The sequence below is a fragment of the Podarcis cretensis genome, assembly GCF_951804945.1.
Source record: "Podarcis cretensis genome assembly, chromosome: 3".
In the NCBI taxonomy this organism is placed as follows: domain Eukaryota; kingdom Metazoa; phylum Chordata; class Lepidosauria; order Squamata; family Lacertidae; genus Podarcis; species Podarcis cretensis.
The window spans coordinates 114,066,771-114,355,128 of NC_137172.1; the positions used below are offsets into that span (position 1 = coordinate 114,066,771).

Sequence of the window (288,358 nt, forward strand, 5' to 3'; positions counted from 1 at the left end):
CTCCCAATGTGCAATCCAGTGGGGGAGTTACTCCTTGATGTAGTTTAGGGACTCTCTCATTTTTGGTTGATCCCAAAACCTAAGTTCATCCAGCAGGCAGGCCAGAAGGGGCAGGGTCTACCCAATGCCTATGCAAAACTGCTTACATTGGTAGTCAATAAAGTTGCCGCCTGATTTCACCCAAATATTTGTTGTCATGCCTTTTATTCTTCGGAGGACCAAAGGATGGGGGAAGGGATGCAGAGCACAGCCTTTATTTGGTATTTCCCCCTGGTGGTGAGGCTGGTGTCTGGAAATTGGGAGGGGGGTATTCTGTGACCATCATGAGTCACTCAGCACTTTCAGGTTTAGACTGGAAATGAAGTGTCCTTTTTTGACGTTTTTGGAAGAAGAAGAAGAAGAAGAAGAAGAAGAAGAAGAAGAAGAAGAAGCTCAACAAAGCAGTTCATGACTTTATAAGAAGCTTGTCCTTGTTGTATTGTTAGATGAGCATTTTTGGAAATGTGTGTTGCACATTGTTTTGAATTTGCCTTTTAATTTATTTTATCAGTTTGTATTGCATTCTTCTTAAGTTGCTTTGAGACATCTGTTTTTTGTGCAAACCAACTAACATCATGATGATGAATGATAATTCCCATGTTGTTGATTTCACACTTAGTGAAATGTTGGGCTAGGGTAATCGTTGCAGACAAACAAATTGAATGGGAGGCTGAAGAAAATGTGAGGCATCCAAGATGTTAAGTCGGAATGTATTAGTCTTGTTATGCTTGTAATATGTTGGCCGCCATCAAAATCTAAGAGGATTTGCAAGCAGAGAAATAAATGTCAGCCTGCCCTATTGGCAAGCAGGTATTTTTTTTCCAGTTTGGTGGATTTTTTTTTTATAATGTCACTTGGCAAATTGTGTTCACTTGCAGGGACTACATCAATCATAAGAACTAAGAATGTCACCTTTGCAAGGAGGGAAGCGGCCCAGCTGCCTCCTTGAAATCTGTATGTCATCCTCAGAGACTAAATGAAATAATTGAAGTAATTGAAACTTATTTTATCCTACCCACCGTCATTATTTCATGTAACATATATTATTTAAGGGAGTTGGTGCATATTTAAATTTGTGGATTGGACAATTTGTGATATTCAGGGGTGCAAAATTTAAGTGCACGTTACTTAATCTAGATGTGGGTGACAAGGCTTCCTTGCTAGGGCTTTGTTGAGTCTATAATTTGAGGGGGGGAGCAATAAAAGCAGAGTTTTCTTGCTAATGAAGCATGAAGGCAGTGAAGGAAATGGGAAAATAAACAATTGTGCATTAATTGGGGCCACAGGCTGTTAGTGTCTCATCAGGCTCTTTGCCAGCTTAGTAAAACAAATCTCTTTCCTAAAGGAGACCTAAAGTAATACAGTTTTTCAACCCCTGCTGTCTTACTAAAAGTCCCTAGAACATGCAGGGGATTTTTGAGATGTGGTCCACCAACTCTCCTCTCCATCCGCAGCTCCCCTTCTCCCGAAATCCTTCACCGTTCCATGGGTTGTTCGGTTCCCAACGCACAGGAGGCTGCAGCGGAAAAGGGAGAGGTAGGAAAGTCTTGCTCTGTTCATGTCAGCTGTCTTCTGTTCATGGAATGAAAGTGGAGATCCAAGCCACTGAGCCGAGCCTGTGTTTCACAACATGTTGACAGCAATGCAACTTGACAAATAGAATGACATCATCGGGGAGGAAAGGACTATGATACTGAAAGTAGTTTCTGGGAATTTGCTGGTGTTTGGGGTGATGTTTGGCTCACCAGGAGGCAGGTGTGTGTGTCCTGTCTGGTTTTGAGTTTGTTTTTATTAAAAGGAAACTACAAATCTCATGTAATAATAGGCAAAGGCACATGCTTGTTATTCATTAGCATGAAGTCACCCTGTCTTGCGATGTAAATGGGGGACCAGGCTGGAGGACATTTTGTGTAATTTTCCTTCCAAGTAGACTGCCATCATCTCCCTTCTGCTCCCTAGTACTGAAGTGAGAGGCACCTCAATGCTAGGGGGATTCACCTAACCGTAGGTAAATGTGTAAATGTGGAGAACTGAATGCAAGAATGGAAAAATGAGAAACTGAGATTGACAGAGTAGCTTCATCATCGTTATTTTGTTTGTATGCTGCCTTTCCTTGGTTAAAAGCATGCTCAAGGTGGCTTACAATGCGGAATGATTTACATAATTACATATATAACAAAAGTAACCCTAAACAAAAAGGGACACGGGTGGCGCTGTGGGTTAAACCACAGAGCCTAGGACTTGCCGATCAGATGGTCGGTGGTTCGAATCCCCGTGATGGGGTGAACTCCCGTTGCTGGGTCCCTGCTCCTGCCAACCTAGCAGTTCAAAAGCACCCCAAAAAGTGCAAGTAGATAAATATAAAATGAATGCATTTAAAATGAATACAATTTGAATGTGATTTGTGTGTGTATGTGTTTTAATCTGCAATAAAGTGGGCAAAGATAAACTCTAACATGTGAAACTGACATGGAATCAAAATAGATTGGTTCATCCATCCCTACCAAGAGTCAGTGGTTGCATAGGTGAGAAGGAAAAGTTCTGCAATCATGCTTTGAGGTGAGGTGAGGTGCTCCCTTTAACTTCAGTCAAGTGGGGTGGTCATGCACCCCCAGTTTGGGAGATGAAGCAAAAGTTCCTCTTGGCTGGTTTGGAACCCTAAAGCAGAATGCCTATTTAAGTGGTAGCATTTATTCTCCCTATATTTGTTCTGAAGCCCTTTCCACCATAGTTTCCATCAGTGAAGTTCTTTCCATTCCCTTGCAAGGTTGGTGGCATTAGGCCAGAGTGATACACAGTCCCTGCAATCCCTGTTGTCTTTTTTATGGATACCCCATCTAGGTGTCATATACTTTGTGACTGGCTTCAGACTAATCACATTTATCCAATGCTTTGTTGTGGCTGTGTGGGCAGGAGCTGGGATGGTGAAATATACTCAGAGTCAAGTGTTGATTTCATGCTCTTTATTTCAGCTCATGGCAAACAGGGAGTGAGTCTTCCCCAAAACCTCTGGCTATGTATACACATTATTTACACAATGGGTCTTGCGTGATTGGCTGATTCAACTCCCCTCCTGGAGCCTGATTGGGCTGCTGCTGCAGGCCAATCAGGTTTCTGATTCACTTCCTATTGGAGCCAGATTGGGTGGCTCCTGCAGACCATTCACGATGCTGCCTTCTAGGATCCTACTTGCCTATTGTTCTAGGATCCAAGTTCAGTACATAACACAGTGGTTCTCAACCTGTGGGTCCCCAGATGTTGTTGGACTACAACTCCCATCATCTCTGACCACTGGTCATACTGGCTACAAATGATGGGAGTTGTAGTCCAACAACATCTGGGGAACCACAGGTTGAGAAACACTGACATAACAGATGGGCATTGTGTCTGGGCTCCCGTTGAGTTCAACGGAAGCATTTTGCTCTGCCCCATGTCTTTTGCGAGCATGTTATGCCACTGAAAGAAAGAAGAGTGGTCCAAGGAAGCCAAATCTGCTTCTCCCCAGATACACGCTCAGTGCTGTGATGGGCATATGCTGGTCTAACCTTACACTGGCATATCCCTGAAGATCTGTCAACGCAGAATCCCTGAGGACATAGACCAAATCCTAAAGTTCTCCAGCTGATCTAGCTTGGAAAATATGAGCGTTCAACGAGTCACTCAGCAACTTGTTTTGAGTTGTAACTTGAATGTTTCCAGTTAAAAAAAGTGCTCCAAAAGTGGATCAAAATCCCATGAAAATGCAGGAGCAACCAAAGTTAATGCCATGCGGACAAGATGTCAACAAGGCACACCCATCGTTCTGGGCTCAGTAGCTCAGATGTAATGAAAGCCAAAGCTAAACAGAAGACAGTCAAAAACCCTGTTCCCAAGTGGGTGTGACCATATATTATACATGTCTCGTTTGAAACAGGCCTCTTGCAACGGGTCATGTTACAAACCAAGTCTGCCAACTCATCAGACCGATGGTAACAAATGAGTCAAAACATGAATTTTCCCTCCAATTCCACACATTCATGCATCTGGCGAAGTGGGCTGTGGCGCATTACGTCTCTGAGTCTTTTTAAGGTGTGTCACAGGATTTTGTATTTTTTCTTTTTACTGCAACAGGCTGCCACAACTTCCCCCACTTCAGTACTCCACACACTGGAAATCTTTACAGTGAGTCAAGAGGCAAAAACTCATTTTTATAACAACACTTCGATGGGCAATTTAAAATGGGCAACTGCAGCTGGAAATGACCCACCCAAACCGCTCCCTTTGCTTGCAGTTGAGCTGCTTGCATTTTAAATGGTCTCTTAAACTGATCATTAGACCATAGCTAGAAAGTGAATCTAATAAATAGATGCCTATTTTAAAGTTCAGTAGCAGTTATCTTACTTTTACTTTGTGTGTACTATTTTGGTAAACCATTTTGCTTGATCTGATTTTTACAATCATGGCAGACCAGCTGAACTGAGGGCTAGGGAAGCTGTGGTTCTCCAGATGTTGTGGGACTCCAGCTCCTATCATCCCCAGCCAGTATGACTCAATGGTCAGAGATGATGGGAGTTGCTTCTCTCACAACTGGTTGGAATAATAGCTGAGATTTGCAGCATTTTCAGTTATAATGCAACTCCATAGGGATGATTTTTAGGACTTTCAAGATCCAGGCTAGCCTGCCCTAGTGATGTGACTAGATCCATTCACTAATTAGGATGTCAAAAATGGAGAGGGGCTTTAAATGTTAATGTTTGCTGAGCCTATGTCTTTTTTTTTTTAAAAAAAAATTAAATTAATTTTTTACAAAATTATAAAACATACCACACAAAATTATCACAAATACAATCTTACTGGACTTCCATCAGCACCTCTGATAATCCTCCGTCTTATATCACTTCTTATGCTTTTCCTAACTTAATACTGTCTTTATATCTCATATCCTGTCTTTTCTCCTTTTCCGTTTTAACAATATTTCCATTAATACTCCTCACAGAACTTCTTGCAAACCTCCAAACGTCGTCTGGTCATCACAAATACTCTTCAAATAGTCCGTAAATTTACACCAGTCTTCGGTGAACTTCTGGTCCCGCCGGTTTCGGATCCTTCCTGTTAGTTTGTCAAGTTCTGCATAGTCCATTAATTTCATCCTCCATTCTTCCACCATTGGTAATTCTTCTTGCTTCCATTTTTGGGCCAATAGTATTCTTGCTGCTGTTACTGCATATGAAAAAAGCTTACTTTCCTTTCTATTTATATCATTTCCAACCATACCCAAGAGAAATGCTTCTGGTTTCTTTATAAATGTATATTTCAACATTTTTTAAATCTCATTATATATCATCTCCCAGAAGCATTTCACCTTTTTGCATTCCCACCACATGTGATAAAATGTTCCTTCTTTTTCCTTGCTGATCCTATATCATTAGGTATGTGTTCATTGCCCTCTTCTCTCTCCTGACTCAACCTTACCCAGCAGCAGAGAGGACTTGCAGTATGTCTTTTGTTGGATGCTATCGTAGCACACATGAGAGAGTACATTAGAGCATCATGAATGTGACCCAATCTGAACTAGGTGAAGTTTCTCTCTCTCTCTGATCTGATTAGGTTGCCTAGAAGTACTCCAGGATCCAGTGCTTTAAAAAATATATATATATATATATTAAGTTTCAAATAAACACATATAAACACAAATACAAACAACAATAAAAACATACAAAAACCAACAAACAAAACAAAAACAAAACAAGTATAAATTCAAACCTTATTTTCAAAACCTAATTTCACCGACCTCCTCACACCTCCCCCTTCTGTAATCTAATCTCATTTATCTTGTCAGCAAATCCATTCCCATATTTCCCATAGTTTTTAATAATTCTATTCTTTTTTCTTAATCAACGCCCCTGCAAACCACTAATTTTTAAACCCATATCTTTTTAAACTTCATTAATTTTATAATATTTATCAAGATAGTCTTTAAACTTCTTCCAATCTTCTTCCACTGTCTCTTTGTCCTGGTCTCGGATTCTGCCAGTCATCTCTGCCAGTCCCATGTAGTCTGTCATCTTCATCTGCCATTCTTCCAGAGTGGGTAGATCTGATATCTTCCAATACTTTGCAATAAGAATCCTTGCTGCTGTAGTGGCATACATAAAAAAGATTCTGTCCTTCTTTAACACCACATGGCTTACCATACCCAGGAGAAAGGCCTCTGGTTTCTTCAAGAAGGTATATTTAAGTACCTTTTTCATTTCGTTATATATCATTTCCCAGAAAGCCTTAATCCTTGGGCATGTCCACCAGAGGTGAAAGAATGTACCTTCATTTTCTTTACATTTCCAACATTTATTATCTGATAAGTGGTAAATTTTTGCAAGCTTGACTGGGGTCATGTACCACCTATAAATCATTTTCATAATATTCTCTCTCAAGGCATTACATGCCGTGAATTTCATACCGGTGGTCCACAACCTTTCCCAGTCAGCGAACATAATGTTATGACCAATATCTTGTGCCCACTTAATCATAGCTGATTTAACTGTTTCATCCTGTGTATTCCATTTCAACAGCAAGTTATACATTTTTGACAAATTCTTAGTTTTGGACTCTAACAACTCTATTTCCAGTTTTGATTTTTCCACCTGGAAGCCAATTTTCCTGTCCAACTTATAGACCTCCAATATTTGATAATAATGAAGCCAGTCTCGCACTTTGTCTTTTAGATTCTCAAAACTCTGCAATTTCCACTTATCACCCTCCTGTTCTAGAATTTCACAATATTTTGGCCATTTAGCCTCCGTATTAAGTTTTTTCAAGGCTTTTGCCTCCATTGGTGACAGCCACCTTGGAGTTTTATTCTCCAGCAGATCTTTGTATTTAATCCAGACATTATACAATGCTTTCCTGACAATATGGTGTTTAAAACCTTTATGAGCCTTAACCTTGTCATACCACAAATATGCATGCCACCCAAATCCAGTGCTGTTTTTTGAAGAGCAGACTAGAATAGTGGCCAGGAATGCCATTCCCCATATTTGACTCATTAGGACCCTTCCCCTTTGTTAGGCATGCTTTTGTAACTTTCAGGCTTGATTACTACAATGCTATCTTGTATGGAGCTGCCCTTGAAGATGACTTTTCTGATTCAGGTGGTGCAGAAAAATTCTGTATGCTTTCTGACAGGTGTTGGAATGCACAGTCATATCCAGCCTGTTCCGTGGCAGCTGTGTTGGCTGCCAGTTTCCTTCTGGGCTCAAGGTATTGGTTTTAACAAAGCTTTGGACACACTGGGACCCTCACACCTCAATAACTATCTCTCTACTCACCTGTTAAGGTTCAGTCCAGTCAATGTTACTGGTGTGTCATCTTTAGGGCCAGTGCAAAGTAGTGAGTAGGCATCAGCTGAGTTGACCAGACTAGTCTATTAGTGGCTATTGGTAATGGTGATGAAATGTCTTCTAAACAGATTTGGGGTCAGGTTTAGCCAAATGCTAGTTGTCTTGACTAGGGATGCGGGTGGCACTGTGGGTTAAACCACAGAGCCTAGGACTTGCCGATCAGAAGGTCGGCGGTTCGAATCCCCGTGACGGGGTGAGCTCCCATTGCTCAGTCCCTGCTCCTGCCAACCTAGCAGTTCGAAAGTACGTCAAAGTGCAAGTAGATAAATAGGTACTGCTCCAGCAGGAACGTAAATGGCATTTCCGTGCGCTGCTCTGGTTCGCCAGAAGTGGCTTAGTCATGCTGGCCACATGACCCGGAAGCTGTACGCCGGCTCCCTTGGCCAATAAAGCGAGATGAGCACCGCAACCCCAGAGTCGGCCACGACTGGACCTAATGGTCAGGGGTCCCTTTACCTTTACCTTAGCCAAATGCTAGTTGTTTTGAAGCTGCTCTTATTGGCTTCCTCACAGCATATGCCCACCGTTGTGGGACCAGATAAGTGTTTCGTCTGAACCAGCAAGGAATTTGGATTCTAAATGGGGAGTTTATTTCTCTGCACATTTTCACAATTTCCTGTAAATCCCTTCCCCCCTTTGTGATTTTGTTTCAGGAAAGCCTTTAAAAGAGAGTGCATATGTTTACAGGGAGAGACCATCCAGTCCTACAGGACAGGAAATGTTGCCCTAGGACTCACCACAAGTTGGAAAACTAGGCAAAGTTGGGAACAAGGCAAGCATGGAATGGAACTTACTTGTGTGTTGATGTAGCTTGGTATCTAAGTGCTTTGAGTAAAGGGTGGAACCTCATTGAGGAATGGCCTAAGTAGTAAAAATGTTCCCTCACCTTGTCAAATTACAGTGATACCTCGGATTAAGTATTTAATTCATTCTGGAGGTCTGTTCTTAATCTGAAACTGTTCTTAACCTGAAGCACCAGTTTAGCTAATGGGGCCTCCCACTGCTGCTGCACCGCCAGAGCACGATTTCTGTTCTCATCCTGAAGCAAAGTTCTTAACCCGAGGTACTATTTCTGGGTTAGCAGAGTCTGTAACCTGAAGCATAGGTAACCTGAAGCGTATGTAACCCGAGGTACCACTGTAGTCTGCCCCTAAATGTACTGGCTAATTGTAAGTATGTAATTCTTCCCTCTTTCGTAGTATTCAGCACCATGGCCAGAGTATATATAATTGAAGATCTGTGAAATAGTAGACCATCATCTTGAATACTAGTTGTGATGGTAGAATCACAGCATCATGGAATCAGAGAATTGTAGAGTTGGAAGGGACCCCAAGAGTCGTCTAGTCCAACCCCCCGCAATGCAGGAATCTTTCACCCAGTGTAGGGTTTGAACCCATGACCCATGTTCTGCTGACTGAGCTGTCTGGCTTAATTCCTGTCTGTTGATGATAACCTGGTCTATGCCACTTTGTATGAGTTTGCTCAGAAGATCGTTCTGTCCTGTTTCTAACTCATCTGTGAATTTAAAAAAATCACATTTAGATCACATTGAACGTATTTCCTATCCAGTCAAATTTCTGTATGAATTTTCTCTCAAAAAATGAAATTCTCAATGTATTTTATTTTAAAACACACATCTTGTCACGGCTAAAATGGCCGCTGTTTCTTTAATGCTTAAAAAAGCTGGGTCAGCATGAGTCAGCAGCCTGCACTGGGTTGTATATATAGAGTGAGAAATGTTGGTTTGTTGGGGTTGTTTGGTTGATTAGTGAAAGCTGGTAGTGTTGATGTGCGTACAGTTGGTCAGTCGCTTTTGCAGAAAGTCTTTTAAGAATAAAACTCTGCAAGGATACTTTTCTCATGGACTCTTTTATGCCGACAAGGGTCCAAGGACCAGGCTGAGGCAACAAAGGGAGGCCAGAACCCTTTCCTTTTTTTTTTTTTTTTACAAACACTGACACATTTAAAAACGTTTTTAAGAGCAAAGAACTTCATTGCAATGTTCAGAGAAGTGCAAAATATAACAATAGCCTTTGTTCTGATTCAAAAAATATTCTGGGATATGTGGAACAGGCAAGTCCCCACTGGAATTCAGAGAAATAGAATTCCTCATGCATCCCCTACCTTCAGAGTGTTTTCAAGTCTAAATTTTATGCCTCCCCTTTATGACATTTTAGGTAAACTCAATGACAGAAGTGCTACACAAGCAAATAGGACATAATTGTCACTAAAGATAGCATACAATAGAAAACATAAATGTGTTATTGCAGAATAGTTGTCCCCAACAGAATCAGAAGGAGGCGTTTTGTTGCATTTATCCAACTTAAAACAGAAAAAAATAGTGTAGCTCCCTCAGTAGTGATTCTACCTGATTGTCTGAGGAAGTGGGGAGAGATTTACAGAGCTGCCTCTCTTCATTCTTCTCAATTCCTACTTGTACCCAGCCCAAAAACTGAGGTCCAGCTCCGAGGGCCTTCTGGTGGTTCCCTCACTGTGAGAAGCAAGGTTACAGGGAACCAGGCAGAGGGCCTTCTCAGTAGTGGCTCCCATCCTGTAGAACGCCCTCTTATCAGATGTCAAGGAGATAAAGAACTACTGTACATTACTTTTAGAAAACATCAGAAGGCAGCCCTGTATAGGGAGGTTTTTAATGGTTGATGTTTTACTGTGTTTTTAATATTTTGTTGGGAGCCTCCCAGGGTGGCTGGGGTAATCCAGTCAGATGGGTGGCATATTAATTATATATATATTTGCAAAAGCATGGTGGATATTAATCATGGACTGGTCACTATTTAGGGACAATACATGTTGGACAGGCATTTATTCAGCATGAGAAATATCACACTTGTGTTTCCTTAGATACTGGATATGTCCAAGTACACAAATCTTTCTTGATCTGACCAAGGTACAACTATTATAAGAGTGGCCAACCAGATTCCTCTGTAAGCTCACAGAGCATTTAAGGCATGGATAGGCAAACTAAGGCCCGGAGGCCGGATCCAGCCCAATTGCCTTCTAAATCCTGCCTGCGGACGGTCCGGGAATCAGCTTGTTTTTACATGAGTAGAATGTATCATTTTATTTAAAATGCATCTCTGGGTTATTTGTGGTGCCTATCTGGTGTTTTTACACGAGTAGAATGTGTGCTTTTATTTAAAATGCATCTCTGGGTTATTTGTGGGGCATAGGAATTCGTTCATTTATTTATTTTTTCAAAATATAGTCCGGCCCCCCACAAGGTCTGAGGGAGAGTGGACCAGCCCCCTGCTGAAATAGTTTGCTGACCCCTGATTTAAGGTGATAGCCTTTCCTCCAGGGTTTGTTCTAAGCCAGGCATAGGCAAACTCATCCCTCCAGCTGTTTTGGGACTACAACTCCCATGATCCCTAGGTAGCAAGACCAGTGTTCAGGGATGATGGGAATTGTAGTCCCAAAACATCTGGAGGGCCGAGTTTGCCTATGCGTGTTCTAAGCACCTGTAACCAAATAAGCTATCCTGCCTAACAGATAAAAAGATATGGTAGACAAACCATTCAACCATTTGTCACATATGTTATTTCTTTGACTTTTCTCTATGCATTTGGCCATAACCAAATTTTGCATGATGGTTTCTGACATCAAAGAGCAGGTTTCTATCTACGTTTGAGTATGGTTAGGCACCATTTTGAATCAAGGTGGTGGGCGGAATCTTTATAGGCAACATTGGTTTCAACCATTGATTTGAAAACTGAATATCAATACGACAACAACACAGAAGCCAGTGCAGATGACCAGCAGAAAGTATTAGCCTATCATCAGTATTCATGTTCATCAGTATGCAGATGACACCCAGCTCTACCTCTCCTTTAAATCAGAACCAGTGAAGGCGGTGAAGGTCCTGTGTGAATGCCTGGAGGCGATTGGAGGATGGATGGCGGCTAACAGATTGAGGTTGAATCCTGACAAGACAGAAGTACTGTTTTGGGGGGACAGGGGGTAGGTGGATGTGGGGGATTCCCTGGTCTTAAATAGGGTAACTGTGCCCCTGAAGGACCAGGTGCACAGCTTGGGAGTCATTTTGGACTCACAGCTGTCCATGGAGGCACAGGTTAATTCTGAGTCCAGGGTGGCTGTCTACCAACTCCACCTGGTATGCAGGCTAAGACCCTACTTGCCCGCGGACTGTCTCGCCAGAGTGGTGCATGCTCTAGTTATCTCCCGCTTGGACTATTGCAATGCGCTATATGTGGGGCTACCTTTGAAGGTGACCCGGAAACTGCAATTAATCCAGAATGCAGCAGCTAAACTGGTGACTGGGACTGGCCGCCAGGACCACATAACACCGGTCTTGAGAGATCTGCATTGGCTCCCAGTACGTTTCCGAGCACAATTCAAAGTGTTGGTGCTGACCTTTAAAGTCCTAAACTGCCTTGGTCCTCTATACCTGAAGGAGCATCTCCACCCCCATCGTTCAGCCCGGACACTGAGATCCAGCGCCGAGGGCCTTCTGGTGGTTCCCTCATTGCGAGAAGTGAGGTTACCGGGAACCAGATAGAGGGCCTTCTCGGCAGTGGCGCCTGCCCTGTGGAACACCCTCCCTTCAGATGTGAAGGAAATAAGCAGCTATCCTATCTTTAAAAGACATCTGAAGGCAGCCCTGTTCAGGGAAGTTTTTAATATTTAATGCTGTACTGTTTTTAACATTTGATTGGGAGCCACCCAGAGTGCCTGGGGAAACTCAGCCAGATGGGTGGGGTATAAATAATAAATTCTTATTCTTATTCTTATTCTTATCCCAAAAGCCTGGGGAAATAAATTTGTCTTACACTGTCTGCAAAAACTCAAGAATGAGTTCTACTGAATTATCTCCAGGGGAAAACACAAATGGGGCAACATTACAGAGAAGGCGATATCCCAGGTCACTGCACTGTGGGCATTGGTGAGTCTAATAATGCTGAGAATGCAACTCTGTAACTGTTTACTTAATGATGCCCCCTGAATATGCCCTAAGAAAATGTCTTCAGGGAAGAATGTGATCTCATCTACATCCTATTTTAACAAGCAGCAGCGATAGGCCATGCCAGATTTTTCTTGTCTTCTGTCAAGTAGACATGCAATTAATGAGTCTTAGGGCAGTAACCCAGCCAGGCTTTTTAACCCACAAGCAAAGAGGTCAGGCACTTAACATCATTTTAAAATTCTTGTTATGTGATAGGTGGGGTTTAAATAGCCAGAAGCTAATAGTTCTGGTTAGCTCACTGGGTACCTCTAGTTGATGTGGGAATTAAAATAAAGGGGAAATACTATGAGGCTTTGCTTAATCATACTTTCATGTTTCTGACAGGTCCCTTTCTCTACAAATACCATCCTGTTGTTGTTGTTTAGTTGTTTAGTCGTGTCTGACTCTTTGTGACCCCATGGACCAGAGCATGCCAGGCACTTCTGTCTTCCACTGTCTCCTGCAGTTTGGTCAGAAATACTATCCTAAGCCCTTTTAAAATGTGGTTCTCTTGGTGGGGGCTGTTATTGGGTTGTTGTTTTTTTGTTGTGATTATATATATTGTGGTCACATACAGTGGTACCTCGGGTTAAGTGCTTAATTTGTTCTGGAGGTCCATTCTTAACCTGAAACTGTTCTTAACCTGAAGCACCACTTTAGCTAATGGGGCCTCCCGCTGCTGCCGGTGCACGATTTCTGTTCTCATCCTGGAGCAAAGTTCCTATTTCTGGGTTAGCGGAGTCTGTAACCTGAAGCGTCTATAACCCAAGGTACCACTGTATTTTGATTTTGTTCTGTGAACCACTCTGAGACCTCTGGGTATAGGGTGGTATATAAATTCAATCAATCAATCAATAAGCAAGCAAGCAAATAAATCATATAGCCCAAATGACACAAGATTGTTCCGCCTATGACGGTTAAGACAATGTTTGCTAACATTCGTGGGCAACTAAATAATAATCATCCCAAATTCTCAAAAAAATAAAATAATTCAAGCAGTCCTGCAGAATAATACGCTTGGGGAAATGACAACAGCATTCTCTTAAATGTTTGTGGAAAAGATATGTTGATAAGTGTCAGTGAAAGCTGAAACATAACCAGTGAATCCTGGAAGAGCTACCATGTAGTTAGTATGAAATGTGCAAGAAATAGCTATGAAGATCTTGGCTTAGTCTGGAAAAGCCTAAGGTTAATTGGTTTTCCACAGGCTGCAATCTTTCTATCTGTTACTTCTTCTTTACTTCGTTCCATAGATCAGCTGGCCAAATGTTGAAAACAATAGCTAGGGCAGTATTTACTATAGCAATGAACAAAGTATTGATGGGTGTTATGTACTGAGTTGAATAGGATCCAAATTGCAGCAGTCTGATTGGTCCTAGAACAATAGGATCCAGAATGCAGCAGTCTGATTGGTCCACAATCCAACTCCAGGTGCAAGTGAATCCACAACCTGATTGGCCTACAGGAGAATCCCAGAACTAGCCAATCACGTGGGGCCCATTGTGTGAATAATGTATATAAAGCAGACATTTCGGAGGAACTTCCATTCCTCACTACTATGAGCTGAATAAAGAGCATGAAATCCACACTCGACTCCGAGTATATTTCAGCATCTTATGGTGCAGAACCCACCAGACAGGGTTCTAGATGAGTATTTGGAAGACGAACTGGGGAACGGTGGAAAGTCAGCAAAAACCACCCCTTCCTGCGTGCCACTCCCCCCCTTGTAAATCACGCCTCACCACCACATTTGAGCCAAGTAGCAGTGCCTGGGGTTTGGAAACCCAACTAGGTCACCTAATGTATAGCTTTTGGCCTGACTTGCGTTCCGAATTTTATTATTATATTAAGGGCTTGCTTTGTGATAGCCCAAGTTATGCTTTCTGCCCTGAAGAATGGAAACTTCTCTGAAATGAATGCAACTTCCAGCTTATAGGGGAGGAAGTTTGGCTTCTTTGAGGGCAACGAAAGCCTGTGTTATCCTGTGTTGTATCACTTTTTGCCCCTTTGACATTTAATATAGCGGGCCCCATGAAAAAGCAAACAGACACTATATTGTGGTATTGACTTTAGTGTGGTACTTCCTAAATTTAGACTGCACGCCACTCAGAAGTATTTGTACTGTACCACAGCAAATGTTTACTCTTCACTGATGCAGCCCTTCTGTACTTGTGCAGTGCAAATTGCCATTTATGAGGCTTTAAAAAAAATTGCGGATGGCTACAAATATCTTAAAATGAATTGAATTGAGCAGCATGCCTATATAGGGTTTTGGGTACTGTAATCATTGAGGCATTATCTAAAAATCATTTCTCTTTCCAATGAATACCGTATTTTTCCGTGTATAAGACTAGGTTTCCCCCCCAAAAAAAAATTATGTAAAAAATTATGTAAAAAACAGAGGGTCCTGGTTGCGCACAGGACCCAAGAGCTCACCTGACAGGGTTAAAATGGGGGCGGAGGAGCAAGAAGTCCTGGCCATTCCTCTGGGATCACACCAGTCGATTTTAGCCAATAGCCAGTGGGTGGCGTGATCCATGGGGCTTTAAAAACAGCAGCATGACACAAGCAGGGGCACTTGCTTCACACTGTTGAACACCTGCCCACCCTCCCTAGATTAGGTAGAGTCGCTCGGCCTTGCTTTGGTTTGGGTCACCTGTTTTGGAACAGGGGCTGGGTAGGAATTTTTCCATTTGGCAGATTGGCTTTAGCCATTTGGTTTTCGCCTACCCCTTAGCAAATCGTCACAACTTGTAAGGTGGCGGTTAGGCATTGGCTCAGTTGGACTGTGGGGAGGGGAGGTGCGGCCATCACCTGCCCCTCCAGGAACTGGGTATTCCGTTAAATGAATCTGGGGGGTCCTGGATCTCGTCCGATGTCCGCTTGAGGGGCTAGGACCATGCCAGGACCACAGGAACCCCGGGATGAGCTTGGGTTGGTCCTCATCGACCTTGCTCCCTCATTTGGTTTACCCCATTGGCCGATCACCCTGAGAGGTGGAGTCAGTTATAGTGGGGAGTCAGTGCCTAAGCCAATACCGCTCATGTGATTGTATTTCAATAAAGTTGTGGCCAAAATTTGCCCCCAAACTTAAACTAATATAAGTGTCTGTGTGTATTGATTTTGAGGGTGGGTCTTGGGTCCTCAAGATGCAAGTGTTTACTTCCGGGTTCCCCATGCACAGAAGCGATCTGTGCACTTCACGGATCTGCAGAAGCGCTCGATTGCACCGTGCACATGCGTGGAAAAGGCACTCTAGTTGTGGACTTTTCAGGGTGCGAACGGCACCCTGAAACGGATTAAGACTGCAACTAGAGGTACCACTGCATATACAAATGCTAAGAGAAGCTGAAGGCATTACACAATTAATAGTCCAGTCCTATACATCCAGGATGAGGTCCTCCTATGGCCCTCCATATATTTTTGGACCCCAGCTCCCTTTAATCTCAACCAGCATGGACAATGATCAGGGATGATGGGAGCTGGGAGTCGAACAACGTATCTTGATCCTCTGTGTAGGGTTGCTATATTTCAAAAAGTAAAATCCCAGAAGTTGAGCTTTTTTAATGAAACCCCTAAAATTGTTGAGCTTTTTTTGAGAAAAATCACCAAAATCAATCAATCAATCAATCAAACAAACAAACAAACAAACAAACAAACAAACAACTTGCCTAAGACTCGACTAAGATCCAGGACAAAGCACTGCCTTTCAGAACCACCTTTGAAATTCCGGCAATGTCCAGGAAAATCCAGACGTATGGCAGCCCTATCTCACTGGGACTTATTCTACAATAAAATTGAACACTAAGGTCTCTTCCTTGTCCCTTGTTGTTTATCATAATTTTGCCAAATTATTAACACTCTGCTTTCCAATAATGTGTTTGAGAAACTGTGGGTCACAGGGCAAGGATCCCAGGACATTCTGGAAGAGTTGGTTTCAGGCTATAAATCCCTACATACAGGGCTGGATTTAGGTTTGATGTGGCCCTGAGCTACTGAAGGTAATGGGGCCCTTTATGTGTCCAGCTGTCCTTTGTCAGGAACAAACTGCCGCTGTTTTGTGTGTTGAATATATGCTATATGGTGATTTATGGACCTAATAGGTATCTAAAGCCATTTGCACCTGTTGCCATGCAACCAGTCCATGCAGAATATAGGCACCCTATATATAGAAATGAGCAAACCAGTGATATTTTAGGGAGCAGGCTAGCAGGCTTACATTACTTACATCATAGGAGCCTCCACAACACAAAAGACTGTTGCTGTATGTAGGTTTTATTTTATTTGTTTTTATCTTATATAGGTTTTATTTTATTTGTTTTTTATCTTATATTTTGGAAATGCACATCCAGTTTTTTCCCCTTTAATTTTTTGGGGAGCCCCCAAGAGAGTGGGGCCCTAAGCTATAGCTTGTTTAGCTTATACGTAAAGCTGGCACTGCATACATAGCTTGGGCACTGCAGATTATGGAAGCACCTCCTTCCCTCTGCCCTATTGGTCTCCACAGTCAACTGACTCCCTGGTGACAACTTTCATATAGTGACCGGATGAAGAACTGAACACCGGAGCCAGGCCAGGCTGCCTTAAATGCCCCAGGAGTGGATCTGAGGGAAGCCTGCATGATCTGTCAGGCATGCCACAAAAGCTAGGTCTGCCTCCAATCCTATCTGCCATTGGCTAACCTGCAGGCAGGCTTAGATCCAGTTCCCAGCCAGCGAGGTGAGCATTAAAGCTCCTGGGTGGTTGGGTAGCACCAAAGTCCACAGGCTGTACTGGATCATGGAGGGGGATGTGGCTCCAACCCACAATGCTACAGAATCATGTAAGGGTAAGCGGACTTTCCTGAGAGTTGGCTAGAAGTTGGTTGTTAGATTGGGAAAGGCTGTGGAAGAAAGCGGTTAAGTTTACTGCATGTACTATATTAAAAGAAAACATTATGAAAATGATGTATAGATGGTACTTAACCCCAGTGAAATTAGCAAACATCTAGCATCCAAATGATAATCAGTGTTGGAAATGCAAAGAAAAAGAAGGTACTTTTATTCATATGTGGTGGACATGTCCCAAGGTGAAAGACTTCTGGGAAAAGATTTATAATGAGTTGAAAAAAATGTTGAAATATACATTTATTAAGAAACCAGAAGCCTTTCTACTTGGAATACTAGGATTGGAATTCCCCCCAAAAGATGTTAGACTGTTTTTGTCTGCCACTACAGTGGCAAGACTTTTATTAGCCAAAAACTGGAAATCGCAAGAAATACCAACAATAGAAGAATGGCAGATGAAGATGTTGGACTTTTTGGAGCTGGCCGACCTGACTGGAAGAATCCGCGACCAGAAAGAAGAGGAGATACAAGAGTATTGCAAGAAATTTAAAGAATATTTAGCTAAATATTGTGATATAAGATAAATAGAAAATTCTTGGAAGTAATAAATAGGCTTAGGGGTAGAATAAGAATATGTGGTAGCAAATATTAAGGATTAAAATATTAATAAAGGAGAAGAGGTTAGTTAATGAAAGGAATCAATATAATTAGAAATATGAATTTGGAGAACTGTTATATAGGTGATATAATGAAATTCAGTTAGAGGGGATTTGAGGACGTCAGTTATCAATGTAATGAGAATTAGGTATTTGAAGAAATAATCTTTCTTTGTATTTAGTTTATTGTTGTAATGTGTTTTTTTCTTTGTTGTATGGTTTTTTACGTTATTTTTGTGATAAATGTTGAAAATCAATTTTTAAAAATTGGGGAAAAAATAGAAGTTGGTTGTTGCTCTTAGTTCAGTGGGGGTGGGGTGGGAGAGATCGTCTGAAAATGCAGTGCTTCTGTGCGTCGTTTTCTGCTTCAGAGTGTTCAAAGGCTTGAGCGCTCTTGTGGCTTGCAAGGAAGGGGGCCTTGTGTGCGAAACATGGTTGGTAACCCATTCCAACCCCCATTCAGAGAGGAGAACAGCTTCCCAGGAAGGGAAGCAGTATGCTATAGATGTGGTCATATGCCTGAAGGTGCTATATAAATAACAAGCAGACATGTTTGTATAATCTTCACTACCTTTCAAAAAAGAGAGTCCTGTATACTTACCAAAAATCTTTCATTTATTTTCATTTCAAAGATTGTGAGAGTTAAGATCTTGAAATATAAGTCACCACCTGCAACCAATTCATGATCTCTTCCAGTGAAATTGGGGTGTGGGGGGCATTATTTGGATGAGAGAGAGAGAGAGAGAGAGAGAGAGAGAGAGAGAGAGAGAGAGAAGTAGACTGGTGGAATAGCACATCTGTTTTTGTAAAAATAAAAAAAGCCCACCAAAAAGCCCAAACACAACCCAAAATACAAAACCATGGAACCTGGAATCTTTCTTTCTTCAGTGTGGTATTTTACTACCACATGGCTTTAATCCTACATCTGGGCCTGTTGTTTTATGAAATATTTGCCACAGATGATGTCAATTATACTTTTTGTCCCGGTCATCAATTTATGGACTTTTGGAATAAGACAAAATGAAACAACCAGGAAAAGAACAACTTATGTGGTCTACTCCCTGACAAAATTATAGTGCTGTGATACACATCTAAAATCAATAACTCTGCTAATGATTAACAGAAAACGTTGCTTAGGTTATGAGCGGCAAAGTAGCCCACACTCAGCAGATGCTTGGCTCAGGGATGCATTTTTTGTCGGCTGCATGTTTACCAGCAGATGTTCAGGCCTCTGTTTTATACTACTTGAATGAGCTAGTGGTTGGCTTGAAGCTGTGTGACAGCTATAAGCTATCTGCCAGCAATGCAGGTGAAATGTTCTTGCTTTTGCTGAACTGAAAAGGGTAAGGACTTGTCAATGAAATCTAGGCTATCGTGCCTAAGAGCTGCATGTCTAGTACTGCAAAAAAGCACAAACACACCTCAGTTGATTGCTGTGAATATCTGAAACGAAATCATTAGCATTTGTTGCATGTAGAGACCCCACAGCCACCCCCTCGTTGGAAATAACTCACACAAGGACACGGATATTAGGTTTATGTAATTGGGCAAATTTGGGCCACAACTTTATTGAAATTACAGAATGTGAGCAGTATTGGCTTAGGCATTGATTGGACCTGACTATATCTGACTCCTGCCCATTGTGCAGGAAGTCCAGTAAGGGTAAGCTACTGGTAGGGGGAGCCCTGTCGATACGAACCAACTCAAGCTCCCCCTGCTGTTTCCGTCGTGTCAAGGCCCTAGCCCCCAGCCAGGCTTCAGACTAGATCTACACCCCCGGATTCCTTTAATGGAATACCCTTAAGCATGGAGGGGCAGGTGATGGCCACACCTCCCCTCCCCCCCCCACAAGGTCAAACAATGCCTAACCGCAACCCTAACAAAGTTGTGACGATTGCTACGAGGTACGTGAAAACCAAGTGGCCAGTGCCAATTTGCCAAGTGGAAAAATTCCTACCAGGCCCCTCAGACAACCAAGGCGGCCAACTGAAGTCCATAGCAAGGCAATTACCTAACCTGCAAAATAGGGAGGGAGGGCGGGTGATTGAGGAAGCGAGCCAAAAAGGAAGTCCTCTGGCTCGCTCCTCCGTTTAAACAGCTCCGGCCACGCCCCCCAGCCAGCGGATTGGCTGGCCGGGCTCTGACATGGCTGGGATCCCCCAGGCAACAGGGGACAAGGTCCCCTGCCCCCGGTGGGGGGTGGGTGGCCACGTGGCCCACCGCAACTCCTCCCCACTGGGAAGTGGAGCAGATTCGGAAGTTTAGGTCCAAATTTAAGTGCATCAAATATTTCCCACTGCAGCCTGCTGCTTCTAATTATTTCATGGTAGGTGTTAGGCATTGCACATACAAAATTTGTAGATTAATTATAAACAGTATAAGCACAACCATTGTACATGTACGTACACATACTTTTCAGAGCCTCTTGCTCTGACAAGCACACTCAAGGGAGACTTGTCACAAGTTGTGCTGTCATGAAAAAGCAGACAGAATTAGATGCAATGGTTTAGCATGAGCTTGATTTTCACAAAAATATTATGAGAGTGCCAAATGTACATTGCAGGGGTATGAATGTTCACCTTTGCTCTGAACATTCGCAAAGAAGTCAAGCCATTATATATTTTGCTCTGGTTCCAATTCAGCTCTGTTAAAAGTTCGCTTTTGGGATAGGACTATAAAGGTGCACTTCTGCCAACCTAGCAGTTTGAAAGCACACCAGTGCCAGTAGATAAATAGGTACCACTGCAGTGGGAAGGTAAACAGCATTTCCATGTGCTCTAGTTTCCGTCATGGTATTCCGTTGCACCAGAGGCGGTTTAGTCGTGCTGGCCAGAAAGCAGTCTGTGGACAAACGCAGGCTCCCTCGGCCTGAAAGCGAGATGAGCGCCACAACCCCATAGTCGCCTTTGACTGGACTTAACCGTCCAGGGGTCCTTTATCATTACCTTTCTAGGTGCAATAGCTGGTTCAGCATGATACATCTCATGATAAGCCACTTGATCTCTGGTTCACTATGATGCTAATTTGTAAATAATATATGATAAGTTAACCATTCTTATTTTACTTTTAGCTCAGGGCTTTTCCAGACAAATTGCTTTGCACTGGGACTGAGTAAGGTAAAGGTAAAGGGACCCCTGACCTTTAGGACCAGTCGTGACCGACTGTGGGGTTGTGGTGCTCATCTCGCTTTATTGGCTGAGGAGCTGGTGTACAGTTTCTGGGTCATGTGCCCAGCATGTTCAGTTCAGTTTGATTTATTACGGCCATTGGCCCATATCGAAAACAATACATCAAAATTTATCCATAAACAATACAATTTAAACAGTTAAAATCCAAGTTAAAACACCCATATAAAACCAATTTTACTTCAATTAAGTAAACACTATACACAATAAGCTCCCTCTATGTAAACCGAAATTCAAATCCCTCGGATTTTGGGAGATATGCGTCTTAGTTCTGGCACTTATTGATGGTTCTTAAGTTTAGCTAAGCTGTCAGAGTCATACAGTGATCCATTTCTCCTCTTTTGAAATAAGACATTAATCAGGTATCTAGCGACTGCAAGGGATCTACTTGTGTCTTCGTCGTTTAATAAGTATATTATTTGGGCTTCCTGAGGTCTGTCAGCAATTCTCGATAAATATGGGGCCAGAAACTTGGACCGTAAAGCCGAATGTAATGGACAACAGAAGATTATATGATATAACGATTCTATAGATCCACTTTTACAGTCACAGAGGAGTGAGATCTGTCCGTTGGAGAGTCTGTTACCCAACACATTTGATGGGAAAACATTGAATCTAGCCTTTATAAAGGCGTACCTGTGCATCACCACAGATAAGGTAGTTAAATAAGATGGAAGTTTCATTGGAGGTGTTAAGCCAAGGTTTATTGGCGAACAGGTGCCACCACCTGTCGCAATATTAAATTGTAAATCCATCTCTAATTTGTGAGTTATAATTCTCTTGGCAGAGATTAAATCCAATTTTAGTAGTTCAGATGGAGATAATCCTAAAGACACAAGTTTCCCATGTATTATTTTTGCCCAAGGGCTAGGGAAGTCATCTCTCCAGAGACACTGTATCAAGTGGAGATTTGGAAGTTTATGCCATAATGCCAACCAGTAACAGAGGATGCATTTCCATAATGTGGTTTCTAGAGATGTAACATTTAGTTCGAGTCGTATAGCAGTATTGCTTACACACCTGGGTAATTTTAGCAACCTTCTTAGAAGCTGGTTTTGGATTACCTCCAATTGGGTTAGATTAACAAAAGACCCCCATATTGGAATTGCATATGCTATTGTTGCAATCACCTTTGCCTTGAAAACTTTTAACACTGATGGAATATGGAAAGCCCCATCTGAAAAGAAAAAACGCAGTAGCGCAAAGGAAAGGGCTTTAGCTCTATTTAATACATATGCAAGATGGACCTTCCAGCCCATGTTGTGTTGGAGAAGGACTCCCAAGTATTGAAATTTAAAGACTTGGTCAATGGCTTTTCCGTCTATTCTCCAATTATAGGTTTTTTGACTCTTAGTGAAAATTAGGACTTTGGACTTGGCATGATTAATTGTAAGAAAATTTGATTTGCAGTAAACATCGAAAAATTTTAATGCCCTCCTAAGGCCAACTCTTGAAAAAGATACGATCACTGTGTCGTCTGCGTAGAGTAGAAGGGGGCAACGATATTGGGCAAGACGGGGGGCGTGGATCGTTTCTTGAGAATCTATCAGAGGTGCCCTCATATCACTTATAAATAGATTAAAAAGGGTCGGCGCAAGGATACATCCTTGACGAACACCTCTATTGATGGTTACTGAATTTGAGAGGTCGCCGGCCGGAGTGATTCTCACCCTGGCGGCCGATCCGTCATGCAATTTAGTTATTAGCCACAAAAGTCTTTTGTCTATTCCCCATCGTGCTAATTTCCCCCAAAGTAATCCTCTGGGGATGCTGTCAAAAGCGGCCTTTAAATCAATAAAGGCCGCACAAAGTTGGCCTCTATTTGGGGCGGAATATTTCCGGGCAAGGTGGTATAAAACTAAGACATGATCAACCGCTGACTGATTCGGTCTAAAACCAGCCTGTTCAGGCCCAATCAGGTTGTTCTCTTCGGCCCACTTAGTAAGCTTAGTTAACAAGAACCGTGCATATATTTTCCCAATTATTGACAATAAACTAATATTCCTGTAATTTCCCGGGTCATCTGTCGAGCCCTTTTTATGAATTGGAATAATAATCGCATCCTTCCATATTCTTGGAACCTTCCCACTGTTGTTTACGGCATCAAAAGTAACGGCCAGGATTTTCGCCCACCAGTCTGCATGAAGTTTTATAGCTTCCGCCGGGACTAGGTCAGGACCGGGGGCTTTTCCAACTTTGAGATTAGAAATGAGTCCGTGGATTTCTTCCGGGTCGGTGGGTGGCCAAAGAGGGAGCTGCTCATAGAATCCATCGATTGTATTAATATTAAGGTCTGGTAAGGCAAAATAGTTCCTTAAAAAGTATTCCCAAACTGGGGCAGGAATAACTGATAGGGGGTATCTTTTAGATTTTCTGTTAACCAGCATCCAGAATTTTCGGGAATTACGGGTATTTGAGGCAGCTATAAGTGCGTGCCAGTGGTTCAGTTGCCATTCCTGTTTGGCCTTTTTTTGCACATATTTGTAAGCTGATTTTGCCTGATAGTACTCCTTGGGAAGCATAGTCGCCCCTGAGGATTTGTAATCATTATAAATAGCACAAAGATGTTGTTTGGCTTGTTTGCAATTATGGTTAAACCACAGTGCACCTGTCTTGAAGTGGGCCCGATTTGCCTGGTGGGTTGGGACAGTAAAGAATGACGTGAGGTCATTCAACAGATTGGCAAATAGATTAATAGTTTGATCGTGTTCATATGAAGTTATGTCAAGGGCTGAATAGGTTTGTATGATCTCCTGTTGAAAAAATTCAGAATATTTTTGAGCCTGCGTTACAGACCACTTTATACCCTTCACTCGTAATGCCGTATTAATACCCTCTACCGGGTTTTCTGTGTTAGTATCTAATTGAGTTGGATGACTGTACTCGTCCCCGTGCCAGTCTAGGTCAAACGTAGCAGCAAGTGGAAGGTGGTCACTAAACTGAATATTGTCAATCTTAAAAGAGAGAGCTTTCGGCATCAGATCACTCGAGGCTAAAAGGTAATCTAGTACACTGTTTGATTTTATGCCTAGGTGGGTATACTCCCCCGGTATATCGGGAGGGCAGCAACCATTCAGGGGTACTAGGTTTAAGCGAATAGCCATTTGGTAAAGAAGTACTCCAGCCTCATTTACTTTAGAGTCTTTTGAGGTTCTCCTCAAGGCATGTCTCAAATCATAATTATCGAGGCATGGAGCAGACCACCATTTAGCTTTAGTTAAATCGACCCAATTTGCTGCTATGCGTGCGTTAAAGTCACCCCCAATTAAGAATTGGCTATTGGAATATTTGACTCGGCATGATACTAAATGATCTTCTAATATTTCCCATCTATCATGCAGTTCAAGGGATGAACCCCCTGGCGGGAGGTAGACATTGGAGATTAGCAGTGATACTTTCCCCCCCGACATCAACCCGGATAAAGCATAGGGGGGAGCAGTCAAAACTAATGAAAATTTGAAATGCAGCTTCAGTGAGATACCAATTACTAGACCACCTTTCGGCCGTCCTCCTTTCTGGGAGGGGCAAGCTGGAAGAGATAGTAGGTCAAATCCATTTATAACAATTTCACCCTCCTCCCAAGTTTCTTGCAATAGAATGATATGAAACGAATTGATATACGACTGGAATTCTGGGTCACATTTTTTTCTGCGCCAACCAGCGATGTTCCAACAGAGGATCGATATTGGTGGTTTTTTGGGTTGTCCGGCTAACCGTCATTTAAATTCTTGTGGGGAGCTCTTATGCAGCAAGGACGCTCCCATAAAGAAGTCCGTTATTTTCCTTTGCTGAAGGTTGACGTCCTGGTGTGGTGAGTCTTTTGCTCTGGTGCGAGCCGGTTGTGGCACGATCAAATCGCAAGGGCCAGAATTTTTGGGGGGCAGAAAAGAGTTAGCATCCTGGCGAGTAGAGATAATATTTGGCGTTTTTAGCTGTCGGGCCCAACTAGGCTCTGAAGAGGCTCCTGCGAAGTCTGCTGGAGCCGTCTTCTTTGGGGATCTAACCGATACACTTGTGATCATTTGATTTATATGTCCTGCTAGGTCTTCAGTCCACTCTGTGTTGACTCTCGACACTATAGTGTCTTCCTCACGTAATTTTTGGGTTTTTGGTGGAGAAGCCTGACTTGGAGTGGCCACTACCGTCTCAGGTCGTGGATGGTCTTCGATGTATGTTGATTCCAAGTCCGGCATGGAGGGATGCAGGGGCGATGATTTATCCAGGGGGGTGTTATCCTGAGATTCATTCTTTGATCGGTTAATCTCAGAGGGAACAGATAAGCCTATTAAAAGCAGGGATGAGTTACCAGCATGAAGGGGAGGAGAAGAGTCTGCCTCCAGCGGTGAGACCTTCCCATCCAATGCAGATGGCACCTTATATGCTGGATATTGGGGGATTGTTGTTTCCACTTCCATGGGGCATGGCACCGCTAAGTTAGAGTGGGTATTATTCATAGGAACTCCGTTACAGGCGATACTTAGGAGCTGAAGTTTAAGTGAGTCCAGCCTATTTATAATTTCTTGTTGTTCCATCGCTGGTAACTCTCCAAAGGAGGCGATAAGCTCTCTTTCCTCCTGGGGTGTCATAGAGTTACTGGCACAATCATAGTGTTTAGTTGTAGGAGTGGGGGTACTATGGGACTGGCCCAGATATGAGGTGTACAGCTCAGCCCTCTTTTGTGGTTCAGGACGGGAAGGTTGTACCGTCTCCTTGATTAATCCCTCCGATAGGAGGGGTCTAATTATGGAGTCCATGAAAACTCTCGTTGGAAAAATGCCAAGACTATTCAAAAACACTTTTTGCTGAATAATAAGAGAGGGGATTTTTGCAGAGTGGAAAGCCAGCATTATTCTCTGATATCTGTTCTGGCGGACTAAGGGAAGCACAGCAGAAAGATCTATTTGTGATGACTCGAGTTTTAGAAGCCATCTGAGGTGCTCTTTAGTCCCATGTAGCGTCGCCCAACTTGGGTCCCTTTCCTGGAAGGTTAGGGAAATCTTCCTTGGATGTAGAATCAGGGATTGGCGATTCAGTGCGGGGTTGAGATTGTATTTGCAGTTCTTCATACGATCAGTGTTTGGAGGAGCTTTCTGCCGGCACAATGGAACATCTACTGCCCCGTCTTGGGCTGTCTGAACCGGCTGGTCATCCAGTTTTTGCTGAAGGCTATGCAGCTGAGAGGATAGGCCGTCAATTCTCTTAAATATACAGTTTAGAGTTCTAATTACTAGATGGAGTTGCTCACATCCTGAGCAGTCCGCAGATTCGGCTACCAACACCTCCTTTGGATAGGGACCATCCCCATTTGTGTTACCATTTGCGTTTCCAATTTGTAGTGTCTCAGGGGCCTCATCTTTTGATGTTATTTCAAGGGCAATTAAGGGATTGAAACGATTTTGAGTTGCTATTGAGTAGGTACATTCCTCGGGGCCTCTCCCACCTTTAAGTGAGCCCTTCCTTGATTGCTTAGGCCTCGGAGAGGATAATGCCTCGTCAGAGTCTCTTGGGCGTTTTCCATGGCCCATAAATCAATTTTGCAGGGGAACCGTCGTGGGCACTGTGCTGGGGAACTCCTTAAATCCTTTAGTCTTCCTCACAAGAATACTGCCTTTCACTTATCTCACCCAGTTAGGGGGGCGGCGGCAGCCGTGGCGGTAATAAAAGAGATAATAAAAGGCAGCCAGCACAGCCAGCAGATCATTTAAAACTCACGGATAAAAGCCAGCACAGCCAGCAGATCATTAAAACTCTCGGATAAAAACAGGAGAGGGTAAAAACTGCTTAAAACCACTTAAAACTTTGATAAGGGTAAGCGAAATTACTTGGTAACTACCTTCGTCGCCATGTTGGGTGGAGCTGCCCATGTGCCCAGCATGGCCAAGACGCTTCTGGCAAACCAGAGCAACGCACGGATACGCCGTTTACCTTGCCACCGGAGCGGGACCTATTTATCTACTTGCACTTTGATGTGCTTTCGAATTGCTAGGTTGGCAGGAGCAGGGACCGAACAATGGGAGCTCACCCCGTCGCGGGGATTCGAACCGCCGACCTTCTGATCAGCAAGTCCTAGGCTCTGTGGTTTAACCCACAGCTCCACCCATGACCACCAAATAATTGTACAAGATTCAGATGCATCTCCAATAAGTGCATCTGTTAGTGCAGAGATGCATATTTCAACAGCCCTCAAGTTTGTAAGGTGGAATCTTGGGTACCTATCGGATGCTGCTATATATGCTGCATTGTGCCCTTTAAGCACCAAAGCACTTTCTATTTTGTAATTCTGTTTATTGTCTTATGCAGATTGGAACAGAAATGGCATGGAGAATTGGTATTGTTCTGTTATCTTTATATGCCTTCTTTCAGCCAAATCAAGATTGTGTCTGTGTGGCTGGAAAACGAAGGGATAGCCAAGGGGGAACTGGCACAATGTCCAAAGGAGGAGCGTGAGATGGTGCCAGACAATGAAACTGAAGTAATATGGATGCAAGCGTTTCCTACAAGGTCCACATTCTGAGGTGCTTCTGTACTTCAGCTGTTGGAGGGGAAAGGGGAAATCCCACCATACAGTGGTACCTTGGGTTACAAACACCTCGGGTTACAAACTCCGCTAACTTGGAAGTAGTACCTCGGGTTAAGAACTTTGCTTCAGAATGAGAACAGAAATCATACGGCGGCGGCGGCACGGCAGCAGCAGGAGGCCCCATTAGCTAAAATGGTACCTCATGTTAAGAATGGTTTCACGTTAAGAACGGACCTCCGGAACGAATTAAATTCGTAACCCGAGGTACCACTGTACTCGTGTAGCCTTATTGGAGTTCACTGATTGGGTCTGCGTTGCTCTGGGACAGGAGAAAGGAAGTCAAATGACACAGGGTTGGTTCAAAGAAAGAGTTTATTCTGCTCTCCGGATAGCAGAAGGCACTTGCGTGATCAAGTCCACAGCAAGTCCAAAGAAATGACAGGTTTCATGCAGTTTATATATCCTCCAGGCACCCTCTCACTCATCCCCTAGGAGCCCAACCACGTCGGCCTACGTACGCAGGTTGACATCACATATGTTCCTGCTCTGGTACTCTCAACCATAAAAGGATCTTCCTTCCTGTACTTCTGACCATAAAAGGATCTTCCTCTTCCTACTCTTATCTGGGATGAGGTCACCATCTCCGGGAACACACTTTTGGCATTTTATGTGGGTCTGCGTGTCTTTGTGGTCAGCACATAAGATAAGGCACACACGCATCATCCCTGCTGTACTGGAACTTGGCAAGGTCACTCATTGCCGCCACGGGCTGATAAGGGAGAGAGCTTTGTTCTTGTTATGAATTTGCTCAACGGCTCGAGTTTATGCATTTTAACTAAGGAAAAATAGGGATTTTGGTGCAGTTTAAAACTGCCTGCACAGTCAGTTTTTGGGTTTTGGGAGACCCATTCCTTCACTCGGTATGGCTTGCAGAGCTATGATTGGAAAATGCCCACCTGTCCACTAGCTGGGCAGGAATATACTAATTAAATGTGTCTTTTGTAATTCTGTTTAAAATGACCAAACTTATTTATAGTAAACACCATCTTTTCTTAGCACCGTGACTCAGACCTAGTGAATGTTAATATGTACCAAATGAGAATAAACCCCATGGATGAAGGTCCAAATGAATAAAGGTCACTGAAGAAAGAGATCATTTATTTAGTATTTACAGTGTTTGAGTCACTGGGCTAAGAAAAGATTATGTATGCTACAAATAAGTTTGGCATTTAACAAAATTAAGCTACAAATGACCCTCTAAACATATTGTTGTCCCGTTGGCTCATGTCTTATAGGATATTAATTGATCATATATATGAGCCTGTCCACATCAGAGTATTATTTCTCTGTTAATCCATTTGCCTTGCATTTAAATTAGGCCAAATTAGTCCACACCTACATATATGTGAATTTGTATATAAGGAGAAACATCATTCTTCCCCATTCATACCAGTAGATGTTCCCTTTTGTGTTTGTCCCTGCCTTCTCATTTGTTGATTCTATTATGCCAATTTTCTTGGGAGAAAAGTGACAGCATCTTAAAAAGCAGAGACATCACCTTGCCAAGAAAGGTCCATATAGTTAAAGCTGTGGTTTTCCCAGTAGTGATGTATGGAAGTGAGAGTTGGACCATAAAGAAGGCTGATCGCCGAAGAATTGATGCTTTTGAATTATGGTGCTGGAGGAGACTCTCGAGAGTCCAATGGACGAAGACTCCCTGGAAGGCACTTCTGTCTTCCACTGCCTTCCGCAGTTTAGTCAAACTCATGCTGGTAGCTTCAAGAACACTATCCAACCATCTCGTCCTCCGTTGTCCCCTTCTCCTTGTGCCCTCCATCTTTCCCAATATCAGGGTCTTTTCCAGGGAGTCTTCTCTTCTCATGAGGTGGCCAAAGTATTGGAGCCTCAGCTTCAGGTTCTGTCCTTCCAGTGAGCACTTAGTGCTGATTTCCTTAAGAATGGATAGGTTTGATCTTCTTGCAGTCCATGGGACTCTGACTCTCCTCTAATTTTACACATATCCATGCAATTTTAAAGAAGTGTTAATTATAGCTTGTACAACACTGAATTAGAGCTCCCCCCTGTACTCCAGAATAACTTCTTTTCCCCCCAGAATTTTTTATTAATTTTCAAATTTATAACAAACATAAAAGAAAAACAATACAATATAAAAAAGACAAACAAACATATATCCTAACTGCTAAAATCCCAATTTAATTATCATTGTTAAATGACTTCTTCGAATCCCCCCTGAGTTTCCATAAAACTCATTGTAGCAGTTTTCCAATTCCACTTTCCAATAAAATTAACTTATTCAGTTAACATCTTTCTTTCTTAATGTTTTCAATCCATAATGTTATGCAATTCAACATATTTTACTCTGAGGCCAATTTGGTACTTACAAGTAATTCTACTTATATTATCTTAGAATATCTAGCTAAATAATCCTTAAATTTCTTCCAATCTTCTTGATGTTCCTCCTCTTTCTGTTCGCGGATTCTTCCAGTCAGGTCGGCTAGCTCCAAAAAGTCCATCATCTTCATCTGCCATTCCTCCACTGTTGGTATTTCTTGTGATTTCCAATTTTTGGCTAACAAAATTCTTGCTGCAGTTGTGGCATACAAAAACAATCTAACATCTTTCTTGGGCAATTCCAATCCTATTATTCCAAGTAGAAAGGATTCTGGTTTCTTAATAAATGTATATTTCAACATTTTTTCCAACTCATTATAAATCTTTTCCCAGAAGTCTTTCACCTTGGGACACATCCACCACATATGATAAAAGGTATCTTCCTTTTCTTTACATTTCCGGCATAAATTTTCACTCGTGTGATCTTTGCTAGTTTTACTGGGGTTAAGTACCATCTATACATCATTTTCATGATATTTTCTTTTAATACAGTACAAGCAGTAAACTTAACCCCTTTCTTCCACAACCTTTCCCAATCTTCCAACATTATATTGTGTCCAACATCTCTTGCTATCATCACAGATTTAACTTGTTCATCCTTTGTGTGCCACTCCAACGATAAATTATACATTTCAGAGAGAATAACTTCTTATGCCACCATCAGAAGCATAGTTGATCAGCATTATTCTGCTTTCCCCTGTGGTCCAAGTCTGCAATTCTGTCGCACACTTTATGCACTTAGGCCATTAAATTCAGCAAAACAAAATACATGAGAGGAGCACAGTTATAATCTGTGCTCCTCTCATGTATTTTGTTTTGCTGAATTTAATGGCCTAAGTGCATAAAGTGTGCGACAGAATTGCAGTTAAGTATTGAGAAGTCCAGTTACTGAAGTTTATTCTTTTTGCAATGCAAATACAATCTTTTCACTAAAAAGAATAAAGCTGGTCTTCCTACCTGCATCTCCACCCCACCCTCAGTGCTCTTCAGATGCTTCACAAAGATTATCCTGTGAACCACTCTGAGACCTGCTGGTATAAGGTGGTATAAAAAAAGAATATATTATTATTATTACAGTCATACCTCGGGTTACAAATGCTTTGGGTTGTGCGATTTCGGGTTGCGCACCGCGCTGAACCCAGAAGTACCGGATCTGGTTACTTCTGGGTTTCGGTGCTTCCACATGCACAGAAACACAGAATTGTGATCCGTGTGTGCGCACACACGGCACTATGGGTTACGAACACTGCAGGTTGCGAACGTGCTTCCCACACGGATCACGTTCGCAACCCGAGAGTCCACTGTATTATTATTACTTATCCATTCTGCAGAAAATCAGTAGTGAAGAGGGGAAATCAGGCAAAAAGAGATAATGGCAGTGTACTGCAAACACCACTGCTCAGAGATCACCAGGCGTTCCACCACCATGTGGGAAATGGCAACACTTGCCTCGTATTGTGACTTGTCTGGTAAGCAGTTATCTGCTGCACAAAGAAGCATCGCAGCAAGTGCAAAAAATCTGCATAAGTCAGGTGCTATCTTGGGAATGTGATCTCCACTTGTAAAACCTGATTCGGACAGAACAATAAAGTTAAAAAGAAATGTCGCATCATTAGGTTCCTTAAATGTCACAGCGATTTTCATAAGTGCATCTTGGCAGAGGCAAGCTCACATCATTAGCTCCTTCCCTGGTTGCTTTCGGCTTCCTCCCCCCCCCCTTCCCTCCTTTTGGTTTGTTCCGCATGGCCTGACTTGACAGGACAACAAATAGACCTTCCATCCGCTCACATTTATTAGTGGATTTTACCATCTGAGATCAAGTGGGTGGGGCGGGAGAAGGCTCATCACAAGGTCTTCAAAGTCCACATCTGTGGATTTTACTGCCTCCCTTTTAAAACAAAGGCAACTAACGAAACACTTAGGAAGTTTACGGAGAAGGTCTCATTATAATAATTTGACATTTCAGATGGAGGTCATTTGCCGTTGGCATAAACAGTTTTCAAACATGTGTGGAGCACTCCTAAGGCTACACGGCCAACTTCCATGGGAGATCTCTTGATTTTGGCGATTTTGGCACAGGGAAGGGAAACTTACATGTGAGAATGAGTGTCTGCAGCCAATATGAAATTGTACCATCTTTTGACACAGCCTCTCTCCTAACCTTCAGGCAGGCAGCATCAGCATGAGGTCACAGAGACTGAATGAGGTCATAGTGCCAGACTCTCTCTCTCTCCCGCCCCCTTCAGTCAAGCCAGGATCAGCCTGAGGTCACAATTGCCAGTCTTACTCCTGTAGGCCAGAAACAGCAAGGCTTCACCTTTCAGTATGTGCCACACAGGCTTTGAGAAAGACTAGTTGAGTGCCAAGTCCCTGTGTGATGGAAGAGTTTGTTTTGCTGGGCAGGTTGGGTCCCCAATTGTTTTCTTTTTCTTTTTCCCTGCCAGCAAACGGTTAATGAACGGCCTCTGATTGGCTGGGGTTCCAGGAGAGGGAGTTGAAAAGGACAGGATTTGGAGAGACAGTTTGGAGTAGGTTGGGACTGAGGTTGGGAGATAGGTAGGGAGATAGGGAGTGAGAGGAGAGAGAGTTGGTTCTGAGTAAAAACATCCACTCTGAGGAATATAACACAAGCTAGAGAAAAGAGTCTCTGAGCTTAGTGTGGAAGACAGTGTGTGGTGTCCTGTAAGAGTAATTGGGCCAGGAATTAACTGGGAGGCTGTGGTTGAGCCAGGAGAAGTAGAAGCTGTAAAGAGACAGTCTACTTAGGACTCATTCCAGTCAGGAGGGGAGAGATTCTTCTATGACAAGAGAAGACTCCCAAACCAGCGATCCCTTGGGTCTGTTACCTGGAGTATCTCAGGAGTAGGGTTGTCTGAGAGGGGTGTGTAACTGACAGGAAGTACCAGGTGGCGCTGTGGGTTAAAGCCTCAGCGCCTAGGGCTTGCCGATCGAAAGGTCGGCGGTTCGAATCCCTGTGGCGGGGTGCGCTCCCGCTGCTCGGTCCCAGCGCCTGCCCACCTAGCAGTTCGAAAGCACCTCCGGGTGCAAGTAGATAAATAGGGACCGCTTACCAGCGGGAAGGTAAACGGCGTTCCGTGTGCGGCTCTGGCTCGCCAGAGCAGCGATGTCACGCTGGCCACGTGACCCGGAAGTGTCTCCGGACAGCGCTGGCCCCTGGCCTCTTAAGTGAGATGGGCGCACAACCCCAGAGTCTGTCAAGACTGGCCCGTACGGGCAGGGGTACCTTTACCTTTACCTTTTACCACCTTGTTTAAGAACCAAAGTATTAAGCGGCAGCAGCTGTGCAACATATGCAAAAGCAGTGGAGTGAAATAACATTACAATCTGAATTATCCTATGTTTTACCCACTCCTGTCATAAAATTCCTTTGTTAAATAAAATCTTTATTGCTTATTTGATCAAATCCTGCCTGAGACTCCAAATTATTACGTTTTCCCTCACACAAGTCCCCCACAAGATAATCTGAGGTAGTTTGTGGGAATTTGAGGAAGTGGCGTTCTGTGAGGTGGGTGCACGATATCTAAGTGAGGGTGGGCCCAACGGCGCCAGGGGGAAAAGTGTCCTTGCTCCATTGCACCCTGTGACCAAAAATAACTGAGGAGAAGTGATGGGCTTGCCTCAGTTTATTCTCCAGGGGCAGGACCCAAGCAAGGCCCATTGGCTGGTGGGGCCTGACCCCCATCGGGGAATCCCGAGACCCAGGCATGCCTGCTGTATGCCAATTTTCAGGTCAACTGGCAGGGCTCCTGAGCCGGCTGCTGGATCGCTGACTAGGCCCGTGACCAGGCTGCAATGCTGGCTGACCATTTAAGGTTAATGGACATAGCAACAGGTGGGGCAGGGTGCAGAGGCCAACCTTATCTGACACCCCAGATCTAGGGAGGCTTTGCTTGTAGTATGTGCTGGCTTAAAGGAGAGAGAGGGAGCAATTACTCCAAGCCTCATACATGGTGGGAACCACTTCAGCAATGTTGTTGTTGTTGTTGTTGTTGTTGTTGTTGTTGTTGTTGTTGTTGTTGTTATACTTCCCTTCATCCAAGGATCACAGAGCAGTTTACAATATAAAAACACCAAAATACGTAACATAGTAACAAACAAAAACAGTAACCCCCTTACCCATGGGCATAGCCAAGTGGCGACAGGGGGGAAGTTGCCCCCCCCCCAAATACTCAAAAATTACTGAAAAGCATTTAAAATACTCAATTCACTGGGGTTCTGTTCCCCCACAGCAGAAGCCTGCCCCCCTAACAGAAGCCTGCCCTCCATAATGTCTTCTTTGGGGAAAGTTTTTACCCGTCTTCTCCTCCAAAAAGTTCAACAACTTTTTTTGGGAGGGGGCCTAACAAAATTCCTGTACCCTCACCACACATACAGAGATGCTCTAGTTATCTCCCGCTGTATTTTTTTTAACACTTGATTGGGAGCTGCCCAGAGTGGCTGGGGAAACTCAGCCAGATGGGCTGGGTATTAATAATAATAATAATAATAATAATAATAATAATAATAATAAAAAAAGTCCATAGATTCTTTAATTAGCCAAAGGCCTGGAAGAAAAGGAATGTTTTTGCCTGGCGCTTAGAGACATGTAATGAAGGCACCAGGCAAGCTCTCTGGGGAGAGCGTCTCACAAGCAGGGAGCCATCGCAGAAACTGATAAACGGGAATTGCTGCCGACCATGTTTTCTATGCAATACAGTGGTACCTTGGGTTACATACGCTTCAGGTTACATACGCTTCAGGTTACAGACTCTGCTAACCCAGAAATAGTGCTACAGGTTAAGAACTTTGCTTCAGGATGAGAACAGAAATCGTGCTCCGGCGGCGCGGCAGCTGCGGGAGGCCCCATTATCTAAAGTGGTGCTTCAGGTTAAGAACAGTTTCAGGTTAAGTACGGACCTCCGGAACGAATTAAATACTTAACACGAGGTACCACTGTATCATTTTGGTGCTTTGAAAAATGGGGCTGTAAAAGGAAGCAAAGAGATTTCAAGCAGCAGCAGAAGGAGGAGGTAATACCCAAAATTTACATACCCACCAACTGGCAGTGCCTCCTTGTCTCATAAAGTATCCCAACAGGCTTCAGAGAAGACTGAACAGTGTCATACATTGTGAGCATATCCAATATAGTAAAAAAAAAAAAAAGTCTTTTGATTTCAGAGACATAGAACATTAAATTTACTGGTTCTGATGTCAAATATAGATGGAAAGGATTATAGCCATGCTTATTTTTTCCACCCAGCTGAGGAAGGGAAATGAAATTGGCACATGATGCAATAAGAATGAAGCTCCCCTCGCCTCTGGAACATTTGGCTCCCAGAGTCTTTTTAAAAGCCTGGGGTCAGGAGTAGTGATGTTAAATTCTCGAGAATAATCTTCTGGAGAATATTCTCACCTCACATCACTAGTCCCACCTCATGATGTGGGGTGAGAATATTCTCAAGAATATTCTCCAAACGATTTTTTTTGTTGTTTAGTCGTTTAGTCGTGTCCGACTCTTTGTGACCCCATGGACCAGAGCATGCCAGGTACTCCTGTCTTCCACTGCCTCCCGCAGTTTGGTCAAACTCATGCTGGTAGCTTCGAGAACACTATCCAACCATCTCGTCCTCTGTCGTCCCCTTCTCCTTGTGCCCTCCATCTTTCCCAGCATCAGGGTCTTTTCCAGGGAGTCTTCTCTTCTCATGAGGTGGCCAAAGTATTGGAGCCTCAGCTTCACGATATGTCCTTCCAGTGAGCACTCAGGGCTGATTTCCTTCAGAATGGAGATGTTTGATCTTCTTGCAGTCCATGGGACTCTCAAGAGTCTCCTCCAGCACCATAATTCAAAAGCATCAATTCTTTGGCGATCAGCCTTCTTTATAGTCCAGCTCTCACTTCCGTACATCACTACTGGGAAAACCATAGCTTTAACTATACGGACCTTTGTTGGCAAGGTGATGTCTCTGCTTTTTAAGATGCTGTCTTAAAAAATATTATTCTCGAGAATTTAACATCACTAGTCAGGAGTAGAAATGTTGACACCCCCCCAACAGAGGCTACATCTTTCCACCTAAATGAAACTGCTGCATCCCAGCCTCATGGCAGGCAGTTGTAAGAGAACCCTAAATCTATATCTGTAATTTGTTTTAGATAATACATTAACTAAAAAACATTAGGCACCAGATTTGAACACCATGTAAAATGATACCATAAACTTAATGGTATGTTCTTTTCTCTGCGGAAATTGTATTATATAAGACTTTTTAAAGATAAAAATAAAAATCTATGGCCTTTCAAACTGGGGCAGGGGGTGTATTATTTTTGTTTGTTACTATGCTATATATGTTTGTGTTTTATGTTGTAAACTGCGTGAAATCCTCAGATGAAGGGTGGTACAGAAATTTTAATAATAATATTAGTAGTAGTAGTAATCGGCTTACTGCTTTGTTGTTGTCTTAAACTGAATCCACAGCCCTAGACAGGAATTTTCTTTTGGATTTTTAAGAGCAACCGCCATATTCTGCAACTTTATCTAATCCAGATATGTTGATCAACAAACAGGAGACGACTCACTGAAATGTGTATCCTACCTCAGTTGTATTTCTCTTTTTCTAGGTACGACGTGTCAGCCCTTTCTACGTCGAATGCCAGTACTCCGTGAGATACTGTTTCATCTGTCTTCACTGCACTTGCAGCGGTGAGTAGCTAACAATGACTTTCTTCAGTTCTAAAAAGTGATGTTTTTCAGTCATCTGATGACAGAGCTCAATGTAGTTGACAGCCCTCTGTGTAGTTCAACGCTTGGTTGCGTCCTAGATCAATATACATCCAGGGAACTAGTCTTGCAGCCATGTTAGCAAGATGCTCACCAGATAGTGATGATCTGTACTGAAGGGTATGGCCTTGATGTTGTGGAGGCCTTGCATGCTGGAGACTGTGCCTTTGCTTCTTCAAGTCCTCTACTGTCACCCACTTTTGCTTTGTAGGCAGCTGGTCCTATCTCTGCATTAATTATTAAGCCCTTTGTTTCCTGGCGGTCTTTACCCCTTTCCTTAAAATGGTGTATGTTGAAATTGAGGAGTGCTAAAATGCTGAGGGAGAGGAAGACGTAGAATTGCAGCGGTAAATTGTGTTTAATTTAGGGTGAAATTGAAAAGGAGAATGAATTTATATTTAATTGGCTAAGAAGGGTTGCTGAATAATTGTTTAAAATAAAGGATGCAAAAAGGGGAAGGTATGGAGAAGTCCGGGAAAAGAGGTTTATGGAAATAAGGTAAAGAAAATATGATTTTTTGTGTTTGTTTTTATGTTGTTTTTGTGTTTGTTAAAAATTTGGAAATTAATAAAAAAAATTATTAAAAAAAAAGAAATTCTAAAAAAAATAAAAATGGTGTATGTTGGTTGCTGGATGTGTGAATAGGTCTGAGACAAGGAAAAGAGATTGCTGAAGTAATGAAGTAACGCTGATGTCACAAAGGATCTCCAAAGCAGAGGGAAACAATTTTATTTCCCTGGCCATTTGGGGGGTGTTGTTGGTTGGGGAAAACACAATAGAGGGGCCTCTGTACCCAGCATCTACCTTCGCCATCAGCTTCCCAAAGGTATTTGTCCTGGCAAAGCCATTCAGGGAGAAGAAGGAAGGCCAATGCAAAGTCCTTTGTGGAGGTATGGAATGATATTACGGAAGATGCTGTTCTTTTCATGGGGTACAACTTTAGTTCTAATTTTAAGTGACAGTCATTGTATAGCAAAAGAGCCAACCAAGTCCAAGTTTAGGTTTTGTGGTGGCTCTTTGAACACCAAGAGAAACATTTTCTGGCGAGTTCCCCTGGCAGAGGGGCAGTTACAGCCTCAGCTAAAACAACTATTCTTTGTTGGAAATGTTAACACATTTGTCTGAATATAAATCCACCTTGTGAAAGTGAAGAAGCCCCCCCCCCCTTCTTTTGGACACACTATTGTAGCTTTTGTAGCTTTCAGAGCGAATCATCGCTCTGCCTCCAAGGATCTCCCAGTGTGAATGTTGCTTTTCTTGCAGAGCGCTGCTTCTCGTTTGGTGGAAAGGACTCCAGAAGAGATTGCGCCCATATGCGCCTTTCTCCCCATTCTCATTAACTTTATAAAAACTCTCAAATTTAGACCATCTGTCCAGTGAATGTCTCTGAACTGCCCCAAGACGGGAGAAGCTGCCTTTGTCTTTTTGATATAAGTGGCCAGAAAACCAGAGCAAAGTAAATGTTTTCTTGTCAGACATGCTTCCCGGCCATGATGGATGAACTGTTATTTTTGATGTGACAAAGCATTCTGATGCTTAAGGGAGAATATGCCTCTTAGATATGCAGGCTTAAAAGCAAGCCAGTAATAGTGCCAAGCGTTGCTGTGTGCAGGCAAGATGGAGAGGGGATATCATATGGTGCCCTGGGATTCGTGGAAAACCTGTTTATGCTATGATAATTCTCCTGCTTTTATTACAAAGGCACCGTAGGTATAGAGAATTCAGGCCTGGCTTGAGATGTTCATATTCACATCATTAGTCAAAAGGTTATTGGAGACATTTCTTGTGTGAAGTCACCAGAGGCATACCTAGGCACCCTTGGACAGGAGCTGTATCACCCCCCACCTCCCCCAAAAGATCACTTTAGTGCACCAGACTTGAGACTGGAGCTCATGTGGTACTGGGAAGGAAGAGCATAGCAGGCACATATGTTGGATTAATCACAACTAAAGCAGAATGTGGCATTTGGATTTGGGCACTAGGAAAGAATATTGGGGAGGATCTGAGGGAGGAGCTGCCCAGAGTGGCTGGGGCAACCCAGTCAGATGGACGAGGCACAAATAATAAAACTATTATTATTGATATTGTTGTTTTCGGTTTGCATTTCTTAGTATAGTGGTGCCTCGCAAGACGAAATTAATCCGTTCTGTGAGGCTCTTCGTATAGCGGTTTTTTCGTCTTGCGAAGCAAGCCCATTGACAGCTTAGTGGATTAGCGCTATTAGCGGTTTAGCGGCTTTTAGCGGATCAGCTGATAAGCAGCTTATCAGCGGATCAGCTGATAAGCGGCTTAGGGCTTAGGAAAGGGGGGGGAGGGAAAAAACCCCACAGGAACTCGCAAGACATTTTCGTCTTGCGAAGCAAGCCCATAGGGAAATTCGTTTTGCGAAGCGCCTCCAAAACGGAAAACCCTTTCGTCTAGCGGGTTTTCCATCTTGTGAGGTGTTCGTCTTGCGGGGCACCACTGTACAGAAACTACTGATCTGATGTGTAGAGATCTTTCCTATTCTAATTAATTCAAGAAGGTTCTGGAAGCTTCTCTGTGTGAAAGAAACAAGCAGAAGGTTCATGATGTTTGGGTTATTCCTTCAGAGAAGCTGAGTACAGCCGGCTTAAACTGGTTCTCTTATCTCTTCTGTCAAGGTCAGGCTCATGCTGACTGTAAAAGTAAGGCCAGAAGGAGCTTGGGATTCACTTTCTCTTTCTATCTCTTTTCCTTCTGGTGTGGTGTTCTGCACACGGTATGCTATAGTGTTAGGGCTTAGACTTATTATAAGTTATTGTAAGTTTAAGTTAAGTCTGCTGCAACTGGATTTCTTATGGACAGTGCCAATCCTGAATGTATTGGATTTGTGACCGTGATGCTCATTTGCCTTCATAGCAGTAAAGCTCTGCTGGATGAAATACAATTGCCTCTGGTCTATTGTTTGGGAATCCTGCAACTAACTATACATTGGAATCTGCTCTCAATCAATATTGAGTAGAATTTCAATGACAGTTGTTATTCCCAAAGAGCTGTGACAAGAAAGGGCCAAACCAGCATTGCTTTGGGGTTGAGGAAATAAGGAAAATAAGAAATAATGTCCCTTGACTTTAGAAGTAATATAATAGCGGAGTGTTTGCCTTCACAATGAGAAATGCAGTTGTTAGGACTTGGCTTGTCTGGACTGGACTGGACTGAGGCCTGTCTTGTGTGGAGCAAGGCAGAGAATGAGAGAAAAAAAGAGAGATACACACAGGACAAAACAAACATTTCTGCAGTCCTTTTTGTACTGCTTACCAACGGCTTTCATCATGTGATACAATCTTGCATGGACACATGAAGAGGATCTGCGGAAGAAATAACTCAACTATCTATTTTTATATATAAAATCATAGACCTAGTACAATCCATGCTATGCACCGTCAGTGTGCTTCCTGCTTCACAGAGTATGTGCTGAGTAAACTGCTACACGAGATCAAGACATAACATAAGTATAACCTAGAAAATAGTATATAACACACACACAAATGTACTCACATGAAAAGGCATAACAGATTGCTTCTGGAAGAGAATTTTTTTTATTTATTGAAATGCTCTGGGCAATTTATATGTATTAATGCATTTTATTTTTATTTTTTTTAAAGACATGGGACTCAGCTACATTGGCAAGGAAAAAGCACTTTATAAGCGTTGTATATACATTATAACACTGTGGCACCAGATGGTGCTATGGAGTCCCATTTTTGCCAACCCGATTTCTCATACAAAGTTTACAACGCGTTTAACTGAAACTCTTCTTTGATGTGTCTAGATGCAGCCATGGCGCCAATCTTGGTCTTTGCCTCTCCTTTTGTTTTCTTGCTCTATTCTATTATTACCAGCATTATAATCAATTTGATTTATTGCTTGCTTTTCACCATAAGGTCCCAACGGAGGGCCATAGCAATTTAAAATGCAATATTTGAAACAATTTACAACAAATGACATATTATTGAAAGCTACTCTCTTTTCTTTTCTTTTTTTGTTTCTGTGGAATGCCTGCCAGCTACCATTAATTCCAAGTTTAATTCTGGTGGAATTTCCATTTAGGACTCCCCCCCCCATTTATTTTTGTATGTTGCATCCTCCACATTCAGTTTACTGTTTACAAAGACTCTCAGCCTTTGGCTGAAAGGCCCCTAGATTTGTAAAACTTGCAAATATCAGATAGGCTTAGGATTTAAATACAGTGGTGCCTCGCAAGACGAAAAGAATCCGTTCTGCGAGTCTCTTCGTCTAGCAGTTTTTTTGTTTTGCAAAGCAAGCCCATTGATGGCTTAGCGGATTAGCGCTATTAGCGGTTTAGCGGCTTTTAGCGGCTTAGCGGCTTAGCGGCTTAGCGGATAAGCGGATAAGCGGCTTAGCGGCTTAGGAAAAGGGGGGGGAGGGGGAAAAAACCGCAGGAATTCGCAAGACATTTTCGTCTTGCGAAGCAAGCCCATAGGAAATTCGTTTTGTGAAGCACCTCCAAAACGGAAAACTCTTTCGTCTAGCGAGTTTTCCATCTTGCGAGGCATTCATCTTGCAGGGCACCACTGTATGTGATGTTAGAGAATATGTTTAAAGTCAAAATGAAAACAAAGAAAGAAGTTAAGTGATTAAGTTCATTTCATGAGAAAATTGGTTTTGGAAAACTGTTACAATGATATACACTGAAATTCAGCCAGGGAGATTTGAGGAAGTCACTTAACAATGTTACTAAGCTTAGATCAAGTACAGTTAAGATGTATGTTTGTTTGTGTGTTTAAATTTTTTTGGAAAACCAATGAAAAATTTTGAAGAAGAAAAAATAGATTTGTAACATCAAATCAGTCGCTGCCACGTTTATTATTTTTCAAAAAAGTTGCTAGGCTGCTGGACATCTTGCCACTTAACATGTATGCAAAAGTGCTTTCTTAAGCTGCATCAAAGACAGCTTTCTCCTTCAGAGTGGAAATGGGTCTGGGCATCACTTTGCTATACATACATGAATGGCCTCTGAGTTTTCTCTTTGCCAGAGTTTAAGTGTTATAGGTTGCTATGTTATCAGCTGCTGGCTGTGATAAAGCATAAGAAGTGTGCTATGGAAGCTGTTAGATTTTTGCACCAGAGTAGGGCCCCCTGCTGGCACAATGTTGCATACTGATGTAGAATACAAAAGAATAGCCTCAAACATTAAAGTTCCCTTTCTGTTATTGGGTGTTTCTTAGAAATGCTCTGTTTCAGCACATGTTGAAACTTGTATGTTAATCTTCGAGCCCTCTTGTTTTTTAAAGAAATATTTTTGGAGTATGATAAATGAACTAGCCTAATAGTGAGCAGGGACGCAGGTGGCGCTGTGGGTTAAAGCCTCAGCGCCTAGGACTTGCCGATCGAAAGGTCGGCGGTTCGAATCCCTGCGGCAGGGTGCGCTCCCGCTGCTCGGTCCCAGTGCCTGCCAACCTAGCAGTTCGAAAGCACCTCCAGGTGCAAGTAGATAAATAGGGACCGCTTACCAGCGGGAAGGTAAACGGCGTTTCCGTGTGCGGCTCTGGCTCGCCAGAGCAGCGATGTCACGCTGGCCACGTGACCCGGAAGTGTCTCCGGACAGCGCTGGCCCCTGGCCTCTTAAGTGAGATGGGCGCACAACCCCAGAGTCTGTCAAGACTGGCCCGTACGGGCAGGGGTACCTTTACCTTTACCTTTAATAGTGAGCAGGACAAAATAGCTCAGTCAGGAGAGCACGAGGCTCTTAATCTCACGGTTGTGGGTTTGAGACCCACGCTGGGCAAAAAAAAAATCCTGCATTGCAGGGGGTTGGCCTAGATGACCTTTCTGGTCCCTTCCAACTCTACAATTCTATGTAAGGCTCTTCTTTGAGCAGATCCAGACCATACATTTAAATGATACTCAGCACACATTGAAAGCACAGTTTCTTAAGGATGCTGGAAGCTGCAGCCCTGTGAGGGGAAAACTGAAGTTCTCATGATTCTTTAAAGGTAAAGGGACCTCTGACCATTAGGTCCAGTCGTGGCCGACTCTGGGATTGTGGCGCTCATCTCGCTTTATTGGCCAAGGGAGCCAGCGTACAGCTTCCGGGTCATGTGGCCAGCATGACTAAGCCGCTTCTGGCGAACCAGAGCAGCGCACAGAAACACCGTTTACCTTCCCGCCGGAGCAGTACCTATTTATCTACTTGCACTTTGATGTGCTTTCAAACTGCTAGGTTGGCAGGAGCAGGGACCGAGCAACGGGAGCTCACCCCGTCGTGGGGATTTGAACCACCGACCTTCTGATTGGCAAGTCCTAGGCTCTGTGGTTTAACCCACAGGGCCACCTGTGCCCCTTTTATGATTCTTTAGGGGAACTCATATATTGCAAATATTTACTGAATGCATTTTAAATGGATGGTGTGAATATTCTCTGAGACGTTTGTTCATAAATATAACTTTCTACTGTCACGGGAGATTGACATTTCAGATGTCCATCTACATATGATTTCTTCGCATAACTTAAACCAGTTGAATTTACTGCCTAACTGATCGACTAAACTATAAAGCACATCCACCAGTCATCAGTTATTGATAAAGAAGGGTGGATTGGAATGTGTTTCAGAAAGAAACTCATAAGGGGCAGTGCAAAGGGAGAAATAAACGAAAAGAAACATTTTAGAAGCAAAGAACAATACACAGAGATGCTTTTTTGGCAATGAGACTTGAAGGAATGTTAAATTCAATGAATGTGATATTTGAAATTAATATTAATTCATAAAATCATAGAAATGTAGAGTTGGAAGAGACCATGACAGTTATCTAGTCCAGTGTTTGGGTCACCAGCTGTTTTGGGTTCTCATCATCCCTGATCACTGGTTCTGCTAGTTAGGGATGATGGGATTTGTAGTCCAAAAGCAGCTGGGGACCCAAGTTTGCTAAACAGTGATCTGGTCCAACCCCCTGAATGCAGGAATATTTTGCCCCACATGCGGCTCGAACCCACAACCTTGAGATTGTGAGTCTCATGCTCTACTGACTGAGCTAATGGTTGGTAATAGATTGAAGAAAAGAATGTTGTTTTCTCATCTTCTGTGAAGAAGAGCTTGCATTCCTTTATTTTCCCCCCAAAATGGAAGGAAACTGATGCCATTTTAGTCTTTATGACAAATGGCCAAGGCTGAATTTGGATGGGTCACTTAACGATGCCTATAAACATTGCCATGTTAATCCAAGTGAAGCTTTTCCAAATGAAATTTCTGGCTGAAAACGCTAGGTTCAGATCCTGATGGACAGTCACGAACTCCAAATGTTTTCCTAACACACTTTCAAGCAACTCTACCTAAGGTCAATGTTTGCTTTGGGGAACTGGGTGTCGTGCTTGGATTATGAGATGCCTTTGGAATGCAGGAGACCAGCAGAGGCTTCTCATTGGCTGTCGGTGATGTCATATGGGCAACTTAGCGGGTAAAGCCCAGTAGCTACCTTAAACAGTTCTTACATTACCTCTTTTATTTTGCCAGTTTAATTCCATTTGAGACCACATCCCCCCTTTTTTTCTTTTTTCTTTTTTTTTTTTTTTTTGAAGCAGTACTTCATACTGAAACCGTTTTTTTACTAGAAAGTTCAGCAATATTGCTGTGCTAAAGGTAAGGTGAATAACTCACTGTTTCCAAAAAGCTTCGCCAGACCATGTTTCCCTTACGTTCTACTAGCTTCTTGTGTTGGAGCAAGTTAAAGGAGGCCTTAGATAAGTTGCTACTGAAGACCCCCCCCCCCCAGCCATTACTTTCTTTCGACTTCAGCATAAGGCAAATATCTTTTCATGTCCGTTTTACATAGTGTCTGCAAATTTTGATGATGAGACAAGTCTCAATATCTACATCAGATATACCAGATATTTTAGCCTATGAAATACAGTGGTGCCTCGCAAGACGAAAATAATCCGTTCCGCGAGTCTCTTCGTCTTGCGGTTTTTTCGTCTTGCGAAGCAAGCCCATTAGCGGCTTAGCGGATTAGCGCTATTAGCGGCTATGGGGCTTAGCGGATCAGCTGTTAAGCGGCTTAGCGGCTTAGCGGATCAGCTGATAAACGGCTTAGCGGCTTAGAAAAAGGGGGGGGAGGAAAAAAACCCCGCAGGAACTCGCAATACATTTTCGTCTTGCGAAGCAAGCCCATAGGAAATTCATTTTGCGAAGCACCTCCAAAACGGAAAACCCTTTCGTCTAGCGGGTTTTCTGTCTTGCGAGGCATTCGTCTTGCGGGGCACCACTGTACAGCATGTCAAACAGAACCTCCAAGTGTCCCTATTTTCCAGGGACAGTCCCTGTTGTATGGAAGCCGTCCTGGTTTCTGATTTGATCCCGGAAAGTTCCACTTTTCCTTAGGACGTCTCTATTTTCATTGGAGAATGTTGGAGAATATTGAGTTATGCGACCTCCGAGCCAAGGAGATAAGTAACTAGAGAACCTTTAGAAGACATCTGAAGGCAGCCCTGTAGAGGGAAGGTTTTTTGGTGTGTGTTTTTTTAAGTTTAATGTTTTATTATGTTTTTATATATGTTGGAAGCCACCCAGAGTGGCTGGGGCAATCCACTCAGATGTGCGCGGTATAAATGTTGGAGGGTAATTGTCAGGGAACTGCCATCAGAACAGGGGCGGGAATCAGAGGGGGAGTTGTGTTACAGGGAGCCTCCGAAAATCATGCAAAGCAGTTCCTCCTCTGGTGATGAGGAAACCCCCATCTCCAGTGGGGAAGAGGTGAAAGGACCAGAGGATGCTGCTGGGAGCCACAGCACCGCTCCTGGCCAAGTCGGCTGTGCTGGTCCCGGGGGGGTGGTTACCGTGAGGCATGGTCAAAGTCCGGTCCTGGGTCGAGGGTCTGGAGACTGTCTACCAAGGGGGAAGCGGGGTCCAAAGCAAGAAGCCGGGCGTGGTCGGGAACTCCGGAAAAACAGGTCTGGGTGCTGGCAGAAACAGGTTTCCAACGTCGTTGCTCCTGCAACCTGGGACTGGGCTGACTGGCCTTTATCTCCTCTGAGGCCGGGGCGGTCCCGGCCCACAGGTGACCCGCCTCTCCTGGCCTTAAGGCGAGCACTCCTCCTGAGAGAACCCATTTCCCTCCGCCTCTCTGCCCTGAGCCTCTGCAGCTCAGGAGAGGCTGGAGGGTTACTGGACCCAGGGGGAGGCTCACCTTCCCCTGACAGGGCTGGGAGAGGCACACCTGCAGGCAATGGACCCTCAATCACCTCCGGAGCCAGAGTGGATACATCTGGTGTCTGCTCCTGAGGACCCGGCACAGGTGCAGGCCCTTCAGATTCAAGCCCCTGCCCCAGCTCAGCCGGCCCTGGAGGCGGGGATTCCCGTGCAGGCTGGGACTCCTCAGATTCAGCCTCTGAATCAGATTCCCAAGCCATACTACATCGGCCAGGAAGGAAGCACGCCCCTTCCATCGCCCACCCTGCGCCGAAGTCTAAAGTGCAAAGATGGAAGGAAAAGGCTGGGCATAACGAGACTTTTATGTTGGGGGAGGTCCAGGAAACAAGCACTCCCGGATTCTGCTAGCGATTGAGGCAGACATGAACTTTGGGTTCTGCACTGTAAATAGTTTTGCACCTAAATAAAACCTGTAAAAGACAGGTTGGAGTCCTGCCTGGTTACTCGTGAGCAACCACCTAAGCTATCTGACAGTAATGGTGTGGGTTTTTTTTTAAGTTTCTAACCTTCATGTTTGCAGAGATTGCTTTGCAAAATATAGCATCAAAATGTGTGAAATGTTCTAGAATAAAGTGAGAGAAAGAGTCCCACGTCCAACAACAGCTTATATATTGCTAGGTTTGGCTGCCATATTGGAGAGGAGAGTGACAAATGCAACTACAGCGCAAGTCAGGTCTCCATGTGGAGAACATTCTGCCACTGGGATGCCACCACCAAGTAGTCCGTTTTCACTGTAGCCACCTGCTGAACCTGAGATAGCAGAGGCATACAAAGAAGGACATCTTAATTTATGGGCAGGCACATGTGGAGGCAAACGGTCCCTCGTCCCATATCCTGGTCCCAAGGCATGAAGGGCTTTAATGGTCATTTTGAACTAGTCCTGAAAAGAACCAGGAGTGCCCATCAGCACCAGCCAGCCTGGACAATGATCCGGGATGGTTGGAGTTGTAGCCCAGCAGTACCCGGAGGGCTATCAGTTTCCCACCCCTGTTGTGTGCCCTGTTGTGGGCATGATGGGATAATCTGCCTCAGGTTGGGATGGGAAGGAGAGAGGGCAGGGCAGAGGGTTCTGGAAGGATCAGAGCTTTGCCTTCCATGCAGGGCACTGCTGCAGCTGAATCAGTTAATTCAAGCAATGGCAAGCTTCTATCTTTATAAAATTAAACTGATTAACTAACTGGGTGCTAGAGCATATTTCACAAAGTCAAATATGCTCTCAATGCCTAACCTCGGTTTACAATTTGTAGCTACATTTTGCACTATTTGCAGTTTCTGAACCTTCCCTCTCTCTCTCTCTCTCTCTCTCTCTCACACACACACACACACACACACACACACACACACAGTGTCCTCACCTAGCTTAGAAACCTCAACACTTTAGCCTTTCATCCCAGGGATCAATGACAGAGAATCATGATGATTCCCTTACCTTCACTCTCCTAAAATGCAAGCTGTCAGGTCCGGCTCTATCATTAGGCAGAAGCTGGGCCAGGGGTGGAATGGGAGCTGTGATGGTGAGGGAGGATATACCTTGAGTCTGCTATGCAACCTATTCTGCACCCTCTAAGCTAGCCTCCAGCTGTTGGGTATGTTGGACAATGCTGTCCCATCACCAGTGTTGCAATAAGATTTAGCTGCCAGTCTAGCCAATGCTCTATACATGGATTGGGAGTGTGGGCCAACTTTCCCTTTGGCCTCAGGCAGCAAAATGTCTTTGGCTGGCCCTGCAGGGTGTCCTCACAGATGCCCTCCAGTGTGCCTCTCATCCCTAATCATGAGAACTAGAAACTTGCGCTGCACCGAAAGCTACATTTGATCTCATTTTCTCTTGTTGCTGTTGACTTGTTTGGCCAGCCTTGATGTTGTTCTGTGCCTGCGCAAACCCCAGAGATTTGTGAGAATCGTTGCCGTGTCTGCTAACACTTTGCACAGAAAAGCCAGGGCAGCAGCTTTTGATCGTGCTTTGTTTCTTCTTGGTTGAGAAACCACCCTTTGAAAAGGAGGGCTGATGAGGAAACCCGGGCTCTTGCAGCACAAAGAATGTTCTGTATCTTTCACAGTAGTTCTCTTTCAGGGTGGCTTCCACCACTCCAAAGGCACATTTCATGGAACAATTCACATCATCAATGGAACTGCTCAGCAAATGGGTGCTAAGCTCATACAACAGGCCCTGTAAGGGGACAAACATTTGTTTTCACTACATGTCAAGGCCTTTTAGTCCTAAACCAAGACTGAGCGAACTTTTTTAGGCACACCAGGAAGAACTTGAGAGAGCTTCAACTAATGGTGCTCTCAAGACCATCATGCATATTGTAGGAACATCTATGAATGTTTTGCTTTATTTGATAAGGCATTCAATTTTTCTAATATTTGGCACCAAGTGTGCAATTTGAACAAGAGGGGTGAGCAACTTGAGATTTGATGCTGGTGAATATTTTCTTTTTTAAAAAATATATTTTTTATTAAAAATTTAAACAAAACGTATTATCTTAAAACATATCATCCTTAATTCCCCCCCATTTCCCCTCCCCCTCCTTCCCATAAAACAACCCACCTTCCCCATGCCCCCCTGACTTCCCTCAGTTCCAATCTCTGGTTTCTCTATGAATGCTATTCTCTGCATGTTACAGATTTGTATGGATCCTTAATTTGTCTAGCTGTTTGTTATCGATAAAAAGTTTGTGATTGTTTATTCAAAACCCGCCAAGGAGTCCAATTCACTTTGTTGCGTCTTTAAGTGCTTTGTAAAAGGTTCCCGTTCACCTTTAAAGTCATAGTTATCCTTGTCCCATAGTTTATGTGTCAATTTTGCCAATTCTGCATAGTCCATCAGTTTCTCTTGCCATACTTCTTTCGTCGGAGTTTCCTCAGTCGGAGTTTCCTCAGTGATGCTGGTGAATATTTTCAATAGTAATCTGTCTTTTCCTTGCTGCGTATTTCAGCAAAAGTTGCAATGAATATATCTCCTTTAAGAGGAGGCAGATAATTCTGTTTTAAACAGTTTAAACTTGCAGCGGAGGAACCCTGTTTTAAAAATGAGTGATGACTTGAAAACTACAAATCTATGGTGTAACACTATAACTGCACTTAGAATACTGTTTGCAGTTCTGGTCACCTTGTCTCAAAACTGCTATTGTAGTGTTGGAAAGGGTTCTGAAAAGAGCGACCAAAGTGGTCAAGGAATGGTTGCAGTTCACCTCTTTAATTTGTTTTAATAATTTGCCACAAAGAGATCCTTGCTGGATCAGCTCAAAGGCCCATTGAGTCCACCTTCCTGTTCTCACATAGATGCCTCTGAGAGGCCTGTAAGCGGGACATAAGTCAAACAACAGCACGCTCTTCGCTGTTCTCTGCTGATGTTTTAAGCATTTCCATTTAAAATCCAAAAGGTACTTTATCAAGCTGTTTTCTGAGGAACAAGTACTGTATACAGTCACACCTCGGTTTAAATTAGCTTCAAGTTAAGTATTTTCAGGTTGCGCTCCACGGCAACCCGGAAGTAACGGAGCACGTTACTTCCGGGTTTCGCTGCTTGCGCATGCGCAGACACTAAAAATGACATCACGTGCATGCGCGGAAGTGACGAAATGCGACCCGTGCATGCGCAGATGCACAAACGCATGTTACATTTACTTCAGGATGTGAAGAGGGCGCCGGAACGGATCCCGTTCATATCCAAAGGTACCACAGTACTGAAGCAACCGTATCCTGGTTCACGCAACTACTGATTGATGTTGTGGCTGTGTTTGGTAGTAATGATGAGCCAGGTTTTCTAGTTTATTTTGAATGATCTTGGATTATTTTGCAATTTGTTGGTTGCACACAGCTCTGTCATTCCCACTTCTCTCCTTGCCTGGAAGGAGTAGGAGAAACAATCAAGGAAATTGAAGTTAAGCCTAGTTTGTTGTGATATCTGAACTCAGGACACTGGCTTCTTGCTTCCAAACATGCTAGGATTCATAAATCGACAACAAACAGTGGATTGAGGCTGTCTTGTTAGGGAGACACAAGCCAGGATCCCACCGGTGAATCCATATGACTTCATGATTTGTATTCTCCCTCTTGTTGTGGGGCAGCCTGTGCTAGCACACAGCTTGTTCATCGAAAACTATGATAAACCAGCATCCGTTGCTTGTTGTGATGTGAGTATGGCCACTGTGTGATACTGGGAATTTTGCTTTGAAATCCTAAGCATGCAAGGAAAGGCCATATCTCAATGTGTCATGTAGAAGACACAACGATCCATTCCTTTCATATTCACCCTAGGGCAGAGTTTCCCAAACCTGGGTCTCCAGCTGTTTTGGGACTATAGTTCCCATCATCCCTGATGATCCCATCCCATCATCATCACTGGTCCTGCTAGCTAGAGATGATGGGAGCTGTAGTCCAAAAAGAGCTGGAGACCCAAGTTTGGGAAATACTGCTCTAGGATGGTGATAGCTCAGTGGTAGGGCAGGTGCCCCTCATGCAGAATGCCCCAGGTTCGAACCCCAGGAAGGACTTCCTGTTAAAAGGATCTGTGACAGCAGATTGCTGCCTGAGGCCCCAGAAAGCTGCCTTTGGTCAGGGCAGACAACACTGGGTAGATGGAGTAATAGGCCTCATCCAGACTTGCTCTTGCTCCACCACTTTTCCCTGGACAAACATAATTTTTTCCACTCAATTGGAGCAAACAACCAAGATTTCTCCCGATCGTTATTTGCTCCAATTTATTGGAGTGGGGAGTGGCCTCCAAGACCGTATAACACCAGTCCTGAAATACCTACTGTCAGGGACTCAGCGGGAGCGCAGGGAGGAGAGGAGATGGAGAGCGAGGGGGAGCAATCCGAGGGCAGCGTAGGAGAATATGACAGCAGCCCGATAGATTCCATGAGCCTCTCCAGCGAATCGGAAGATTCACAGAAGGGGGCGCCGATGGGCAGGGCAAGGGGCGACCCAAGGGGGACACCCCAGAAGCAAGGGGCCAGCGGGGACTCCCAGAGCAGCAGTTGGAAATCAGGACCAGCTTCCCCACCAGAGCGTAGTGGGGGGGAGGAGTCCCAGGTGTCAGAGCCCACATATGCACCACCAGCGAGAGAAGATGAGTCAGGGTTGACCACGCCTCCATCGGAGAGTGAGTTAACGGTCAAGAGGAAAGTTGCAGGCTGGGCGCGCGCGCCAAGTTCAAATGTACAGGCGAGCAGCACAGAAGGTAGCCCGGATAGGGAACCAGGTCCTAAAGCCCGCCGGAAGGAGGGGCAAGAATCATCAGGGTCAGCGTCAGAGGAGTCCAGGAAGGATGAAACCCTAGCGGGCAGGAGGGCCCAGAGGAGAAAGGAATTTAGGAAGAGGTGGAGCAAGGCTAGAGTCTTAAACTGGTGTGGAAGGGGAGGAGACTCAGACGGGACTTCGCCGGTCTAAGGTCGAGACGTAGAGCTGCACGCTGCGGCTTTAAAATGGAAACTGAACCTCAATAAAGACTTTTGTACATAATTACAGCCTAGCGTTGGTCCTCTGTGAGCTGGGACCTGGAGGCAGCTCTGACACCTACATTTGCTTCCAGTACATTTTCGAGCACAATTCAATGTGTTGGTGCTGACCTTCAAAGCCCCAAACGGCCTCAGCCCAGTGTACCTGAAGGAGCGTCTTCACCCCCATCGTTCAGGCCGCAGACTGAGGTCCAGCTCCGAGGGCCTTCTGGCGGTTCCCTCACTGGGAGAAGTGAGGTTACAGGGAACCAGGCCTTCTCGGTGGTGACGCCCGCCCTGTGGAACGCCCTCCCATCAGATGTCAAGGAAATAAACAACTATCTGACTTTTAGAAGACATCTGAAGGCAGCCCTGTTTAGGGAAGTTTTTAATTTCTGATGTTTTTTCGTGTTTTTAATATTTTGTTGGGAGCTGCCCAGAGTGGCTGGGGAAACCCAGACAGATGGGCGGGGTATAAATTATAAAATATTATTATTATTATTATAAAGAATGTGTTTCCCAGGGGAAAGCTTCCTAAGCATGGGAAAAGCACACATACAGATGAGTTTAAGACTGCTTCATATGTTCAGTGTTTCAAGTCCTTCACCACAGAAGTCCTTAAAGAGAGGTAGCATAAAAATAAGTCTGCAAAATTTGAGCTCTGGTTTTGGGGAACTTCCTGGGCAATTTTTCTATTTTGGGGAGGAAAGCAATGCAGTGCACAGTTTGTGTGTGTGTACTGCAGGCATGTGTGATGTTAATGTCTGCTTTACATTTAACATAATGTAATGAGATTAGCTTTCAGTTGCCTCTGAAATGTGCAGGGCTACAGTCTGCTTGCATATTATTTCTTTCTTTCTTTCCGTAAGCTGACCAAATATATATGGGGCTAATGAGCACCCCAGGACTCATTAGTGGACACCTTCCTGATTTATAATGATGCTTTTTTAGAACGTTATTGAAGAATAACATTTACTTTATGACAGACCACCCTAACACTCTGACTTCTGTTGGCTTCCTTTGGTATGGCAGGTGGTTAGAGACAGTAAAATCATGGTGCTATGAAAATCAAAGCAGACTGCCAAATTTGTTACAGAGGAATCCAGGAATGGAAATAATTTTTATTCCATAGGATATAATTTATGTACCTTGGGTTTATGAAGCCTTCTATAGAACTGAGTAATCTGCTTTGAAAGGGGAAAAAAAAGTTTTAGTTTTACAAAGATCTGTGACTTTTACTAACAATTAAGATGGCTTTCCCCACAACCATCCTTCTTAGTAGGTAGGACAGTGTGAAAATGAGCATATTTACTTTTGTTTAGGCCAGAGGTGGATTGTGCTGAGACAGGGCAGGTATTTAGTAACTTCTTACCTACTGGATCTGGCATAAGAAGACATGAAATACTCTAATGGTCTTTTGGCAAGTTCTTTCTGCAGACATGACGCTTGTGGAAAAGTAATTAAAATAAGGAAGAAAATGTTGTTTTAATGTGAAAACGTTGTCCAGTGTCATCATCCTCTCCCAGCCCCTCCAAATCTCAAAAGTATTTCATCATGCAAAGATAGAAGAGTTTGGATTTGATATCCCGCTTTATCACTACCCGAAGGAGTCTGAAAGCGGCTAACATTCTCCTTTCCCTTCCTCCCCCACAACAAACACTCTGTGAGGTGAGTGGGGCTGAGAGGCTTCAGAGAAGTGTGACTAGCCCAAGATCACCCAGCAGCTGCATGTGGAGGAGCGGGGACGCGAACCCGGCTCCCCAGATTACGAGACTACCGCTCTTAACCACTACACCACACTGGCTCTTCTATAGAAGAGACTCACCTTCACACACACACACACACACACACACACACACACTGCTGCATTTGGTGATGTGAACATCTTTGTCTTCATATAACTCGAGACACCTTTTTTTAGATGATTTATAAATCAAAACAGAGGACAGGAGACAGTACCAACCTGGAGTGTAGGTAAACTGTTCACTCAGATTTAATGCCAACAGAGATGGCTGTCTATTGTTATTCATCCCTTTGACTATGTGGTTATAGCTTTCTTAGACTTATTATGTAGGGTGTAAATTAAAGCTGTTCCGTATTAGGGAAGATTATCTGAAGTGGGGTAACCTTTTTGCCTCTCCAATGAATCTGGCCGTGGTAAAACAAACTCCCCCCTCCCCATACAATCTGCCTTTGTCTAGTTTGGAACATGGTTTGGTCTTTGTCTTCAAGGGCTAGGAGAATCTCTGCTTATCCCCTTGCAGAACAGGACCCATTCCCTTGGAATCGAAGAAGAATGGTTTGCTTTTGTATGTAAGTTACTGAAATGCAGTTTTATTATTTCACAGATTCATAGAATTGTAGGGATTGAAGGGACCATGAGAGTCATTCTAGGGCAGGTTACAATGCATGAAATCAGTGAGCTACAAAACCACCATCAATTAAAACAAGTAGCCATTAAAATCTTATGCAGAAACCAACAACTATTGGACATTCCAAAGGGGCTGGGTAAAAAAATTGCACATTTTTAGGAACTATGTCAAGTGTAAGGAATAGTTAGACCAGGGGTAGCCAACATGATATCATCAATATGTTGTGTAGTCCAACATATTGGTGTAACTATTGCTTACACGTGACATAGATTCTAAAAATGCATAACTTTTTACCCAGTTGCCAAGCTTATGAACCTGATCCTTAACAGGAATGCAACCCAATCCAGAGCAGGATTACACCCTTCAACGAATGGGACCATCCACTTCCTTAATGCTTTTGTTTCTTTTCTGACTATGCTCGTAAATATTTCTAGTAGACTCCTGAATGGAGGGTTTCTTCCTTTACTTTTTGAGCCCACAAATTTCCACAAAAGCAAACCACATTAAACATTTCTGCACTAGATATATTAGGCAATCTGAAAAGTGTGTGCTGAGAATTTTCAGTTGCTTTGCTGTTGAGTGCCTATCAAGCACTTAGCCCCACCCCCATAGATAGATAGATAGATAAAAGGTAAAGGTACCCCTGCCCGTACGGGCCAGTCTTGACAGACTCTGGGGTTGTGCGCCCATCTCACTTAAGAGGCCAGGGGCCAGCGCTGTCCGGAGACACTTCCGGGTCACGTGGCCAGCGTGACATAGCTGCTCTGGCCAGAGCCAGAGCCGCACACGGAAACGCCGTTTACCTTCCCGCTGGTAAGCGGTCCCTATTTATCTACTTGCACCCGGAGGTGCTTTCGAACTGCTAGGTTGGCAAGCGCTGGGACCGAGCAGCGGGAGCGCACCCCGCCGCAGGGATTCAAACCGCCGACCTTTCGATCGGCAAGCCCTAGGCGCTGAGGCTTTAACCCACAGCGCCACCTGCGTCCCTAGATAGATAGATAGATAGATAGATAGATAGATAGATAGATATAGATAGTTTTGATCCCTCAGATTTGCACAAAATCATAAAACTGCATAAACAAATCAACAATTGGCTGGCAGTGTGTTTTTGCACACTTCTTCAGCAGGGTTTTTTTTTTTTTTTTAAAAAAAGGTATCTGCACATCAATCTACACACGTGTCCTGTCAGTACTTAGCTTGTTGGCATCCATCTGCCTTGAAAGACAATGGAGTGCATCTCTGGGGGTGTAGTCAAGCCACTGTGTTAGCAGCACCAAAGTGACCTCCCTGGGGCACAAGCCTGGGCAGTGAATATGGAGGTCCTGGGCTGCGCAGATGACAAGACTCCCCTCTCAGCCTCACTGATGTGGTCCAGAGGGAAGCAGAGCAAGACGTTTGGTACCAGCTTGGTTGCAGGAGTTGCTGGAAGGAGGCGTACAAGATGCCATCGAACTGTCTTAGGGACTCCAGATTTCTGTAGGGTTTGCTCCTTAGCCTTTTTCTTCTCTCTAAGACGTCCTGCAAGGCAGCGGAGGTTTTCCTTCTCCTTGGTGGGCTACCTTCCTGGGTTGGGCAAGCCCCATCTGCCCCTCACCTCTCTCAACTGGCAGAATAGATTCCACACACAAACACAAAAGGGAATATCTAATGATAGGAACAGGAAAGACCAAAGTTGTTCCTCATATACAAAATAATAATAATAATAATAATAATAATAATAATAATAATAATAATAATTTATTTATACCCCACCCATCCAGCTGGGTTTCCCCAGCCACTCTGGGCTGCTCCCAACAGATTAAAAGCAGAAGAAAACATCAAATATTAAAAACTTCCCTAAACAGGGCTGCCTTCAGATGTCTTCTAAAAGTCAGATAGTTGTTTATTTCCTTGACATCTGATGGAAGGGCTTTCCACAGGGCGGGTGCCACCACCGAGAAGGCCCTCTGCCTGGTTCCCTCTAACCTCACTTCTCGCAGTGAGGGAACCACCAGAAGGCCCTTGGAGCTGGACCTTGATGTCTGGGCTGAATGATGGGGGTGGAGACGCTCCTTCAGGTATACTGTGCTGAGGCCATTTAGGGCTTTCACAGTGAGCACCAACACTTTGAATTGTGCTCGGAAACGTACTGGAAGCCAATGTAGATCTTTCAGGACCGGTGTTATATGGTCCCAGTGGCTGTTCCCAGTCACCAGACTAGCTGCCACATTCTGGATCAGTTGTAGTTTCCGGGTCACCTTCAAAGATAGCCCCGCGTAGAGCGCATTACGGTAGTCCTAGCGGGAGATAGGGTAACTATTCAAATACATGTGGGTGTGGACTACTCTGGTCTGATTGGATTAACAGCTAAATAGTGCTCAAATGTGGACAAGCTGTGTCTCTAGTTCTGTGGAACTCATTCTCTATTATGTTTATAGTAGACGTGCAGAAAATTGAAGTATTGGCTGTAGAAACTACACCCATGCCCCCCTCCCCCCCTTTTGCTTCTGCACCTGTAGTACCGAGGTATAGTAAATCCAGAAACTGCTGCTGGTAACTTGAAGAGTAGTTCACTAGGGAAAGGCAAATCAGTTAGCTGATTGAAACAATAGAAATCCCTTAGAAAAGCTGTAACTTCCAGGCCAATGCTACTGTTAAGTTTCCTAAATCATTGCTATTGGGAAAAGCATTAGTCCGCAGAATGGCTTTCGCATGCTCCTTATTCTGGCTAGATGCTAGGCTGATGGGAGACAAATTAAGAAATTTGGCTACGTTTCCTAAAACTGTTCTGCACATGATTCTGCATCTGCAGTTTCCATTCAAGGTAATGGGACATCTGGATGTAGAATGGACCTGAAATTTCTCAGAAGACTTTTTTTCCCCTGAGAAAATATCTGAAATTTTCTTTTCATTCCTTTATGGAAAATGTCTATTTCTGAAGACAACACTCCCCCTCTCAATATTATTCACTGTGTTTTTGCTGGTGGTCAAGATTCCCACCTCAGGGCTGCCAAGAGATGAGCAGAAAGGTTCTGGGTCTATGGGACCAGCTTTCATTTTTTAAAAATGTTCCTGTGTGTTGGGAGGGGGAATATAAACTTACCTGTTACTGCTCCATCTGCAATGAGGCATCCTAACCTGGCCACTTCACTCAGGAACATTCTACCATATGTGGTGGATATGTAGGAAAATACAGGTATTCTGGGAGAGTATCCATGCAGAACTGCAAAAAATGCTAAAGATCTCTTTCAATAAAAAACCAGAGGCCTACCTCCTGGGAATAACAGATTTGGATATTCCACAAAAGAGGAAGGGTATCTTTTTATATGCGACGGTGGCAGCAAGAGTTTTGATCGCAGCAAAATGGAAGAGTAATGAAATCCCCTCTATACAAGATTGGATCCAAAAGCTGACAGAATATGCTGAATGAGATGGTTTATCAGAAAAAATAAAGAATAAATCAAAACAGGAAATTGTTTCAAAATGGGAGGTTTTCAAAGAATATCTGAAAAATAAATGTAGTAGTTTAAATTCTGTTGCAGCATTCGAGGAACTTCAGTAATAGTTGCAAGGTAGATATAAGAAATTAGATTTATTAAGAATAAGTTTAATTATGATAAAAGTGTGTATTGGCAATAAGTAATATGAATTTGAAATATGGAATAGATGGGAGGTTGGGTCTTTAGTGTTAAGACCAATAGATGTATTATTATTTGCTAAGAAAATTATGTGTTTATGTTTATTCTTGTGTGTAATTTGGTATTTGTGTTCTTTTTCTTTTTTCTTGTTGTATCAATAAACTTTATTAAAAAATAAAAAATAAAAAAAATAACCTGGCCACTTCAAGAGCTGTTATTGAGCTCACCGTGGTCCTTTTGCACACCCAGTAGAAGATCAGTGATTGTGGGGGATCCCCTTAGTATATCCCCCCATTAAGTACAGTGGTACCTCGGGTTAAATACTTAATTTGTTCCGGAGGCCCGTTCTTAACCTGAAACTGTTCTTAACCTGAAGCACCCCTTTAGCTAGTGGGGCCTCCTGCTGCTGCAGCGCTGCCGGAGCACGATTTCTGTTCTCATCCTGAAGCAAAGTTCTTAACCCGAAGTACTATTTCTGGGTTAGCGGAGTCTGTAACCTGAAGCATATGTAACCTGAGGCGTATGTAACCCGAGGTACCACTGTACATGGATATGGGTTGCATCACTGCCTAAGGCTTACTCCCCGAGTAAAGCTTCTCGGTTCAAGTGGGGCTTTTCTTTCTTCTACAGTGGTACCTCAAGTTACAAACGCCTCAGGTTACAAATGCTTCAGGTGACAAACTCCGCTAGCCTGGAAGAGTTACCTTGAGTTGAGAACTTTGCCCCAGGATGAGAACGGAAATCGTGTGCCGGCAGCGCAGCGGCAGCAAGAAGCCCCATTAGCGAAAGCATGCCTCTAGTTAAGAACAGTTTCAGGTTAAGAACAGACCTCTGGAACGGATTACGTTCGTAACTAGAGGTACCATTGTACTTTCATATGTGATACTGCACTTGGGTTTTGCTTGGGGACTTCCCATGGCATCTGCTTTGCGACAGTGAGAACAGATGCTGGACTGGATGGGCCCTTAGTGTGATCCTGCAGGGCCTATTTTATATTATAGTTCCATGGATCTTACAGATTTCCTTGAAGGATCTGATTAGTCACTGTACTAGATGAACTCAACTAGGTGGACCCGCCAGAGTAAGCCTCTTTCTCTGCAGTCTTTTTTTGGATATAAATATTTTATTTGGTTTCAAGATTCAAAATTACGTTTTAACGCTCAATAATTATAATCCTGTTCTACAATACTAATGACTTCCTGCTCAGCCATCATCAGTGTTTATAACTGTAATTACATATAATTGCATTTTAAAGTTCTGTCACATCGACTTCCATCCTCTTTAACAAGTTTCTTAATATAATCTATTATTTCCCCCCCCTTAAACTTCAAACCCCGCTGTGGACTTCATATATAAAGAGTTACTTTTAAAATAAACTAGAAAAGGTTTCCAGTCCTCACGGAAAGAATCTTACACTTGTCTCATCAGTGCCATCAGTTTAGCTATCTCTGCATATTCTCTGCACTCTTTTTTAAAAAAAATATTTTTGTTATTTTTTTACACAAAATTTGAAATGACTAAATTCACTTTCAATATAATAATTTCTTACATTTCGACTTCCTATCCTTACGTCTGTGATGTTTCTGTTGTATCCCTTTATCTCCTGCCTTCCCTATTATTCAAATCCTGCTTGCAATTTCATTTGACTATAGTTTTCCCCCTCAAATAGTCCAAAAAGAATTTCCACTCTGACAGAATTCTCTTTCTCTCTTTATTTTGTTTAAGCATTTTTACAACTTATATATGCATCATACAATATTCCTCATTATCTCTTATCCTCAGACTTCCCAGTCCATCTCTCCATGGCATTCCAGGTAGTCTTTTGTTGGCTGCATAATCTATTATACCACCCATTTTCATCTCAAATCTTCCTTTATTTAATGTTGCCTGCTGCTCATATGTTCATTCCTACTTGTAGGTTGATTATTATACCCTCTAAGATACTCTTCAAAACACTTTGAGTATCTTTGACAATATTCTCATCTTTCTGATCTCTTATTTTTGCTGCCATCTCTGCATAGTCCATCCATATTCTATTCACATCCTGTTCATAACTATTAGGTCATGATGTTCCCTCAAGTGCTTCTGGTAAGGAATGGCCTTGATATAAATATCTTTTAACCGTTTTTCTGATATAGGCAGCTTGCATGGGTTATCTTGTGCTGAAGTACCAGTGCTCATTTAATAGGGATGCGGGTGGTACTGTGGTCTAAACCACCGAGCCTCTTGGGCTTGCCAATCAGAAGGTCGGCAGTTCAAATCCCTGTGACAGGGTGAATTCCCATTTCTCTGTCCCAGCTCCTGCCAACCTAGCAGTTCGAAAGCACACCGGTGCTACTAGATAAATAGGTATCGCTGTGGAGGGAAGGTAAACGGCATTTCTGTGCACTCTGGTATCCGTCATGGTGTCCCGTTGTGCCAGAAGTGGTTTAGTCATGCTGGCCACATGACCTGGAAAGCTACCTGTGGACAAACGCTGGCTCCTTCGGCCTGAAAGTGCGATGAGTGCCGCAACCCCATAGTCGCCTTCAACTGGACTTAACCGCCCAGGGATAATTTACCTTACCTTTTTTTCTTTCTTTTTTGGTGTATTTACTTATTGCACAAAATAACTGCAGTCACCTATTCATTTTGCTATTCTTCATTAACTTGGAATGGGATGGTGCCTCAGGATGTTTGTTTGATCTCAAGATTTCGAGGTTAAGCAACTAGCAGAACCACAAAAACTTGGTTCATTTCACCAAGGGCTCATAATCACCGCAGCATAGAGCTTTCACCTGAGGACTGACAATTAATAGCAATACTCTTAATCCTCTGTTGCTTACTGACACCAGTCTCAGAGGTGGGTTGTGTTAAAGCAACATTGTGCCCTATATTCCCATGGACTTGTACTGTGGAGGCTTGCCTTCTGCTTCTCTGTATTAACGTTCCAGTTTTGCCTGCTGCTAGTCAACAGACAAAACCAAAAGCTGGGGAATAGATTACAATACCCCAAAGAGCGGAAAATTAAAAAGAAAAACCTCTTGCTGTTGGGCTCAAGTGCGAACACCACTGCACCTGGAGATGAAGGATAAAAGGCTGTATTCATACAATTTTGCTCTTGTTCGAAAAGCCAAGTAGCAGAGGCTGCCACGTCACGAGTGATTCAGGAGGTCTTCCTTACTTTGGATTAATCATATAAAAGTGGTGGGGGTGGGGAGTAAATGATATCCTGTTGGAAAGAATATTATGTCTGAGTGGTGCATGCATTGATTTTATTATGGCATAGTAGCTAGAAGTTCTTAGACATCTGTGAGATGAATCATAGTCCACAGAACAGGAGCAATTAGCTACATTTTAGGCCAGGAAAGGTCTTGGAAGGTGTCTAATTGAGTGACTTGCAACAGTGCCAGGAAACAATGTGAATTTGACAAGAATCCCACAATTCACATCTACATTGGCCCAGGAGGGACGTAATTTGTTAGCATGTACGTATTACCCTAGATAACCAATCCAATTCATTTCAGCAACCACCAAAGCCAGACATGTTTGGCTAAAGACGTTTAAAAGTAAAGGATGTCGTTAAAGACAAATCACTTTACAAGCTATTATTAAAACTGTGATCATTTAAACATTAAAAGGAGTTTTTCTGGCATTCAAGGCCACACATTCTGTACAGACTAAGTTAAAAAGAAGCTTTGTAGAACTCTTTTTAAAAAAACAAAAACAGGGGTCCGTAGTTAATAAATCCGAAGGACCTTGTTAACCAAAGTGACATTCTATGCATGACAAATACAGCAGTTTTGTAAAGGAAAATAGGGTGGGGGTGGGGAGTTGGATTATATTTAGTTTGTGTGAAACATTCTGGCTTTTTTTATATGGATATTTCTGCTTTTTCCAGCAGCTGCGTTGCATGTTTCGGCTTATTCCTTATGGCTATTCAGCTTTTGCTATTGCCTATGGTTCCCTGTTCAAAACAGTGACATTATTATTATTATTATTATTATTATTATTATTATGCCTTGAGATGGGCTATTGCTCACTGCACAAAAGTGGTGCATGTTCCTATGCTGGACTGTTGCTTATCACTTTCCCGGTGAAAGCACTGGCCTTGCTAACGGTTACATATCTGGTCTGAGCTGTTCCAATCAATGCCCATGTCTTATCAAATAGTCGTTCTAGGTGGTGTTGTGCAGGTTGTCCTCTCGACAGTGGTGCCAACTTGAATAAAATATTGTGGGTATTGTGGGTGAACATATCAGATGACACAGTGATTCTTCAAACAGCTCTTGTTTGTTCACAGGCCAGAACTGAACTGAACTGAAGGGTTCAGCCAACCTGCTTATATAGAGCTCCACTACAACGCAACTGTAACACTTTCTGTAACTATCCAATCACTGAACGTCACTTTCAATCCCTTATTTGCATATGTGGACCTGAGTGAAAACTATCTACAGTATTCCCCCTGCTGGCCCAGGGTGAGAACTTCAGTACATAACTGTGGGGGCCCAGGTAAGCCCCACCCCAAATAATCGATCACAAGGCACAGTGCAAGCACACCATTTGAATGGGAATGCCCATCAACCTGGGCCCCTCAAATATTTTATTGTGGGGGCCGAAGCCCCCACGGTCCCTAGGAGTTGGCTCCTATCCCTCTCGATCAGGGCTGGACCAAGATATTTTGGCACCAGAGGCAAACTGCTAAGTGACCTATTCCCTGTTTTGTAATTGTGAACATGTGGAATTACTGAGAGGAGACTGAACAATGTACACTGAACAAACTGAAGTTTTTTGTAACTGATTTTCTGGATGCTGGCAAGTTGTACCTGGGAAAGGGGGCTTTGGCTGCAAAGACGCCTGTGTTTCCAGCAATGGTGTATAAGTTTCTTACGTTGTGGCTCTAGCTGAGTAAACCCTCCACTCATCGATGTGGCTGCACTGTCATCATCAACCTTTAGTGTCCATGCCAAGTCAGTGGCAGTCATGACTGCAGGGAGGACGGGAATGAAGAATTAATTGTCCAACAATTACTGCATCTTTATTTCATCTTCCCACAGTTATTAGTGAGCCTAAGCTCCCCACATCCTTTTCCGCACCTCTGCACAGAAGTCCTCCTGCCTCCAGGGACTGATGCCTTAGGTCTGTGAGCCCACTTCTGTACGACTTTATTGCTCCTGTGAAATCTCATTGCTCTCATAGTTAATATATTTGTTCCATTTCACAGTGGGATACTGTCTGTTTCCAGATGTCTGCTTAAGTAAGCAATGGGGGCGTATCTGAGACTGACATCTGAGTTTTTCAGACACAGAAGTATGAGGGGGAGTCGAGTCAGAAGGTACCGCTTTTCAGAAGCTCTTTGATCTGTAGTGCATCTGTTCATCAATAAAATGTTTCTTTTGAAAAGAATACTATAATCACAGGCATTATGTTGTGTGGAGCAGAATATTGGTAGGAAAGGACCGGGGTGGGGGGTGAGGGGTGGAAGGAAAGGGGATAATATTGTCCACAAACTGGCATATGTAGCTTAGGAAAATTGCATTGCTGGAGTAAGCCAGTTAAATGTGAACATTAAGAAGTTCTGTGTTTATCATAAATTCCCTCCAGATGTGAAGTTTGCTAGCGCTTGCTTCAAATGTATGGCAAATGCTTTGTGGCTTAAGTAGGTGTTGTGCAAATAGAACAGAAAGCAATTGCTACAGATCTGTGATGACAAGTTGACGGAATGGAGGAAGTTTAGCTTTGAAGAGATTGATGGGGCAGATTTTACAGCCCAGCAGATTTCAAACCTGTATCTGTGCAATCCACAAGATGGCAACACATTCTTCCGTAACGCCGCTGATGATAAGACCAGAGGGAATGGCTTCAGACTCAAGAGAGATAATTTCAGCTAAGCAAAAATAAGAAACTGGGAGGGCGGACTGGAAAATCATCCCAGTTTGAATGAGGTCAACGCCGTGGGAGATCTTTCAAATGGGTTCAAAATAGAACTTGCAGCATTTTGTTGCAGGTCACGCTGTAACCACTGCTCTTAAGAGGAATGTCCCTGTTCTGGACTCCTGCCAGCCTGCAGCAGAAGCTTTGTAGCACTTTAATGGAGCTCATGGGCAGCGTTTGCATGTTCAGGAGCAGCTGACAGGAGGGGCAGTGGCACATAACCGGTCCCCTGGCACTAGCATCACTGCAGCTTATCAGGAGAGGTGAGGTCAGCACGGTGTGGACACCCCATATCCACCCATGTTTCAGCACACAAACACACCTGGAAAGCTGCAGCAATCCCGGTGCTAGGAGGCCAGGTCAGTTCTGCCTCCCCTCCCTGCCAGCTGATCCAGGTGTGTGTGTGGGGGGGTGAGTTTTCAGAAAAGGGAAAAGGGAAAAGGGAAAAAAATGACATTGGTTTTTCTTAAGCCTACCCCTCCTGTGCCATTTAAAGCTGGATATGGCTATTAGTATGGGACACGGGTGGCGCTGTGGGTTAAACCACAGAGCCTAGGACTTGCTGATCAGAAGGTTGGCAGTTCGAATCCCCGCAACGGGGTGAGCTCCCATTGCTCGGTCCCTGCTCCTGCCCACCTAGCAGTTTGAAAGCACGAAGTGCAAGTAGATAAATAGGTACTGCTCCAGCGGGAAGGTAAACGGCATTTCTGTGCACTGCTCTGGTTCGCCAGAAGCGGCTTAGTCATGCTGGCCACATGACCTGGAAGCTGTACGCTGGCTCCCTCGGCCAATAAAGCGAGATGAGCACCGCAACCCCAGAGTTGGCCACGACTGGACCTAATGGTCAGGGGTCCCTTTACCTTTACCTTTATGGCTATTAGTGCTGAACCCGAGCTCTTTATTGCTGTTTAGACAGAGGTTCTACAGAATGGGGGAAGTATCCTTTATCTTTCCCCTCTCCTGAAACCTCCAACATACAGTGCAGCAATGAGAGTTTTTGAATCTTGTGTTGTGCATCCTCCAAACCCCAGTCCTCCCCTCCTAAGATACTACACTGTTAAGGGCTTCATAATGGTGGGAATCCCTTGCAAGTGACCGCAGTTCCTGGAGACACAGTCAGGTCTTGCATCCATAGCAGTGACCAGAGGAGGATTGACTGCTGGGCAGAGTGCAGAGAGAAGAAATGCCTTGGTGCATCTGCAGCAGCACAACTGGATGCCTTCATCTGCCCCAGCTGCAACAAAATATAAAGGTAAAGGTAAAGATACCCCTGACCATTAGGTCCAGTCGTGGCTGACTCTGGGGTTGCGGCGCTCATCTCGCTTTATTGGCCAAGGGAGCTGGCGTACAGCTTCTGGGTCATGTGGCCAGCATGACTAAGCCGCTTCTGGCGAACCAGAGCAGTGCACAGAAACACCCTTTAGCTTCCTGCCGGAACGGTACCTATTTATCTACTTGCACGTTGACGTGCTTTCAAACTGCTAGGTGGGCAGGAGCAGGGACTGAGCAATGGGAGCTCACCCCATCGTGGGGATTCGAACTGCCGACCTTCTGATCGGCAAGTCCTAGGCTCTGTGGTTTAACCTACAGTGCCACCTGCGTCCCTAATCAAGACAACTAGCATTTGGCTAAACCTGACCCCAAATCTGTTTAGCAGACATTTCATCACCATTACCAATAGCCACTAATAGACGTCTGGTCAACTCAGCTGATGCCTATCCACTACTTTGCACTGGCCCTAAAGATGACACACCAGTAACATTGACTGGACTGAACCTTAACAGGTGAGTAGAGAGATAGTTCATGAGGTGTGAGAGTCCCAGTGTGTCCAAAGCTTTGTTAAAACCAATACCTTGAGCCCAGAAGGAAATTGGCAAGTCCTAGGCTCTGTGATTTAACCCACAGTGCCACCCGCATCCCGTGCAACAAAATATGTTTCTCCTTTATTGGTCTCTACAGCCACAGCAGACACTGCAACTCTCTGACGGTTAAACTTCACTCCCAAAGGCACACTTCTGCATTGTTTCCCAAGACAGACAGATGCCTGCGATGGGCTTCAGCGGCCACATGCCTCTCCTCCTTGCTTCACTTTCCTTCTCTAACCCTCTGGGGGCATCTTCAACATTTTGTGCTCTAACTACTCTCAGCATTGTGCAGCAATTACCTGGAAGCTCCTAGGTCCTTGTTGAGCTATGCATTAACATTTCTCATTCTTTTAACTTGCAAGTTTTGGAATACCCATGGAGTCCCTGAATGTGTAGAAACAGCATCATTTTGGGGTTGTTCCATTGTTGCTTCCAAACTGTTCAGTACATGATTACCCAAGTTTCGAATGAGAATCAAATTTGCATGAAGAGGGGATGGAGATAAAAACAGATTTGTTGTGACTGTGAGAGAGGAGTTGGGAATTGGCTCACATATTCAGATTCTGAATCACAAATCCAGCATGCAGGGGACTTCTGCCTAATATTCATTCCCTCCCGGCCATTTTTCCCTTCTACACTGCCAAGAGGAATGAGAGGAAAGGCGTTGGTAGCACATGCCAAAATTATTCCTGCAATTCTAACACTAGTTGGTTTAGGTTAGAAGTGCAATACCCCTGCCATCAACAATACAGGAGAAGATGACAAAGGATCAGCAGTTCAGGAATGCAGTGATGTTCCTTCGGCAATTTTTGACTTTGGGATGTGAATGTACCTGCGAGCATTTCTAGACTTCCACTATATCAAGGTCAGATTCAGGCACATATCAGTAAATACGGGTTGTGCAGTTATAATGGATTGGGAGATCTTGAGTGACAAACCCCCTTCTTCAAATGACCAGCCTTTTCGCGGGGTTCGAATCCCCGCGACGGGGTGAGCTCCCGTTGCTCGGTCCCTGCTCCTGACAACCTAGCAGTTCGAAAGCACGTCAAAGTGCAAGTAGATAAATAGGTACCACTCCTGCGGGAAGGTAAATGGTGTTTCCGTGCACTGCTCTGGTTCGCCAGAAGTGGCTTAGTCATGCTGGCCACATGACCCGGAAGCTGTACCCTGGCTCCCTTGGCCAATAAAGCAAGATGAGCGCCGCAACCCCAGAGTTGGTCACGACTGGATCTAATGGTCAGGGTTCCCTTTAGCTATATAAGGTCAGAAGTACAAATATATCAATAAGCTTTGATAAAATGTGCAATGTTGGTAACAGCGTGTGGGTACATATGGATAGAACCAACCTTGCAACATGAGCAGTAGGCAACAATGAAATCCAATTTGCCTTTGTTTAACCCTACTGTTTTGTGTCAACACTATGCATGGGAACGTTAAACAAACATACAAACACATAGCATTTCCCCAATCTGCCCTTCAGCTGCAGCAATTCCTTCCATCATATTTATGCAAAGCAAGTAAGCAGAGAGGGCCAAGGTTGAATTTCAGCTTGATTTGTAATGATTAATGTTGCAGCAGAAAACAACTGGCATAGAGGGTGAATTAAAGGGGGGAGTTGTTCTGTTTACATCTTGACACTGATACCTCCTGGTAACTTGTTGAAGGGGAGAAAGGATTCCCTTTCTGCTTCGAAAGTAACAGACCAGAGTTTTTCTAGGCCATACTCCAGCACTGTGACCGGGAAAAGCAAACAAATAGAATCTCCTCATGGTGTTTAGCATGGCCCTGGGATTTCGGTGCCAGCTCAGTGTGTACAGAGTTATTTGCACACTCCAGGGGAATCCGCTTGATGCCAATGCAATAGAAAGATGAGGGCCTCCCTTCCGCCCCCCCCATTCAACAATTCTCAGGGATTGTCCCTTCCCCCACCACGATCGTTTCCTGCTATAGAATCAATTGCAGAGTTCGCTGTGAGGGACTCAGAAGGCTGTTTCTCGTTTTTTTTTAAATGAGCTGTGAAGATTTTTCGGTGGGAGCAGCGGGCGTGGTGCTGCAGAACTGTTCTACTGACAGGGATTGCTTTCGCTTATCTAGATGGGACAGGGATGAGGTCAGGGCTCCGTAGCTGCACCTGAACAGTCCTGGCTTCACTAGCCGATTGCTCTGTTGTCACACCATTCAGGTAATGGTAGTAGTGCAGAACCTCCAAGTGTCCTATTTTCCAGGGAAGGCCCTGAATTTGCATAAGCCATCTCAGTTTCAGATTTGATCCCAAAATGTCGCGATTTTCATTAGGATGTCCCAATTTTCATTGGATAAATGTTGGAGGTTATGGAATAAAGGTAAAGGTCCAGTCGTGGACGACTCTGGGGTTGCAGCACTCATCTTGCTTTACAGGCCAAGGGAGCCAGCGTTTGTCCGCAGACAGCTTTTCTGGCTCATGTGGCCAGCATGACTAAGCCGCTTCTGGCGAAACCAGAGCAGCGCATGGAAACAGCGTTTACCTTCCCGCCAAAGCGGTACCTATTTATCTACTTGCACTTTGACATGGTTTTGAACTGCTAGGTGGGTAGGAGCTAGGAATGAACAACGGGAGCTCACCAAGTCATGGAGATTCAAACCGCCGACCTTCTGATTGGCAAGCCCTAGGCTCAGTGGTTTAGACCACAGCGCCACCCGCGTCCCACTGGGTATGGAATAGGGCGTTCCTATTTTCATCAGAGAAATGTTGGAGGAGTATCGCTGTTGGCAGCTCCACAGCACCACCACACCGGCAAATCCTTCTTTTCAGGCAAGCTTTTTACAACTAAGATGTTGTTTAACCCCACCTCTCTCTCTTTAATCCACAGTTGTACTGACGTTACATTATTGGTGCTGTAATTTTAATGGCACTCTCATTTGTTTTTAAATGGTAACCCTCTTTGATGTCATTTGTTGAAAAGCAGTCTGTGCATTTGCCCAACAAACAAATGGCCTGATGAAACGGCGGTGTTTCCACCTGCTTCCTAAACACCAGAAGGGAGCCGGCTGCGAAGGTCTGCAGCATTCCATAAGAGGAGTGCCACAACTAATAAGGCCCTGCTGCTTGTGGGTGGTAGACTTGTAGAGGCAGCATCTGGAGTAAGGCTCCTTCAGGTGACCTATGTGTCCAGTGAGCTGTGCACAAGAGGAGAAATTTGCTGGCACTTGGCCTGTCTTTTGAGTTGTTTGGATTTTTTCGGATGAGAGAAAATTAAGACCGAACAACTGGATTGGTCCTGGATTTCTAGGATTAAGGGATAGATTTATGAAGTGGTAAACAGAAGAAGTCAAAATAAATTTAAAAAATTTAAAAAATTGTCCAGTAGCACCTTAGAGACCAACTAAGTTTGTTCTAGCTGAAGAAGTGTGCATGCACCCTTAAGCTTATAGCCAGAACAAACTTAGTTGGTCTCTAAGGTAAATGTAAAGGTAAAGGACCCCTGACAGTTAAGTCCATTCACGAATGACTCAGGGGTTGCGGTGCTTATCTCATTTTACTGGCCGAGGGAGCCAAAGTTTGTCCGCAGACAGTTTTCCCCAGTCTACTGGACAATTTTTTAATTTATTTTGACTGCGTCAGACCAACACAGCAACCTACCTGAATCTAAACAGAAGAAGGTAGTCCTTTTTTCTTCTCCCAGTATGGCAGACAGTTGTTAGATGAGGGAGCAACTTCCTGTGGGAAATGTAATTACTTTTGCCATTCCCTTTTCATGTTCAAGATCTGCCCCTATAATCAAGTGCTGTATTCATTCTCCAAAGCTCTGCTGTTTATACTCACAGCATCATATACATAAGTCTTCACAACACTGGAGGCAGCCTGGTCAACCATTCCTAGAAAGTCTCACTAGGTGGGGTAGTACCTCTGGAAAACCACAAACAGAAGCTGAGACTGTGTGCTAGCTTTGTTCAGGGAGCTTTTGGCGGGGAAGACAGGTTGGCCCTCTTCCTTCTCCTGCCACATTACTGCACAGTACTGTTACCCAGTTTCCTTTCCCCTTCTCTCATTTTAAAGGCTCAGCTTTGGACGTGGTGAGTGTTAGGAGGACAGCACCCTTTTCGACCATAAGAAAAAAGTTACCCATGCAAGTGTTGACTGTAACAGGTACTTTAATTATGAATGGCATGAATGAGCCGTCACCCTTGTCCTGGCAAATTGGTTCTGTCACATGGAATCCAGCATTTGGGGAGGAAATCAGCTTTCACTGCGGGCTGCCAAGCCCAAATGAGCTTCATAAAGCACCTGCAGATCTGAGCATCAAGCAATTATTTCACTATCTTGCCTAAAAACAAAACGGGCCCTGGCCTTCTCTAACCTTTGGCCTTTTACAGCTAACATAAACTAATTATATTTGCAGTATGGAGGGAAAATCTTTCTGCAGTTCCCCCTGGGAGTTGTCACACATGCTTTGTGCAGCGTTGTCAGATTAGCATTGTGTCCGCTCAAGATACAGTGGGCCTTCATCAGCTCACAGCTCTAGAAAGCTGGGTTGTTTAAGTGCTTAAAGAGATACAAGCAGTGGGCAGGAACTTGCCTCAAACAGAACCTCTCTCACCCCGGCTGGTTCTGTGACAATGGTCTTCGCTGCTTACACTGCCCATTTAGTGGCGGAACAAAAAAACCCTTGTTCAGCATCACTTAGCAGCAATTACAGCCCGTCAAAACAGTTTTTGTTTTATGACAACGTGTTAATGGGCCCACGGTTGGGTGTGAGGAATAACCCAAGCCGCATGCATTAAAGCAAGGTTAGAGGTTAATTGAGACTTTCTAACACAGCGCATGAGATTTTTGCAACCTTTTGCGGAGAGGAAAATTGCAGACAAAAAGGAGATAATGTGATACAATTAGTTGGGAAGCATGAAGGTCAGAATTCCCAGATGCAAAGGAAAACTGGCCGAGTGAATCAGGCCAGACAGGCCACCTGGACCATAACAAGTGCCAAAAATAGCTGCACTCATTTTATCCTTATTTTATTTTTGCCTCGTGAATGAGGAAGTAGGTGGCAGGCTTGTCCTTCGCAGTGTTTACATATATAGAAAGAAATACTAGGCCAACTTCGTGAGTGATGGTAAGGCATTGTAATTTGTGTTTTGGATCGTTAAAGTGCTGCACGGTTTCTCAAATACATCTCTGAAGTCTTCTAACTTTAACCAAGCTTTGCTATGTCAGACATGCTTGAGGTTTTTATCAGCTTGCTCAGCCTTCTTGAAATATTTCTCCTGCCTTAGAGCATTATTAAACTTGGTGTACAGTGGTACCTTGGTTCTCAAACTTAATCCGTTCTGGAAGTCCATTCCAAAACCAAAGCGTTCCAAAACCAAGGCATTCTTTCCCATAGAAAGTAATGCAAACTGGATTAATCCGTTCCAGACTTTTAAAAACAACCCCTAAAACAATTTAACATGATTTTTACTATCTAAGGAGACCATTGATCCATAAAATGAAAGCAATGATCAATGTACTGTACTTTAAAATAAATAAGATAGTATTGTAGATGATAAAAATTACAATTATTATTATTATCTAACCTGCACTGATGATAGTCATTGTTTGGACGGGGTTTTTTATCCATTTCTGCAGTCACACAATCAATCAGTAGCTGAACTGGGTTCCACACAGTCACAAAAACAAATTAACTGAAAAAGCCTCAAAAATAAAACCACAAAATAAATAGCAAAAATTATATATGCTATCAAATGCCAACAGTGCCCTTCAGCTCTCTATAGTGGACAAACAGGACAAACTTTACGCCAAAGGATAAATGGGCATAATTCTGACATCAGGAATCATAAAACAGAGAAAACCAATGCAAGAACACTTCAATCTCCCAGGACATTCTATACGAGATCTTAAAGTGGCTGTCTTATTGCAAAAGAATTTTAGAAATACACTTGAAAGAGAAGTTGCTGAATTAAAACTCATTACCATGGAAAGAACTGGTCTATTGGATTCATGTCCCATTATACATACTAAAGCTAATTTTGGTCATCTATCCCTTTAAAAATCCCTTGCCCTTCCCTATGGAACCAACTGCCATAACAGTCATCAACAGTTATAAGGTTGAAGCGATCTGTGCTTCAGAGTATCTGATGAAGTATGTATTACACATGAAAGCTCATACATTGAAAGCTTATATCTAGTTAAAAGGTGCCACTGGAATTATTAAACAAAGATTTTTTCATCTTTCATCTTGTTGTTTATTATGACTATGACAGATCAACATGGCTATCCACCTGAATCCAGTGCATAGTTCATTCTAAAAGCATGGTAGAAGCATCTAAGCAGGGCATGAGCCAATGTTTGGATGGGAGATTGCCCATAAACCACATACAGTCTTGGGTTCCATGATGGAAGTAAAAATGGATATAGTTGTAATCAAAGAGCATGGCCGTTATTTTGCTGACTGACTATTCAGGGAAAAGGGCTCAGGACGAAACACAATTACTGTATTTTTTGCTCTATAAGACTCACTTTTTCCCTCCTAAAAAGTAAGGGGAAATGTGTGTGTGTCTTATGGAGCGAATGCAGGCTGTGCAGCTATCACAGAAGCCAGAACAGCAAGAGGGATTGCTGCTTTCACTGCCAGGCGGATCGATCCCTCTTGCTGTTCTGGCTTCTGAGATTCAGAATATTTTTTTTCTTGTTTTCCTCCTCCAAAAACTAGGTGCGTCTTGTGGTCTGGTGCGTCTTATAGAGCGAAAAATACGGTATTATAATTTTCTGAGTTCTTTTCTCAATTTGGTCCTTTTGGGAGCGGTTCAGTATGTTACATAAAACATTTTACATCCTTGATATGAATTTACTTGATGATTAAAGCTAAGCGACCAGGACTGTTTTTATTGTCAGGAAAGATTATGAGTGTTACTAATGTAGTAACTCAGGTTTGAAAACATGTTTATTTCTCCTCTGTGACTGGTAAATACAGAAAGCCCTGCTTTATATGCCTTTTAAATGAGAAAGTGAACAAGAGGAAAGATGCTTAGCAAAGGTGTCATTGGAGAGAGAGGAATATTTATTATCTGGTTAAGAGCTGGCATTGCTTATACCTGTGGATACCTTTTTGTTTATGATGTAGCTTTGATACTTCAGTCATAGAACCCTAACTCATACACAGTCCTATTCACCTGAGTAAAATTTCATTACATTTCATTTCACTTTTAAATTGTATACCACCTTTCTATACAGTGGTACCTCAGGTTAAGTACTTAATTCATTCTGGAGGTCCGTACTTAACCTGAAACTGTTCTTAACCTGAAGCACCACTTTAACTAATGGGGCCTCCTGCTGCTGCCGTGCCACTGGAGCACAATTTCTGTTCTCATCCTTAAGCAAAGTTCTTAACCTGAAGCACTATTTTTGGGTTAGCAGAGTCTGTAACCTGAAGCGTATGTAACCTGAAGCGTATGTAACCCGAGGTACCACTGTATTACTACACACAAGGCAGTTTACAAGCTAAAGAAACAACAAAATAGACAGCAAAGATCACATACCTAATAACAATCTAATCCAATACAAAAAGTCATAATAAAAACATAACTTTAAAACAAACAACTTATATAAAATAAAGCAATATTCAATAATCCATTCAAATATAATAGTAAACAGTAAAATTAAATACCGGCAAATATTAATTAAACACTTATTATTGCGATAAAGAATTAGTAAAGTATAATCAATAAAAATGCACAAAATACCATGAAACATACATAAGGAAGTGCCTGTGATAAATTGTATGTTCATCTTAATCAGGGTGCTTTGATTGCTGGCCTTTAGAGCCCATGGGAGGTAATATTTTAGTGCCATTTTTGCTTTGCTTTTTGTTCTAATTTTCCGCTGTTTCCTATCGGAATAACATGAGCCCCTGTCAAGTTGCTTCCTTCTTAGGGCTAACTCCTCATTGGCCCCTAATTATTGGAGCACTGATACAGAACAGAAAATGCTTTCACAGGCAACCAACAAAAGATAGCAGTCCCCCACCTCTTCCAACGCATTGGATGATAGCTGGAGGGAAGATGACTCTTGCCTTTGAGAGAATGGCAGAGTAAGAAAGGAAGTTGAGAAGCCTCAACTTCTTCTTTTATGGGGTGCAAAGGCTTTGGGCACCTTTATCCTGAAAGTTGTTGGCAAAGCATGGGCACAGAGGCTGGCCCCTCTCTCTCCTTCAAGTGAGCATCATTATCATGCGGTCACAGACGCCAGTGTCTCTCCCTCAGGCAGGCAGTATCATCATGGCCTCTCTCTCCTTCAGGTGGGTTGGTACATTGGCCAGTTTCTCTCTCCCTGGGAAGGACATCCAAATGGGGACACATGGATTAGTCAGTATCCTGGCACCAGCATGTGGTCACAATGGCCAGTCTCCTTCAAGCAGGTGACATCAGCATGTGGTCACAGTGGCCAGTCCCTGTCCTTCAGGTGAGCAGCATCAGCATGAAGTCACAATGGCTGGTGCCTTTTTCAAGCAAGCAGCATCAACATGAGGTCACATTGGCCAGTTTCTGTCTTGGAGGTCAGTATTGTCATCATGTGGCTACACTGGTCAACCTTCATCGGAGCAGGTAATAGGGGACACATCAAAGCAGGTAATAGGAGACACACATGAGCCTTTGCAGGCAGAAGCAGGACTGTATGGCTTCAGTCTCTTTTCCACCGAAGTGAGCATATATAGGAGAAGGTGGACACAACTTCTCTCTGAGTGAGCAACATCTGTGTGATCACAGTGGTTCTCGTTGTCTCTTTCACTGAAACACGGAGCATTTGCAAAAATGCAAATGGCAGCCAGATACCCCACCTTATTATAACAAGGTTGGTCTGATACCCAAGGAGTTTGAAATTAATAATAATAATAATAATAATAATTTATTTATATGCCACTCTAGGTGGCTTCCACCAAATTAAAACATTAAGCACAGTAAAACGTCAAATATTAAAAACCTCCCTATACAGTGGTACCTCTGGTTACGAACTTAATTGGTTCCGGAGGTCTGTTCTTAACCTGAGGTACCACTTTAGCAAATGGGGCCTCCCACGCCGCCACCGCATGATTTCTGTTCTCATCCTGAGGTAAAGTTCTTAACCCGAGGTACTACTTCCAGGTTAGCGGAGTCTGTAACCCAACGTGTTTGGAACCCGAGATACCACTGTACAGGGCTGCCTTCAGATGTCTTCTAAAATTCAGATCCTTGTTTATCTCCTTGACATCTGATGGGAGGGCATTCCACAGGGCGGGTGGCCACTACCAAGAAGGCCCTCTGCCTGGCTCCCTATAACCTCACTTCTCGCAATGAGGGAACCGCCAGAAGCCCCTTAGAGTTGGACCTCAGTGTCCGGACTGAAATGATGGGGGTGGAGATGCTCCTTCAGATATACAGGGCTGAAGCCATTTAGCGCTTTAAAGGTCAGGAAGTGGGTACAATAATATTGGCTGCTTCCTGGATAGGACAGACCAAAACTAGAAGACATAATCCCTGATCAATCAGTGGAAGGGATTTCCAATATTTTCCCCCAAAAATGAGTGTAATGCTATGGAATTACAAAAAAGGGAAATGAAATTATGCTTGTATGCCAGCATTCCATGAAGTGTTCTGCTTATCACAAGTGCTGTTTCCCTGTCTGAATTAGTGATGTAAATTGATATAAAACAGAGTCAATAGGAGATGTTATGGAAGTTGATTAGGGGATTGGAAGCTTAGTGGAAAGTAGCCCTTTGATACCCTGGTAGGGACGACTTGGCAAAAATGCACAGCTTGAATAGCTGTACTTCTAAGAACTGCAGTTCTGGAAAGAAAACTCTGCGTGGCTGAGATGTTGAATCGAAGCAAACAGATGGAATACATTACGAAGTCACATGTTCTTAGGATTTCTCATTCTTCTTACCAAAAGTCTTAGAATAGACTTCAGACAAATTAGTGCTGAATGCAGAGGAAGTCTTCAGTAGTACTGGAGAATTGCTGACTCAGTCCATTCCCAAAGACAACCCTTTAGGGACTTATTATTCCACCTTTTTGGCATTTCCACCATGCATGGTGAGTCCTTCACAACCAATTACATTATTCTCAAATGTCACCTTAAGTTTAATGACTCTAGTTAAATGTGGAGTTACTTATAAACCATAGTTCAGCAGATGGCAAACCCTGCTAGCATAAGCCAATATATGTATTCCACTAAAGAGCTGTGTATGAGCTCAGCTAAAGCATGTGTGTGCTTTCCAGTTATGGAAACGGCGAACAGTTTCAAGTTACTCAGCTGGTTCCTATCAGCTTCGCTGCTTATAGGCTAAAGAAGGTTTTTGATATGTTCCATTGAGAATTTGCCTATTTCATCAGCTGAAATAGTTAATCAGTTCTGGGAATGTTTTCAGATTGGGACTGATGGGCACCAAGCAGCTAGTACAGATTTGGGGCAGCTAGGCTCCAGTGGGCAAGTTGTGTGCTACTTAGCTGAGTGAAGCCTTTGCAAAGGCTTGCCAGAATCGGTGCAGTTGTGTTCCCTTCCAGCCTCTTGGAAGTGTCTTTTTTTCAATACATGCACACAAATATGATTATTGTGCATTCGTATTTAGGCATGCTCTTGTCCAGCTTTGAGTCAGTGCAACCCTCTATATTATTTCTCCCACCTTGTTCCAGAATGTCCAGATTTTTTGTAGTTGACTAGGTTGTGTATTATGATGTGTAAAAAAGGGCATCGTCCCATATAACGGCTTCCGACTTATGACTGGTTTGTATGATCACTGATCTCAATTCTTTACTCAGCATGAAACTGATGTTCACCCTTGGATGCAGGTGACAGCACACTTAGAACTAGTAAGCTCCACTGAATGCTATTAAATGTCTTTCCAAGTCAACATGCATAGGACTGTCATGTTAGGTCCTCTTCACTTAATTCTTCTCCACCATCCTTCCCAAGCAGTTAAATTAGACCAGAGTTTATTTTAATGTATATGCATGAATATGTCTCAAATCTACACACACACACATATTCAGCTATTCAGCCTTTCAGTGCTCACTGGAAGGACAGATCCTGAAGCTGAGGCTCCAATACCTTGGCCACCTCATGAGAAGAAAAGACTCCCTGGAAAAGACCCTGATGTTGGGAAAGATGGAGGGCACAAGGAGAAGGGGACGACAGAGGACGTGATGGTTGGACAGTGTTCTCGACGCTACCAGCATAAGTTTGACCAAACTGCGGGAGGCAGTGGAAGACAGGAGTGCCTGGCATGCTCTGGTCCATGGGATCACGAAGAGTCGGACACAACTAAACGACTAAACAACAACAATACACACACATACACAATGCAAAGCATGTGCCTCCTACTGCTATTTTTTAAGGCTAAAAAGTAGATTGGTCTTCTATTGCTCTCTGTTTGGAGATGCTAATAGGATGCAAAGTGTACTGTATTATCATATGCTAATTATGTTAATTGTTGGAGGGAGGGAATGTATGGAGTTTTCTCTTTCTCTAATATAGGGGTGTGTAGATGGTAGAATGGGAGTTACTGGTAGATCTCTGGATGATTCTCTGTTGATTGGCAAGGGTTTCTGACTCCTAGTTGTTTTAAGGATGGTAGCAATGAAAGAACTTACGCATACCCACGCCCCAAAATTATGCTGCTGAAATGAAGAAAAAATGGAGAAACCAGGACTGGATTTGTATGTGGAAGGACCATGAGCCCAGCTCAGTTCTGGTAATCCTAGGTTCAGAATTTATTTTGTTCTAAAATGTATGACTTTTACGCCAGGCTTCAATTGGTGGTCCTTGAGGTTACAGTAAAACCAAGGCAACAACTCCTAAATCCTGAAGGTCTGATGTTGCCCCCACTCCCCATTTGAGTCTAGGGGTGGGGAGCCTTTTTTCAGTCCTTCTGGGGTAATATTTTGAGGTACACTTGGTTGGCAATGGGTGGGTCCAGAGCCCAGGGCTGCACCCCACACATATTCTCACCCTCACAATCCCCATTCATTCATCCACACCAATACATACTGTCAGGGAACTGACATCAGAGCGAGAGGCGGAGGCAGGGCTCCAGAGCGATGCCGGAGAGGGGACCAGCAGGGGGGAAGGAATTCAGCGTAACACCAGTAGAGAAGAGAGGGAGATGGAGGAAGTGGAGACAGGGCTCCGAGACCCTTCACCAGAAACTAGTGGAGAGAGCGCTGGCACGCCCCAGCCTTCCCCTTACTTGCGCAGACGAGTTCCGCGCAGGGAACATAGGCGGAGACTTGGTGTCAAACAGCTTTTATGCTGGAAGAGGTTCAAGAAACGCCCACTGACGGATTCTGCAAGTGACTAGCAGGTCACGGAGGGCGAGCTGTGAGCCTAAGCATGGTTGGGCAAGCAATCAAACTAAACCGAAGGCAATTTACGCACAAGTAACCCCCTTACATCCATTAGACATACATAAATGCATCACATGTATTCAGCCAAGAATGAGACACATGATTGGTGTGGGGTGTGGATGTGTGATAGCCAGACCAAAAAGGAACATCACTTATTGGAGAAGGTGTCATTCCTTTACTTGTCTCAATGGGGTCTGAAATATACCCGGAGTTGCGTAGTGATTTCATGCTCTTTATTACAGCTCATAAAACAGTGAATTGAATCCCCCCCAAAAAACCTCAGGCTTTATATACATTATCTATACAATGGGTCCCGTCTGATTGGCTGATTTTGCTTCCCTCCTGGATCCTGATTGGGCTTCTCCTGCAGGCCAATCAGTTGTTGCATTCTAGGATCCTACTGGCCTAATAGGCAGAGTAACTTCCTCCTGGGGCCTGATTGGGCTGCTCCTACAGGCCAATCAGGTTGTTCTAGGATCCTACCTGCCTATTGTTCTAGGATCCAAGCTCAGTACATAACAGTGAGTGGCACAGGAATCAACGGTAGGACTGAGTGGTTTTGGTGAACTCTTTCTTATTTCATCCACTATAAGATCTGCTATGAGGAAGCCTCCCATGCTAGCTATGGAGGGAGGTAAGCAAGCTGAAGGAAAGAGGTGGTGGTGGAGATTACCTTGTCACTCGGTCAACTTGCTCCACTCCCATGCTAGCTGGGAGGATATGCCTCCTCTGCCCCATCTCTTCTTCCAATTCACTCAGCAATCTCTGCAGCTACTACGGAAAGAGTCCACCAAGACTCACTTCACTGCAGATCAGTTGGCTGGATCTGACCAACACAGGCCAGTGATCCCCCCTCCGTGCTTTAGTAATTCTGACCCTGCACATCTCGTTGCATTTACCCTAATTTTCAGCTATGGTTTTCTTCAGGAAACCTCTGGAAGAAATGAGCACTTTTTAGGGGGTTAAGAAAATGAGGAGAGAAAGGATAGTGAATACCTAAGAAATGGTAGTAAGCCAGATCATCATCAGCAATTGACCATTCAAAGACGTGGGAGATTTGATAGATGATCAATATGGCGGGTCTTCCTGACGTGCGTGTAGAGTGGAACAAGGAGAGGTTGTACAACTATTTGGTTCTCTGCATTGTGGCGGAGCAGGAAATGGATGCCTGGCTCTGTGTGCGTTTATATTCAAGAGCAGATAAAGAAAACAATCAAGAAAGCATGGGGCCTCCGAAGAAATACATTTCAGTCTGGAGAGCTGGACTCCATGACCTTCAAAGTACCTCGCAGGCTAATGGGAGATCTTTATCAGTTGCATGACAGCATAATAGGACACAATGTTTTTCGCCTAGCAGAATGGCTATCGAGACAGTGATGTAAGAAGCCACTTAACTCCTTTTTAACGTATAATAAATGTAACCTTTTGGTTTTTAAGCCTTTGTGGCTTGAGGGGGAGCTTTGTTTACTCCTAAAATCCGAAGCTATCGATGGAGAAGAAGAGAAGCGCAAAATTCAGCAAGGAATGAAACAAAGGCCTGCCTAACCCCTGAGAAAAAGTTCCCATGCAAAACTCATGCTTGGGTAGACAAGCATTTGCCTGGTTGTGTGTACTTGTGCATGTGCCTCATGTTTGGGGAACCACCCACAGTTTTTCAAGGCTTTTATGCCAGGTTCAACCCCTCCCTGCACAGCATATTGAGATGGATGTGTGGACCACTCTTATAATATACCAGCTGGCAGAGCTAAATTGTATGTATTCAACAAACAGGCTATTTTGGAATTAAAATGCAAAAGTATTTTTAGAACTTTTACTTGGTTTTCTTGCTAAAATCAGCAATAGTGGCACATACTAATTTTCCTGGTTAGGGCAGAAGTTTAAAACATTGGGTTTTTGTGCTCATGCACTATTTTCGGCTACAGGTAGCCAGTGTTTGCGTTTTAGCTGTGTTGCTATAAAAAAGAAAGAGAAAGAAAGAAGAGCAACTGTATTTTTATTTTTTTAATTGTATGAATTAATTCATTTTTTTTAAAAAGGAGAAATCTCTCCCAGAGTTTTCAGCTCCATGCCATGTTAGTTTTTTTCAGTGACTAGAAGAGGAAATGATTACCAGGATATTTGCTGCTACCCAAATAGTCCATTTATTAACATGAATGTGGGTAGCTTTGGAAATACTGTTTAAATATGGGTCATCCCCCTTAACTGCCCTACAATGGTGAGTGAAGGGTCAGTTTAGGGAAGACCTACAGCAATTGGCTGGAGCATGGGTAGGCAAACTAAGGCCCGGGGGCCAGATCCGGCCTAATCGCCTTCTAAATTCGGCCTGCGGACGGTCTGGGAATCAGAGTGTTTTTACATGAATAGAATGTGTTCTTTTATTTAAAATGCATCTCTGGGTTATTTGTGGGGCCTGCCTGGTGTTTTTACATGAGTAGAATGCATGCTTTTATTTAAAATGCATCTCTGGGTTATTTGTGGGGCAAAGGAATTATTATTATTTTTTAATTTTTATTGGAAATTTTATTTACAACATAACACAACCCCCCCAACACAGAAATCCACCCCCAAACAGACACAAACATAACAAACAACAAGCATAATTTACAACAATACAAACAACCAAATAAAAGACTTCCTTTATCCTGTTTCTGGCATCCTTATTTACTTCTTATAAGCTGTTTCCTGTATGAATAATTATTAAGATTTTTCTAATTATAACTTAAATATCCACAAAGTCTCCTGCAGACATTAATCGAAACAAGTCCAGGTATGAATTTTAGGGCACTGTTTTGTGAAGTATTCTCTGCATTTCCCCCATGCTTTTTGAAATTCTTGTCTAGCATGATCTCTAATTGCCTCTGTTAATCTAGCCAGTTCAATATACTCTAACAGTTTGTCTTGCCATTCCATTTTTGTTGGCACAATTTCTTTTCCCCAGTTTTTAGCAATTAGAGGAATATTTTCTGATCTTCTCTTGCTATACCTGCGTCCGTTATTAATGAATTAATTCATTATTATTTTTTCCAAAATATAGTTCGGCCCCTCCACAAGGTCTGAGGGACAGTGGACCGGCCCCCTGCTGAAAAAGTTTGCTGACCCCTGGGCTGGAGTAATCTGAAACATAATGGAAAGTGAGAACTTTCTAGAAGCTCGTTTGCTCCCGTGCAGCACAGTTTGCATATGTAGGAGCCTCCCATGGAAGGCTGTGTGTGTTTCCTTGAAGCAGTAGGATATCCTTCAGGAAATCTGTGGCAAAAACCAAAAGCAGGATGTCTTTTCGGTTTGGCTCTTCCTCTTGCACTCTGGCTGCCAGGAGAAAAATTGGTGCACAGCCGTCCTCCAAACCACAGCAGGTGACTGGAAATGTTTTTTTCCTCCCTGCGTGTCCCAAGAACTAGAGAACCGATTTGGATTTTATTTGTTGGATTACTGATTGATTGGAGGTTCTCAGTGTGCCAATTTCTCTGTTACTTAGGACTACTTGGGGAGTATATTTCCATGCAGTGTAACTCTTTCCTTTTGAAACCATGCAGTCCGAAAACCAGAGACTCTTTCTGAGTCCCAAGTCTGGCTTCTGCTTTTGTATTTTGAAATACTCACTGTACACATGGAATTGAGTTTAGCAGTATTTGTGTTACTAGTGCTTGCAATGTATTGCAGGTAATAATGTCCAGCAAATGTCCAGCAGGAGCTGGGCTTTCAGATTCTTCCTCAAAACTCCTCTTTTCTGCGAAGGCTTTGGCACAGCCTCAGTGATGTCTATGCTCTACTTTAATAAGCCAAAACACATATAACAGAAGCTATTGCATATTCTGTTCACCCCAGTTTCAAGCTCCCTCTCCTTTTCGTTTCCCTGAATTTTAGCTTGTATTCTCATCAGGGCAGGGACCTGTCCGTTTGCACTCTCTGAAAATGCCACACACACTGAGGGTGACATATAAATAGACAAAGTCATTCTCCTGCACTTAGATTGATTTATGATACACTGTATGCAGGCGTTATTTTATATTGTTACGTGTATCTATTACTCATGGTGAACTTTTTTTTTCTGCTGGGAAGGGAAAATATGTTCTATTTTCTTGCTGCCATTTTGTATTTATTAATTGTTTGTGTGTGCCTGTGTTTTATTTATTATAATTTTTCACTTTGTGGGCCATCTTCAGTTATACTTCACAAGGAGAAAGCAGGATACAAATTGCTAGAATAAAAGTACAGTGGTACCTCTGGTTACGTACTTAATTCGTCCCGGAGGACCGTTCTTAACCTGAAACTGTTCTTAACCTGAGGTACCACTTTAGCTAATGGGGCCTCCCGCTGCTGCCGCACGATTTCTGTTCTCATCCTGAAGCAAAGTTCTTAACCCGAGGTACTATTTCTCAGTTAGTGGAGTCTGTAACCTGAAGCGTATGTAACCCGAGGTACCACTGTAAAAGTCAATAGCAATTCACCTGAAATCCTGAGTTTGATTGAAAGGAGTTCTAAATTAAAGACCTAATATTGCCTTTGGAAGTAGGGAAATTAAGGGGTGGCAGCATTTCAGATGTCACAAAGGCAGTGAAGATGGCTTTGGAATGGTTTTCATCTCTGCAGTTTTTAGGAAAACAGAGCACTTGGGGAATAAAGCTCTCCCCAAATATATGTTGCAGGTTCTCCAAATCCAGTTGTCACCTTAATCTCCAGTAATGCACTCATTGATGGACCCTTTTCTGTGAATTCATCTAGTTCATTTTAAAAGATTATTAACTTATTATTTTGTGGAACTTACAGCTCAACCCGGACACTGAGGTCCAACTCCAAGGGCCTTCTGGCAGTTCCCTCCCTGCAAGAAGTGAGGTTATAGAGAACCAGGCAGAGGGCCTTCTCAGTAGTGGCGCCCATCCTTTGGAACACCCTCCCATCAGATTTCAAGGAAATAAACAACTATCTGACTTTTAGAAGACATCTGAAGGCAGCCCTGTTTAGGGAAGTTTTTAATGACTGATGTTTTAATGTATTTTTAATCTTTAGTTGGAAACTGCCCAGAGTTGCTGGGGAAACCCAGCCAGATGGGCAGGGTATTATTATTATTATTATTATTATTATTATTATTATTATTAATGATAATAATAATAATAAGTTATGCAGCATGTGAATTACATCCTTTTCTGTCCTGAATCTATTGCCGGTTGGTGGATGGGATGGCCAAGAGTTCTATTATTGTGTGTGTGAATTTTAATTTCTTTCCATCTGTTGTCGTTTTAAAACTTTTGCATGTTTTCAATTATTGCTGTCTTATTTTTAAGTGACAATTTTATTGTTTTATCTTTCTTTCTCTTTTTGGAAACCCCTTTGAGGGTTTCCCCACCTACAATCAAGCAGTGTATAATTTTAACGCGAAAAAATAACAGTAATCATATCCATTCCCCCCTTTAATGCTTATAATTTAACAAATCTCAGTATCAGCATTTCATAAGGGGAATCACATGCACATTAGCTTTCTTTTTCAGAAATCACAAGTGAAAATCAGATATGTGTCCCAAATGTGAATGCTTCCCCAGTCTCCACATTAGTAATTTCAATGTGATGACCATAACAACAACAACAACAACAACAACAACAACAACAATAACTACAACTACTACTACTACTACTACTACTACTACTACTACTTATAATTTATACCCTGCCCGTCTGGCTGAGTTTCCCCAGCCACTCTGGGCAGCTCCCAACAGAATATTAAAAACACGATAAAATATCAAACATTAAAAACTTCCCTAAATAGGGCTGCCTTCAGATGTCTTCTAAAAGTCAGATAGTTGTTTATCTCCTTGACATCTTTGAAGGGCGGGCGCCACTACTGAGAAGGCCCTCTGCCTGGTTCCCTGTAGCTTCACTTCTCGCAGTGAGGGAACCTCCAGAAGGCCCTCGGAGCTGGACCTCAGTGTCCGGGCTCTATAAGACTCACTTTTTCCCTCCTAAAAAGTAAGGGGAAATGTGTGTGCGTCTTATGGAGCAAATGCAGGCTGCGCAGCTATCCTAGAAGCCAGAACAGCAAGAGGGATTGCTGCTTTCACTGCGCAGTGATCCCTCTTGCTGTTCTGGCTTCTGAGATTCAGAATTTTTTTTTTCTTGTTTTCCTCCTCCAAAAACTAGGTGCGTCTTGTGGTCTGGTGCGTCTTATAGAGCGAAAAATACGGTAAATGGCCGAGGCCATTTAGGATGTCAAAGGTCAGCACCAACACTTTGAATTGTTCTCGGAAACGTATGCATCCTGTGCATAGCTACATTTTAAAAGTGGCATAGGAGCTGGATCACGGTGTTCCAACATGCATCTCTGTAGTCATTTATATGAAAAGTGAAACATCCCAACATCAAGGACTGCCTCTCCCTTTATAAACAGACCCTGGGCTCATCATCTGAGGCCTTTTTTCATGTGCCCCCTCCACAAGAGGTGCAGAAGGTAGAAGAACATAGATCTAAAGAAGAGTGGAAAATATTTAGCGACTGTATGGAAAATGACTGTACACAGCTCAAAACACTGGCAGCATTAAGATAAAATCAACAGGGTAATCATTGTTTGAGGGATGTAAAAATGGAGAACTGGAAAAAATGGTTTTAGTGAATGATAAATAAAATGAACCAAGGAAGGAGAGAGAGGGAAGTCACTGGACAGTTAATGGTATCCAAAATGTCTGTTTTGTTTGTAAAATAGAAAATTTAAAATGTATTTTAAGAAAAAAGATGTCCAGAGGGTAGCAACACAAGAAAGGGCCTTTTCTGCCTTGACTCCCCACTTGTGGAATTCTCTCCCCAGGGAGGCTCACCTAGTGCCTTCATTACATAACTTCAGGTGCCAGGTGAAAATATTCCTCTTCTCCCAGGCCCCTTTTCCTTATTTGCAATGGATAAATGTTGAAGGGTATGGAGTTATGCAACCCCCAAGCCAAGGAGATAACTATACAACCTTTAGAAGACTTATGGAAGCAGTCCTGTATAGGGAAGTTTGTTATATAAAAACATAATAAAACATTAAACATTATATGTTGGAAGTCGCCCAAAGTGGCTAGGGCCACAAAGTCAGATGGGCAGAGTATTATTACTATCCCTATCCCTATTACTATTATTGATGTCCATATTTTCATTGCAGAAACATTGCAGGCTATGTAGATTTAATAAATAATGGTGATGATAATATTAACGGCAATTTCCGTTGAATTGCCACGTGCCTAATTTAACTTTTAAACATTTATATATCCCAGCACTTGACTCACTTTGAACCTTCGGGGCAGCTTACCGTATAAAAGCATACAACAAGGCTAAAAACAACAGCAAAAAGAAGTGTGCATGCACACGAAAGCTCATACCAAGAACTAACTTAGTTGGTCTTTAAGGTGCTACTGGAAGGAATTTTTTATTATTATTATTTTGTTTTAGCAAAAAAGAAGAAGAAGCAAAAATACAAATAAGGCAAGGAGAGTAACATGAACGAGTTGCAATCAAAGCTTTTAAAGAGTGTGGGAGGAAGCCTGCCAAAGATTAAATCAGAGTTGTTGCCAGCATGTTTTATTTATAGAGATTCAAAGAAATAGTGTCCACGGGTTCACATAATGTTTCATGTATGGGTACGGGAGCTAAAATTACATCTTCCAAAGTATGGCTCATGTCTGTTTATAATAATGAGGGCTGTTTGGAGGCAGCTCTGTGGGCACCAGAAGCCAAGGTGGTGTTTACTTTATTCCTTGAGCTCAGTGTTCTAGCATCTCTGTCCTGCAGTGCAAACATTGTCGGAGCATTTGAATATTCAATTTCTCCCGGGAGAGAGATTTTATAGCAAGGGTTTGATTATTTACTTTGCCACAAGATGTTTCTATTTCATTCTGGCTGCCCTTTCCACTTGCTTTTTAAGCAGATATATTGCCCCCAATTGAAATGGCCCTTTTGATGCCAGATGGGCTAAGATATAAGACACTGGCCATGTTCAGACAATCAAATTTGGGTCCGATTTGCTGGAATATGAATGTACTTCATGCACCTGCCTGTATCACTTTTCTTCTTCCCCTTGAATGAACAGGGAAATGTCAGGCAGCTGCAGTTAACCATAGTTTCCCATTATATATGAACTGGGAAACTAGGGTTATTTGATTCCAAATGAGCCAAAATATGAATATATCTTAAACTATGACATCATATTATAGCTTGTTTGGTAGCTATTGGCCATGGTTTCTCAGTTCAGATGTTAGAGGAAGCTATGCCTAACTGCTACTTCCTACCATAGCTGTCAACTTTTCCCTTTTCTTGTGAGGAATCCTATTCGGAATAAGAGAATTTCCCTTTAAAAAAGGGAAACGTTGACAGCTATACTTCCTACTTGCTTCCACATTTGTGTTGACGGTTCATGAATCTTGTTCACATTTTGGCAAACTAATCTGAGATTTGATTGTCTAAGCAAGACCACTGAACCTGTGAGTCATGCCTTCAAAGCCCACCTTGGCCATTGGCTTGCTATGGAAAAGCTTGCAAAGGTTTTCTCCGTATCTGTTTCTTACCTGTAAAATGGAAGCTAAATGGCATTGGCCTAGCATTTAATTTATGAGAACATATTGTTGTGATTGTCTCTGGATGAACAAAATCCCTGTGTCTAGGTGGAGAGAGTAAATATTCAGCGTACCAAGACCTTATTGGCTTAAGCCAAATTACTTTTGCACCCAAATCCTTGCCGAGCTCTGAAAAGTATCTAGTGACAGAACTAAGTCCACCATCTGGAAGAAGGCAGCCTAACGTAGCAAATATTGAGATGGGCATGCATAGTTCCCAATACTGCATCACTGAAAGATACGCCCCCCTCCCAATATATGTGTGTGTTTTAATTTTAGGTGTAGTGATTATCTACCACTGATGTAGTCCCTTGTGGACAACACGGTCTTGGCGGTAGCAGCATATTTGGCAACATTCCTGCTTTAAACAGAAGGGAAATCTAGGTTAACGTTGAGATTTGTACAAGTAACAAAGGGTAAATTGACTAGGGGGTTTCTGTCTTGACCTGGATATTGAAAATATTTGTTCTCTTTGGTATTTTGGGAAGGAGCAGGGTGGCCTCTTAAACTCATTTTATGAGTTTTTGAGTTGTGGCTCTCACATTTTATCGTATAAACATCCACCTAGACTCATAGGATTTTATTATTATTATTGTTGGGTCACAGTGCTCATTCCATTCAACTTTAGGTGTCCATTATAAAGTGAATTAAAACTCCTTTTCTGGATTGGACAGTTTGATTGCCTTTAGTCCTCTTTAAAACGTAAGCATACTCTCAGTGACAACCCTCACTTTGCCCCCCCCCACAGCAATAACAAACATTACTTATTTACAGAGGTTGTATTGTAATCTTTTAGAGGAGGTTATCTTTTTGAAAGTTCATAGCAAAGAACCTTAATAAATCAATAGGACTGTAGATAATAAACCAAGTTTTATAAATTGGTCACAGTGTTTAAAAGACTTACCCAAAAAAATGGCTCCAAAGTAAATTATGTGTTTTTGGTATGGGTATTCTGTTTCGCATCTTCCATCTGTTTTTTTATTTTATTTTCTCCCTATCAATTTTATTTAAATTTATTTAAATACCCTGCCTCTTAATCATGGGGCTATCAAGCAGCTTGAATTTATTCTTCATAATTTTTTTTTTAAAAAAATGCATACTGGGTTTTCAGAAGCCAGGATTGACATCTACCCCAATGGCAAACTAGAAGCGTGGTTCACTCTGTTAAGAATGCACGGCATGATGTCATTAGTTATGGCTTAGTTCTGTGGCAGACTAGTGAAATTTCTGATGAAGTGCTTGCACTAAATCAAGAAAGCTCATTGAATTGAGGCTCATACTATCCCACATGTCTCCAATGAAAATAGGGATACCCTAAGGAAAAGTGGGGCATTCTGGGATCATCAGAAACCAGGATGGCTTCTGTAAATCTAGGACTGTCATTCCAAAATAGGGACGCTTGGGGAGTCTACAAGATCTGTCAGGATCTATATAGCAGGGGAAACCCTTTCTAAGACAATTAAGGCCCTTCAGAAATTTGGTTCCAGCCCTGGAACTGTCCCTGGAAAATAGGAACACTTGGAGGGTTTGCAAACATGACTCATCTGCCAGCTGTACCTAAAGAAACTCTTAGCAGCCTTACAGCAGTCACAAAATTAAAAGATGCCTGCTTCTTGGGAGAAAAGCAATGACAAACCTAGACAGCATCTTAAAAAGCAGAGACATCACCTTGCCAACTAAGGTCCGTATAGTAAAAGCTATGGTTTTCCCAGTAGTGATGTATGGAAGTGAAAGCTGGACCATAAAAATGGCTGATCGCCAAAGAATTGATGCTTTCAAATTATGGTCCTGAAAGATACTCTTGAGAGTCCCATGGACTGCAAGAAGATCAAACCGATCCATTCTGAAGGAAATCAGCCCTGAGTGCTCACTGGAAGGACAGATCCTGAAGCTGAGGCTCCAATACTTTGGCCACCTCATGAGAAGAGAAGACTCCCTGGAAAAGACCCTGATGTTGAGAAAGATGGAGGGCACAAGGAGAAGGGGACGACAGAGGACGAGATGGTTGGACAGTGTTCTCGAAGCTACGAACATGAGTCTGACCAAACTGCGGGAAGCAGTAGAAGACAGAAGTGCCTGGTATGCCCTGGTCCATGGGGTCACGAAGAGTCGGACACAATTAAACGACTAAACAACAACAACAACAACTAGCCTTACCACTATCAGATAAATGCTGAACATAAGAAGTTGCCCTAATAAGAAGTCAGACCCACTGGTTCATCTAACTCAGTACTGTCTCCACTGGCTGGCAGTGGCTGTCTAGAGTTTCAGACAAGGGCTGTCTCTCAGCTCTACCTGGAGATGCTCTACCACTGAGCTATGTCTCTTCCCTTCTCCCTCTGCCTTGGAAATCCAGCTGGAGAGGAATTTCCTGCATTGCAGTTGCTCAATCTTCACTCAACTACTAATTCTACTCTTAAGAGACCTGGCCCGCTGAGGTATATGATTCCAGTTGCTGAAATAGGGAATACCAAAGGAATCCATTGCTTTCTGCTGCTGCTGCATACCACACACCTTCTGCTTTCTTTGTTTCTTTCACCCACTACAACTATTTTTCAACCTTTTTTTCTGTGGAATTTTTTTTTTTTTTGGGGGGGGGGGGTTAGGAACTCATACCCAAGCCAACGAAAAGATTGATTCCGCAGCTACATTTGTTTCCTTCTCATACTGGCTAAGGAAAACTGGTTACACATAGATCTAAATCAGGCCTGTATAACTTTGAAATCTGCCCAGCCAAATACAGCCAGTAGCCAGCACATGTTGTGGCCTTTTAGGTGCTTGACAGTACCTGTATTTTTGCAGTCCCAGGGAGGTGGAAGTTTTACTGAGCTGCTAGTGGGCTGCTGCAGATTTTTGATGATCTCTGTTTGGTTGGTAAGTTGCTAGTTGTGCAGGTAAACAAGTTAAAAGGTAAAGGACCCCTGGATGGTTAAGTCCAGTCAAAGGCGACTATGGAGTTGTGGTGCGCATCTCACTTTTCAGGCCAAGGGAACCGGCGTTTGTCCACAGACAGCTTTCCGGGTCATGTAGCCAGCATAACTAAACCGCTTCTGGCACAACGGAATACCGTAACGGAAACCAGAGTGCACAGAAATGTCGTTTACCTTCCCACTGCAGTGGTACCTATTTATCTACTTGCACTGGTGTGCTTTCAAACTGCTAGGTTGGCAGGATCTGGGACAGAGCAATGGGAGCTCACCCCATCGAGCAGATTCAAATTGTCGACCTTCCGATCAGCAAGCCCAAGAGGCTCAGTGGTTTAGACCACAGCACTGCCTCTTAACTATAAAATATTAACATAGTAACATGGACAAGACCAGATTTTGGTGCAGTATATGGAATATTAACACGACCCATTGGACCTTGCCATTTTCAGGTTTGGTGCTGTCTCTGATCCAGTTGTACCTGGCTTTCTTGTGTTAGCCAGCTTCCCCTTTCTTGGGAACCAATTCAATCTTTCTCCACAACTGTGGTGTTATTATTCCTCTGATGCTCATCAAACTGTAAAGACTGGCTCAAACTTTTCCTGGCATTTTCTTGTGTTTTGCCCTCCAAACTGTGTTTCTATCTGCGTGCAACAGAAATGTTGCTGGTTTTTAAAAAAGAAATATTAATAATAATTATTATTGTGACCACTTGTTAGCTGCAAATACCTAATTAGGGGAAGCTAAAAATGGTTGCATCTGAATAAGAAACAATAATAAAATGTTCTGAGTATTGCACTGAAAATCAGCATGAGTTGGGAGATTAGCTGTGTTGCCAAGATTTAACAGCTGGAACAAAATAGAATGAAATTATTATTTCAGCTTACTCTTTCCATGGTTTGAAAATATGCCTCCCCTTGGTGTTAGTGGCTAGGCTGCAGCCTGTTGTTAGTGCCTGGATTCAAGTGAGGGGAAGGAAAGCATCTTGGCATCTAAAAGGCAACATGCTTACTGCCTTTGATCCAGTTGAATGTTGCCAAACTGCATGGAGAGTGTTCTGATGCCTAACCATTGGAAATTAGGTTAATTATAACACAGAATCCCTGGGGGATGAAAACATGAGTTACGGTCTTATATAGTCTGCACACCTGGATGGAGCAAGCGAGAAAAATTTAGCCTCAAATAAAAAGAAACAATAGCAAAACAAGCATCCCCATTGCATTCCTAACCAAACAGGAGTCTGAACCATTAGTTAAAGTGGCAGCACCGCTAGGCTCTATGGGAACATCTATATGCTTAATATTGCATTGATGTTTAATGCTCCTATACTAAACTTGCTGATGTATCAGCCAGCACATAAAGGCTTAAGAGAAGTGTAGTGTCCTGGTCAAGGAAACTACAGTGATACCTCGGGTTAAGAACTTAATTCATTCCGGAGGTCCATTCTTAACCTGAAACTGTTCTTAACCTGAGGTACCACTTTAGCTAATGGGGCCTCCCGCTGCCGCTGTGCTGCTGCTGCACGATTTCTGTTCTCATCCTGAAGCAAAGTTCTAAACCCGAGGTACTATTTCTGGGTTAGCAGAGTCTGTAACCTGAAGCGTTTGTAACCCAAGGTACCACTGTAATAGTATTCTGCCTTGGTCAGACCACAACTGGAATACTGTGTCCAGCTCTGGGCATCACAATTCAAACAGGATATTGACAAGCTGCAATGTGTGCTGAGGAAGCCTACCAAGATGATCAAGGGTCTGGAAACCAGGCCTTATGAGGAACAGTTGAGGGAATTGGGTATGTTTAACCTGGTAAAGAGGAGACTGAGAGATGATATGATAGCCATCTTCAAATAGCTAAATGGTTGTCACACTGAAGATGGAACAAGCTTGTTTTCTCCAATGGATTCAAGTTACAAGAAAGGTGATTTCGACCAATCAGGAAGAAATTTCTGATAGTAAGAGAACGGACTCCTATGGGAGGTGATGGACTCTCATTCCTTGGAAGTTTTTAGGCAGAGGTTGGATGGCCATCTGTCATGGATGCTTTAGCTGAGATTCCTGCATTGTAGTCTGCTAGTTGGGCAGACCCTCAGGGTATCTTCTGGGATTCTATGAAACACCTGTCAGCTATCCTGACTCCAAAATATTAGCTTTTGAGCATACCATTATGTTTATTTCTTACTTTTTTGTATATTCCACATTTGTACGTTCCCTATAAGACATGGGCAGAAGTCAATGCATAGCGCTAACATCTGACCTAGATTTTTTTTAGCATGATGCTGTGTTCTGAGAATATTAATGTTTACAGATTAGGCTTTAGCATTATTCTCAGATATGACTGATTAAAGTTCACATTATATACATGGTTATATTTATGGCTTTTTCATAGGTTAAGTACCAATAAATTAAATGTGGTCATAAACTTCATAAGTAAGTAGCTGTCAAATTTCTGGAAGCATAATACAGAAGGTGGTTAAGAAGCCAAAGTATGATGTGTTTTAAATCAGAAATCACACGGAAGTTTGTGTGTGTGTGTGTGTGCTGCTTTTTAAAGAAACGTATGAGCAATAAATCTTTATTGTTCAGTTCAATTGACTCTTTTTGCAGTTCTTTAATGTAGCACCTGCATTTCCTGTCTGTGAATAATGATTCATTTTTGGAATGCCCCAAAAGAGTGGTTCAAAAGTGTGTCTGCAGGCTCAATACAGAAGAACAAAACCAGGTTCCCAAGCTGTAAACTTACTGCACTTTTAAAGATATTCCATTCACAGTCTGTTTGGTTTGTAATTCAAGTCATTCCAGGCCAAAGTTAATGGTTAGACCACAGCCACCTGAAATTTTGCTTCAGGGCTGAAGCCTAGCCAGATTGCAAATGGAGGAAAGCACTTGAGGTTTGCAAAATGCAGTTAATATGAAATTGTGGACTATGTTTTCTGTGGAGGCATGAAGAAAAGCCTATGATAGCCAAACATAAAATATGCCCATATTACTTAAATAGAAAGTTCATATGGTTTCTTGATAATGTATTAGTTTTGCAATGGGGAAAGAATAATGGATAATATAGAATGTGTTGGGGCAATTTTGCTAGGGTGGATAGGTTCTGATATAGATTCAAGACTGGGCTTCTGTACTGTTTTAAATAAAGGTAACGGTAAAGGGACCCCTGACCATTAGGTCCAGTCGTGACCGACTCTGGGGTTGCGGCGCTCATCTCGCTTTATTGGCCGAGGGAGCCGGCGTACAGCTTCCGGGTCATGTGGCCACGAAGGGGCGAGCTCCCGTTGCTTGTTCCCAGCTCCTGCCAACCTAGCAGTTCAAAAGCACATCAAAGTGCAAGTAGATAAATAGGTACCGCTCTGGCGGGAAGGTAAACAGTGTTTCCGTGCGCTGCTCTGGTTCACCAGAAGCAGCTTAGTCATGCTGGCCACATGACCCGGAAGCTGTACGCCGGCTCCCTCGGCCAGTAAAGCGAGATGAGCGCCGCAACCCCAGAGTCGGCCACAACTGGACCTAATGGTCAGGGGTCCCTTTACCTTTACCTAAGAAAAAGCAAGACATTCTGGGATCAATTCAGAAACCGGGACGCCTTGGTTAAATCCAGGACTGTCCTTGGAAAACAGGGACACGTGGAGGGTCTGAAAGTGGTTTACTACTACGTTTAAGTATATCTAATTATACTTTATGCTCTCACCCTTAATCAATTTAACAACAAAAAAGACCTGCACTTCTGCCTTCTATTCTTAGAAAGGAGGAAAGCTTCTGGTCTTATTGACAATGAGGAAAAGACATGGGGTGCCTTTTTATTGAACACTCTGTGTCTCCAGGTGAGGCGAGGGGGAGATAAAATACCAATGCTTTATTAATACCTTATTGCTGCTGTGGTCGTTATCAGTGCAAATCACAGTGTTGAAAACATACACCCACACCCACCCACCCACCCACACACACACACCCTCCCAAATCACCAGTAATGAGCACTTGTCACTTATGGATGAATCTTGTCACTTTCACTTTTTACAGTAAAATACTACAAAAGATTAAATTATGCTTTGAAATTGTGGTGTGGTAGAACACTGATTTGCACACATGTGGAGATGAGTGTTGCTGAATTTGATAGAGGTTTGCTTTGAAGTACATGTTCCCTTAACTTCTAAAAGACACCTTGGTATCTTGAACAATCTGTTTAAAATGCTGGTCAAAAATCTCTTTTAAATAGTGACTTGTCCCTTGTAACACTTCTTCTAACATAACATTTAGTTCCCATCCTGCTCTTCTCTTGTTTCCTTCGGTTTTGCTTGCACTGACAAAACCTCCTGAACTGAGATTTGAGGCTAAGGTTGAAAGGTGCCGGGTTAACCCTTTTATTGCTGTAATTGCCCCTCCATTCAGAAGTTTAATGCTATCTGTGGTAAGATGTGGTAAGTTGCTGGCTCTTTCAAGAACAAGTCTTCTGTGAAGTAAGACCATAAACGTAATAATAATAATAATAATAATAATAATAATAATAATAATAATAGGCTTTTCTGGGAACTCAGTGTGTGTTTGGTAAGTGTTTCACCAGGAAAGGAGCTGGAAGTAGAATGAGAGCAAAGTTTGGGGGCAGGAACAGGGACACATCTAAAAATGTTTACTTGTAAGTCACTTTGGCTTGCCCTCATCAAGATAAAGTGACCAAAAAGATTTGACTGACAAGTGTAAGTAATGACGCAAAAGTAGTTGAGCGACATATTTCTGTTATTGACAACTGTCTGATAAGTTTAGCATGGAGAATAGTTGGAGCTTTGAAATGTAAACTATGTTCACATGAGCCTAATTCAGCTCTATATCAGCAATGAGGGAAACTACCATCTGGGCACAGCCTACTTGAATGAATCTCCTGGAACCAGAGGCAGCCCAAGGCGTTTTTGCACCTGGGGCGAAACGTCCACTGCTGCCCCTGCGATGGAATAGGGGTTGTGAGGCTCTGCAAGGGCTTCACCCCAAGGAAAACCCCTTGCAAACCTTGCCACCCCACCAGTGGCAAAGCTGGGTGCTAGAATGCAATGGGAGGCATTACGCAGAGCTTTGCCCCACGTGGAGTGGCAGAAAGCCTCCCTGTCACCAAAACTAGGTGAGATGGAGGTGTTCTGGACAGCTTTGCCACTGGCCTCTCTCCACCCCTAGGGATGGGGGGTGTCAGGATGCTGTCAGCGGCTCCTGGCTAGTTGCCCAGGAAAGTATAAAGACAAGGAAAAACTTCCTACCACCCTTTTTTATTTCAAAATTTACAAAGAGAGGTTATAGAACCCAGCCTCTTGGATAATGGTGTTGTCGGTGAATCTCCACACCCCGTCTCTCCCACTTCCTCATTCATTTCTCTTACGGGTGCTGCTAGGTGCCCTCTGTCTTTGAGCTCTTTGCTCTCCTACCTTTAAGGCTCGCCGGGTTCTGGGAGATGGAGGGTCTGGAATACTTTCTAATGATGTGTCAGCCGGTTGTTGTTCTGGTTCTCCCATGATTTCCCAACTTCCCCCCTCATCTGCCTCTGAGCTGCTACCTCCCTCAAACCCCTGTTGTAAATCTATACTGCCTTCCTCCTCCTTCTCTCTGGAAGGGTCAGGCTGGGGAGGTGGTCTCCACCATTCCTCCGCTGCCCAGTCCCTGACACTGGGAGACCAGTGGCAAAGCAGAGCTACTCTGGTGGCAGCAAAAGTGGCAGGACAGGTGGGGTGCTGCATCCTGCATTTCTGCCACCGAAGGCAGCTGCTTCGCCCTGCCTTATCTGTGGGCCAACTGGCTACTCCCCATTTTGAAAAGCGTTCTTATTTCCTTCTGAGAAGGGATCTGCTCAGTTGATGCACAGCTGCTCTCATCTGTGCTGCCTGACAGATTTTCCTTTTTTTCTGTGTTGGAAGAAGCCTTTCCGGCATGGGATATGAGGTTGCTACATGAGTTATTTGTCCAGTGGACTTTGACTGCTACTTGCCTAATGGACTAAATCTGGGGTAGCTGACCTGCAGCCTTCCGGGTGTCTCCCGCTTTCCTTGACCAGTGGCCATACTGGCTGGGGCTCACATAAGTTGTAGTCCAACAATATCTGGAGGGATTGTACTAGCTGCCCCTGGACTAAGCAAATACACAAAGTCTAAATTATCTTGACATGATGGTTCTGCACAAGTTAATTAACTGAACCTATGACTTTGAGGAAATGGTTAAGTAGCTAAAGCATGTGTGTGCTACAACTGAAGTCTCTTCATGGAAATTTGCATTTGCTGGCAAAGTGTGGCAACTTCAGTCAATCATCAGTGGGAAGTGGGTGTCATTAAGATAATGTCTAATCCATATGTTGGAGAGGGAAGTGGCTGTATGACTAGACAGTGCATATTTCCAAAACATAGATGCAAAAGTTAGACATCTCCCTGCCTTTCCCCCCTATTTATAGAAGCTTTAAAAAACTTTTCCAGCTATCCCTCTACCTGCTGTTCTTCTTAATGACTTCCCTGGATCCTTGCCCTGAGACAGGCCACAGCTGCTTAGCTATGTAGCTTCTGCAGTTTAAGAAATCTTTAAGTATGTGAGCAAGGAAAGAGCGGGATATTAAGCAGGGCTAGTCTGATGTGTGACAGGCGATTGCTATATGCATATTGAAGGATTGGTTTGCGTGCAGCTAGTTGATGTAGTGACACTCTTTATAGGCAGAGTTGATGTGGCTAGATTTCATGTCATCCATATTGGCTCAGGGGGGCTGAGGGTTCAAGCATTTCCATGGCAATTCCCTGCTCTGTTTTAAAAACATATCTCATATGAAATGCATTTGCTCCCTGATAAGGCAATGTGCCTGTTGTCTTTGTCCGTAGAGTTTTCTTGGCTGGGATACTGGAGTGGCTTGCCGGTTCCTGCTCCAGGTGGATCACGTTTGGTCGAAACTCTCCACTATGACCTGTCCACCTTGGGTGGCCCTGCATGGCATAGCTCATAGCTTCTCTGAGTTATTCAAGCCCCTTCACCACAGCAAGGCAGTGATCCATGAAGGTGAAAGAGGAGAGTGCAAAATATGGTCTGAAGCTCAACATCAAAAAAACTAATACCATGCCCACTGGTCCTATCACCTCCTGGCAGATAGAAGGGGAAGAAATGAAGGCAGTGAGAGATTTTACTTTCTTGGGCTCCAGGATCACTATAGATGGTGACAGCAGTCACGAAATTAAAAGACGCCTGCTTCTTGGGAGAAAAGCAATGACAAACCTAGACAGCATCTTAAAAAGCAGAGACAACAAAGGTCCGTACAGTTAAAGCTATGGTTTTCCCAGTAGTGATGTATGGAAGTGGGAGCTGGACCATAAAAAAGGCTGATCGCCGAAGATTTGATGCTTTTGAATTATGGTGCTCTTGAGAGTCCCATGGACTGCAAGAAGATCAAACCTCTCCATTCTGAAGGAAATCAGTCCTGAGTGCTCACTGGAAGGACAGATCGTGAAGCTGAGGCTCCAATACTTTGGCCACCTCATGAGAAGAGAAGACTCCCTGGAGAAGACCCTGATGTTGGGAAAGATGGAGGGCACAAGGAGAAGGGGACGACAGAGGACGAGATGGTTGGACAGTGTTCTCGAAGCTACCAGCATGAGTTTGACTAAACTGCGGGAGGTAGTGGAAGACAGGAGTGCCTGGCGTGCTCTGGTCCATGGGGTCACGAAGAGTCGGACACGACTAAATGACTAAACAACAACAACAAGGCAATGTGTGTTTGTAATATTCAGAGTGATGTGTGCTGACATAGTTTATTGCATTCTGTGAAAGGGTACTGTTGGTTGCTTAGAAATAGAGTAGGAATAGGTGACCTCCCAATTTGTTTTTTTAAGCCTCTCACAAGAAAATAAGCCTTACCTTGAGAAAGGGGAAGGAGGTGGCAGAGGGCAGAGGGCAGGAGAAGCTCCACAAGGCTTCTTCTCAGTGGCAAATGTTACTCTCCACCACTGGAAAATGTTACTTCCCCCTTGATAATGGGACTTACCTATAAGCCCATTGAATTTCTCCTTTGTTTCAAATGAAGCACAGAGTGTTCTGCTGTATTTCCTGCAAAGCGATCAGATCCTGCAATAAATAATGTGCAAAGCATGATATCTGCTATGGTGGAGTGGTTCTGCAGGATTTGTGCTGCTTGCTAGTGAAGACCTGCAAATCTGCTTACTACCAAAGATAATTTTGGAGATGGAGAATATATTTTTTTCTGGGTCTTTCTAAAGTTATCCAGCTCTATTTTTATCTCCAGTTTGACTTCTGTCAGTGTATGCTACCACCTGATTTCTGGAGGGTTTATTTAAGAATTTATGAAATGTCTTCTTCTGGTAAAGGATTTCCTCTCCCCTCTCTTTCTTGAAGGGCAGCAGAAATGTGTAGACTAAGAACTTTAGCATCCCCTTATAATTTATCCTGAGCTGGGATGATCCTTGGTCACTGAATAAAGTGCAAGTCAGCTTGTTGTCTGCAATAGTCTCTCTACTTGAAATAAACACAAGAAAAGAAAAGAGTTTATTTGCATACCCAAAAGGAACTCAATCCCGAATAACAAAGTTGAGTGTGTGCAGACTCTGCTAACCCAGAAATAGTACCTCAGGTTAAGAACTTTGCTTCAGGATCAGAACAGAAATTGTGCACCGGTGGCGTGGAGGCAGCAGGAGGCCCCATTAGCTAAAGTGGTGCTTCAGGTTAAGAACTGTTTCAGGTTAAGAACGGACCTCCGGAATGAATTAAGTACTTAACCTGAGGTACCACTGTAATTGGTTTAATTGACACTGAAATGGGAATGGCTTTGTGTATTGAAGAAGGCTTTAACATGGAGCTTTTCCTTGGGGCTATATTGAACCCAAGAAGAACACTCTGAGCTCTTGCTGAGTTGATAAGTAACCAATTCTTGTTTTCTGCTAGCTATCATTTGAGTGTTGTAACCTTAGATCAGGTGGCAAAGGTATTGAGCTGCAAATTTGCCATCTTGAAAGGGTGGTGGCTGATAGTTTTTCTCTGAACTCCAATGAACACAAAAGGCTGTCAAATGGTTCTCCGAGAGTTACATAGCCTGAGGCCAGTGAAGGCTGGGATGCAGACTGTGGGGGAGAGACACAATTTGGATTTTCGGAATTAGCTTTTACTTCTAAGATGCTGAGCCTTTGCTGCACAGCACAAGACATAGTATGGATATTTGGGGCATATTGTCAGGGAACTGCCATCGGAGCCTAGGGTGGTGGCAAGGCTCCCAGATGACGCTGGAGAGGGAACCAGCAGGGGGAGAGGGAGAGCTTCCGCTGAAGAAGGAGAGGAGGAGGGGGCGTCGGAGGGAAGGCTCAGGGACACTTCCAGCGAGACCAGTGCAGAGAGCTCAGGACCTCCCCTTGGGACACCCACTCTGCGCAGAAAGCTTTCGTGCAGGGAATCTAGGCGGAGACTCAGTGTCAAGGAGCTTTTATGTTGGAAGAAATTCAGGAAACGCCCACTGACGGATTCTGCCAGTGATTGAGACACCCACGAAGTCAGGGCTGTCCGGACAGGGAAAGTTTTAAGCCAACTACTCAGCTTGGAGCGGTTCAGCGCTTACGCACAAGCAACCCCATATCCCATTACACATATCATTTGATGTATTTTGCTCTGTTTTTTAAGAGTTCTGCAAGTAAAAGTTTGAAAAATATTTTTATGGGTCTGGACAATGTTTATTTTAAAAAGGAGTCAGTTCTTATGAATCCAATCACTACATCTTAATGTTTTAATGTTGTATTTTAATCTTGTTTTTTAAGTTGTATTTTAATCAACTTGTTTTTATTATTGGTTGTTAGCTGCCCTGAGCCCGGTCTTAAGTTGTTGTTGTTGTTGTTGTTGTTGTGCAATATTGATATCAGCAGCAGTTTTTTTTTACCACCTGAAGAAGTACAGCCTAGGCATAGTTTAATCCACCTCAGTGAGAACGAGTTAGGCCTTATATGTGCCTAACTCAAGAGATATTCATTTGTAGTATCTGTATCAAACTTTATTTTGGTCACAGACCAGTATATGGATGCATTTGATTCCATTTCCACATATAGTATTTATTTTCATTTACAATTAGAAACTTTTCCAAGACTTGGGAGGGTATCCATAGATGATTACAATTAAGGAGGCATCAAATAATATGCAGGATTGCATAGGACAATAATTATAAATTGTATAGGACAATATTACCCCCCCCCAATCCCATTAATTTAATATTCCCATCTGGTATCCAACAGTAGTTGCCATGGAAACTTTTCCACATGGAGGTTTAAAAAGCAACTCCCTGTCTGATCACTGGGGTGAATTAAAGAGATGTAAATGCCTTATAAAATGCTAAGCAACATTATGGTCTTTGCAGAAGAATTGGATGTATCTTTTTTTATATATATAATATTTATTAAATTTCAATTTAACAATAAAAATACATAGGTAATAACACAATCTTTTCCAAAATCCACATTTCATATTCATCTTTGGACTTCCTCACAACCCTTGTTCCTGCTTTCTAAACTCATAAATTTTACCAGCAAATTATTAACTTGATTTAATTCATATAATACAATTTTTCAATATTAATATCTCAAATTTTAAAATTTAACATACTCTTATTGAAACTTAATTATAAAATATTACTTATCCAAAATTTTTCTTTTCATCTTCCAATTAAATTTAAATTTGGATGTATCAGTCCACAAAGAGTTCCAGCTGTGGAGGCTATGCGGCAGGGGAAAAAACACCTCTTGGCCTCAGCATTGATTGTCTGCTTCTGAAGTCCTAGATCAAGCAAGCTGAAGATCTTGACCAGATGTGTTCTTCTGGCCAAACACTCTCCCACACAACAAGGTCTCCTATCAGCTTGACAAATCCAATAGAAACTAAATTTGTTCCCGATGGCCAGAAGGAAATAGTACATAGCAAAGGGAGAACATTAGAGTCTTTCAAGTCTTCTCAAGTAGCTGCTTTGCCCCTGAAAGTGAGCTGGCCTGTTCTCTCACCACAGGAAGTTTAGCAAAATCAAATTCTTGAAAAGGTCTCTTGCCATCATGCCACAAGGCGGGACCCCAAAACACTGTCCCCATGCAACTCTCTGGCACAGAGCAAAACGTGACGGCAACCGAAGCGCAAACACATTAGGAGAATTTAAGCACCAAGAAGGAAATGTGCTGCCCCCACTTGCTCCCACCATCTAGTACTGGAAACTTATCTCTATTCTGAGGAAGGAAACACATACAGGGTGATGCAGGCACACAAACATGGAGAAAGAGATTTCCAAAACAAAACCCTCTAGGGGGTGTCAGCCTCATATAACTTCACAAAATATGTTTAGACAATAAACTCTCTGTGTTTACCCCATCACAAAGAAACAGCTCAATTTAGCTCAATTCAGTGTAGAATTGAACAAATACCCTCTTTCAGTCATCCCTGTGTGTTACGAACAGTATGAAAAACTCTGCATACACATTCTGGATAGGATTCACCTAACCAGCCAGGTCAATGGAAACACTGTGATAGGATGTCTGCTTGTGCGGTGGAGCCTCTGCCCCTCTACTTCCCCCTTGTGCAAATAAACTGGGAGGAGGATCAGGAGAACCCTCAGATTCCTAATCCCAAGCCTGCTATTTAAAGTAAAGGTAAAGTGACTCTGGGGTTGCGGCACTCATCTCGCTTTATTGGCCAAGGGAGCCGGCATACAGCTTCCGGGTCATGTGGCCAGCATGACTAAACCACATCTGGCGAACCAGAGCAGCACACAGAAACACTGTTTACCTTCCCGCCGGAGCGGTACCTATTTATCTACTTGCACTTTGACATGCTTTTGAACTGCTGGTTGGCAGGAGCTGGGACAGAGCAACAGGAGCTCATGCTAAATCTAAAATATTTATCCCAGGTCATACCTGTCCTGGATCAGAATTGACTTTATGCCTCTGTTGTTGTTTAAAACTTTTAGTGGAACCTTGGTGGCTGAATGCAGTCCATTCCGGAAGACCATTTGACTTCCAAAACATTTGACAACCGAGGCGCAATTGCCAGTCGGCAAAATTCCATTGAAAAAATGGAGAAACACGCTTCGGAAGCCATTCAACGTCTGAGCTGAGTTCGAAAACAGAAGCATTCACTTCCAGGTTGTCAGTGTTCGAAAGCCAAAACATGACTTCCGAAGCGTTTGACAGTCGAGGTTCCGCTGTATACGTATTTGTAGATGCTTTTCAGAATGGTTTTTGCAGGCAATTGTTTTAACTGCTTTATAAATGCTTTTATGTTGTAAATCACTTTCAAGACGTCATATGGGAAGCAATTAGTAAATAATAATAATAATAATAATAATAATAATAATAATAATAATACAGTGGTGCCCCGCAAGACGAATGCCTCGCAAGACGAAAAACTCACTAGATGAAAGGGTTTTCCATTTTTCGAGGCACTTCGCAAGACGAATTTCCCTATGGGCTTGCTTCGTCTTGCGAGTCTTGCGAGTTTTTTCCCTCCCCCCCCCTTTTTCTAAGCCGCTAAGCCGCTAATAGCCGCTAAGCCGCTAATAGGGGTGCTTCGCAAGACGAAAAAACCGCAAGACGAAGAGACTTGCGGAACAAATTAATTTCATCTTGCGAGGCACCACTGTAGTAATAATAATAATAATAATAATAATAATAATAATAATAATAGCTCAAGATTGAGACTGGAGCTAAATTTCCCCCCTCTGCATTATAATGTTCTTTTTCCTTCCCCAGGTAGCCCAGATGAATTAGGCATTAAAATCTCCAAGTTTTTTATATGAAGGGTATCACAAGGCTGCTTCTCTTCGGTTTTCGAGCTACCAAGAGGCATACCATCCCTTACTAATACGCCCCAGCAGCATAGACTATGCTCTGCCACTTCAAAGCCAGCTGTAGTCAATAAAGAAGGGAAATGGCTGACAGGGATAACCCACATTGAAATGCATTTGGGAAGTCCTCAATCTTTAATTCTGTATATATGCATCTGACTTCAAAGCAGAGCTGTAATCTGTCAGATACGCCTTCACCTCTGCAAAGAGGAGAGAGAAAATCCTACTGTCAGTCAACGTGATAATTAGATACCACAGTTGTGCATTCAGCATAGTGCTTGCAATCCTTGATCATATGCTGCAATTAGATGCGCAGGCCACATCACCCCATGTCTTTAATTATGAACCCTATCGGGGAAAATGAGAAGAAAAGACACTTCCCGCCCCCCCGAGGATAGAGGATGGGAGTTCTGACTGCTTTTGGCGGGGGGGAGGGTTAAAACATTGAGTGCAAATAACAATAAGTCTTAGAACATATCAGGAAGGTGAGAAATGTCATACATAAAGTCGCAATAGCTCAAGTAATAAAAGTGAAAGAGCTATAGCAAGTCTGACTGTTGAACTGCAAATGAGGTCTTTTGCTTTTGTAGTGTATCAATTTAGTAGAAGGGGGGAGGGAGAGAATGCATCCATGTAGAAAATATTGGGAGCCATGCATCAGTGTTGTCCCCTGTGGCTGATATAAGTGTTGTGAAATTTCAGACATTTGGCATGGAAATCGGACACCAAGGGTGTTGCTGCCTTCACTGGGCTTGTTCTTCTTCTTTAGGCATTCTGGAAATCCTTGTTTCATCAAGGACTCCTCTTAATCAAGTAATCTTACCAAGAGCAAACAGAGGAACAGGATAGATGAACAGATGAAGCCACAGAGGTAAGGGAAACAAACAGTACGACAAACACAACTCTTGGATCTGAATTGCAGACCCTCCAAGTGTCCCCATATTCCAGGGACAGCTCCAGATTTAAAGAAGCCATCCTGGTTTATTATTTGATCCCTGAATGTCTTGCTTTTCCTTAGGATGTGCCTATTTTCATCAGAGCAATGATGGAGGGTATGGTTAAGGTAAAGGGAGCCCGGACTATTAGGTCCAGTCATGGACGACTCTGGGGTTGTGGCGCTCATTTCGCTTTATTGGCCGAGGGAGCCGGCGTAATGGCAAACCAGAGCAGCGCACGGAAATGACGTTTACCTTCTAGCCGGAGCGGTACCTATTTATCTACTTGCACTTTGACGTGCTTTTGAACTGCTAGGTTGGCAGGAGCAGGGACCGAGCGATGGGAGCTCACACTGTTGCGGGGATTCAAACCACCGACCTTGAGAGCCAGTGTGGTGTTTTGGTTAAGAGCGGTAGATTCGTAATCTGGGGAACCGGGTTTGCGTCTCCACTCCTCCACATGCAGCTGCTGGGTGACCTTGGGCCAGTCACACTTCTCTGAAGTCTCTCAGCCCCACTCACCTCACAGAGTGTTTGTTGTGGGGGAGGAAGGGAAAGGAGAATGTTAGCCGCTTTGAGACTCCTTAAGGGGAGTGAAAGGTGGGATATCAAATCCAAACTCTTCTTCTACTCTTCTTCTTCTTCTGATCAGCAAGCCCTAGGCTCTGTGGTAGGATGCCCCTATTTTCACTGGTGAAATTTTGGAGGGTATGAAGCTATGTGACTCCTAAACCAAGTAGATACATAATTTTACAACCTTTAGAAGACATCTGAAGACAGCCCTGTATATAGAAGTTTTTTAATGTTTATGTTTTTATATATGTTGGAAACCATCCAGAGTGGTTGGGGCAACCCAGTCAGATGGGTGGGGTATAAATAATAATAAATTATTATTATTATGGAGTGTTATTGTTTAGTCGTTTAGACATGTCCGACTCTTCGTGACCCCCATGGACCAGAGCACGCCAGGCACTCCTGTCTTCTACTGCCTCCCGCAGTTTGGTCAAACTCATGCTGGTAGCTTCAAGAACACTGTCCAACCATCTCATCCTCTGTCGTCCCCTTCTCCTTGTGCCCTCCATCTTTCCCAACATCAGGGTCTTTTCCAGGGAGTCTTCTCTTCTCATGAGGTGGCCAAAGTACTGGAGCCTCAGCTTCACGATCTGTCCTTCCGGTGAGCACTCAGGGCTGATTTCCTTAAGAATGGAGAGGTTTGATCTTCTTGCAGTCCATGGGACTCTCAAGAGTCTCCTCCAGCACCATAATTCAAAAGCATTGATTCTTCGGCGATCAGTCTTCTTTATGGTATTATGGAGTAGGAAGTCCCTATTTTCATCAGAGACATGTTGGTGGGTGTGGAATTCAGATGAGTGATATTAATGAACATGTGCACAGAATTCAGTTTGCTGGGAAATGCAATTCATGATTTTTTTTGAAAAAACTATTGATGGGATTAGGAGTTTTCCATTGGTGGAGGAGTTTTCCATTCTACCACTGGAAACACATTATCATCTCTCTGGATTCCATGGTGAAGAGCCTTTAGAAACAGGCTGTTAGTGGAAAACTGTTTCCTTCATGCTGGTACCATGGCTTGCTACTGTTGTTGCGTCACCCATCAGTACTTGACTTTTCATAGAAGTTGTAGAGTTGGAAGGGACCCTAAGAGTCATCTAGTCCAACCCCCTGCAATTCAAGAATCTCAGCTAAAGCATCCGTGACAGATAACCATCCAAACTCTGCTTAGAAGTCTCCAAGGAAGAAGAGTCTACCAGGTTCCAAGGGAGTCAATTCCGCTGTTGAACTTGCCATCAGAGAGTAGGAATCTCCTTTCTTGCAACTTTCTCAGTAAGCTAGCCTAGAATCATAGAATCATAGAGTTGGAAGAGACCACAAGGGCCATCGAGTCCAACCCCCTGCCAAGCAGGAAACACCATCAGAGCACTCCTGACATATGGTTGTCAAGCCTCTGCTTAAAGACCTCCAAAGAAGGAGACTCCACCACACTCCTTGGCAGCAAATTCCACTGTCGAACAGCTCTTACTGTCAGGAAGTTCTTCCTAATGTTTAGGTGGAATCTTCTTTCTTGTAGTTTGGAGCCATTGCTCCGTGTCCGCTTCTCTGGAGCAGCAGAAAACAAACTTTCTCCCTCCTCTATGTGACAACCTTTTATATATTTGAACATGGCTATCATATCAAACAACCCAGCTAACGATTGAGGCACACGATATGCCCCTTTAAGTAACAAGGATAATAAACAAACTTCTTGAAATACAGATTTTTAAGAGCTGAGATCAGGGATTCTGTTAGTCATATTTTAGTTCAAGTATAAGGAGGAAAACAGCCTCACTTTTACTACTGCTAACGTATTTACTCACTGTGTTCTCCAACCACCACAAGGTGCGTTTACTTTTCCTTGGTATAGCATCATTGTTGCATAAGCAATATTTTCAAGACAGGTTCAGTTGAAACTGTGACTAACAGTTCCACTTCAAGTCGTTAAGTGTGTGGGGTGGGGTAGAGAAATAATATGTCTCCCTGGATTTGGGAATAACTGACTGTTAATTGGTGAAAGGAGGAAAAGTAAAATTACATTATATTAAGACAATTTACAGGACAAAAATTTTAAAAGAGGGAAAGGATTTGCTGAAACAGACAATCGACCTTGAACACAAAAAAGGGAGGTGTGAGGAGGTCAAGGAAATAAGCTAATGAAAGAACAGAAAGGAGATTTGATGCTTTTTTTCTCTCTCTAATTATGTTCTTGTTTAATGGGTTTTATTTTTCTGTTTTTTTTCCTTTTTTATTTTATATATTGTGGTGTGTTGCTTGGTTTTTGTTTAACGTGGCATGTCCATTTTTTCTTTTTGTAATTCTTGAAATTTTAATAAATATCATTTTTTTTTAAAAAAAGAGAAATAATATGTCTCCCCTTCACTTGGACCACAGAGGAGTACCTCACATCAGATTGTGACAAGACTGATGATCTGTGGCAATGGATGGTGCAAGTGAATAACCAGTTTTATAGCCTTGTAAATGTGTATCATATTTTACAGACTAACAGGACAATATAGGTCCCTGAAATATGTCCGGGGAAATCTGGATTTTCCATAAAAATAGGCCTTTTTTTGCAATTTTGCCAAAAAAAGCTCAACAACAGATAATCACTGTTTGAAATATGGCAAGCCTACTTGAGGAAAAGTGATTGGGGGCCACGTCCTAGTGGCAGGAGTCAGGGGCAAGTAAAAAATAGGTGGAGCAGCCTCTCTCTCCCCCCCCCCTTATATATTCATTCATTATATACACATTTACACACTCACATGCCCAACCCTTCCCACTTTTAGAATAGATGGAATAGACCATCTATTCATTTTCAATCATTTTCTCTCTCCTTCTTTGGGTTTGGGGCGGTTTTCCCTGAAGGAAGTGGAGGACCAGATGTGGTATAGATGCCATAGAGGTAGAAAGGAAACGGGAAGCGAAGGTAAAAAAAAGTGAAGGATTTGTGTAAAGTGACACAAATGCGGGTGGTTGGGGGTCTGAGGACGGGGGGCAGCGGTTGTCATTTGCTAGTAATCTGGGCCTTCATTTTGACATCTTGCCTGCCGTTTCTGTTAAGAAGTCGAATTCCTTTCACCTTTTCTGCTAGCCAAGAAAACAGATTTAAACTGTTTTACACTAATTGGTATTGCTTTGATGAGGGCAAATGGAAGCCATGCCTCCTTTTCATTAACGACCTGTTAAAAACAATTAAATCAGGGTTATGTCTGACAGGTAGGCTTAAAAATACCTTCCCCCCTTTAAAAAAAAAAAGATGATAGATTAAGAACTATCATCTTTTCCCTTCCCCTCTTTCTTTTTCCTTTCTCCTGTGATGAGGCTGCATTTTAATGTTTTAATATTTTAATGTTGTATTTTAATCTTGTTTTTAAGTTGTATTCATTCAACTTGTTTTTATTATTGCTTGTTAGCCACCCTGACCTTGGCTGGGGAGGGCGGGGAATAAATAAAAATTATTATTATTACTATTATTATTATTATTATTATTATTATTATTACTGGCAGAAGCTCTTCCCAAACCCCAGTTCAAGATGAATTATCACAGGCAAGACTAGTTTCCTTCTCCCGGTGACTCCTTTGTTTGGAGGATAGATAGAAGGGCTCTCGGGAGGTTTGATTCAAACAATTATGTACACAGGTGGTTTTCATAGCTTCTTTTAAGGTAAGAACCAGAAGCTTAGTTCTCACTCAGATGGTCAGTACTGTTTTTGAGAGATGAAGTCTCTCAATCTCAGTAGAGCTGGTGTCCAAACCAACATACGAACTAAAACGCAGCTATCCCTTTCTGTTCACACATCTCTCAATTTTGCAAAGCAGCTCTCCAATGGAAAAAAATAAAAGGGTGCAAAAATGTTTATAGTGCAGGAAAGTATTTGTAAAAATGCATATATACGAGAGGACATAACATACAAAGGTACAGAGCCATGGTGAAGCTGGTAGACCATGCTGGTAGACCATTGGGAATGCTGGAATGGTGGCAGTGGTTCCTCCAGTACAACCATACAGGCCCAACCTCACCAGTGCCAGGTAAGAAGCACTGGTGCTGCTACTGAATAGAAAACTGATGGACTATGCTAGAAGGACCATTGTCTGAAGATAGGATCTCCCTGTGTTTGAATTTTGCAACATAAAACATGGATCTCCCCGTGTTTGAATTTTGTTGTTGTTGTTTAGTCGTGTCCGACTCTTTTAAAATATATATATATATATTTATTAGCTTTTCAACACGGAAAAAGTTACAAAAATAATGAAAAGAAAATACAAACAGATGCAAATCCAGAAAAGAAAAGAAAAAATAAAAACAGTTAAAAATAAATCCCTCTTTCTATTATCTTACCGCTCTTTTACTTATTTTCATGACTTCCTCACACCTCCCTTTTTTGTATTCCAGTTACAAATTGGTTCAGCAAATTCATATCCTCTTTGTTTACTCTTAAGTCTTTATCTTCACATCTTATAACTTCAAATTTTCATCTAATATCAATCCATTTTTACATATCCCTATTTTATCTTATTGCTAAGACCACTTCATTTCATTCCAACATCATTAACATTCAATAATTTTACAGTGTTTCTGTAAATTGTCTTTAAATTTCTTCCAATCTTCTTCCACCAACTCTTCTCCCTGGTCTCGGATTCTTCATGACCCCATGGACCAGAGCATGCCAGGCACTCCTGTCTTCCACTGCCTCCCGCAGTTTGGTCTAACTCATGCTGGTAGCGTCAAGAACACTGTCCAACCATCTCATCCTCTGTCATCCCCTTTTCCTTGTGCCCTCCATCTTTCCCAACATCAGGGTCTTTTCCAGGGAGTCTTCTCTTCTGATGAGGTGGCCAAAGTATTGGAGCCTCAGCTTCAGGATCTGTCCTTCCAGTGAGCACTCAGGGCTGATTTCCTTCAGAGTGGATAGGTTTGGTCTTCTTGCAGTCCATGGGCCTCTCAAGAGTCTCCTCCAGCACCATAATTCAAAAGCATCAATTCTTCAGCGATCAGCCTTCTTTATTGTCCAGTGTTTGAATTATGCAAGATAAAACATGGAAACCCAAAACAGTAAAAAGCTGTATGTTTCAGGGCTCTCTCTGTTGCTCTTTGGGGTTTGTTTCAGCTGGGCAAACACCACGTTAACTCTGAGCAAAGTTGAGTACCTTCACCAGCAGATCCACCTGTAAAGAGATGCCTTCAGAGGATGTCCCTTCTTCTGCGCACAGCAACAGAAGGGCAGGAACACAGTGTTTGCTATTGACTCTTGAAAATGCCTACCATCAGCCATGAAGGCTTGCCATATGCTGTTAGATCTAGCGCTTGATAGTAGGCTTTGGGGCATAGACCTTTTTCCTGCTGGGACAATACCAGAGAACAGAAACTTCCATGTCCCTCTCTCTGATATCGGTATCTATATTTCATTGAGCTCTTATTCCAGATGAATCTGGTTATGAAGATCGAAGAGCAATGGAAGAGTCATCCTAGGAAGAAGTAATAATAATAATAATAATAATAATAATAATAATAATAATGGTAAAGGTACCCCTGCCTGTACGGGCCAGTCTTGACAGACTCTAGGGTTGTGTGCTCATCTCACTCTAGAGGCCGGGAGCCAGCGCCGTCCGCAGACACTTCCGGGTCACATGGCCAGTGTGACATCGCTGCTCTGGCGAGCCTGCACCAGCGCAGCACAGGGAACGCCGTTTACCTTCCCGCTATAAAGCGGTACCTATTTATCTACTTGCACTTTAAGGGTGCTTTCGAACTGCTAGGTGGGCAGGAGCTGGGACCGAAAGACGGGAGCTCACCCCGCCGTGGAGATTTGAACCGCCGACCATACGATCGGCAAGTCCTAGGCACTGAGGTTTTACCCACAGCGCCACCCACATCCCCCAATAATAATAATAATAATAATAATAATAATAAATTTTATTTATATCTCGCCCTCCCTAGCTGAAGCTGGGCTCAGAGCGGCTAACATCAAATGTATAATACATTAACATAAAATCAGACAATCAATTAAAATACATCCTCAAATCAGATCAGGATCAGAATAAAATCCAATCAGATGGCAACCCGCAGATTAGGGTTGGGGACCTTCAATGCTCACCAGGCCCAACTGTTTGTCCTGAACTTATATGGGCCTGTGAGAAAAATTGGGAGGCCACTTTCATGCAAGTTCTTATGAAAGGGGAGAGGGAGTCAGGCTGTGCCCTGGCCAAAGGCCTGGCAGAACAGCTCCGTCTTGCAGGCCCTGCGGAAAGATGTCAAGTCCTGCAGGGCCCTAGTCTCTTGTGACAGAGCGTTCCACCAGATCGGAGCCACAGCCAAAAAAGCCCTGGCTCTAGTTGAGGCCAGCCTAACCTCCCTGTGGCCTGGGACCTTCAAGATGTTTTTATTTGAAGACCGTAAGTTCCTCTGTGGGACATACCAGGAGAGGCGGTCCCGTAAAGTAAAAACGAATTGCACGAACACATAATTTAAAAAGTTAATTGATGCAAAGTTACTTGATGCAAAATTCTGATAAGCAGACTTTAGCATCCCCTCCACTCCAATGTCATTTTCAGCGCAGAATTTGAATAAAACCTGTTCTCTAACTGCAGCTGAACACAGCCTAGTTCTCTACTCTTGGAAAGCGTGATTCCTCTGTACCATTTTACTTTTGCTTCCAGGTCTTGTCCTGCAAATTAATTCATCGTAATGAAGTTCATCATGGCTTTGAGCACTGGCGCAGTTCCTGTATGCATATGTTCTGCTCTGAGTTCCTGGTTCTCTGGCAACTCTGAATGGAAAGGTTTTTCAGAGAACTAATTTTAGCTCTGCTGCTGGTTTTTCCACAGGAGGGCATGGTTTGGTTTTGCAGCGCCTGGGAAACAGTAAAACCAGAAGTATCAGTTCTGTTCATATGGGGATCCATTAAAAATTGCATACCTCAAGCATCCTTAGCCTTTTGCATTAAGTGATCCTCTAGTACTTAAATGGGGTGGAGAGTAAGGTTTCTAAGTATGGGTGCACTTGTCCTTCAATCCTTTGGCAGAACCATTGTACCGAATTGTCAGTTTAAAGTTATTAAAATTTTAATACTGAAATGGGTAAGGCTGCATATCACTTCCCTGACCCCTTTTTGATCATATGCTTATGAAAATAGGGGTGGAGAGAAAAAAATTGATTCAATTTGCATTTAAAGGCACATCTGCCTTTTAAATTCATACTTTTTGAAACAATACACAAACTGAATCCGAGCCACCCTTCATAATTTGCACTTCTGAATTTTGCAATGCTTTGCAAAGAGAGAGAGAGAGAGAGAAATTGTTATTAGAATTTTCTGGTGAATTTTCATTCTGTTTTTCACAAGTGGATGTGGAAATGTGAATTTCGGATTGAGGAACTGAGAGAAATTGAAATTGACACATTTGCCCATGCTTGCTTCAAAATGCTCTCAGTACAATACCCCAAATTGTGATATTTTCAATTATTTGAAAGGCCAGCTGGTTCAACGGCAGGTAGTTCTTTAATCCTAAATCCCAAGGAGTTTTCCTAAAGGGAAGATTGTGATTACAGTGTGGAACAGCACAAGTTCCTGATAGCCAATTCACAAAGGGCTTCTGTTTTATTGGGAAATGCTTGATTGATAGATGTATCTTCTTATATCAGTGGTTCCTAAACTCCCCACCCCTCACCCCCGCAAAGACCACTTAAGAATGGCTGAGGGTCTAGGCAGACAACTCAGTGATTTTGCTGCATGTTGTAGCATGTGTAATGCCCTATGCTAGATGTGGTATGATTTTTAATTGCATTTTAATTGCTCCTTTTATTTCTTGCACACTGTATTTTATCGCATTGCAATTTGAATTCCATAGGATCCAAGCTACTAGGCTAAACTACAATATAGGAACTAAATTAAGGAATAAAAATACAATTAAAAATCAATATGAGCATTTAATGTGATGGATGTGCCATCTCAACCACAAATCCACAGACATGCTGCAGACCACCTGACTGCAGGTCTGGATCCCCTGACTTATATATTTTGGCTTTGAGTCCCTTAACTGGGAAATCTCCCAGCCAGCTGATTGAAATAATTATAATAAAATCACATAGAGGCTATGTTTCCGAGGCAAGATCTTTGGCAGTTTCTTTGCAAGTAACATTATTCCAAAATTTCTCATCTCATCTCTACGCTTGAGAGGGGAAACCAAAGGCAGGAATGTAAGGGATTGGTGACTCATGGGGTTAAGTACCAACCACGTTTCCCCTGTGTTACCATGAATCTGGCAGAAACAACTCTCTTTAAGCAGTTGGTGGCTTAATTGCTTTGTGGAGTCTATTGGTGACTTGCAGTGAGGAGCAGGGGCAGAAATTCCTGAGAGAGAGAGAGAGAGAGAGAGAGAGAGAGAGAAGGAGCAGTGGATCTTGGGAAATAATCAGGGCTTCTAATCAAAACAGAAAGCAAGAACTGGGATAGCAAAGCTTTGCAAGATATTATTAAAGATTATGGTATAATGCCAGTTTAAATCTATTTGCCCTATAACTTAAGTGTGTAGGGGAACAAGTTTTTGAGTTTAAATGTGTAGTTTAAGCTATTTTTGTTGTTGTTTTTAAAATGAAGTTTTATCATAGTTTTAGTTTTCCTGTGGTAACAACATCGTAACAACATCCCTTTTCAAACTGGCTCCCTGGCGGTTTGTCATCTCCAAATGGCATGTGCTAATTCTTCAGTTGCTCCAATTCATTAGAGATGTGATTGGCTGGCAGCAAGCCAACAAACATATCAAACAGACAAATCCCATACACTCCAACATTTCTCTGATGTAAATAAGGATGTCCTATTTATTATTATTATTATTATTATTATTATTATTATTAATAATAATAGTTTTTTATACCTCACCCATCTAACTGGGTTGTCCCAGACTCTCTGGGTGGCTTCCAACATATATAAAACCATAATAGGTAAAGGTAAAGGTACCCCTGACCTTTAGGTCCAGTCGCGGATGACTCTGGGGTTGTGCGCTCATCTCGCTCTATAGGCTGAGGGAGCTGGTATTTGCCCACAGACAGCTTCAGGGTCACGAGGCCAGCATGACTAAGCTGCTTCTGGCAAACCAGAGCAGCGCACGGAAATGCCTTTTACCTTCCCGCCAGAGTGGTACCTATTTATCTAATTGCACTTTGACGTGCTTTCGAACGGCTAGGTGGGCAGGAGCTGGGACTGAACAATGGGAGCTCAGGGTCACATATTTGAATTATGTCATCCTCACTGCAGAGGATAGTTGTTGCATGACCCAAAAGTCATGGATGGACAGTTTGACCAGCCTCAGGAGAGGTGGGAAGATGGGTGAGTATGGAAACAAGTTGAGAAATCCTTGTCAGCATCAGGGTTCAAATAGCTCCATACAAAATGAAGTGTTTGTGCAATATGCAGGAGCCAATGTCCTTTTCTCTTACAGTGGGAAAGCAATTATGGGAGGTCATGCTGCCCAGTTTTTCCCAAAATCAAATGGGCAGCATGAGAGCACAATGGTCAGTTTCTGTCCTTCAGGTGAGCAGCATCAGCAGGAGGTCACAACAGCCAGTCTCTCTCACCAAAAGCAGGCAGCAAAGCAGGTCTGTGCAATCTCTTTGTCGTTGACAGGACCTTGTGGGGAAGTCCTCATAATCTTGGAACCCAGGGTCTTCAAGCAAGCTGAATGTACGATAATGCAGGACAGACACAAGGAAGTGTTTGTGCTGCATTGAACTCTGGAATTTGCTAGTACAAGATGTAATGATGGGTTTAAAAAGGTAAAGGGACCCCTGACCATTAGGTCCAGTCACGGACAACTCTGGGGTTGCGGCGCTCATCTTGCTTTATTGGCCAAGGGAGCCGGCGTACAGCTTCCGGGTCACGTGGCCAGCATGACTAAGCCGCTTCTGGCGAACCAGAGCAGTGCACAAAAATACCGTTTACCTTCCCGCTGGAGTGGTACCTATTTATCTCCTTGCATTTTGACGTGCTTTCGAACTGCTAGGTTGGTATGAGCAGGGACCGAGCAACGGGAGCTCACCCCGTCATGGGGATTCGAACCGCCAACCTTCTGATCAGCAAGTCCTAGGCTCTGTGGTTTAACCCACGGCGCCACCCGCGTCCCTTAATGATGGGTTTAGGTAGCTTTAAATGAGGATTAAACAGATTCATGGAAGATGAGACTGTCCATTCTGATGTTCTCCATCAAGGGTCGGAGGCAGGATGTATTTGAATACCAGTTCTTGGGGAACACGAGATTAAAGAATTTCGTTGCACTCATGTCCAACTTGCAGGCTTCGGGGACTAGGTGGGTCTTTGGCCTGGTTTAGCAGGGCTCTTTTCATGTTCTTACTGAGGTAGGCAGCAGGAATGAGTGAGCATGGTGTCCCCTGGTACCTTTCTCATTGAAATGGGCAGTGGTGCATGAGCAGAGAGAGAAGCAGCAGGCAAGGAGAGGAGGCAAGCTGGGGGGGCCACTAGGTGGCGCATCGGAAGATGGCTGACAATAACATCTCTCCGACCCACACGAGGTAATTTGGAGGCTATGATGGGGGTAATTAGCCTCCTTAACCCCCCCAGGATTATGGGGGGGACGGCCCTTGCCTGCTGTGCCCTATACCACCCCCGAATTTGTGGGGGTGGGGGCACTAGGCACAAAGCCCTCCTGTGGGATTTTCGGCACTCCTCGACGCCGTCCCCGATTCGCGCCGCTGGTTGCAATGATCTTTAAAAGAAATAATTTGGACATGATTAATTGCACATACATCAAGGAAAAAGGGGAGTAGATATGAATGGAGTTGTCTCAACAAACATGGATAAGGCACAGAGACAAGTGATCTCAAAAGAAGGGAGACTACCAAAGATCTTTTTTGAAATGACTGAAACTCTGGACTTGATTGATATTTGGAGAACAAGGAATCCTCTAGAGAGAGAGGGAACTTTCTTCTCTGAGGCAAAAATGACATGGACAAGAATAGACCAAATTTGGATTTCTAGTAGTCTGGCGTCAAGAACAAAAAAAGTAGAAATATGCCCAAAAACTTGCTCCGACCATAATGCGGTGAAGATGGAGATGAAACTAACAACAACTGGATCCTTTAGATGGAGAATGAATGACACCCTATTTAAGGATGAAGAGATCCATAAGAAGGCCCTTAAAACATTAAAAGATTACTTCGAGATTAACAGGAAAACAGATGTGGAGAAAAGAATAATTTGGGACGCAAGCAAAGCCGTGATGCGAGGTTTCCTAATTCAACAGAACTCTATAAAGAGGAAGCAACAAAATGAGAGGAAGGAAAAAATCCTAGAAAAAATAAAAGAAGGAGAGAAGAAATTGAGGTCCAAACCAAAGTCTCATGAGATTCTGAGAGAAATAAAGTTTTATCAGATGCAGTACATGGAGCTCATGAACCAACAAATAGAATGGAAGATAAAGCAAATGAGACAAAGAACCTTCGAATCAGCGGACAAGTGTGGGAAACTTCTGTCATGGCAATTGAAGAAAAGGCAGAAAATGAACACGGTAACCAGTTTAGAAATGGATGGGAAAATTATCCACAAACCTAATGAGATAAACAATTGTTTTCAAAGCTTTTTTAAGAAATTGTATGCACAAGGGCCAATTAATGAACAAGAAATAGAAGAATTCATCAGAAAATACGGCTTACCAAAAATTCCAGAACAAAGTAAAAGGACTCTAAATGAGGAAATAACAGAACAAGAAATAGAGGGTGCCATTCAAAATATGAAATTGGGAAAATCACCAGGACCAGATGGCCTGACGGCTAAATACTACAAGATGCTGAAAGAATGTTTAATACAACCATTGAAGGAAGTTTGCAATGAAATCCTGAAGGGGAAAAAGGCACCTGAATCGTGGAAAGAGGCTTTTATCTCACTTATACCGAAGACAGAAGCTGAGAAGAACCAGGTTAGAAACTACCGCCCTATATCTTTGCTCAATGTGGATTACAAAATTTTTGCAGACATTTTGGCAAAAAGATTGAAAAGGGTGTTGATAGAGGAGATTCATAAGGACCAAACAGGCTTTCTCCCAGGGAGATATATGTCAGACAATGTGAGGAACATTATAGACATTTTAGAATTGCTAGATGTTGACATTAACAGGAAAGCAGTCCTGATTTTTGTAGACGCGGAGAAAGCCTTTGATAATATCTGCTGGACTTTTATGAAAAAAAATCTCCAAGGGATGGGGGTAGGCCAAGGTTTTGAAAACGGTATAGGTGCAATATATTCTCAACAAAAGGCCAAGCTAATTGTAAACAATGTGGTTACAGAAGAAATACCCATAGAAAAAGGTACACGGCAGGGATGCCCAATATCCCCTTTGCTTTTTATATCAGTCCTGGAGGTTTTGTTAAACATGATTAGAAAGGACCAGTTGGTTAAAGGAGTTCAGGTCGGAGTTAGACATTACAAGTTAAGAGCATTTGCAGATGACCTAGTATTGACTTTGCAACAGCCAGACACTAGCACTAAAAGAGTATTAGAATTAATTGAAATATTTGGTCGAGTAGCAGGTTTTAAATTGAACAAACAAAAAACGAAAGTGTTGGAAAAAAACTTAACAATGGAAGAAAGAGAGAGTTTTCAGAATGAAACAGGCCTGGAAATAACAAAAAGGGTAAAATACCTGGGGTTAAACTTAACATCCAAGAATGTGAATTTATTTAAGGATAATTATGAAAAAACTTGGGCAGAGGTTAAGAAAGATCTGGAAATATGGTCAAGGTTGAAACTTTCCTTGTTAGGCCGAATTGCTACTATTAAGATGAATGTATTGCCTAGAATGCTGTTTTTATTTCAGATGTTACAGATTTTGGACAGGATGGATTGTTTCAAGAAGTGGCAGAAAGACATATCAAAATTTGTCTGGCAGGGCAAAAAGCCCAGAATTAAATTTAAGATTTTAACTGATGCAAAGGATAGAGGGGGGTTTGCCCTGTCGGACTTAAGACTTTACTATGAATCGGCAGCTTTCTGCTGGTTGAAACACTGGCTACTTCTTGAGAACACTGACATTTTGGACCTGGAAGGGTACGACAATAGTTTTGGTTGGCATGCATATTTATGGTATGACAAGGTAAAGGTGTACAAAAGTTTTAAAAACCATATTGTGAGGAAAGCATTGTATAACGTTTGGATTAGATATAAAGATCTGCTGGAAAGTAAAACCCCTAGGTGGGTGTCACCAATGGAAGCTAGGGAAGTAAAAAAGCTTAATATGGACTCTAAATGGCCAAAATATCATGAAATTTTAGAATATGATGGTGAAAGGGTGAAACTTCAGAGTTATGAGAAACTAAAGCCTAAGGTTCGAGATTGGTTGCATTATCATCAGATAAATGAGACATTTAAACAGGACAGAAAAATAGGATTTCAGAAAGAGAAGTCAAAATTAGAAACAGAACTGTTGGAACCCAATACTAAGAATTTATCAAAAATGTATAACTTGCTGTTGAAATGGAATACACAGGATGAAACGGTGAAATCAGCTATGATTAAATGGGCACAAGATATCGGTCATGATATTATGTTTGCTGACTGGGAACAGTTATGGACCACGGTATCAAATTTACTGCATGTAATGCTTTAAAAGAAAATATTATGAAAATGATCTATCGGTGGTACATGACCCCAGTCAAGCTTGCAAAAATTTATCATTTGCCTAACAATAAGTGTTGGAAATGTAATGAGACTGAAGGCACTTTTTACCACCTTTGGTGGACCTGCCCAAAGATTAAAGCTTTCTGGGAAATGATCTATAATGAAATTAAGAAGGTCCTTAGGTGGACTTTTCCTAAGAAACCAGAGGCTTTTCTCTTGGGCATGGTTGGCCAATTGGTGTTAAAGAAGGATAGGATTTTCTTTATGTATGCCACCACAGCAGCAAGAATTCTACTGGCAAAGTATTGGAAGACGCAAGAACTACCTACTCTGGAAGAATGGCAAACAAAGGTGATTGACTTTATGGGACTGGCCGAGATGACGGGCAGAATCCGTGACCAGGGGAAAGAGACAGTGGAAGAGGACTGGAAGAAATTTAAAATATATCTCAAGAACAATTGTAAAATTGACGAATGTTAAGATGTCAGGGGGTAAGAGGTAAAGAAATTGCAGCAGTAATCAAAAAAAAAAACTAAAGGAACTTTTATGAAAGGGAATTAAGATAATGGACCTAAGGGTTGCTAAAGAATCACTAAACAAGAATGCAGGGATGGGGAGGTATGGGGAAGTCAAAAGAAAGAAGGGTATGAAACGATCAGTTGGAAATTATGTTGTTTTGTGGTACTTTTGTTATCTGTTTGAAAAACGAATAAAAATTATTATAAAAAAAAAAGAAAAAGGGGAGTAAATACTGCTGACAGAAGAGATCTCTGATAACAAGACAACAATAAAATACGAGAAGAACGTCAAGATACGGTAATGACTGAGGGGGGAGGGGGGGGGAAACCTGCCTCTACCTTTTTATGTGATTTAACAAGAATCCCCCTCCCCTAATGAGTCAGAAATTAAGGACTTAAGCTGTGGATTTAAGGCTGTGTGGAGATAAACTTTCGATCCAAAGCAATGTTTCAAGATGAAGCTGGAAAGCTAAGAGTTTTGGAGTGACGCAGTCAGGAAAAAATGCCGTTCGCCGTTTTGTGAGGCATTGTGGGAGCTCTTGGGTCTGGGAGGAGAAAGAGAGAAATAGAGTTGTTTACATATCGTGAATCAACTCCTCGGAGGGACTTAAGAGCGACAAATGCCAAAATTAACGATGGATAAAGTGATGTTATCTACGAAGGAGATATATGGAAACCATCTGGACTTAGTGGAGGAACGGGAAATCCACACAGGATTATTACACTTGCTATCGGCTTAAGGAGACTAACAGAAGAGATCGTAAAGGAAAAAGAGAAATTATACAAACAAGATATGATGTGGCAACACCAAGATAAGACTGGATAGAATTATGAACTTTGTTTGGACTGATTGGGACTGATTTGGACATTAACGCAGTAATAAGAAGATGATCTGAATTCCCCTTTGGATCTTGAAGTATGGGTTCCCCCAACAAAATTTAAAAATTTGGCTTTGTAATTCGGAATTTATATGATGTGATTTAATTTGATGTGATTGGCCAGTTAATAAAAATTATTTAAAAAAGAGAGAGAGAGAGAGAGGAGGCAAGCTGGGAGAATACTACAGCTATTGCAAGACATCCTTTTGCAACCAGTGCCTCGAAGGAGGCTGGGCACCAAAAGGAAAGTCGGGATCATGGAAGAAGGCCCAGGAATGTTAGCTGCTACGGTTTCCTGTGACACTGCAATTTAAGGAACTGTGGTTTATTTTAAACTATGCTTTGACAACAAGCCAGGATCTGAAATCACAGTTTGAGCATAATGTGTCCTTATTGGGTAAAGGTAAAGGGACCCCTGACCATTCATGGCCGAATTTGGGGTTGCGGTGCTCATCTTGCTTTACTGGCCGAGGGAGCCGGCGTACAGCTTCCGGGTCATGTTGCCAGCATGACTAAGCCGCTTCTGGCGAACCAGAGCAGTGCATGGAAACGCTGTTTACCTTCCTGCCGGAGTGGTACCTATTTATCTAATTGCACTTTGATGTGCTTTTGAACTGCTAGGTTGGCAGGAGCAGGGACCAAGCAATGAGAGCTCATCCCGTCGCGGGTGGCGCTGTGGGTTAAACCACTGAGCCTCTTGGGCTTGCCAATCAGAATTTCGGTGTCCTTGGCTTCCGGGTTAGCACGATCCGAGTAATGGCGGATTCCCTCCGAGCTCCGGAGGGAATCGGCTCCATTGCAGACGGGTCTCACCGCGACGGCGACGCGGGGACCCTTAGAAACCGCAGGCGCGGAAGCCTGCGGACCTGGTGTCTCGGCGGGCACCTAAAGCGCCCCCCCGACCCACGAAGAGCCTTTTTAAAGGCTGCGGAGAGGGTACGGGGAGTGGCGTGGTGCTGTGAGTAGACCGCTACTGCAGTGGAGCGAAGCCGCGAGCCATTGCCGGAGACCGCTGACTTTCTTCCCTGAAATTCGGACTTTAATTAATCCGTGAGTAGATTGGAATTTGGACTTTTAAAAGTTTATCCTTGAATTCGGCACGATCGGGGGATGTGCTAAAGGGAAGTCCGCACCCCCCTGCCTACAGAAAATTTAAAGCAAAGATTGGAGAACTAAGGTGGAGAGTTCTTTCTTTGGTGTTCTGTAAAAGATAATATATGCATGAATTTGACAGAAGAAGATGTGTGCTGGAGAGTAAGAGTGGATTTTTAGAAGTTTTTGTTTGAACCTCCCCAGACCCGGGGGTGTCCTTTATGTGAGCTGGAGAAAAAGGAACGAGGAGTTTGACAGCTGTCAAAGGAGCTGTCAAACGGGCAGCGAAAGTTAAAAACTCTATTATTTAACACTTTTTGGACTTAATTTGTTATATTTGAACTAAAGTGGTTGGAAATAAAGTAGGGAAAAAACAAAGTAAAGGACTATTGGAAAAGACTATTAAGTAACTAGAATCCCCCTAGGGGAAACATTGAAACATTGCAATGGCTGCAGATGGAAAATTACAGGCAGAGTTAGAGAGAATGTTTTTTCTTGTGGGAAAACTGGAGGAGCAGACTACGGTCATGAGTAAACAACTCATAACCTTGAACTCTAAAATAAAGGACTCTGCTGAAGGTACAATGGACTTGACTGGGGAAAAATCTGCAGCTGAATCAGAAGAGATAGCTTTGGAACAGGGGGAGAGAGAGCAAGGGCTAGTACAGATGGAGACTACCAACCACAAGCCTACATTGTTAGAATACAAAGAAGAAGACCCTTGGACTACAAATCTGCGAAAGATGCGAAAGAGGAGGGAGGAAGCCCCTGGAACATCTGGAATATCTGAATTTAAAAGAAATAAGAAATATGACTGGGGCTTCCTATTTGAGTATGGACTGGTTGATCTTCTGCAGCAGCTGGTGTCAAGTACTTTGGATGGAAGAAATTCTGATGAGACCGAGCTGGAACTTCCCCGAAACCTGAGGACCAATGAGGAGGGCTACCAACAAGATCGGCAAAGAGAGACTGACAAGGACTTAAAGGCCTCAGATGTGAGGAACCCAGGCTAAAAACTGTTGTTATGGATGTGGGGACATTTGGAAGGGACAGAAACCGGGGCTGGGGGGGGGGAGGAGAATTTGTTTTTAAATCTTTATGACTTTTGTGTTTGATTATTATGACCTTTTTTTTTTAAGATTAAAGGGAAATTCGTGGAAGGAACTCGAGTCGACCTTAGAAAAGGCTTTAACATTTATAAGAAAATTGGATAAGTAAAATCTGGCCAAGTAAATGTTTTTTTTTTTCAATATATATATATATATATATATATATATACAATAATAATATGCAAAGGATGAGAGATATGAATTTGCTGAGTTAATGTAACTGAACTAGGATGTATGAAGGGGGGGTGGGGGGAGGTCAAGAACTGGGGTTAGGAAAGTAAGGTTATGAAATTTTATACGTGTTGTCTTTGTCTATGTGTGTGTATGTTTGTCTTCATAAAATGTGAAAATTTAATAAAAATATTAAAAAAAAAACAGAATTTCGGTGTCCTTATTAGCCAATGTTTAAACAAATCACACAAATTTTGACACAATGGGGAATTGTCATTAGCTGAAAATGGAAAGCTTCGCCTTGCAGATGTTACATAGGAGACAGGTAGGGAAAACTGATAAGCTTAAGGTTTACTGTAGCTCATCATTGTAGCAGCAAACCATGGTTTTCCAACCATTCTATCTGAAGCAAGCCATTCTGTCAATATGTGTTGTTATGTTTAATTACACTATTTCCTACACTTACCAGAATATCTCTCTTAGTGTGTCGGCTGTGTGGTTGCTGTGGTCTGTGTGGCAGTCTAAGCATTAGCCATTTGAAAAGTCAAAAACATTGCTTTGCTTAGGCTGTTAAGATACCTGCATTAAAATGGTCCTGGTTTCCAACTCTATTTATATTGACTAAAGCCACAAAGTAGTATGTTCGTCATCATTAGTAATTTAAATATAAAGTCATTGGAGGCTTAGAAATGCATGCTATTAATAAATCCAATGCCTGAATTTCATTTATTGACGTGTCAATGTTTGCCCAAGTGGATAGATAGCTACATATGAACTGTGAACTATTCATTTCCTCTAGACCAAGCGTACTGGCTTTGAAACAAGTTTTTTTTTTTCTGGAAAGGAAAAAAAAAGAAGAAGAGCTGTTCACCTTTTTACATAAAGGATTTCTTTCAATTTACCACCTTGCTTGGTTACCTTTAAGTTCCCTTTTTCCACCTTGACCTGTTTGCACACCAGTGGAAAGTCTATATAGAGATGGGGGGGGGGGGACTACTGTACATCAGTTTTGCAGAAATCCTTTGGAGTGCTTTCGAAGTTGAGGTCAAAGTATGGAAAACTCTCTGCAAAGGGAACAGGAGAAAGGAATCAAGAGGGCACAAATGTATATGGTTTTCAGGAGAGAAACTGTGTTCCTGTAATGGGCTCTTAAGACCACAAATGGGGTGATAATTTCTCTACCTGCTATGAGAGATACAAGAATTTCTGGTTTGCAAGTGGCCTCATCCTGCCCTGCTCCTGCTCTTCTGAAGAAGAATGTGAACTGTGCATAAGCACAATTCCAGGTTCCTGCCTTTTTCTAAATCTTTACCTCTCTTTTCCGTGTGCCCTCCCCTACGCCAGTCAGGGCAGACCCTAAGTAGAAAAGAATTTGTGTTTGTTCTGACTTAATCATTACTTCCTTCCTCGGGAGAAGAGATGGAGGGCAGGGCAAGTCCAGTATTGTGCACCTCTGAACGCGTTGCTCCACACTTTGTACGCCGCTCGTTTGGGCACCGCAGTGGCAGATTAACGTTTCTTCCTGCAGTAGAGATGTAAACCCCACCCCACAGAGATGCATCCTTGAATTATTAAATCGAACTACATTAACAGCTCACCAGAGTGGGAGGGGGGTGACCTGTGTACCTGTCCATTATCTGGGTGCTACCTGAAGATTGGGCATCTTCAAGGCCTCACTTAGAAAAGGAGCCTTCCTCTGGTTCTTTATCCCTAAACTGGACTTAGACCAGGCAGCGCTTCAAAGAGAGGTCTACAAAGTTGGCCACCCTAATTACAACAGTGCTTTCTACCCCCTGGTCTCCTCTGTACTTATATCAACAACATAACACTGTGCATACCCTCCAACATTTCTCTGATGATAAAAGGGATTTCCTATTCCATAATAATAAAAAATATATTCTTTGTGCCCCACACATTTGATTGGGTTGCTCCAGCCACCATGGGTGGCTTCCACTATATGTTGTTGTTGTTGTTTAGTTGTTTAGCCGTGTCCAACTCTTCGTGACCCCATGGACCAGAGCACACCAGGCACTTCTGTCTTCCACTGCCTCCCGCAGTTTGGTCAAACTCATGCTGGTAGCTTCGAGAACACTGTCCAACCATCTCGTCCTCTGTCGTCCCCTTCTCCTTGTGCCCTCCATCTTTCCCAACATCAGGGTCTTTTCCAGGGAGTCTTCTCTTCTCATGAGGTGACCAAAGTATTGGAGCCTCAGCTTCACAATCTGTCCTTCCAGTGAGCACAGTAATAAAACATTAAACATTAAAAACTTCCGTATACAGGGCTGCTTACAGGTTGTATAGTTACTTATCTCCTTGGCTCGGGGGTCACATAACTTCATCTTCTCCAATACAGTATTTCTGTGATGAAAATATGGATGTCCTAAGGAAAGTGGGTCAAATCAGAAACTGAGACGGCTTCTGTTAATCTGAAACTGTCCCTGGAAAATAGGGACACTTGGTGGGTCTGGTAAAGTAGAAAGGGAGTGGGTTTTACTCAGGGCTCCCCCCCCCCAGCCAGAACTCACTCAGGTGGTGCCATTGCCATTCTAAGAGAACAAGGGAGGTGTTTGTGGTGAGTTCCAGCACCCCCTTTTCTAGAAAACGCTGGTTTTACTCACTTCCCATGCATGTTTCTTGTTATGTAAAGGGTAAATCTCTCTCTCTCTCTCTCTCTCTCTCTCTCTCTCTCTCACACACACACACACACACACACACACTCTTTGTATGTGAACAGGGCAGACATGTGAGCTTTACGCATGTGTCTGTCTGCTCCATTAGGTCCAACTTAGCCCTTAGAAATGAATCTGTACTTGCTGACAAGGCTCACAAACCCTGCTCAGTGCTGCGTTGCGGAAGTTCTTGGAGTGGCAGAAAATGTTTAAGTGGGGGGCTGGGGGAGGAAGGGTTGCCTCGTGTGCCCTTGGGTTCACCAGCCGCTGCCGCTGCCAATGGGTATTTAATTCATAACTATTTTCATGCACTGCCTTTGGCCTCAAAGCTATTTGTCTCCTCCACCTGCACTGAGTTCTGCTCTGTGCCTCAGACCGTTTCTGGAGCAGCCTGCCAGATAACAGCAGGAGTGACACAGAAGCAGCTGTGTTTGTTTGATCTTCCCAGTGCCAGGTCTTTGGTCTGGAAGAGCCTTCACAAGCCACTAACAGAGGCAGGACTAAGGCAACATACAGAAGAGCTCCAAAGTTGCAAATAACAAGTATAAATAAAGGCAAGCCAGGAATGAAAAAAGCACAAGGCAACTCTGGTAACGAAAATGTAAACACAAACAGACCCTGCGTTGCTATGCAGCCTTCTGAGTTTCCAAAATGTTTTAGGTGCACTGACTTGAGTGTTGTTTTCCTAGCCCATGACAGGAGAATGTATTAGTCTTTTTTTCTCTGTGCCCCCCCCCCTTCTTCGTCCTGTGAGAGTGTCTGCTGTTTTTGCAAGATTGTGGGGAAGGAGCAAGCAACTGGAAACCGATATAAATGGAGAGTTCTGAAATTACTGAGAGTTCCAGACACACGTCCATAGAAATGGCTTTCTGTATTGCGTTTAGCAGCACTTTAGCATTCTTCCATATCAAACTCACTGATGTCTTGTTCACACTAGTACTGGACACATGGGTAACCAAAGCACTGGGAGAGCTTTACTCCCAGCATGTGTGAATCTGCTGCATGATGCAGGACTGTGTTTCTTAATAATAGCATAAAATTCGTAGGCACCCGTGGTGGCAAGGGATTTTACGTTGAACAAGGATGTGCAGATTCTGCAAGCGCTTTTATCTACTCTGAAATCAGCACTTCACGCGAGTAGCATAAGGGAAATTGAAAATGGGTCATGAAAGTCTGGTCCAAAGGCTGGCGAAGAAGAAGCGGTTTGGTTTGGTTTCCCTTTAAGTAATACGAAAAGCATGGTGGATAAAAATGAATGGTTTAATAAATGAATACCTGATTTGTTATAATTTTTAATTTCTTGCAATCAAAAAAACAACCGTTATGGGAAGCCTCTTTTAACAAAAGGGAAAAACACATAGCTCAGTTTGTTTGTTTGTTTGTTTGTTAAATTTGTTTGTAATGACTTCTAAATTGAATTTCAAAAGGCAGAGGAAACGGCAGTGTACGAGCTCAGAATCAGACATTGTGACAAACCATTGTTTGTTCTACTGGGCCTGAATCTTTGTAGTCTTATGATTCTTTTTTGGGGGGAGTTTCAATGTATGGTGTACATATATCAGGGTCCTGGCCACCTTTGAACACCTGGCTTGCTATAGCCCTTGTAAACTGGAGCATTTAAATAACTGGAAATTCCAATGTTTGCTCAGGTCTCCTCTTTGGCTGTTTAGTTCTACAGATATTTGAGGATTGTGTCTTTAGAGTTTTATTTTTGGGTTCTGCTTGAGCGGAGTGTTGCTCAGTCTGTATTTGGATAATGTTCCCCCTCCCCGTTGCCCCATGTATGTTTATCAGTATTCACCAAGTATAAATAAATATTCATAAACAGTGTACATGGAATGGCTTATACTGTGGAAGTAAAATCACCAGGGTGAGCTCCGAGCTTATTCTAAAAACCGTACTGTGATTAAAAATAAAAAACCAGGCTAAAAATCTGCTGAAAGGACACTTCCAGACACTTGCTTTGACTACCAAATGGCAGCCCAAGTAAAAACCCAACATCTGATCATTTTGTCAAATCCCCATCATTTTGAATTAGCATTGAACTTCGGTCTCTTTTGGGACGTGGGTGGCGCTGTGGGTTAAACCACAGAGCCTAGGACTTGCCGATCAGAAGGTCGGCGGTTCAAATCCCCACGATGGGGTGAGCTCCCATTGCTCAGTCCCTGCTCCTGCCAACCTAGCAGTTTGAAAGCACGTCAAAGTGCAAGTAGATAAATAGGTACCGCTCCAGTGGGAAAGTAAACGGCATTTCCGTGCGCTGCTCTGGTTTGCCAGAAGGGGCTTAGTCATGCTGGCCACATGACCCGGAAGCTGTACGCCAGCTCCCTCAGCCAATAAAGCGAGATGAGTGCCGCAACCCCAGAGTCGGTCATGACTGGACCTAATGGTCAGTCTCTTTTAGCAATAGAGGTGTTATGTTGGCATCTGTCTCTCCCAAGAAACAGTGAAGTGCGCCTCCAGGAGTGAAGTCAAACTGCTGTGTTAGCTGCACCAAACCCTGGGATGCAGGCCTGGCCAGTGTATATGGAGGTCCTGGGTTGCCCACATGACAAGACCTCGCTGGTGTGGGCCAAAGGAAAGCAAAGCAGTGTGTTTGGCACCAGCTTGGCATCAGGAGTTGCCGGAAGGAGGCATACAAGGCACCACCCAGCTGTCTTAGGTACTCCACTCCAGCCCAGATTTGTGCAGGGTTTAATCCATAGCCTTTTCTTCTCCCAAAGATATCCCGCAAGGCAATGGAGGTTTAGACCCAGAGTGTTCCTTCTCCCAGATGGGCTACCTTTACCAGGTTGGTGTGTCCCCGCTCCCCCAGATGGGAGTTGTGTTTGCAGTAGAAAAACTTTGGGGAGATTTTTTTGGCCTGTCCCTAACTGCACTCCTGACTTGTGGGGGGTAACTTGGATCAGCATTATCAGTGCTCAGAAACCCTAACTGTTAATGGGCTCTTTAAGAAGCAAATAAATACATGAAAACATGAACAAAAATCAGAGCCAATAACCTCCAGGATTCCCAGTGATTACAGCACACTTTCTGTGCTTTCCCTTTATTTTTTCTCCTTTTTTATTTTTTGGGAAAGCAGGGTTCTTGCATGGGCTGATCAAAATCTCTCTTCAAGGCAAAGGCCGGCACGTGAGCTTAGTATGAACTTCCGGAAGCAGCTGCAGTGGCTATCAAAACCTTGACTGTAGTCAACCAGTGAGCTCCTCCATCGGAACAAGAGCACTTCTGTTCGATGGGTGTGCTGACCTTTTGCTGCTCTTTCCATGGCAGGCAGGTGTGGGCCCAATACCTGTTTGTTAAAGAGTCGTAAGTAAAAGGCGCAGGAAAGCAAAAATCTGAGTCACTGTCTGCTCGACTCCCAACTAAAATAATTTAATTTTCCAACCAGTTCAGTTTCTCTTCGTTTAATTCTGAAGAAGAAACAACAACAAAGAACCCTGAACCCCTGACCTTTTGGATGTGAATCCCCCCTCCTCCTCCTGAGATGATTCATCTGTTTACCTTAAGACAATTGAATGTGACTCAGATTAAGTAACCTTTAAAAGCAGAGGAACATGTGCTAAAAACAAACCTCATCCCACCCAGTCCCATGCCAAGGGCTGAGGCAACAGTATCAGCCTGCATGAGTCCAGGACAGTATTATTTGGCAAGGAGGGGCCAGAAGGTGGAGCTGTTTCAGAAGAATCCACTTGTCTGCTATTATGCCCGCGTTCCTGAGTGCTGCAGCGCAGTTCCGTTAGGAAATCTGAAATCTGCGGGAGTTGCTGCTTGTTCACTTAGTAGTGGAGCTGAATGCTTAAACCTAAGGGAGCTAAATTTCAAAGTATCTTAGTTGACAGCGAAGCAACTACTGGCATGAGGATTGTTGCAGGGTTGGAGGCAGGCCCAGCAGCAGCAATCTGTGCCATGAATAAACTGGGCCCGTCATCAGGATTTTAGGTTCTTCGTCGTCGTTTTTGTTTCAGTATCGCTGCTCACAAAATGCTGCAATGTGGGATTTAAAGAATGCTAAGGTGCTGTGATTTTTTATTTAGTCAGAAGAGGCTGAAAACATGCTCAAAGAGCTTTTGGGTGATTGTAGCTCCTTTTGCACGGCACCGTTGCAATCGTGAAATGTTATGCCCGGTGTAATCCTCTGCAAGCTTACGCAAACCGTTGGATTTAGTCCCTGTTTTCAAAATGTGAAATGTGTTTCCAGATACACAATACAATGTTAATATATCCAATAACAGAATACAAATAAACAACACAACAATATAGTGCACTGCTCTTGACTCATTGAAAGAAGAGAGCTATGGGAGTTCACACACAAACAGCATTTCCGTTTCCATTGACATTGATGCAAAAAATGAGATGGTCTGGCCAGAATTTTTTTCTGAATAGTTGGAGGTTTTACTGCGTCTCTCTGTCATGCTACAAATGCAGAAATGGTTCTGATATGTCCACAACTTTGTCTGTCTTGCTTTTGCCCTTGTGTCAATTTTTCCACTAGGACAATGGACCAGTAGTCTCATATTGTAAAATGTGCTGAATATTTCCAGTGATGGGGGGTTTCTAACTCAGATGCTGCTAGTAGATAAAAGATAAAATGTCATAAACCTCTCTCAGGAAAAAGTGAAAGAAGAACTAAACCTGGATCTAGATGCGCAGTTTCAGTAACAATTGTTGCGCTTTGTTGAAAGCCAGAAAACTTGCACCACACAGTCACCACATTTGAAACATTGTGCTAGCCTGATTGTGCCCCCATAACATGCTAAGAGTGCTGTTTCTATGATCCACCTTTACAGGGGTTATATACCAGTGATATGCCTGCTTAAGCATAATTTCCTTTGGTCTTGTTGAGATGGGTTTCGTTGGCAGTTTTGACCAAATGGTGTTCAAGGTATTTTCCTCAAGCTTATAACCTAAATTCCATTCCCATATTTTACACAGTTCCCCCATTGTCCGATTGGTCTTAGACATGTTAATTCTTCAAATATTGTTTCATAAAATAATCTGTCACCTAAATTGGCTAAGATGTCTCCTTGGGACATATCCTGCTGCAGTTGCTGGAGGTGCAAGTAAAACTCAGGTATCTTTAGAGCAAGACTTGTGGAGGTTCCTACTTGGATTACAGCAAATATGGGGTACCTGCTTGATTTCAGTACAGAAGTTAATTTCGGAATTTTACTGCATGCTCGACAACAGTGTGACAATTTGGTCCCATTAGTCAGCTCTGGTGGTTCTTCAGACCAACATAGCTGGCAAGAAAGGATAGCTATGACTAATTAGAAGTCAAAGTTGGAGGGCAGAGAAAACGGAGGATGTCTGATTGCTCTAACCAAATAAACCAATCCATCTGAAAACCAATGCTGGGTTATATTTGTTGGAGACAGAGGTTCTGGCAGAAAACAAGCCCTGAGCACTAGAGTCCTTATTAGCCAGTGGAGTAAAAGAAGCAACCAGGAGAATATTTGTCAATATTAGTGCTAGTTTAATATTTGAGAAATACGTTAGGTACACAACACAGGGACATTATTTTAAAGGACCAGATCCTGGAATGGGTGAGACTTGCAAGATTTATTCAGTTTTTAGTTGTTGTTTTTGTATGCTCCCACAGAATTTAATCTATTGATCCCACTTCTGAGTGATGGTGGTAGTCAGTTTTAAATGCATCTGTTTGTATTAATTCAATGACATTTTCATTTATGGCGGGAATACATCAGAAGGTTTGTAATCCTCAAAGCCATATCTCATGAATTGTGTGATATTAGACCTGCATTAGCATGCGTTTCTCATGTGGGAGGTAGTGATACGGAATTCCAGTAAAAGAGATGCCCATGGATTCTTCTCGTCAACATGAAGAATTTGCCTGAAGCCACATGCGTTACAACACTGTTGCTCTAGAATCAATTCCTAAATCAAACATTCTTGCACATCTAACTCCATGATAACTCCCTCATAAACCCCCATGGTCATAGTGCATCTGATTACTGCATTTAGGCTGCTGTAAGGAATGGTCATTCATAGCTAGCCATCTCTCCACTACCTCACCCCAGTATTTCAGGATACGTCAAACCTCCCAGGACAAAAAAATATATATTGGGGGAAGATTATATGATAGCATTTGCAAAAATGCCATAGATGCTTATCAGAACTGGGCCCTTCTAAGTGCCACTGGGCATATAACTACACAATTATCTGCCCCAACATGCAGAGGGACTGGGAATAGCACCCCCAGGGAATTCATTCACCCTCCTCTCATGCTATTACAGGGCGATATACTTTCCTGTCAGCAGCTCTACAGTCTATGTCAGCCTCAGCACCAGCATTATGTCTGAAAATTATTTCAGACTATTTGGTCATCGTCACTTACGCACCATCTACCCCAGCTTTACACCTACAGTTAAGTAAACCGCATAACGTTCGCCCAGTGAGCACATGGCCTAGCTTACGTAGAGGAACTGCGCGAAATGGTCAAAATAAGGGCCTGGGTTTTAAGCTTGCACGTCTTTGGAATCGATGACACATGTCTAGCAGGAGGAAACCTTTGTTGATCTTGAAACGTGTCCTTTTCATGTATATACAGGTTGACTGTTCCATATTAAAATAGTCGGCAGCATCTTTATTTGGGAAAAGAGGATTCCCCCCCCCCCCCCGCCGCTCTTCTTCCTTCTGATACACTTGTACTTTTTTTTAAAGTATGTGTTTAGTATTTTTAAATGGACCCCTTCAGACAGTTTTTCTATCCTGCCACATTCAGCGTCCGTTTTCACTGGAGTCAGCAAATAAGCAACTTTCAGCGCCTCCCTTTGAACAATAATTGGGAGGAAATGGGGGAGGAATGGTTTTCTAAAGGGGTTGTATTTGAAAACAGCCTGCTCAATAAACTCTCCTCCACCTTGTCCACCTCAGTTGTGTCTCTGCCATTCAACTCCTATTATGAAAGGGAGAAGGTCTCTCACGGGGAATATGGGGTTGTTGGGGTAATCTCTTCTTAGCACAATGACATCTGGCACATCCAGGTTTTGGATACTGCAGTTCTGCTAAGTGTAAAAAATAAACCAAGCTCACCTTCTGTCTGTTCAACTTACTTTCTATCCGGAGGGATATTATTATATCAGGGCTTGATGTGCTAACTCCTAGACAGTCGAGCTGGTGGGCTTAAGAAGGCAAACTGAATGTGCACCCTGCTGAAAGCAAAGGGCATTTGGATATTACAGTCTGAAGTATTTTGTTGTGCCTGTTGCTTCATATTTTTGAGTTTTGACATAGGTTCTAGTTCCTATTGTAACTATGCTTTCATCATGTTGTGTTTTGCGTCACTTGTGTGCCACCCTGGGCTTCTGTGGAAGAGCAGAATAGAAAGCCAGTAAATAATAAGAAAATACACATTGTGGTATATGTTTATTAACTTGGTTAACGTCACAGAGCACCGACTAACTTTGCCACCGGCACACACTCGACTCTGGAGCCAGTGACTCTGGAAGCAGTGAGCCGGCTTTTGCTCTCTGCTCTGGAAAGAAAAGTACAAATGAACTCTCTTTTGACCATGACCAGAACTGCCTTCTCTCAGAGGAGCATAACTTTTCCTCTAGACAATTTTACCTTTGAATTCCAGTTTCACCCAGAACTTGTGTTTTCTTTCAATAATGTAAATTGATTGGGGGATTTAGTAAGATAGTTATTTAAGTTGTGCGTGTATTGGTAAGGTAATGATGAAGGTAAATGACCCCTGGACAGTTAAGTCCAGTTGAAAGCGATTATGGGGTTGTGGCACTCATTTCGCTTCAGGCCAAGGGAGCCGGCATTTATCCATAGACAGCTTTCTAGGTCATGTGGCCAGCATGACTAAACCGCTTCTGGCACAACAGAACACTGTGATGGAAACCAGAGTGCACGGAAACACCGTTTGCCTTCCCGCCGCAGTGGTACCTATTTATCTACTTGCACTGGTGTGCTTTCGAACTGCTAGGTTGGCCAAAGCTGGGACAGAGCAACAGGAGCTCTCTCACACACACACATACACACACACACAGTTTCTAAAAGTAAGGCTGAGAGTTTCTATGGCTATCTGGGCATTTTCCCAACCCTCTAGAGCACATTTGGGGACGTTGTAGTGGGAGAAGCAGGAAAGCCATATTGCATTAGTGGGCTCCAGTGGGTGTCATTGTGCTGGCTTCTGCTGGCTGCAAAAAGCAGTGACTGACTACTGCTTTTGGAAGCTGCCTTATAAGAAATCAGACCATTGGTCCACCTAGCGCTGCATTTTCTACACTCTCTATAGTTTCAGGCAGAGGTCTTTCACAGTCCTAACCTTGAGATGCCACTGATAGAAAACAAGACGTTCTTCATGAAAGGCATATGCTCTGCCCCTGAGCTACAACCATTTAGGATGCTATGTTTGAGAATTCTTCTTCTTTTTAATCCCTTTCCTACAGGGGTTTTTGTGTTCCTACCTGCCTCATCCTGTCTTTGATGCTGGTAGAGAGGGTTGGGTGATGTCTAACATGAATGCCAACCTGGAGGAGGCCAGCTTGTGTGATGGTAGGAGTGGACATAGTGGAGGAGAAGCAGATTTGGCATCAATAAAGACCCAACGAACCCTCAAAAGGCTGGTTAATATTAAGATGAACACTATTTTAGGAGACATGCTTGTTACGAAAACATGGGTCCCATTTGCAGAACCCAAAAGCAATTCTTTCGCTAGCTAGAGAGGGAAAAGAAGAAGGGTCTATTGGGTGGCGCTGTGGGTTAAACCACAGGGCCTAGGACTTCCCGATCAGAAGGTCAGCGGTTCGAATCCCTGCAACGGAGGGAGCTCCCATTGCTCGGTCCCTGCTCCTGCCAACCTAGCAGTTCGAAAGCACATCAAAGTGCAAGTAGATAAATAGGTACTGCTGTGGCGGGAAGGTAAACGGCATTTCCGTGTGCTGCTCTGGTTCGCCAGAAGCGGCTTAGTCATCCTGGCTACATGACCCGGACGCTGTACGCCGGCTCCTTCGGACAATAAAGCAAGATGAGCGCCGCAACCCCAGAGTCAGCCATGACTGGACCTAATGGTCAGGGTTCCCTTTACCCTTTACCACCACTTCCTACTAGCACTTAGTGATTAAACTGCAGTTGATACAAAAACATGCAAGTGTTTCTTTATTAAGCTGCAGTGGTAGCCTATTTTCACACACGCTTCCCCTTCCCCCCACCCAGAGCCATTAATGAGCGGCTAAAATGATCTCCTGCTTTCATTTTTAAGGGCCTAGCCAATAATGACCTCAAAAAGGCAGGTGACAGTGGTGCTTAATGAGATATGGGCGTTCTCAGTGTAATCCCTCTGCTCCCAGTAGCCGTTAGGTCAACTAAACATCAACGTGCTGTGTTTATACAGTCTCTGACACTTCAAAAAACCAAAGGAGGATCACAGGCCTTGCATTAAAGCCAAAGGGGGAAAAGTTTGACACAAGGTTGTAATCATCTGTGTCTGAAGGGGGAAGAGCCTCCTCGCCTCTTGCGTCTCAGCAAGTTCGAACAAGACACGGTACCACTTTGTGCGAATTGGGTGCAAGGGAAGGTGCACAAATGCCATCCTTGTGGTTTAATTAAGGTCTCTCTCTCTCTCTCTCTGGTGAGGTTCTCGCCAATGCATTGTTATGCCTGGTGGGTTTTTTGTGTGTGCTGAGGCAATGGCTGGCTCTCAAGGGGAGGGAGAGAGAAGAGTGTGGGAAGAGATGGGGCTTGTATGGCAGCTGCTAACGACAAATACCATCCTAGCTCATGGCTGCGTGTTCCAGCCCTGTTGGAAAATTACGTCTTAAATAACAGATCATGAAAGAGCAACCCTGACGAGGTCTGTAATTTAGTCTCAAGAGGAAATTCTCCATTCATCAAGCGTGTACTGGAGAACTAAATTAGGCCTCTATGGAGCGAGACTTCATGGGTTAGTTTTGTGCTAAGGTTGCTTCTACCTTTCTGAGTAGATTTGGCTGCGGGAGATTGGTTCCCCAAGATTGGCACCAGTTCTCTGGTCTACCCCACGAGTGGAGTGGGGAGAGAAAAAATAGGTCTTCCCCAAGCCAGCTTCAGAGTTGTCAATTTTCATAAGCTGAGTTTGCACATATTTGACATTCAGCGACATTCCTGCCCAGTGGATGTTGGGTAAGTTCTGTCCCTTCAGTAAGTCCTTGCAATCATGCCATTCCAAACCAGCTCTCTGATATTCAAGATAGTTATTTAATACAATATATGAAAGTAAATATATCTGTCTGCAGTGGCACAGAATTTATAATCTGACTGCTAATGAGGTATACAGCCCTGTGAAATTTATTCCTGGAGTAATTCAGTTCGGTTGAAGATTTCGCATCATCCAAAGTGTCCTGCAAGTCTCCATGTAGTATCCGTTGAGCTATGAGTCTTGTGGGGACCTGCTCCCTGCCTTGCAGGAGCCAGTGTAGTGTAGTGGTTAAGAGCGGTAGTCTCGTAATCTGGTGAACCGGGTTTGCGACTCCGCTCCTCCACATGCAGCTGCTGGGTGACCTTGGGCTAGTCACACTTCTTTGAAGTCTCTCAGCCCCACTCACCTCACAGAGTGTTTGTTGTGGGGGAGGAAGGGAAAGGAGAATGTTAGCCGCTTTGAGACTCCTGAAGGGGAGTGAAAGGTGGGATATCAAATCCAAACTCTTCTTCTTCCAGCTAGCCTGGGAAAGCAGGGCCCTGTCTCATTCCAGCTACAAAAGCTGAGACAGCTGAACAGACTTTTGGGTTGGAATATTGTGTAGTAGGTTTTGTTGCTGCTATTATTGCCCTAATTGCTTAAAATGTTTTAAACGCTTTTTAACCTGGGTGTTTATAATTCGGAGTTCTGTTGTTTTTGAATTGCATTCTATTTTGTAACAAAACAAAAAAAAACAACCCTTCCAGTAGCACCTTAGAGACCAGCTAAGTTTGTTATTGGTATGAGCTTTCTTGTGCATTTCGTATCTGAAGAAGTGTGCATGCACATGAAAGCTCATACCAATAACAAACTTAGCTGGTCTCCAAGGTGCTACTGGAAGGAATTTTTTAAATTTTGTTTCGACTACAGCAGACCAACACAGCTACCTACCTGTAATTATATTTTGTGTTTTCATTTTGTATATTTACCTTGTGAACTGCCCTGTGATCTCTGGATGAAGAGAAGTATACAAATTTAATCAACAGCAACAGTACTGTGCGTCTGGATTTGGAGAGCACTTGCCAAAACATTAAACCAAGAAATCTCCAAAATATGAGGCTACGGTAGTTTCTATAAGTACAGCCTGTTGCAAAGGGAGGCAGGTCAACCTTCTGCCCACTGTTCTTGTCCCAAATTTGGACACACTAACTACATAAGAAATGTCTTGCTGGATCACACCAAAGCCCCATGTAGTCCAGTTGTCAGAATTTAGGCATCATGGTCAGTAGCCATGGATAGTCTTCTCTTTCATGAATTAGTCTAATCCACTTTTGGAGCTATCAGGGAACTGCCATTGGCTCAGAGGCGAGAGGGGGAAAGGCACATGGGTTACAGAGAGCCTTCAAAAATCGTTGGAAGCAGCACTTTCTCAGCAGAGGAAGGAAGCCACGGCTCTAGTGGGGAAGAGCTGCAGGGCTTGGAGGAGGCAGGGCGGTGCCAGGACACCTTGCCTGAGCAAAGCGGGGAGGAGGGAGGCCCCCCCTTTACCCAAGCCTTCCTTGCGCAGTAGGCTTTCGCACAGAGAGGGAAGGCGTAGGCTGGGGATCAAGAAACCACTCTGCTGGAGATAGTTTAAGGACCGCCCACTCTCAGATTCTGCTAGTGAGTGAGCAAGACATGGAATAGAGGCGTTCTGCATTGTAAAGGTTTTAGCACCAATAATAAAGCTTTTGAAAAGACCAGTGAGGCATCTTGCCTGATCTCTCTCGAGCAACCACACCAATAGGCATAACAGGAGCCTTCTAAGCTGACGGCCATTGCAACATTTTGTGGTTATGAATTCCATAGTTTATGTGTTGTGTGAAGAACTGCTTCCTGACCTCAGACATTCAGCTTCTTAGATGACCAAAGTGTCTAGAAATATGTGTGAGGAAAGAAAACATCTGTATATACACTTTCTCCACACCAAATTGAGTTTTACTGTATACGCTTTTCTTAGGTCCCATTCAACTCAACCTTTTTCTAAACCAGTGTTTCCCAACCTTGGGCCTCTAGCTGTCTTTGGACTACAACTCCCATCATCCCTGACTAGCAAGACCAGTGGCAAGGGATGATGGGAATTGTAGTCCAAAAACAGCTGGAGGCCCAAGGTTGGGAAACAATCTAAACTAAAGAGCCTCACATGTTTATTCATCTGATTTTATCTATAGAATTTGCTGTCTCCTCTTTGTAATAAAATAATCCAAAGGTGGAACACAATGCTGATAAAGCACAATAAAATAATACAGTGAACCAATTAGTAATAAAACAGTAAAAACAGGCAAGACTGCAAGAGTAAATACAAACTTAATGCCTTTCCTCATAACCCGGAGGCTGAGAGGGAGGAAGCATCAGAAGGAAAATGAATCGATATGTATAAATCAATATTAGTAACTTTGCATTAATGCAATTTTTATACGTAACTGTTTAATATTTTTGTTTGTTGTCGCTTCAGTTTTCTGTACACCGCTTAGATATTTTTAAAAAATATATTAAGCTGTATACAAATTAAACCATCAACATCATAGGTTTTGCTCCATCCCCTTGAACATTTTTGTTGCTCTTTTCTGAATCTTTTCCCTCCTTTTTGAGGTGCAGCACCTCCTTTTTGAATCCCACCTCCTTTTTGAGGTGCAGCAACCAGAACAGAACACAACATTCAAAGTGCAGCCACACCAAAATTTGTGTAACAGCATTATGCGATTGCGGGTTTTATTTTCAGTCCTCTCCTTATTGATCCTTAACATGGATTTTGTATTTTCAAGCTGACATACACTGAGTCCACTTTTCAAGTGTGCTGTTTGTTGTGTCTCCAAAATCTCTTTCCTCATCCATCACAGCCAGTTCAGACCCATATATTGTATATTGTTAAGTTAGGGTGGTTTTTTGTGTGTGTGCCAATGTGCATCACTTTATACTTGCTTACACTGAATTGCATTTGCCATTTTAATTCCCATTCGCCCAGTTTGGAGAGAGCCTCATAACCCCTTTTTTGTTTTCACCACCTACAACAATTTGGGGTCACCAGCAAACTCAGCCACCTCACTGGCCACTCCAGGTCATTTATTAACAAATTACAAAAAAGCACTGGTCTTAATACCACATATCTTGCTACATTCCACTGTAGGAAATGTCCGTTTGTTCCTACTGCCTGCTTCTTGTTCTTTAAGCAGTTTCTGATTCTCTTATTCCATGACGATGAAACTTACTTAGGAGTCTCTAGTGAGGGATCTAACTGAAAGCTTTTTGAAAGTCTCAAGTACACAATGTTGATGGAGTCACCTTTTTCTACATGCTTGCTGACACTCTCAAAGAACTCTAGAAGTCTAAACTTTAAAACCAAGCCCACCAGCTTGCCCATCTTGGTTCAGGGGCTTATGAACACTTATAACAGTGTCTCTCCTTAAAAGTCTCCAACAAACAAGTAAAGGGACCCCTGACCGTTAAGTCCAGTCGTGGCCGACTCTGGGGTTGCGGCACTCATCTCGCTTTACTGGCCGATGGAGCCTGCATACAGCTTCTAGGTCATGTGGCCAGCATGACTAAGCCACTTCTGGCAAACCAGAGCAGCGCACGGAAACGCTGTTTACCTTCCTGCCGGAGTGGTACCTATTTATATACTTGCACTTTGACGTGCTTTCAAACTGCTAGGTTGGCAGGAGCAGGGACCGAGCAATGGGAGCTCACCCCATTGCGGGGATTTGAACCGCTGACCTTCTGATCGGCAAACCCTAGGCTCATTGGATTAGACCACAGTGCCACCCGCGTCCAACAAATAGGTCTCTTTTAATTGCTATCATGTCTCCTGCAGTGTGTCTGGTTCTATCCATCCCCCAGTTGGACGTTCATACACTGTTTTATTTTTATGATTTTAAGCATGAATAGGCTTGTTCCATTTTGATTCAAGTGAAGTGCAGCCATTTTGTACAGACCTCACTTGCCCCAAACCTGATAACTGAAAGCACTTGTTCCTTGTTAATCTTGCACAATGTTGCCTGATATAAATAATCATCCTGAAGATTCTCTCTTAGCTTGTTCCTTCTTATCCTTGCGCAATGCTCCTTTATGTAAATGATCATCTTGAACTTGTGCATTTGGCTACTTTGTGTTTTAAAAAGGAATCATCACTTAGCCATAGAAATCGCTTTGATGTACTGCATGAAAGGAAAAGAAAAGAAAATAGAGATGTGGTTCAAAACCTGAAAAAAGATCTTCTGTTAGCACAGTGAAGTTTCTGGATGTCTGAAGCAACAGCCTCATCACATGCCTCTCCCAATTTAGGGAAATAGCTAGTGACCATGGTGAATGGATTGGTGTGTGCAAATGTACCTTTTAAAAAAGGCTGACATATTTAGGTGGGTGGGCTGACAGTTTCAGACAATATTTGTCCAAACGAAATATGGGTAGCAGAGCAATGATCATGGTTAGGAAACTGGGTGATGTGAACACTGTACCAGTTACCTCTCACAAGTTTTAGTGACTGACGTTAGAACTTGAAGCATTCCCACCTGGCCAATCTAAATTTGTCATCCTACCCGAAAAGCAAAATAACAATTTGCTTTATAGTGACAGTGAAATTGTTGAAAACAAACCAGTGGAAGAACATTTCAGCCTCCCGAGGGCACTCTGTAGTTGACCTTAAGGTGGCCATTCTGGAACAAAGAAACTTCAAAGGATGAATACAAAATGAAACGGCTGAATTACAGTTCATCAAGATGTTCCTTGTCATCACTTGTAGGTCAAATCGAGACAATGGATTTTTTAAAAACATACTACATGCATTAATTAGCTGACCAATGCCAGGATATCTATTATCATTGACTGTTTAGGTTCCCCACTGCAGGTGTTAACAATAATCTCAGCAATGGCTCCCATTCTGCTTGTTGTTGTTTAGTCATTTAGTCATGTCTGACTCTTCGTGACCCCATGGACCAGAACACGCCAGGCACTCCCGTCTTCCACTGCCTCCCGCAGTTTGGTCAAACTCATGTTTGTATCTTTGAGAACACTATCCAACCATCTCGTCCTCTGTCGTCCCCTTCTCCTTGTGCCCTCCATCTTCCCCAACATCAGGGTCTTTTCCAGGGAGTCTTCTCTTCTTCTCATGAGGTGGCCAAAGTATTGGAGCCTCAGCTTCAGGATCTGTCCTTCCAGTGAGCACTCAGGGCTGATTTCCTAAAGAATGGATAGGTTTGATCTTCTTGCAGTCCATGGTACTCTCAAGAGTCTCCTCCAGCACCATAATTCAAAAGCATCAATTCTTTGGTGATCATCCTGCTTTATGGTCCATCTCTCACTTCCATCCCATTCTGCTATTGTAAAAGATTTGATATATGCCTGTTTAGCTCATTTTAAATTTCTGATTATCACTCACTGTAATTTTTGCATCTCATTGCCATTCAACTCACACCTTATAGTTTTCTCCTTTGTATACCTGCCTTGCCTACTGATTTCACTTTGTGCATCTGACAGGTTGAACTCGCATCTACAAAATCTTATGCAATAATGCATTAGATAGTATTTAAGATGCCACAGGACCCTCTGATAGCTTGCTTTGTTGCAAGAGATTTTCAGTTTTGTTATAATAAAATGTATATTCTGTCTTTCTCTACAAAGCAGACCTGGAATATCTTAGAACAACAGCAACAAATGAGCATCATAATTTAAAAAGGCAACAAAAGAGCTAAATATTAAAAGAACACAGAGCAGAAAAAGCAATAGAACAAAAAATTATAAAATATTTTTTCTAAATGTTTCATGTAAATTGCATAAAAGTTGTTTTTTTTTGTTTGTTTATTAAGCAGCCAAAAATATTGTTAAATGCTTGCAGAAATATCAGTGTCCTAAATGCCTACTTGAAAGCTCAAAGGTATGTCCTATCCTCCGATATAATCCATAAAAGACAAGTTGAAAAAGAAAAGCTTGATTAGTCTGACAGGTGAATGCAGAGGGACATTAAATAAATACAAACACAGTAATTTACTGAGATGTGCTAAGGGCTCGTTTGAAAGAGGCTGGGAAACTATTAATAATCTATTAATGCGATCATTAAATTGAGAGGAATTCCATTTTTCTGCCCTCCCTTTTTTTGCAGTCTCAGAGCGTGTCATGGCCTCTTACGACTCACTTTTACATAGTAGCTTTCTTGTTTGGATGGGTAGCTGCAGGGATGTTGGTCTGGTCCAGAAGAACAATCATGCCTGCACAAGCCCCAGGGCTGGGCACTTCACCCTAACCCTCCCTCCTGCACATTACACACCCACGGCAGTGTTAGGATCCTGACTTTTCTTAAGCCAAAGCTCCCCCACTATGGGACGCAGGTGGCGCTGTGGTCTAAACCACTGAGCCTCTTGGGCTTGCCGATCAGAAGGTCGGCGGTTCGCATCCCCACGATGGGGTGAGCTCCCGTTGCTCTATCCCTGCTCCTGCCAACCTAGCAGTTCGAAAGCACACCAGTGCAAGTAGATAAATAGGTACCGCTCCAGCGGGAAAGTAAACGGCGTTTCCGTGCGCTGCTCTGGTTTTGGTGTCCCGTTGTGCCAGAAGTAGCTTAGTCATGCTGACCACATGACCCGGAAAAACTGTCTGTGGACAAACGCCGGCTCCCTTGGCCTGTAAAGCGAGATGAGCGCCGCAACCCCAGAGTCGTCTGCAACTGGACTTAACTGTCAGGGGTCCTTTCCCTTTTTACCTTTTTTACCCCCACTATGCTAGTTGGTGTAACATAACATATATAAAATCCCTTTCAGATTTAGATGGGTTTCTTACAACCGGCTTTATGAAGTTACATAAAGCAGTGCCACTGAAGGAAGCTCTTTGTTATAGATCTTGGGCTTTAAAATTTATAAAACACCTTTTGAAAACCATTCAAAGCTGCTGCAGTTCTTCCAGATGGGCCTTAGTATCACACATAGAGATGACACAACTGAGTCATTACTAGCAAGGTGGCGTTTTTTTCTACCTTACTGGATTTTCCATGGAAAGGGTAGATCTGGATTAAAGGTGTTTCTCCTGGGCATAGTCGGCCAATTGGTGTCAAAGGATAGAACTTTCTTTATGTACGCCACAGCAGCAGCAAGAGTACTCATTGCAAAGCATTGGAAGACACAAGATCTGCCCACCTTGGAAGAATGGCAGATGCAAGTAATGGACTACATGGAAATGGCGGAAATGACTGGCAGAATCCGAGATCAGAGAGAAGAGTTGGTGGAAGAAGATTGGAGGAAATTTAAAGTCTATTTACAGAAACATTGTAAAATTTTTGAATGTTGATGACACTGAAATGAAATGAAGGGGTTCTGGTAATAAGGTAAATTAGGTAAGAATGGACTGATGTTAGAAGAAAGTTCGAAGTTAATGAACTTGCTGAACTAATTTTTAAGTGGAATACAAAAAAGGGAGACGTGAGGAAGTCAGGAAAATAAGTTAATCAAAGAGGAGAGGGGGGGGAAAGAGGGATTTTTGTTTTTTCTTAGTTTTTCCTTTTTTCTTTCGTTTTTATGTTAATTGTGAGAATATTTTGTATTTTTGTATTTTTGTGTTTATGTATTCTCTTTTGTGTTTCGTTATTGTTTGCTTTGTAATCTTTCTTATTATAAAATTTAATAAAATATCATTTAAAAAAATAAATAAATAAAGGTGTGTGGGGACAACAGGCAGCTGAGGGGCTGGGTAAGCTATCAGTACCTACAAGAAACAGCGCCCACCTGTCTTGGCTGTTCCCCTGGGGCTTTCAGGTGTATGTCCCACAACCTAGCCATTTAACATTTCAGAAGCCTGTGACAGTGCCCCTTTGGTGTCCGCGAGGGGGTTGGGGTTGAAATAATTTTATTCTGAGTTTGCTTTAATGCTGATTTTTAGATGTGTTTTTGTTTTCGATTCCTAGGGTAGTGTTGTTAGTCAGCTTTATATCATTTTAACTCAGTTGGTAGCATGCCTTGCTTATTTATAGTGGGAAATCTGTATGGGTTAGCAGTCCTGGAGACTGTGATCTTCTGCCCTCCCCCTAAAATAGTTAGCCTGTTTTCTTTGCTGGCTTGCGGGGCTGATACTTGCAGTATCCTCACAAGTAAACAGTTCCATATTCCGTGTGCCAATGTGCAAGCCCCAACAATGTCAAATATAGGGATTAGTCCTAAGAATGTAAATACTTCACTTGAGAAGTGCAGTTCTTGGGAAATACTGTCATGAGCCTTTAAAGAGCCACAAGACTCTGTTATGTTATATGTTTCTTGGCACAATCAGCGTGTGTTTTCAGCATATACATGAGAAGTGGTTCAATTCAACAGCTTTGGGAAGCTGCTTGACTTAACTGTTACATGTTATGGCATATGCAGACTGCTGAAACTTTGCATCCAGGTTGGTTCTTGATGAGGATAGCATGAAAGGGGTCATCTGTTGGGCTGCATTCACACACACACACACACACACACACACACACTGGAGTAAACCAAATTTAATACGGTGACACTTACTTCTAAGCAGACATGCATAGGAGTGTGCTGTTGGTCATTGCTCAGGGTGTGTGTGTGGTTTGCTTGTTTTTTTAGATTCTGAACCCTCATCCGTATATTTTGCTGTGTTTCACCAGCTATCATCTTGTGGTTGTCTGAACTGTGTATATTTATATAAGTACATTAGTCATATGTTGCATATTCCTGATTTATTGTTCCTAATGATTCACTTCTTTCTTACTTGAGCTGGATTTGTGCAGGACCAAAAGATCCCCATACATGCAGGCACTAAAGCAGTCCTGTATGCCTTTCAGCACTTCCCCAAAGTCTCCTATTTTTGGGAGTCCCATGGACTGCAAGAAGATCAAACCTCTCCATTCTGAAGGAAATCAGCCCTGAGTACTCACTGGAAGGACAGATCGTGAAGCTGAGGCTCCAATACTTTGGCCACCTCATGAGAAGAGAAGACTCCCTGGAAAAGACCCTGATGCTGGGAAAGATTGAGGGCACAAGGAGAAGGGGACGACAGAGGACAAAATGGTTGGACAGTGTTCTCAAAGCTACCAACATGAGTTTGACCAAACTGCAGTGGAAGACAGAAGTGCCTGGCGTGCTCTGATCCATGGGGTCACAAAGAGTTGGACACGATTAAACGACTAAACAACAACAACAACATGTTATGCTGAGCCAATATATTCGAAGCATTTGATGTAGCTCTGCAGTCCTGAGCCTTCCTATTTATGTTGTCACATTCAGTTTTTAGAATGTCAGAATTTGGAACCAGGCGTCCAAACTCTCATTGAACTTGTTTTGTTGCGCTGGTGTGCTGAAGTAACCAGTAACATTGGGTGCTTCCAGATGGGTGTTTATAGTAGGATCAATGCTAATTGAGCATGCAGATTTTCCAGGGAGTCCACCCAATGTTGTCTGTGTCAAAATGTCAGCCCATGTTCCTCCACCACCATTTAATCCAGATTAATCCTGTTACCAATGATCCATTTTCAATATCTCAGTGACACGTCTGCACATTAAACCACCCATCTTGAAGCCACCCACTATGTCAGCACACCTGATAAATTTGATGGCAACTGTCTTCAGTCTTGTTGGAAATGAAGTCTGTACAGTGCAGCTGGGTATAAAGCAATAAACTCAGTTTCTAATATAGCCACTAGGTGGCATTATCTTTTCTGTAGTTGGAGATTTCTGCTCAAGATGTGCTTCCCCAGTGACAATGGACTCCTATCTTTATTGATGCTCTCATGCATGTTTCATTGTCATATTTGGTCAGACCATCTTGCACATAACTGCCATGAGGTGCTATGCTACTGCAGGTACACAAATCTATTAAGATTATGTCAACGTTTAGATTGGCCAAATTTCTCTAAGGGCCTTTCCCCGTTATTTGTTTTAGTGGCATAGGAGTGCTCCTGTAACATTTGGATGTTACCGAGGGCTAAAAGTAAAGGTAAAGGACCTCTGACAGTTAAGTCCAGTCGCGAACGACTCTGGGGTTGAGGCGCTCATCTCGCTTTATTGGCCGAGGGAGCCGGCGTACAGCTTCCGGGTCATGTGGCAAGCATGACTAAGCCGCTTCTGGTGAACCAGAGCAGCGCACGGAAACGTCATTTACCTTCCCGCTGGAGCGGTACCTATTTATCTACTTGCACTTTGACGTGCTTTCAAACTGCTAGGTTGGCAGGAGCAAGGACTGAGCAACAGGAGCTTAACTCGTCACGGGGATTCGAACTGCCAACCTTCTGATCGGCAAGTCCTAGGCTCTGTGGTTTAACCCACAGCGCCACCCGTGTCCCATTTACCTTACTGCAATTGTATGGGTGCAGCTGTGCAGTGTAATGTGCAGAAAAGGGCAGAGTGGTGGCATGGGAGCAGTGAACTCGAGTCAGAATCCATGGTGCCAGAATGGAGACCCTTCTTTGTTCACCCTAAAACTAAATTTCAACAAAGAGCAGGTAAAATTAAAAGTAAAGGTACCCCTGCCCGTACGGGCCAGTCTTGACAGACTCTGGGGTTGTGCGCCCATCTCACTTAAGAGGCCAGGGGCCAGCGCTGTCCGGAGACACTTCCGGGTCACGTGGCCAGCGTGACATCGCTGCTCTGGCGAGCCAGAGCCGCACACGGAAACGCCGTTTACCTTCCCGCTGGTAAGCGGTCCCTATTTATCTACTTGCACCCGGAGGTGCTTTCGAACTGCTAGGTTGGCAGGCGCTGGGACCGAGCAGCGGGAGCGCACCCCGCCGCAGGGATTCGAACCGCCGACCTTTCGATCGGCAAGTCCTAGGCGCTGAGGCTTTAACCCACAGCGCCACCTGCGTCCCTCAGGTAAAATTACATGATCATAAAAAGCATAGATGCTAGAACCATGATCCTGAGGATCGCAAAACCTGCAACATCTGATTGCAGCATTTGCATCTGAACCCCAGCCCCCCCCCCACATTTGCTTTCAAGCAGTGCTTTTTCTGGGGGTACGCAGGGGTTCGCATACCCCTAAACATTTTGTGAATCTAAGTTTGGCCTCATTGAGGGGCAGTATTTCAATAGGAGTAGGAAAATGAGAGTACCCCATAACTTTTAAAGCACTGCTTTCAAGTACACCAAATATTTTGTGACCGGGTGATTGATTCTGTTATTGTTGTTTGCAACACAGCAAGCTTGCTTGCCAGCTATGGTTCAGACCAGGGATGGAGAACCGGGGACCCTTCAGATGACGTTGCTGGACTCCACCCCTTATCATTTCGAGCCAACATAGCCAAAGGTCAGGGATGATGGGAGTTGTAGTCCATGCAGAAGATCACAGCTTGCCATCTCCTGGTTTAGAAGGAGACAGGCCTCTGAGAATGGATTAAATGTTATCAGCAATGTCAGTGAGCATGGCGATTAGCCCCTTACATGTGTAATTGCTAAGCAAGTTGTCTGGATATGATGTAGCTGGTGGAAAAGATGTTGCAAAGAATTGCTTGTTGTCTCTCTGTCACCGCTGGATTTGCAGCTTGTTTAATAGCACCATGTTGGTGCGGGGCTGGTGGCAGCGTAAGTGTAGGGTACACTCATAGCAGCTTTCACGGCTGATACCAGTAGATGTACACTGACAGCCATCATGGTTAGGCTTTTGGGTGAGACTAAGATGGTCCAGAGAATCACCATAAGCCAGGAGTAGAGAACATTTGACCCTCCAGATCAGGCATCTCCAAACTCGGCCCTCCAGATGTTTTGGGACTACAGTTCCCATCATCCCTGACCACTGGTCCTGTTAGCTAGGGATGATGGGAGTTGTAGTCCCAAAACATCTGGAGGGCCGAGTTTGGACGGGTTGAGTTGCCTATGCCTGCTGTATAGGGAGTTTGGGGATGCCTGCTCCAGATGTTGTTGAACTACAATTCCCATTACCCCTGGTCATTGGCCATGCTTGCTGGGGCTGATGGACATTGTCTCTCAGCAACATCTGGAGGACCCAACATTGGCCACACCTGCCTTAAGCCATGTGGAAGCTGCTTTGAGCTCCTTGGCAGATGAGGAGCCTATAAACATAACAAATAACACTGACATGTACAGCCTGCACGGATTGGTTGACATTCAAGTGTACCCAGATGAAGTAAATTTGGTGTTAATTTTGTCAGAAGGTACCCAAGTTTCAATGTATTGGCTCAGAAAATATGCCAGACTCCCCAGACCCCAAGGTACTGTTTAACCTGCCTCATCTTTGTTGACCCAGGAGAAAGACTTGAATATGAGTTTTGTGTATAGCAAGCATTTGATGGTGTCTGTGTAAGGCTAAACAGAATTACTCCTGTCTTGAGTCTGTAATGTTAATCCTTGATTAGTTCTTATAGAATATCACCAGGGTATGGTGGGTTGGTGTGTTTTTTTTAATGTTCTAGGCCAAATATGCTTAATATACAGACAAAGGTCTTTTCAGAGAAAATACAGTATATATCCAGATGTGAAGGGGTCTCTTGGGTAAATCCCAGAGCTACAAAACAGCAGCCTCCTATAGAATATATATTTTATTATTATAATAATAAAAATTCTCTTTGGTTCTGAATGGGTGCATTGTATGTAACTGCAAGTAGTGTACTTGATTTGAGTGAGACCCTCCAAAATTGTGATATAACCATTAAAGAAGTTGATTAAAAAAACCCCACACATTTCGGTACACACATATAGCTACTGTCCACGGAAAACACATCTGGGCCACATTATCCTGTCAAAGCGAAATTCATATAAACTTGACTTTTCTGTTAATCTCAATATCAGAGACTCACGATTCAGTTGGGGAAATATGGCTCAAATCCAAAGAACCATGTGCAAGTCCCTGCTTGAAAAACTGCGTTTTCCTGCCCCTTCCCCCAAAAGACACTCGTAAGGGGGTTTTTTTGGGGGGTGATCCTCCAGAACAGCACCTGCACCTGGAGTAGGTAGGGTGGAGATCTGCAGAAATGGATGGGGCTGTCTCCTGTTCCCACCACACCCCCCAGATACAAGGGGAAATGCCTTTTGCCTGCACAAAGGGCATTTTGGATCAAAGCTGATGTTTAATTCCTGAACTTGGCTTTCGGAGGGCGCTAGCTTTCGTTTTAACTTGCATGGCGATGGTCACATCTAATACTACAACCAGATGGAGGGAGCAGAGAGGAGAATTCACGTGGAGGGCTAGAGAGTGATCTCGCAGCCATCCCCACGCCATGGTTTTGTCATTAAAAACTGAAGAGTGCTAGAGTCACTTCCCCAGACAATCCCCAGTGGTTTCTGTGTTGCCTCCTAATCTGTCTTTTACATCAAGAGCTGCATTTGCATTTCAGTTTTTGCCTTCCTAAGAAAGAATCTCTTTGCACCACCAACATTAATTATGACAAATCAGTTTCTTTTTAAATTGCGGCAGCGTTTTCGGAGGGAAGGTGACTGAGTGTGAGATGGATATCACCTTAAGCTTGCAAAGCAACATTTGGGATGTTAAGATCCTCCAGTTATTTACACTGCACAATATCTCCCTGGTGTGTGAGTCATAAAGTGCTTGGTATCGCCCTCCCCCTTTTCTTTTTTTGGGGGGTGGGTGGGTTGGGTGGGGTAGCTGTTTCCTCTTTCACCTGTAAGCCACATCAAAGAAAGATCTCGCCTGAAAGCTCTCTCCTGTGGGTTCTGGAGACAGTTTATGCTCATGGGAATGCAAAGCGATGCTGCTGGAAGCAGAGAGGGAAGCCTTGAGACAGCAGAGCAAGTGAATCACAATTCCTGTCAGTTTCTATAAATTTATATCTTACTCACATTCTTCCCATTCAAAGATGTGTCAGGCTTGAGAGTTAATACCTGTGTAGAAAAAGAAAAGAAGCAAATTGTTCATGAAGGAGCCCAATACCTTTTGGTAAAGGTAAAGGTAAAGGTAAAGGGGACCCCCTGACCATTAGGTCCAGTCGTGGCCGACTCTGGGGTTGCGGCGCTCATCTCGCTTTATTGGCCGAGGAAGCCAGCGTACAGCTTCCGGGTCATGTGGCCAGCATGACTAAGCCGCTTCTGGCGAACCAGAGCAGCGCATGGAAACGCCATTTACCTTCCCGCCAGAGCGGTACCTATTTATCTACTTGCACTTTGACGTGCTTTTGAACTGCTAGGTTGACAGCAGCTGGGACTCAGCAACAGGAGCTCACCCCGTTGCAGGGATTTGAACCGCCAACCTTCTGATCGGCAAGTCCTAGGCTCTGTGGTTTAACCCACAGCGCCACCCGCGTCCCAATACCTTTTGGTACCTGAGGCCAACCACAAAATGGCGCCCCTTCCCCTCCACCAGGGAGGAAGAGGGGAGTGAAGATCTACATCAGGTACAACTGAGGCAGAAATAAAGATCAACACTGGGAATAGGGGGTGGGAGGAGACCATCAGGGTCACTGTGGGCCTCTACAGCAGTGGATGATGTGTTCTTTGGAGGCAGATCTGCTGCCCCTGTAGATCCTGCCACCTGAGACAGATGCCTCACCTTGTTTCATGGGCCCTGCGAGCCAATGCTTTGATCGCAGCAGGAAGACAGTGAAGATGCTGTGTTCCCACTGGAGCAGATACACTCGCTTTCCTTTTTCCTTTTTTGAGTCTACAGCTTTTGGTGCTTTGAAAGTAATTGATGAAGCTGCTCTCAGAAAGCCAGTGCCCTTGAGAACAGAGGTGGGCAGAAAGCAGATGAGGACCTATCATTGGGTCTCTGGGTGATTTGCAGTAGAACAGCAACCATCCCAGTTGTCTTGGCAATAGGTTGATTAAAGGTTTCCTTGCCCCCTGCCCCACTCACACAGGTTAGACTGCTGAATCAATGCAAGCTTGGTGGAAAACCAGAAATGCATTTTCATCCTGAGCTGAGCATGTGATCAGAAGAAGCACCCTGTCTTTCATTTTTTGTGCATGGCCACCCTACTGAACCACTATTTTGCACCTGGCTCTAACTGGTGGACCTGAGGCTTCTAGGAAAATAAAAATTAAGAAGATCCCACATGCTGAAATTGTGCCTGCCCCTCCTGTAGAAAATGTTGAATGGTAGACACAACATATATTTGTGCAGCGATAAGTTGTGCCTGTTTACTTTTTCATAACAGGAGAATGTAAGGCATCAAATTGGTGGATTTTACTTACTTGATCTGGTGATTGATGACTGCTTGAGAAGCAGATTGCTCTGGCTGTGATTGCCATGCTGTCATGTTTGGTGTATTGATTTTTTTTTTCCTGGAAGGCTGTGAATAAATGCTTCTGGAGGCACCCTTCCTTACTACCCTTATACCACATGCTGGTTTGAAGGGAGACAAGGACTGACTGTCCTACAAATTCCATGCTAGCAAGCTGAGTTTCTTCTGTCCCAGCATTGAAAAAGAGGAAACAACTGGTGATTTTTGCCTCCAGCCTCACTTGCTTGGAAGTTCACTGAGGATTCTTCCAGAAAGCTGCCACCCCAAGCAAATTGTACCGAATGCGAAAGCAGGTGCACTGAGTCAGTGTTACTGACCCACATCAGCCAGATAGGTCTGTGGCAAACCATGTAACCATCACAACTCATCTAAGCCGAGCAGCACAAACAGCTCAGCTATTCTAGCTTCAAACCTGCCATCATCACTGTAAAATCTCATGCAAGGAACTCCCTCTTATATTCAGGGTTGGGGCACTGCTTATTGGGAGAGCTGTAGTCAAGAATGTGTTGTTTCGAAAAAGGCTGATTTTAAAGCCTGTGGGAGTTTCAGGAAGGGATAAGAATCTGACTTCCATAACTTCTTAGGAGTCGAGTAAATGTATATGTGTCATATGTGTGTGTTGGGAACAACCTTGGAGTGCCCAAATTTAGATGGACAAGACTCTTTAAAAAAATAATAATGGTGGGAAGGGGAAAATCTTGTGGAATTCCTTACAGAGAATTTTGCAGCCTTTTGGCATGAGGAATGGGCGGAAGATGAAGAATTTGAGATAACAACAGCCTTTCGGCTGGGCAGGAGGCAGGACAAGAAACCAAGGGATTGTCTAATTACACTGAGATCAAAAGAAGAAAGAGATAGAATATTGAACTTGCATTATCAAAAGGCACTGGTGATCCAAAACTGTCAGATACAGATTTTTAGGGACATCCCCAAATATATTTTAGAGGTGAGGACCTACTATAAGAACCTAGCAGACCTGCTGAAGAAAAATACCATACCATTCAGATGGGAGTTCCCACAAGGACTATCCTTTAACTTTAAAGGAAGAAAGATCAAAATAAAAACAATTCAGGACAAAGAACAATTTCTGGAGAGATACCTGGAGGATTTGCAGAAAGGAACTGCAGAGGAGAAAGAACCACCTGATATAGCAAATCTATCATTTGGACTTTTACCACCACCATCGGAGGAAGAACAGAAGCTTGGAGCAGTTGGAGGAACAGTTACCTAAACACAAAATGTCTCTGCAACTTCTTAGTTGGAACTGTAATGGCTTGAACCTTCCTCGAAAAAGACGACAAGTTTTTCACATCTTGAAGAGAGAACAATTAGATATAATATGTTTGCAAGAAACCCATATTGCCAGGATAAAAAGGAAATTATTGACAAATAAGAAACTTGGTCAAGAATTTATTTCATCAGACAAAGTGAAGAAAAGAGGTGTGGTGATCTATGCAAAGGAAAAATTGGCCCCAAAATTGATATTTAAAGATGAACAAGGAAGATACCTGGCAATTGAAATACAAATTCAAGGAGAAAAAATCCTGATTGTTGGAGTATATGCCCCAAATGAGGGGAAGGCCGAATTCTTTAAGAAGTTGCATGAGACACTAGTTGATTTCATAGACTATAAAATCGTAATGATGGGGGATATGAATGGAGTTGTCTCAACAAACATGGATAAGGCACAGAGACAAGTGATCTCAAAAGAAGGGAGACTACCAAAGATCTTTTTTGAAATGACTGAAACTCTGGACTTGATTGATATTTGGAGAACAAGGAATCCTCTAGAGAGAGAGGGAACTTGCTTCTCTGAGGCAAAAATGACATGGACAAGAATAGACCAAATTTGGATTTCTAGTAGTCTGGCGTCAAGAACAAAAAAAGTAGAAATATGCCCAAAAACTTGCTCCGACCATAATGCGGTGAAGATGGAGATGAAACTAACAACAACTGGATCCTTTAGATGGAGAATGAATGACACCCTATTTAAGGATGAAGAGATCCATAAGAAGGCCCTTAAAACATTAAAAGATTATTTCGAGATTAACAGGAAAACAGATGTGGAGAAAAGAATAATTTGGGACGCAAGCAAAGCCGTGATGCGAGGTTTCCTAATTCAACAGAACTCTATAAAGAGGAAGCAACAAAATGAGAGGAAGGAAAAAATCCTAGAAAAAATAAAAGAAGGAGAGAAGAAATTGAGGTCCAAACCAAAGTCTCATGAGATTCTGAGAGAAATAAAGTTTTATCAGATGCAGTACATGGAGCTCATGAACCAACAAATAGAATGGAAGATAAAGCAAATGAGACAAAGAACCTTCGAATCAGCGGACAAGTGTGGGAAACTTCTGTCATGGCAATTGAAGAAAAGGCAGAAAATGAACACGGTAACCAGTTTAGAAATGGATGGGAAAATTATCCACAAACCTAATGAGATAAACAATTGCTTTCAAAGCTTTTTTAAGAAATTGTATGCACAAGGGCCAATTAATGAACAAGAAATAGAAGAATTCATCAGAAAATACGGTTTACCAAAAATTCCAGAACAAAGTAAAAGGACTCTAAATGAGGAAATAACAGAACAAGAAATAGAGGGTGCCATTCAAAATATGAAATTGGGAAAATCACCAGGACCAGATGGCCTGACGGCTAAATACTACAAGATGCTGAAAGAATGTTTAATACAACCATTGAAGGAAGTTTGCAATGAAATCCTGAAGGGGAAAAAGGCACCTGAATCGTGGAAAGAGGCTTTTATCTCACTTATACCGAAGACAGAAGCTGAGAAGAACCAGGTTAGAAACTACCGCCCTATATCTTTGCTCAATGTGGATTACAAAATTTTTGCAGACATTTTGGCAAAAAGATTGAAAAGAGTGTTGATAGAGGAGATTCATAAGGACCAAACAGGCTTTCTCCCAGGGAGATATATGTCAGACAATGTGAGGAACATTATAGACATTTTAGAATTGCTAGATGTTGACATTAACAGGAAAGCAGTCTTGATTTTTGTAGACGCGGAGAAAGCCTTTGACAATATCTGCTGGACTTTTATGAAAAAAAATCTCCAAGGGATGGGGGTAGGCCAAGGTTTTGAAAACGGTATAGGTGCAATATATTCTCAACAAAAGGCCAAGCTAATTGTAAACAATGTGGTTACAGAAGAAATACCCATAGAAAAAGGTACACGGCAGGGATGCCCAATATCCCCTTTGCTTTTTATATCAGTCCTGGAGGTTTTGTTAAACATGATTAGAAAGGACCAGTTGGTTAAAGGAGTTCAGGTCGGAGTTAGACATTACAAGTTAAGAGCATTTGCAGATGACCTAGTATTGACTTTGCAACAGCCAGACACTAGTACTAAAAGAGTATTAGAATTAATTGAAATATTTGGTCGAGTAGCAGGTTTTAAATTGAACAAACAAAAAACGAAAGTGTTGGAAAAAAACTTAACAATGGAAGAAAGAGAGAGTTTTCAGAATGAAACAGGCCTGGAAATAACAAAAAGGGTAAAATACCTGGGGTTAAACTTAACATCCAAGAATGTGAATTTATTTAAGGATAATTATGAAAAAACTTGGGCAGAGGTTAAGAAAGATCTGGAAATATGGTCAAGGTTGAAACTTTCCTTGTTAGGCCGAATTGCTACTATTAAGATGAATGTATTGCCTAGAATGCTGTTTTTATTTCAGACGTTACAGATTTTGGACAGGATGGATTGTTTCAAGAAGTGGCAGAAAGACATATCAAAATTTGTCTGGCAGGGCAAAAAGCCCAGAATTAAATTTAAGATTTTAACTGATGCAAAGGATAGAGGGGGGTTTGCCCTGCCGGACTTAAGACTTTACTATGAATCGGCAGCTTTCTGCTGGTTGAAACACTGGCTACTTCTTGAGAACACTGACATTTTGGACCTGGAAGGGTACGACAATAGTTTTGGTTGGCATGCATATTTATGGTATGACAAGGTAAAGGTGTACAAAAGTTTTAAAAACCATATTGTAAGGAAAGCATTGTATAACGTTTGGATTAGATATAAAGATCTGCTGGAAAGTAAAACCCCTAGGTGGGTGTCACCAATGGAAGCTAGGGAAGTAAAAAAGCTTAATATGGACTCTAAATGGCCAAAATATTATGAAATTTTAGAATATGATGGTGAAAGGGTGAAACTTCAGAGTTATGAGAAACTAAAGCCTAAGGTTCGAGATTGGTTGCATTATCATCAGATAAATGAGACATTTAAACAGGACAGAAAAATAGGATTTCAGAAAGAGAAGTCAAAATTAGAAACAGAACTGTTGGAACCCAATACTAAGAATTTATCAAAAATGTATAACTTGCTGTTGAAATGGAATACACAGGATGAAACGGTGAAATCAGCTATGATTAAATGGGCACAAGATATCGGTCATGATATTATGTTTGCTGACTGGGAACAGTTATGGACCACCGGTATCAAATTTACTGCATGTAATGCTTTAAAAGAAAATATTATGAAAATGATCTATCGGTGGTACATGACCCCAGTCAAGCTTGCAAAAATTTATCATTTGCCTAACAATAAGTGTTGGAAATGTAATGAGACTGAAGGCACTTTTTACCACCTTTGGTGGACCTGCCCAAAGATTAAAGCTTTCTGGGAAATGATCTATAATGAAATTAAGAAGGTCCTTAGGTGGACTTTTCCTAAGAAACCAGAGGCTTTTCTCTTGGGCATGGTTGGCCAATTGGTGTTAAAGAAGGATAGGATTTTCTTTATGTATGCCACCACAGCAGCAAGAATTCTACTGGCAAAGTATTGGAAGACGCAAGAACTACCTACTCTGGAAGAATGGCAAACAAAGGTGATTGACTTTATGGGACTGGCCGAGATGACGGGCAGAATCCGTGACCAGGGGAAAGAGACAGTGGAAGAGGACTGGAAGAAATTTAAAATATATCTCAAGAACAATTGTAAAATTGACGAATGTTAAGATGTCAGGGGGTAAGAGGTAAAGAAATTGCAGCAGTAATCAAAAAAAAAAAAAACTAAAGGAACTTTTATGAAAGGGAATTAAGATAATGGACCTAAGGGTTGCTAAAGAATCACTAAACAAGAATGCAGGGATGGGGAGGTATGGGGAAGTCAAAAGAAAGAAGGGTATGAAACGATCAGCTGGAAATTATGTTGTTTTGTGGTATTTTTGTTATCTATTTGAAAAACGAATAAAAATTATTATAAAAAAAATAATAATAATAATGGTGGTTTAAATATGAACACTGTTGTGAACAAATATATTTGTAACTACCAGCATAGCATTATTTGTACATTTCTAAGTAAATCTGCCATGGAGTAAGTCCTGAACTCAGTGGGATTTACTTTTGAGTCAACATGCTTAGGAATGTGCTGTAACAGTGCAATTCTAGGCACGTCTACTCTGGAGTAAGTTCCACTTCGTTCAAAAGGTCTTACTCTGAGGTACTTGGCTGCAAACTAAGTCCATTTAGTTTGGCACGTCCTTCAAAATGATAAATATAGGACCATTAATGCAGCTCTGTCTCTCATTTTCAAATATTGATTCCTATGAGTTGGATTAGATAGCTCTTGGTTGAATTTAGGGGGGCGGGGGTCATCTACTCAACTTATTTATTTATCATTTATTACTCAGACGTTTGTGTGCGGCCTCATAACATGAAGGTGGCCTGCAATAGATAAGTATAAAAACGATTAAATATGAAACACAAAGCAACGTAAATATGGCAAAACAGAACTCCCAGAGTTAAATATAGAAGCAAAGGGCCTTCGTGAACTTCTCTGTCAATGGTGTTCCATAACTGGGTACCACTTTCAAACCCTAATGGTTACCAGCTTCCCTTCATTTGGTTGAGGTATTTAAAGCAGGGCCTCTTTCAGATAAACTGGTACCAATCCATTTGGGGCTTTAAAGGTTAGATCCAGTACTTTATACTAAGCCTTGAAACTGACTAGGAGCCCATTCTGCTGATGAGAAAGAGACATAAGATAGTCAAGTCAACCATGCGCTCAACAGCAGAAGCAAATAGCGCAAGCAGTTTGTGTGGCCTGAATAAATATACTTTTACAGGCCCAACTATGCTTGGGAGGACTATTTTTGTTCAGCCGGAACTTGCCGGAACTCAGTTCTGGCGCTTCTCAGGTGGGTGCCATTGCCATTCTAAGAGAGAGAGGGAGGTGTTTGTGGTGAGTTCTGGCACCTCTTTTTCTAGAAAAGTAGCAATGGTGACAGGTATAAAATCATTCATTCATGTTGTGTGTCAAAGTCACCCGATAGGCTGCACATGTAATTAAAAAAACAATGGGTTTCACAGCTGAGCAAATGGAAGGGAGGCACAGAAGTTGCTTGTTGCATGGGATGCCATTTGGGCAAGGCTGGCTCTGTGTTAACTGGAGTGGGAGGGTGTTACTTTGGTTTGTTCTTCCATGTTATCGGACCCTAGTTCTTTTTAGTGTGCTCCTGCTGTAGAGATCGCTGTATTGTTTTTAATATTTGGTTGGAAGCCGCCCAGAGTGGCTGGGAAAACCCAGCCAAATGGGTGGGGTATAAATAATTAATTATATTATTATTATTATTATTATTATTATTATTATTATTATTATTACAGTAGTACCTCAGGTTACATACGCTTCAGGTTACATATGCTTCAGGCTACAGATTCCGCTAACCCAAAAATAGTACCTCGGGTTAAGAACTTTGCTTCCGGATGAGAACAGAAATCGCACAGCAGCAGGAGGCCCCATCTGCTAAAGTGGTGCTTCAGGTTAAGAACAGTTTCAGGTTAAGAACGGACCTCCGAAACGAATTGAGTACTTAACCTGAGGTACCACTGTATTATTATTATTATTATTATTATTATGACTTAATGCACATGTGTTAGTGATGAGCTCAGGGAGAGCAGACTCAATCGAGGCCTACCATTGTTTCGGCTCTTCAAAACACTACGTGAACTATACCGCAAGAGGAGACAATCCAGATGCCTAATTTCAGATTGCTCACATTTCTGTATTTCTAAAATAAAGCAGCAACTTCCTTCACCTTCCAAAAGGAATTCGGTTGAAACAATGGACGGAAACAGTTAGCTGTGGCCTACAAACACGCAGGTAGGTCTGATGGCTCAGATCTCCGTCGACTCCCTGAAAGATATTATTATTTGTAATGATTTTAAATATTTCTGATCAGATAAAGGGAGGCGACTTTGCTTTGAACAGGGATGATAAAAGGATGGAATCAATGTTAACTCTTTCTGTAAATATTTTGAGTACATGGAACACTTGATGTCCCATTAGCAGTTGGTGTTCCACTTGTCTCCAGAGTTGTTTCATTATCTACCTATTTCCTTTAACATTAAACAGTGCAGAACTAATCCTAATGACTCAAACTTAAAGATGACTTTAAGTACTTAAAAGGATTTCCCTGCCAAGAAGCACATACCGGGTTCATTCTTTTGACGGCTACTTCACATCTCTGTGCAAATGGAGAGGAAAAACGTAATTAACCTGTTTAAACTTCAGGTGGAAAATACTACTCTTTGCCTTGTTAACAGCTTGGTGGAAACTGTTAACAAGGCAGCCCTAGTTCCAATAGTTTGCAGAGGATATATGTTCTTCACATCAATGTGACAGTTGTTTCTGTAGCAATATAATCTACCCGTTTTTTGTGTTGGAGGGGGAGTGATCAATAACTTTGTTGGGAGTCTTTGGAAGACTGTTTAAAAGCCATGATTTTTGAGCCTGTCTCTAGCGCTTCCCAGCCATCATTTTCTTAGATGTGCGATCTGAATTAACTGGGCATAATTTTTACCTTGTCGCATATAAAAAATAGTGTGTTGCTCACTACAAAATAGCAGCCGTAGGCCATGCTGCAATGTAAGATCTACATGAAAATTATAATTTATAAGGCACCCTGGGTTTTCGAATGTTTTGTAGTCGTTCTTGTGCTACCCTCCCCGGAGAGCTTGAAGGTAAATCTTAGTTTTGTTTTCCTAAAGGGGAAAATGTAATGAAGGAATGGTAACTTGTTGAATGACGCTCTGTTGTCCATGTTTCACTAAAGTGTATTTTCATTGATTTGACTGTATGGTAAGACTCTCCTCTTCTGAGTGTCCCCATGCAATCTTGTACTGTTAGTAGTAGGAACAGGAAACGTGGTTGCACTGCCGATCCTGATGTCACCTGTGGTGTGAAGAAGGTGGGCATGTTTTGGGAGAAATGACCTTGTAGGCTAAATTGGGACCTCTGATGGGCCCAATTTGGCCCATGGGTTGGAGGTTCTAAACAATGTTGTAAGACATTCAGAAACTATGGCACTAGGCCTAGCTGAAGGTCAATGTGGCTTAGCATACTGTTACCAAAAGAAGCTGGCCAATTGCCTTTGAGAGTCCATAAGCAGGCCCATAGATCTCCCATGCTGTATGCCTCCAGCAGCTGTTATTCCATAGTCCATTGCTTCTGAGCATGGAGGTTCTCTTGAGCTGTCAAGGATAATAGTCAACAGTAGGCCATTGACAATGGGCTTCATTGACCCTTTTCACATTTACGGGTGGTAGGACACAATTTTTTACCGTCCACCATCGCCTCATGTCCACAAAGTTTGCCCTGGGAAATTACTGTAGAGCAGATTTGTGGAAACTGTCATAGAACCATAGTCATAGCCCACCATGTTCATAGCTCAGTTGGTAGAGCATGAGACTCTTAATCTCAGGGTCATTGGGCAAAATATTCCTGCAATGCAGTGAGTTGGGCTCTTCCAAATCTACAACTCAATGACTCGTAGAATCATAGAACTGTAGAGTTGGATCATCTAATCCAGGCACAGGCAAACTTGGCCCTCCAGATGTTTTGGGACTACAACTCCCACCATCCCTAGCTAACAGGACCAGTGGTCAGGGATGATGGGAATTGTAGTCTCAAAACATCTGGAGGGCCCAGCTTGCCTATGCTTGATATAGTCCAACCCCCTCCAATATAGTAATCCTGCCTACAGCCGTCCTTGGGTGGGCTCGAACCACCAACCTGGTTAACAGCCAGACATCCACCCTTTTAGCTATACTAATAATAATTAACACTATTTTTAATGTGCTTCCTCCTGTGTCTGTTGCTAATTGATACTTCAGGCCATCTCACACATTATTCTTCATTTTAAAGTATAATTTTTATGCGTGTTGAAAAAACTCTGATGTATTTTTTTTATTTTAATGAATGGTGGTGTGTTGTTTCTTTTGCTACTGACACATGAATGAGGAAAGCAGAATTCCTGCTGGCCTTCTACACCAGGCTTTTGCAATAAAGAGGAATGTGCAATGCCGTGCAGATGTTACAAAATAGGGTTGCCATACATCCAAAATTATATGGACATACCAAGAATACTGCAGTCAGAAGCAGTGTCCAAGCAGAAATCGACAAGATGTCCAGGGAAATCCTATGTTGGCAATGTTGTTTTTGCCGACTTCTCTTAAACATAGCTCAAAAATCTCTCTTTTTTTGCAGTTTGACCAAAAACACCCAACAATTCTGAGCAAAACTAATTAACTTTTTGGAATATGGCATCCCTATAAAATGCATGCCTAAGCAGAGAGTAATCGAATAGGAGAAATGACGGTGTGGTGTGAGCTTTTTGTGGAAGTCAAGTACTTTCTTTCCAGCAACAGGGTGGATAATTCATGCTTCGTCCTGACGATAGTCCTTTCACAAAGGCTGCATCCATTTCCCCATGACTGGGATAAACTGTGCTCTTGAGAGTGCCACTCTCAAGAGGAGCCTTCTACACCAATTGAAACAAGTTAATGAGTTTCTCTGATGTTAAATGCTGTTAACTGCTTTAAAACAATGGTGTTTCAGCACTTGGGGCAAGATTCATTTTAAAAGGACAAAATTGACTTTGAATGCCTGACAAATTCCTCCATTTGTTTAAACTCCTGGCATTTCAGGTATTTTCCTCCTTTCTTCACTTAAGCCCATTGGTCAAAAGTAACAAGGAATGATAAACTAGAATTATCAAAGGCAAGGAATCCCTAAAGGTAGTAACCGGTATGGATCAAAGTCGGAGAGGTGATAAGATCGCTGGATGTTCACTTCTCCAGTTTTATGGAAGCTAGGTGGGCTGGGTAGACAGGACTAGCAACTAATGCAAACCAAACATGGACAGACCAGAGTTACTTTCTCTTAAAGTTTATTCTCCCTTTTTGTCATTCAGTTCTTTTCTGCCACTTGCGTTAAAAGAATCTGGCGGCAAGCAACTTCGCCTCCTCTTTCCCCCCTTTCACTCACGCTGAAATATCTCTCTTCTATTTTGTAGGGAGACTCAATATTCCAATTTTCTGCAATGTTGACAAGAGACAACCTTGGTATATAATCATATATATTAAAAAAAATAAGTAGTAAAATTTAGTAAAAAAAAAAAAATCCCTGAAAGTTTTGCAGGTGTAAGGGTAGCCAAAGTGGTACCCTCCAGGTGCTATAAACTTTTATTCCCATCAAACTTTGACTCCTTGCTAACTTTGACAATGGTCAGGAGCAAAGGGAATTGTGGCTAGATTGAAACAGAACAGTGCTATGAACCTGGACTGCAGCATTTTCTACGAGTGGAGAATGCACTTTAGGTAAGACCCCTGCAGACCTTCCTTTTCACAACAACGCTCTCTCACGCACACTTTTTGCACTATCTGCTGCATGTGATATTCTAGCGATGCATGCAGCCCTCTTATGTAAAGCCTTCCCGATAGGTAAGGTAAAGGTAAAGGACCCCTGGGTGGTTAAGTCCAGTCAAAGGCGACTATGGGGTTTGCGGTGCTCATCTCGCTTTCAGGCCAAGGGAGCTGATGTTTGTCCACATACAGGTTTCCGGGTCATTTGGCCAGCAGGACTAAACTGCTACTCGCACATGGAGGACCGTGACAGAAGCCAGAGCGCACAGAAACACCATTTACCTTCCCGCCACAGCGGTACCTATTTATCTACTTGCACTGGCATGCTTTCGAACTGCTAGGTTGGCAGGAGCTGGGACAGAGCAACAGGAGCTCACCCCGTCATGGGAATTCGAACCGCCGACCTTCTGATCAGCAAGCCCAAGAGGCTCAGTGGTTTAGACCACAGCGCCACCCGTGTCCCTAAAGCCCTTCTGATAATAGTTTGCCGGCTAGCAGCAGAGGAGGCACCTGCCATTTGCTCCCCTTTTGATGCAATGATGAATTTAGCACAAGCTCTGTGAGATCTCTTCTCTGCGATAACGTTACTCAGGTTAGAGGAACGTGTTATGGCTAATTTGGCCATCGGGTGCTTATTTCTCATTATCTCTTCTGCCAGGATGATCCTTTATCCGCTACATTCATTCCTGCGGAGAATGGGTGGGGGTGTGATAAAGCAGATGGCTGAAGTCTGGAACAATGTCCAGACAGAACAATTATGATGACAGGAGGACAGTTCCACAAAGATGCCAAGCCCAGGACAATGCTTTGTCTGGAAAGGCTGATGATAGTCGTATAAAGCATGTTGCGGAGCAATATTCCCCCGTGAACGACAGGAGAGAGTCCTGTAACTGGAAAGCAATCATCACCAAATGCCATCAATTATGGAGCAGCTTCCATAGCATAAGGGGGATTGATTAATCATGGGCCACGTAGATCCCGTGTCCAGCCTTAATCTGTCTCTTTGTACAGCCCCCTAATGACAGTTCTCGTTGTCAGGCATTGAAGTGGCCGAGGCTTTTGTACCCCTCGTTTCTTTCATCAGTTTTGGCTTGTGAAATTACGCTGAATAATATGCTTATTCAGGCTTTTTATATCCGCACGCCTATTTTATTACCTATCCCGATGCATACAAGGCCCGGATTGGCTTGCAACAGAACAAAGCTAAATTACACCTTTCATTACCTAAATATAGTATAATGACAGAGTGTCATTCAAGGGGTAGCATTGAGTTGAGAAACCTCATGGCAGGCCAGGACAATGACAGAGGCTATTCAGCCGCACCTGAATCGCTGTAGTAGGTGCATCTTGAACAGTGAGAGAGGGGATTGGGGTTAATAGACAGGTCACAGTGTAAATTACAGTATCAAATTGAAATGGTGCAGCTGTAACACTGCCCTCGTCAAATGCCACTACACCCTTTTATCTTCCCTTTGGAGTTCTTTCCCTTTTTTTAGAAAACAAACTCGGTGCTTTTGTGATGGTATTAGCCTTGATCGTGCCTCCCGGTGCTGTGGAGAACTGCCCTGTACTTCCCAAGCGCTAGGTGTGTGATGTGGGCAAGGCCTAATAGTGGATGCTGCGGGCTGAGTCTCTATGGGTAGAATTAGTAGCTGAATGAAGACTGAGCAACCGCAATGCAGGAAATTCCTCTCCAGTTGGATTTCCAAGGCAGAGGGGGGAGGGAAGAGACATAGCTCAGTGGTAGAGCATCTGTCTTGCGTGCAGAAGATTCCAGATTCAATCCCTGGCATCTCCAGGTAGAGCTGAGAGACAGCCCTTCTCTGCAACTCTAGTGGAGACAGTACTGAGAGAGCCAGTGTGGTGTAGTGGTTCAGAGCGGTGGACTCGTAATCTGGTGAACCGGGTTCGCTTCCCCGCTCCACCACATGCAGCTGCTGGGTGACCTTGGGCTAGTCACACTTCTCTGAAGTCTCTCAGCCCCGCTCACCTCACAGAGTGTTTGTTGTGGGGGAGGAAGGGAAAGGAGAATGTTAGCTGCTTTGAGACTCCTTAAAAGGTAAAGGTACCCCTGCCCGTATGGGCCAGTCTTGACAGACTCTGGGGTTGTGCGCCCATCTCACTTAAGAGGCCAGGGGCCAGCGCTGTCCGGAGACACTTCCGGGTCACGTGGCCAGCGTGACATCGCTGCTCTGGCGAGCCAGAGCCGCACACGGAAACGCCGTTTACCTTCCCGCTGGTAAGCGGTCCCTATTTATCTACTTGCACCCGGAGGTGCTTTCGAACTGCTAGGTTGGCAGGCGCTGGGACCGAGCAGTGGGAGCGCACCCCGCCGCAGGGATTCGAACCGCCGACCTTTCGATCGGCAAGTCCTAGGCGCTGAGGCTTTAACCCACAGCGCCACCTGCGTCCCTTGAGACTCCTTAGGGTAGTGATAAAGTGGGATATCAAATCCAAACAACTACTGAGTTAGATGAACCAGTGGATTCAACTCCTTATTAAGGCAACTTCCTATGTTCCTATGTTAATATTTTAGGATTTATCTGATAGTGGTGAAGCTTGTAGAGGATGCTAAGAGTTTCTTTAGGTAGAGCTGGCAGCTGAGTCATGTTTGCAAACCCTCCAAGAGTCCCTATTTTCCAGGGACAGTCCCAGATTTACAGAAGTTGTCCAATTTTTTTTATTTGACCCTGGAATCTCCCACTTTTCCTTAGGATATCTCTATTTTCATCTGAGAAATGTTGGAGGGTATGTGTTTGCAAACTCTCTCCTTGATCCTGCTCAGGCCTTATCTGCAAGTGACTCTACAACTCTTAAGTCTTCTAACAAAATTTCCTCTATATAGATTATAACTCCTTGCTTTTCTTCCAAGACGTGACTGATCATTTCTCCCCCACTCCCTCTTTTGACATGACTCCAACCACACATCTAGCTCTTCTTTTCCCCTTTTGTAATATTCAGTAGGATTTGCTTTGTGTTGCAATGTCATGCTGTTCTGTGTTTCATTGTTCTCACTCTGTATCCCTGACTGCCAGTGACACAACAATGCAGAAAGTTGTGACATCATGAAACCATGGATATTCTACAAGGCTTTCAGAAGGAAGGCGGGAGAAGAGCTTAGATGGTCTGTTGTGTCACATGTCATTTTAAGGCCCCCGAGACCACGGAAGACCTCCAACCCTTCACCGTTGTTGCTAAATAGTCATCACCAGTGTTTTGTCAGTGAATGGTCTTAGTGGTATCTTTCTATCCATATGGATGGAGGGAGAGGAAACCAAGGACATCACACCCAGTATGAAGAAATAGAACAACAACAACAAAATGCCAAGCCAATGAGCTCTGTATGGTCTGTTTCCCATATGGGTGAGCAGCAACACCTCTCTATCTCACTTTTAATTTCAGATAGTATGCACTGTAAATGTGTGTGTCAACTGGTGTAAACACAGACATCTGGTTGGCCATTTTTTTTATTAAAGATTTTCTTGATTTACAGAAGTATGTGTAATGTCTCTTGTATTTTTTCCCATGTAACATTTTTACAAATCAGTTTCATTTGTTGAGACATTAGGAAGAAAAGGGGTGGAGGGGGAGAAGATGGGTGGGGGTGGGGTCGGGTAGCGATGTTTCTATTTTGCTTAATGTATGTAGGGTCTAATGTCAGCGTTGCTTGTGCCGGTTCTCTGCTGTTCATTTGTGTTTCTTTGGTGGTGAGAGAGGTTGGGGTTGACCTAGGGTGTGGTTGTTTGTTTGTGATTGGCTGTGGTGATCTTTGTTTTCATGTGTGAGTGTGGTGGGTGGGTGTTTTGGATCAGGTTAGCCATATTGATTTGTATGCTGTTGGTGGATTATTGTCATTGTCTTGTTGGGTTGTGTATGTGATAAAGGGGAGCCATACCGGGATAAAAGCGTCTTCTTCTGTTTGTCCCCGTGTCAGTTTCAGTTTATTGGTTATTTTTTCTAGTAGGGCTGTTTCCCATACTATTTGGTACCATTGGTCCATGCTTACTCCTGGCAGGTCTCTCCAGTGTCTGGTTATAGTGTTTCTGGCTGCTGAAAGTAGGTGGGTTATGAGTTCTTTGTGGTGTAAATGGGCATTGTTGTCTTGGAAGATGTTTAGTAGGGCCCATTCTGGGGTGATTTCTAATACTTGCTTAGTTGTTTTACATATTTCTCGTATGGCTGTTGTCCAGAATAGTTGGATTTTGGGGCACTCCCACCACATGTGGAGGTATGTGCCTGTGGAGGTGCACCCTCTCTGGTTGGCTATTATGAAAACAGAATGCTGGACTAGATGGGCTATGGACCTTATTGAGCAGGCATTTCTTATGTTCTTTTCTAATGTGTCTGAGATCATATCAGAAGCTTTCAAGGAAGACTGACCAGTCACATTCATACTTTTCTTGCTTGGGTTTTGGAAGATTCATCCGTCTCATATAGAACTGGTGTGAATGGCAGGTTCAATGGCCTCCTCTTGCATTCTCTCCCACCCCCATGCATTAAACTTTGCCAAAATTATGCCTTGAGCTCTGGCATAAAGGTGTCTTTCATTTCTTTCTTTATCCTGGTGTGACTGGTGTAGCAGCTTGTGCTATAAATGCTGTCTCATTTTGCTTAATCTACTCCAATTGCAGGATGCAAATCTTTTCCTCCTAGCATTTGGGTGCTAAAAGAAAGAGATTTTTGAAGAAGGGCACCAGTGTACTCTTTCTGTTGGTGTTCTCTTGTCTGGTAAGTGTACATGGTGGGGTAGTTTTGTATATGATATTCTCCAGTAGATTTGCCTGATACTAGGCTAGCTCTGCCAATGAAGCTCAGACTTCTTAATCCTCCATCATTTCAGACGTACTGTTGTCATGGATTGCCACTCCTCCTTCTGTATATAGATATAACTTTTATTTTATTTTGCTCACTTTTGTGCTGGTGTTTTGCAGAATAAGAACCGTATTTAGGCAGGCACCTGCATGGAATTATATTTCTGTGTACGGACTCAAACAGAAATGGTGGAGGAGAAGGGTGCTGGTGATGAGCCTTTTTCTTTGTCTGACATTGTTCAAGTACTTTTCACCATAGGTCTGTAAAAAGCAACACCTGCCATATGGAGTTTGCTTTCATTAGACAGTGTCCGTACTGCAGCTGTGTACTTGATTGTGAGATGACTTTGAGGTTTATTTTTGTAGGCAGCATCATGTTGATGCGATGACCCACATTCTATCAAAATGAAGTAACATGAGAACAGCTCCCAAACATATGGAACAGGGAAAAGGCACTTATTGGAATCTGCCACTATTTCAGCAGGTTCTGGTGGGACCTTGGGATAGATGCGTTCAGTGTGGCATCTTATGACCTGAGAAGTCTGAATGGGACCTAGCATGGCCCAGAGATGTCCTCGTGCCACACTGGATGTAGTCACAAAATTGGATTGCATAGCTTTGAGGAAACCAGAGTCAAGGATCCACCAAGCAGAATTCCATGATATTGCTGTGCCTGTATTGGGCTGTAACTCATGTATTAATTCCTAGTTATTGGGGCATGTTTGAACTGCACAACGATGACAGCATGACACTTTCCTACATATGCTGGAAGGAAAAGAGGGTCAGTGGCACCAATTTTATTTAGGACTGTGTGGGAAGAAGGAAATCCATCCCTTTTCTAACAGCTGCAGTGTGGTTCTAAATTAAAACAGTGCAGACTGTAATTTGGTTTTATATTTTGTCTTTTCTTACATTGATGCCGTTTTTAGTACTCACGTCAGATGAGTGTTGCATAGTTTGGCCACATGCTTCTGAAGTACCAGACACGATCATCTTGGGGCCAAACCATATGGGACGCCATTAGTAAATAGCAGAGGCCAGTCTGCAACCCCCCCCCCATTCAGACTGGCAGCTTGGAGGAGAGGGTGGCGCGGTGTTAACCCTTTGCCCTCTGCTGCAGTTCCACTCTAGATCAGAGCCCACACACCTATTATTTGAACCAGGGGAGCCCAAAAGTAGTAATTGGGAATGATCAGGCTTGAGGATTTTTGGTTATCTGAGATAACGGTAGAGATATGAAGCCATTACAGTGGTACCTCGGGTTAAGTACTTAATTCATTCCGGAGGTCCGTTCTTAACCTGAAACTGTTCTTAACCTGAAGCACCACTTTAGCTAATGGGGCCTCCAGATGCCGCCACGCTGCTGGAGCACAATTTCTGTTCTCATCCTGAAGCAAAGATCTTAACCTGAAGCACTATTTCTGGTTTAGCAGAGTCTGTAACCTGAAGCGTATGTAACCTGAAGCATATGTAACCTGAGGTACCACTGTACTGGCAAAAGCTTACGAAAAGCAGTGTGTTGGGGGAATTGACACCTGTTGCGCATCTCCTTTGTGGCATCTTCTGTCCTCCTAAGGTCATTTATGTTCCTTCATTCTCATCCTTTAAGTCCAGGGACTTGGTGTTGACTACAGGGGCCTGGCATCACTTAGCTTGTACTTGTAAACAACTCCTCTGCCGCTGCCCCAAGGCCCGATTCTGCTACTTCTATAACTATTGTGAAGCTATGTGAAAGGTTACTGCAGCCAGGGAACTCCAGTGGGTCTGGCCGTTGATTTTCTCGCACTTGTTTGCCAAGTTTTATATCAGCAGGGGAAATACCAGATGCTGTGAAAACATGTGATCGTGTTTGGGGGTCCTGTTTTCCCCCTTTTGGTCTGCAAAAATCTATCTGCTTCCCCTTTCTCCTTTCATCCTTATCTCTTGTGATGATTGTGGCTTCATCCTCTGGTGATAGAAAGAATGACCCTGTGACGTGACCCCTTTGCTCACGGCCTTCCCTCCTCAAAAACATTCCCAACTGTGAGCTTATTGCCTTGGTGGTAAATTCTGAACTGTGGCCAGCAAGTACAGCGGGGATTCCAGCTTCCATCCTCTTAAGTGCAGTAGGATTAACACTTTGGAACATAAGGAGGTTAAACCGCTGCACAGATACCAACTTTTTCAACTGTCATCTTTTATTTATTCCCCACCCCACCCCCTTTAAGACCACTTGGGGAATAGAGAGCTGAGATGGTGAAGGAGACAGAAGAATAGTATTTGTGACAGCAAGGGCAGCCTGCATTAAATAAAGCCTCCATCGTTCATTCTCAAGCTCAGCTCAGGGTGTTTGATGGAGATGGACTTTTCAATTAGACATGCTGTATTTATCCTAAAGTTTCATATATAAACCAGCCTGTTGACATCTCCTATGGATTTATTAAGGAAATCAAATGCTTGTGGGAGTTTTTCATACAAATTATCTAAATTTATCATTTCTACAACTTAAAATTATGGATATATATATGGATATATATATATATATATATCCCCATACTGTGAATAACAAGATTGTATGTTAGGAAAGCTCTGTCATGATATAAATCATAACACACATGGAATACATTTCCCACTGAAGACAATATTTCTTTCTTAAACAAATGTTGTGCTCCTTTGCTGAAGTGAAAGGAAGTTCAGGAAGGTTGGCAAAACAAAGTACCCATTTTTAACACTGCGCAGAACAAAATGTATTCTGCTGCCAATTACCCTTAAGTAAAAAGGATTGCAACTTCTGAAAGGAAACGTAGCCAAGGGTCAGGAATGGCATAAGAGCTCCTCCATGAAAAGGGATGGGGAAGGAAGGGGCACCCCACAGGATGAAAGGTAGCAAAGGTATCATTTCAGAGAAATGTTGGAGGGTATGCACTACATAAGCAATGACAAACCTAGACAGCCTCTTAAAAAGCAGAGACATCACCTTGCCAACAAAGGTCCGTATAGTTATAGCTATGGTTTTCCCAGTAGTGATGTATGGAAGTGAGAGCTGGACCATAAAGAAGGCTGATAGCCAAAGAATTGATGCTTTTGAATTATGGTGCTGGAGGAGACTCTTGAGAGTCCCATGGACTGCAAGAAGATCAAACCTCTCCATTCTTAAGGAAATCAGCCCTGAGTGCTCACTGGAAGGACAGATCATGAAGCTAAGGCTCCAGTACTTTGCCCACCTCATAAGAAGAGAAGACTCCCTGGAAAAGACCCTGATGTTGGGAAAGATTAAGGGCACAAGGAGAAGGGGACGACAGAGGAAGAGATGGTTGGATAGTGTTCTCGAAGCTACCAGCATGAGTTTGACCAAACTGCGGGAGGCAGTGGAAGACAGGAGTGCCTGGCGTGCTCTGGTCCATGGGGTCACAAAGAGTCAGACACGACTAAACGACTAAACAACAACAACAACAACGCACTACAGCTTGTGGCACTGAGTTCCAAAGTTTAACCATTTGCTTCATTTCAATGACTTTCTTTTGTCTGTCCTGAGATTTTCATAATTCAGTTTCCTTGGATGACTGCGAACTCTGCTATACAAAGCATACAAAGTTCTCTATATTGAAATCATGTATACTGTAATGTTATATAAGCCAATGCCCATGCCCCCTTTACTTGCTTCCCTCCCACAAATTAAAAATCCACAAGCGTTGCAACTTTCATTCACAGAGGATTTGCTCCAGGCATTTGGGCTGCCCTTTTCTGCCTCTTCTCCATCTCTGCAGTATCATTTACAAGATGTAGCAATCAGAACTGAACATGCTGTTCCTAGTGTGTTGACATCGCTTGTGCTGCAGGTTTCTATAATCTTATTAGGTATTTGCATTGTTATTTTCAGTCCCTTTCCTACTGATCCCCAGCATCTGCAGTCTGGTTACTGCTAAATACTTTGCATTTCCCCCTGCAGGGTTATCACCTGAAGAGAGCTGCTGGAATGTGACCTCCCAAGCTCAGGGACCCTATGAATTTTGAGAAAATAAACTAGACAAAATTTCTAGATGTTCAAAACTGTGACGCTGAAACCTTGCCGTGCTCCCTTTCCCTAAAATATATATTTTTCTTGTGAGAATTATTGACAGAGGTCAAGAGTTTCTATGGTATTTCTCTGGAGACATTAATGCATTCGTTCGTTGACTGGAGCTATTTTACAAAATGCTGCTTGACCTTTTTGCTGTTGTTTCCCAACTGTTTCTTTACTCGCCCCTAACAATACACCTTGGGCCAAAACCAAACACAAAGAATGTTAGTTTAAAAGGCGAGTTTTGCAACAGAAAACACCCACAAAGCATGGTCAGCTGGCAACCTCAATACATGGAGGCCTAAAGTTAAAAGCCCTATATTTGTGGTTTAGTTATAAGTGATTTGAGTTAGGCTGGGGTTCAAGTTACAGTCAGCTGAGATCTTTGTAATACTTGGATGGCGGAGAGTTTATAATGCATTTAATATATAGTTTAATTTTTATTTTTATTTTTTTGCATTTCCTTGGCTGGATTCTCAAAGGAGAAAACAGAAGTTAAGAAATACTGCTTGGCTGAGATGCCGCGAAACTTTGCAGTTTGCAGAATGGCGTTACAATTTTAGCTGGCTTGTAATGTTCTCTCCCACCAACACATCAGGCTCCCCCTCCCCCAACCTGCTTCCATGACTACTGCTTGGTTGGAGGCAAGTGGAGGAGAGAGGAAGGAAGGCAGTAATGCCCAATGGTGTGTGTGTGTGTGCGCGCGCGTGCGTGCGCACGCGTGTCTGTTAGGCAAGGGATCAGGCCCTATACCCTTCCCAGTTATGTCACCTGTAGCATGACAGGTTCAATCTGAATTGTTATTAGGTACAAGGTAGTTTTTAATGTTTGATGTTTCATTCTGTTTTGATATATGCTGTAAGACACCCCGAGGGGCTGGGGAAACCCAGCCAGATGGGTGGAGTATTATTATATTATTATTATTATTAGTAGTAGTAGTAGTCATAGAACTATTTCCCAGTTTGGAGGAAGGGGAAATAGCTTGGTTGGCAGGGCTCAGTAAAGAATCAATCGGGTATTTAGATACCTTACTAACATCACAGTATCGTAATAATAATAATAATAATAATAATAATAATAATAATTATTATTATTATTATTATTATTTATACCCTGCCCACTCTGGGCAGCTTCCTACGCATATAAAAACATAATAAAACATCAAACATTAAAAACGTCCCGAAACAGGGCTGCCTTCAGATGTCTTTTAAAAGTCTCTGCAGTTCTTGATATCCTTGACATCTGATGGGAGGGTGTTCCACAGGGCGGGCACCACTACCAAGAAGGCCCTCTGCCAGGTTCCCCGTAACCTCACTTCTCGCTGTGAGGGAACCGCCAAAAGACCCTCAGAGCTGGACTTCAGTGTCTTATCACTAAACAAAGTTCCTACAGGTCAGCTGGTGTTGCAAAAGTATAATTTGATTCAGTGGGCCAAGTCTGCAACCCTATGCAAACTTACCTGTCTGAGAGCAAGTCCCATTGAACTAAATGAGATTGTCTTTTGAATGTTGCTCCCATTATAAGTTTGGTAACTCATAGCTCTGAAAGCTGATTACATGTAAGCTGATTATCATGTCTAAACAAGTGTACCTGAAAAGAAATGGTTTAGCGATTTTCCTATTTGACATTTGCGTAGCTGCTTAAATTCGGGCCCCGAATGTGGATAAAACTAGAAATTCTTCAGGAAACATGTAAAGTGTCTACTGAGAAATCAAAAGCTTTACTGTAGCCATGGGAGATGCACCTCAAATTTCATCAGAGCAACATGGGGAAGCAGTGTTTAATGGTAAGTCACAAACACCCATTTCAATTCAATGGAACTTATGTCAGGTAAGAACTTATTGATACATTTAAGAGTATAGAACCCTTGCGTGTGCACCATATTAAAGAGAGGTCATTTGGAAACGTACCCAGGAGAACGATTTAAATATACATTCTTGGTGACAGGAATGCAACTTAACAAACGTGATCGAAACCACGTCATCAATCCTGTAAAAGTATAACCCGGGTTTTCAAAATGTTGCTCATTGTCTGACTTTGGATAAATAGGACAGTTCTTCAGTGGGAGGGGAGGAAAAATCAATTCAGGAAACATTGAGTTGTAAACTCCAGCTTGTAAGAATTGCAGATTCGAAAGGTCACATGAGGCTAAATTCTTTGGCTGGAAGCCAAGAGGGGAAAGGTACATTTTCCCACTGGCAGCATAATCTCAGCTGAAAAGGAATATGCAGACCACATTGTAGAACTAACTCCCCAGAGGGTTTTGCTGTGGCTGTTGTTTTTTACAATTGAGCTGCCACACCCTTATTCTTCCAGGGCTTTCTCCGTGTTTCAAATGTACAATGAGGCATACTGCTAAGGGCGTTCTCCTTCTGGACATTCATAAGTGATTGCATTCAATGAAAGGATGTCTCAGCAACTACCTAGCTCTTCTATGGACATCTTCACAGAAATGAAATGAAACTTATCAGAGGCGAAGTGTGTGTGCCTGTTTGTGTAGCTTTGAAATGGTTTCTGTTCTCTGGCTCTTGGTGAATAATTAACGAAAGAGCAGCTTTGTTACGTTGATCCAAGGATCTATTTCCAAATCATGATTCCTGGGAAGATTATGAAGCCAATAATTCTTCCCAGTTCTTTATACTGAGCACCTGCTATTCAGAGGTAGATGTGTGAAAAGATGCTGGCAGATGGAAAACCAAGTAACCACTTAGGGCTTATCTTCGCAATCCAATAAAATACACCCAAGTGAAAATGTACCAATTGTATCAATTGAAATTGACATGATTTGTGCATTTGTTTTTATATTCAGGAGAGATGCCCTTTGTTAACGCAAGGGGAGTCATTCACACACTAAATTGGAGGGTTGGAGGATGGATGGCAGCGAACAGATTGAGGTTGAATCCTGACAAGACAGAAGTACTGTTTTGGGGGGACAGGAGGCGGGTCGGTGTGGAGGACTCCCTGGTCCTGAATGGGGTAACTGTGCCCCTGAAGGACCAGGTGTGCAGCCTGGGAGTCATTCTGGACTCGCAGCTGTCCATGGAGGCACAGGTCATTTCTGTGTCCAGGTCAGCTGTTTATCATCGCCATCTGGTACGCAGGCTGAGACCCTACCTGCCCACGGACTGTCTCGCCGGAGTGGTACATGCTCTGGTTATCTCTCGTTTGGACTACTGCAATGTGCTCTATGTGGGGCTACCTTTGAAGGTGACCCGGAAACTACAACTAATCCAGAATGCGGCAGCTAGACTGGTGACTGGGAGTGGCCACTGAGACCATATAATACCAGTCTTGAAAGACCTACACTGGCTCCCAGTATGTTTCCAAACACAATTCAAAGTGTTGGTGCTGACCTTTAAAGCCCTAAACGGCCTCGGTCCAGTACACCTGAAGGAGCATCTCCACCTCCATCGTTCTGCCACTGAGGTCCAGCACCGAGGGCCTTCTGGCAGTTCCCTCGCTGCGAGAAGCCAAGTTACAGGGAACCAGGCAGAGGGCCCTCTCGGTAATTGCACCTGCCCTGTGGAATGCCCTCCCATCAGATGGCAAAGAGAAAAATAACTACCAAACTTTTAGAAGACATCTGAAGGCAGCCCTGTTTAGGGAAGCTTTTAATGTTTAATAGGTTATTGTATTTTAGTGTTTTGTTGGGAAACCCAGCCAGATGGGTGGGGTATAAATAAATTATTATTATTATTATTATTATTATTATTATTATTATTATTATTATAAATTAGAGTTTGTCCACGTTTCTCCTTGTTTCCTTCTGCCTGTCCCTTGCTCTGCGGCTCTCCCTGGGGAAACCTGCTGTTTACTGCTCAATTGCAACAAATGTCAATTTGCAGAAAACCTTATCGATGTTGTTGTGATTCAGTAGTAAACAAGGTTTCCCTGGGGAAAGCAGCAGGGTCAGCAGAAAACCTCATGGATCTGTGCCTACAAATAACAAGATGGGGGAAAGTGTGGATGAGCCCTTAATTTGTGGAAATAGCTGCAGCAAAATGAAAAGGCCTGTGAAACTTAGGGGACTTCGGTAGAGAGATAAGTCTGCTATTGCCATCCACTTTGTTTAAGGAGCTACTAGAGGCTTCTGCAGCTTGAGTAGCATAGGAGTTAACAAAGAAGGAAAGTGACTAGGTTATAGGGATTTAAACTTATAGTACTCAGTGACAAGTGTTTTTTTATGTGTGTGTTGTTCCTATAATGACCATAGCATTAGGCGCCAGTGCCGCTCACGGAGCCCCGCTACACAACCCTAATTTCTGCGAAGACAGAGTTCTCTCCAGTGAGATATTGATGGTTGAAGACTTGTGTAATGGAAGCACTATCTTGGAGAAGGTTCTGCAGTGCCCTGGCAAGAGATGCTAAGTGCATACTTAGTTTGGTTGGTGAGAGGTTGTGGCCTGGGGAGAGTCTTGAGAGCAAGATAAAATCCTTGAAGCCACCCTCTGTCACTTGGTCTGAGGTCCAACTTCAAGCTAGGATGTCTGATTACTGCTGCCTAGCTCTTCTTTCAATTTTTATCCTACCTTTTTGCATTTTTGTTGTTGTTGTTTAGTCGTTTAGTCGTGTCCGACTCTTCGTGACCCCATGGACCAGAGCACGCCAGGCACTTCTGTATTCCACTGCCTCCCGCAGTTTGGTCAAACTCATGCTGGTAGCTTCGAGAACACTATCCAACCATCTCGTCCTCTGTCGTCCCCTTCTCCTTGTGACCTCCATCTTTCCCAACATCAGGGTCTTTTCCAGGGAGTCTTCTCTTCTCATGAGGTGACTCACCTCTGTTTCTCATTGATGACTCACCTCTGTTTGATTTGACTGTGTTTCAGGGGCCACCACAACAGTGGCGTAGCGTGGGTTGTCAGCACCCGGGGCAAGGCAAGTAATTTGCGCCCCTAACCCGTGGATTTGCGCCCCCTAACCCGTGGATTTGCGCCCCCTAACCCTAACCCCCAGATGTTGCACCCGGTGCGGCCGGCCCCCCCTGCACCCCCCACGCTACGCCACTGCACCACAATGCTGGCCCTTCATTGGAATAGCTTCTGGGGGTAACCTCTGCGACTCCCCCCCCCCATTGCACCATCAATGCAGCAAGCACCTACCCCTGAAACTGATTCTGTGTTTACTCTACTGTTCATAATTTCTGCAGCCTCACAACTACTGGAGTGAGCCAAACAAATTTCAGGAGATTAGGGCACTTATACAAAGCAGTGTATTGTAGACTTGGTGCTGATGATGCACCCAACTTTTTTGTGTCATCATGTGGTCCTCATCAAAATGCCCTTCTGTAAATTCCACCCTGTCCATATAAGTCAGTTTTACCATTTCCACAAGTTGTTGTTGTTGCATTTGTCGTTTATTGGATTTTCTATGGAAGCAAAACTGGATTAAAAGGGAAAATAATATGAGACATGACATTTTGATGAGGATGGTGTTGTGTGGACACTGCACAAATCTTGCAGGCATGAGCAGCTGCCACACCAAGACATGGATCATTCACAAAAATGTAAGCAGATGAAATCTTGAATGATTCCAATATTCTTTGTGTAATGACACCATTGGATTGACACCACTCACCACACACACTCACACTCCAAAATATAGGACAGAATTGATGGCCCCAACCACGTACTGACAAATCAGAGGGGGAGGGGGAATAGCTTTTTTTAAAAGTATCTATAATATATATATATAAATTTAAAACAACAACAACCCAACCCTAGTCACAGTAGGTGCTGGGCACATTGCAAAGTGGAAGTAGCTTGTGTCTGTACTTAATCATTTTCCCCAAAGATAACTTGGTTATAAACATCCTGTTACCATTCATATCATACAGATAAGGGTTGGGGTGAAATCCTATTCCATTCTGGGAGCTTATAAAAGCAAAGACCAGGAATTAAGTATCACTTTCTCCTCGGAGCACACCAAGGAGGAAATAGGGTCAAAAGGGCAGGCTGCAACATGGTAGGCACTTTATCTAGAACATAAACATTACCAGAGTGCATTCTGACCAAATTAACTCTCTCAGATCTGCAGTGTTTGCATTCCGGGAGTACTTAAGAACATCAGCTTTGCTACTCTTCTGGTGAACTTTGAGTTTCGGCTGCCTCTTGATAAAAAACGCTCTCCTGCGTTTGGAGGTTTGCGTGCAATTTGTCAGCTCTCTCTTCCCTGAGCGCACTTTATTGATGGCGGTGGTGGCAGCGATATCAGCAAAGGTGTAAGGGTCAAACAGGATGATGCATTAAGTGTGTGATTGTATTTAATGGCCTGGTGGAGTCCTGTGCAGTCGTTCTCTCAAGCAGCCAGTCATTTTTAATGATTGTTCTGCCTTGAATTTAAAAGATGCTGTTTTTGTAAATAAAAACAGAAACTAATGTTGTGGGCTTTTATTGTATTGAATTCCAGTGAAACGGGTGGGGGTTCAATTGGAATTGGAGCTGTGTAATTCCATACCCCCAAATTGCAGTCCTAATGAAAATCCTTCTACTCCTTGTGGCTGATTTTCCCGCTCATGCATTCCAGTATGGCAGCAGTGGTGGACCCTGGAGTTCTAAATTTCAGCAGTGCCCTGTGCAATGCCAAATTTTGGTGCCCTCTGCCTCTTGCCTTCCATTCCACATCATCGCTGTGGCGCTCTCAAGGCTCTGCAACCAGTGCGACCAAACCAGTCTGAAATATACTCAGAGTCGAGAGTGAATTTCATGCTCTTTATTCAGCTCATAGTGGTGAGGAGGAATGGAAGTTCCCCCAGAATGTCTGCTTTATATACATTATTTACACAACGGGCCCCACGTGATTGGCTAATTCCAGGATTCTCCTGTAGGCCAATCAGGTTGTGGATTCACTTCCACTTGGAGCTGGATTGGGTGGCTCCTGTGGACCAATCAGACTGCTGCATTCTGGACCCTATTGTTCTAGGACCAATCAGACTGCTGCATTCTGAATCCTATTCAACTCAGTACATAACACAGTCACTCTCCCCCAAATCTGACTCTGGTGACAGCCTTCTTCCTGGGGTGACTGTCAGAGAGGAAAGGGTTTGTCAGAACTGCAGCATTGCCAGAAGGTGAGGAGAAATAGATCGACTCCTCTCAGTCCAGAGTCTACACTCTTTCTGGAGTGGTGTCTGTGTGTCTTGTGCTTTATTTTGGTTATATGTTCACATCAGTCCACACATGTTCAGTGCTTTTTCTTTTCAGCTGGAGCTTGCTGGAGCACAGTTCCAGCCCCTCTCAGGTGGCTGCCATTGCAAGCTGGTGCTTCCCCCCAATACCTCTTGCCTTTACGAACATTTCAAGTCACAACTGGCCAGTTGTCATGAGCCAGGAGTCAGCTTCACCTGCTGAGCAGCAGCCTGAAGGTGAAGTGACTCTACCTGCTGCTGATCAGCCTTCTTGCTCCTGATGAGAACCACCTGGCTCCAGCTTTCTTAAGAAGGGTTTCCAGCCTCAATCAGTTGCTGGAAACAACATTCATCGTTCCTGAGCAGACCTTGCTGCTTCTTTCTTCTCATGACCTTGGACCCTCGGCTTTCTTGACCCCCGGATTGTCTGACTACATGAACTGAGATACTCCTGATCTTAGGACTGGACTGGACCTTGTATACGGACTCTGCCTCCAGGAACCTACCTCTCTGAGGCTCAGCTGCTTGGCTGACGTCTCCCTCCACTGAGCTCTCCTGTGGCTGGTAGCACAGGACTACAACACCAGCATGTGTGAGTCTACACGTTTTTTCAGTTCTATGACTCCACCTAGCTCTTAACCACTCCTGGCCACGATTGGTCAAGGTACAGGGTGAGGCCAATTTGCATTTCCTTCAATCCATCTCCCCTGTAGTGGCAGAGAGCTTTAAGCTTTCCATCCAGACCTCTACCATTGCAGGCATGTGTGTTTGCACAAGGCTCTTCCCAGCTGCCCTAGCCATCTGCCTGAATCTAAGAGAATGAGGGAGGCCTTTATTTGACCTGCACCAGAACCAGGGGCACCAGCATCTTATATATATAATTTTTAATTTAATTTTCTGTTTTACAATTTCAGGTAAACCTTTTACATACTATCAATGATTCCCTTCTTCTCTTTCCATGGTTCATTTTGCATATTTTTTGTCCCTGCATATTTTACAAAAACTATAATAATTGGTTTTCCATTATTACACCCATCAAAAATTATTTGCACTGTTGAATTTATTTAAAGCTGCCAGCGTTTTCAGCTGTACACACTTATTTTCCATTTACTCAATAAGCGTTTTCCAAACTTCTTTAAACATACAGTATGTTCTTCTTGTTCTCTTATTCTATATGTTAAGTTTGCAAGTTGTGCATATTCTGTCAATTTTAGTTGCCAATCTTCTATATTTGGGACCTCACTCGTTTTCCATTTTGGGACTAACAAAACACAGGCCGCAGTTGTTGCATACATAAATAACCTTTTCTGACACCTGGTGTCAGGGGCTCAGGAGCAGAGGCACAGGGGAGAGAGGAAATGGAGAGCGAAGGGGAAGAATCTGAGGGCAGCGTAGGGGAGTATGAAAGTGGCCCGAGAGATTCCATGAGCTTCTCCAGCGAATCAGAAGATTCCCAGAGGGGGGCGCCGATGGCCAGGGCAAGGGGGGTCCCAGGGGGGACACACCAGAAGCAAGGGGCCAGCGGGGACTCCCAAAGCAGCAGCGAGAGATCAGGACCAGCTCCTCCACCAGAGCGTAGTGGGGGGGAAGAGTCCCATGTATCAGGACCAGCTTCTCCTCCAGCAGGGAGAGAAGATAAATCAGGGCTGGCCACGCCTCCATCGCAGAGTGAGGGAACGGAGGGGAGGTCAGGTCCAGCTAGCCTCTCCGAAGGGGGAAGCAGTGACAGGAGCAGTGTAACGGTCAGGAGGAAGGTTGCCGGCTGGGCGCGCGCGCCAAGTTCGAATGTACAGGCGCGCGGCACAGCAGGTAACCCGGATTGGGAACCAGGTCCTAAAGCCCGCCGGAGGGAGGGGGAAGACTCAGGGGACTCAGCGTCAGAAGAGTCTAGAAAGGGCAAGACCCCAGCAGACAGGCGGACCCAGAGGAGGAAAGAGCAAAGGAAGAGGTGGAGCAAGGCTAGAGTCTTAAACTGGTGTCTGGGGGGAGGAGATTCAGACGGAGCTTCAGCGGTCTAGAGTTTAAGGCGTAGAGCTGCGCGCCGCGGCTTTGAAATCGAAACTGCACTTCAATAAAGACTTTTGAATATAACAACGGACTGGCGTTGGTCCTTTGTGAGCTGGGACCTCGGGCAGCTCTGACACCTGGGAATTTCATTCTGAGTTATCCCGTATAGAAAGGACTCTGTTGTTGTTGTTGTTTTTGGGGGTGTGTGATTTTAAACATTTTTTTCAATTCATTATAAATCATTTCCCAATACTCCTTTACCTTTTTGCATGTCCACCACACATGAAAGAACGTTCCCTCCACCTCTTTACACTTCCAGCACTTACCTGAATCCGTCGTGTAAATCTAAGCAAGTCTTCTCGGAGTTACATACCATCTGTATATCATTTTCAGATAGTTCTCCTTCAAAGAATAAAAAGGTAAAGGTAAAGGTACCCCTGCCCGTACGGGCTAGTCTTGACAGACTCTGGGGTTGTGCACCCATCTCACTTAAGAGGCCAGGGGCCAGCGCTGTCCGGAGACACTTCCGGGTCACGTGGCCAGCGTGACATCGCTGCATCTGGCGAGCCAGAGCCGCACACGGAAACGCCGTTTACCTTCCCGCTGGTAAGCGGTCCCTATTTATCTACTTGCACCCGGAGGTGCTTTCGAACTGCTAGGTTGGCAGGCGCTGGGACCGAGCAGCGGGAGCGCACCCCGCCGCAGGGATTCGAACCGCCGACCTTTCGATCGGCAAGTCCTAGGCGCTGAGGCTTTAACCCACAGCACCACCTGCGCAGGTGGGAATAGATTCCAGCTATTGTCTGTATTTGCTACCGCAGCCACATACTGTATCACCCAGATGGAGACCTCCATTGCTTGGTATGATTAAAGGTAAAGGTAAAGGTACCCCTGCCCGTACGGGCCAGTCTTGACAGACTCTGGGGTTGTGCGCCCATCTCACTTAAGAGGCCAGGGGCCAGCGCTGTCCGGAGACACTTCCGGGTCACGTGGCCAGCGTGACATCGCTGCTCTGGCGAGCCAGAGCCGCACACGGAAACGCCGTTTACCTTCCCGCTGGTAAGCGGTCCCTATTTATCTACTTGCACCCGGAGGTGCTTTCGAACTGCTAGGTTGGCAGGCGCTGGGACCGAGCAGCGGGAGCACACCCCGCCGCACGGATTCGAACCGCTGACCTTTCGATCGGCAAGTCCTAGGCGCTGAGGCTTTAACCTTTAGCGCCACCTGCATCCCATAAAGAATAACATGCTGTAAATTTCAAGTTGCTTTTCCAAAGTTTCTCCCAGAGGTTAAAATCTATATTGTGTCCTATATCCAGTGCTTTTTTTTCTAAAAAAAAATTGTTTAGGGGTACTCTCATTTTCCTACTCATATTGAATGAGGCCAAACTTAGATGTACAAAATGTTTAGGGGTATGTGTACCCCTGTGTACCCCCCCCCATAAAAAAATGCACTGCCTATATCTGTTGCTCCCGGGGCACCAGCATCTGTTCAGGGCCGCCCCAAGTTGCCTACCGACTTACTGTAACAACTTTAGGGGGTGTTCCAGCTCCTATTTTTCTTGGGGGGGGGGAGAGTACTGCACGTGGCCATCTAAAAGGGCCCTCTCATGTGACCATGAAGTCCATTGTTTAACATTGCTTAGTTGCACTGCTGATTAAAAAGGTAAAGGGGACCCCTGACCATTAGGCCCAGTCATGGCCAACTCTGGGGTTGCGGCGCTCATCTCGCTTTATAGGCCAAGGGAGCCGGCGTACAGCTTCCTGGTCATGTGGCCAGCATGACTAAGCCACTTCTGGCAAACCAGAGCAGCGCACAGAAATGCCATTTACCTTCCCACCGGAGTGGTACCTATTGATCTACTTGCACTTTGATGTGCTTTCGAACTGCTAGGTTGGCAGGAGCAGGGACCGAGCAACGGGAGCTCACTCCCTGCTGATTAGGATAGCTAAAATGCAACAAATTCAGTTGAAAGCCTCAAGAAAGTTCTAGGTTCAGGGATTCTGAGGGAATAATGGGAATGGAATCAATGGCTGTGAGTCACAATGGCATCCTTACCTCTTCAGCATCAGTATCTGAAGCACTGTGCCTCTGAATGTGAGTTGCTTGGGATGAGTAGAAGAGTGGGTGCTGCTCTGCTTGTGGGCTTGTCCATGAGACCATTTGGGGAACAAAATGCTGGATTGGGGAGGCAATTGCTCAGGCACAGCAGGGCTGTTCTCATGTTCCCTGGAGTAGTATTGCAGCTCAAGGTACCTTACATTCATATTAATAAACTCTAAAAGTTTTTGATAAACATCAGCAAAGCATAAATATGCATGGCAGCATTTTTCAACCAACAGGTCAAACTCAAGTGGAGAGACTTTAAAAGTCAAAATTGGACTGGCCGGGGGGGGGGGGGGGGATGTACGGACTTACACTGTTTTATCCTTTGGCTCTTGATAATTTCTCAGCTAAAATCACCCCACTGGTTTTTCACATGCCCGGGGAAGGACATAGAATCTCTGCGTTTTCTTCTCACTGATTAAAAAAAAAGAGCAAAGTGGAAGGTGCTTTTGATCTGGAAAATGACCAGGTTAAGCAGTGTCATTTTTTCCTTTCCCTGATTTCCACTCTGCCCAGATTGATTTTGCCTTTTAAAATGTAAAGCGGGGAAGCCATGGAACTCAGAATTATATGTAGTTTGAGACTAAAAGCCTCACTTCAGTTTTCAAAGCTCAGCCTTCACATTTTTCTCCCTGCCCAACTTAACAGTCATGTGTGTGGGGTGTGTGTGTGTTATTTCCATGTGAATACTGGTATATATATATATATATATATATATATATATATATATATATATATACATACACACACACACACACACGCACGCACGCACGCACGCGCGCACACACACACACACACACACACAGTGGTACCTCGGGTTACATACGCTTCAGGTTACATACGCTTCAGGTTACAGACTCCCCTAACCCAGAAATAGTGCTTGAGGATAGGAACTTTGCTTCAGGATGAGAACAGAAATCGTGCTCCGGCAGCGCGGCAGCAGCAGGAGGCCCCATTAGCTAAAGTGGTGCTTCAGGTTAAGAACAGTTTCAGGTTAAGAACGGACCTCCGGAACGAATTACTTAACCCGAGGTACCACTGTGTGTGTGTGTGTGTGTATGAATGACCTGGAATATGGGAATCTTTTATTTTTCCTATTAAGCCTCAAGTGTTCATGGTAAAGAAACTCTTATTTCATTCTTTTGCTTAAAAAGAAAGGGGGGGGGGAATTTTGATAGAACTATTTGATCCATCCTTACGGTTCTTTGAAGCTAGCTCAGCCAGGTCAATTTACACCATGAAAACCATACAATGAAATAACAAAACTCTTCAGGGCTTCACACTTGCCAGCTAACAAAGCAGTTAGTATGCAGTCAGAATCACAAACTGTGTGTTAATCCCGCACAGGACTCTATTCAGTACAAGATCTGTTTTCTTTCCAATAGGTTCCTTTCAGTTTTCTTTTCAAACCACAATCAAACTCGCTTATATTTTGTTTTAGATTTAAAACAGCTACTACTTCATTGAGTTCGCATAAAGGACTAGTTGTGTACTGCAATGTATACCTATGAAATGACTAAGGACCAGATCATTCCTTCCTGTACTCGGGTCTCTGCAGTGGGAATAAAGAGTTTCCACTACATCCTTCTTTTGGCAGTAAGGAGAGATGGAAAGCTTTTGATTCCCTATACCTGTAACAAATTGTCGACACCCTGCAAATCCTGCGATAGCCACTCAGAGGAGATCTGAAGAGGAGGGAAACCTATGCCTAGGGTATCCTGCTTCCATCATGCTTTTTCCAGTGGGCTGCAGACAGAGGGAACTTATCAAGTGCAGCCTCTGAGACTCTGCTTCATCTACTGTAGACTAAGGAAAGGAGCTAGGCTAAGCTGCAGAGTTCAACATATGGTTTCCATCCCACTGTCTTCTCCAATGTGTTTTAGTGATTCAACAGGCATAAATATGTTCTCACTATCCCAACTGATAGTGAATACTATGCCAGTCTTGGTGGGATGCGTCACTTGAGCGATCAGTGGATTTCACACTGGAGGGGTGAATTATTAGGTAATCGTAATAGTGAATTAATTCAGGCATGGCACCAAACCATGGGTTATGTTAATGATAGTTTGCTTTCCAGATAATAAAAGCAAACAGTGGACTGTTTCCCCTTTCCCCTACCTTCCCAGTTGCAAAGTGACCTCTGAGGACTGAACAATGTCCAAACCATGGTTTTTTGGATTTTCTGATAGTGATGGCACATGATGCACTCACGTTCTATGGCCACTGACCATGCGCAGTCCTCATCCGACTTTTTGTGTTTTGTGGGTGTTGTTGTTTTGCCTCCTTTAGTTTTCTTGTGAAGATCCCCCCCCCCCACTTCTGCCAACCTTGGGTTTTCCCCGACCATGGTGATACCACTCTATTGTTTCCCACCTTGGCTACACTGCCATCATAAATCAGCAGCTGAGTTTGTCGTTAGGTTCCCCTTCCAATGTATACTTTTTCAGCCCAAAGGCCACATTCCTTCTGGGCAGTTATCCCAGGCAGTGGTATAGCCAAGGTTGCCAGTGCCCGAGGCAGCACAGAGGGTGGTGGTGAGAGGAAGGGAAACAGACATGCATGTGCATTCAGCAGCCTTACAGCGTCTGTGTCACCCAGGAGATGGCAGTTGCAGAGATAAGAAAAGAAGAGCTGTTCCATTGTCTGGAGAGGTCATTTCCTGGTTCACATGGAGTAGCTATTTTCAACAGAGCCCAGCAACACAACTGTATTGAGGCAGCACCAGGTGTTGAAATTTTGTGCCCCCTAACAATTTTGCGCCCAGGGCAGTGCCCTCCCTACACTATACCACTGATCTCAGGACTGTATGCCATTGGTGGGTGCAGCCAGAGGCAAAAGTGGGTGGAGCAATAAATGTAAATTTTACCTTTTACTGAGCAGGCTAGTTTCTACATAGTCACCCACACCACAAGGTATCCTCTGTCCAGGCAAGCAAGAGTTCTGCGTTTAGCCAAACAGAAACGCTTGAGAATACGAAGCAGGGACAGCGAGGGGTGTGGCCTGGAGAGAGCTTCAAGGGCCATACCTACAGGACTAGAGGTCCACATTTGAGGTTTCCCACCACTGTATACATGATAGTGTGCCATGATTGTTCTATGAAGCTAGTGCTCTCCAAACCACTTTTATTTCATTGGTGATGCCATTTTTGTTTCATCGGGAAGTCAGTTTTCCTTGGCATCCCTTATCCCTTTAGCAAAGAGTAATGTAGAAGCTCAGTCCATGGCTGGAGCCTGGGAATATTGCGTAATTTATCAGCAGCAGTTCCAGGGGGGGGGGGAGGCAGAGAAGAGGGGGGAAGCATTTAATGAAAAGATAATTTACTTGAGTCAATAATGTAAGCAGAAATTTAAGCAGAGAAATCCCTTTTGGCAGAATTTGACAGCCCCCTTCATTTTCATCACAAATCTGCTTTGAAAAAGGGTACTGTTCTACTTCAAAAGGGGAGAAAATACAGGAAGGCAGTGGGGAGGAAGGTGGAGACCCCGTGATGTAAAAAATCATTCACTGCGATATTTTCTGGGAAGTCTACCTGCTCTGAAGTCCAAGTTGAAAGGGCTCCTTTGAGAATACTAGGGAAACATTTATAGCACATCTTGCTAGGTTCACACATGATGGCTTTGACTCAACTACATTGATTATATATATATATATATATATATATATATATATATATATGTCCATGTGTATTTTGGTAAAGAGAAGGGTTGGGCCAAGACAGCCCAGGAGTGATTTCCCCTCCCCACCTCCCAAATACTGTTTCCACATTCTGAGCTACAAAATATCTTACCAACAGTACTTCAAAATGTGAAGCTGGTAACTGCAAGATTTTTAACCATATAAGGGGCATGAAACATGTTTACCCCTGTTCGTTTGTTTCTGATCTTTCATCAAGTAGATCAGTTGTGCCCCATGTTCTGACTTCAGACTGTGAGCTACAAGGCCCAGTTCTGTAGTTTTGTGGCCATCTCACTTGCTTCTCTGTGTGTGCTTTCCTCCCCGACCTCGCCTACAGCTCCCAAAGAACCCATGTTCTTTACATAGTTGTGGATTCTGTGGGTTGATTTGCTGCTTCTGTCTGCATTCCAGTTTCTGACTCATTCTCCATAGTCACATAGGGGTGGAGAAGGATGTAGCTTCCCTTGGTCACACCTCAGGTCTGTCACTTCTGTCTGAGGGAGGGCTCAGCGACCATTTACTTACCCTCATTCAGACCGTGTGAGGCCCCTCCTCAGTTGCCCTCCTTAACTTCCTTTTCCAGTCCATGTCCAGCACAAACTCATTGTCCTTCCTTTAGCAATCCCCATGGTCTTCCGCCATTCTCTTTTGTATCCTTGTTTCTCATTATATCCCTGCTCAGTGGTGTGCAGTCAGTGGACTAGGGGAACTGGGCTGGTCTCCTAAATGTTCCCCTGACGCCACCTCCCCAAACCCATGAAGCTTCATCCTGGCTTAGGGAGGGAGGTGCGATGCTCACTTGCACAATGTCAGGATGTTGTGCCCTCACAAGCTGGTGCCTCTAGCCCTAATTGTTCCCCAATGAAAAATTTCACCACATGCCTGTCATTTCACTCCTCTGACTAATAATCTCCTGTTCTGCAGATCATTTTTCCTTTGCTGCCCCTCATGCCTGAAACCACCAGTCCCGAAAGACCTGCACACATCATGACTTTCTTCTTTTTCCAAATCTCTCCTTGAAATTTGCGTATTTTTGTCAAATTCTTCAGCTCAGCAGAGACCTTTGGGCTTGCACCTCCCTCGCAAAACCTGTTGAATTTCCCATGGTGTGTGTTTGTGTGTGGTGCAATTCCACAAAAGCTGTGCAAATTGGGAAAATCTACTCTCGTGGAACAGTGTATCCGCACTTTCAGAATCTACTAAAGAAAGACAATTCTCTTCATGAGAGATCTTGTTCCATGAATGGAGAGAATACAAGTTAGAAGCACATCAGCATTCAGTGGGTTGGGTCCAAAGAACTATGAGAAGAAAATAACTGCTGCTGTTCTGCAAAAAGATTGTAGAACAACAGTTCTGTAGCAGCTCTCATAGGAGCAATAAGTTGCCTTAAACATCTAGCTCAGGGTGGTCCAATGCAAAGCCTTTTTGGTAGCACCCAGCAACAACATTTGATGCCCCCTAGCCCTGGCACTGCCATCCCAAAGCTGAGTGAGTGAGGCACTGGGCTTTGGGATGGAGGAATGAGGGCTCTGACAGGGTTCTAGAGTCCTCCCTCTTTCCCAAATCCTAATTTGCAGTTTCCCAGCATTGGGAAGATGATGGGTGAGGGCTGGGGGGGGGGAGTGTCAAATTTTGGCCTTTCTTCCCCATCCCCTCCAGCCCACACGACAAGCTGGAGTACAGGCCACAGGTTTTGTTTTGAAGTACTCACTCTGTATAAAAAATCTGACCACCCTGATCTAGTTCATTACTCCATCAAACAAGCTACAGTGATTGACAGGTGCTCCCCAATGTTCTAGAACATGATACAAAGCAGGTTGAGATGTTTCAATGCTTCTGGAAATAGTCTGGGGCAACCGGAGCTCATTCATGTAAATTTGATTGAGCCTACTATGTTTGGGCTACCTCACTAGCAGACCATGGCTCATTGCCTATACCAGTTTGCTCCTTGTTGCAATTTTATTTCATTATAGTACCCTGAGCATTCGGACAGCACATGTAGAGACCTACATGGTTGGACATCATTGTTCACTAACGCAAGGGGAGGTCTCCAGGGGCCTGGGGAGGGATGAAGTTGGTTGGAAAGTGCCCACCTTAGAAGGTAAATCCTCCATTGGTTGATTAAATTCCTGTCTTAGTGATGCAGAACAAATTTTCTCCAATTTCTTTAACCTCCTGCTCTCAGTTGTGATGTTGGGTGCTGACGCTACCACCAAGCTTCCTGGCATCCGAGCTGAATGAAGTAAGAACTTCTAGGCCAGAATTGAGCATGCAAAAATTCTTTGAAAAGTTTGGCAGGGCTTATCATTGCTGGCAGTAGCAATGTGACACTCTTTTTTAATGTTATTTTATGGAGTGCCTATATTTAGCACTGCTTGGGGATCAGGATGGAAGGTCCTCTTGAAAGCCACCATTTCTCACCAGAAAGCCCTGGACATCATTTCAGGTCATTTGAGGTGAGCTGGGGGGAAAGCCACCCAAAGTAGCCTTGCTGTTGCAGCTGATGGTAATAACTGTCAATGTTTTTCTTGTAAAGAACCATAGTAAAGCCCCCAGACCTTTTGAAGAATGCTTCCTGCCCCTGAAAATAAACAGTGAAATCCCTCTCCCCCATAAAAGTTACCTATGTATTTGGGGGTAGTAATTTTTCACTCAGCTCTGCGTTTCTGGTGGACTGATTTGTGCGTTGGGACAGAGGTGTCCATGTCTCACTTTTCCCCTGACACCATCACTTGATCATCTAAGCATATTTCATCCAGCACAGTGGAGTCCCCTAGCTCTGCAGAACATGGGTAGAATGAAGGGTAGGACTGCGGCAAGGTTATGTGTAGTAGAGTGTGTATCTGTGGAAGAGGGAAGAAAACTTTCCAGACTATTGAGACAACTGGTGCCAACTACTAATCATTTGTTACTGAGCATGTACAGCCTGTAGTAGCTTTCTCTATATTGGGGGTTTGTATCTGAAACAGGAATCCTGGTTCCTGGATCCAGGAACAGGCTAGCAGAAATCACACTAGGCTTTCCTCACCCTTTGACTTCACTGCAGTTTCGTGTACCTCCTGAAAAGACTTCCCTGGGGGATGCAGGTACCTCCAGATGATTGAGGCGTCCTTCTCAACTTCGGTTGGCTGGGAGTCACTGATTGTCATAGCGATGCCAGGTGGGGAATATTGAGCAGCCATGCTTGCCTATCAAAGTGGGTCTGTCCTCTGGGCTGAAATATTCCCCATCTCTGAAATGGGATGTAGTACAGCAGACCACTGTAGAAGGCAATTAATGAAAATGGATGGAAGAACCTTGTATGAGCAGATGTGCCTTCCCCTTACGCAAGGGACCTTCTAGATCTGAACTATAATACAACACTCCTCCAGCTGATGTATATTAAGTTGATTAATAGTAGCAGAAGATTTGGCTCACAGACTATGTTGCTGTTTTTACACCAAGTGATAGTGTAACTTTGCAGAAGTTTGTTATTAGGAATCAGCAAATTGTTTTAGATAAAATTATGGCGGGATAACAAAGAACCTAAATAACTTGGGTTTGTGTTTTTTATTCTTAAGCTATAAGAGCATAAAATAGCATTTGACACTGAACTATTTATTTTTGCTAAGCTTCAGATGAATTGGCCAAACCAATTGTTTCCAAATTCTGTTAAAAATATTGTACTTGGGTAGGGCGCTTGGACAGCAGCTTTTCAGCCCAGAAGATCCTTTATGGCTGAATGACAAATCTTGTGGAAAGGAAAGAAGGATAAAAAGGAATACAAGCTCAGCTGTTAAAAGCGTGAACGACACTGCAGATGTCATTAGCAGAACTATTTTCTGAGAATTGTGCAGGGAATGGCTGCTTGGAGGAAACAGGCAGCTGCTGTTTGTACCTTCCGAAGACAGAACAGAGGAGGCGCAGTATTGCTAGCCATTTGTGGGTTCACACTTGGCATTACTTATATAGTCATGCAGATTGGTGGCCAGAGATTGGGCCTCTGGTTTATTATGTAAGCAAATATCGTCTTATTCTCCTTTTTACTGAGCTTTCTCAGAAGGCACCAGAGGTACTTTGGTCAAGGAAAATAGATGGAAGTCTTTTTTGCATTAGGCGCTAGTGCCCGGTGTAATTTGGCAGAATAGAATCCTCATTATTCATCCATATTGCCAAATGGAAGCTATGCAGTCCCTTCAAGAAGTTTCAGTGGAGGAGGATGGTTAGATATCTAGAGTTCATGCCTGACTTTTGTTTACCAATGGACGTATACCAGAAAAGATGCTAGGTTTTGAAATAGCACGATTTTGAATTTTACATTGCTACAGACGTAAACAGGCACAGTACCTGTTTTCAGGTCACACTGTGCTAATTTTAGCTATTGCACATGTTATGTATAAGAGTTGCAATACCATTTACAGTACCTTCTCCTATCCCAGAGCAAATCAAACCTGTTCTCCAGTGAGATGTCATAGCGTCCTTTTGAGCAGGGCCGGATTTAGGTTTGATGAGGCCCTAAGCTACTGAAGGTAATGGGGCCCTTTATGTGTCCAGCTGTCCTTTGTCAACAACAAATTGTCGCTTTTTTGTGTTGAATGTATCCTATATAATAATAATAATAATAATAATAATAATAATAATAATAATAATAAATTTTATTTATATCCCGCCCTCCCCAGCCGAAGCCGGGCTCAGGGCAGCTAACAACAATAAAACAGTACAAAAGTACAGCACAAACAACACTCTAAAATCATTCATTATAAAATTAATGGTAATATGGTAATTTATGGACCTAATAGGTATCTAAAGCCATTTGCATGTAACAAAGTATGTATTTTATCAAAGTAATTGTATTATATTTTAGAAATGTACATCCAGGTTTTTTTCCTTTAAATTTTTTGGGGGGGCCCAAGAGAGTGGGGCCGTAAGCTATAGCTTGTTTAGCTTATACGTTAAGCCGGCACTGCTTTTTAGTGAGCACGACTGAAAGAAATGCAATGTCTTCTACTTCTGTGCCCCTTCATGTTGTTGTTTAGTCGTTTAGTTGTGTCTGACTCTTCGTGACCCCATGGACCAGAGCACGCCAGGCACTCCTATCTTCCACTGCCTCCCGCAGTTTGGTCAAACTCATGCTGGTAGCTTCGAGAACACTATCCAACCATCTCGTCCTCTGTTGTCCCCTTCTCCTTGTGTCCTCCATCTTTCCCAACATCAGGGTCTTTTCCAGGGAGTCTTCTCATGAGGTAGCCAAAGTATTGGAGCCTCAGCTTCAGGATCTGTCCTTCCAATGAGCACTCAGGGCTGATTTCCTTAAGAATGGATAGGTTTGATCTTTTTGCAGTCCATGGGACTCTCAAGAGTCTCCTCCAGCACCATAATTCAAAAGCATCAATTATTTGGTGATCAGCCTTCTTTATGGTTCAGCTCTCACTTCCATACATCACTACTGGGAAAATACAGACCTTTGTTGTCTCTGTTTTTTAAGATGCTTTCGTCCCAAGAAGCAGGTGTCTTTTAATTTTCTGACTGCTGTCACCATCTGCAGTGATCATGGAGCCCAAGCAAGTAAAATCTCTTCATAGCCCCTTCATAGTTCCCTTAATTTCACTGTAGCCTGTTTTGATAGAACACGTGGTGGCTTATGGGACATTTGTGGCTTAAGCCCCAAGGGGCAATATCCTTCCACAACTTTAGACAGACGTCTACTCTTAAATATACCATAAAATGTCTTGTTCAGCTTTTAAGCTTTTCCTTGGGAATCTGCTTGGCCACTGTGGGAAGGACTCGATAGCGTTTGATCTGATCCAGCAGGATTCTTCTTATTTTCTTAAGCAGTTCTCAGTTCATTCTTTCTGCTTCAAAAGAACTGATATTCTGGATTTGATTTAATTGTGATCACAGTCCTAAATTCCCATTATGAAACAGAACCCATTTCTATGACTGTGGTCTTGGTCAAGTTCTTATTAAAACTGGCAGCCTTTAACAGAAAGACTAAAAGTTGGCTGTACGAGAAATGTAGAAAAATAGGTGACTGCTGTTTTTGTCTGCTATGCATTTTATAGCTCACAGCATGGTGCAGAAAGTCTAACCACTAGACTAATATATCTGTTGTCCTGCAATGTACAGCACAGGGCCTACACTATTACACTGGGGCAAAGCTCTCCTCTTGTCTTTTTGCAGATGCTAGGAAAATCGCTTCAAGTAGCAGCATCAATCCAAGAAAACATTCCTTTTAGGCAGCTAGGCTTTCTCTACCACCTCAAACTCTGCACTGCATTGGATCCCTTGTTGTCCCACTCTCATATGCAGAAATGTTCTAGGATTTGAATCTTTTGTTTTCCAGGGTGTGCACCACAAGATAGGAAACAATGATAAGTGCCACAGAGGTGAGAAGAGATTTAAGCTGTGGTGAGGGGCCATAGTTCAGTGATGGAGCGTGTGCTTTTTGTGCAGAAGGTTCACTGTTCAAACCTTGGTGTAGAGCAAGTGCTGTTATGCCAACAAGTGCTATTATGCTCCACCAACAGTTGAGCTGGAAGCACTATAATAGTACCCCTCCTGGCTTAAGCCTAAAGAGAGCCAGTGTGGTGTAGTGGTTAAGAGCGGTAGACTTGTAATCTGGTGAACCAGGTTCGCTTCCCCGCTCCTCCACATGCAGCTGCTGGTTGACCTTGGGGTAGTCACACGTCTTTGAAGTCTCTTAGCCCCACTCACCTCACAGAGTGTTTGTTGTGGAGGAGGAAGGGAAAGGAGATCGTTAGCTGCTTTGAGACTCCTTTGGGTAGTGATAAAGCGGGATATCAAATCCAAACTCTTCTTCCTCTTCTTAAAGACCCATCTAGACGTGGTTACATTCAGACAGCTAGCAGTTTTCCTTTATTCATGTTTGGGGAAGCTGTGGCCCTCCTGGCATTGACCACAGCTCTCATCATCCCAGACCATTGGCCTTTCTGGTGAAGGTTCCTGGGAGTTAAGAGTCCAGCAGCAGATGAAGGTCACCATGCTGTGTTAAGTAAAAAGCTGCCAGGAAAGGGACCTGAGGAACCAATGGGAGCATTCCTCCTCATGCATCCTATCCTGATCCAGATTGAGACCGTGACAGAAACAAAGGGTTACACACCCACCCACCAAGAAAGCAATGTGTTGAAACGAGGGCTGACTGGTGGGAGGGAACCCTGTTCCGTCTGGTCTGGTCCTGAGCAGGATAGCTCCTGCAAAGAAAGGTGGTGAAAAGGAGAAAGGACGATCAGCCATCAATAAGGTGGTTACTCAGAAATATACTATAAACCTTCACAAATGGATCCATGGCATGAGCTTCAAGAACTGGGCTCTTCGTGCTCTCAAGGAGATCTGTAAATTTGCAGTGAAGGAGGTGGGGCATAGCTGTCAACTTACAGATTTGAAAATAAGGGACCAGCAGCCTCGAAAATAAGGGATCAGCAGCCAAAATAAGGGATTTTCCAAGGAGCACAGGTATGTTCAACTTCTGAGCCCCTCCGAGCCAGAGGCAGAAAGCCCAGCCAGCAGCCAAACAAAGCCTCAGGTGGTGGTTCCCACAGCACAGCAACCCGGCAAAGGGGATGCAGCAAGGAAAACCACCATCACCCCTCTACTGGGAAGCGCTGAGCAAAGGCGAGTCCCCAGGCAACGCAGCTGCTTTGCTCGGCACAAGGCATGCAAGCTCCACCCCCCAGTCGTTCTCAGACTCCTTATTGGGTGAGCAACGCAGCCAAGCAACACAGTTGGAGCCTCCTTCCTCCCTGGCCGGCAGGGAGGGAGGGAGGGAGAGGAGCTGCTTCCTTTGAAACCCAGGAAATTTAAGGGACATCATCAGTAAGGGACAGCAGCGGGACACGGCGCTGGGATAAGGGACTTTTCTGCCAAATAAGGGACAGTTGACAGCTATGAGATGGGGACTCCTGATGTATGCACTGACACCCGCTCGAACAAGGCTGTCTGGACAAAAGGAGTAAGGAATGTTCCTTACCGTATCTGCGCGCGTTTATCCAGAAAACGCAATGAAGATGAGGATTCCCCTAATAAATTGTATACACTGGTCACATATGTGCCAGTTACCACTTTCAAAAGCCTACAGACTGTTAATGTGGATGAAAACTAATCTTTCATTACAATGACAATTTTATGACATTAAAAAATCAAGCAAAAAAACCCCTGTTCCCTTGCCATTTCTTTCACAGTGGGTGAATTGGATGGGGCATTTTGAGAATTGGGGGGGAAGGGTGTCCAAACAATTCATATCCTTTCAAGTGAGGTGTGTGGGTGTTCATTGGGACCTTTCCTCTAAGCACTGGTTCGGAGGACTGCTAGAGCAGAGCCCTGCCCACCATTGACCCATAAAATGCCCCCTTGAATGAAACCCATGTTGTGTGTGGTAGCTCTGCACACACAGAGCTGAAGGTCTCCCAGTGCTACTGGGGAGGGGAATTTCCAAGCACAGTTGGGCAAGGCAGGACAGCACGAGAACATTGCCTCCATATTTCTGAAATATACTCAGAGTCGAGAGTGGATTTCATGCTCTTTATTCAACTTATAGTGGTGAGGAGGAATGAATGTCCCCTCAAAGTATCTGCTTTATATACATTATTTACACAATGGGCTGCATGTGATTGGCTAATTCCGGAATTCTCCTGTAGGCCAATCAGGTTGTGGATTCACTTCCATTTGGAGCCAGATTGGGTGGCTCCTGCAGACCAGTCATACTGCTGCGTTGTTCTAGGACCAATCAGACTGCTGCATTCTGAATCCTATTCAACTCAGTAAATAACAATTCCTTTCTTGGATTTTCCTCCTTTTAGCTTTTCAACTTCGCACTGTTTGTTCTTTCTCTCTTTTCTCTTTTCAATTTCCCTTTGTATTTTTATTATTTTGTATTGGAAACATTTATAAAAAGCTTTGGGAGCAGGGCAGCAGTGTAACAACCCCCGCCAGTGCCTGGGGCAGAGCTATTTTTAGGGGAATGGTCAAAGGTGGGAGATGGGAGAGCCTGACTCTCTGTATGAGGGCTAATGCCTGGATATATATGATATAAATATGGCACTTACAAGTCTTTTTGCTTTTTTTAAAAAAATGTTCCTTTTCTGTAGGCTAGTTTGATTCTTACTGTATTTTATCTCAAAAATTGTGTGTGTGTGTGTGTGTGTGTGTGTGTAATTTTCCCTGCCCCTCAAAGCAGTAGTTCATCAAGCTGTTTATGGGAGTTGAGGGTGTCAGAACAGGAAATGTGTGCAATAATGAAAAATAGGGGAATGTTGTGAGTTCTCTCTCTCTCTCTCTCTCTCTCTCTCTCTCTCACACACACACACACACACACACACACACAATGGGCACTTTTGCAACAATAATTGAGCCTCACAAAATTTCATCACAGCCCCATTACGAATGTAGTCTTATTCACATCTAATCTGTTATGGAACCCATGCAGAGTTGAAGATGAAATGTTCTCTATCCTTTGCCAGAAACAGACCTTGCCATTCAATCTTGCTTGCTAACTTTGCACGACAGTTCCCCTTAGAGCTACAGGCAAAAAGTGGTGTTGACCTAGAAAACAGTGTGGCCAGTATACAGTAGTTTAATCCTAGATCCCTTGTGCAGAATTCTCAATATGAAAACGTCATATGCATATCGTTCTGCAGAACAGAGTCGGCTTGAAGCTAAGTTACAACCGAAGCCTCTGTTTAATCAATCAACTGCTCCTTTTAAGTCTGACAGCGTTTGTACACAGGAAAATATCTGCTACATAGAATATTTGAACCTGTGGAAACGAACCCACTGGAAACACGAAATGTCTGTCCACACATCAAAATGAACCAGGCTTAAAGGAAGTTGAAAACCAAAATCCACCGAGGAATTGTAAGATGGAAAAATGGAGACTTTGTTATTAATTCCCATGGAATATTGGCTAATTAATTTCTTGGGTTAGTATAAACTAACCGAAGGATATTTGGGAGCTGGAGAGAATGAGGTAACCTCCCTCTTTTCCTGATGAGTGGCAGCTATGGAAACACTTTCAGTGAGGGCCCCTTATTTATGAACTTCCATGGTTATCCATCTAATAACAGTGATTTCCAAAAGGAGTTTTAGATTAGCGTTGCATCTCACCTGTTACAAGTGACCCTTTGTCGCTTTCTGTAGCTGTTGCTCTCGGGCTCTGAGTTCAGCACCGCTACGGCTGGAGGAGCCAAACCTACACGTAACAAAATGAAAGGGTAGCAGGGAAGCACTTTTCAAATATTTATGGCACCTGGAAAACAGATCCTCCTTGTAGTGTGTGCAATTTTTTCTTTAAAAATCTGAAATGGCATTCACCTAGTTACGGTGCGCATTACACCATTTATTTCTTTTAAAAGTTTTTGACCCGTACAGTTAAATGTGAGCTACTGTGATACGCACATTTAACCTGGGAGTTCCTTTTTCTTGACTCCACGAAACTTATTTCCGAGTGCACACAAACAGGGCTAGACTATGAGAGCCATTGTTTTCTGTGGGATTTATTTGTGGAGATGAATATTGCTGGACTTATTTACATTGTCTTGTGTGAAAAATGGTTGCCTATACATTACGATGTCGCAGAGACACTGCTTCGGGGGGGAATTGGTGTCAGTTTGCACTTCCGTCTGTTTTGTTAAGCGAAGAGTGTTGCCGCTCCAACCAACTATGATAAAATCAACATGTTTAATATTCATCTTGGAGTTGCATGACTGCCTGCCAGAGAAAATGGTTTTTCTTCTTCTGATGTGTCACTCTGTGGCAGAAAGATTTATATTCCAAAGGTAACATAGGTATTTTGGGGAAAGATACAGTTATAAATACTTGCTCTGTCTCAATAAATCTGTTTATTGTCTGGATTGACAGTAAGAGATCTGGGGTATCATTGGAGGATAAGAGCTGGTTGGGTTTGCCCATAGGTGCCTTATCCAAACTGGTACCATCCAGATGTTGTGGACTACAACTCCCATAACTCCTGGCCAGCACAACCTAAGATTACACAGAGTGTAAAGTCAATGGGTTAGGGATGCGGGTGGTGCTGTGGGTTAAACCACAGAGCCTAGGACTTGCCAATCAGAAGGTTGGCGGTTCGAATCCCCGCGACGGGGTGAGCTCCCGTTGCTCGGTCCCTGCTCCTGCCAACCTAGCAGTTCGAAAACACGTCAAAGTGCAAGTAGATAAATAGGTACCGCTCCGGTGGGAAGGTAAACGGCGTTTCCGTGCGCTACTCTGGTTTGCCAGAAACGGCTTAGTCACGCTGGCCACATGACCTGGAAGCTGTATGCCGGCTCCCTCGGCCAATACAGCGAGATGAGCGCCGCAACCCCAGAGTCAGCCACAACTGGACCTAATAGTCAGGGGTCCCTTTACCTTTACCTTAAAGGCAATGGGTTGGTGGGTTTCCCCCTTGAATGCACTCAGGACCCCACAGATCCTTTGGTATATACTGTTGCCTCTGTCAAGTTCAGTTAATCTGCTTGGCTCACACATCGTGCCTCTATATTGTGTGAATGTTCAGAAGCTGTACATCAAGCCTAGGGAGGTAGGCGGGAGATGGGACGAATTTATTGTGCATAAACACACACACACACACACACACACACACACACACACACACTTTTTACTATGCATTTGTGTGCATCATCCCATTAGCATTCCTTTCTAAGGCCAGAATCCAAACAGTAGATGATGATTCGGAGCAAAAATGCAGCCCTGACCTTTTAACATTTTGTGTATGCAGTTACCTCCCGATGCTCTCGTGTCTCCTGGATACGGTTTTATACAGCCATCTGTAATAGACCTTTTAAATTCCCATTATGCTGCCTGACGTCATCAGATGACTGCACACACCTGTTCAGTTATTGCAGCAGCTGGCTTTTCAAAGAGGAGGACTTCTCTACAAATGTCCATTTCGCTATGAATAGAAGAATTCATTAAGCATCAAGCTCCTTAATTCATTTGGGCTAAACATCCATTTACCTCACACTGTAACTGTTAATAAGTGATCCACTGACATGAAAATGATGAGGTACGGCTCCCTGGAGGCCTCTATAAATAAACGTTCTCCTCCCATTCTGAAAGGCTTGCTGAAAAATGTTTATCTATACAGGTACTCAAAACGAATTCCTTTCCAGTAGCTTGACAGCACTGTTTTCATTCTGAAGAGATGAAAGTTCTGAGTGAGTTCACCTCTTTTTACAAGTATCGTTTGGTAATGGGCTCTTGCATGAGCTAATCGTGCAACTTGGAACATTAAATAAGAGCATTCTCATAAACAGGCGGGCAGCTGCTTTCAGCAGCCGTTCTGGAGGTAGCCAATATGCAGAACTCCCTTTTAGAGAAAGCAACTAATTCTAAAGCACAGCTTTATTTTGGCTTTATGAAGAGCCAGAAACATTAACTTTACGTAAACCACTAACTGAAGGCCAAATGACATGTTGTGTTGGAGTTTCATGTTTGGAGAAAGTTTGAGTTGAAATTTCTTAGAAGAGAATCTCCCTGGGAGTGGGGGAATCTGGGAATTTTCTCTACCGACCTCACCCAAATAAAGACAGCCGTTTTGCAAAATATCCTCTGCCATTGTGTGTAGTAGCCGTTATTCCCCACTGACACCACCTCTTCCCTAGAACAGTTCTAGGTCTGGAGCATTGTGTGTGTGTGTGTGTGCAAAGTACTGTTTGCATATGCAACAACTTAAAAAAAGAGGAAAAAGTTCGCGTCTCTCTGGTGATGGACAAACTCATCCCCATACAATGGTTCGAGAATTTCTCCTCCTGGAAAATATTTTATGATGAGGCATTTCCAATTTCACTGTCTGAAAAATCAGGTGAAGAATTTAAGGAGGTGTTTTTGCTTAACACTGATTTGTGACTCTCAATGTAATTTGCTTTTTTTTGTAAAACAAACAATCAAACAGCTTTGTGGGGCTCTGACTTAGAGTGGTGTCCCCACTTCTCACTGTATGACTCTTCCAGGAGCTGCTCTTAGATGCAGAGGTGAAAACTTGCAGGTTTAACAATTTAAGCCCTCAAGTTGTTAACTGGTTATAGGTCCTATTGCATATGGAAGTCAAACAGGCTCCTATCTAGTACTATTTAAACTGATGTAAGTATTTGTCAGGGACGCGGGTGGCGCTGTGGGAAAAACCTCAGCGCCTAGGGCTTGCCGATCGCATGGTCGGCGGTTCGAATCCCCGCGGCGGGATGAGCTCCTGTTGCTCGGTCCCAGCTCCTGCCCACCTAGCAGTTCGAAAGCACCCCTAAGTGCAAGTAGATAAATAGGTACCGCTTTATAGCGGGAAGGTAAACGGCGTTTCCGTGTGCTGCGCTGGTGCTGGCTCGCCAGAGCAGCTTAGTCACGCTGGCCACGTGACCTGGAAGTGTCTCCGGACAGTGCTGGCCCCTGGCCTCTTAAGTGAGATGGGCGCACAACCCTAGAGTTGGACATGACTGGCCCGTACGGGCAGGGGTACCTTTACCTTTACCTTTAAGTATTTGTCAGTTTTCAGATGCTGGGTACAGAGGTTTCACATACTAAAACTGTAGTGGTTGTGTTCAGGACCTAAGAAGTGCGAGGATAACATTGTGTTTATGAATGTTTATGGATTAGATGTGGTCATGTGCTTCTGTCTTAGATTGACATAGCTTGGAGGAATGAACCTGGTTTTTGAAATGTGATCATGTTGGTAATTCTGAATTGAAAAGGGATTTTGTCAGTTTATGTATGGAAGTGATACAACTAATTCATTTAAGCACAGTGGTACCTTGGGTTAAGTACTTAATTCATTCCGAAGGTCCGTTCTTAACCTGAAGCTGTTCTTAACCTGAAGCATCACTTTAGCTAATGGGGCCTCCCACTGCCACCACACGATTTCTGTTCTCATCCTGAAGCAAAGTTCTTAACCCGAGGTACTATTTCTGGGTTAGCGGAGTCTGTAACCTGAAGCGTCAGTAACCTGAAGTGTATGCAACCCGGGGTACCACTGTATAACTGTAAGTTGTTACTACCAATGGAATTCCACTTCGTTTAATAGATTGAACTATTATTTCACACCTGGAAATTTGGCTTGGCTTGTTTTTGAAGGCTTACTTGGACTTAAGGAATCTGAAGGACTTCTTAAGGTGCACTTATGCTGTTCTGATGCTTTGTGGCTACTGAAATGTGTAAAAATTATTGCTTGGGCTTCCAAGAGTAAAACTGATTACATTAGGAATACAATTTGAGACAGAATTGTCTTTTAATAGTATTGGGGTTTTTTTGAGAAAAGTTGAGTGTAACTAAAACAAATATACCAAAACCAAAGATCAGAAAGTGTGTGTGTGTGTGTGTGTGTGTGTGTGTGTGTGTAAGGTGCATTCTGATTTACATCATCTTTTGTCTTGGCATATCTTTCATAGCCCTTTCAAGCTTGCCTCTAGAAGTAATTGCCCGTATCGGAAGGTTTCTCTGAACAATTTTGTCAAGCTCTCTCCATAAAGAGCAAAACCTCCATAGAGTTTTTACATTTCAATTAGTTGGCTGTATTGATATGATTATATCACAGGTGAAAGATTTGTCAGGTTTCATTTTTGGATCCATAAATCATATTAAGAATCATCTGTTTTGTCTAAGGAAAGGTATCATTTCTTGTTTTCCTTTAGATCAAGGGATCAAGCAATTAAGCATGTTTTTGGCTATGATTCTAGCCCGCTCAAAATGAATTTGAGAGTTTTGTGGTAGAAAAAAATGTACACATGGTAATATACTATGGACGTATTTCTTTAGTAATTGCTTTGGCTTGGCAGACAAGTTGCTGAAACTGTTTTAAACTATGTGAATTTTTGTAAATCCAATGTAATCATGTGTTGATATTTCTCTGCTGTTTGATACTTTTTGCATGTTCATTCTGTGGGGTAGAATAGTAGAATCCCAGCCTTCTGTAGAGAGGAGTTTAAGTTGGGGAACTTCTACTTTTAAATGGGTCAAAAATTAGGAGAAGTCTTCTTCATAGAGATGAGTTTCTGATACAGTTGATTTAGTCAGGTGGTAAATTATGTTTAATTAAGAGAGTGCCATTAAAGCAGATTAAGCTAAATTTTTAAAAAATGTAGTGAAAGTTCTAAAGGGGTACAAATCTGCTGAAATTATCTTTGCCAGGGGAGATCAGCTGTTTACCCTGAAGGAATTTGGATAATTAGAAGCATGCCGACACAGCAGTTTTTCCACACACTTGGTTCAGTATGTTGGCACGTACCTGCAACATAGAAAGGGAACTGCACCTCTGACAATACAGCATGCAGGAGTTTCTGCCCTGCATGAGTGCAGATGCCGACAGATTTAGAAGTTGTCACTGAAAATGTGTTTGTTTACCAAGCTAGGTTAGGAGGTTGTAAATTCCTCTTTGCAAGAGGAAGCCTCTTTGAAAGATGCAGCAGCAGCAGTGACCAGATCGCTCCTGAAAAATCTGAACCTGGTTCTGAAGAATGCTACTATCTGTAGGCTAGTTGCAAATGCACTCTTTATTTTTCTATTGTTTTTAATTTAACAATACAGTGGTACCTTGGGTTAAGTACTTAATTCGTGAAACTGTGCTTAACCTGAAGCACCACTTTAGCTAATGGGGCCTCCTGCTGCCACCACGCCGCAAGAGCACAATTTCTGTTCTCATCCTGAAGCAAAGTACTTAACCTGAGGTACTATTTCTGGGTTAGTGGAGTCTGTAACCTGAAGCATATGTAACCTGAAGCGTATGTAACCCGAGGTACCACTGCATATTTATATATCACTTGACTGTAATAAAACTGATCTAAAGCAAAATGTTTCTGATGTATATCCAAAGATGGTGTAAGGTAAAGGGACCCCTGACCATTAGGTCCAGTCGTGGCCAACTCTGGGGTTGCGGCGCTCATCTCACTTTATTGGCCGAGGGAGCCGGCGTACAGCTTCCGGGTCATGTGGCCAGCATGACTAAGCTGCTTCAGGCAAACCAGAGCAGCGCACGGAAACTCCGTCTACCTTCCCGCCAGAGTGGTACCTATTTATCTACTTGCACTTTGATGTGCTTTCGAACTGCTAGGTTGGCAGGAGCAGGGACCCAGCAATGGGAACTCACCCCGTCACGGGGATTTGAACCACCGACCTTCTGATCGGCAAGTCCTAGGCTCTGTGGTTTAACCCACAGTGCCATCCGCATACCTTCATAGTTAAAAGTAGAAGTTGGCAAATGTGCCCTCTTTTTTTGCTCTTCAAAATATGGGAACCCTAACAAGCACATGGACTCATACATAGATTATATGAAAGATTGTGGCTTTGCTTTGATGTGATTTTGTTTAGGATAGAGGAACTGTTATCAATACCTGGAATGGGCATTTAGCAAATAGAATCAGTTTTATCTGATCCTCTGCTCTGTTGAAGTGCACGAAAAGAGTGGCTTTCTATGATGAGCATTGCAATTAGTAGAGAGGAAGTTTCTGAGATGTTAGCCTTGTCTTACTGTATCAGCTGTAATCAGGGCCAGGTTAGGTTTGATGAGGCCCTAAGCTACTGAAGGTAATGGGGCCCTTTATATGTCCAGCTGTCCTTTGTCAACAACAAATTGTCACTGTTTTTTGTGTTGAATATATGCTATATGGTAATTTATGGACCTAATAGGTATCATAGAAGCCTACACAACACAAAACACTGTTGCTGTATATAGGTTTTATTTTATTTGTTTTTTATCTTATATTTTGAAAATGTGCATCCAATTTTTTTTCTTTAAAATTTTTGGGGGCCCCCAAGAGACTGGGGCCCTAAGCTGTAGCTTGTTTAGCTTATATGTAAATCTGGCACTGGCAGTAATTAACCAATATCAAGGTTCAGTGTTCCATAATTTTGCGGGCAGTTCAGTCAGTCCCCAGCTGAGCCACAAGAAAGACAAGGATGGAATAGTGGCAACAGTTGTATGCCACAAATAAGGGAAATCTAATCCAAGAATTAAATAAATCTTTCTGGCATTAAAAACCAAGGCAAGGACGCACAGCTAATTCAAAACAAAGCAGTAGTAGCTCACAAAGCCTAGGATGAAAAACACAGCGGCAACAGTAGCTAGAAAAAGGCTCCTAAAAACAGAAAAGTCTTCACCTGTTGATGGACGCAGGATAAAGTAGGAACCTGGCAGTACTTATTGAGCTTGGCAGGGCCAGCAGCAACACCTGGCATCCTTGGGCAGCTGCCAGGGCCCTAGCACTGTGCCTGGACCCAACTCTGATGCCTGCCCTGGCCTTTTAAAAAATGGACTGGCACTCCATGCTGTGCCAGGCAGCTGTATCTGTTTGCCGTTTTAATTTCTACCAATTCCCCAGAGTGACACTCTGTTGGGGGGATTCTAGGAAATTTAAGTGGCAGCTAGACAGAGCTGCTTGGGGAGCTGCTAATGTCGCCCAGGTAAGTTTGCCAGCTTGCACTTGAGAGAGGAGGACCCATCAAAGGGTCCTCTGCTGCAATCTCTTATTACAGTGGTGCCTCGCAAGACGAAATTAATCCGTTCCGTGAGGCTCTTCGTATAGCGGTTTTTTTGTCTTGCAAAGCAAGCCCATTGACAGCTTAGCGGATTAGCGCTATTAGCGGTTTAGCGGCTTTTAGCGATCAGCTGTTAAGCGGCTTATCAGTGGATCAGCTGATAAGCGGCTTAGCGGCTTAGGAAAAGGGGGGGAAAGGGGGAAAAACCCACAGGAACTCGCAATACATTTTCGTCTTGCGAAGCAAGCCCATAGGGAAATTTGTTTTGCGAAGTGCCTCCAAAATGGAAAACCCTTTCGTCTAGCGGGTTTTCCGTCTTGTGAGGTGTTCGTCTTGCGGGGCACCACTGTATATGCAACCGCCGCAGAGTGCTACCGTATTTTTTGCTCTATAAGATGCACCAGACCACAAGACGCACCTAGTTTTTGGAGGAGGAAAACAAGAAAAAAAAATTCTGAATCTCAGAAGCCAGAACAGCAAGAGGGATCGCTGCACAGCGAAAGCAGCGATCCCTCTTGCTGTTCTGGCTTCTGGGATAGCTGCGCAGCCTGCATTCACTCCATAAGATGAACACACATTTCCCCTTACTTTTTAGGAGGGAAAAAGTGAGTCTTATAGAGCAAAAAATACGGTATATGTGAAAAAAAAATGGAAAGAAAAAGAGATGCCCACGGAAGAAATCTGGCAGAATAAATTGATAGAATACACAGAATTAGTAACTATGACCATGAAATGAAGAAATAAGGATGAGTCACGGATAAGAGATGAGTGGAAGTGCTTCGAAGCGTATCTTAGAGGGTATAATAGTCCATTTAACCTACGAGTAGGAGTGAACATATGAGCAGCCGATAACGCTAAATAAAGGAAGATTTGAGACGAAAATGGATGGAATAATAGAATATGCAGCCAACACGACTCCCTAGAATGCCATGGAGAGATGGACTGGGGAGTCCGGGGATAAGAGATAATGAATATTCTATGATGTATATATATATATATATATATATATATATATATATATATATAAGCTGTAAAAATGTATTAAAACAAAAGGTCGTCTGCTAAGAGTACTCTCAAACCTGGAGTTGGTCCCGCAGCAGCGATTTCCAGAGTATAGATTCCACTATACCAGACCCTCCAGATGTCCCTGTTTTCCAGGGACAGTCCTGGATTTCTGATCTGATCCCAGAATGTCCCTATTTTCATTGGAAAAATGTTGACCCATAAGTCAAGGAGATAAGTAACTATACAACCTTTAGAAGACATCTGTATAGAGAAGTTTTGTAACATTTAATGTTTTATTATGTTTTTATATGCGTATGTTGGAAGCCTCCCAGAGTGGCTGGGGCAACCCAATCAGATGGACAGGGTATAAATAATATAATTACTACTACTACTACTACTATTGAAAAGGACATCTGTTTTCATTGGAGAAACGTTGGAGGGTATGCTATGCACAACACTTTGCCTTGGGCACCAATCAAATCTCACTTCTGTGAAAGGGTACCACGATGCATGTTCCTGCCTCCTGATCAGAGGTGTAATATGGGAGAAAGTATTTCCCTAAGGGAGTTAGAGCCTTCATTCTTTTCAGATCCAGGGCACCTCACCACAACAGATATCACGGGATGTTCCCCACTCCAAGGGAGAGCAAGGCTCTTACAACAGTGCAGAGACAAGCAGAGCAAACTACTTGAAATCAGTGGCGTAGCGTGGGTTATCAGCACCCGGGGCAAGGCAAGTAATTTGCGCCCCCTAACCCATGGATTTGCGCCCCCTAACCCATGGATTTGCGCCCCCTAACCCGTGGATTTCCCTAACCTCCAGATGTTGCGCCCGGTGCGGCCGGCCCCCCCTGCACCCCCCACGCTACGCCACTGCTTGAAATATACTCGGAGTCGAGTGTGGATTTCACGCTCTTTATTCAGCTCATAGTAGTGAGGAATGGAAGTTCCCTCGAAATGTCTGCTTTATATACATTATTTACACAATGGGCCCCGCATGATTGGCTATATCTGGGATTCTCCTGTAGGCCAATCAGGTTGCGGATCCACTTCCACCTGGAGTTGGATTGGGTGGCTCCTGCGGACCAATCAGACTGCTGCATTCTGGATCCTATTGTTCTAGGACCAATCAGACTGCTGCATTTTGGATCCTATTCAACTCAGTACATAACACTACTATTTTGTTTTTATGGATGAGTTGCCAGCTGATTGTTCTGCTTCATTGTGTGTGCATTGGTTGGCAATTTTCTGTTATTAAAAAAAATAATCTGTGCCATTTTGAGCTTTTTGGAGAAATGGTCTAAAAATAGGGGAGAGAGGGGAGATACTGGCAAGGGGTCTGAATACCACAATTCCCAAGAAGTGTAACTGCCCTCTCAAATGTAAAAGGGGTCTTTCCGCCCCCCTCCTCCAGTAACCTAACCCAGCAGAGCTTTTCCCATGTTGACATGCAGAGGAAACATGACTCACGACATGACAAGTTCATTCCCATCAGAAGCTTCTCCAACCTGGCTTGCGTATATTTATCCTTTTGATATTACGATGTTGGTGACAGATTGATTGTGAATCCCCCGCATGTGAACATGCTGCCATTCTATAAATTTCCTCATTCAAACTTGAGCTTAATCGTGAACAAATGTGTTGAGGGTTGCGCCCCGTGTTACTAAAAATATTTTTGGGACCGTTAAGGATTGATTAGTTCAGCAGCTCTTCACAAAGCAGCAGCCAAACCTTAACATCTTTTGGGTTGTGAGAAGCCCTTGGCAAGCTGTCCTATTAGGGAAAGGGGAGGCGAAAAGGGATCTTTCAGATGGATCCCTTTTGGAAAACAAAGACCCCCAGGAACATTGTTTGACTGTAATCAGTTACATAAGCTTAATAGCTATAAATGGTTTCAGTATTCCATTTGCATTTTAAATCATAAAACCATATGGCGGTGAGGTAACATCATAAGGAGATAATTCAAGGCAGGGAACTGTTACTTTGTTTTGGAATTAGATTAAGTCATAAATAAGTACTACTTTGTCTTGAGTAAGAAAAACATTCCAAGCCAACATTCTCTTAAGACATTTTCCACCTGTTAAAGGATGTGTAGTAGTTTGAGTGTTTCATAACAGTGGAAACTGGCTTAAAGCTTTCAGTGGGTCTGTAAAAAAATAAGCCAAGTTTGATTTATGAGTTGAGGTACAACAGAGAACATGTAAGCAAACATAAACAATGGGCTGAGATGGCGTTGGGAGGGAGGAGTAGCTGTTGATATGGCACCGCATGAATCACACGGTCAGTCTACAAGGGTTATGTAGGAGCCCCAGCACAGATTGATGGACCAGTGAAGGAGATGTGATCTGTGGCTAATGAAAATGTGAGGGGGGTCTTGCCTGATGCCCTTGACCCAAAGGGAGCTTGCAGTAAAATGATCCATTTTGACTCGGCAGTGTTATTTAAAACAATCCCCCGAGCTCAAATGTCGCCTATTAAAATAAATTCAGGAGGCGAAGGAAGAGGTGATCATGGGTTTTAAGTTCTGAACTGTTTTCTAAGCAGTTGTGAAAAGCTATAAAGCCCCCTGCCCCCCATGAAACATTGGGAAGAGGGCAAAGGACCTTCAGCCAAAGGGGGGGGGTAGGATATCTTAAAGGTAATGTGAGAACTCGTGAAAGGTGAAGGAAAATTGTACTCTTTCCCCCTTCCCCACCTGCTCTTACTTTTTCCTTTGTGATCCTTGGAAAAGTAATAAAAGCTTGCAATTTCCTATTTATGATGGTTGAAACTCCCAGCTGCTTCACTGAAACCCATTCCAAGTACAACTTTATTGTTTCTGGAAAATAAAAGCTAGGTGTGGCATATTATCTTTGATGTCCAGTGTCACCCTACTAGTCACAGGTTCCTCATCCCTGCAAATTCTTCCCCGTGTTTAATGACTGGGAAATTTACAGGTAAGGGGTTTTTTTTTCCTGTTTGACTATCCCTGATCTGGTGATCTGATTGGCTCAAAAAAAAAGAAGACACAAAATATAGCAGGGGGTGGGGGCAGGATTGCAGGAGCTGAGAAACTGCACATTAGAGCCTGCTGAAATAGGTTCCTGCTGACCCCAGAATTGTAAGGGGGACGATGTTCAGAGGAATCCTTTTCAACGGCTTCAGTTGACTTATAGGGTTGGAACGCAAGCTCTAACGATGACAGCATGTCCAGCGCCGCTTCCTGCTTTTCACGCGTCTTTCTTCAAACTTCGAATTTCTAAATCAATTCCTGCCAAATAGCTGTAAAAGTTCCTTTCTTAGGAGGGAAGCTATCCAGGAAAAGACCACATAAATTCCCCAGGAGTGGTGAAAGACGAGACAACAAAATTAATTTCTACTCAGAAGGAGGCCGCTGGTATACAGTGGTACCTCAGGTTACATACACTTCAGGTTACATACGCTTCAGGTTACAGACTCCACTAACCCAGAAATATTACCTCAGGTTAAGAACTTTGCTTCAGGATGAGAACAGAAATCGTGTAGCGGTGGCGCAGTGGCAGCAGGAGGCCCCATTAGCTAAAGTGGTGCTTCAGGTTAAGAACAGTTTCCGGTTAAGAACGGACCTCCAGAATGAATTAAGTACTTAACCTGAGGTACCACTGTACTGAAGTTGCTGCTGAATAATGCAGAAGTGCCTCTCTATTGAGTGTGTAGCAGGCAGCCAACTTTAATTGGGTGGCGTGTGCAATGGAGGTACAATATTTCGGTATGTGCAGTTGGTTTACCATTGTATGGGATGAGTTAGGTCTTTCCTCCAGATAGGCCCATTTTATTGGCTGTGGTGACAGCAAGTAAGAATATAGAAGCCTTATTTCTTGGGTTGGCTGGTTGTTTTCAATATTTTCTGTGTTCATTGGAATGGTCGGGGTTGCTGAAACCCCGTCTGGAATCCCCAGAAGGTGAAATAACTGTTGCTCACTGTGATGTTGTTGCTGTTTCTTTGCTTATAACCGGGGTAGGCAACCTAAGGCCCATGGCCCAGATGCGGCCCAATCGCCTTCTCCATCTGGCCATCGGACGGTCCAGGAATCAGTATGTTTTTACATACTGTGTCCTTTTATTTAAAATGCATCTCTGGGTTATGTGTGGGTCATAGGAATTTGTTCATTATTATTTTTTCAAAATATATTCCGGCCCACCACATCTGGTCTGAGGGACGGTGGACCAGCCCACGGCTGAAAAAGGTTGCTGACCCCTCAGTGATAAAAATGTTGCTCAGCTTCAGTCTGATTTTGAAGGTGGTCATTTATTTATTTGGGGGGGGGACACACATCGTACTCCTTCTAGGGTAGCTGGTCCACATTTGGTCCCCACCCTGTACTCAGCTCTCACCTGTGGCTCCTAGAAGCTGTCAGCATGTGACAGCAGCCACACCAGCCACACCCTGGGAGTGTGTGGAATACTAGAGTTGCCATTCTTCAGCTTTTAGCTCCCACTCCACCCCAAGATCTCAAGAAGCGTAGTGAGTGTATATTGGTTCTTATGCATTCTTACGCATTTGCAGGCAAATGTATGTATGTACTGAGGCACTATTTGATGCCGGCCATTTCTCAGACAGTGAGGCTTATTTTCAACTGTTGATGACACACTACAGGACAGTTTGTTCAGTGGTGTGCAGTCAGTGGACTAGGGGGACCAGGCTAGTCTCCTAAATGTTCCCCTGGTGCCTCCTACCCAAAGCCTAGGAAACTTCTGCACAGCTTAGGGAGGGAGGTGTGATCCTCATGCACACAGCATCAGGACGTTGCAATATCGCACATGTGTCGACCACTGCAAGCTGGCACTTCTGTCCCTAACTCTTCCCCTATGAAAAATTCCGCCACACACCACTGGTTTCTTTTATCCAGTACCTCTTTAACTTTAAGCTTGCTTTCAGAAAGCTGCACAGTCTGGAGCATAGTCTATAGCAGGCCTGAGATGAGCTTCTGATGATACCTACTGGGATAGGCAGAAGGTGTGTGTGGCTCAGGTGTGTAGTCCTTGGTCTGAGATTAGGGATGTTCCAAAACACTCGAGCATCCCTGTTTATAACAGCTGAACCTCAGAGGGTATCTGTGCACAAGTACACGGCACACACAAAAACGTGTGTGATTAAGTTTCTGTGAGGGCAACGTGTGGCCAAATTTGCCCAAGAGCAAAGGTCATGTGGGTCAGTTTCCTCACACAATCATACCTTGGGTAGTTCCTAGGAGTTCTCTTGCACTGCAAATAATAAATAACAGACTTAACTTGTATGACAAATTAGAATTTGGTGGTTTTACAGCTAGCAGTGGAAATCTTTTGTCATACATCTTTGCTGCAGCAGACATACAGCTGTTGGCTAGGCTTTAGGTACTTTTTCCCCCCTCCAGGCTTTGTTTGTACAGATGGTTTTGCCCGGTCCTGTCATCAAATAGGTGGGGTATATTCAGGAGGAGGAGAAGAAGAAGAAGAAAAAGTGAAGTGACCAACAAATTGAAAAAATTGCTAATAAATCTGGCACTCACTAAGCCAACACAAATAAGGTGTTGAGTTTGTACTTTTCAGGTTTGGTTTGAGGCGCACATAAATCCCCAGCTATTTTTAAACCCACCTTTAGTGGAAGGGGCAGGGTGTGAGGGACACAGGCAAAAGTTAGATTTTCACTGTCGCACTACATGTGTCCTTGCACTTCTTATGTTGCTTCATTTTTCCTGGCAAAATGCTTAATCAAAATGACAAAAATGGTAACACTTGGTTGGAACTAAGGGAAGCTAAAAGGCTGGACTGGATGAATCCCAAGCCAGAATTAATATTGCTGGAAGAAATATCAACAACCTCAGATATGCAGATGACACAACTTTGAAAGCAGAAAGTGAGAAGGAATTAAAGAACCTCTTAATGAGGGTGAAAGAGGAGAGCGCAAAATATGGTCTGAAGTTCAGCATCAAGAAAACTAAGATCATGGCCACTGGTCCCATCACCTCCTGGCAAATAGAAAGGGAAGAAATGGAGGCAGTGAGAGATTTTACTTTCTTGGGCTCCATGATCACTGCAGATGGTGACAGCAGTCACGAAATTAAAAGACGCCTGCTTCTTGGAAGAAAAGCAATGACAAACCTAGGCAGCATCTTAAAAAGCAGAGACATCACTTTGCCAACAAAGGTCCGTATAGTTAAAGCTATGGTTTTCCCAGTAGTGATGTATGGAAGTGAGAGCTGGACCATAAAGAAGGCTGATCGCCAAAGAATTGATGCTTTTGAATTATGGTGCTGGAAGAGACTATTGAGAGTCCCATGGACCACAAGAAGATCAAACCTATCTATTCTTAAGGAAATCAGCCCTGAGTGCTCACTGGAAGGACAGATCCTGAAGCTGACGCTCCAGTACTTTCCCGCAGTTTAGTCAAACTCATGCTGGTAGCTTCGTGAACACTATCCAGCCATCTCGTCCTCTGTCGTCCCCTTTCCAGGGAGTCTTCTCTTCTCATGAGGTGGCCAAAGTATTGGAGTCTCAGTCTCTAGTAATGTTACCCCCAGGTAGGAAAGGAAGTTTGGTATGCATATCAGTTGCTTGGATCCAATAGCAGAAGAGCTCTAATGCTTTCATATCTCATTTATGGGCTTTCCAGGGGCATCTCTTTAGTTCCTGTGGGAAGCAGGGTTTTAGACTAGAGGCACTGTGGTCCAAACCAGAGCCTAGGGCTTCCCAATCAGAAGGTCGGCGGTTTGAATCCCCGCGACTAGGTGAACTCCCGTTGTCCAGTCCCAGCTCCTGCCCACCTAGCAGTTTGAAAGCATGTCAAGTGCAAGTAGATAAATAGGTACCACTCCGGCGGGAAGATAATCTTATTAGAACTAATCTTCTTGACATTGTTAAGTGACTTCCTCGTATCCCCTTAGTTGGATTTCAGTGAATATCATTTTAACGGTTTTCCAAATCAAAGTTCTTAAAATCTTAACTTAATCACTTAACATCAGTCATTCTTCCCAATTCAGCATTAAACATAGTAATTCCTCACATTTCTTATTTAAGTCCTAGGCCTAACTGGTAATTGCAAGCTTTTCCCAATTAATTTAACTTGATGTATTTAACTAAATAGTCATTAAATTTCTTCCATTCTTCTTGATACGCCTCCTCATTCTGATCGCGGACTCTTCCGATCAGGTCGGCTAGCTCCGAAAAGTCCATCATCTTCATCTGCCATTTGTAAGTTTTACCCCTTAGCCTTGTCTTCTCCTAAAGATTTCCTGCAAGGCAACTGGTATGGATTTTTCCTCGAGGTATACTCCTGAAGTCTTTCTCACAGATGAGTATAGCCACAAATCAGTGGAGGTTTAGCATCAGAGTTCTCCTTCTCCTAAATGGGCTACCTTGCCTGGTTGTCAAGCTCCATCTGTCCCTGTACAGCACAGGCAGAAACCACCTTCTTGACCATTGGACCCACTATTGGTCTCATCCGCTCATAGGTCTGGAGCCTGTCTTTGTATGGAGGGGAATTCCATAACCCATCAGCTACCTTCACCTGACTTAGCCAGTCAATCAAAGCCATTCCTTGGGGTGTTGCCAGAGCAAAAACACCCATACAATCCACCCACGAGATTTTGAAGCTCTCCAGGAGGGCTGGTGGGGTGGGAGATTTTTTGGCAACCCCCACTCCATCATTATGCATTCAAGACAATTCCTAGAATACACACCAAAAGAGAGAGCCTAACAATGCCATGTGGTGTTGTGCTTTGTCTCCCTTGAGCGTTTTTGATTCCTTTGCACTCAAGGAAGGTGCAAAGTACAGCTGGTGAGATAGAAAGTCCCAGCTCCCAGCAGAGAGAGTACTTCATCCATCCCATGGGTCTGAGGTCCTCCGTTCCTGCTCTACTTTGAGGCTGTGGTGCATTTTTACTATATCCTGGACTGTCCCTGCCCCTATTGTCTCCTATGACACACCCATCCATGCTGGGAGAAGTGAGGGAAGCTGTAATGAATGTATGGGGGTTGCTCGTGCGTAAGTTGCCACCACTCCTGGCTAGGTAGCCTGGTTAAACCTTTCCTGCCTGGACAGCCCTTCACTTCGTGGCTGTTCAGTCGCTAGCAGAATCCGTCAGTGGGCGTTTCTTAAACTTCTTCCAGCACAAAAGCTCTTTGACGCCAAGTCTACGCCTACTTTCCCTGCGCGGAAGTCTTCTGCACAGGGTGGGTGTGGGCAGAGGAGGACCAGTGCTCTCCTGGAGACCCCTCTCCGATTCCCCCCGACCGCCCCCCTTTATCCCTGGTGTTACGCTGATTTCCTTCCCCAGCCGAAGAGTTCCCTCTCTCCCTGCTTGGCCCTTCTCCGGCATCGCTTGGGAGCTCTGCCTCCACTCCTGGCTCCGATGTCAGTTCCCTGTCAGAAGCTCCTCAGCTTCTAATCCTTTCTCCACATGCTCACACCCCCATTATGTCATGGGGAACATGCTGGGGAATCATGAACACTTCCCCAGTTAGCTACTGGTCTTTTAAACTGATGAATATTGGACATCAAGTGGACCTCCTTTTAATCAGTCTTTAATGCAGTCTTTAATGGGTGAATTAATCGGACTCCAAGCAGTGTATCTTGCCGCATTTCCCCCATGGTTCTTTGCTGTACTCATTTACAACAAGTGTTTGGGACGAGTGCCTTTCCTTTCCTTATGTTTGTCAGCAGCCAGAACCTTTCTTAATAAGCACAACTAGTTTTAGATAATGTGCAGGTATTTTAGCAAAAGAAGTAGGTGTTGGGGGGGGGGGTTTAGCCATGATTTGTAGAATGAAATTATCGTTTTCCAGCTGGCATTAGATTAGATTTTGGAATTGAGGAAGTTTGTGGCTAAGGAAAAGCTGGACAAGTGTGGGTGACCTTTTTATACTTGACAACTGATAATTCATCACTGAAGCAGTTCTAGTCAAGAGTCAATATGAGCTTTCTTGGAGGATGTGGTGACTTTGGTTATTCCTATTCCTATTTGATTTACAGCCGCATGATTTCATTAAATGAAAACGTAATAAGGGGGACTCCTGCCAACCTCCTTTACTTCGGACCACAAATCCCAAAATGGCAGTGCGGGGAGCGGGGGGAGGAATTTGGTTCTGTCTTTTCCTGCAGATGTCCCTTTTGCTCATAGATATATTTTTTTATATACGCATGTAAAACTGTGTTTATGTTCTCATATTAGATCATGACCTTTGAGTTTTCCATTCGATGTTATTGCAAAGATAGCCTCATCTCACTAATAGCAACTTGAGAACAGAATGCATTTACTAGATGCCCAGCATTGTTTGAGCTGGTTTCAATTACACATCAGCGCTGCTTGGAGACTGCTCTCCTTGCTTCCTGGATACACCCATGTAGACAACATTTTCTCCCTGGTGCTCAAAAATGAACAAGACATGTGTAATGTGGGGTTTCCCCTTTAATTAGGTGACAAGGAAATGGTGTTATCTCTGTGGCCAGGAGCTAAGTATGAAGGGAAAGTACTGAAAAATGGCTCCACTGTGTCTGGTAGGTGAGTTCAGGAAATTCGCTAGAGATGTCTAGATTTCAGTAGAATTTTCTTACACCAGTACTGGTCCTAGCCAACATTTATTCTAAAGCTACTGAGGTATTGGGCAAACCAATGGTTTTTTTTTCTATTAAAAAAAATGTTTAGGTGTATTCTCATTTTCCTACTAGTATTGAAATACTGCCCCTCAATGAGGCCAAACTTAGATTCATGAAATGTTTAGGGGTATGCGTACCCCTGTACCCCCCCCCCCCGAAAAAAGCACTGGGACAAACTGTTACCCATATTCACTCCAAGCTTTGTGAAATGGTTTGCTGGGATGAGGAAGACTACACTCTTGATACAGTGATTGCACAGCATTTTGACAAATGTAAGGTAAATTTGTTTTTAATTGATTCTACCTGTAATTTAATGAATATTTTTCTGTTGCTTTATTGTAAACTGCTTAGAGGGTTTGGTTGACTAAAGCAGCATAGAAACCCTTGTGAAATAAATAAATGAATTTGGGGTGAAATGTTTTCCCATATGTTGCTCTGTCCGTGAGGAACAGCAGCAGCTCGAAAAATGTATGGCACATAGTTTGCCAATAAATAGATGGTAGTACCTGTGAGTTTTCATTTTGCGATTTCCTGCAGCTGCCAGAACAGCCCCTCTGGATTTTTCTACTTCTCTCTCTCTCTCTCTCTCTCTCTGTGTGTGTGTGTGTGTTTTGGAGGGCGGGTCTAACAAATTTGTTCATGCACAAAGTACAGATTGCTTATGTCTTGTATGAATTGGCCTAGTGCCCTTTCAACTAATTGGCAATGCTGGTTCATGCCTGGGAAAGTGGGATTTGTTTGAGATTAATGACAGAGCACTGGATCACAGCTGATGTTGAAGCTTGGAATTCCCTGGCTGATGCAAAATAGGCGCACAGCATGGACTAGACTCCTTCTCTTATCCAAGTGGTGTGAAAATGTGGTTTTTGAGCAAATGTGTGGTCATAACGATTGCAATCCCAGAAACATAACTCTAAACTCAATCCCAAGATGACAACACCATTGCGAAAAGATGGCAAGAAAGTGGACTGAGCAATGGCATAGTAAACGTGGCCTAGTTTCACAGCTGCAAGGCAGTCAAACATCTGCTTCACCATGAGCACATTGGCTCCGTGCCCACTGTTTCAGCAAAGCTGAAAGGATGAATGGATGCAAGCAAGCAACATTTCCTATCACCATAGCGTCCTCACAAGCGTAGGCTTTGGGGAGGTAGTTCTGTATGGCATTCTGCAATGCAGCAAATGGTGTAGGCATATTGTGGTTGAATCTTGTGTCTCATAGTGACAAATCAAAGCTTGACTGATGCTTAGGTAAAGATAAAGGGACCCCTGACCATTAGGTCCAGTCGTGACCGACTCTGGGGTTGCGGTGCTCATCTCGCTTTATTGGCCGAGGGATCCGGCGTACAGCTTCCGGGTCATGTGGTCAGCAGGACTAAGCCGCTTCTGGTGAACCAGAGCAGCACACGGAAATGCCGTTTACCTTCCCGCAGGAGCGGTACCTATTTATCTACTTGCACTTTGACGTGCTTTCGAACTGCTGCGTTTGCAGGAGCAGGGACCGAGCAACGGGAGCTCACCCTGTCATGGGGATTCGAACCGCCGACCTTCTGATCGGCACGTCCTAGGCTCTGTGGTTTAACCCACAGTGCCACCCACGTCCTACTGACTGATGCCTACTGTAGGGCAAAGCCTTAAGCTGGGTGTGCATCACCACTTAAAATGCAGCCAATTAGGTCTTTTACTCAATTCAGATTGAAGCTGGTTTGGAAGGAAATGCATCAAATGCAGTATTTCATGAGAGATGACAGAACAGATACACGGTAGATATGGACTCTGGCTAACGCATGTGCGCATGTCTTCGCAAACCAGTGGTGGGAGCACACTGGATGCAGAGTAAATGGTAATGGGTACATGGTCTTAGTCCAGCTTCATTACTGAATTGTTTCAGCTTCATGATTGTGTGAAAAGATGTTTGAAGACCAATAATTTGGGGCGGCTTACATTGGAGAACGGGACGCGGGTGGCGCTGTGGGTTAAACCACAGAGCCTAGGACTTGCCAATCAGAAGGTTGGCGGTTCGAATCCCCACAACAGGCTGAGGTCCTGTTCCTTAGTCCCTGCTCCTGCCCACCTAGCAGTTCAAAAGCACGTCAAAGTGCAAGTAGATAAATAGGTACCACTCTGGCGGGAAGGTAAACGGCATTTCCGTGTGCTGCTCTGGTTCACCAGAAGCGACTTAGTCATGCTGGCCACATGACCCGGAAGCTGTATGCCAGCTCCCTCGGCCGATAAAGCGAGATGAGTGCTGCAACCCCAGAGTCGGCCACGACTGGACCTAATGGTCACGGGTCCCTTTATCTTTTATATTGGAGAAAATGGGCAGCCTGCAACTTGCTTAATTTTTACCCTCTTCTGATGAGAACATACAATAGAGCTGAGCATCTGTATTGGTCCTTGAAAAACATAACAGGAAAGAGCACTTGCTGCTTGGGATCTTGCCATCTGTAAAATCTGGAAGCACCCTTGTATATTCTGTGCCAACCAAAGTTCAGAAAGCCTCTTGGCTTGACTCGGAGCTGACTGAAAGAAACACCTGCTTGCTTTTAACATCAGTCAATTTTTCTTTTACTTTCCTTTATGGGCTGTCAGGATTTGGCTTGGGCTCTGTAAAGGGAGCTGTCAACTTGATCCCTTCCACCCCAGGCTAAACTTCAGCAACATGTCTTAAGTGTTCTGGTCATTGCCCCGGTAATTGTGTTTACATCATCTGAGAGAGATACCAGCAAAGAGACAAAATAGCCAAAACAGTTTAGTGATTTTTGGCTTGTTGTTTGAATACTTAAAGACATCTGCATCTGGAAAGAATTCTACTAATTTGTGACTAGCGCCAATATATCAGTTCCATGAGTTCCCAAGTAAGTAAACAGATGTCACTGTAGCTGCCATGGAGGGAAATCGGTGAGGCTAGAATGTGGTCAAGTGAAGGAACAGCGTGGTACAAATTAATCCAAGAAGGAAACATCCACCCAGATGGGTCGAGGGCAATGGACAAATTGTCCTTAAGACCTCTTCAACTTGGACTGTAATACATTCAACCACAACTGGGCTATAAACAGTTCTCGTAACATACTAGATTCAGTGTACAAAAATATAGTATGGGAGGATAAAGCAGGGTGGGTGGAGGATATTTCACAACCTAGAAATCAGTTTCTCCAGAATTTAGTTAAATTTAGTGTAGCAGTTCCACTATCCAAGGTCATGGTTAAAGCTGCAGACTAATGGAGCTGCATCAAAAATGGATTGAAATAATACAGCTATCTTGAGTCCTGCAACATGAAAGCAATGTGACAAGTGTATACTGTCCCTATTTTCCAGGGACAGTCCCAGAATTACAGAAGCTGTCCCAGTTTCTGATTTGATCCCGGAATAACCCCTTTTTTCTTTTTCCTCCCCTACACGTCTCGGAGAACAATTAAAAGTGGTGTGTGTGTGTGTGTGTGCGCGTGCGTGTAGATGCAAAAATGGAATCCTGTTTATACGGAAAATAAAATTCCTGCACCAAATGAAGGAAATGGTGAAGCTGGCTTAGGAAGCCGTTCCTATAATTTTGAAGGAAAATGTCACCAATCCACTTCAAATTCGTTGATTGCAATGCTTCAGCAGCCAACCATGGAGTGCTTATTCCTTCAGTGTAAAATGAGCCTTACGCTGTCTCCTGAGAAGTAAGTCCCACTATATTCAATGGAGCTTACTCCCAGGTAACTGGGTAAAGACTGTGCAGCCTTACACTGCAATCCTAAGCATTTTTACTCAGAAGTGAGTCCCACAGAGTTCAATAGTGTTTACTCTCTGGTATGTTCCTGATCATTCTCACATTATTATTACTATTATTACTATTATTACTATTATTACTATTTTATTACTATTATTATTATTATTATTATTATTATTATTACTACTACTACTACTACTACTACTAATTTAATCCTGCCTTTTCCCTGGAAAGGGACTCAAGGCAATTTACAGCTCAAAATTTTATTTTATTGCATTTATTTGTTGAAGGTTTCGTACACGATCCCTCCCCTTGCACATTTTTCCTTTACAACAACCCTGAGAGGTTGCAATTGACTCAAGGCGATAGATGTATATGTGTATATTATGTATATGTGTGCAGTGAGATCAAACACGGGAGAAGCTTCCTGATGTAGAATAGGATGTCCCTATTTTGATCGGAGAGATGTTGGAGGGTATGGAAGGGTGAACAATATTAATGATAACATGATAATTATCATGATGTTTAAGGCAATGGGTAGATGACTTTTGTCGTTGTTTAGTCGTTTAGTCGTGTCCGACTCTTCGTGACCCCATGGACCAGAGCATGCCAGGCACTTCTGTCTTCCACTGCTTCCCACAGTTTGGTCAGACTCATGTTTGTAGCTTCGAAGACACTATCCAACCATCTCATCCTCTGCCGTCCCCTTCTCCTTGTGCCCTCCATCTTTCCCAACATCAGGGTCTTTTCCAGGGAGTCTTCTCTTTTCATGAGGTAGCCAAAGTACTGGAGCCTCAGCTTCACAATCTGTCCTTCCAGTGAGCACTCAGGGCTGATTTCCTTCAGAATGGAGAGGTTTGATCTTCTTGCAGTTCATGGGACTCTCAAGAGTCTCCTCCAGCACCATAATTCAAAAGGATCAATTCTTCGGCGATCAGCCTTCTTTATGGTCCAGCTCTCACTTCCATACATCACTACTGGGAAAACCATAGCTTTTACTATACGGACCTTTGTTGGCAAGGTGATGTCTCTACTTTTTAAGATGCTGTCTAGGTTTGTCATTGCTTTCATCCCAAGAAGCAGGCGTCTTTTAATTTCGTGACTGCTGTCACCATCTGCAGTGATCATGGAGCCCAAGAAAGTAAAATCTCTCACTGCCTCCATTTCTTCCCTTTTGATTTGCCAGGAGGTGATGGGACCAGCGGCCATGATCTTCGTTTTTTTGATGTTGAACTTCAGACCATATTTTGCGCTCTCCTCTTTCACCCTCAATAAAAGGTTCTTTAATTCCTCCTCACTTTCTGCCATCAAGGTTGTGTCATCTGCATATCTGAGGTTGTTGATATTTCTTCCAGCAATCTTAATTCCGGGTAGATGACTAATATTCATTAATTGACTAGAACAGATCATCTAACCCAGTTTAAGGTATTGCCTTTAAATCTTTAAATCTTTAAGGGATTACCTTTAAATAGCAATGCATGCTTTGAAACCCCCAACAGAAGTAAAATAAATACAGCGAGTCAGTCATCCAAACAATATAAAGCAGAAAAACAAAACACCTAAACAGTGAGCAGGCCAAAGTATAGCAATCAAGTAACCTAGGACTGTCTCCAGTGTTTGACTTCAGCCTTCAACCCAGCAGTCAATATCAAACTCTTGCTCAGATCATAACCCCACTTGCTGGTCCCCTTACTGTTATGTACTAAGCTTGGATCCTAGAACAATAGGCAAGTAGGATCCTAGAATGCAACAACTGATTGGCTTGCAGGAGAAGACCAATCAGGCTCCAGGAGGAAGTTAACCAGCCTATTAGGCTGGTAGCATCGTAGAATGCAACAACTGATTGGCCTGCAGGAAAAGACCAATTGGGCTCCAGGAGGAAAGCAGAATCAGCCAATCAGATGGGACTCCTTGTGTAAATAATGTATATAAAAGCCTGAGGTTTGGGGGGCAATCAAATCACTGTTTTGCAAGATGCAATAAAGAGCATGAAATCATTACAGGACTCTGAGAATATGTCACTTACCATTCCATTACAAGACCCCAACAATACTTCTCTTTTGCTTTCAACAGCCTGGATAGCTCAGTTGGTTAGAGCATGATACTGATGCCACCAAGGTGGGCACCCCCACCTCAAAAATAAAGCAATGATTATGTCTGAGATGTCTGAACTATATAGCAATGCAAAAGAGTTAATCTGATCTTAGAAAGAAGAGAAAGGACAAAAGGAAGGGAAAATCCCAGGTCCAAACTTTGATGATGATAATAAATAAATATAAATATAAATATATGGCAAGGTGACTGTGAGAGAAGAATGTTTTAATTTAAAATCTGCTTATGAAAGAAGGGCATAGCAGGACTTGACAGGAAGTCCCAGCCCATGATTATCACTCAGATCTCAGATATGGAGGAGGGGATTAAGCAGACCCCAGGGACAAACCCTCCTCCCCACTGCACAGCTGTGGGGGAATCCTCCCTAGTGTGGCTGCCTCTATCAAGGGTCACTCCACAGATGTTGCTGGACTACAACTCCCATCACCCCTGACCACAGACCCTTCTGCCCTGGGCAGATTGGAGCTGGAGTGCAAGAACATCTGGAGAGCCATTGGTTCCCTAACCCTGCTTTAAATGTGTGCTTCCAGATGATACCCACTGCTGACAACCGGGTTGGCATCCTATCCCAGCTGTGGCTCCAGGGCATATATCAGGGTGGGGAAACTGCAGGCTCCCAGATGTTGCCCAGCAAAGTCAGTGGTCAAGGATTTGGGGAGTAGGAGCCCAACAACATCTGGAGGGCCACAGATTCCCCGCCCCTAATGTATTTGCAGAACATTGCATGAGAGGGCACATATTTTGCAAGGACCATGCAACCAGGCGCCCCCCACAACAGGCGCCCTGGCAGCTGAGTCATGGTGGCCGGTGGGTTGGTCTAGTGGGCAGATGGACAGAGACAGCGGGCAAGGAGCCTGTTAGAAGCAGGCTCCGTTCACCCTTCACATGCACCCCCTTGCACGAGCCCCCACCCTAGCTGTCCAGTCCTGGGGGGGGGTGCAACACTTGCCTTACCCCAGGCACCGGAAACCTATGCTATGCCACTGGGTATATGGTAGCATCAGCCAGTGACAATCCACCTCTAGAGGTTGTCCCCAGTTTGCACTGAATTTGAACCTCTGAGTGGCTTGGATTACCTTATTACTGTTCCTGTGATTCAGCTTGCTCCTCAGAGTGCTCTGTGATTTTATTATGGTTGCAGAACATACCCAGTCCTTGTGTTTTGTGTCAGGCTTTGATTTCCCCTGTAGTCTTATGCTTTCTTTAACCTCACACACATGCTGGCATATATAAAACTATGTGTTCACCCTTTTTTAAATTAAAACTGAAAGTCCACAAGGGAAATTATGCAATGGGAAATAGCTGCTCCAATAAATCTGAGTCACACATTTTACTGATTATGGTAAATTTAATTATTCCATTTAAACTTGGTTCAAAAAAAAAAAAAAGGATCAATTTCTCAGCGCATGTTTCTTCCTGTTTGTATTGCTCTTTCCTGGCTGGAGAAATGCCATTTTGAGTTCTGTTTTTACAGGATGATATTCTAGCATTAGAATATCATGTAGATTTCATCCTGTAATCTACAGATAAACACACACACATACATTCATACACAAACAAACAAACAAACAAACAGTCCTGCACTTTGAAGGATAAATACGGGCCTTTATCCCTGATTTTTGCTAATTAATAATTCTTAATAATTATAACAGTTCTGTGGCCAGTGAGGATTAAGGATCATTTGCCTTAAAGATCCAGTAAACACCTGAAATGTTTAACACATGCTTAATACATTTATTTCAAAGGTATACCTTGTTATGGAAAAGAACGCTATTACATTTAATACACACACACATTCACATCCTAGGATGGGATTTCTCCCCCTAATTGGCATTCGAACAGAGGATGCCATGTCAGTCATATTCACCATCTTTTATTTCCCAAATGTACTGCTTCCACCCATCTAAGCCACATAAGGTTATGCAATACAATATGATTCAATTATTGGTTTATGTCCACCATGGAGTATCACTGAACTTTGCACCCCAGCCTGATCTCCCAACCGCACTTAATTTTTGAGTTAGCTGGTACCACTCAAAATTTGGCAATAGATTAGCTTTCCTATATGTTTTTGAACTTGGCCATGAGACCTTCCTGTGCAACTGCAAAAGATGCTAAGGAATTTCAAGAGTTCTTTCCCTTTCTTACTGGCAATTGCAATTCCTTGCTCCAAGCACCTATGACCTCCGGAAGCTTATGCTACACTGATTATCTAAACAAAATATTGCGAAGATCTCTAGCAAGCATTCATCAAAGCAACACACTTGGTTATTTAGACATATCTGAAGTTCTTACAACTCGCGACATTGCATGTGCTTACCCAAACTATCATGGTACTGTTTTGATATAGGGACTCTTCAGTAGTCAGGTTGCCAGTAATTCAGTTCAGAAATGTTTAAAGCCTAGCCATTAAAAAAAAAAAAATGGTTCTGTACATAGAAAGCAAGCATGGCAGGCAGAAGTCTTCTAATCTAGAATCCTAGTTGCAATTGACCACATCAGCTCCATCTCTTACTTGCAAAAGCAATACTGCAATTTTGTGGGAAAGTACGTATTTAGCGGATGTTGTTCATCAAATGCACAACTGGGCATTTATTTAGGGCTGGGTTGTGGGACCGTGGAAATACCTTCAGATTTGTTTCAGGAGAAGTATGTGACCTACAGTTTGAGAGCCACTGACTAAGAACAAAGTCCCGAACTGTAATTGAATAGAGAGATAATTTCCTGTGGCCTTAAGTGGGGATTTCAACCTTGCTTTACTCTCTGAAGTAGGGAACTATGAGCACTTTCCTATTGTAGCTTGCTGTAGAGATTAGCTAATGGTTGCTGTGCCCTTTCATGACAAGGGCTCTGTAATGGCCGTAATAACAACAAATCTTTAATGAAGTCTGGAAAGCAGTTTGTGTGGTTTTGGAAATGTATAAAGTTTGTGCCCTTTCCTGTGAATGGATATTTATTTTTTGGAGATCTTTCTAAGGAAGAACCTTCTAAGAAATACTTCTGATTGCATTGCAGCAGCCTCTCTTTAGAAGAGCCTGGCCCACAACACACTAGCTGGGACTGCTGGGGGTGGAGTCCCAAACATTTGGAGGACATCACGTTGGAGATGGATGCATTAAAATACAAGGTGTGACCAGGAAGTTCAGTGAATGGTCACAGAAATCAGACAGCAAGAAATAGTTGAACAGAAGTGGTACCTCGGTTTACAAACTTAATCCGTTCCGGAAGTCCACTCCTAAATTGAAATCGTTCTTAAACTGAGGCGCGCTTTCCCTAATGAGGCCTCCTCAGATTCTGTTCTTAGACCAAGGTAAAGTTCACAAATCAGGATGGACTCAGCAAAACAATACCAGAAGAAAATAAGAAGTGCAGACAACTGCTGGAGATGTGGGAGTAAAAAATGTGAACTTAGTACATATGTTGATTAACTGCCCAATGATAAGATCATTTTAGCGCGAGGTGAGGATATGTATAGCAAGAGTAATAAAAAAAAAATTGTTATTTAGGGGAACTGAATTTAATTCTAAATTATATTCCGGAAACGTGGGAGATTTCAAGGGGTCAAAAAGAATGGATGTACCGTGCTATATTAGAAGCAAAAAAAACTTTTTTTGATGAATTGGAAGAGCTGCAAAAAGATTCCATTGAGCACATGGATTGAAAATATGGACAGACTAGTTACATATGAACGAATTGCATTTCAACGCAAAATAAGAATGGATAAATATGAAGAAATCTGGAACGAATATTTAAGCGATAAGCCAGATAGTGGTGGGAAGTAGGGGGAGAAGAGAGAAGTGGGAAGATATTGTTTAAAAAGGTGTAGTCATAGGTATATCAGTGTATTCAAATCTGAATTGCCAAATTGTGTTATTATTGTTATTATGGTTTTTGTTGTATGTGTCTTTTGCGGTTGATGTTTGTATCGAAAAAACGATTAAACATTTTTTTAAAAAAAAAGTTCGCAAAACAGGGCACTGCTTCCGGTTGTAGAGTTCGTAAACTGAATTGTTTGTAAACAGGGCTGTTTTTAAACCAAGGTACCACTGTACAGTTGGCATCAGAAACCCATGAAGATGAAGCTGTAACTAGAAAGAAGGGAAGGTGATGTGTCTGCTTTTTAAAATGCTGTCTAGGTTTGTCATTGCTTTTCTCCCAAGAAGCAGGCGTCTTTTAATTTCGTGACTGTTCTCACCATCTGCAGTGATCATGGAGTCCAAGAAAGTAAAATTTCTCACTGCCTCCAGATTTATCCATTTCCTCCTTGTGATCTTCCCCTCAGCGACTTTCTTCCTCGTGTTCTTTTTTCTTCAGCCATTGTTGGGAAGGAAACCTTTGGCCTGTAGGCTACAATGAGATATTGTGACTGTAATATATAAATTCTGATCTTAACTTACAAGGCAGCATATCAGTTCTCATTGAGGTAAGGATCATTTCTCTGGTGAAGCTAGGATTTTTCCAGATGTGATGACCTGAACACTAAAACCAGGAAAATAATGGCAGCGACCTAGTGCTGGGGGGGGGGGGGAGAGAATTCTTCTACGTCCTTTTGGCTGGGACAATTTCCACAACGGTTCTGGTGGACTGCCCAGAAACATTGGCATCGGCTTCATGACTGAGCACAGGGGAGGAGTGAAAAATGTTCAGAGGGCCATATGAAGGAGTTTTATGGGCACAGTATGCTCCTTTTTACTCTTCCTTATTCCTTCACAGAAGAGTTAATGTCTTTCAGTAGCTTTTCCCATAACTGAACAGAAAGGAAATTGTTATTACAGATGAGCAGTCATCGCCATAACAGAGAAGCAGAAAAACACAGTGGTACTCCACAGTTTGATACTGGTTCATTACTGTTAATATTAATGTTTCTGAAATAACAAGGGTTTAAAAAAAATTGTAGAATAAAAAGCTGAATAGAAGGTTGAGCTGAGCATCACTTGAACATATGTTGTTTCCATCTTGGCTGTGACGGTTGGTCCATCTAACCTGCTCCTCTGTGTACTCTGATTTCCAATATCTCCAAAGGGTCTTCAGAGGAGATCTTTGCTGCTTAACATTCTGCAATTGGGAAGTACCAGGGGCTGAACCTGGTCAGTTGTTGCATGCAAGGCATTTGCTTATGGTTGAGCTGTGTCCTGCTGCTCATCAATTTATGACAGTCCATTTTTCTTCTTTATTTCTTCATGTGGGGAGAGAATGGGATATAAAGGGGTGGGATTGGGTCAGCGTAACACCGAATGTCTGATTCAATCATTGCACTGAGATTTAAGGAAACATACATTTTAAAAAATATTTTATTTTTTATTTTTTACCAACCACTAAAACACAAATAGTGAAACCCCCAGGCGGCTGATACATTGGGTATACAATATTCAATAATATACATATTCAATAATAACGTATTCAAATCAACCATATGTACACCACTATATACCTTTATACTCCTCCTTCTACAAGGTTTGTTTAACTTTTAACATTTTAATAACCCCAAATTGTTCAAACCTACTCCAATAATTCAATATCTTCTCAAACCAATCCTCCTCTTTCTCACTGACCTTAAGGAAACATTCATAACCATACATTTAAAGCACTATGATGCCCCCTTTAAACCATCATGGCTTACCTCCTAAAGAATTCTGGGAGCTGCATTTTGCTAATGCTGCTGAGAGTTATCGCGGGAGAGACCCCTATTCCCCTCACAAAGCTACCATTCCCAGATTCCCTGTGAAGAGGGATTGTTAAACCAGTCCAGGAACTGGAGCTATGTGGGGGAAATGGGGGTCTCCTAACAACTCTCGGCACCTTTAACAAAGTACAGCTCTCAAAATTCTTGGGAGAAAAGACATGATTGTTTAAAGTGGTACCCTAGTCCGTATAGTTAAAGCTAGGGTTTTCCCAGTAGTGATGTATGGAAGTGAGAGCTGGACCATAAAGAAGGCTGATCGCCGAAGAATTGATGCTTTTGAATTATGGTGCTGGAGGAGACTCTTGGGAGTACCATGGACTGCAAGAAGATCAAACCTATCCATTCTGAAGGAAATCAGCCCTGAGTGCTCACTGGAAGGACAGATCCTGAAGCTGAGGCTCCAATACTTTGGCCACCTCATGAGAAGAGAAGTCTCACTGGAAAAGACACTGATTTTGGGAAAGATGGAGGGCACAAGGAGAAGGGGACGACGGAGGACGAGATGGTTGGACAGTGTTCTCGAAGCTACCAGCATGAGTTTGACCAAACTGCGGGAGGCAGTGGAAGACAGAAGTGCCTGGCATGCTCTGGTCCATGGGGTCACGAAGAGTCGGACACGACTAAATGACTAAACAAACAAACAAAAGTGCTTTAAATAAATGGTGTGACTGTGGCCTTAGCTCTGGTTTGGTACTGAATTTCCCCTTCACCTGCTTTCTTTTCTTACACGAGGGTAACCTTTGTTTCATAGGAGGGGCAGGTAGGCCTACTGCTGTTGTACCAATAGGTTAGCTGCTTTCAGGAGCTCAGGTCACCCTGAGGTTTAATGGTAAGCATTTAATAGACTAATATATACTCCCTGCTGTGGATAAGCTTTGCAGCATGCATAGCTAAGGTGATGTGATCGGGAAGGTGAGCAAAAGCTCCCGTGGGAGATGGTCTATTTTTAATGGGTTCAAACCTCTTAGAGAAATTAAAGTGAAATGTTTTTTAGAGGGAAACAATATTGCTTCAGGTTTATTTGTTCCAGCTACTTGGTTACAACTCCACGTGGACACAATTAATGGAGGAAATGGCGTATTTTACAAGCCCAGGACTCTCGGTTATTCTGTGGCCATGTGAAATTCTTTATCTTAATCACCACACATTCCAGATGGGAAGGTTCTGTTCAGACAAAGGAACGTGTCTCGTTTTCTCCAGAAGCCAGTGTCCATGAGTCACTGGCAGATCCAGACCCTGACTATGAGAGGAGCTCACAGCGCTCTCTAATTGAGCATTTGAGGACATTTTCATAATCACATCTGCACTACAATTCTTTTTAGATTTTGCAGCTGCTTGGTCTCCTAAATCCTTGATAAATAAATATGATTGGGGTAAAGGTAGAGGTAAAGGGACCTCTGACCTTTAGGTCCAGTCGTGACCAACTCTGGGGTTGCGGCGCTCATCTCGCTTTATTGGCCGAGGGAGCCGGCGTACAGCTTTCCGGGTCATGTGGCCAGCATGACTAAGCAGCTTCTGGCGAAACCAGAGCAGCGCACGGAAACGCTGTTTACCTTCCCACCAGAGCAGTACCTATTTATCTACTTGCACTTTTAAGTGCTTTCGAACTGATAGGTTGGCAGGAGCAGGGACCGAGCAACGGGCGCTCACGCCGTCGCAGGGATTCGAACCGCCGACCTTCTGATTGGCAAGTCCTAGGCTCTGTGGTTTAACCCACAGTGCCACCTGCTTCCCATGATTGGGGTACCAAACACATTAAGCTAAAAAAAAAACCTAGGGCTTTCCCCACTGATTCACTAGGGTGCTTATACAGTGAGATAGAATTACGAAGTATGCAGGAAATGGACACAAGTTGTTTATCTTCTCTTGGCCTGTTAAGGTGTAACTATTGATTCCTCTCCTGCCCAGATTGTAGATGCATGTTGACCCATTTATAGGTTCCAGCAACAATTGGACAGCTTACAGCTTCTCACCCCTGCTTTAAGAAGCTTCCATAAAAGCTATAGTCCAAATCCATTAACAGGTCATCTTGTTGTCAGAGTAGAACATTATCTTGTTTCAGGTAGCACTATGTTGGTGCAAACATGTATCGGTCAGGTATATGATCAGGATATGCAATATATACTTGCTGGAAACCAATTTGCCTTGAACCTAAAGCTCTAGTACAAAAGACAACTTCTGCTTGTCATAATGCCTGAAAACCTCTGGTGTCCATTTTATACATATTTAGTGTTGATTTTTGTGCACAGGCATGGTCCTCACAATAAATGGATTTGATTTGATACATATTTATAATGCTAAGCATTGCCGCTCAGTATATTTTGAATTTGTCTTCTTGGATATTTTTATTTTTTGGAGTTGCAGGTTAAGGCTGTCCACTGTCTGAACTCCAGGGCAGTGTTGTTGTTGTTTTTAGCAAGCAGCCATTCTTGTTGACCCGACTGGAATATGTATACATCCAAGTGGAATAGTTTGCGACAACAGGAAGTAAAAATGCTGCTTTTTCTCCAGTTCCTGATTTGCAGAGTTCCAGAATCTCTTTGACATGCCCTTGTTTACATAAAAAATAAAGGCAGCCATAAAGCACAGGGAGGGGGCACTCTCCAAAATCCACAGCTGGGAAATACCTTTATTAGGACTAACCCAAATTGTCACAAAATAGTTTGCAAATTTTCAAGTTGTCTAGAACTCTCCTGCCAAGCTAGTCAGAGGTGGAGGTTATGAGGGGGAAAACAGAAAAGTTAGGCTAGATGTTGAAGCCTTGAGGTTTACATTTGAGTTTCTCCTCAAACCTCCATCCCCACTTTTTACAATCTGGAAACTAATTTTCTACCCCTTAAGCCCATGGTATCCTTTCTCATAACCTTTTTTGTCCTCCTAGGTATCATCTCCTTATCAGTTCATCATACACCACTAGTGGAAAGAAGGTTTTGCTGGACTGTGTCGCACTAGTCTAAACATGTCATGGCTACTGTAGGCAGGACAAATGGTCTCGATGTTTATGCAATCCAGCTGCTCCCACTTCCCTCCTTACTCCCACCACCAATAAATATAGCTGATTGTATATATTACACTTCAGGGTCATGTACTAGCAGTGAGATCCCATTAGGAGGGCAAGGGTGACTGACTTGTGACTTCAACAATCCTTCAGAGTTAATCCAGCATTGTAGGAGCAAAAATTAAATACGCTGAGCTCCAAGTGTGATGAAAAAAAACAGCCCATAGCTGGGTAGCAACCTATAAAGGAAGAATTTAAAATGGCAATAAAAACTTTGTAATCTAATTACAGCAGTAAAAGTAAAAGGTGAGGCATTCACAGCATGGTTCACGTGCACTACGGCTAACCCCTGACATCTTGAATATATTATGCGGTTTCGTCCCTGCAGAAAATACTTTGTAAAGATCAGCCAGCCAGCCTTGCATCTTATTTTGTTATGTGTGCTTTTGATTCTATGTTTCTGCAAATGTGGATAGTGGGTTCTGGTGTTTAAGCTGATTTTCTGGGTGGGTGGGTGCCTCTGTGCTGCAATTCCGTGTGTCCACTCCTGAGAATAAGATTTTCCCCACACACACACCTCCCAAGAATAATTTCAGAAAGATGCCAATTTGCATTTGGCAAATTGACTCTCACATTGACATACCCTAGAAACAGTCTGCACACGTTGTAACCAAAGAATTATCCATTAAAATTCATCAAAACAACTGAGCAAAGATCTATCAAATGTAAAGCTGGAAGGGATAATAAAAATAATTCCCCCTATTTCCAAAGTTTGAAGGTGAGCGTGGATACTTAAATTGCTGTAACGACACTGTCCGTATATAAGAGGCTTGTTGGAACCCCAAGATTTGCAGAAATATAAGCAATTCTTATGGGACATGGGTGGCACTGTGGGTTAAACCACAGAGCCTAGGGTTTGCCGATCAGAAGGTTGGCGGTTCGAATCCCCGCGATGGGGTGAGCTCCCATTGTTTGGTCCCACCTCCTGCCAACCTAGCAGTTCAAAAGCACCTCAAAGTGCAAGTAGATAAATAGGTACCACTCCGGCGGGAAGGTAAACGGTGTTTCCGTGCGCTGCTCTGGTTCGCCAGAAGCGGCTTAGTCATGCTGGCCACATGACCCGGAGGCTGTACGCCGGCTCCCTCTGCCAGTAAAGCGAGATGAACACTGCAACCCCATAGTCGGTCACGACTGGACCTAATGGTCAGGGGTCCCTTTACCTTTAAGCAATTCTTGGTGGGTGGGCGGGTGAACACTAAGGGTGCCTGTGGAAACACTAGCAAGCCCCCAATGAGAACTAGCCATGCTCAGTGGCCTCAAATAGCTGATTGGTTCTTTGGGAGATGGAACAGCAAACTAGGGAGGAGAGAGAATGGAGTGGAATTTTGGGAAGGAGAGCATAGCTAGCTAGAACACTGAATGGGAGCACTTTGCACTGTTGTAGCTCCCACTTGCGGAGGGACGCAGGTGGCGCTGTGGGTTAAAGCCTCAGCGCCTAGGGCTTGCCGATCGAAAGGTCGGTGGTTCGAATCCCTGCGGCGGGGTGCGCTCCCGCTGCTCGGTCCCAGCGCCTGCCAACCTAGCAGTTCGAAAGCACCTCCGGGTGCAAGTAGATAAATAGGGACCGCTTACCAGCGGGAAGGTAAACGGCGTTTCCGTGTGCGGCTCTGGCTCGCCAGAGCAGCGATGTCATGCTGGCCACGTGACCCGGAAGTGTCTCCGGACAGCGCTGGCCCCTGGCCTCTTAAGTGAGATGGGCGCACAACCCCAGAGTCTGTCAAGACTGGCCCGTACGGGCAGGGGTACCTTTACCTTTACCTAGCTCCCACTTGCAGTCTTTAATAGCCACTGCTTTTTATGGTTTGTAATTTGTATTGCAGTCCATGATACTTTACCAAGGAACAAGACTTCTGCTTGCTCCAAGGAGAGCAGGCAATAGAAAGATTAGTGGAACATGAAGCAGGCATGTGCATTTTGTTTACTTCTTCATACTTAGGCTTTGTTTCACCTTAGAAGGCGATAACTGAGGGGTTCGGTCAGAGATTTCATGAAGGTGGGTTTGGGGAAGAGATTTGGAGGGAGAAGGGGGTGCTTAATATTGTCTATGGAACCCTCTACACAGGGGTGCCAACTTGAATAAAATATTGTGGGGGCCCAGGGAAGCCCCACCATGCAAAATCGATCACATGATGCAGTGCACACGCACCATTTGAATGGGAATGCCAATCAATTTTGTGGGGGAGTTTAAGCCATATGAAAATCCAGAGTGCCTTATTAATCTGCCCCACACCTGACTGCATGTTATGGCTGAGCATCAAACATTCCAGAACTGACTCAATTTAGCTGGAAGGTTTCCATATATGTCTGTGTACCTCACACTTATATAGGTGTTCTTCTTGGTTTCCTTTTTTGGCATTTAGTACACTTAAGGAAGGGATGCGGGTGGCGCTGTAGGTTAAACCACAGAGCCTAGGACTTGCCGATCAGAAGGTCGGTGGTTCAAATCCCCGCAACCATTGCTCGGTCCCTGCTCCTGCCAACCTAGCAGTTCGAAAGCACGTCAAAGTGCAAGTAGATAAATAGGTAAACGGTGGGAAGGTAAACGGTGTTTCCGTGCACTGCTCTGGTTCGCCAGAAGCGGCTTGGTCCTGCTGGCCACATGACCTGGAAGCTGTACGCCATCTCCCTTGGCCAATAAAGCGAGATGAGCACTGCAACCCCAGAGTCGGTCACGACTGGACCTAATGGTCAGGGGTCCCTTTACCTTACACTTAAAGAAAAGGCTTTTGCAAAGCTTAGGAGCCTAGGCAATTCACTACCAGCACTGCCAGACTATCAAGTTTCAATATACTGCAGGTGTGAGTCTCTGCAAGTGTAATTTGGCACATCAGTATTGAAAATCAGTACAGATACTTAGAATATTTTTTACTGTATGGTTGGTTTTTACTATATTATTTTATTTTTTGCTATGAGATGGGATGTATTTTAGAGCAATGTTTCTCAAACTTGGGTCTCCAGCTGTTGTTGGACTACAACTCCCATCATCCCTAGCTGGCAGGAGCAGTGGTCAGGGATGATGGGAGTTGTAATCCAGCAACAGCTGGGGACCCATGTTTGAGAAGCACTGCTTTGGAGAAATAAAGTACGGTCAATTGCAAATGTTACCTATGTTCTTCAGGAAAAAGGCAGCCATAGAGGAGTGTAAAAGGAGGCCACTTGAATGTATATCATCCATGCTATTCCTTGACTCCAGAATGACTGATCTGTTTCCAGATTCCACTGTCCATAATTACCAATCCTTGGCTATGTTGGCTGGGGCTGATGAAAGTTGGAGTCTGACAACATCTGGAAGACCACAATTTGGCCACCCCTGCTTTTTACTCTGGTGATGTGATGGATAACAATAACTCTTTGTAGTTGTACAAGGGAAGGCAGCAAGAATTCACAAGTCTTAGGACCACTTCCAATGTCAGAATAAAAAGGAGGAAAATCCAAAAGCATACACTTTGCAGAACTGCTTTGGGACTTCTGCACAGCACATGTGTCCGGCACATGTCAGGCACATGCGTCTAATTGTTCCAACATTACGTACTTGGGTGTCCTGCTGCTTTGTACTTGAATTTTGTACTTGTGCCTTAAAACACTTGCATTACTGAAACTGAATAACAGGAGCCTGCCCTTAGAAACAGTCCGGTGTCTAGTTCCTCAACACTTATCTGCAGATGTGTTGGGGTATGTCCATGAATGCAATTCTCCTGGAGAGCAGACCTGAAAAATTGAAGACAACCAGGCTTAAGATTGAGCTGAATCCAGGAAACACATTATAACATTCCTGACACAGGCTAATTGCATGCAAGAAACATGCTTTTTAAAAAACAAATGTCGGCAGCCCTGTTGGTCCAGGTTTCTTTCTTTCTTTTTTTGCAGAGGGAGAGGGCAATCAAAACAGAAATAATTTTATTAGGACCAATTAAAAGTTGAAAAGATGTAAGTTAGCTTCTGAACTTCACAGAACTCTTCCTCAGAGTTAAGCAACAAGAAGTGCAAAATAGGGAGGGAGAAATAAAAAAGTTGCTGGTTAGAGGACTGCAGTCTTAAGATGTTTCAGGCTAATTTCTACCGACTAGTTAAGTTATTTTGTACTGAGTGTAGAAGATCACAGGTTGTACTAATATAATGACAATAAAGCAAGGGCCACTTTCTCTTTGAAAATATGAGGCTGATGTAACACCTAAGAACAGCTAAAAATAGGAGCGCCTCCAACTATAGACATTGCAGTAATAGTATTTAAAGACAATGGAAAATCTTCCAGTTAAAATGGCATGATGCAGGTAGATGTGAGCAACTTTCTTGGATGTTTCTTCGGGGACAAAATGGTACTAATTTTGGGCCAAAACCCATCAAAATGTCATTCTGTTTTGTACTCCACTTGCATTATGGCAGGACAAAATGTTCTATATAGGCAACTGTAGTGGCAATGCTTGCTTTTGTTTGTGTATGTTTTGTATATATTGTAAAACTATTCATTTGCAGTTTGTATAATGTGCACACACATGTCGTCTTGCTCTGTTAGAGGTGACCAAACTGACCAGATCCTACATTACATGGACAGAACCCTAGCATGAGAAAGCACCTGCTAAATGTTTGAGAACCTTTTAGGATAAGTATAGATATATATGGAGTAAGCAACCTTTGAATTAGGTTAGAGAGGTAACACAGCTGCACAGCATGTTATTACAGAGTGCAAAGAAGATACTGCTGCATCTTCACCTCTGAAGATTGCCGTGATGCAGTGGGATGCATTCTGCATGTACCTCCAAAACAAGCATGCAGTAAGTACATCAGGGACAGTTTGCAGCCCTCTAGAATGTTGGTGGGCTGCCAGCTTCCATTAGGCCCGGTCAGTCCCATGGCCAGGGACTATGGGAGTTATGGGACACAGGTGGCACTGTAGTCTAAGCCACTGAGCCTCTTGGGCTTGCCGATTAGAAGGTCGGCATTTCGAATCCCTGCGATGGGGTGAGCTCCCGTTGCTTCTGCCAACCTAGCAGTTTGAAAGCACGCCAGTACAGGTAGATAAATAGTTTCCATTGCGGTGGGAAGGTAAACGCCGTTTCCGTGTGCTCTGGTTTCTGTCACGGTGTTTCGTTGCACCAGAAGTAGTTTACTCATGTTGGCCACATGACCTGGAAAGCTGTCTGTGGACAAACGCCGGCTCCCTTGGCCTGAAAGCGAGATGAGCGCCACAACCCCATAGTTGCCTTTGACTGGACTTAACCATCCAGGGGTCCTTTACCTTTTTTACCTTTACTATGGGAGTTGCAAGTCCAGCAACATCTGGAGAGTCAGATTTCCCAACCCTGCAGTGCATTGATACAAGTGCAGACACCAATGCTTTGGTTTTGAAATATTGTTCACATCAAATGTTTCAAACATATCATTTCATAGTTCTAACTATTATAGTTAGTTAAATACACTTGTTTCCTACATTCCACTTTGCAATTCCAAATGGTGCTTTTTGCTTCACAATCTCTATTAGAATTAAGAGTTCCAGTTCATCTTGGAATCCTCTGCTCTGACTCCCCTGTAAACACTTCCTTAACTATGGCTGGTTGCTGTACCAGGTGTCCATTTACACTTCACAAAACAAGAGCGAAGGCATCACCAAAAAAAGGAAAAAAGAGGACACAATTCTGCACATCCTCATTTATATGGTTAGGTGCCCACTTTGAAATAATTAGTGTAATTTAAGTTGGAATATATCTCACTCAAAACTGCATGCCTGCTCAGTCTGCCAACTGTTGATAGACAACTTCAGGGTCCCTGCTGTTCTTACTTATGGTTCTTTACCATTACTCTGGATGCAGAAACAGAGAACTGTAGAGTTGGAAGAATCATAGAATCATAGAGTTGGAAGAGACCACAAGGGCCATCGAGTCCAACCCCCTGCCAAGCAGGAAACACCATCAGAGCACTCCTGACATATGGTTGTCAAGCCTCTGCTTAAAGACCTCCAAAGAAGGAGACTCCACCACACTCATTGGCAGCAAATTCCACTGTCGAACAGCTCTTACTGTCAGGAAGTTCTTCCTAATGTTTAGGTGGAATCTTCTTTCTTGTAGTTTGGAACCATTGCTCCGTGTCCGCTTCTCTGGAGCAGCAGAAAACAACCTTTCTCCCTCCTCTATGTGACATCCTTTTATATATTTGAACATGGCTATCATATCACCCCTTAACCTCCTCTTCTCCAGGCTAAACATGCCCAGCTCCCTTAGCCGTTCCTCATAAGGCATCGTTTCCAGGCCTTTGACCATTTTGGTTGCCCTCCTCTGGACACGTTCCAGTTTGTCAGTGTCCTTCTTGAACTGTGGTGCCCAGAACTGGACACAGTACTCCAGGTGAGGTCTGACCAGAGCAGAATACAGTGGCACTATTACTTCCCTTGATCTAGATGCTATACTCCTATTGATGCAGCCCAGAATTGCATTGGCTTTTTTAGCTGCCGCGTCACACTGTTGGCTCATGTCAAGTTTGTGGTCAACCAAGACCACAAGAGACCCTAGGGGTCATCTAGTCGAAAGATGCCTTCAGATAGAGGCCTGTCCACTGTACAGCAGAACATGTGGTGGAAGGGTGTGTCATTTTAGGGAGCGTAATGTATTTATTTTTTTTGCAGATTTCTTCAGTGAGGCATTTTTCAGTGTTACCTGTCCACTTGCTGTTAGACAAGGTCTTCCCATTGAGTGCTGTGATCAAGTGTTGCAAGGGTAACTCATTGGTGTGGAGGGCACAAACCAACCAGACCAGCTTACAACCAAGTTTAGGTTCTACCCAACACATGGTACCACCCTCCCAGCCGGTGTAAACATTTGTAGAATCTCCCCCAATGGTCTGCAGGCTCTTACCAATATTCTTCTTCTTTGTGAAATCTGCAAGGTTATTAGTAATAACTCTAGCTGGTTTTCCTGTCTTTTAGCCTTTCTCTGGAGTGAAGTGGTAGAGATATATTACACCTGGCCCACTGTACAAAGAATAAGGCTGTTCTGTGATTTTGCTGGGGAGCTGCTGATCTGAACTGTCTGCTTTCAACATAACTTTAGTTGTATCTTCACAGCCATCAAAGAAGATAGGTTCAGTTTCAACCTTCTGACAAAGAAAACCAAATTCCTTATCCAGGGATTTTGTAAAATTTTCTTTGGTCTGTTTGACTTTATTGAAGTCTCTTATCTTCTTCAGTGACCAAGCCAGCATCCATAAAGGCAGCAGTGGTGATGGCAATTGTGGTTTTGTTAAAGTCCCCGGTAAACCTATCAGGTCCTAAGAATTTACCTTTTTTCAGTCATTTAATTGCACCCTTTACTTCTGTTTCAGAAATTGTGCTACTCAAAAAGGTCCGGAGGTCATCAGTCAAAGTTGGCAGTCCAGTTCATAACAGGTAAGAGTCAATATAATCCTTAGATGGATCTGTAGATGTGTAGAGGTTTTGAAAGAATTGTTCAAATTCTTGGCTGTTTGATGGCGAGTCATAGTAGAGGTGATCTTCAGGGTTATGTATGCACTGAATCAATTTTCTTGAACGTCTTTTCTTTAGTACTCATGCTAGCAGTTTGGAGGCTTTGTTTCCAAACTCATAGTAAATTATTTTGGTGTATGCTAGAGCTTGGAGAATGTGATCTGTCTCTAGAGATTTCAGCTGTGCTCTCTTATCTCATGGAAGTTTGAATGTGTTGTGTTGTCCTCGGGTTAAATACAGGAGTTACAAATCCCAAATTTCCTTGTCTCTTTTGTGCATTTCCTGAACAAGGATTATATCAGGGTGTTCTTTTTTAAGATAGATTCCACCCTACAGCATTTAACAATTGAGCCCAGCCCTTTGACGTTGAGAGAGATAACTTTGAAGGCTGGTGGCATTATAAACATGGGAAGTTGTTAAGCATGCATACTGTGAGTCTTGGTGTGTGAGTGTTGAATACATGGCAGATCTCAGGTAAAGCAGCTGCACTGAGTAAACTTGAGAGAACAACAAGAGTCATAGGAACGCATAAATACAAACATAACTATCTATCCATGGTGAAAATGACTGAGTCATGACAGGGAAAGCGGTGGATAACTTTACTCTGGACCACCAGGAGATGAAGGAGGGGCTAGGGTGGGGAATTATCTTAGTGCTCCACACATTCTCCTTCCTTGGGAAGTCGTAAAAGCCTGAAGGCTTTATAATGAAGTTGAATGCCTTCAAGCCTTAGGCTTGAGAAGCATAATATTAACGAGCAATGCCACCATCTTTTTGAGTCATCCATACTGAGGAGAAAAAGGGGACAGACCTTCCCTTTGATGTAAATTCTGGGATGATAATTTCAAGATTATACAGAATATTTTCCATTTGTTCATCATCACTGGCTCCAAGGCATTTACCATTCACTTGCACCAATATCTGAAGTGGGAAACCCCACTGGTAAGTAGTTCCTGCAGCTTTTAGTGTAGTATTTGAAAGATCTGTGATGGGCCAGGTTCTCCAGGCATAGGTTCAGGTATACCTCCATAACTGAGGGTTCATATTTAAACTCATAGAAGTTGAGTAGGGCATGGAAGGTGGAATTTTTGATCTGATATCTTTCAAATGCAACAATGTACCTAGGCATGTCTGAGGCCTTTGTTTTGGGTCCACCTACTCTGTGAGCTTATTCAGTGTCAGCGGAAGTGAGGGGGGTGGTCTATTCAAACCACCAAATTTAAAATAAAAACAATCCCCACACACACACCATCTCTCATTCCGGAATCCCACATGCATGAACATTTTTCCAGCTGTCATTATGAGACTGATCCTCAGTCTTTAATTCCAGATCTCCACTTGTCATTTTGAGTAATTGCAGTTCAGATTGAGTGGTTAGGCTAGCATTAAGCGCTATTTGCCATTTGTGTTACTTCAGCTCTGCGATCAGATAACATCTCAGTGCAGAGCATCAGTCCAGTCATTTGCTAGAGCCTGCCTTATTTTGGCAACAAATTTCTCTGAATCTCTCTCCTCCTTAGGGCCATTAGTGGCTTTTGTGCCCTTTTGCCTACAAGTGCCAGATGATGCCATGTCTCCCTCACGAGCTCCGCCCAACAGCTCTGAGAAATCAACCTCTAGAGCAGTGTTTCCCAACCTTGGGCCTCCAGCTGTTTTTGAACTACAATTCCCATCATCCCTGACCACTGGTCTTGCTAGCTAGGGATGATGGGAGTTGTAGTCCCAAAACAGCTGGAGGCCCAAGGTTGGGAAACACTGCTCTAGAGCAGCATTAGAGTGCTCAGAGAGGTAAGAAATAGCATTTTTGCAGATGTTCAGAGCATTTTTAATCCCAAGGATAGTGGAGACTCAAAATCCAGCCACCATTTGACAAGCACACCCCACCCCCGCCCCAAGCCATCTTGAGCTGAAGTAGATATGTGAACCAGCCAGAAGAACTAGCCTTCTGTCCCATCATCATTGGCTATCTTCAACACAATGAACCCTAAAGTTAAAATCCATCTTCATTTCTTTGACGCTGTTCATAGCCACACACTGGTGTTCCTGGGAATAGAGTGCAAATGCCCCATTGATAAATATTCATGTGCATGACATTAATTCATGCTGCCAATATTTTGCATGCAATTAATTAAGATGTGGGCTGTGACCCTGAGCTGATGAGCACTTTTGAGCTGAACAAGCAACCCACACCCTCTGCAATGGGCGCTTTAGCTTCATTAGGAGTATGAGGATTCCCACACGATCTTCTCAAATGCTTGCTTAAGTGTCACGTTTTCTGTCAGTGTATAAGTCATGGAAAAGCATGTTCTCCCTCATGGAGAGCGTGTGTTGCGGTGGGGTCCACCAGGCCACCCCTCTGTTGCCAGGCAGGATTACTAAGGAAGCCTGTGGCAACGGTTGGATGGCTGGGTTGTTGGGGTAAATCCTATGTTGCAATTTGGTGGGAGGGATTAGATGTTTTAAATCCTGTGAACGCATTTTGGAGGTTTCTCTTTCACTGTGTGCAACGGATCACCAGCTCACCCGCCCTAATTTTATGGGTTTTGCGTTGACCTTTCTATGTCTGTCATGGGGTCGTCTGCCATTGGGGCAGGGGCCTGGTAGGAATTTTGTCCATCTGGCTGATTGGCTGGTGCCATTTGGTTTTTGCCCACTGCGTAGCAAATCGTCACAACTTGTAAGGTTGTGGTTAGGCATGGTTATCATTTGGTTGGAGGAGGGGTTAAGATTGGCTGGGCCTGCCCCTCCAAGGTTGCTGTGGAAAGGGAATTCCGTTAAAGGAATCCAGGGGCTTGCCATCTTTTCATCCGAATCCCTGGAATGGGGCTAGGGCCAGCAAGCCCTGGGGAGCATGTAGGGAGAGGTGAGGGTCTGTGCCTCAGCTCCATTTCTCCCCAATATTGTTTTCCCTTACTGGCTTTCGGTGGTGCCTGGAAGTCACTTCTGTCCACAGGCAGGGGGACAGATAGTCTTAACCAATGCCTAAACAACCACTCACATTTATGTATTTCAGTAAAGTTGAGGTCAAAATTATGCCAAAAACCTTAAACAAAATGTATGTGTGTGTTGTGAGTTATTTGAGGGGTGGCTTGGGGACCTTGACACGCAACTGGAGGAAGCGGGGAGACGAGGTAAGACTATGCAAGGAAGCACGAGAAAAATGCATTGGAACTAGGCCCAGGGCCTATCTCCTTTTGCCCTTCATTTCCTGCATATACTCTCATGGTTCAGAATATCCTAGCACTGCAACTTCCCATGGGGGCTGCATCCCAGAGAGTTTACTTGAGGTGCACCCAAGGGCTTGCACACACCCAGAACTTCAGCAGGGAAAGCATGCACACACCCTGCTTTTATTACAAGCTGCTTTTGAAATTCTTCTGAGATGCTGAAGAGTAGCATGGGTACCTACTATTTACAAAGCACGCATATAAAGCCCTGGGGAGTGCATGTCGTTATACAGTTCTCTGGAATGTGGCTGAGAAAACTGGGATGGGGGTAGGCAGAGCCACAAACACAGGAGAAAGTCAGGGCTTTTGAGTCTTGGTATTTGTTCCACCTACAAACTATACTAATGCTGCTAATTAAGGGCTTGCCCACATTTCTGCATTATTAGCTGTTCACCCACTTTCCCCCCATTTGAATTAGACTGGAGTTGTCCACACCCACATGTATTTGGATTTCTATGTGAGAAGCAATTTTGGTTTCCCTCCCATGCATGCCAATAAGTGTTCCCTCTTGTGTTATCACTGCCTTCTCATTTGTTGATTCTAGGATGCCTATTAAGTTCCGACACAACATGCACCTTGGTGGTGGTGGTAGTAGTGGTTAGGGTTAAGGTTTAATCCCTTCTTAAGAAGTGTGCAAAAATACACAGCCAGGCAGTTGTAAAGTGTCAGTGCACAGCTTTGCCATTTTCTGGTTCTGGGCAAATCTGAGGTATCAAAACATTTATAGACGTCCTCCTCTGTTCAGGAGTATGCTGGAAATAGTTAAAAGCATAGGTGGAAAAGAAATGAAAAGCAGACACTTTTCAGATTGTTGCACAATGTTTGGTGTAGAAATCTTTTAACATGACTTGCTTCTGCAATTTTCTGGTTTTGTGCAAATTTGGGGGGTTGAAAGAATGAATAATATGCACACACACAAACGCACAGACTCCTCCATTCAGGAGTGCTCCAGTAGTTGGGAGCATGGACGGAAAAGAAATGAAAGCATTGAGGAAGTTGTGGGTAGGGAAAGGAGAGCAGTAGAAAGTGGTATTTGATCCACTCACTGAAAAACACCAAAACAAATCATTTGCAACCCTGAGTGGAGTGGTTTGGAACCCCATTTTCCTCAGCTGACTGGACTTACCCTGATATCATGAAAACCCACATTTACAAGGGTCATCCAGATTAGTGCTGTTTGAGGTTAATGCCATGCAAACTACTCAAATTATATGGGAACACAAAGAGCTGCAAACACAATAAGCTCAGGCGTGGACAGGCCTTGATTTTCTGGTGCAGAGGAAGATCATAATGATTGGCAGTCACATGAGCTGGGTTTTGTGATCCTTGGGGAATGGACTGTGGCAGTGGTGAGGAACCAGTGGCCCTTTAGATCTAGCTAGAATACAGCTCGTATCATCCCTGACCATGGACCATGCTTGTTGGGCTTATGGGAATTGAAGACCAGCAGCAATTGGAGGGCCACCAGTTCCACACCCCTGCCTGGCTTCTAATTTACTCATTATCCATTGGACATTATTCCACATTAGTTTTATTTGTAATGCAGCTGGGCCTAACCCTGCAAAATATTTATCTTTAAGATTCAAAAATGAGATTATGACTGGAAATGCTTAGGGCTGTACCTGTGCTAAAGTATTGTGAAGTTTCAGGAGTTTCACCAGAAGGTGATGGGTATCAGCTTTTTATGTTCTGGAAACAATGCATAGTTTATAAAAGTTTACTATTACAAAATGACTTTTTATGAAGCATTTCAATTCTGTGTTTGGGCTGGGAGCTAACTACTTAATATTGGAATTTATACTTTAGATTGTATGCAAATTCCACGCCTTCCCTCGTTTACCCAGTTAGTAGTTGGATTACAGGTGCATAAATAAACCTTTAATTAGTAGTTATTAATTATGCAAGGTCATTTTAACTCCATCAGCAGTCAAGAAATGTGTTCTTGAGACATAGCCCTTTCCCACTTTGACCAAGTGATTCAGTTCACAATTGCAAAACTTTGACTATAGACCATAATTTGAATTGAAGTGAAAGAGAGAGAGCATTGTGATCCAGAATTTTGTTTCAGGAGTTTAGACATGGATCATTTGGTTGGTTTGTATATTGTAAATACTTTTATACCGCCCTTCAAATCCTGTTCCCAATGAGGTTTACAAAATGAAGAAAGCAACGCATAAGTTAAATCATAACTAGAATGTAGCCTTATTGAATAGTCCAAAGAAAAAATAGCTTAAATGCCGTCAGTGAAATGTTGGCACTCTCTTAATTTCAAGGAAATACAGTGACATTTATTGTTAGTCAGGGGCAGCTGGTGTATGCTGGATTTGGTGGGGTTGCTTGTCAGCCAAGGTTGCATAGGCTAAGCCAAGAAGGTCCCCATCTTCTTCCCTTGCAAAGATGGATAAGCAGTGCAGTTATACAATTACCGTACTTAGCATCAATCTAAACTGAATAGACTCTTACCTTGGTTCAGCAGGGGTCCCTCAGAGAAAAGGTGTGCGGTGTTGTTCAGCACCCTAGCCTCCACTTCTTCAGATGTTTGGCACAGCACCTCTTCTTTTCATGCTGCCATCTTGTATGTAAAGTTTGTCTGGTGCTCCTTCTGTCATGCAAAAAGTTCAGTGTTCCTATGACTGAAATTTGGTATTTTCTTGATCTTCTATTTCTCAGTCGGCTGCATTGCCAAGGCAGTGACATAGTGTTCCACAGGAAAATCTTAATCCTCTTCAGAGCCCAGAATATCCACTCTCCTTCCGCAGTTGTCACAGGAGTGTTGATGAGGATTTTGAGCAATTTCATCATTTCTTCCATTGCTGGCTCCAGATTGCTAGAGTATGGAAGCATCCATGCAGATGTACAGTTCTTGCCTCCTATACAGGATAAAGATATCTATCTTCACCCTCCAGCATAGGCTTCTAGAGTTTCCTTAAATCTGTTGTGTAGATCTCTGGCTGTGCACTGGAAAGAAAGTCCCTTGTACCAGCAAATTGGATGCAAATTGCTCATTTGCATGTGTGATGATGATGCCACAGACTTCTGATGCCACTTGATCTGAGATCTCCTTTCATTTGCTTCTGGGCAGCTGAGATTCCAGAAGTATCTCAGAGAACAATTTTCCAGCTGACTCACCAAATTGATGGCATTCACAAAGTGATGCTGTAGAATCGATGGCTGTTCTTCAGTTGATTGTAGAGTGTTTTTACATGGAGCATTATTCTGTAGAACAGCAACAATGGTTGCTACATGAACTCACTGTCTCTTTTCAGCGTTTCAAGAAATTCCCTGGCCTCAAGGACTGAGTTCTTATCATACGCCCAGTCTCACATTTTATGAATCCTGTTTCAAACACCACATTCATTGTGTGGATGTTGAGGTTCCAGCATTTTTAAGACACTCTTAGGAGCCTTCGGTGCACAACTGACTTGAATACTCCACTGCTTTTTGCACTGTAGGCAAAATAAAAAATAAAAATAAAAATGATGGGGGAACCAAGAAAGATCTGAAAAGAAAACCCTTTCTTGTTTGAGGATACTGCTTGCTAATTTCAGCTGATGCACATAACCGTGAACATAGTGGGCACTGGGGAATGCATCTAGGATCTTCTTTTCCATTCCTATGTGCTTAATATGCATCACAGTCACCCCATTGGAGCTTGAGGAATGAGTTTCTCTTCTGCAGCAAAAGCTCATTCTACTACGGAAGCAAGGCTACCACAGTGGTTTCAGCCTAAGAGTCTTGCAGCCGTGTGAATCCATAAAACCTGACCACCATCAAATGTGTCAGAAAACCAGTATATATTGGCAGTGGGTGGCAACATCTGTGGTGTCGTCAGCTTCAATGGCAACAGGAGGAGTGTATTTCATCTGTTGTTTAATATGATCCTGGGCCATAGTCAACATGAAGTCAAGCAGAGTAGTCTTTGACAGACCTCTAAACACGGTTGCACACTGCCGATGAACTTTCATTGTGGTCCGTGCTTTGTGCAAGGTGAAGCCATGCACTTCAGGTGGCAGATTCAACCCCGTCCTCCACCGTTTCTCTGCTGCCAGCCCCACTGGGGCTTCACCTGCACCACAAACACAGCCTTGCTGCCCTCACCACTGGCGCTGTACCGCCACGTTGTAGTGGCATAGTGGGCACAGCCACAGGTGAGGCTACAACTGTGGTGATGATGCTGGTAGTTCGGGTGCAACAACGGGGGCTGGGAGGGTGTGGAGTGGGAACCTGGTTCCACAGGGAGTAGCACTGAGAGGGCGTTGTGTTTTGTCTACAATGGCAAAGCATCTCGGGCCATTCCTACTTATGCCCCACTGTTCCTGAGGAGCCTCCGTTATTTATCTGAAAAGCTATGCACTCAAATAGATGAGCATAGTGTGTGGCTTAGCTGGAAAATCAATACCGTACACAAACCAGTCTGTTACTGTCATTAGAGCATCTTCTTGCCAGCCTTCACAAATGATATACTGTTGTTGCACAATATGTCAGGCACAACCCAAGGCTGGTGCAGGTGTGTTGGCAAAAGAACAGGCAGCTTCTCTTGTCCCCGTGGAAGCTTTCTTCTTGGATTTTTTTTTTAAAAAAAATATTTCCTTCATCCAGCAAACCCAGAACACGTGGGAGGGGGAATCCCACCTTTAAAGCAAAACGAAAAGAGCTTAAATAAGTGAGTATTTGCTATATTGGTCTTTCCTGCAAAGCTTGCAAAATATGGACCAGATTCCCCTACAGTAATTCTCTTTGGAAAGAGCGGCAAATCCAACATGGACTGAGTTACGTTACCGTCGTATGTGCCTCTTGGGTATTTGCACAGCCCTGTTCTCTCTGAGCTGATCAACTTATGCCTGGGCTGCACCACTTCAGATTGTAGGTGTGCTATGTGCTGTGTTGGTTGTGGGTGTATGACATAGCTAAATGCTTCTCCGCCTAGAAACCTGGCGTGTCAGAGTTGGGAGAAGTCTAGACTAGAACTCTTCTCCCTGAGAACTGCTATGACATTGTGAAGACTGATTCGGGGGGTGCCCTTCTGGCCAATTACGGTAAAACACTTATTAGGTTGCAATCCTATACACATTTATCCTAGAGTTCTCAGATAACTCAATGGGGACATACTTCTGAGGGGGGAAATGTCCACATTTGCACTGTTAATCCATGAATCTTGCTCATGGCTTCTCTACCACTTGACTGTAAAAAAAACCCCTCAAAGCGGCTGAGAAAAAAGATAAAACAATAAAACTATCACTATTTTTTACTGCAATTTAAAAATACAGAAGGTTAAAACCATAATAAAATAGACTAAAATGGAAGGTTATACTGTCTCTACATGGTTGTGGCTGTGGGTCAGTACAAATACTGTGTTTGGAGTTGCTGGGTGAGAATTTTCTATACAGAACAAGGAACATTTTTACAAAGGTGGTTTGCCTAATACAGGTGAACGAATGAAGGAGCTGGGATGTGTTTAGCTGGGAGCGAAGCTTGCAATTTTATTGTTCTCTGAAAAGGATAGCCGACTGTTTTAGGACCACTGCAGAATAGATAAGCAATGGCTTTGAAACTGAACAGATGTGAGATGGGTATCAGCTAGTGCAGCCTAGCTGAAACTGGTATAACTTTTTAGAGCAATCCAGGTTGGTATCTGGAAAGCTGGGCTCTTGAGAAGCCTTCCATTGCAAGCTGTTGAACTAGGTGAACCTTGAGGTCCCTTGCCAGTTTGGAAGCCATGCCTAAAGTTAAGGTAAAGGTACCCCTGCCCGTACGGGCCAGTCTTGACAGACTCTGGGGTTGTGCGCCCATCTCACTTAAGAGGCCAGGGGCCAGCGCTGTCCGGAGACAATTCCGGGTCACGTGGCCAGCGTGACATCGCTGCTCTGGCGAGCCAGAGCCGCACACGGAAATGCCGTTTACCTTCCCGCTGGTAAGTGGTCCCTATTTATCTACTTGCACCCGGAGGTGCTTTCAAACTGCTAGGTTGGCAGGCGCTGGGACCGAGCAGCGGGAGCACACCCCGCCGCAGGGATTCGAACCGCCGACCTTTCGATCGGCAAGTCCTAGGCGCTGAGGCTTTAACCCACAGCGCCACCTGCGTCCCTAGGAAGCCATGCCTACAACCACCCAAATGTAATTACTTGTACTTACAATAATGGGACGCGGGTGGCGCTGTGGGTTAATCCAGAGACTAGGGCTTGCTGATCAGAAGGTCAGTGGTTCAAATCCCCACAACGGGGTGAGCTCCCATTGCTCGGTCCCTGCTCCTGCCAACCTAGCAGTTCAAAAGAATGTCAAAGTGCAAGTAGATAAATAGGTACCGCTCCGGCGGGAAGGTAAACAGCGTTTCCGTGCGCTGCTCTGGTTCGCCAGAAGTGGCTTAGTCATGCTGGCCACATGACCCGGAAGCTGTACGCCGGCTCCCTCGGCCAGTAAAGCGAGATGAGCGCCGGCAACCCCAGAGTCGGTCATGACTGGACCTAATGGTCAGGGGTCCCTTTACCTTTACGATAAACGAAGCAGTTTGATCAGTGATTGAAGATAGCATTTCCCCAGTGGTTGCGTACCTGTGTGTTAGCTAGCTGTTTGTGGATTTGCGTAGGTGGAGGCTTGTTTAATAATAAGAATAATGCAATGAACTGGTTTAGTTCATCAGGATGGTTTTACTGACAATTGATGTAGCCAGGCTGCTTTCATACTTGGAAGTAATGTATCTTGTTTGAAGTATGTTTAATGGAACAGATCTTGCCCAAAGGAGGGATGGGTGTGGTAGATACTCAGATTTGTGAAGATGCCATGTGCATCACTCATTGTTTCCCGGATTTCTCCCACAGCCCAGACACATTTTCTTTACTCCTTTCAATGCCAGCACACAGCCTTCTGTTCAAGTCTGTGGGAAGGTTGTGGAGGGTTTTAGGAGAACTGAAAGCGGGCTGGCTACTGCATTCGCCTTAGTTTCTTTTCCCACTCCACAAAATACATTCTGTTATTCGCTGTAAGGGTTCATACATACAAAGCCCAGGTTCAATACTTGATAAAAGGTAAAGGGACCCCTGACCATTAGGTCCAGTCGTGGCCGACTCTGGGGTTGCCGCGCTCATCTCACTTTATTGGTCAAGGGAGCTGGCGTACAGCTTTCGGGTCATGTGGCCAGCATGACTAAGACGCTTCTGGTGAACCAGAGCAGCACACAGAAATGCCGTTTGCCTTTCCGCCAGAGCGGTACCTATTTATCTACTTGCGCTTTGACATGCTTTCGAACTGCTAGGTTGGCAGGAGCTGGGACCGAACAACGGGAGCTGATCCCGTTTCGGGGATTCGAACCATCGACCTTCTTGATTGGCAAGTCCTAGGCTCTGTGGTTTAACCCACAGCGCCACCCGTGTCCCCAATACTTGATACTTCCAGTTAAAAAGAACTTTCATTTGGCAGGCTGGGAGCGACTTTCGACTTTGGAGAGCTACTGCCAGCCAAATCGGTATTCTTCAACTTTGGTTCCCTAAATACTGTTGGACTACAATTCCCATCATCCCCAGCCAGCTTAGCCAGTGGTCAGAGTTGGTAGTCCAACAAAAACCTGGGGACCCAAAGTGGGAGAGTACTGGTGGCTTCACAGCAGGGAAAGTGTTGAGCTTCTTACTGATCCAAATAATGCCATAGGTACCTTTGAATAGGAGCACAATTTTTGGCTTTTAAGAGGACAGAATACAGAATCTTAGGCAAACCCATAATGATCTTAGTTTACATGCCCATGATTCGTTACCACAGTATAGCCCTTATGTTCTCTCTCTTACATTTATATGGCAAGCTTTCTTCCATAGTGAAACTCAAGAGGGGATTCCTAGGCAGTCCTACAGACCCTTCAGTTATGTTGCTGCATCACAGACCTTGGGAACCATATCGGAGCTGCTGGATTTTTGAAAACAAAACAAAACTCTTGTTCTGAGCCTGTAATGATTTCTTGTTAGGCTTGGTTCTGCTCTGATTCAGGAAGAAGTAAAGGTTCACTTTCAGTTTTTGGTTCAGATTTGGTTGCATGCTTTCAATTATTCCTTTTGGGTAATGTGTCCTAGTCACCCTGTTACAGATTCAAAATTCCTTTCAGGCTTGGCCGTGTGAGACTGACCTTATTTGGCCAGCAATCAGCTGTGACTTTCTGTAGGTTCTTCCTTCCTTTGAATATTGCTGCTAATACAAACTTGAGGTGCAAATAGTGGGTTTGAGACTGATACCATGCATCATCAGATGGACCTTGTGAGTAGGTTCTCACTTCTGCCGAAATCTGGCTGAATGATAGCCCCAGTTTACTTGCATTCTTGGTGTATACATGGAAACAGAATATTACATTAATGTCCCTTAGGCTGATCCAGCAAGGCTAATATTATTTTCTTAAAGTGGGGATGGGGAGCTTGTTTGCTTCTAACACAACCTATAGCAGTCTGCAATGTGCAGCAATTAAAATCATAATAGGTGAAGTGTTTTTTAGTTAGTACTTGTCAATTTGACACGTCAAGACTTTGGCATTTTGAATTGGCAATTTTAAAAGTGACTTTCTCCAGTAATTATTATGAATGCTTTTAGCATCAGAATGAACTCTTTGAAATAACTAATATAATGTAGATACATTTGCCTATGCTTTTGTAGAAAGACTCTTGATTATCTATTTTCAGAACACCCACTGTGCTGGGATTTCCTTCCCACTTAATATTATTGCATAGACCAATTATGTTGCTAAATTAAGCATTGTAATATAGAGTGGAAGTAGTGAAATACCTGGGCAGGAACTCCTAATTCATTCCATGAATAAATTACAATCTAATGATTAGCTGCTTTTAAGTGGCTAGTATTACATTTATTTTTGGCATACGCTCCCCAGGTTTTTTGAAGCATGCTTTATGAAGCAAGATTCCTGCAGTCTAACAAAGATTTGGTCACTGGTACCTCGGATGCTTCCATGCATTTGCTGATTATGGACCATCTGCTCCTAATTCATGAAACTTTTGTGCAGTGTCCACAGTGTCCACAAAATGCACCAAGTCCACAATAAACCACAGTGTGGAGCAACCCTCCTGGTCCATATAGGAAAATGTAAATATGATTCACACCGCTGTGCCAATTTGCAAAGTGAGGTGTGGAGCAAGTGAATGGGTCTGACCTGATATGACAGCCAGCCCTAACCCATGAGTTATACAGAGCACATAGCAAATTAAAATATCTAGAACATTCAGTATTAAATTTGTAACATGTTCTTAATTTGTGCTGCCTAATTACAGTGGGTTGCATCTTTCATCCTTGAAGCCACAGGCTTTTGTCCTGCCTTCCATTTCCCAGCTCTTTAAGATGGCACAGAACAGAAGCCGAGACAAAACCATAACAGTGATGGCTTTAGATGTTCATGATTCATTCTGGCTGGGTAGTGTCTTACCATATCATAGCTGGGCTGGGCTTTTTAGCTGATTCCCTTTTAGCTGAATTATTATTATTATTATAATTATTAAAGCCCTAAACAGCCTTGGCCGAGTATATCTGAAGGAGCGTATCCACCCCATCGTTCTGCCCGGACGCTGAGGTCCAGTGCCGAGGGCCTTCTGGCGGTTCCCTCATTGCAAGAAGCAAAGCTACAGGGAACCAGGCAGAGGGCCTTCTCGGTAGTGGCGCCCACCCTGTGGAACACCCTCCCATCAGATGTCAAAGAAATAAACAACTACCTGACATTTAGAAGACATCTGAAGGCAGCCCTGTTTAGGGAAGTTTTTAATGATTGATGTTTTAAAGTATTTTTAATCTTTGTTGGAAGCCGCCCAGAGAAACCCAGCCAGATGGGCGGGATACAAATAATAAATTATTATTATTATTATTATTATTATTATTATTATTATTAGAGGTCAATTTTAGTTAATGTTTGGCTAGCTCCCTTCAACACCCCCCTTTCTAAAAGTATTGTTTGTTATTTGTATCTTTACAACTACAAAATTCACTCTAATCATGACTGCACTAGTATCCCAGCTCGTTTGCCTTAGGGCAGATCTACACTTCATGATAAATACATGGGGCTCCCAATCCTTTATTTTCCCAAGAAAGCAAACACAGTTGCCAGAACCCAGAGGATATGTGCTGGGGAGAATTAAAAGGATGGATGTTTAACCATTCAACCTTCAAGTTCAGGAGGCCAGCAACTTGGGATGTGGTCCTGGCCGTGGGGCCAAGATAATTCACAGGAGAAATGTCTAACCTGCACCCCCCACCTACAGATTCAATTCCACAAGTACCCTTTCTACCATCATAGCCATGTTGTCTTGGCAAACACAGCTTTGGGAAAACGCATTTGCCAAAATAAGGCATAGTGCTACGAGAGGCGGAAAGCAAAGAGAGAGAGAGAGAGAGAGAGGGAGAGAGAGAGAGAGAGAGAGAGAGAGAGAGAGAGAGAGAGAGAGTTCTTCTATGGTTTATTTTAAAATGTCAGGTGATGAATTAGTGACATTACCATACATCTGTAGCTGACACTCCAAAGCTATCTGAAAAACAAGTTTTCTAGAATACCAACAATACTTTATAAAGGTCCCTTTCAGTTTATCGGTGCTAGAGTAATATTTACTTTAAGCTTGTCTCTGTGCCAATTAGTTTTGCTGGAGCAAGATGAAGCAGTCTTCTAAGGTTCCCATCTATCGCATTAAACTACTAGATGCTTGACTTCATTGAGGGACTGCTTTAGAAAAGTAATTCAGGTTGTGATTCTATGCACAGCTACCATAGGATTGTGCTGTTGGATTCCAATACCATTTATTCCATTTCTCTCTCTTAGCATCATATAAAGTGCTTTCTATAGCCACCTATATTTCTTGAGACCTTATTATAGAAACCTAGAGTGTTAATTTTTTTCCTCATAATGCATTCCGGCTTCTGACCCCCGGTATTTTAGTTTTGCAACCACCAAGTTTCACTACAATATAAATCTTACTCACAGAGCTATTGTGGTGCAATGACTAAGTATCTATGAGATGGGAAGTTCCTGATTCGAATCTTACCTCAGTTACAACTCACTAGATGGCCTTAGGCAACCACTGTTCTCTCACACACAGTACCTGCATCTGTGATATGGGTATAACAAGATTTGCATACCCATCTTTTCTCTTAATACAGCTGTCATTTAAATGTGTTAAAGGGCCTGTATCCTTTTCCTATCCTCTTTTTCTGAATCCTCAAGTGTCAATCATTAACATCAGCAGCGAAGCTCCCCGGTTGCTCCAACCAGGATCTGGTGTGTCTCCAATCGTCAGCTGATTAATAATCAACCATGAAAGAAATACATCAGTTATGGATCCTGTAAATCAGTTTCCAAGTGAATCAGTGTCCAGGATTTTCTTTAGCACTTCATTAACCCATTGTAAAATTACTTATTGCAGGCTTAATGAATGAAATCTCAGAGAGGCAGTTAAGATCTTGAGTCTCCCTTCTCTTCAAGAAACGGACTCTTGTCCAGGAGAGGTTCCTCTTCCAGGGTGTGCCCCAAACTTCTGGAGCATATTTTCATGAGGGGGCGAAAGGAGAATCAACTTGCAGGCACATCTTAGGATCCAAGCCGGGGGGGGGGGTTATCCTTTCCTCAGACTAATTAATCAGGAATAAATTTAAATATTTTATTTCAACTTTCAATTGAAAACAAATCTGCAACACTATGTTACTTCATTTAGGTCACAACTTGCATGTGCAGCAAGATAGAGGCAATCAGAAGTGTTTGCACTTTTTTCCAGCAAACCATGGTTTGTTGTCATGTGTGAACCTGGTGCTGTGATAAGCTTAACTATGGTTTAGGTTTAGATTGTTCAGGGTTTCTCGTGCGCTATTACAACAACCTTGTAAAATAGGTCACCCTTATATGCCCAGAGGCATAGTCTGAATGACCATGCAAAGCTTGGTTCAATCAGTCCCTGGATGATAGTCCACATGGAAACACTGGCTTGAGTTACACAGTGGTGCCCTCCAGATATTGTTGGAAATTAACTCCCATCCACTCCAGCCAGCATTTCTAATAATCAGGGATGATAGGAGTTGTAGTCCACCAACAATCTGGAGGTCCTCGAGTTTGCTACCCCTAAGCTACATTGAAGAAAAAACTTGTGTTAAAAAATCAAGTAAATAAATATTGTAGGTGGCAAGCTATGGCTGAGATACTAGTTCGCCAACGGTTGACTCGTGACAGAAGTGGTTAATGCTCAATTCTGCCGTTTAAAGAATTGTTTCAAATGGTTATCTACCTCAAACATCTTGTGGGGCATTAGATTGATGCAAAGAAATGATTAAATAATACAAAAAGGACCTTGTTTAGTCTTCGTCCCTCAGAAGGAGCAAATTACAAGCCTTATCACACAGGAAGCCCAGCGATGCATCTCTAGTTTCAGTAACCTCACGGAATAAGGCGCAACCGTCAAACCTAGTGTTTTCCAGAAATGCCGTTGGAAAAGTATAGATTTCTACAAATCCACTACTTCCTCCAGTGCTATTTTCAGGTTGTTTTCTCAAATTAAACATTAGGCTTAGCAGCATTCAACTCGCGTTAGATTAAAGGGGCCATCTAGCTCCATAAAGCTTAGGTTTACTGTTTTGGCCTTGAAATAGCCTTTCCCTGGCTGGGTGGGCCAGGTATACTCTGACGTGATGGTTGCCTGGCGTTCTCCTTAGCAGTCTCCTTGAGAACTGGAATTCACGATGAGCTCAATCTTTGATCTTTTTCTTCTTCTTCTTTTGGCCTAGATCATTGTTATGCCTTCTGCCTTCCTAACTTAACTCATTTGTATATTTGGACTTTCCTGTGTGCAGAGTACTTTAATGAGACCATAAGGACGAAACTCTGTTTCATGCAATTACAGCGAAAACCAGCTTAGTCACCCTGTATAAACGATCAGAAGTAGCTCTGCCAGAGGCTTCTCCCTTGAGAAGTGAGGAGACCTAACTAAATGAGGCAGGTGCATAGAGGAATATTAGTCTGCTGCTGAGGAATAATCTATGTGGGAGGCTTTCATTCCACCTCAATCCAATGCTTGCTGTGCGTCCAGAGGAAAGAAAACTGAAAATAAGGGGATAGGGAAAGGTTTGCAATGAAGCCTGCAATCCTAACCCCACTTGCCTGGGTGTAAAGGTAAAGGTAAAGGGACCCATGACTATTAGGTCCAGTCGTGGCCGACTCTGGGGTTGCGGCGCTCATCTCGCTTTATAGGCCGAGGGAGCCGGCATACAGCTTCCAGGTCATGTGGCCAGCATGACTAAGCCGCTTCTGGCGAACCAGAGCGAGGCACGGAAATGCTGTTTATCTTCCCGCTGGAGCGGTACCTATTTATCTACTTGCACTTTGACGTGCTTTCGAACTGCTAGGTTCGCAGGAGCAGGGACCAAGCAACGGGAGCTCATCCCGCCGCGGGGATTTGAACCGCCAACCTTCTGATCGGCAAGTCCTAGGCTCTGTGGTTTAACCCACAGCGCCACCCGCGTCCCTCAGCACCTGGGTGTAAACCCTACTAAATTCAATAGGATTTACATCTGAATGGAGTATATCGGATGTTAGGGGAGGGGTGGTACCTCCAGTGGGGGGGTTGCCGTGTTCCTTCTGGGGTAGTTTGACCACCTGTGGTCTCTAACCTGTGCTCAACTCTCACCCATGGCTCCTAGAAGCCGTCAGCATAGACAGCAGCCACACTTCAGAAACAGCTTTGGCTGGCTGGCTAAAGCAGGTGAGGGTTGTTGATGGTTCTCAAACCCCTAGTGAGTCAGGGGCTTGCCCTGCATGTGAAGACAGACTCTGGAAGATTGAGCAGACAAGACCAATAGTGGGTTCCAACGGTCAAGAAGGCAGTTTCTGCATGTGCTGTAGAGGGAAGAGTTTGTATTTGATATCCCGCTTTATCACTACCCGAAGGAGTCTCAAAGCGGCTAACATTCTCCTTTCCCTTCCTCCCCCACAACAAACACTCTGTGAGGTGAGTGGGGCTGAGAGACTTCCAAGAAGTGTGACTGGCCCAAGGTCACCCAGCAGCTGCATGTGGAGGAGCGGAGATGCGAACCCAGTTCACCAGATTACAAGTCTACCGCTCTTAACCACTACACCACACTAGTCTGGGAAGGTAGCCCATCTAGGAGAAGGGAAACCCTGATCCTAAACATCCGTTGCCTTGTAGCTACACTGATTCGTGAGAAAGGCTTCGAGAGTAAACCCCAAGGAAAAGTCCATGCCCACTGCTTTGAGGGACCTCTTTGGGAGAAGAGTAAGCTGGAATGGAGTCCCTAAGATGGTTGGATGGTTCCTTGTGCCATTTCTAGAATCCTGAGGTTGGCTGTTGCACACACTTCCATAATCAAATTGTGGAACTTTGTTAGAAACAAAAGGTAGGGGGAAGGCAAGCAGAAGGACAAAAAGGAATACAGAATACGACACGATAATCTTTATTGTCATTCTCCCATACAGAACAACGAAATTGAAAAAAATCTACATCAGGCATTCAAGAACCAACAAGCCTGCTACCCCAGCTATCCCAGCCTGGTTAACCCCCTAAAAACTCTGATACCCCATAATTAAATACAATATACTCCCACAGAGACTACCCTACACTGCATTTAAAACAAAAATCACATTTGGATAAAAACTGCTTCTCAGGCGGCTAGTCCTAGTCTTTATAAACCTGTACCTTCTTCTACAAGGTAGAAGCTGAAAGAGATCATTTCCGGGTTGCGCACTATCCTGCACTATCTCTGCAGCTTTCTTATGACACCTGGAAGCATAGATTTGATCTAAGGTGGGAAGAGTGCACCCAATTATTCTCTCCGCGGTCTTTACACCCCTGGACAGCATTGTTTTTTCCCGGACTGTGCAGCTCCCAAATCAAAAACACAGACCATAAGTTAATACACTCTCCACAGTACAATGGTAAAATGCCATTAACAGGTCCTTTGATAGATTATTTTTCTGGAGGATTCTAAGCCACCTCAAGCGGCATGCTCCACAGGGACGGCAGATCCGGCCTCCCAGGAATGCATCTCCTGCTGATGCTGCTGTGGTGGCAGTGTTGTGGTGGCAACCCCAGCTGCAGCACTCTCCATAGAGGCCGGATCTGCTGCCTCTTTGACAGCTCGCCCCCATGTCGCCTCAACAACAGCCTCTTGGCAAATAGGAGGCCCTGCTGATCTCCTCCCACCCTTGTTCCCAACGTCAATCTTTATTCCCCTTTGTTCCTCTTCACTCAGCCCTTCTTCCCTGGCGCCATTTTGTAGTCCGCCTCAGGCGCCAAAATGTCTTGAGCCAGCCCTGTGCCAAAGTTAACAATCTGTCAGCAACAACTTGCTATTTTCTTCCTCTTATAGATGGGAGAGAAGTTGCACTCTTTGTAGGAAGTCACATGGCTATGGGCACCATCCTTGCCTAGGCATTCTCTCTTTTGTGAGATAGGAGTAATGCCCCCTTTAAGATGGCATCTTCCAAGAAAAATCTAAGTATTTGTATTAAAAATAATTACCTTTTTTTAAAAAAAAAGAAAGCCTGCTGCGTGATTAAATGGGGAGAGCTTTTTAATCAAAAAGTGTTATCTGACTAATCTAGCCCATTAATCAATTAAACACTGCAGCCCTGATAATGGTTTGTTTATTTTATCTTTTTAGAAGACTTGTAAAGCACTTAATCAAAGAGCTTTCTAAGTGATGACAAACAAAGTTGTATATAAAATACAGCAAAAATCCACAAAACAATTAAAAAACAGATATACATAAAAACATTGTTGTTAAAACACAGATAAAATCAGTGAAACTATTTAAAACAAATGTAGGTTACGAGATGCTGCTGCTGCTGGTGATATATTTATAAGGTGCTTACTTGCTAGTTGGAAGAATGCCGGTGTGTTTAGTTTGGAATTGTGCGACCACTAAAAATATGCAAATTTGTGGTTGCTAAATATTAACATGTGGTTTCCGGGTGATAATAAATTACATGTGGCACTAACAATATTTTGATCTGTAGTGTTTGCCCCCAGCCCCCTATGAACTCAACATTAACAGAATTAATGTTAAGGATATGATAAATAATAAATCATAGGATGATTATGAGTCTATAGCAAAAAGTTGGCCATATTGCAGAGTGGATTGCCATAGTCATTTTCAGTTATTTATCACTCTCAGGACTGAACTGTGGAGATAGAAATATGTCTCACATTAAGCACCTGGCTATACAAACCACTGAAAAAAACTCCAAGTATCCAAATGCTGATTTAGTTATTTATTTTAATTCTAGTTGGAGAACTGCAGTAGTAAAACTTTATACTAAACGGGGAAGTTTCATATATTGGCTGGCCTGGGAGACATCCAAAAATGTCGAACCATCTGTTAGGATAAGAAAGATTTTATTTAACAGAGCAGTGACATGGAGTCTACATGGCACCACGTGATATATCTGCATAGAAAGAGTTTGTGGTTTATAAAGCTCTTAATATACTCACACATCTTGTGGAACAGTGGAACACCAACAGGTGTTGCTGAACAACTACATTGATTTTTCTTGATACAGAATGATTTGTCCGAAGCAAGCAAGTTCCTTTGAACTCAAGATTTTCTCAGATGTTGCTTAAAAGTCAGATAGCAATTCCATCCTGGTCTCATATGATACCAGTCAAAGTTGCTTGGGGTCGGACCCACTGGAAGTGAGGCATGCAGGTTATCTCAGCTACAAGCCCATCTATCTGCTCCCATGTTTTTATAATTTTCTGTTGCCTATGCAATACATTTTTTGCCGACTTCAAACAGAGTCCATCTGTGCCAAGTTCCCCACCACCCCCTTAATTAGGGAAATAAATCACAGGAAAAAAGAAGTCAAAGCCGAGCGAATTCTTTCTGCTCTGCAGAATGCTGAGGACCTGAGAAACTAATATTTAATGAAAGAAGGAGGTGCTCAACATTTTGCAGGATTGAGCCCCATGGGTGGATATTTAATGGGTGCAGTTAGATACCATCTGTTAGCACACAAGCCATGCCTTATAAAGTAAATTGTGCTACATATAGACTCTAATGAGGATTTTCAAAGAGACCCACCTTAGAAACATTTTGTTTAATAAAATAACTTAATTAGAGAAAAAGCTTCTGGAGCTGCGGTTGGGGTGGTGATAACTTTCCTTTCTCAAACCACTTTTCCTTGGTTGGTCACATGTAATCCTTGTGCCAGTGTGAATCCAACCTCTAGGCAAATTACGCAGTCAGAGAATTGTAAGTGGTTCATTTGTCATTCCAATTAAGAGAGCTGTTTACATGTCTTAATATAAGATATGCATGCAGTTTATAATATATATGTAAAACATGTGGTGCACAGCACAGAGCAATCATGATATTGAGGCTTTGCTGGATCTTTGTAGTTGTCACCTGCACAACCTAGGCTTTTGCAATACTGCATGCTCTGGTGCTCTTAAAATCGTGTTGGTAGAAGCTGTGTGCCCTGATTTACCCAGGAAGCATTTCAAGGTGGATGAGTCCTGAGGTGGAAGAATGGAGTGAATCACTCCAGGTTATAAGCGGGAAATGCCACTTTGGAATACTCTTGTTGTTGTTTAGTCGTTTAGTCGTGTCCGACTCTTTGTGACCCCATGGACCAGAGCACGCCAGGCACTCCTGTCTTCCACTGCCTCCCGCAGTTTGGTCAAACTCATGTTCGTAGCTTCGAGAACACTATCCAACCATCTCATCCTCTGTCGTCCTCTTCTCCTTGTGCCCTCCATCTTTCCCAACATCAGGGTCTTTTCCAGGGAGTCTTCTCTTCTCATGAGGTGACCAAAGTATTGGAGCCTCAGCTTTCACGATCTGTCCTTCCAGTGAGCACAGTAATAAAACATTAAACATTAAAAACTTCCGTATACAGGGCTGCTTACAGGTTGTATAGTTACTTATCTCCTTGGCTCGGGGGTCACATAACTTCATCTTCTCCAATACAGTATTTCTGTGATGAAAATATGGATGTCCTAAGGAAAGTGGGTCAAATCAGAAACTGAGACGGCTTCTGTTAATCTGAAACTGTCCCTGGAAAATAGGGACACTTGGTGGGTCTGGTAAAGTAGAAAGGGAGTGGGTTTTACTCAGGGCTCCCCCCTCCCCCAGCCAGAACTCACTCAGGTGGTGCCATTGCCATTCTAAGAGAACAAGGGAGGTGTTTGTGGTCTTCTCTTCTCATGAAGGGAGTCTTCTCTTCTCATGAAGTGGCCAAAGTATTGGAGCCTCAGCTTCAGGATCTGTCCTTCCAGTGAGCACTCAGGGCTGATTTCCTTAAGAATGGATAGGTTTGATCTTCTTGCAGTCCATGGGACTTTCAAGAGTCTCCTCCAGCACCATAATTCAAAAGCATCAATTCTTCAGCGATCAGCTTTCTTTATGGTCCAGCTTTCTTTTCTTTTTTTTTATAAGATATTTATTAAAATTTTCAAAGATAATACATAGTAAAACAAAACAAAAAAACAAAAATACAAAGGTACAAAAATACGAAAAATAAAAACAATTTAAAAACACATAAAGTTTCCATTTACTTATTTTCATTTAACTTATTTTCCAGACCTCCTCATACCTCCCTTTCTTATATTCTAATTCAATTTGTTTGTTTAGCAAATCCTCACCACTGATTCTTTTAATTATTTCACCTTGTTTTCCATCTCTTTTATACATTACAGCTGAAAACCACTTAATTTCTATCCAATATCATTCTAACATTCCTTAATTTTACAATATTTCTGCAAATGGTCTTTAAACTTCTTCCAATCTTCTTCCGCCGCCTCTTTTCCCTGGTCTCGGATTCTGCTGGTCATTTCTGCCAGTCCCATATAATCGATCATCTTCATCTGCCATTCTTCCAGAGTGGGTAAATCTTGTGTCTTCCAATATTTTGCAATGAGTATTCTTGCTGCTGTTGTCGCATACATAAAAAAATTTCTATCCTTCTTTGACACCAATTGGCCGACCATGCCCAGCGAGCTTTCACTTCCATACATCACTACTGGGAAAACCATAGCTTTAGCTATACGGACCTTTGTTGGCAAGGTGATGTCTCTACTTTTTAAGATACTGGAATACTCTACCTCCCCCCAAATACAGTGGTACCTCAAGTTAAGTACTTAATTCGTTCCAGAGGTCTGTTCTTAACCTGAAACTGTTCTTAACCTGAAGGACCACTTTAGCTAATGGGGCCTCCTGCTGCTGCCACGCCGCCGGAGCCCGATTTCTGTTCTAATCCTAAAGCAAAGTTCTTAACCTGAAGCACTATTTCTGGGTTAGCGGAATCTGTAACCTGAAGCGTAGGTAACCTGAAGTGTATGTAACCCGAGGTACCACTGTATATCACATGGTGCCATGTAGACTCCATGTCACTGCTCTGTTAAAATGACTATCAGAGAACTATGGACAAATTCTAAGGAAGCAGGGGCAAGAGGGGTCACTCTCTGGCCTCACATTCTCCATCTCAGCCTTAATCACACCGTCATAAACGGAGAGGCTGGGGCGGTCTGCTGGTTATTTTCCGCAAAGTTTGTAAGCATGGGTAGAGGGGGTTTGCTACAGGAAAGCATCAACGAATGAAATACTTTCGGGTACAAAGACACCATGTCAGATTTCAACAGGGGAGGCCACAAGAGATTTCAGGGCCAAGGTGCAGGGACTAGCTATCTGTAGCTGCTGTCAGAGGTAGCATGCTCCAAATGCCAGTTGTTGGGGACCACAAATGGGGAGAGTGCTGTCATACTTCAGTTCCCCTTACCTGTGGGTGTCCTATAGGCATCTGTTTGGCAACAGGCTGCTGGACTAGAATGGGCCTTTGGCCTGATCAAGCAGATCTCTTTGCACGTTCTCTGTATATATATGTTCTGATTGACAGCAAGGTTCAAAAGCCTGTTCTTGGGCCTTTTCCAAGATTAAATTGCCCCCAATCAGTGTGAATGAAGAACATTTGTTGTGGTTTGTGGTCATACCTTATAATAACAACAGCTTGGGTGTGCTTTTGGATTCCATGCTGCTTCTTGATATTCAGGTGGCAGCTGGTGCCAAGGATGCCTTTAACCAGCATAGGCTTGTTCACCAACTACGCCTGTTCATGAAGAGAAGCAACCTCGTCTCAGCAGCTTGTGCCTTAATCACACCCAGACTGGACGATTGCGATGCAGTCTTTCCACATGACTCAGCAAAGAGAACCAGGGAGTTCAAGCACTGCTAACATGCTAGATTCTCCCATGTCAATATTTTTAGTGCTTGGGGAGACCTCATCCTATGACGCTACTCTGCCTTCTTACTTGACCTCATGACTTGAAACCTGACATGCCTAAATTCAAGACACCAGAATGGCTTGCAGGACCATATTATGTGTGAATTTATTTGTTTCCAGGCTGTAGATGCTCACCCAATCATTGCAAAGATCAAAAGTTGAGGAAAGAAGCAATATCTGTATTTTCCCTCCTTCTTTATATGCTGTAAGCCACGCAGAGATGCTGGGGGAACCCAGTCAAATGGGTGTGGGTATTATTATTATTATTATTATTATTATTATTATTATTATTATTATTTCCTACTTTTATCTTGTTTGTTATATTGAATTAGTCCCCCCCCCATTGCCTCCAGAAAGAGGATTCGGTCAACCCCAACTACTATATATTTAGGCAACAGTTTGCGGCAAAGGGAAGGTAGAGGGTAAATTGGGAGAGTTGGGGGTGTGAAAACCATAAGCCAGTGATTATTTTGCACTTCATTTTATATCAGTGGTTCCCAAACTTTTTCCCCCTATGGACCACTTGAAAACCAGTGAGTCGCTTGGCAAACCCCTTAATGTTAACCCCAATTGTAATTCACCGTGCTAGATGCTGTATGATTTTTAATTGCATTTTTATTTTTATTTTATTTTTTAAAAACGGCATTTTTAAGCATTGCAGTTTGAATTTCCTGTGGCGCGATTTTATGCAGTAATAAAATACAATATAAACAATAAGAGGAGTAATTTTAAAATGCAGTAAAAAAAAAAAAGCAAGATGAACATTTGAAACGATGGGTGTGCCTTCACCTATCTTCCACCACAAATACACAGAAACATGGCGGACCATCTGAATGAAGCTCGTGGACCACTGGTAGTCTGCATGTCCTGTTTTGGGGGACCAGCATTCCACTTCACCACACTGCATGAGGCTCCTGGTTGCCAGTGCCAGGGGTGGCGCAAGAACTTTGTCCAGATTTTCACTTCGGGGAATATGGCAACCCTATATTCTGCAAACCACAGTTTGGGAACTCTGGTTTTATGTGATTAAAAAAAAGAACACTGAACTGCCAATCACAACAAAATCTCAGAAGTATCTGCATAATAATTGGGAGCACAGGACTGGAGAGTCTAATTGAGATGGGTTTTCCCCAGAATAAAGCAAAGATCTAGCTCTGAAAGAGGCCTAAGCTTCGTGTAGCACTTCTGAGCATTCAAAGTGCTTCAGTGCATATTGCCTTGCAGTCCTTTCAATAGCAATTCAGTTAATGTGTGTCCTTCTCCCCTCCCCTCCTCTGCATTTTTAGTGATGTACACAAATGTATTGTTCAAACGTGCACTGATGTGATTACATGTTCGGTGCAACAGTTGCCAGGGCTCAGCAGCACATGTGCACCCACCGTACCAGAAAAAAGAGAAAAAGAAAAATCTTGATACCTTCATCATGCAACCACATAAAGGTGGTTGTTGTTGTTTAGTCGTGTCCGACTCTTTGTGACCCCATGGGCCAGAGTACGCCAGGCACTCCTGCCTTCCACTGCCTCCCGCAGTTTGCTCAAACTCATATTCATAGCTTCAAGAACACTGTCCAACCACCTCGTCCTCTGCCGTCCCCTTCTCCTTGTGCCCTCAATCTTTCCCAACATCAGGGTCTTTTCCAGGGAGTCTTCTCTTCTTATGAGGTGGCTAAAGTATTGGAGCCTCAGCTTCAGGATCTGTCCTTCCAGTGAGCACTCAGGGCTGATTTCCTTCAGAATGGATAGGCTTGATCTTCTTGCAGTCCATGGGACTCTCAAGAGTCTCCTCCAGCACCATAATTCAAAAGCATCAATTCTTCGGCGATAAAGGTTACTGGTTGCCTTTCTGCAGTTTTTTGCAATCTGTGTATGCACATTTATCAACATAATTCTTATTAGAGTGGGAGAGGCACAAATTAACTGAAAAATGCATCAAGCTGCACACATTCCAGTTCCAGAATTAATGCTAAAGATTCTACTTCATCAAGTAGCAGCAGGAAGCAGCACGGAGTGAAATTCCAAAACAATATTGGAATTCAACAGGGAAGATCTGCATAATAATATCCCCATGAGTTACTTTCAAACATGTTCTAATGTAAACCAAAGTCTAACTGCTCTCTTTCTCTCTTTCTCTTCTTTCTCTCCTACATATACAACCACACACACACAAACCACAGGGACATAGTTGAAATTTAATTGTATATTTCAACATGTTCGCTTATCAGAGGTATGTCAATTAGGGAAGTGTGGGGCATGCAGAGATGGGTGTGCCTATGGCAGTGATGGCCAAACTTGGCCCTCCAGCTGTTTTGGGACTACAATTCCCATCACCCCTGACCACTGGTCCTGTTAGCTAGGGATTATGGGAGTTGTAGTCCCAAAACAGCTGGAGGGCCAAGTCACTATGGTATGCTTAAACTGGTCAACTCAGGTAGCATGTGCTAGAGCAGCTATTGTAGAATCATAGAATCATAGAATCATAGAGTTGGAAGAGACCACAAGGGCCATCGAGTCCAACCCCCTGTTCTTGAAGCCACTGTGTAACCACAGAGTATTTTAACTTGTATTTATATGTATCGTTACACATATCTGTGTCCCAAACTTACTAAGTTTTGGGAGAAAGTGCTGAACTACATAAACAAGACACTACAGAGAAGAAAAAAAGATTTTTGGAGTTGTCTATGCTCTTGAACTCTGTACTTGCTGTGTGGAAACTGACAAGAGAACAGCAGAAATGGATTCTGAACAGCCTAATGGTGACCAAGAGACTGATACTGATGATTTGGAAGAATAGAGATAGATTTCCCCTTAATGGCTTGACAGCAAGACAACATTGGCAATATAAGAACAGACAGCTTGCAGACTTTCTTTGGATAAATGCAATGATATTTGGAATGAGTTTACACTATAGTTACTGGCAATTATACCTGCATTAGGATAATAAGAATAGACACATCTGCATATTAATATATAGTAATGTGGCAGTATTTTTTCCCTTTCTTTCATTATCACTCACTTTGGGGTCCCCCTTCACTCTGCCATTTAAAAAATGAAATTCTCTTTTTAAAATGTATTGTTGCGCTCGCTGCTGCTGTAGTGAGAACCTACCTCTCATACAGCTGCTGATAGTTTTGTGCTTTCTTTGTGGGAAAAGAACAACTGCGGAATAATACGCATTTGAGGATTTTGAGTTGCAGTCAGCCGAGCTGACCAGAGGGTGTGCTCCAAACTCTGCCTTGTGTGGTGTTCTGGAGCACTGTAATCTGCCTTAGATGGAGGGCAGCCTTTCTCAACAGAGGGTGAGGTTTTTCTTTTCTGGTAATCATCTCCATCTTTATCTGGGTGGAGTCTAGTGTCGAATCACAATGAGGTGGCTACAACTAGCTTTGGGAGGACCTATGATATGCCTTACCACCAAGTATCAGGAAGTGGGCCAAAGGTGGAAAGGAGTGTCTCCTACTACTAGAGTATAGTTCATGAGTTTTGTGTCTTGTTTGTACAGCTAGTATGTGATTAGGGGGTTGAGTGGCTTTTTTATAACTTAAAAATGTAGTTCCACTCGTAAGGCTTTCCTTGTTTGCAACGGGTTGCTCCCCAGCTGTGAAAACAACTTATTCTTTCCTTTTCACTCTAATGATGCTCTGTCGTTTTGGGTCCCCATCAATATGATTTCAGTTTCCTTCCCCTGGGAGTCTGCTGTACAGGAGTTCCTGTTTGAACAACTGAAACACAAAGTATTAATTTAAAGAAGCTAGGGGGTGGAGGTTTCAAATCAGTCCCAAATATTTTGACTTTTTCCAGATCTCTAAAATCATTAAAGGGACCCCTGACTGTTAGGTCCAGTCGTGACCGACTTTGGGGTTGCAGCGCTCATCTCGCTTTATTGGCCAAGGGAGCCGGCATACAGCTTCCAGGTCATGTGGCCAGCATGACTAAGCCGCTTCTGGCAAACCAGAGCAGCACACAGAAACGCCGTTTACCTTTCCGCCAGAGCAGTACCTATTTATCTACTTGCACTTTGACGTGCTTTCGAACTGCTAGGTTGGCAGGAGCAGGGACCGAGCAATGGGAGTTCACCCCGTCGCAGGGATTTGAACCACCGACCTTCTGATCGGCAAGTCCTAGGCTCTGTGGTTTAACCCACAGCGCCACCCGCATCCCCTAAAATCATTACTATGCATAAAAGCAGGGAGAGATGTCCCTTAGGCTATCTTACGCATCCATGCAGGCTTTTAAGTAACTGCTCACCTATGGCAAGGAAGACTTGCCTCAAGGCCAACAGGAAGGGATTTCTCTGTAAAATGGGGTTTCTTTTTTTCCACCACAGTTTCAGATCTGCAGTTTCCCATATGGCTGAATAGGTGAGATCATTCTGTCCAATAGGTGAGATCATTCTGCCAGAACATCAGGTTCAGCAGAATATTAATTTTGTGGTCTCTGTCCACAACCGGGAAGGTGATAGGAATAGAGGGGGGGTGGATATTCATCTCAAACTTAACTCCCAGAATAAATTGCCATCTGTGATGATACTCTCAGAGTTGGCTTTTATTCACAAGTTTCTAATCTGCAGTGCTCTTGGCTCAACAGACTCTGTGGCAGTGGCGTAGCGTGGGGGGTGCAGGGGGGCCCAGCCGCACCGGGCACAACATCTGGGGGTTAGGGAAATCCACGGGTTAGGGGGCGCAAATCCATGGGTTAGGGGGTGCAAATTACTTGCCTTGCCCCGGGTGCTGATAACCCACGCTACGCCACTGCTCTGTGGAACACTTGCTAGTGACATTGAAATAATGCAGAGATCCCTTGTCATGTGACACTGATCAATCTGCATGTCAGGGCTGCTGAATCCCCTGCAAAGCAGCTTATGGCTTACGGATGTCACCATTTCAGCCATGGGTGGCTGTGTGGGCAGGTTCACTGCTAGGTTCATTGTGAAGCCTTCTCCATGATTTGCATTTCCCATGATGTTACCTTGCATCGATGCTCACAAGATACCTGCAAACCGATGACATCATCAGTGTGGCAGAAACTGTTCATACTTAGTTTGCACACATTTGAGTTTGTTTTTGTTTGTTTCCAAAAAAATTATTAAGTTTCACGAAATTATACACAAACAAAACACACAAACAAACAAACATAAATCATAACCTTATTAAAATTACACTTATTGACATTGTTAAGTGACTTCCTTGCTGCCCTTTGGTTGAATTTCCATGCATATCCTTATAACGGCTTTCCAAATCTTAATTCTTATAAACTTAACTTAGTCCATTAACATCCTTATATCTTTTCAGTTTGAAATTGTACATGTTAAACATCACTTAACTTATATAAATTCCTAAGCCAATCTGTTGCCTGCAAGCTATTTCCAATTAGTTAAACTTAACAAATTTGGCTAAATAATCGTTAAATTTTGTCCATTCTTCCTGATACTCCTCCTCCTTCTGGTCGCAGACTCTTCCGGTTAGGTCGGCTAGCTCCGAAAAATCCATCATCTTGAGTTTGAATTGATATAAATCAGAAAGGCAATTTGTTGTAAGAACTAAGTAATTACAGAGGAGAACCAGCACTATAAATTCAGTATCTTCTACTCACTGCAACCGTTTGACCTTATAACCTTAAGGCTACAATAAAGGTCAGCCGCAGTGGGTGGTGGGGCTCAATTACCCATACTGACTTGGACTAACCAACCAGTTATTTGGGTCCAGGCATCTAATGGTTTGTTGTGTGGTTTTTATGGTGTATATGGTTTGCTTGACTTTTCAAACCTAGACATTCTGCCTCTTCAGAGTTGTATGGGTGCACGAGGAGGGAAATCTATGAGAAGTGGATAACTGAATCACTTCATCTATTTTTAAAAGACTTTTCAGTATGCAGGGAAAGGGTAGGTAGACTTCCAAGCCCATTGGCTCTTATGATAATGGTTCAGATAACACAGTATAAAGTAGTAAAGCAAGTTCATGCAGGCATCTAGTGCTCTGTTGACTTCTGCTAAGCTAATAAATGGAGAAGTCTCTCCTCTTTTAACTCTGGGTGGCTAGTTTACTATAAATTCCTTTTGGCTCACAAGCAATTTGTGGTATTTTATCTCTGTAGCTACTGGCAATCCTGAGGTTGCCGTTGGTGCTGTGCAGATCGCTTTGCAAAGCACCAGACAGCCACAGAAACCTGCCCAGAGTGAGTGAGGAGGAGTAGATTGGGCCGCCTTCCCTGCACAAGGAAGTATCTCCTTGTTTAACGAGGGTTAAAACATTAATTACTGTAATTAACAGATTCATTAATCTGCAGATGATTACAAATTTTAAATAGAGATCACATAAGGATATAAGAAGAACCCTACTGGATTAAAACAAAGCCCTTTCTAGTCCACCCTGGTTCCCACGGTGGCTATCAGCTGCCTATGAAAAGCCTTTACAAGCAAGGCATGGGCACAACAGCACCTTCTTATCCTGGAGGTAAAATATACAGTTGTTAACATAGCAAATAGCCATATAAAGTCTTGCCCTCCAGGAATTTGCTTAATCTCCATTTATAGCCCTCTGAGTTGATGGCCATCAACACATCTTGTGGTGGTATTCAGTACAGATAGCACCAACACATCTTGTTAACATTTGCATTAAGTGAGAAAGGACTTCCTTCCACCTGCCCTGAGTCTCCCATCATTCATTTCACTGGATGGTCTTGGTTTCTGGAATTATGAGAAAAGGAGATAATTTGTAGTTTGTCAAGGATATAGCTTGTTGTAGCTTTGACCTCAGTTCTCAGGATTATTTGGGGAAAACCCATGTGCTTTAAATGTGTGTTGGATGTGCTTTCAGTGTTTGGTGTAGATAAGACCATCCACAAGATAGTGTACTCTACTACTATTGGATGCTGGTGGCGCAGTGGTCTAAACCACTGAGCCTCTTGGGCTTGTCAAGCAGAAGGTCGGCAGTTCGAATCCCGATGCTCTGTCTCAGCTCCTGCTAACCTAGCAGTTCGAAAGCACACCAGTGCAAGTAGATAAATAGATACCGCTGCGGCGGGAAGATAAAGGGCGTTTCCGTTCACTCTGGTTTCTGTCACAGTGTTCTGTTGTTCCAGAAGTGGTTTAGTCATGCTGGCCACATGACCCGGAAAGCTGTCTGTGGACAAACGCCGGCTCCCTTGGCCTGAAAGCAAGATGAGCGCTGCACCCCATAGTCACCTTTGACTGGACTTAATCCATCCAGGGGTCCTTTTCCTTTCTCTATAAGACCTTAGTCCATCCACAAGATAGTGTACACTACTGGTATTGGTAAGTTACAGTACTACCATGGATATTTTGAGTTCTAAGTGCCCTTGAGTGGGCCTACTGCAGCTCTGTAAACAGGGAAATCTAGCCATTCAAGATGTCCACATGGCAGAGATTGTGATTTCACAAACAATCTTGGGTGTGCAAGCACAGTAGCCAGAAAAAGGCAGTGTGGCCTGCAAATGCCTTGCAGATTTTGATTTGAGGTGTCCAGCATTTTGGAAAGAATACATTGAGGTGTTTGCAGAATGCCAACATACTGATTTTCAAGCTCTCATGGAGAAAATCATGCCCAGAAAAGATCCCTAAACCTTCAACTGCTCATGAAAAAGGGTCATCACCCTCCCCAAGTTGAATTGCATTGCCCAGGACAAATGCAAATATTGTAGCCCTACTGGTAAGGACAATTATCCTGGGATCGTTTTCAGCATGATTGTCTAAAGGTTTATTTACTTCAGGAATAGGGACAGAACATGGATAGGTGTCTCTTTCCCAAATGAGCCACAGGTTTAAATGTGAATCTGGACTCACAATCAATTGAGAGCAATGGCAGCAATTCCTGATGTAAAGTTATGATAAACATTCAGTGGAGTTTTTGTGGGCGTCAAAAGGCAAGACATAGACAACTCCGCAGATATAAAGAGACCGGATTGACAAATCCCTAGAGATAACTATTCCAATATAGTGCATCTCCCACCCCCGTGGCTGCAAGCCACGGCACAAAAAGCACAAAGAGTCGGGCCTAGAGATCTTGAACCCCATAAATTTGCAATTGTTTTAGCCACTGAATGTTGATAGTACTAAGAGAAGGAAAGGCATTCAGTGCTTATCGCTTAATGAATTTAATTACTATCTGCACCTGCTCTAATTTAGCAAAGGCCTAGGAGATATTCTTAATAACTTTCAGGCACAGAGCAACTTTCATCCAACATTCTCAAGGACTTCTCCTCCAAATTTTAATTAATGAAGACTCTCTCAACATGCCAGGAGGCATGTGAATATTAATAATCTTCTGCATCCTTGATGGGTTCATGAAGGTATGGAGGTCAAGTTTCTTCCCATATGGTCATACAGGTGAATCAGCAGAACTGAACAGAACTGGCTGATCTGAGAACTTGTGTTGCTTCAGCAACTACATAGACGTCCAGCACTTTAAAGGGGTTACCAGCATTCCGCAACTTGGTGCCTTCCAGGTGTTGGTAGAGACCAACTCCCATCAGCCCTAACTAGCATGGCCAATGGTCAGGGTCAGGAAAGTTGTAGTTCAAAATATATGCAAAGCAACAGGTTGAGGAAGGCTAAGACAATCTATTTTTCAATATGTGTGAAGAAACTGGAATCTAATAGAAACCAGAAACCTGCAGCCAGAGCACTTCAATATGTAAAAGTATTGGTGCTGACCTTTAAAGCCCTAAATGACCATAGCCCAGTGTCTCCACCCCCATCGTTCAATCCAGACAACTGAGGTCCTCCTCCGAGGGTCTTCTGGTGGTTCTCTCACTGCGAGAAGCGAAGCTACAGGGAACCAGGTAGAGGGCCTTCTGGGTAGTGGTGCCCTCCCTGTGGAACACCCTCCCATCAGATGTCAAGGAGATAAAGAACTACACAACTTTTAGAAGAATCTGAAGACATTTCTAACCTTTGATGTTTTACTATGTTTTCATATACCCTGTAAGCTGCCCAGAGTGGCTGGAGAAACTCAGCCAGATGGGTGGGGTATAAATAATAAAATTATCATTATCATTTATTAAAATTTGGCCCTATCACCTGCTGTTTCTGGACCTCAGTTACCCCCTTAAGGGGTGCCAAGTCACAATGTTGCATCTGAAGCAGAAGCCTCAGCTAAGGATGAGCAGAACCTCCAGGTTTTCTCCAATTCACATTAACCGGAAGGAAATAATCTCAGTGGTTGCTTCACCGACTGGTTTCTCAGGCTTCTCTGAGGGGGGCAAGTGTCTACTCATTACAAAGCAAGTCCTCTGAGGAATGCTGTGCCCTCAGAAAGACAATGCTCGTTGGCCTTAACCCCCTGAGCTTGATGCATAATAGAGCCAGCCAGGGCAGTTGGCCTTCTCTATCCTGTTGCATAAGAAGAGCCTGTTGGATCAGGCCAGTGGCCCATCTAGTCCCACAAGCAGAACGTGAGCACAAGAGCTGTCTCTCCTGTGGTTTCCAGCAGCTGGTATTCATAAGCATTGCTAGATTACCAGCCATTGTGGCTGTTGTTGTTGTTGTTTAGTCGTTTAGTCGTGTCCGACTCTTCGTGACCCCCTGGACCAGAGCACGCCAGGCACTCCTGTCTTCCACTGCCTCCTGCAGTTTGGTCAGACTCATGCTGGTAGCTTTGACAACACTGTCCAACCATCTCGTCCTCTGCCGTCCCCTTCTCCTTGTGCCCTCCATCTTTCCCAACATCAGGGTCTTTTCCAGGGAGTCTTCTCTTCTCATGAGGTGGCCAAAGTATTGGAGCCTCAGCTTCAGGATCTGTCCTTCCAGTGAGCACTCAGGGCTGATTTCCTTCAGAATGGATAGGTTTGATCTTCTTACAGTCCATGGGACTCTCAAGGGTCTCCTCCAGCACCATAATTCAAAAGCATCAATTCTTCGACGACCAGCCTTCTTTATGGTCCAGCTCTCACTTCCATACATCACTACTGGGAAAACCATAGCTTTAACTATACGGACCTTTGTTGGCAAAGTGATGTCTCTGTTTTTTAAGATGCTGCCTAGGTTTGTCATTGCTTTTCTCCCAAGAAGCAGGCGTCTTTTAATTTCATGGCTGCTGTCACTATCTGCAGTGATCATGGAGCCCAAGAAAGTAAAATCTCTCACTGCCTCCATTTCTTCCCCTTCTATTTGCCAGGAGGTGATGGGACCAGTGGCCATGATCTTCGTTTTTTTGATGTTGAGCTTCAAACCATATTTTGCGCTCTCCTCTTTCACCCTCATTAAAAGGTTCTTTAATTCCTCCTCACTTTCTGCCATCAAGGTTGTGTCATCTGCCTTGATGGCAGAAAGTGAGGAGGAATTAAAGAACCTCTTAATGAGGGTGAAAGAGGAGAGCGCAAAATATGGTCTGAAGCTCAACATCAAGAAAACAAGTAGCCATCAATAGCCTCTCCTCCATAAATTTGCCTACACCGCTTTTAAAGCCATATGGGTTGGTGGCCATTACTGCCTCCTTTAGGATTGAGTTCCATTTTCTTATATCTGCCCTATCCCTCGGCTGTGTGCATTCCTTTCTTCTATGGCTTCATTGCCCCGGGTCAAGTCAAATATCTACCATGATCTGATAGCTTGCAAATGTGTGTGCAACATTGTTGAAAAAGCAATAAAGCCCTTGGGACTGGAGATGGGAGAGAGGGTGCTCTTAGCCCTCTGGCACTGACTTGCTTTGTGCCATGTCAGATGCCTGGTGCTGTTTGGGCTACCTGTTCTAGGAATCCATTTTGATGTGCTACCCAAATTGGTGTTGAAAGCTACGGTACTGGGTAATTTAAATTAAATGTAAATACCCAGAAGAGCCATGAGACACAGGTGGCTCTGTGGGTTAAACCACAGAGCCTAGGACTTGCCGATCAGAAGGTCGGCAGTTCGAATCCCCGCGACGGGGTGAGCTCCCGTTGCTCGGTCCCTGCTCCTGCCAACCTAGCAGTTCAAAAGCACATCAAAGTGCAAGTAGATAAATAGGTACCACTCCGGCGGGAAGGTAAACGGCGTTTCTGTGCGCTGCTCTGGTTCGCCAGAAGCGGCTTAGTCATGCTGGCCACATGACCCAGAAGCTGTACGCCGGCTCCCTCAGCCAATAAAGCGAGATGAGCGCCGCAACCCCACAGTCGGCTACGACTGGACCTAATGGTCAGGGGTCCCTTTACCTTTACCTTTTTTACCCAGAAGAGCCATTTATAGAAGAAAGCGATAAATGCAGCCTTTCTAGATTGCCCTCACACTTTTTGAGAATTTTGGTTGCTTGCCTAGATTTCCCAAATCATGTAGTGGATCCATATAGGATTAGGAGGTAACACTGTGGGCAACCTTGCAATCTCAATGGTTGCTTTCTTCTGAGGGAGGAAGGGGGATCCATTTGGACTTTGCATAATTACACAACATAAAAATGTACGTAAGTGCTAATAAAAAAGGGTTTTCCATACATCTGTATATTTATTTACTTGCTTAAAAATGCTTATCCCCTGTTTTGGGGTGTGAGGCCTCACAAGGCAACTAACAAAATTAATCTTAAATAAAATAAAATAAGCTATTTCAGAAAACAATTAGCAAATCAAGGTACAGGAGTTAGAGGGTCAGGTAGCATCTTCCTCCCTCCCTCCTTGCAGAGCCAATTCTGCCATTCCAGTTTCTCCTGTATGTATAAGGTGCATTCAGAACTTCCCGGTGTACTGCTTCTCACACCAACTCAATTGAAGGCACTGGCTGGACTTGGTCTCACATAACTTGATTTCCACATGAAAGCGAGAGAAGTGTCATCTGCATACTGCATTGATAAGCTCCACACATACCCATACATATGGCTTCTATCTCCATTTAACAGTGTGTACTTCCCATTGTGTAACAGAGGAGGTAAGCAAATCTTTTAAAAAACAAAAACCCATTCTCAGCTCCATGCCAGTGGAAGTTTGCTTTCTGCAATCTTTTAGACGTAGCTTTAAAAACATGTTATTCAAACAGGCCTTTGCAATGTGAATTTCTTCAGCCAGTACTTATTGGTGTTTTAACTGATTCTTTTATTGACCTTGCAATTTGGTATGCTGTATACCACCTTGCTTTCTTTACTTTACTTTCTTGGGCTCCATGATCACTGCAGATGGTGACAGCAGCCACGAAATTAAAAGACTCCTGCTTCTTGGGAGAAAAGCAATGACAAACCTAGGCAGCATCTTAAAAAACAGAGACATCACCTTGCCAACAAAGGTCTGTATAGTTAAAGCTATGGTTTTCCCAGTAGTGATGTATGGAAGTGAGAGCTGGACCATAAAGAAGGCTGGTCGTCGAAGAATTGATGCTTTTGAATTATGGTGCTGGAGGAGACTCTTGAGAGTCCCATGGACTGCAAGAAGATCAAACCTATCCATTCTGAAGGAAATCAGCCCTGAGTGCTCACTGGAAGGACAGATCCTGAAGCTGAGGCTCCAATACTTTGGCCACCTCATGAGAAGAGAAGACTCCCTGGAAAAGACCCTGATGTTAGGAAAGATGGAGGGCACAAGGAGAAGGGGATGACAGAGGACGAGATGGTTGGACAGTGTTCTCGAAGCTACCAGCATGAGTTTGACCAAACTGCAGGAGGCAGTGGAAGACAGGAGTGCCTGGCGTGCTCTGGTCCATGGGGTCACAAAGAGTCAGACAGGACTAAACGACTAAACAACAACACAATACCACCTTGCTGTAATTTAATGAAAGTGCGGTCTATAAACATTTCAATAGATAAAATTATATGCAAATGCACATACACACACAGTTAACTGTTAGATTAATAGTCTAATCCGGTCTCTCCTCTACCACTCGGGTAGTAGCTTGTATCTTTCTATTCTCGCCACCACAGCAATATCCTGTCTTGCCACATCTCTGTCAGTGTTAGCTAAAGCTGGCAGGGGATTTGCCTCTAGTCTAGACTTCAGTCTAACTGTAGTGTTAATTGTAGGTTGCAAGTGGCTGCATTCTGCATTTGCCATAGCTCTGGCCACTGACATCACTTTGATCTTTATCCTTGGAAATCACATTCATTGAGAAAAGCTAAAACAAATTTCTCCCTCAGAAAGCTACCATCAAAGGCTGCGCTCTTTCAACTTGAACATTATCCCTGAAGCTTTGAGACTGCAATTAGAAATCAAATGCTGACTAATGTTCATCTGCTCTCAGTATCTTGCTGCAGAAATGTCAAAGCACCACAGGGCCTTACTCAGGGTACAATGCTGAATTTCATATCTACGTGCCAGGTTCAGATAGCTTTTAGAAAATGTAGGCTTTAAAGGGGAATAGCAGGAAAACATAGTATTTTATGGTTACGGTAATACTATGATCACCTGACACCGGAGGGCAAAACCATGGCATAAAAGAAATTAGCTGGCATTAGACTGACACAGTTGTTTGAAGGGGTGCCTAGAGAATTTTATTAAGGTTGCATTATCCCTGGCGTAGTGTGGATCTTGTCCTCACATCTTTCTTTCTTTTTTTAAGCTTTTTAGCATTTATTAAATTCACTCTGTAAAAAATCTAACACACATGAAACCAATGAGAGATAAAGAATGGAAAGTCACCCCACTGAAAGGAACTTTACAGTGCAAATTTAAATCCATGCAATTTAATCTTGAACAGCAATTTAATCTTAATCTTGAAGTGTAATACAATGAGACTGAAGACAACACACTTGAGGTCCTGGACAAGGTAGTAAAACACTCTTAGACCTTCTGGATCCTTGGACTGATTTACATCAATAAGAGAACCAATTTTTGATGTGGCCAAAGAGATGTGTTCATCACCAATTACAATTTCAAGCTCCTGCCAGCCAACTCTGTCAGGAGGAGGCCATAATGCATCATCTTCTTTCGTGATTTCACTGTCATCGATTATCCTCTTTAGCTTTAGCTTCCATCAGACTTTTGTGTACGTAGGCTTCTTTTCTGATCATGACATCATTTTTATAATTGCTGTTGTTTGCATATCTCAGTTTCCCATCAGGGCGGAACTCGAAAAACTCGTGGCCGAACTTCCTCTTGTGCCCAACGTAATAACGCAGATAGAAATCGCTCGCCATGGCCACATATTCCCCACCGGCCCACAGAGACCTTGTCCTCACATCTTAAACATGAAGTTGAGAGTTCATTAAACCTCAGGACCCTTTGGCTTCTAGAAGCCCAAAATGAAGCCCATAGCCCTCACACCACTGCAATAGTTTGCTTGTGTGGTTTTAGAAATGCCTAAGGCAAGGTAAGGGACGCGGGTGGCGCTGTGGGTTAAACCACAGAGCTTCGGACTTGCTGATCAGAAGGTCAGCGGTTTGAATCCCCATGATGGGGTGAGCTCCCGTTGCTCAGTCCCTGCTCCTGCCCACCTAGCAGTTCAAAAGTATGTCAAAGTACAAGTAGATAAATAGGTACCGCTCTGGTGGGAAGGTAAACGGCGTTTCCGTGTGCTGCTCTGGTTCGCCAGAAGCGGCTTAGTCATGTTGGCCACATGACCTGGAAGCTGTACGCCGGCTCCCCCGGCCAATAAAGCAAGATGAGCACCGCAACCCCAGAATTGGTCACGACTGGACCTAAGGAACTGGACCTTTACCTTATCAATGGCCACTAGCTACGTATAATGACTGATCTTTTCATTGGGGGCAGCAATGCTTCCAAACACCAGTTGCTGGAAACCAGGGGAGGGGAGAGTCCTCTTATGCTGGTTTCTCGCTGGTTTCCCGAAGGCATTTGGTTGGCCGAAGGAAGAGCAGGATGCTGGACTAGATGGGACATTGGCCTGATCCAGCAGGCTCTTCTTATGTTCTCCACTTGTCACATTGCCACATATTTCCATCACTGGTTGCCGGTAGGTCAGCTCTTTGATGATATAGCTGATCAACGGAAGTCTTGCTTTTGTAGTGTGACTGAGTGGTCTAAAGCGTTGGAGTAAGGCTTCAGTCATATACCAGTATATGGAGGCCCTAAATTTTAGGGGAAGCACTATAGCTCTGTGGTAGAGCATCTACTTTGCATGCAGAAGGCCCCAGGTTCTGCTCTGAGCATCTACAGTTAGGCTGGACTGGGAATGTCCGTTGAAACTCTGCAGAGACACCGCCAATGTACCCAATTACAGAGCTTGATGGACCAATGGTCAGACTCAAGGGAAGGTAGATGCCTATGTCTTCGCAGTTAAAATGATGCGTGTGGCACAAAGAATTGTAGAGTTGGAAGGGTCCGTGAGAGTCATCTAGTCCAACCCCCTGCAGTGCAGGAATCTTTCAACCAATATGGGGCTCAAACCCACAACCCTGAGATTGTGTCTCATGCTCTATCAACTGAGCTATCCGAGGCTATAACAACATATACATCAGAGGGGTTTTATTCAGCCCCTTTTTATCATTTCCTCTTGAATTATTTGGCTTCCATTGCTTCTATGAATTTGGCTCACCAAGATTCAGTAAGTGGACTGTTATGTACTGAGTTGAATAGGATCCAGAATGCAGCAGTCTGATTGGTCCTAGAACAATAGGATCCAAAATGCAGCAGTCTGATTGGTCCTAGAACAATAGGATCCAAAATGCAGCAGTCTGGTTGGTCCTAGAACAATAGGATTCAGAATGCAGCAGTCTGATTGGTCCTAGAACAATGCAGTAGTTTGATTGGTCCGCAGGAGCCACCCAATCCAGCTCCAGGTGGAAGTGAATCCACAACCTGATTGGCCTACAGGAGAATCCCGGAATTAACCAATCACGTGCAGCCCATTGTGTAAATAATGTATATAAAGTATACTTCATGGACACAAACCAAACAATATAAATCTGTTGGCTATCTCTGCAAAATAATGTCGATATCTGTCTATCTCGGGAGACAATGGAGGAGCATGCCTTTGAGGGTGAAGTCAAACTGTTGGAAGGTTGCAGCACCTGCTGTGGCTGTAGAGACTGTTGCAGGAGTGACATCTTCTGTTGCAGCTGGGGCAGATGAAGGCATCTGGTTGTGCTGCTGCAAATGCACCATGGTGTTTCTTCTCCCTGCACTCCTCCCAGCTGTCATTCCTCCTCTGGTCACTGCTATTGATATACAAACCTGACTATCTGTCTCCAAGAACTGCAGTCATCTACAAAGGATTCCCACACAGTGGGGTTGATGTTGCCAGTGTCCATGTGACATATGCAGAAATCTTTGTAACACTGGCTTGGTGCCCGGAGCCAGTTCCCCGCAGAGCACGTCCTTGGAGATCCTGTCATCTTCCACTCTGTAGGCATGACCAAGCCGCCATAGATGCCACTGAGACAGGAGTGCAAACATGTTGGGAATGTGGACTTGGGAGAGCACATCTTTGTACTGCCGTGTGATACCCAAAATCTTCCTGACGCAGCGCATGTGGATGGCTTTTGTGGTGTAGTGGTTAAGAGCGGTAGTCTCACAATCTGGGGAACCGGGTTCGCGTCTTCACTCCTCCACATGCAGCTGCTGGGTGACCTTGGGCTAGTCACACTTCTCTGAAGTCTCTCAGCCCCACTCATCTCACAGAGTGTTTGTTGTGGGGGAGGAAAGGAAAGGAGAATGTTAGCCGCTTTGAGACTCCTTCGTGTAGTGATAAAGTGGGATATCAAATCCAAACTTCTACTCCTCTTCTTCTTCTTCTTCTTCTTCTTCTTCTTCTCCTTCTTCTCACAGTTGTAAGTTGCCCATGACTCACTTCCATAAAGCAGCATGCTCAACACACAAGCCTAGTAGACCTTCATCTTTGCATTGGATATTAGTATCACATTCTCCCATACCCTTTTGGAGAGGTGAGCCATTGATATACAGTGGTACCTCGGATTAAGTACTTAATTCGTTCCGGAGGTCCATACTTAACCTGAAACTGTTCTTAACCTGAAGCACCACTTTAGCTAATGGGGCCTCCTGCTGCTGCTGCGCTGCCGGAGCACAATTTCTGTTCTCATCCTGAAGCAAAGTTCTTAACCTGAAGCAATATTTCTGGGTTAGCGGAGTCTGTAACCTGAAGCGTATGTAACCTGAAGCGTATGTAACCCAAGGTACCACTGTACTTGAGTTGCTAATACACTTGTCCAGCTCAGCTTCGATGGACAGGCTGCTCTATCAATAAATATTAGATATGAACAATTTGAGTGTAGCTACCAGCCTGACAGCAGCCACGAAATTAAAAGACGCCTGCTCCTTGGGAGAAAGGAGATGGCAAACCTAGACAGCATCTTAAAAAGCAGAGACATCACCTTGCCAACAAAGGTCTGTATAGTTAAAGCCATGGTTTTCCCAGTAGTGATGTATGGAAGTGAGAGCTGGACCATAAAGAAGGCTGGTCGTCGAAGAATTGATGCTTTTGAATTATGGTGCTGGAGGAGTCCCAGACTCTTGAGAGTCCCATGGTCTGCAAGAAGATCAGACCTTCTGAAGGAAATCAGCCCTGAGTGCTCACTGGAAGGACAGATCCTGAAGCTGAGGCTCCAATACTTTGGCCACCTCATGAGAAGAGAAGACTCCCTGTAAAAGAACTTGATGTTGGGAAAGATGGAGGGCACAAGGAGAAGGGGACAACAGAGGACAAGATGGCTGGACAGTGTTCTCGAAGCTACTAACATGAGTTTGACCAAACTGTGGGAGGCAGTGGAAGACAGGAGTGCCTGGCAGGCTCTGGCCCATGGGGTCATGAAGAGTCGGACACGACTAAACGCCTAAACAACAACAAACCAGCCTGCTGCACCAACATAATTTGCTTTGCCAATTGGCAATTGGTATGTTTCTCACAATGATGCGCTGAGCATTTATTCTATTGCTTAGCCATCCTGTATTTCTCCCAATGACGGACTCATAGTGAATCTCTGCATGTCAGATAGGCAAAGTCCATGAAGATCAATTGGGCAATTAAAAATGCAGCCTTCTTGCCTGCTGCATGCCTGCCATCGTATCTCCACCCTCAACTTTTTATTTGCTGAAAGGAACAAATGGGAAAGGGGAAGCAATTAAATTTTGTAGCTTTTAAAGCTGGCCTGTGTATATGGTAAGAAAATACCATAAATGTTTTTTGACTTTTTGCCAGTTGTTAGCAATGTGCAGCCCATATGAATTCCTATATAACAAGGATGGAAATAATGTCAAGAAACCCCGTAAAGGCTTTTGTGGCCTGAATTGTAATGAATGTAGTTTGATACAAAGACTTTCTCACAACATGGCAAAGTGAATCATAAAATACTGGACCTTGAAAGTTAATGCTTTTTTTTTTTTTTTTAACAATAGCCCAGGGACGGTTTACGTAATGAATTGTAATTAACCCACCTTCAGAATCTTTTATGAGTGTTTTGCCAATTAGCTTTGCATGCTTGCTAATGACTCATAGCCTGCGCATGTCTTTACAGAACACACTTGTTGCTAGTCTGTTAAGTCAGCAGAAGTATGCAGCATGCTGATGTAGCTACAGGTAAGAGCCACCTGATACTAACAAACTTCAGCATTCGCCACTCAGAATGCATTTGCAAGGACTGAAAGCCCAAGATAATTGTAATGTATAGCAACGGCAAGAGGCTTTTGGTTTCTGAAGGATTGCGAGGAATGTACTGGGCTCTGGTTGAAACATCTGTTGTTACTTAGTACTAACATATATAATATTGCTAATTGCTGAGACATCTTTGTTTTCCTTACTTAGCACTAGGGTTAGAATGGTTTTATTTTTGTGGCTCATGGCTTCCTGCCATTTGCAACACAAGTTCTACTCTAAAGAAAATAAAATGGCTTGCAGGCTGCCTACTTACGTGGTGTACAGCCTTTCTATTTTTAAGAAAATTTAAAGAGGATTAGTGCAATAATGCAGAGCATACAGAATTGTTTCTTGCCAGCCTTGGATGAATATTTACAAGCGCCCAATTCCTGCCCTCCCAAATACTTCAGAAGCAATTAAATGGGGAAATGCAGTCGAATGGCCTTTATATTGCATTTCCTGCTAATTTGATCTGTTGGATTAACTGATGCTAGTGAGGTACCCATAAAATTGTGCAAACACACATTGTTCCCCTGTTGTTGTTTAGTCGTGTCTGACTCTTCGTGACCCCATGGACCAGAGCATGCCAGGCACTTCTGTCTTCCACTGCCTCCCACAGTTTGGTCAAACTCATGCTGGTAGCTTCGAGAACACTGTCCAACCATCTCATCCTCTGTTGTCCCCTTCTCCTTGTGCCCTCCATCTTTCCCAGCATCAGGGTCTTTTCCAGGGAGTCTTCTCTTCTCATGAGGTGGCCAAAGTATTGAAGCCTCAGCTTCACGATCTGTCCTTCCAGTGAGCACTCAGGGCTGATTTCCTTCGGAATGGATAGGTTTGATCTTCTTGCAGTCCATGGGACTCTCAAGAGTCTCCTCCAGCACCATAATTCAAAAGGCTCAATTCTTTGGCGATCAGCCTTCTTTATGGTCCAGCTCTCACTTCCATACATCACTACTGGGAAAACCATAGCTTTTCTATACGGACCTTTGTTGGCAAGGTGATGTCTCTACTTTTTAAGATGCTGTCTGTGTTTGTCATTGTTCCCCCTAACCCTCAATAATAGTCATGATGATAGTATGAGGCATGGACACCAGCTTTCTTAACTTAGCAAAAAGCAGCAAAGGGGATAAATATGTTGGAAAGCTACCAACCCTTCAGCGTAGGTACCTGATCTGAAGAATACCCGTTTCGCTATTTATCTGACATGGACCATTCCATTCTGGCTCCAAGTGCCAGAAAATCTGCTCACTGATCTGTGTTTGTCTTTGCCAGCACCCCTTGAAGGCATTGCTGAGGAGACACCTGATCACCCCATGCCATCTGGACTTGCCAGCCAAAGATGTAATGAAATGGACAGTGTTCAAGAGCAAGTAGCCCCTTATGTCAGTAGGGTGTGAGATATCATTGGGATAAGGTCCCCTTATCAAAGAGATGCCTCAGGAGGTTCCCCAGGTTTGCCTCTCTCCCTGCGCCTGACAACTGTAACTGTGTTACACCAAATATTATCACACCGAATGAATTGATTCTTCCCCACAACATCCATAGTGTGGGGTTGATGCTCTCAATTTGCCAGTTGTGAGGTTATCGAAAAACGGTCCTACTTAACCCTGCAAATGGTGACTGGCGAATGTCATGCTACGACATCATAAAGGGTGTGTGTGACTGGGGGCTACCACTCAGAAGGGGATGGGGTAATCCTCATTGAGCCTTGAAGTTCATTGAGAGGGTGAATCTTAAAGTGTGTGGGATCCAAGCCAGTTAGAGCTTAATAGTTCAGAACCAGCACCTTGAATTTTGCAGAAAAGGTAATAGTGAGCCTGTGCAGGTGCTGGAACATGTATGCAGTGTGTTCTCTTCTCATGAGGAGGTCATTATGCATCAAGCAAGCAAGGCCAGTCTTGCCTAAAATTCATCATCCGTAATCTAACCTCAAGATTGCAAAGCCATTAATTGCCATTGCTCGATCTGAATTGGACAAATCTCACCAGGTTCGTCTGATGAAAATGGCTCCTTGCTCATCTCCATAACCTGTGTTTCCATGTATAATTAGGAGCACTCAACAACCACCAGTCTGAGGGAAGATGAACACTACCTATTATGCAACTCCAAATGATGAGTCTATCTGACCATTAATGCTTCAGTCTTGACTGAGATTCTCTCTCCCTCTCTTTTGACTCGCCTACATCCAGTTTCATGGCATGATCAAACAATGGATAAGAAACCAGATTATAGGACCCAGGGGCAGGGGAGAATGAGAATGTGAGTAACAGCTATGGGTTATTTAGCATATGGTATGACACCTAAGTCTCTACCTCTGGATGTTGCCGAACAGTTTCGTATATTCATTAAACACAACTGGGGACAAGATGGCACTTTGAATAGAGAGGTCTTGGGGGACGAAAAGCCAACCACCCATTGTTACATTTTAGATCTTCTGGTGGGTGCTGATGAGTGAAGTGTGGGATTTAACCTCTGCTAAGAGGACCTTTTTGTTGGGACGCGGGTGGCACTGTGGGTTAAACCACAGAGCCTAGGACTTGCTGATCAGAAGGTCAGTGGTTCGAATCCCCGCAATGGGATGAGCTCCCATTGCTCAGTCCCTGCTCCTGCCAACCTAGCAGTTCAAAAGCACATCAAAGTGCAAGTAGATAAATAGGTACCGCTCTGGCGGGAAGGTAAATGGCGTTTTCCGTGTGGCTTAGTCATGCTGGCCACATGACCCAGAAGCTGTACACTGGCTCCCTCAGCCAATAAAGCGAGATGAGTGCCACAACCCCAGAGTCGGTCACGACTGGACCTAATGGTCAAGGGTCCCTTTACCTTTTAAGAGGACCTTTAAATGTTACTTTACATAGTTGGGGCAACATTCATTCTGTCATTCATTCGTTCATGACATTTATACCTCATCTTTTATTCCAAGGAGCTCAATATGCTATGCCTGGTTCTCCAACTCCCCATTTCATCACCACTATAACCATGTGAAGTAGCTTAGGCTGGGAGTGTCTGCCTGGCCCAAGGTCACCCAGTGTGCTGAGTGAGGACTTGACCCTCCTTTTCCCAGGTCCAAGTCTAAGACTCCAACCACTATTCCACACGGGCTCTGTTTCATGCTGGAATGTGACGGAATGCTGTCATAGCTAGGGCCCTGTATAATATGGCGGGGGCAAACAGACAGGTTTGTGGACAGGTGGCTGACACCACCCCAGCCCCAACTTATGCATATTCATTTGATGTTTGTGGGGTGTTATTTGGTGTAGGTAAAAAGGTAAAGGACCCCTGGATGGTTAAGTCCAGTCAAAGGCGCCTATGGGAGGTGGGTGGCGCTGTGGTCTAAACCACTGAGCTTCTTGGGCTTGCCGATCAGAAAGTCGGTGATTCAAATCCCCACGACAGGGTGAGCTCCCGTTGCTCTGTCCCAGCTCCTGCCAACCGAGCAGTTCGAAAGCATGCCAGTGCAAGTAGATAAATAGGTACCACTGTGGTGGGAAGGTAAAGAGCATTTCCGCGCGCTTTGGCTTCTCTCATGGTGTCCCGTTATGCCAGAAGTGATTAAGTTCTGCTGGCCACATGACCCAGAAAGCTGTCTGCAGACAAACGCCGGCTCCCTCGGCCTGACAGCAAGATGAGCACTGCAACCCCTTAGTCACCGTTGACTGGACTTAACCGTCCAGGGGAATAGGTGTACTGGCTTCCACTAGCACAAATATTTAATTGCCTGTGGCCCAGAATATTTAAGTGACTGAGCTTTAGTAGTGGTGAGTGAAGCACAGACAAGTGAGGAGTGGGAAATCCCCCTGCCTGTGGTAAGATTTACATCAGTGGTGAGAAACCCTTTTCAGCTTGAGGGATGAGCCTTATTCTGAATGAAGCAAAAATTTTATCTTTGTACAGTAGGCCAGTTTCTTGTAACACACACACACACACACACACACACAATATTGGTAGCTCAGTTGGTAGAGCATGAGACTCTTAATCTCAGGATTGTAGGTTGAAATCCCACATGGGGCAGAAGTTTCCTGCATTGCAGGAAGTTGGATCAGATGACCCCTGTGGCTCTACAATTCTATGATTCTATCCTCCATCGAGACAACCAGGAGCCAATATCAGAGTGCAACATCTCAGCCAGGCAAAAATATTTCAGGTGCAAAGCTGGGCCAAGTGAGAGTAGTCCCAAGGGCCAGACAGCGAGAATCGGAGGGCTACATCTTCCATCACTGCTCTCTATGTCAAGCTATATTCTAGCATGTATAGTTGTATGTAGGAGGGTATGAAGTTTTTCCCAGCAAGAGGTCATTTTCTGACTAGGGCATAAGTTACCCTGCGGAGCCTGTGTCTCCAGCATATCAGCCTTGGTCCAGTCCTGGGAAAGGGGCCAGCTCAAAGAAGACTGCATGAATAGTGGCGTAGCATGGGGGACACAGGGTACAAAATCATTAGGGGGACAAAATTTCTGGTGCTGCATCAGTACAGCTGTGTACTTCCTTTGCTGGGCTCCATTGAAAACAGCTTCTCCATGCAAACCAGGAAGTGACCTCTCCAGACAACGGAATGCCTCTTCTTTTCTTATCTCTGTGGCTGCGATCTCCTGGGTGACGCAGACGCCATTAGGCAGTTGAATGTGTACTCCATCCATTTCCCTCCCTCCCTCTCACCCACCCCTCTGTGTGGGTACTATGCCAACATGCATGAAAACTGTTTCAGTAGCTGAAGAGACCAGCATAGGACCAGATTCCTAACATATGCTGACTGTTTTTTAATGTGTGTGTGTATTTCTCATTTAGCTTTCTACTCTATAAGGATGTCCCAAAGGTCATGTGGGAAAGTGCCAGTAAAATCTTGCTCAGCATTTATATGGATTACTCTAACACTGTAGTGTTAAGAGAGCAAGCATGCCGTTGTACTTCATTTACCAAAAATATGTGTGCTTCTTTGCTTTTTGAGCAGTCCGGTGAGATGAAGCAGATTGGGTCAGCTGGAAGAGCTGCACTCTCCTGGCAGTCTGAACAAACACCAATTCCACCTCATTAAAGATGTGGTGTGTTGGGTGATGATAACCGGAAGATGGTGTCTGGCAAAAACCACCATTCATATTCATCGTTGGATTTAAGTGAATTAATAACCAGACGAGGGTTATTACTGAAACAATATTGTGCTGAAAATTTGATCTCTTTTGTTTATTTGGGTTTAAAAAATAATAATCTTGGTATTTCCGACAGATCCGCTACTTTTACTATTGATTTTGTCCAAATCATGCGCAGGACTTGGCATGCCATTTCAGGTGATCAGGGTTTGACTTTTCATCACTTCATTTAGCTCAGATGAGTTGACTAAAAGAAAAGTGTTGACACTTTTTTTTATAAATAGAAAGCATATGGTTAGTTAATCATTTAGAATCACTGAACACCTACCCAGAGTGGTCATAATTATAGCAATAGTCACACAGTATGTGAAGCCCTACCACAGATTCCTTGGGTGTTGCTTGAACTGCTATGCTTCCATGTCTGGACGACTAATTTGGATGGTGATTCGTCAAGTAATGTAATCTTCAGAGGTTGCAAGTGAAAGGAAAACCCGAGGTGTCCTTTATGGTATTACATGAACAGGAAGGAGCTAGCAGACTTCAACAACTGCTTTCACAATTGCTGTGCTCCTTTAAACTTCTGGGGCATGAAAGCAATTAACAACTAATATAGGTTAGGTAGGACTTGTTATTGGAAATTACGCAGTCTCTGCTCAACAATCCTTCTGGGAAGTAGACCTAAAGTTAATTAAAGATATTAGAAAAAATACTAGTTGTTCTCAACTAGTGCTTGGTCATGCATACCAGGCACGTATACAGCCCCTCCAAACTGCTTACCTTTCCAGGAGTCAAGCAGGTGATCTCCAGATTTTGGAAAGTTGAAACTCTCCCTCTGTTGGTGAATTGGCTCTCTGATACCTGGGATCCTTGGAGAAATGTTGCCAATTTAAAGCAGCCAGAGGTTTCGACAAAGCAGAGATCTTCATCTCAGTATGGCTCTCTTTCATGTTGAATTGAGAGGGAGCTAAATAAAGCTGAATGCTATCTTCTATCTAGATAGAAGATAGATCAAACCTATCCATTCTGAAAGAAATCAGCCCTGAGTGCTCACTGGAAGGACAGATCCTGAAGCTGAGGCTCCAATACTTTGGCCACCTCATGAGAAGAGAAGACTCCCTGGAAAAGACCCTGATGTTGGGAAAGATGGAGGGCACAAGGAGAAGGGGGTGACAGAGGATGAGATGGTTGGACAGTGTTCTCGAAGCTACGAACATGAGTTTGACCAAACTGTGGGAGGCAGTGGAAGACAGGAGTGCCTGGCGTGCTCTGGTCGATGGGGTCACGAAGAGTCGGACACGACTAAACAACATCTTCTATCTGTAGATGCTAATATGTTTAATAGTGTACTTTGGCCTCTGCTACTGGCCAAGGATGACTGTACGTCACTCCTCTAAGGCAGAAGATCATGGCAAGAACTTGGCCCCATCCACTGGCCAGTGAAGGAGCAGGTGGAGGAGGTTCGCTTCTGCTCTACCTGCCAGGAAGAAGAGTCTGTTCCAACTTCCAGTTGCCCTGGGACTGCAGAGCTAAAATGAGATTCACTCTGGCCCCATCAGTCAGTCAGAGGACATGGGGCTGTGGGGTGGGAAAGGAATGTTCAGGTTTGTTGGGGTTTTTTGCATTATTTGTTGCTTGGAAGCTGTTACGATAATAGGGTTGAAAAGCAGAGCATAAATCTTCCACATTAACAGAAGTATTGTTGTTTTAGCACTATAGCAATTGCACATTATTCGGCTTAATAAGCACAAAAGATGAAGTGTTAAACAATGGGACGCAGAATCCTCCAGATGTTGTACAAATTCTGTTCACACATCCAAGAGTGCGCTTGGGTTGGGCCCACCCATTACTGCCATGCTGCCTCCAGAAAGTTGGCAAAATAAAGTCACAGTACTGTACAACAGGGATGCAGATGGCTCTGTGGGTTAAACCAGAGAGCCTAGGACTTGCTGATCAGAAGGTCGGTGGTTCGAATCCCCATGACGGGGTGAGCTCCCATTGCTGGGTCCCAGCTCCTGCCAACCTAGCAGTTCGAAAGCATGAAGTGCAAGTAGATAAATAGGTACCACTCTGGCAGGAAGGTAAATGGCGCTTCCGTGCGCTACTCTGGTTTCCCAGAAGCAGCTTAGTCATGACCACATGATCCGGAAGCTGTACACCGGCTCCTTCGGCCAATAAAGCAAGATGAGCGTTGCAACCCCAGAGTCAGCCACGACTGAACCTAATGGTCAGGGGTCCCTTTACCGTTACCTACTGTAAAATACAGTAGAAGTTCATCAGTGACGAGTACATTGAGAAGAAAGCATAAAACGCCAGATTCTTGGCAGGCAGCAACCTACCAGAATAAAATAAAAAAAGTATTTACCAAAGATAGAGAGGACCACCTGTGTTTGTTTCACGAGTCAAGGTGTGCTGCAAATAGCCTTTTCATTCTCCCTCTTCATCTTAGATGCAGTGTTGTGGAGGGAAAAGGAAAAAAGAAGCCCCCAAAGTCTGCCGAACTAACTTCAGCTCCGAAAGGAGCCACCTGTACAAATAGGAAACTTATGCTCCAGTTTCATTTTAATGAACCTCCTGAAGAATCCAAGAACCTTCTTCCTCCTCTGTACATGGAAGGCATTAAAAATTGACATCCATGTATGATAATAAGCTATGTGCTTAAAAAATAATAATCCTGCTGTATCCCAGAGAAGTGTCACCACTCTATGGGATGCTTAGTTTGGGTGTCAGAGAACCCACTGGATAACACAGCTGAGTCCAAAGGCTGAACTAAGTTGAGAGCTCATGATTTTGGTGACACAGCTGCCCAGGCAGAAGTGTCTGAACCATGTACAGTGGATGTTTGGGTTGCGAATGTGATCTATGCATGTCCGCAACCTGCAGCGTTTGCAACCCGCGTCTGCGCAAACGCGGGTTGTGATTCGGTGCTTCTGTGCATGCGCAAAGTGTGATTTAGCGCTTCTGCGCATGCACCACTGCCGAAACCTGGAAGTAACCTGTTCCGGTACTTCCGGGTTTCGGCAGTCCGTAACCTGAAAAAACACAACCTGAAGCGTCTGTAACCTGAGGTATGACTGTATTTAAATAAATCACCAATATATACTGTATGAGACAACAACACCAAGATGGCCTCAGGCTTCTCGCCCTACCCAAAGCCATCCAAGTCAATGGAGCTAAAGAGGGTGATTTTCTGCTTTTCCCCATTCAGCTCAAGGGGCAGAAATGCCCCTTTAGGATGGATTAGCCCAGGTTTTCAAATCACCACTCATCTGGTGGTTTGCAGGGAGTAAAAATTGTTTTAGGGGAGTCAGTTCAGTATATGCTATCGCTGACCCCCTTCCACCTACCAAATTGCCCACAAACCGCTTTCATCTGCGATCTGATGTTTTACATTAAAGGTAAAGGTAAAGGGACCCCTGACCATTAGGTCCAGTCGTGACCGACTCTGGGGTTGCAGCGCTCATCTCGCTTTATTGGCCGAGGGAACCGGCGTACAGCTTCCGGGTCATGTGGCCAGCATGACTAAGCCGCTTCTGGCAAACCAGAGCAGCGCACGGAAATGCCGTTTACCTTCCCGCCAGAGCGGTACCTATTTATCTACTTGCACTTTGACGTGCTTTCGAACTGCTAGGTTGGCAGGAGCAGGGACCGAACAACGGGAGCTCACCCCGTCGCGGGGATTCGAACCGCCGACCTTCTGATCAGCAAGTCCTAGGCTCTGTGGTTTAACCACAGCGCCACCCGCGTCCCTGATGTTTTACATTGCATTCTAGCAAATCTGATGTTGCTAGATTATCCCACGGGCCACATGAGCCTGTGGATGTCCTGGGAGGTGGAATCTCATTTTAGGTCATAGAGGTAGAGCAGAATGGAAGGGGAACACCTCTGACAAATACTTTCTCCCACTGTGAAAAGCAGCACCTTTGCAGGGAGCTGCAAACCACTGATAACTCTTTTGCCATTCAGAATGAGCAAATGGCTTCATGACCTCGCTCTGAATTTTCTTTGTGATGTCATGATGGAGCCAGATTGGATTGGCTACATGGCTTCATTTTATCGTCATGGAGCCAAACCCATTTGGTTTTGTGATACTGTCGTGCTACCTACATGATCTGTGATTGGCTGGGATCATATATTAACAAAAAGAAGATGGCAGTGTGTGTGTTTTTTTTTAAAAAAAGTATTCTGATGTCACTGATGCCAAGAGGCACCAAACAGGTATTTCAAAGGCACAAAAATCGTGAGCTTGGACAAGAGATATTTGAAAGGTCCTGGTGTGCTCTGGTCCATGGGGTCACGAAGAGTCGGACACAACTAAACGACCAAACAACAACAACAACTGCAAAATTGCTAATTGCAAAAAGGGAAAAAGAGTTTGCTAACAAATGTATCACAGCATGAAAGTTTTCACAGTATTCATTTGACCCCATTAACATTTACAGTTTAAATTTAAAGTATAAATTACCCCTGTATCAAACACGAAAGAGAATACAAAGGTTAGATGGACTATGAATGAATTTAAGGAAAGGAAGTGACTGAAGAACACATGCAAAGGTGAATTAGAGAACCAACAGACGTGTGGTGAATCCGGTGGAAGTCTTTTATAATATTTTAACTGGGATTTAAATATTGTAATGTTTGAAGTATGAATTTGGAATAATCGATTATGAAAAGTATTTTTTCTTTTCATTTTTTTCTTGTTTCTTTCTTTTATCTTTTGTCTTTCTTCTTTTCTAGTTTGCATTCTGGAAAATTGTGTAGATAAAATGTTTTATGTATGGTTATGTATTGTTTCTGTTTCTTTTTTTCTATTCATTTTTTTGGTAACATTTAATAAACATTTTAAAAATTAAAGTATAAAATACCCAAATCCCTTCTGGATGAATTAAGTTTCTGGTTGTTGAAAAATGAGTTTACCATAAAAATTAAAAACTAGCTTTTCACTAGAAAGACAGGAGTGTGTGGTTCTCACAAGCAAAGCCCTCCACAACTTGGAGCTAGAGATTTTGCGGATTGAAGAGCTAAGCTGTTAGATTCTAAATGCAAGGCACTATGTCTTTTGACGAAAGCAGATGATGATACAGATATAATATAATGGGAAGACACTCGTGGAATAGTTTAAAACATGCAGTGGATGGAGCCCTTCTTGATCTAAGGTCAAGTCTGTTAAAGTGCAGTGCTAAAGGTTTACCAAACAACCCTCTAACTTTTCCTCAGAATAACTTGGAAACAAGACCAGCAGACGGTTTCTATTTTTATGTTAAAATGGAAACTGAGATGGCAAGGATTCATGGAATTTACTAAGCGAGGGAAATGCTTTTTCAATCTTAAATTCAAACGGAATAGAAATTATAGCCTTCCAGTGTTGTGGCGCTATAATATTAGCCTTCCTCTTTCCCAGCTGCTAGCAGTTGCAGGAATTGGAAGCTGGAAGTATATTTCCTAAATCGACCTAATTCCTTTCAAAGTCTTTCTGTGTGAACTACTACACCACTTGGCACAATTCATGTTATTGATTCTGGAGAAAGAAAACCAGTTTTGTAAATTTTTTTTGCAGATAAGTTACAGGAGAAACAAGGACAAATAAATTAAACAATTGGGGAGTTTCAAACAGAATTGTTTTCTCTAACCTCTGGCTTTCTCTGCCCTGAGATATTTGCAGTGCAACATGTCTACTCAGAAGAAGTAAGTTCCTTTGTTTTCAATGGGGTTCATTCCCAAATAACTGTGTATAGGATTGAAATCTTAATTTATTTGTAGCTGTTGCAGTAAGAGTTTGCGTTTGTGAAACTGAACCACGTGGCATGAGGCTTCCGCAGATTTTGTTGTGATTGCATCTTTCTCCCAAGAATTTTAAAAGGCTCAAATAATGGAGAAGCGTTTATGATCTAGCCAATACTCTCTGTTAATGCAAATATCAAATACATTCAAACCACTTGGGTTTGATGTAAAAGTTATGGGCATGTTATATCCTGAGCTTTGAGTACTGCGTTGTTTCAAATGTTGTAAAAGTTATTGTCGGCACAGGTGAGCACTGGTGTATGGGGGACCTGTGGAGTATTTATCGCATAGCCTGCCTAGAGAGAAGTAGCATGGGAAGAATAATTAAATTACTATCACATAGGTGTTTTTTTTAAAAAAAAAAGGTAAAGGACCCCTGGATGGCTAAATCCAGTCAAAGGCAACTATGGGGTTGCGGCACTCATCTCAGGTTGAGGGAGCCGGCATTTGTCCACAGACAGCTTTGTGGGTCACTTGGCCAGTGTGACTAAACCACTTCTGGTGCAACGGAACACCGTGACGGAAACCAAAGTGCATGGAAACGTCGGTTATGGTACCTATTTATCTACTTGCACTGGTGTGCTTTGGAACTGCTTGGTTGGCAGGAGCTGGGACAGAGCAACGGGAGCTCACCCCCTTGCGTGGACTTGAACTGCCAACCTCACAATAAGAAAGCCCAAGAGGCTCAGGGGTTTAGATCACAGCGCCACCTGCATCCACTTCCTGTATGTAGAGAGGCCCTGTAATAGATGGATTGCCTACTTGCCCTGCCTGCTCTTCACCTTGCCTGCTGCTTCTCTGTCCGCATGCTGCTGCCCATTTCGGTGAGATGACCGCTACACTCATACTTCTGCTGACCACCTCACTAAGAGAAGAACATACAGGGTCCACCATCTGCTCCCAACTAAGCCCACCTCACTGAGAAAGAGATTGTGCTGACATGTACCTGCTTTTGGCAGCTTCCACAAGAGAAATAAATATTCTGCCCACATGCTACTGCCTGCCTGAGTGGAAGAGGAATGAAGACGAATGAATGCCTCTCCCCACAAGATGATGCTCCCTGCCTGAAGGACAGGGGCTGCCCACTGTGGCCCATGCTAGCCACCTGAGGGAGAAAAACTGGCCACTGTGATCTCATGCTGATGCTGCCTATTTCACAGACTGGCCACTGTGTTCTCACATGGATGTGTCCAACCAGAAGGAGAGACACAGGCCATTGTGATGTCATGCTGATGTTGAAGGAGAGAAACTGGCCAATGTACCAGCCCACAACTGCTGTTCACCTGAATAACAAGGAAACACTGCCTGGCACACCAACACATTGCTCACCATGCTCATGAGAATTATGTCCTTTGCACCCCAACCACATTTATTTGTACGCAAAAGGTAGGTAAAGGTAAAAGGTAAAGGACCCCTGGATGGTTAAGTCCAGTCAAAGGTGACTCTGGTGTTGTGGCACTCATCTTGCTTTCAGGCAGCGGGAGCTAGCGTTTGTCCACAGACAACTTTCCGGGTCACGTGGCCAGCAGGACTAAACGTTGCTTCTGGCACAACGGAACACCGTGATGGAAGCGAGAGCTCACGTAAATGCCATTTATCTTCCTGCCTTAGCGGTACCAATTTATCTACTTGCACTGGTGTGCTTTTGAACTGCTAGGTTGGCAGGAGCTGGGACAGAGCAACGGGAGCTCACCCCGTCACAGGGATTCAAACTGCCAACCTTCTGACTGGCAAGCCCAAGAAGTTCGGTGGTTTAGACCACAGCGCCACCCACGCCTCTACATCATGTAGGTATATCATGGAGGCTATGTGCCATTCTGGAGGGAATTATCATGGGAGCAGCCTGTGCAACAAGGAACAAGGAATCAAATACTGTTAACATTCAGGACAGATCCTGAAGCTGAGACTCCAATACTTTGGCCACCTCATGAGAAGAGAAGACTCCCTGGAGAAGACCCAGATGTTGGGAAAGATGGAGGGCACAAGGAGAAGGGGACGACAGAGGACGAGATGGCTGGACAGTGTTCTCGAAGCTACCAGCATGAGTTTGACCAAACTGTGGTAGGCAGTGGAAGACAGATGTGCCTGGCGTGCTCTGGCCATGGGGTCACGAAGAGTCAGACACGACTAAACGACTAAACAACAACAACAACAAATACTGTTATTAGGTGCTATACACCTGAAGTAAAGCAAGCAAACAAAATGGCAGTGGTATGCTTTATGGGTAAATTTATGGTGTTGAGTTGACTCACAAATTAATGGAGGGTCACAGTAACATGAAGCTACTTTTCTAAGAGGCAAATAGCCAAGAAGATATAGTCAAATTAAAAAATACTCATTGGAATAATGTTTTAAGCAAATTAATTGATGACTATGGACACTTAGTCACCCCAACTT

The 288,358-nt window shown here is 43.5% G+C and overlaps 1 protein-coding gene, 1 long non-coding RNA gene and 1 pseudogene across 19 annotated transcripts; 1 reads left to right on the forward strand and 2 right to left on the reverse strand.

Moving 5' to 3' along the window:
• Positions 1-2,533: 2,533 nt before the first annotated feature.
• LOC307212652 (uncharacterized protein) lies at positions 2,534-233,092 on the forward strand. Of its 17 annotated transcripts, none has more exons than XR_013837041.1 (4): positions 31,348-31,461; positions 36,608-36,689; positions 102,535-102,703; positions 233,046-233,092. XR_013837041.1 is itself a non-coding variant. In XM_079970212.1 (4 exons), the coding sequence occupies exons 1-4, from the start codon at positions 31,365-31,367 to the stop codon at positions 38,105-38,107; spliced, it is 330 nt and encodes a 109-aa protein (XP_079826338.1). In that variant the 5' UTR covers positions 31,348-31,364; the 3' UTR covers positions 38,108-38,849. The 17 variants fall into 17 exon arrangements, 1 of the variants encoding a protein (XP_079826338.1); XR_013837042.1 differs by lacking the exon at positions 233,046-233,092 and adding an exon at positions 184,033-184,067; XR_013837043.1 differs by lacking the exon at positions 233,046-233,092 and adding an exon at positions 157,942-158,171.
• Positions 233,093-270,201: 37,109 nt separating this feature from the next.
• Positions 270,202-270,740, reverse strand: LOC307213126 (protein mago nashi homolog pseudogene; annotated as a pseudogene). Its single transcript has one exon. The product of its transcript is annotated as a protein mago nashi homolog pseudogene (transcript).
• A 9,510-nt stretch (positions 270,741-280,250) lies between these two features.
• Positions 280,251-287,183, reverse strand: LOC307212673. Its single transcript, XR_013837079.1, has 3 exons — positions 286,908-287,183; positions 280,961-281,123; positions 280,251-280,430 (listed from the first exon to the last, which is right to left on the reverse strand). It is a non-coding gene; the product is annotated as an uncharacterized lncRNA (long non-coding RNA).
• Positions 287,184-288,358: the final 1,175 nt, after the last annotated feature.

Excerpts from the sequence above, each read along its gene's own strand:
- LOC307212652 (XM_079970212.1), top strand. The coding sequence starts at position 31,365 with ATGGCAGTGTACTGCAAACACCACTGCTCAGAGATCACCAGGCGTTCC. Across the intron at positions 31,462-36,607 it reads CTCGTATTGTGACTTGTCTG|GTACGACGTGTCAGCCCTTT; the intron begins GTAAGCAGTTAT and ends CTCTTTTTCTAG. Across the intron at positions 37,658-38,030 it reads ATGCAAAGTCCTTTGTGGAG|AGCGCTGCTTCTCGTTTGGT; the intron begins GTATGGAATGAT and ends CTTTTCTTGCAG.